The 251,118-nt window shown below is 42.0% G+C and overlaps 3 protein-coding genes, 4 long non-coding RNA genes and 1 pseudogene across 14 annotated transcripts; 3 read left to right on the plus strand and 5 right to left on the minus strand.

Moving 5' to 3' along the window:
• The first annotated feature begins 10,752 nt into the window (after nt 1-10,752).
• LOC105481103 (olfactory receptor 13D1-like) lies at nt 10,753-12,201 on the plus strand (annotated as a pseudogene).
• A 10,663-nt stretch (nt 12,202-22,864) lies between these two features.
• On the minus strand, nt 22,865-34,879 carry LOC112426522 (uncharacterized). The gene is made up of 3 exons (XR_011612758.1): nt 31,976-34,879; nt 31,377-31,462; nt 22,865-23,390 (listed from the first exon to the last, which is right to left on the minus strand). It is a non-coding gene; the product is annotated as an uncharacterized lncRNA (long non-coding RNA).
• Nucleotides 34,880-34,984: 105 nt separating this feature from the next.
• On the plus strand, nt 34,985-47,163 carry LOC105481018 (nipsnap homolog 3A). The gene is made up of 6 exons (XM_011740262.3): nt 34,985-35,217; nt 38,295-38,505; nt 40,227-40,385; nt 41,878-42,027; nt 46,672-46,758; nt 46,847-47,163. Exons 1-6 carry the CDS (start codon nt 35,158-35,160, stop codon nt 46,921-46,923), a joined length of 744 nt encoding a protein of 247 aa, XP_011738564.1. The 5' UTR covers nt 34,985-35,157; the 3' UTR covers nt 46,924-47,163.
• On the minus strand, nt 38,409-41,882 carry LOC139358184 (uncharacterized). Its single transcript, XR_011612759.1, has 2 exons — nt 41,313-41,882; nt 38,409-38,548 (listed from the first exon to the last, which is right to left on the minus strand). It is a non-coding gene; the product is annotated as an uncharacterized lncRNA (long non-coding RNA).
• LOC105481016 (uncharacterized) lies at nt 44,465-56,353 on the minus strand. The gene is made up of 2 exons (XR_986721.2): nt 56,232-56,353; nt 44,465-51,764 (listed from the first exon to the last, which is right to left on the minus strand). It is a non-coding gene; the product is annotated as an uncharacterized lncRNA (long non-coding RNA).
• LOC105481015 (protein NipSnap homolog 3B) lies at nt 56,262-99,933 on the plus strand. Of its 3 annotated transcripts, none has more exons than XR_986720.3 (7): nt 56,262-56,452; nt 60,202-60,412; nt 63,062-63,220; nt 65,032-65,181; nt 67,331-67,417; nt 67,506-67,685; nt 99,613-99,933. XR_986720.3 is itself a non-coding variant. In XM_011740261.3 (6 exons), the coding sequence occupies exons 1-6, from the start codon at nt 56,393-56,395 to the stop codon at nt 67,580-67,582; spliced, it is 744 nt and encodes a 247-aa protein (XP_011738563.1). In that variant the 5' UTR covers nt 56,262-56,392; the 3' UTR covers nt 67,583-68,339. The 3 variants fall into 3 exon arrangements, 1 of the variants encoding a protein (XP_011738563.1); XR_986719.3 differs by lacking the exon at nt 99,613-99,933 and adding an exon at nt 82,563-82,871; XM_011740261.3 differs by lacking the exon at nt 99,613-99,933 and having other exon boundaries at nt 67,506-68,339.
• On the minus strand, nt 59,071-74,308 carry LOC105481014 (uncharacterized). Of its 5 annotated transcripts, none has more exons than XR_986713.3 (7): nt 69,770-74,308; nt 69,586-69,694; nt 64,470-64,564; nt 63,997-64,097; nt 61,214-61,322; nt 60,271-60,455; nt 59,071-59,729 (listed from the first exon to the last, which is right to left on the minus strand). It is a non-coding gene; the product is annotated as an uncharacterized lncRNA (long non-coding RNA). The 5 variants fall into 5 exon arrangements; XR_986714.3 differs by having other exon boundaries at nt 69,796-74,306; XR_003017883.2 differs by lacking the exon at nt 63,997-64,097 and having other exon boundaries at nt 69,796-74,304.
• LOC105481013 (ATP binding cassette subfamily A member 1) lies at nt 77,311-223,224 on the minus strand. 2 transcript variants are annotated; one of them, XM_011740258.3, is made up of 50 exons: nt 222,916-223,224; nt 197,877-198,034; nt 182,898-182,991; nt 178,201-178,342; nt 176,810-176,928; nt 157,080-157,201; nt 153,578-153,754; nt 140,305-140,397; nt 135,153-135,393; nt 132,641-132,780; nt 132,191-132,307; nt 127,763-127,960; nt 126,802-127,007; nt 126,129-126,305; nt 124,108-124,330; nt 122,147-122,368; nt 120,878-121,082; nt 119,663-119,776; nt 117,706-117,877; nt 116,277-116,408; nt 114,841-114,983; nt 114,499-114,636; nt 113,575-113,795; nt 112,134-112,212; nt 111,083-111,285; nt 109,363-109,411; nt 109,054-109,167; nt 107,511-107,659; nt 105,736-105,860; nt 104,382-104,480; nt 101,186-101,375; nt 99,551-99,645; nt 98,192-98,224; nt 96,967-97,072; nt 95,401-95,475; nt 94,710-94,879; nt 93,285-93,462; nt 91,239-91,354; nt 90,984-91,128; nt 89,321-89,444; nt 88,114-88,243; nt 87,729-87,849; nt 86,882-86,944; nt 85,861-85,967; nt 83,351-83,492; nt 82,866-83,000; nt 81,810-81,913; nt 81,030-81,122; nt 80,127-80,370; nt 77,311-79,228 (listed from the first exon to the last, which is right to left on the minus strand). In XM_011740258.3, exons 2-50 carry the CDS (start codon nt 197,940-197,942, stop codon nt 79,088-79,090), a joined length of 6,792 nt encoding a protein of 2,263 aa, XP_011738560.2. In that variant the 5' UTR covers nt 197,943-198,034; nt 222,916-223,224; the 3' UTR covers nt 77,311-79,087. The 2 variants fall into 2 exon arrangements, with proteins under 2 accessions (XP_011738560.2, XP_011738561.2); XM_011740259.3 differs by lacking the exon at nt 112,134-112,212 and adding an exon at nt 112,240-112,312.
• Nucleotides 223,225-251,118: the final 27,894 nt, after the last annotated feature.

Here is a 251,118-nt window from a genome sequence, read left to right on the forward strand (position 1 = left end):
AATAAAGGGTACTCAAATAGGGAGAGAGGAAGTCAAATGGTCTCTGTTTGCAGATGATATGATTTTCTATTTAGAAAACCCCATCGTCTCAGCCCAAAATCTCCTTAAGCTGATAAGCAACTTCAGCAAAGTCTCAGGATACAAAATCAATGTGCAAAAATTGCAAACATTCTTATACACCAATAATAGACAGAAAGCCAAATCATGAGTGAACTTCTGTTAACAATTACTACAAAGAGAATAAAATACCTAGGAATACAACTTACAAGGGATGTGAAGGACCTGTTCAAGGAGAACTACAAACCACTGCTCAAGGAAATAAGAGAGGACACAAACAAATGGAAAAACATTCCATGCTCATAGACAGAAAGAATCAATATTGTGAAAATGGCCATACTGCCCAAAGTAATTTATAGATTCAATGCTATCCCTATCAAGCTACCATTGATTTTTTCTTCACAGAATTAGAAAAAACTACTTTAAATTTCATGTAGAACCAAAAAAGAGCCCATATAGCCAAGAGAATGCTAAGCAAAAAGAATAAAGCTGGAGTCATCACACTACCTGACTTCAAACTATATTACGAGGCTACAGTAACCAAAACAACATGGTACTGGTACCAAAACAGATATATAGACCAATGGAACAGAATGGAGGCCTCAGAAATAACGCTGTTATTATCTACAACCATCTGATCTTTGACAAACATGACAAAAACAAGCAATGAGGAAAGGATTCCCTATTTAATAAATGATGTTGGGAAAAATGGCTAGCCATACGCAGAAAATTGAAACTGGACCCCTTCCTTAAACCTGATACAAAAATTAACTCAAGATGCATTAAAGATTTAAATGTAAGACCTAAAACCATAAAAACCCTAGAAGAAAACCTAGGCAATACCATTCAGGACATAGGCATGGGCAAAGGCTTCATCACTAAAACACCAAAAGTAATGGCAACAAAAGCCAAAATTGACAAATGGGATCTAATTAAAGAACTCCTACACAACAAAAGAAACTATCATCAGAGTGAACAGGCAACCTACAGAATGGGAGAAAATTTTTGCAATCTATCCATCTGACAAAGGGCTAATATCCAGAACCTACAAAGAACTTAAACAAATTTACAAGAAGAAAACAACCCCATCAAAAAGTGGGCAAAGGACATGAAGAGACAATTCTCAAAAGAAGACATTTATGCAGCCAACAAACGTATGAAAAAAAGCTCATCATCACTGGTCATTAGAGAAATTATAGATACACTCAAGCAAAAAGCAATAAATTGACAAAGACTGACCATGAGATAACAGAGATGATACAATGACCACACAAGAATTTTCAGTAGATATTATAGCTATGCTCAAGAATGTTTTAAATGTTCATATGAATAAACAAATATGAAATTTTAAGTAAGAAAAAGCAAACTATAAAAAAGGAACAACTGAAAATTCTAGAACTAAAATGTGCAATATCTACTATTTTAAAAAACACTGGAAAATTTAACAACAGAGTAAAGATGGCATAAGAAAAAAGTCAGTAAAAGTAGATCAACAGTATTTATGCAATTAAAAAACAGAGGAATAAAAAGACTTGCCAGAATTGCCTGTACAACAGTAATCTCCTTTCTGCCTTGAAAAACCTAGATTTTTAAAAAAAACTATCAGGCAGCATCATGTTCAGGAATGGTGGAGCCAGAGAAGCATGACTATTTTGGGCTAATATGTTAACATCATCTCCTTTGTAACTGATGTTTTAGAGGTAGGCTTATGACCTAGTTCTGGAAAATGAGAATGAGAATGAATGAGCTGGGGCTTCTGAGAATGTTTCTCGCTCTGAAAAAGAGCATTAAACAGGTACATGACCTATGTTCCTGCGTCTTGAAGCACAAGGATTTGATTTCTGGAGCTGCAAGCATACCAACAATAGCCAGGAAAAAGGAAAAGAAAAAAAAAAACAAAACAGCAAAAGCCTTGTGTCCTTGATGATTTTTCTGAACCTTGAAACCACCAAACTATGGACTTATTATGTGAGATAACAAATACTTCACCATACAATACACATTAAGGTTGCATTTTCTCTAAATTGTATCCAAGGAATCCTTGCTGACAGCAAAACTTACTCAAGGCCTACTTCTCTAAGAATTCATTGAGTCCCATGATCACATAAGGTGACAACTTCTTCCTCTGAGCCAGGACTTTTTCTTTTGAACACATGTCCTACTTTGTCTTGAATAGTCATGGTTTGTCTTTTTCCAGCGTAATTATTAATTGCATTCCCTTTCACTCTCAAAAAAAAAAAAAAAACTGCATTTGGAGGAAACTTTTAAAATCTCCATATCTATTTTATTTTGACCCTTCTAATAGTTTCATTTTAGATTATCTTCTGCTTATTTATGTACTCCCCACTAAATGACAGGGCACGAACTTGTATTTTTTTGTTGTTGTAGTATATCCCCACAACAACGAGTGAACATATTTGGCATCAAAATTTAGCAAAAGGTCTGTCACATAGTTGAATATTAAAAGAAAAGGTAAATAGAACTGAAACAGAAATGATACATATTCCATATAATTCAACCACAATTGTTACTCTTTTCAAATTATAGGTTCCATCCTCTTATTTCATGATGTATTTACTATAGATGTGCTGACGTTTTCACGAAAGTGAATGTTCTCCTAACTAAGGCCTACACAATTGCAGACGTGCTGGAAAAACATGAGTGGGACGGAATTAAAACACTAAAACCTGGGGTTGGCACAGCAGGGTCAGGGGCCAGAAGAGGACAGAAGATAAGGAGAGTTAGAGGAGCTGGTTGAGAAGCCATGGCAGGAGTGTGTCCATTCCCTTGAGGTTGTGCTTTGGTTATTACACCCTTATGTCTGCTTCATCCCACTAAGAAAAAAATGTACATCACACTCATTTTCCATTCTATAAGAAGGACATTAGGAGAATTTCTGACAATGAGAATTGGCTTTTATTCAGAGAGAATTAGAATAAATGGAATCTCTGATTCCAGTCTTCCAACAGTATCTTACCTTCAAAAAGTCAAAGAAAAGTATAAAAGTTTAAAAGAATTCTCATATTCTAAGAACGCAATAGAAAACGGTTTCACTTCCACTTGTTATATGTTTTTACCCTCTCCATTTTCCTTTTTAAAATATTATAACATTTATTAAAATTGCTTAATAAAATAACATGAGAAAACACATACAACATATTGTTAATGTTAACAGCAGGTTATAAAAAAGAATATGCAGTCTGCTTTTAAGGTTGTTTTGTTTTGTTTTGTTTTGTTTTAGATGGAGTCTCGCTCTGTCACCAGGCTGGAGTGCAGTGGTACAATCTTGGCTCACTGCAACCTCCACCTCCTAGGTTCAAGCGATTCTCCTGCCTCAGCCTCCCAAGTAGCTGGGATTACAGGCACGCAACACCATGCCTGGCTAATTTTTGTATTTTTAGTAGAGACAGTTTCACCATGTTGGCCAGGATGATATCGCTCTCCGGACCTCGTGATCCACCCACCTCGGCCTCCCAAAATGCTGGGATTACAGGCATGAGTCACCACGCCCAGCCTAAGTTATTATTATAGGTAGTATATGCATAAAAATATGTCAAAATATCAACAGTTATATCTGAAATTATGGGTGACTTTCATTTCCTCCTTTGGGCTTTTCTGAATGTCCCAAATTTTCTACAATGAATATGTGTTATTTCTACAATCAGGAAAAAAATGAATTCAAAGTTAAAGAAAAATTGCTGTTTAATAAGTAAGGTACTCTTAGGTCTTTGAGACATTATTCTTAATATATCTAAAAGTTGCCACCTTTATCGTGACTTAGTGATTCAACTTTAACTCACTTGTGGGATTACACAGTGTCTTAGAAGAAAACAAGGGAGGATTTAAATTGGCTACCAGGCTACTGGTGGGTCCTCTGGAAAAACTTAGGACCCAGAGGTTAGAGGGTACTTAGGTCGATGCAGATTGATTTGCTATTGATTCAAACTTATGACGTGAATTTCTAATGGGGATGAAAGCTTTATTTTCAGTCTGCCCCCTCACCGCTACTAACAGACATCTGGAACTGAGGTATACTTGCCTACGGTTTCTACAGCAAGACTGTAGTACAGTGAGAAAGTCGCTATGATTCAAACAAATCTGAACACAAACAGCCACCGTGACTTCTGTAAATAGACAGAAAAAGATAGTGACACACTAGAGAAAAAGAATGCTGAAGAGAAATATCTGTGCTTATGTCTACAATGGCTTTGTTGTTTTGAAGACTGAAGTTGCAATAAGCCATATTATTTATTTATATGGCAAATTTGAGGATTTCTACACTGATGCCTAAATGAGGACAATTAGAGCAGAGTTTATTTTCAGAAAGGAGAGAGAATATGTGAACTAGGAATTAGGAATGCTTATTTTATTTGAAAAATCTGGAACACAACAGTGGAAAAAATCAAGGGAAATAAGGTATTACTGGATGAAGAAAATACTTGGATATTTATGCGGCTCACTTTAAATTAGTAATTTTTCCTCACCATGGAAAATGAAAGAATAGAGGCCTTAGGAGATCAGATTAAACTAACTTTGTGTATGTGCAGTCCCTTTGTGCCAAGATCTTTCAGGTATGTTATGTTAATCCTCACAACAACCCTACAAAGTAGATACCGTTACCTCATTGTACATCATTCTCGCTTCCAACAAGACTGCTCTTTCCATTAAAACAGAGTACTTCTCCATAAAGATGCCTTACTAGCAGGAAGAACAAAGGGGTAAGAGAAATGGATCACACTAGGCTTCCACGGTGCAGCCCTAGAAATGATTAGACATAATATCCTGCATGTGCTAACAAATCCCAGAGGCATCCCCATGACTCAGATAAAGACTCCTACAACATAAGGGCTTAAAGCTTCGGCTGTATTCCTAGCAATGTTAGTGAAAAAACACAGAATAATCTTAAGGCTGTGTAAAGAAAGGAAAAGATAATTTAATTCTAACTCACCCAGTATTGCTTATTATCAGCTTCCTTCAGGGCTCGTAGAGAGTTATTTATTTGGACAAGCATTGGGGATCTCCTTGTTTTTCTCATATTGTGAACAGCAAAGTTGTTTTATAAACAGTAGGAAAAATCTGGATGAAGCAGGATATAGGATGTAATATTTAGTGCTGAAATTCCCTCCTGAAGAAACCTTTCCTGGTGGGTGTAACACACCCTGCTTCAAAAGGTTCCTTGGGTTAAAAATCAGGCAATCTGGGTGAGTGCTCATGTGTTACAACTACTCTCTCCTGCTAGTAAACATGGGAGAAGAAGGGTGAATGCTTCACAATCCACAGTTCTCAAGTGAAGTTTGCGTTCTTCCCATAGGTGATGCCTAATACTGAGAATCGATTTTTGATGGAGACTTTGGGGAGAGATGAATAAAATCCAGAGAATCAAGAAACTGAAATTCTACATTTTTATAACAAAGAAAAAACCAGAGGCAACAGAAGCCCCTGATGTTTCCCTAGCCTCCCTCCCACCCACCAGGCATTACCTCTGTCTTTCTTTTTCTTGTGTGATACTGCCGGATGCTCTACAGTGCTTCCTATCAGCACTGCTAAGTTTGATCACATTCTAAATGGTGGGTTCTAGAATCTTTTTGCAATAACTGAGGCTGTATCAGTATGTCTCCTGCTGATGAATATACGTGATAGATTCATTGGTGGACATAAGAACACTAAATGGCATTGAATTAATCTATGTAATATGATATAACATAAAGCCCCTCTCCAACTTCCTGTTCATTGTCTGTTTTATTTCCTACTTGGTTTTTAGAGAAAACTGTCCATTCTACACATTTTTGCCACTATTACCTTCCAGGAAAAATGTGAAAACACTATTTCTGATATATATAATAATAACATATAGGTTAATTAAAAATTGTTTGGAAAATATGGAGAAGATAAATTATTAGTGCCCTAAGTCTCACATTCCAGAGAAAACCACAGTTAACATTTTGGTGTTGTTTCTTCAGACACATTAGTACAAAATTGCAACCATTTATATTATTAGAAACTTCTTTTTTTTAATATTATACATGTGCATTGCCCCTTGTCCTTACTATACTCCAAGACTACAATCTGCAGTGGTGGTACTATCTGACAGATTAAATAGTCTCACATGTATACCATGCCCATCACATGCCAGAAAGTCAGCATTCTAGAAGAAAAACTTAGAGCAACTGTGAAAGCATGATTGAACTTGAAATATGATAGTACATGCAATGATATTTTTTCTATTGTTGGATCATTCAAGGGAAGATGTTAAATAATAATGCATTTTTGAATGACTTTTAGGAAAATGCCTCTAATGTCTCACCATTTGTAATTATACTGACCAATTGTTAAAGAGAAATAATCTTCATTATCTTAATGAATTATTCTGCTAAGCTTACATTACTGAGACATTTTATTAAGAGTGAATGTTATATTCTATCAAATGCTTTTTGGCATCTAGTTAGATGACAATGTGTTTTACTTTTGTTACCTATTTGCTTCATATATTGATAGATTTCTAATTTGGAATTCCATGTATTAATAAAAACAAATGACATTATTTTAGTATACAGTTTGGATGTACTCTGTATTTCTGTACATGTATTTCATAAATTGGATTGATCATAGTTTTATTGAGAGTTTTCAGTAAAAGGCTATCTTAGGTTGGTAAAATAATTTGCAAAGTATACTATTAACTTTTTTTACATGAGAATAAGTTACATAGCACATAAATTATTTGTTTCTTATAAGTATAAAATAATTATCAAAACCATTCTTTACCCAGTGTCCATTTTGGAAGTGTAGTACTCACAGCGGGACCCCTATTAGGTATCACACAGTATATATGGCATAATATGTGTGCAATAAACGAGTAAGGAAGGTTGCTGTGGGGGCAAAAAGCACATCGTAGGGACACCTACTCAAAGAGGTGAAAAAGTTTTCCTAGAAAATATCTAAATTGAGAGAAGTCCTTCCAGCTTAAGAAAAAGGCATGTACAAATGAATGGAGAAAAAGGCAGTATTTGGGGAGGGAAAAAGAAACTCAGCATGCTCATTGCAGAGCATCGGGGGTGTCAACAAGAACTTTGGAATTTCTACATTAGAGCGACCTAGGGATGACAATGTGGTTGGAGGATGAGCTGGGGGCTTTTCTTGAAGTTGTGTTGCATAGCAGGCGTACTGTTTTTCCTCAGACCATATTTCTCTGCTTACGTGTCTTTTGTGGGGAAGCTGGTGAATATTATTGGGAAGCAAACCTACTCAATAATGCTTTCCTTGACATTATCATGGGAGAAGAAATGGCTGAAGTGGGGAGAAAAAAAGGGAACTGAAGGAGTTTTGTGATAGGTGAATGGTTTTTTTGTGAAGTTATTTTTGTCTTCTCTTCTTCTCCCTTAATTCTGGAAAAATATGCTCCCTTACCTGGGACCTTTTTTGAACAGAGAAAATGACAGTCATTTCTTCTTCACCCATTTCTCCTCAAGCACCTCACTCCAGGATAGAAGTATTAAGGTTAGTACACTTTCTTTAACAGTAAAAATTGGCTCCTTTTCCTTCTCCTCCTTCTTTTCTCCTTCTCTCCCTTCACAACAACTATCTTCCAACAAATTAAAACTGCTGCCTTAACTGATTTCTTTGTGGAAATAAGTCCATGTGACTAGAAACAGGAAAGGACGTGTGGAAGAAGGAAATATTTTCTAATATACTAAGATAGTGGTACCATCGTCTCTCTCTTCAACTTTACTAAAATCACTGTTCAGATGATATTCTCTAAGAGGAAGAGAAATGATACGGAAAAGGAATGAAAAGGAAATAACTTTCCTGTATTGTCCCTTATAGGAAGATAGGAATGCTGCTGTCTATGACTAGACAAGAAATAAGCCCCTCATCCACGTCTTCAAGCTCTTTGGATACAGAAAGGCCAGAGAAAATGTGTGGTTTGGGGCAAGGAGATGATCAGCAAGAAATATTTTCATTTACCACCAAAACCCAGGGAACTCTAGCTATGACAGAGACAGGCTAACAAAGTTACACACATAGTATACAAAGTATCCTTTATATAGTAAGTCCATACTTTTATGGCACTTAACAGAATAAATATGAAACAAATGCAGGATGACTGAGTTTTTTCTGGTTTGTTTTTGTTTTTGTTTTTTTGAGACGGTGTATGGCTTTGTCACCCAGGCTGGAGTGCAGTGGCGCGATCTCGGCTCACTTCAAGCTCTGCCTCCCAGGTTCACGCCACTCTCCTGGATGGCTGAGTTTTTAATGACATGGGGCTAAAGTTATAAGTAGGCAGAACTAGCAAAAGATGAGTCAGGATGGAAAAGGTAGAAAAGGCAGGTATTAGGACAATTAAAGATCCTGAAATGCATACTGATTTGCAGAGTAAAAACAAAGGCTAGAGGATTCCAGGTGTGTGGCTGGTAGAAGCAAATGTGATAGTAAGAATTCTCATGTCATTGTTCTTGATTATGCTAATTCTCATAATTGTGAAACTGCCTCCTACATGTAGACAACCAAGAAGACCACATAACAGCCGGGTGCGATGGCTCATGCCCTTAATCCCTGCACTTTGGGAGGCCGAGGCGGGCGGATCACGAGGTCAGAAGATCGAGACCATCCTAGCTAACACGGTGAAAACCCCGTCTCTACTAAAAAGACAAAAAATTAGCTGGGCGTGGTGGCGGGCGTTGTAATCCCAGCTACTCATGAAGCTGAGGCAGCACAATGGCGTGAACCCAGGAGGCGGAGCTTGCAGTGAGCCGAGATCAGCCGAGATCACTCCAGCCTGGGTGACAGAGCGAGACTCCGTATCAAAAAAAAAAAAAAAAAAAAAAAAAAAAAAGAAAAAAAAAATTCCAAAGGCTACAAGAAATAAAGGGCTGTGATCCAGCTTTCAGAGTTTACTAGCATATCATGTGTAATCAGAAATAAAACAAGCAAGTGATGCTTGTTATGTAAGTTTAACACAGCAAGAAACATTTATGTAACTGTCTCTTGCTTGGAATCAGTGTAGGAATCTGTGAGAAGTAGTATGGTCTAGTGGGTAAAAGGGTTGACTCTGGAGCCAGGCAACTGAATACTGGATTTTGGCTTTGGGATATATTATCTCTGTGACCTTGTAAAAGGTACTTAAACTTTTCTTTGTCTTGTTTCCTCTCCGTAAAATGGGAGTTAAATGTGGTATCTGTGTCAGTGACTTGCACTGAAGATTAAGTGATTAATACATTCAATGTGCTTACAGCAGTGAAATGTGCTTGCTAAAAAGTGCTCAATAAAAATTAGCCAGTGTCAGTTCTGTCACACATGGAAGCTTCCTGGCCAAAATTTAAATTAGTATGGAAGACCTGGGGATGTGTCCAAAGCACTAAATACAAAAATCGAAAGAAAAGTATATATTAATAAGTACTTGTAAATGATAAAAACTTGCCTGCAAAAGCATAAAATATGCATCAAAAGGGTAGAGAAAAAAGAATAGAGAATTTAGGCCAATTGGAAAATTACAAAAGTTAAGAAGAAAGGTAACACTTGGTGACTAACATTAAAGGGTGAATTCTAGGCCCTAAAGAAAGCTGTACATAGTAGCAGTCCAAGATCCTTAGTTCCTGGGAACTAAACACCAATGATTCCCAGACTCTTAACTGGTTAGATGTCCCCTTTGGATCAGAAAATTGTTCATGTTCCATCCATTATGCTCCCAAATTTCAATTCCCTTGCCCCAAAATTAAAAAGAAAAAAAAATTTCCCTCTGACCCAGTCGAGTAGACTTGAAAGATACGATTTATAATATGTATGAACATATATATACTTACTGCTATTTTGATTCAATCATAATCTCTTAATATATAATTTTAGATGACATGCTGGAACCAGCTACTATACCTGCCACCTAATAGATGTTATCTAAGTTAAATCTCACAATAAACTACCAAAGAGTTATAGCTTTCCCCCCATTTTCCTAGCTGAAACTAGTAGCTTAGCTAGCTTAGACTCAAAAATGTTAAGTAACTTGAAGGTCATAGTGAGGATAACTGGCATGGTTCAAAATCTCCATGATACTTTAAATTAGATACATCTTTATAAAAATAAATATTTCAAAATATTCATCAATAGAGATTCTTATGTACCCACCTTTGAAAGTAATTTGTCCCTAAATATTATGTAATTAGAGGACTGGCACTTCCCAGTATAGCCTCTGCTACTGTGTGATACTAAAAAGTATTGGGCCGGGCACAGTGGCTCCCGCCTGTAATCCCAGCACTTTGAGAAGGCAAGATGGGTGGATCACGGGGTCAAGAGACGGAGACCATTCGGGCCAACATGGTGAAACCCCGTCTCTACTAAAAATACAATTAGTTGGTCATGGTGGTGCACGCCTGTAGTCCCAGCTACTCAGGAGGCTGAGGCAGGACAATCACTTGAACCCAGGAGTCAGAGGCTGCAGTGAGGCAAGATTGTGCCACTGCACTCCAGCCTAGGTGACAGAGTGAGACTCCATCTCAAAAAAAAAAAAAAAAAAAAAAAAAAGTACTGATCTCAGTGCCTTTTTTATCATTAGCAAAGTTAATAGCCCTGCTCTTGCTGATGCCAGGGCATGTTCTAAGAATAAAACAAAATGATGAATGTGAAACTTATTTGATAACTCTACATCAAAAATTCAAATTTTCCTGACTCATGTTCTTTTGTAAACTCTGCAGATGACATGAACACATGGAGACAAGAAATTACTCTGCCGTGACTGAATTCTTTCTGGTGGGGCTTTCTCAATATCCAGAGCTCCAGCTTTTTCTGTTCATGCTCTGCCTCATCATGTACGCGATAATCCTCCTGGGAAATAGCATCCTCATTATCATCAGGATCCTGGATTCTCGTCTCCGTACCCCCATGTATTTCTTTCTTGGAAACCTCTCATTCTTGGACATCTGTTACACATCATCATCCATTCCTCCAATGCTTATTATATTTAATAAGCATTATTACCCACCACCAGTCCCTCTCCACACTACTCAGCTGATGCTTTCTGGAAGATGACACCTCCTGGCAGGAGGCCAACCAGCACAAAAATAGAGCATTAAACCACCAAAGCTAAGGACCCTCATGGAGTCCATTGCACCCTCTGCCCCCTCACCGGAACAGGCACTGGTATCCACGGCTGAGAGACCCATAGATTTCTGAGAGAAAATCCATCTCCTTCATTGACTGTGCTCTGCAGATGGTTGTGTCCCTTGGCTTGGGCTCCACTGAGTGTGTCCTCCTGGCTTTAATGGCCTATGACCACTATGTGGCCATCTGCAACCCACTGACGTACTCCATCATCATGAAGAGAGTGCTGTATGTGCAAATAGCTGCATGGTCCTGGATCATAGGCTTTCTGAATTCCTTAGTGCAGACAGTCCTGACAATGGTGTTGCCTTTCTGTGGGAATAACATAATCGATCATCTTACCTGTGAGATCCTGGCTCTTCTTAAAGTCATATGCTCAGATATCTCCATGAATGTGTTTATAATGACAGTTGAAAGTATTGTTTTGGCCGGGCGCGGTGGCTCAAGCCTGTAATCCCAGCACTTTGGGAGGCCGAGACGGGTGGATCACGAGGTCAGGAGATCGAGACCATCCTGGCTAACCCGGTGAAACCCCGTCTCTACTAAAAAATACAAAAAACTAGCCAGGCGAGGTGGCGGGCGCCTGTAGTCCCAGCTACTCGGGAGGCTGAGGCAGGAGAATGGTGTGAACCCGGGAGGCGGAGCTTGCAGTGAGCTGAGATACGGCCACTGCACTCCAGCCTGGGTGACAGAGCAAGACTCCGTCTCAAAAAAAAAAAAAAAGAAAGTATTGTTTTATTGGTGATTCCTCTTCTGTTAATTTTTATCTCCTATTATTCTCTCTTCCATCTTGAGAATTAATTCTGCTGAAGGAAGAAAGAAAGCCTTTTCTACCTGTTCAGTGCACTTGACTGTGGTCATCTTATTCTATGGTTCAGCCCTTTTCATGTACGTGAAGCCCAAATCAAAGTTCAAAAAAGCATCTGATGAAATCATTGGATTGTCTTATGGAGTGATCACCCCAATGTTGAACCCCATCATCTACAGCCTGAGGAATAAGGAGGTTAAAGAAGTTGTGAAGAAAATCCTCGGCACTTGCATCTGTGGAAAATATGAAAGAACTTGAGGCATGTGATGTTCTCGACAAGGGATCAGATCAGGTGTTTTGTATTCACAGATAAAGTCACAGAATCTGATATCAAGAGAGTGTGTATGTTTGTAAAGACAACTTTGGGATTTCCATTCCTTTCATCACAGAATGCCCATATACGCCTTCTGAATTCAGTGTTGTGTGCAGAGTTTCAAGCTGTAGGTGTCTATGCTCATTGATCCCATATAGGAATAAGGTTTTTCATCAAGATAAATCTCACTTTAATCTTTATCTCTTTCTCTTTCTTATTCATTTTTCTCTCCCTCTTCTCTGTCCCCTCCTCTTTCTTGACCTTCCTCCTCTTCCCTTCTTCATCTACTTCCTTTCTCTTTCTTCCTTCTGTCTTCTCGGTCTCCTTTATCTGTCATTTTGAATAGAACATCTATTGCTTTGTTGTACCGCATCCCCTCTTCTGGTAAAATAATATATCTTTTTTTTTTTTTTTTTTTTTTGGATATATCAACAGTCCCTTCCTCTGAGTCTATGTGGTCTGCATGGGACTAACTCAACCTTCTGGATATAGTGGTAGATGCTGAACAAAAGCCTAGCCAATAAAAAAGCAAATCCCTCTCGCTACAGTGACTCATTCAGGGTAGCAAGTGAGCCAAGTCAGGCTAATCAAACTCAACCCAAGAACGCTGTGCCACTAGGGAAAGAAAAGAAAAAAGGCACTCTTTCCACTAGGGTTGCTTAACTGGAGAAATGTGAGCCTGGAGCCAATCTTTGGCTGTATGAGGAGAGAGCCTAACTGAGATGCAAAGGGGAGTTCAGAAGGAGAGAGAGGGTGTCTGATGCTGTTAGCTCCTCGATTCAGCTGTGTCTAAAGCCATTTTCACATTCTTTTTAGTTCATGAGTCAATAAATTATCTTTATATGAAAAGCTAATTTTAACATGAGGGGGATCATGGCAGATGGGAGGCAAGACTAGATTGCAGCTCCGGACACAGCAGCATGCAGAGGCTTACACTGTGAATGTCAGCTCCAGATGGACTGCGTGAACAAACCAGCAATCCCGAGACGACCCACAGACCCTCTGAAGGAAGTGGACTGCTCCTGCAGGACCCAGGAGATGCCCCAATAATGTGGGTGCCCCAACTACAGAAATGGGAAAGGGAGACCCTCCTCTCCCAAACACACATCCCCACTGGAGAAGCTGAAGGTTTGTTTGCAGAAGTTTCTGATTTTACCTGGAGCTGACCTCAGTTAGAGAGCCGAGCGAAATACAGGCGTAGAGGAAGCGCAGAAAGGCCCCAGGAGCTCACTGGGTCCCGCAGCAGCCCATTCCTGCCTGGCACCACAGGGATCCATCAGCAGGGTGGCCAGAGAAGCACAGAGTAAAACACCACAGGGACAAGGAATTCTCTAACTGAACTTTGTAACAATTTGAATGGGATGAGAAGCCTTCTGGCCAGAACTCAGGGGAGAGTAGGAATCAGGTGTGCAGACTTCACAGGCAGGGGAAGATCTAAACCCTTTTCTCTCACAGCTGGGAGGCAGATAGCCTCGGGCAAGTTTTCAAGCCTGTCTCACCCTCTGCCTGGACGCAGACTCAGGGCTGTTGGGGGTGGCGGGGGCAAGGTGGGAGTGAGACCAGCCCTTCAGTTTGCATGGGAACTGGGTGAATGCCAGCCTTACCCACTTTCCTGACAAGCTGCATGACTCAGCAGAGGCAGCCATAATCCTCCTAGGTACACAACTCCAGTGACCTGGAAATCTCACCCCCATCCCCCAGGGCAGCTGCAGCAAGACCCACCCAAGGAAAGTGTGAGCTCAAATGTGCCTTGCCCTGCCCCCACCTGATGGTCCTTCCCTATCGACCCTGGTAGTGGAAGACAAAGGGCATGTAATCTTGAGAGTTCTAGGGCCCCGCCCACCACCGGTCCCTCTCCACACTACTCAGCTGATGCTTTCTGGAAGATGACACCTCCTGGCAGGAGGCCAGCCAACACAAAAATAGAGCATTAAACCACCAAAGCTAAGGACCCTCATGGAGTCCATTCACCCTCTGCCCCCTCTCCAGAACAGGCACTGGTATCCATGGCTGATAGACCCATCGACAGTTCACATCACAGGACTCTGTGAAGACAATCCCCAGTACCAGCCCTGAGCTGCGTAGACTCACTGGGTAGCTAGACCCAGAAGACAGACAATAAGTACTGCAGTTCAGCTCACAGGAAGCCACATCCATAGGAAAAGAGGGGGAGTACTACATCAAGGGAACACTCCGTGGGACAAAAGAATGTGAACAACAGCCTTCAGCCTGAGACCTCTCTGACAGAGCCTACCCAAATGGGAAGGAACCAGAAAACCAGCCCTGGTAATATGACAAAACAAGGCTCTTCAACCCCCCTGCAAAAAAAATCACACTAGTTCACCAGCAATAGATCCAAACCAATAATAAATTCCTGATTTACCTGAAAAATAATTCAGGAGGTTAGTTATTAAGCTACTCAGGAAGGGACCAGAGAAAGGCAAAGCCCAATGGAAGGGGGAAAAAAAAAGATACAAGAAGGGAGAAATATTCGTGGAAATAGATAGCTTTAAAAAATCAAAAATTTAGGAAATTTTGGACACACTTTTAGAAATGCAAAATGCTCTGGAAAGTATCAGAAATATAACTGAACAAGTAGAAGAAAGAAATTCAGAGCTCAAAGACGGGGTCTTTAAATTAACAAAGACAAAAAAGAATAAGAAAATATGAACAAAGCCTCCAAGAAGTCTGGGTTTATGTTAAACCACCAAACCTAAGAATAATCGGTGTACCTGAGGAATAAGAGAATTCTAAAAGCCTTGAAAACATATTTGGGGGAATAATCAAGGACAACTTCCCTAGCCTTCTGAGAGAACCAGACATCCAAATATAAGAAGCACAAAGAACACCTGGGAAATTCATTGCAAAGAGATCTTCACCTAGGCACATTGTCATCAGGTTATCCAAAGTTAAGAAGGAAAGAATCTTCAGAGCTATGAGACAGAAGCAACAGGTAACCTATAAGGGAAAATCTATCAGATTAACAGCAGATTTCTCAGCAGAAACCTTATAAACTATAAGAGATTGGGGACCTATCTTCAGTCTCTTCAAATAAAACAATTATCAGCCAATAATTTTGTATCCACCAAAACTAAGCATCATACATGAGGGAAAGATACAGTCGTTTTCAGATAAACAAATGCTGAGAGAATTCACCATTACCAAACCACCACTACAAGAACTGCTAAAAGGAGCTCTGAAACAAATCCTGGAAACATATCAAAACAGAGCCTCTTTAAAGCATAAATCACACAGGACATATAAAATGAAAATACAAGTTAAAAAGCAAAAACAAAGGCTGGGCGTGGTGGCTCACGCCTGTAATCCCAGCACTTTGGGAGGCCAAGGCAGGCGGATCACGAGGTCAGGAGATCAAGAGGCTAACACAGTGAAACCTCGTCTCTACTAAAAATACAAAAAATTAGCCGGGTGTGGTGGCGGGCACCTGTAGTCCCAGCCACTCAGGAGGCTGAGGCAGGAGAATGGCGTGAACCCAGGAGGCGGAGCTTGCAGTGAGCTGAGATCACGCCACTGCACTCCAGCCTGAGTGACAGAGCAAGACTCTGTCTCAAAAAAAAAAAAAAAAAGGCAAAAACAAAAAACAAAACCAAAGTACACAGGCAACAAACAGCACAATGAAAGCAATGGTACCTCACATTTCAATACTAACAGTGAATGTAAATGGTCTAAATGCTTCACTTAAAAGTTACAGAACCACAGAATGGATAAGAATTCACCAACCGGCCGGGCGCGGTGGCTCAAGCCTGTAATCCCAGCACTTTGGGAGGCCGAGGCGGGTGGATCACGAGGTCAGGAGATCGAGACCATCCTGGCTAACATGGTGAAACCCCGTCTCTACTAAAAATACAAAAAACTAGCCGGGCGTGGTGGCGGGCGCCTGTAGTCCCAGCTACTCGGAGGCTGAGGCAGGAGAATGGCGTGAACCTGGGAGGCGGAGCTTGCAGTGAGCCGAGATCGCGCCACTGCACTCCAGCCTGGGTGACACAGCGCGAGACTCCGTCTCAAAAAAAAAAAAAAAAAAAAAAAAGAATTCACCAACCAACTATCTGCTGCCATCAGGAGACTCACCTAACACATAAGGACTCACGTAAACTTAAAGTAAAGGGGTGGGAAAAGGCATTTCATGCAAATGGACAGCAAAAGCAAGCAGGGGTAGCTATTTCAGACAAAACAAACTTTAAAACAACAGTGGTTAAAAGAGAGAAAGAGGAACAGTACATAATAGTAAAAGGCCTTGTCCAAAAGGAAAATATCACAATCCTAAACATATATGCACCTAACACTGGAGATCCCAAACTTATAAAACAATTACTATTAGACCTAAGAAATGAGATAGACAGCAACACAGTAATAGTGGGGACTTCAATACTCCACTGACAGCAGTAGACAAGTTGTCAGGACAGAAAATCAACAAAGAAACAATGGATTTAAACTATACCTTGGAACAAATGGACTTAACAGATATATACAGAACATTTCATCCAACAAACTCAGAATACACATTCTATTCAACAGCGTATGGAAATTTCTCCAAGATGGACCATACAATAGACCATAAAACGATCCTCAATAAATTTAAGACAGTTGAAATTATATCAAGCACTCTCTTGGACCACAGTGGAATAAAACTGAAAATCAATTCCAAAAGGAACCTTCAAAACCATGTAAATACATGGAAATTAAATAGCCTGCTCCTGAATGAGCACTGGGCCAAAAACAAAATAAAGATGGAAATTTAAACATTCTTCCAACTGATGACAATAATGACACAACCTATAAAATAAAAACCTCTGGAATACAGCAAAAGCGGTGCTAACAGGAAAGTTCATAGCCCTAAACACCTACATCAGAAAGTCTGAAAGAGCACAAACAATCTAAGGTCACACCTCAAGCAACTAGAGAAAGTAGAACAAACCAAACCCAAACCCAGCAGAAGAAAAGAAATAACCAAGATCAGAACAGAACTAAATGAAATTGAAACAAAACAAAACAAAACACAAAAGATACACTAAACAAAAACCTGGTTCTTTGAAAAGATAAATAAAATTGATGAACCATTAGCAAGATTACCCAAGAAAAGAAGAGAGAAAATCCAAATAACCTTACTGAGAGATGAAACAGGAGATATTACAACTGACACCACTGAAATATGAAAGATCATTTAAGGCTATGAACACTTTCATGCATATAAACTAGAAAACCTACAAGAAATGGATAAATTCCTGAAAAAATACAACCTTCCTAGCTTAAATCAGGAAGAATTAGATACCCTGAACAGATCAATAACAAGCATAAAGACTGAAATGGTAATTTAAAAATTACCAACCAAAAAAAGTCCAGGACCAGACAGATTCACAGAATTCTACCAGACATTCAAACAAGAATTAGTACCTATCCTTTTGACACTATTCCACAAGATAGAGAAAGAAGGAGCCCTCCCTAATTCATTATATGAAGCCACTATCACCCTAATACCAAAACCAGGAAAGGACATAACCAAAAAAGAAAACTACAGACCAATAGCCTTGAGGAACATAGATGCTAAAATCCTTAACAAAATATTAGCTAACAAAATCCAACAACATATCAAAAAGATGATCCACCATAATCAAGTGGGTTTCAGACTCGGGATGCAGGGATGGTTTAACATACTCAAGTCAATAAGTGTGATAACATAAACAAAATTACAAACAAAAATCACACGATCACCTCAATAGATGCAGAAAAAGCATTCGACAAAATCCAGTATCCTTTTATGATTAAAACTCTCAGCAAAATCGGCATATAAGGGATATACCTCAATGTAATAAAAGCCATCTATGACAAACCCACAGTCAACATGATACCAAATGGGGAAGAGTTGAAAGCTGTCCCTCTGAGAACTGAACAAGACAAGGATGCCCACTGTCACCACTCCTCTTCAACATAGTACTGGAAGTCCTAACCAGAGCAATCAGACAAGAGAAAGAAATAAAGGCATCCAAATAGGTAAAGAGGAAGTCAGACTGTCACTTGTTTGCTGATGATATGATTGTTTACCTTGAAAGCCCTAAGGACTCCTCTAGAAAGCTCCTAGAACTGATAAAAGGAATTCAGCAAAATTTCTGGATACAAGATTAATGTACACAAATCAGTAGCTCTTCTGTGCACCAACAGCAACCAAGTAGAGAACCAAGAACTCAACCCCTTTTACAATAGCTGCCAAAAAAAATAAAATACTCAGGAACATACCTAACAAAGGAGTCAAAAGATCTCTACAAGGAAAACTACAAAACACTGCTGAAAGAAATCACAGATGACAGAAACAAATGGAAACACATCCTATGTTCATGGATGGATAAAATCAGTATTGTGAAAATGACCATAAGCGTGACAATGCTTAGGCCAAAAGCAATGTACAAATTCAATGCAATCTCCATCAAAATACCACCATCATTCTTCACAGAGTTATAAAAAACAATTCTAAAATTCATATAGAACCGAAAAAGAGCCCACATAGCCAAAGCAAGACTAAACAAAAATAACATTTTATAATGTGACTTTATTAAACGTTTTGTTGTAATGTATTTATTCAATGTGGCATAGTTTTTTAAAAGGAAGAAATGGGGACAAACTCTAACACTGTAGTTTACTAGGATTATAAACTTTAACCTAGCAGAGTCTCCATTTCCCTTGACGTAAAATGTGGCATTTAGTCCCTAGCTTAAGGGGTCTTACGGGAATTGAATAAGGAAAAAAAATGCAAAATGCCTTCTTCAGTGTTTAACTAAATGTCATGCAACAAAAAATATACATTCCCCTTACATTTCTCCATATATATCTATCTTGCCTAACAGACTGAGGGGGTTCCCTGAGGGAAAGATATGAAAGTAGTATGTACTTAAGAGTCCTTGGTACCCAGAACAAAATAAGCATTTATTGTAAATGTGTGTTGAATGAGTGAATGCGTGATTCTCTTTGTTATGCGAAGTTAAACCATTTTATTTGCCATTGCCTGAATAATCCTTACGATTGCTGCATCTGCATTTTTGCTAATACCATTCTCTCCACCTAAAATTGCCATTCCTGTAATAATCTACTATAAAAATTCAAGGTTCTCCTCAAAAAAAGTTTCCTCTGACTTTAAAGCCTTTTTAAATCATCCTAGCAAGACTCTACTTTATCTTCCTCTAAGTTAATTTCTTATACATCTACTTAGGCTTTGGGGTGTTTATTATGTTTTTATTATGATTTTGTGATTTTTATTCCTTCAATTATATATACAATATGTCTGTTATTTTATTCAAAGGTCATCAGACACACAGGCTGTGAGTTATGTGTCCTTATAATACCACAAATGTTAACAGTGGGCTTCAATGAATAGATTCTTTGGATCATTGCATTTTGCTTTGTTGTATAAAGTCTATTTGTTAATTAAGAGAATTTTCTTTTCATAGAATGTGAGCAATGTGACTGTATTGTATGTAATACATATAGCTAGCAATAATCCTGCTTAACATAATATTTCCTTTGTTGTATATATGCTTTTGTTTATTCTGGGCATCAGAGGTTTGACTGTAACAGATCAGCAAAGTCCACCTAACCTAGTTACACATAGATATAATCGGTGAACTACTTTTATTATGCTTACACTTTGACAATGACCAAAATAAAATATTAACTTATAGAACAGTGACTCCTATATATGTATCTCTAGCCCTGAGACACACTCTAGTAGGCATTTGAAATATAACATGTCCAAAATAGAAACCTTGATTTTCCTATCCCCAAATTACTTCTCTTCAAGTGTTCCCCATCTCAGGTAGTGGCATAAACATACACTCACATCCAACCCCCTAGTGAATTCTATCAGCTCTACATTCAAAATGTACTCTAAGTCTGGCCACTTCCACCGCTACCACCCTGGTCCAAGCCATCATCATCTCACGTAGGCTACTGCAATGGCTTCCCAAATCACACCCCTGACTCCCCTTTCGTTCTCCTACAATTCCTTCTCTGCACAGCAGCCAAAGTGTTTTTAGAAGAGTGTAAACTGAAGTAAAAACAAGTTAATGGTGCTTTAAAAATTAGAACAGGGGCTGCCCATGTGGAGGCAGAGTTACAGCAGGTATCAACGGGAATGGGGAATGAGGACACTTTTCTGAGGTCGTGTTAACGTTCTATATCTCAGTAGCAATTTGAGTGACAAAGGGATGTATTTGTCAAAATTTAATAGTTAGGATTTATGAATTTCATGTATATAAATTTTAAATTAAAAAACCACAAACAAATATTAAACTCTAGTTAATGATACACACACTAAAGTATTTAAAAGTGTACAATATCTGCAATGTACTTCAAAAGCATCCAAAATTAACATGAATTTAATGGGAGGATAGAAAGATGAATAGAAACATAGATATGAGGCTGGGTGCGGTGGCTCACGCCTGTAATCCCAGCACTTTAGGAGACTGAGGTGGGCGGATCACCTGAGGTCAGGAGTTGGAGAACAGCCTGGCCAACATGGTGAAACCCCATCTCTACTAAAAACACAAAATTAGCTGGGTATGGTGGTGCACGCCTGTAATCCTAGATATTCAGGAGGCTGAGGCAGGAGAATCGCTTGAACTTAGGAAGTGGAGGTCGCAGCGAGCCGAGGTCGCACCATTGCACTCCAGCCTGGGCAATAGAGCAAAACTCTGGAAAAAAAGAAAGAAAGAAATGATATAAGCAAATCAAGTAAAATGTTAGTGGTAAAATCTAGTTGGTTGGTATATGATGTTCAATGTAAAATTCTTTCAGTTTTGCTTTATGTTTGAAATTTTTCATAATAGAGTGTTGAAAAAACTGTATAAAATCTATCAAGATTTGTCAAAGATCAGATGGCTGTAGATGTGTGGTATTATTTCTGAGGACTCTGTTCTGTTCCATTGGTCTATATCTCTGTTTTGGTACCAGTACCATGCTGTTTTGGTTACTGTAGCCTTGTAGTATAGTTTGAAGTCAGGTAGCATGATGCCTCCAGCTTTGTTCTTTTGACTTAGGATTGTCTTGGCAGTGCGGGCTCTTTTTTGATTCTATATGAACCTTAAAGCAGTTTTTTCCAATTCTGTGAAGAAACTCATTGGTAGCTTGATGGGGATGGCACTGAATCTATAAATTACCTTGGGCAGTATGGTCATTTTCATGATATTGATTCTTCCTATCCATGAGCATGGAATGTTCTTCCATTTGTTTGTGTCCTCTTTTATTTCACTGAGCAGTAGTTTGTAGTTCTCCTTGAAGAGGTCCTTACCATCCCTTGTAAGTTGGATTCCTAGGTATTTTATTCTCTTTGAAGCAATTGTGAATGGAAGTTCATTCATTATTTGGCTTTCTGTTTGTCCGTTACTGGTGTATAAGAATGCTTATGATTTTCACACATTAATTTTGTATCCTGAGACTCTGCTGAAGTTGCTTATCAGCTTAAGGAGATTTTGGGCTGAGATGATTGGGTTTTCTAAATATACAATCATGTCATCTGCAAACAGGGACAATTTGACAAGAAATGGGGAAAGGATTCCCTATTTAATAAATGGTGCTGGAAAAATTGGCTAGCCATAAGTAGAAAGCTGAAACTGGATCCTTTCCTCATTCCTTATACGAAAATTAATTCAAGATGGATTAGAGACTTAAATGTTAGACCTAATACCATAAAAACCCTAGAAGAAAACCTAGGTAATACCATTCAGGACATAGGCATGGGCAAGGACTTCATGTCTAAAACACCAAAAGCAACAGCAACAAAAGCCAAAATTGACAAATGGGATCTAATTAAACTAAAGAGCTTCTGCACAGCAAAAGAAACTACCATCAGAGTGAACAGGCAACCTACAGAATGGGAGAACATTTTTGCAATCTACTCATCTGACAAAGGGCTAATATCCAGAACCTACAAAGAACTCAAACAAATTTACGAGAAAAAAACAACCCCATCAAAAAGTGGGCAAAGGATATGAACAGACATTTCTCAAAAGAAGACATTCATACAGCCAACAGACACATGAAAAAATGCTCGTCATCACTGGCCATCAGAGAAATGCAAATCAAAACCACAATGAGATACCATCTCACACCAGTTAGAATGGCAATCATTAAAAAGTCAGGAAACAACAGGTGCTGGAGAGGATGTAGAGAAATAGGAACACTTTTACACTGTTGGTGGGATTGTAAACTAGTTCAACCACTATGGAAAACAATATGGTGATTCCTCAAGGATATAGAACTAGAAATACCATATGACCCAGCCATCCCATTACTGGGTATATACCCAAAGGATTATAAATCATGCTGCTATAAAGACACACGCACACGTATGTTCATTGTGGCACTATTCACAATAGCAAAGACTTGGAATCAACCCAAATGTCCATCAGTGACAGAATGGACTAAGAAAATGTGGCGCATATATACCATGTAATACTATGCAGCCATAAAAAAGGATGAGTTTGCGTCCTTTTTTTTTTTTTTTTTTTTTTTTTGAGATGGAGTCTTGCTCTGTCCCCCAGGCTGGAGTGCAGTGGCGTGATCTCAGCTCACTGCAAGCTCCGCCTCCTGGGTTTACGCCATTCTCCTGCCTCAGCCTCCCGAGTAGCTGGGACTACAGGCGCCAGCCACCTCGCCCGGCTAGTTTTTTGTGTTTTTAGTAGAGACGGGGTTTCACCGTGTTAGCCAGGATGGTCTCGATCTCCTGACCTTGTGATCCGCCCGCCTCGGCCTCCCAAAGTGCTGGGATTACAGGCTTGAGCCACTGTGCCCAGCCAAGTTTGCGTCCTTTGTAGGGACATGGATGCAGCTGGAAACCATCATTCTCGGCAAACTATCGCAAGAACAGAAAACCAAACACCGCATGTTCTCACTCATAGGTGGGAACTGAACAATGAGATCACTTGGACTCGGGAAGGGGAACATCACACACCTGGGCCTATTATGGGGAGGTGGGAGGGGAGAGGGATGGCATTTAGAGTTATACCTGATGTAAATGACGAGTTGATGGGTGCTGACGAGTTGATGGGTGCAGGACACCAACATGACACAAGTATACATATGTAACAAACCTGCACGTTGTTCACATGTACCCTAGAACTTAAAGTATAATAATAATAAAATAAAAAAATAAAAACCTGTCAAGAATACAGCTCTTGAATGAATGTTGTATGAGTAAGTGAGGCAAGGGTAGAAATTGGATTAAAAATGGTATTATAAATTATCTTAAACATACTTTAGGAAAAAGTTCTAGTTTAAAAGGGTAAAACTTTTTAATAGGTTATTTACAACTCTTACAAGAGAGAAATCAAAAATAAATTTTAATGGTCCCCGTGAAACTTAATTTCCTATACTGAATGCTTTTCTGGGTTTCCATTGCTATTCCTGGGGGATGGGTACAAGGGAGGAGAGGGAAAGGAGAAATGAAATACATCAGAAGACTTACCAGAATCAGGTTGTAATGTAGTAAGAAAAAAGAAAACAGCAATTTTTGGCATAATGTGCTTTTTGTGATATTCCTTCATATATTTTTGGCTATTTCTAAGGGGATTACTGATTCCTCAGGCGTATCAGATAACCTTAGCAAAAAGAAATGTATTTTCTCCTACAACACTTATTCTGCAATTTCACCTTTTCAATACAATGAAAACAATGAATTTTTTGATAATGCCATTTCTATATATCCACATAATTTCTCATAAATCTTTTTTTTTTTTTTTTTTTTTTTCTTGAGATGGAGTCTCGCTCTGTCTCCCAGGCTGGAGTGCAGTGGTGCGATCTCGACTCACTGCAAGCTCCGCCTCCCCGGTTCACGCCATTCTCCCGCCTCAGTCTCCCGAGTAGCTGGGACTACAGACGCTCGCCACCACACTGGGCTAATTTTTTGTACTTTAGTAGAGACGAGGTTTCACCATGTTAGCCAGGATGGTCTCGATCTCCTAACTTCATGATCTGCCTGCCTTGGTCTCCCAGAGTGCTGGGATTACAGGCGTAAGCCACCACACCAGGCCTCTTACAAATCTTGTAACATTGCTACAAGATTGATGTACAATAACAAAGGCTAAATGAGGGGATAGATACCCCATCTTCCATGATACGATTATTACACATTGCATGCCTGTATCAAAACATCTTATGACCCCATTAATATATATACCTACTGTGTACTAACAAAAATTAAAAATTAAAAACGAATTTATACACAATTACACAATCATTCACATTTCCCGGGGCCTTTTCCAATCTGGAACCTTAATAAAAATTAAAAAGCTGAAGTTCAATTCAAGTAATCTCTAAATTGGCTGAGCTGTTTTCTATGCTACTCATATTTTCACACCAGATGTGGGACACAAAATGATTTAAAATGTGAGGCAATATTGGTTAAGGGCAATGTAAGTAAATAGTATTTGTATTATAATAATGATTCAGGTAGTTAAAGAATACAAATATTAATATGCATGTCATAATGTATAAGATTATTTTAAAATCGGAAGTGAGACTTTACTCAATATAGCGAGCACCTCTAGTATTAGTGATGAAAGGACTACTGAGAATAAGTTTTACACTTTTGATCAAAAGCTTTAAATTTCAAAGCATTTTTTTAATAGCAAAAATGCATAATTCAGTCACTGAATAACAAACAAGAGAAATTATTGAAGTAGATCAATCAAGACAATTAAATGGCAAAGACCTTAAATCATATTTATCTTGGTTCAGAAGGAAAATATGTCTTGAGAAAACATGCAGATTTAGATATCTCTGTGTTTAAAGTCTTTAACTTTCTTATAGGTAAATTGAAATTCTGGAAAAGAAGCTAACTTTAAAAAACAGTGGAAATAGAGACAAGTAAAATAATTCTATATAAAAGGCACAAGGCAAACTCTATATTTCTTAGCTTTGGGTTAGGCTGGAAAATTTTACCACATTTTGAAACTAATTGTCTTACCATAACAGTGAAATTATTAAAAGTCCTAAGAATGATTGAGCAGACATATATAGTGTATGCAAAACTGCATTATGTTTCAATATGTGTGTATATTTATGACATTAGTATTTGCTTTAAATCTCTTCTCTAAGATACTGAATTATGAAAGACAGAATTTACTTTATTCTTAATTAATTAATTAATTTATTTATTTAGGAGACAGAGTTTCACTCTTGTTGCCCAGGATGGAGTGCAATGGCGCAATCTCAGCTCACAGCAACCTCAGCCTCCCAGGTTCAAGCGATTCTCCTGCCTCAGCCTCCTGAGTAGCTGGGATTACAGGCACCCAACACAACTCCCGGCTAATTTTGTATTTTTAGTAGGGATGGGGTTTCTCCATTGTTGGCAGGCTGGTCTGGAACTCCCAGCCTCAGGTGATCCACCCACCTTGGCCTCCCAAAGTGCAGGGATTACAGGCATGAACGACCATGCCCAGCCTCCTTTTTATTTTTATAACATAAAAAGAAAAATGATAATCATCAAAATAAACTTCTCTATATAGATACTTCAGAAGACACCTTCCTTTTTGTTCTTTTATGTCTGTCATTCAGTCTAGATTTTGCAGACTTATTTGGTAGGCACACTTAAATTTCAAAATCTAAAACTTACAAAAAGTGGTTTTCAATAAATATTTTTAAATATTTTTAAATGTTTACAATAAAGTATATCACTTTTTAAAATTAATATATAAATATATAAGCATATTTATAAATAAGCAAAATGGTAAAATGAATATCTAAAAGGAAATATGGAAGTTGGTCTAAGAATGTCATAATGTTTCCCACACAGACTATTTATTACAGTTTTTAATAAATGAAGCATAGTCTGCTCTTCATAACGAATAATCCTATTATATTTTAATATCATATAGCATACAGTGTTTATTTTCTAAAATGCTTTTCATAAAGTAAAAATGCCATCAATTAAAACAGAAGGCAAAAATCAATGGAATACTATCTTAGATTGTTTAAGCAAAAGCAATGAAAACTAGAATTCTGTATAAAATTATCTTTCAAGAGAGAAGGCAAAATAAAGACAATTTTGGAAAAAAACGATTTTTTTAACACTCAGAAAACCCTTGAAAGAAAGAAACTGTCCCTTAATAAAATGAATGGAATGGAAATCACTTTTCATAGAAAATAAGGAAATTGATAAATACATGGGTAAATCCAAACTGTCACTGACTTTGTGAAAAAAAGAAAGAGAGCAATTAGGGGACTTAAAAACAAAATAAAAATGAAACCTAAGATACAAATAACATGGAATATGATGAGAGGGGTTAGAAATCAGAGATGAACATTTTGAAATCCTTCTACTATTCAGGAGGATTACAAATATATTAAGTAGAGATCGCATTAAGTTAAACACCCATCTTAAAAATTGCAACAATCTGTGTGTGTGTGTGTAACTCTGCTCAAATAGTAGAAACTGTTTTAAAATCCAATAAAATGTTTATAAAACTAAGGATGCATTGGGAAAGAAAGCAAGTCTCATTGAATACCAAAGAATCAGTATCATTCAAATCACAACCTATGTCCAAAATACAACATATTAGAAATTCATATTAAAAAAAGAAACTTGAAAAATGTCTTTTTTTTTTTTCTTTTTTTTTTTTTTGAGATGAGTCTCACTCTGTCGCCAGGCTGGAGGGCAATGGCGCGATCTTGGCTCACTGCAACCTCCACCTCCTGGGTTCAAGCAATTCTGCTTCAGCCTCCTGAGTAGCTGGGACTACAGGCGTGTACCACCACACCCAACTCATTTTTGTATTTTTAATACAGATGGGTTTTCATCATGTTGGCCAGGATCTCGATCTCCTGACCTTGTGATCCACCCGCGTTGGCCTCCCAAAGTGCTGGGATTACAGGCGTGAGTCACCTCGCCCAGCCCAAAAATGTCTTTTAAATGTGGAAATTAAAGACCTACTTTTAAATAATTCACAAGTAAAAAAGATCATGATAGACATTTCAAAATATGTATAACTTGATAATAATTACCATAAAAATTTGTGATAAAGAAATACTGCAGTCAAATACATACACTAGGAAATACGAGAGATTAAAAATTAATACACTAAGAATCTGACTCAGAAAAAAAGGAAATGGCCTACATTCACCATATCTATTCAACATAGTACTGGAAGTCCTAGTCAGAGCAATCAGACAAGAGAAATCAGAAAGGAATCCAAATCAATAAAGAGGAAGTCAAATCGCTGCTGTTCACTGGTGTGATTGTATACCTAGAAAACCCTACCGACTCATCCAAAAAGTTCACAGATCTGATAAATGAATTCAATAAAGTTTCAGGATACAAAATAAATGTACAAATCAGTAGCATGCTATACACCAACAGCAACCAAGCTGAGAAACAAATCAAGAACTCCATACCTTTTACAACAGTTACAAATAAATAAATAAATAAATAAAATACTTACAAATATACCTAACCAAGGAGGTGAAAGATCTCTACAAGGAAAACTACAAAACACTGCTGAAAGAAATCATCAACAACATGAACAAATTGAAACACATCCCATGCTCGTGGATGGGAAGAATCAATATTGTGAAAATGACCATACCGCCAAAAGCAATCTACAGATTCAATGCAATTCCCATCAGAGTACCATTATCATTCTTCACAGATCTAGAAAAAACCATCTTAAAATTCATATGGAACCAAAAAAGACCCCATGTAGCCAAAGCAAGAGTAAATAGAAAGAACAAATCTGGAGGTATCACACTACCCAATTTCAAACTACACTATTAGACAAGGCTATAGTTACCAAACAGCATGGTACTGGTATAAAAATGGGCATGTAGGCAATCCGATTCACTGCCTGGGAGCATGAATGGCTACTGTGCACCAAAAAGTGTAAAGTTGACTCATTAATTCCACTTACAGGGATGTACCCAACGACATATCTACAAAATTACTCATTGAAGCATTATTTATAAACATGTGGGAATATTTAAGTATCAAAAGAGGAAAGAGGAACAAAGTTTCAATATGCTCAAATATTGGATTGTAAGAGAGCAAATAAAATGAGCCAACCAGCTCTAAACGGCTTATTTTTTTACCTTTGGCAAACCACCTAACTTCTTTTAAGCTTCCTGTTTGCTGTGTGTTTTAGTCTAAAATGTAAATATCAGCTTTACAAAGTGAAATGAAAGAGAGTAAGAAAGGACTTAAGTAAAAGGTATACTACATAAGAGCATGTAAGAAATATCAGATATAATAAAATCTGATCCTTTGTCAGTAAATAGGCATCACTGACATTCTCTGAGAAAAAAAGGGATGAGAACCAAACATATGATTTGAGAATATTAAGTAAATATTTATTAAAACCTTTAAAACCCTTTACACCTTTAAAACCTTGCCTTTCGGGCAGCCAAGTAGGTATGAGAATTAACCAAAGAGGGTTCAGTTCTCAATAAACAGGTAATTATAAAAGAGACTTTAGTAATATGGATTAAGAAATATGCTTCATTCCAAAAACAAAAAAGAAAAAACAAAAAACAACAAAGAGGCAAAGGACCAATTGTTTTTGTTTGTTTTTGAAACTCTCACCCAGACTGGAGTGCAGTGGTGCATACTTGACTCACTGCAACATCCACCTCCTGGGTTCAAGCGATTCTCCTGCCTCAGCCTCCCAAGTAGCTGGGATTACAGGTGCCCGCCACCACACCTGGCTAATTTTTGTATTTTTAGTGGAGACAGAGTTTCACCATGTTGGCCAGGCTGGTCTTGAACTCCTGACCTCAAATGATCTGCCGGTCTCTGCCTCCCAAAGTGCTGGGATTACAGGCGTGAGCCACAGCACCTGGACAGACCAACTGATTTTTAATAAAAATAAACAGGACTTATACTGAGGTACCCTCTAAAATTATGACTTTTATTAACTTTCTTCCCAGTTTTCATTTTGTGCTAAGTGAAAGCTTCAGATGACTCCAAGGGAGTATGAAAATTGGGAAATGTATTTTTTTTTTTTTTTTTTTTTTTGAGGTGGAGTCTCGCTCTGTCGCCCAGGCTGGAGTGCAGTGGTGCGATCTCGGCTCACTGCAAGCTCCACCTCCCGGGTTCACGTCATTCTCCTGCCTCAGCCTCCTGAGTAGCTGGGACTACAGGCGCCCACCACCATGCCCGGCCAATTTTTTGTATTTTTAGTAGAGACAGGGGTTTCACCATGTTAGCCAGGATGGTCTCGATCTCCTGACCTCATGATCTGCCCATCTCGGCCTCCCAAAGTGCTGGGATTACAGGCATGAGCTACTGCGCCTGGCAGGAAATGTATTTTTTTAATACTCAGTCTCTTTATATGAGAAGAAAATAATTTTGGATATGAAGGCGACTTCTAATAGCACTATTAAGTTATCATGAAAAGACAACTTAGAATGTTTTTCAGAGGGAATATTAATCTGAGAAGTTCTAGTTTCCCACAGACTATTTCTGTTAACCTTCAAAAGAGATAGTGAGGCATTTGAACTTAGATCAGAATGTGTGGGAAAATCTTAGGCAGTATTCTGAAACACCTAACAAGGAGCAAAAGAGGCAATAGGCCCCTTTTGGTTGAACACAGCCTACTTGCCCCTTGCATTAAAGTTCTAGCTCTCAATACAACATTGAGAATAAATAAAATACAACCAACTTAAAAATACTATAAAAACAATCAATGAGGGTCAAGTACATCTAACTCAGATTAGAAAGTTAATCAATTACCTAGCTAGCAGGTACCTGGGACAACTTGTGGAGGTAAGGAAAACACTGGAGAACATTGAATAATGAGTGTTCATTTGGAAGAGGAACTTAGTGAAAAAAATATGTACAAATAAAGTGTATAAGTGCTTAAAGCTAGAAGATGTCTCAACTTAAACACCTAGAAAAAAAGCCATATTTAATAAGAAAAATCTGAAACAAATATTAAAAGGTTCAGGAATATTTGTCTAATAAAATTTCTCCCCAACTCCAGTTGTGAGGCACAGGGATTATTCAAAGAAAAGATCTGCAAAGCCTATTTTAGGAAATAATTGTATTCACTGATGTCAGGTTTTAGAATGTCATTGGCACTAAAATTCATTTTCCAATGGAAAACGTAAAAGTCAATTAATTTTTATATATAGAAAGAGGTAATATATATATAAACATGTTTATGTGTTTTAGAAATAAAAATACTTTATAAATAGAAAAAATTTAAATAAATTTCTAGTATATTTAAATATTTAGCTATTCACAAATCTTTACTGCTATTTACTCTAAGAACTCTAGTTGAAAAGAGACTAATACAGAAATATCAAGACATGCTGACCACCTCAGAAAGAAGGAAGCAGTGGTGGTTTTTTCTTTTTTCTTCGTTAAGGCATTTAATTCAATGTTCAACATACAACAGGTGCTTAACAAATATTTGGTGATATTTTAGGTCTCTTTTTAAAGAAAACTGAAAAACATTGATTTGCATTTTTATTACTTTTTATTATTATTAACCCACTTTATTATTAGTAGTAACCTGCCTTTACAGAAGTTTTTCTTCTATACACAATCCAGTATCAGACACAAAAAAACTAAGTTAAGTCCACTCTATAAATACCTATAACTTACCTTACAGGAACTCAAAAGTAACAGAAATAGACATATGCGCACAGTTGACGCCTAATGAAGGAAAAGTGAGTCTATGCCACCATCTAGTGGCTGCAGAATAATAAAGCACCAAAAGAAAGTATACCCAGGGATGTAGTACCAGAATATAAGCATCTAGAGTTTACATGTAGAGCTACTGCCCTACTATTCAGTTGGGCCACCATTGGCACTACCTGGCCTATTCGGTTGGGCCAGAATTGGGTCTACCTGCTTGCTTCTGCATAAGTCTGACCTTTGAAAAAACCAAGCAGGAACACCACCAAGTAGATTGTTTTCTTTGCTCACCTCATACAATTTCCACCATCTTTCAATGGATACCTATTTGTTATGAAAGGTAAAAAAAAAAAAAAAAAAAAAAATGCATCTTCACACTCATCAGACCAGATGGGCAATAATAAAAAATTGGTCAGGAAAACTTCATAGACTGCTATCAAACAGTCTAGCACTATTTAGTGAAGATGAATATGTACCTCACTGATTACCCAGCAATTCCACTCCTGGGTATGTAATCCAGAGTAGTGATTTGTAATCTCCAGTACACAGATCCTGAGTGAATCTATGAATAGAATTCAGAGAGTCTGATAAGTTGGAGGGATAACAGTTCTGTCTTTATTGGCACCAACTTCTAACTAAAATTAACAATTTCCTTTGTTTATGAAGGTAGGCAACAAACTACAATATTAGCAGGACCTGTGACTTTGTAACCAATAAATATCATAGATAACGTCAAATTCCATTTATAGTTGTTGCAAATATACAAAAATTTCTTCCACACTTATCACTACTTCAAAATTACGTCTTTTACCCCCACCATTAGATACTGTTATTTAGTGCCCTAATAAAGAAGCGTGTCTATTTCTTTTTTAAAAGTTTTCTTTTATATTTCATTATTCTAGTTCAATTTTTCATATTTGTTTTTTGTATTTTGATTATTCTAGTTCAAGTTTTTTTCACTGTATTTGTTTTCTTTGCAACCCTATGTATTTGTTACACATTTAAAAACATTTGGGGTCCATAGGCTCACAAGATTTTGAAAGGACTTTAAGACACAAAAAAAGGTTAGTAATACCTGCCCTAGAGAAATTCTTCTGGCAGAACCAGGAGACATCTACAAATAAATTCAAACAGCTTTGTTTATAATAATCAGATGGACAAAACAACAAGGTATTTTCATGTAATAGAATAGCATATAAAAGGGATGTGAATTATTACAACTGCATTAATGTGGGTGATTTGCAAAATCCTAAAGTTACAACTAACAATTATGTAACAAAATAATAAAATTAGTTAATAAACAATCTAAAATAGGCAAACCAAAGCAATATACTCTTTAGAGTTATATACAAATGTAGTTGGATTATTTCAGAAAAAATCAACGTAATAACACAAAATTTGGGATCATGGTTACTTGAGGGAATTGGAGGAGAGGGTGGTAAGAAGAATGTGGCCAGGAATTAACATGTATTGAGCTTCTGAGTTGCTGGCAATATCCTTTTTCTGAAGCCTTGTGGAAAGAGCACAGATATTCACTTTTTTATTTTCCTGTAAAGTGTACAGGTATCTCATGTACACTTTCGTGCCTATGATAAATGTTTGATGTTACCTTCTTAGGTCATCTCTGTCTATCCAATCCAAAATAACTACCCAGTTACTCTATATCATATGAGCCTATTTTAATAATCTAGTATTTTTAGTATGATTTTTCTAGCTTTGAATTATCTATCCTTTGGACTATTTGTCAGAATGTCAAGATATGCAACAATAATTTTCAAAATATTTATCCTATACATTTTCCAGGCAGTTTAGGGCTATGTTTTTTAAAATAGCCACAGAACATTACATTTTATTCTGTCTAAAAGCTATTTTCCACTACAAATCTAAAATTACCTTAGTAATCACATATCTTTTAATAATAAATGGTAAACTGAACTGGTTTTACAATTGGGCTTCAAAGTCTGTGCCACTTTGTAGCAATGAACCTGAGAAAATTCTCTCTTCGGACTTCACCTTTCTCATTTACAAAACAGAGATAAAGCTTAACTCACAGTATTTTGACGATATTTAAAACCCGTGAGAAAGTGAATAGGAGAATATTTTAGCTACTTAGTAGCACTTGACAATGTTTAGCCATCTCTAAATTGTAGCCATGAATTTTGCCCCTATCTGTATTTTCCTCTTGGAAGTTCCCTGTATCTTTCTGCTGAATGGATGAAGTTTATGATGAGACTAGGGAATGGCAAAGCTACAGGGTAGAAGCCTGGCTCCCTAATTTACTGTGTATAGAAGAGCTACCTGCCAACTAGAAAAACCCACTTTGTATTCTTATAAAAAAATAAAATTCTATAGTCTTTGAGTAATAATACACTTTTTTGTGTGTTGATTTGCAAGAGCTATTTAGTCTACCCTAATTAACATATAGTTAAAAGATACTATCAAATGCTGAGTGTTCTGACCTTCTTCCCTCCTCAGCCTCAGGAAACTGGCAGCAAGGCTTTTCCCACACAGATAGGATACTGGAAGTTTCCCGTCCCTAACACCGACTACACAAATAAATAACTTGCAGATAACAGTTTGGGGGAGGGGATACAGCCTTCAGTGAAATACCCAGGTCAGATCACCTCATAGTGAAGCCCACTATTTGAAGAGATTCACCTGTGCTTACAGTGCTTTTAACATTTTTTCTCACCCCAAAACATACTTTTAATGTAAACATCAATAGATGCAGGAAGGAAAGTGTATATTGAGGGAGTGGTATGAAGAAACCTAAATCCTAAATATCCAAGTCAATAGCTAGAATCCTAAGCACTTTTAGAATTCCACTAGCACTTTTATTCTTCGTATCTTACTGTATTTTTCTTTATATTATTTGACAAGCCCTGATATATTTACTCTTCATTTGTTTATCTGTTTCCTCCAACCTGGATGTTCCAAGAGGACGGGACTTTGAATTTTGCTCAATTCTGTACCCATTTCTGGAAAAGTGCCTGGAACATGGAAGGAATTTAGTAAATATCTGTTGAATAAATAAATGGATTGGCAATTACAGGGTTAAAAAAAGGTCTAATAAAATAATTTACTCCTACAGATCTGATAGAAATGATTTCTTTAGTCTTGCACGGTTACAAATGGCTGTCTCTCTTCTAGAAAAACTGAGGCAACCCTTCCGAAATAACTAATTTTAAAAAGCCTCCCTTCCTGTGAACAGACAATTCCAAAGCTCTTCCACAAGGCACAACCAATACAACCACAGGTCATGGGCCTATAATACCTACCTAGTCCTCATGATGTAAGCAATATTACATTAATGTGTACAATAATGTAATTATTAGCAAGAATAATGTAAACATTAATATAGATTACTGTAAATTAATAATGTAATTACTGTAAATTAACGTAAGCACTATTAGATGCAGGATGACAAGTGAATTTGGGGGCAGTGGCATCTATGAGACAGACATAAATCCTCATCTGCCACAGAAGGAAGTCAACACATACTATCCATAACTGAAAATGCAAGAAGCAGCAGAAAATACTTCTTACTTAAAAATACGGAAACAAGCATTAAATGAAACAGCTTAAAATGTTGAAAGGTGGTTACTCTGGGAACTAATACTCCAGGACTGGGAGGACTAGACCAGGGTATGTTTAACTTTGACTTTTCTATATCAGGCTCGGGGCTGCCATTTCTCTGAGTTCGTGGAAAATTTAATCTAAATCTTTATTAGGAGCCTTATAAGATGGAGAACACATTTATTGCAGAGAGGTCAGGCTCAAGTAACACGTCTATCACAACATCTAAAACTTAAGAAAAAACCTCCACGAGTTTAAATACAAAGCACTGCACATGCACGCACTCAACACCTCTCCTTCCTTCTCCACGGACAACACACCCACAAACCCCGCACATTTACCAATCTACACAACTGAGCATTGGAGCGAATGAGGTGAGGGCCCAGAAAGTTGCAGCAGGAACGATCCGAGCCCTTCAGTTAATTCTAACGTCACTTCTAACGTTTGGGGCAAAAACGTTTCAGGAAATCAAGGGGGACCAACGCTCAGCGCAGGAGAGAAAGGCAACAAGCTACTGGACCCGCCGCGCCTCCCGCGCCGGGGTGGAGCTGACCCCGCAGGGCCCCGCCCCAGCCTGCGTCTGCCAATGGTCCAGGAGCCGCTCCTCTCCACTCGGGAAACCTTCAGAGGAGTCTCAGAAAGGACACGGCTAGCTGCTTTTCTCAGCGCCGAAGCCGCGCCATGCTCGTCCTCAGAAGCGCCCTGACTCGGGCGCTGGCCTCACGTACGCTGGCGCCTCAGGTACCGGCCGCGGGGGCGCCCAATCCTTCACCCGAGGGGAGGGCAGGGGTTGTTCCGGGATGGTGCGAGTCATGCGCATGCGCTCTCCGCCACACGCGCCCAAACTTGGGGTCCCGCGCAGTGGCCGAGGCTCTAGCGCGAGCCCGGGAACCCCGAGACAGTGGTCCCCGGGACGCACGTGAGGAGGAGGCCGCTGCTAGGGGAATACCCCCAGCCGGGGTCGTCTCGCGGGCAGTCGCAGTAAGAGAGCTTTTCTAGCCTGGCTGCCACACCCACTGGGACACTCCCATGGCGTCGTTGCTGCGTTTTTGCCGCCCAGCTAGGTCGCGGCTGCGGCCCAGGGAGCGCTCCCACGTTGTCATCTGGCGCTGTCGAGCCGCCGGTGGAGTTGTGGCTTTCCAAGCCTCCGCCCTCTCTAGACATCAGCTTGAAGGAGGAGAGGGAATTGCCAACCAGCCGCTCGCAGCGAAACCGGCCGCCCCCTTTTAAATGAAACACAACTTCCGAGCATTTCTCGGAGACCCTTGAAAAGGAGGCCCAGGGTCCCGGTGGGGCTGGACCCTGCCCGCCACACGCGCTCCGTGTGGCCGCTCCCCCAACCAGGTGGGACCGGAGCTTCCTATCAAATAGGACGATGACAGACTCTTTTAACCTTAGATGAGAAATGGACAAAATGGAGCTTGTGATTCTGCCCTAACTTTCGGGAGTGGCCTATTCTGTGGCTCCAACCTAGAAATTTCTTTTCATGTGTAGGACTTTACTCCTTTATGAAGGGGCAGGATAGGAAGGGGAGTAACCTATCCTAGAGACAGACTGAGGAACACTAAAGAACAGCAGCTAATGTCCATTCACCCCGGATTAACAATGCAGTCTTTACCCTAATGATTCTCCAGTGGCGCAGGGCCAGGAATTACATCCTTATGGCATGATTCTAAACTTTGAGTTTTTAAAAATGTCCATCAGTTGTTCTCTTGTAAGTGAAGTGGAGGTCGTTGCTGGTGGGAATCATCCCTAACTTGGAGATAAGGGAGAATGGACGACTCATGATTTCTGCCCTAGGTTAAAAGTCATCCCTGCAGCAAAATTCTCAACTCCCATCCGGGCCCCCCACCATACCCTGCTCCCCTGCGGTCTTCCTTCTCTGGCACCACCAGTCTACACCTCTCTCTCTCTCACTGTAGGTTCTCTACTATATATTAATACTGTCAAAAATTGTAAAAATGTGTACCTTTGATGAACTATGTTATCCTCCAAATACATATTCCTCGAATCAACCTGAAATCTAGTTGTCACAAATGCCCCATTGGCCTATCTCCTGATATATTTTATTATAATAATTTTGAAATTATGGATACTAGGCACTTGTTTCTCTACCAACATTGTTACTAGAGTTTGGTTTAAAAGCACAAAAAGAGTGTCCATGAAAGTCAGGGGCAGCTCTGGCAGTTGTTTTTGTTGGTAGGCTTAGTCATTTGAGCAATAAGAATATAACTCAGACACGAACAGAATTAACTCTAGATAATTATTATTAAGCCTTTTCATACACAGTTACATAATTTTGTATTTTGTAAACAAATATATCAGAGCAAAAGCCTACTGCTTTCAAACAGACATACTGGCTAGTCAATATAAGCCCTAATTTGTCCATAGCTTTGTAGGTATCAAAACTGTCTTAATAGATTATTCTGGTGTAATCAACTTCAGGAAATGGCACATGCTAATCAAACTTACATAAGATGGATTTTATAAGAATATCACGAGTGCCTGTGTGTATACCATGCATGTATATATATATGTGGGGGTGTGTGTGTATACATATTACACATAGATACCTACATAGAGGATAACCTTTGGTGAGGTATTTCTTACAGAAAGTTCAACCAGAACACAAATTAGAAATTTACAGTGAGTGTATGACTATTACAAAAGGAATTAATGGTTCTTAAGCAATATTTGTATCAATGTGGTATAAGTGGATTCATTAAATGTTGTTCACATTACATCGTAATTAGAAACTAATAATCAGAAAATTTTGACTCTGAATTTTTTTTCTCAGCATTCATGTTCTACCACTATATTACAATACAATTGGATAGGTCAGAGCTTTTTGTTGCATTAGTTACATTCCAGTCCTATTTTTGATCAGTGGTTTACTTCATTGCATTTAGGAAATACTTTGACCTGAATTGTAATTTCCGTTTTTTTCAAGAACCTAAAAGAGTTTTGTGCTAGTAAACATTTTTTTTCATTATGCCTGCAAAAAGTTACTTGCGTAGTTAATAAAGTTCTTTGATGTGCATAACTGTAACACATATGCTTTTGACTAAAGATGCAATATTGGCTAATAGGAAAACTTTTGTAAATTTGTTAGAATCCTAATTGTAGTTCTTGGATAAAGAAGTACCATTAAGATCTCAGCGCCTTCTTATGAGCAATTTCTGAAAAAGTGGCTAAAGTTGACAGTGAACCCCCACTAGGAAACAGTAACATACACTCAGCATATTTAAGAGTAGTTGTCTTTATTGACGCCTCTATGTAAACAAATGTATATGGGAGGCAGGAGAATAGGGCCTCAAGGCAGGGGACCTAAGGACTTCCTAGAACTAAAACACTTCAGCTATGACAAGAAATATCATCTTCATTTACATAGGGTGTACACAGAGTAAATGACTTTGTAACTTTATGTCATCCTCTTCATTTATATATGGCTTACACCAAGTAACCAATGGGACACCTCTAGAGGGTACTGAAATCCCAGAAAATTCTGTAACCAGGCCTCCTGAGCCACTTGCTCAGGCCCACTCCTACCCTGTGGAGTGTGCTTTCATTTTCAGTAAATCTCTGCTTTTGTTACTGAATTCTTTCCTTGCTTTGTTTGTGCGTTTTGTCCAGTTCTTTGTTCAAACACCAAGAACCTGGACACACTCCATCGGTAACATACTGAGTGTTGACAACAGAAGTACAAACATGAGTAATGAGTCTATGAATGTCCCTTATACCAGATTCAGATTTGGTTTTAACACAGTATAATGAATCCTTTCTTCTCAGGGTATTTACATTTGTCTTATCTTCTTCAGGTGTGCTCATCTTTTGCTACAGGACCCAGACAATACGATGGAACATTCTATGAATTTCGTACTTATTACCTTAAACCCTCAAAGATGAATGAGTTCCTGGAAAATTTTAAGAAAAATGCTCATCTTCGGACAGCTCACTCTGAATTGGTTGGATACTGGAGTGTAGAATTTGGAGGCAGAATGAATAAAGTGTTTCATATTTGGAAGTATGGTAAAGAGTCATCCAGTTTTGGCGTTCAGTATAGATTTTCATTCTGTTAAATGTAACATAAAACTTAGTTCTTGGATCTATATTATTATAGATACATACAGGATAACTAAGACTTTTGAAAAGCAATACCAAAAAAGTAAATTCAGTTCTTATTCTTCCCAGTGGCATACCTCTAACCCCTTGCTTAAACATTACATTATATTACATTATAAATTGGAAGACATGGCGTCTCATATATCAAGCCATAAAATTGAGAACTAGACTTTAAACCTCAGAAAAATGTTAAAATGGTTTGCTGTAAAGACAGTTCATCAAAAATTTAGAGCAGCAATTTTTAAAGTCCAAGTGGGTTAAGATCAGAAAAGGAAAGGAGAAGTACCTTTTCTTTTTTTGAAGCTAGGGGACTGTATATCAGTATTTTAGCAGAAATACTTCAACCATTTAAGGGACTTTACGGATATGGAGGTTTATAGGGGATGATGGTTAACTTTCAGTCCTCACTGAACTCTGAGATTTAATAATTCTGTTATGTTTACAGACCACATTTGTCTCATATCTGTACCCCCAGAGTTTTGAAGAATTCACTGTTACACTACTCTAGGGAGGTAAAAGAAAAGGAATGAGGGAGAGTTCTTCCCGTGTTGAAACTAACCTACGCCTGGTTTAGTAGAGGAAGGAGAATAAGTTACAAGAATGCCCAGAATGCTTGTTACTCCAGTGTCTACATCAGGACTTGATGATACCTAAAGAATTTTTAATAATTTCATTTAGTGTTTGGTTTAGGGTTTTTCCCTGTTATAATAGAAAAAGCCCCATTAAAATACAATTTATGCTTTAGATGTGGTACAAGTTGTATCACAGCCCATTTAAAAAAACTAAGTTCTGATATACCTCACTTAAGTTGTAAGATAGGTATTCTTCCTTATCCCAATGTAAACCATATGAAACTCTCTTACCATTAGTATTATGAGGTCCTAACAGTAAATATAGTACTAGGCCCATATGTTGGCAAATGTATATAACTGTTTGGGTAACTTAAATAGAAGAAAAATAAGTGCTGGGGAGAAAGAATGGATGACGATAAGAGAATCAGCATTATTTCTTTGAAATCTATTTGTTCAAAGGAGAAGAGGCTTAAAAAGTACAGTTTAACTTCACTCATGTTAAATTGGATTCAAGGTGTTTTAACTTCACTCGTTAAATTTGATTCAGGGTGTATCTGGACTTGACTACCCACCACCACCAAAGGAAAACAGTCTTTCTCTAAACTAGCACTGTCAGTTAAATGCCTCAATCAAGTAAGAATAGTTCATATATACTGAGTATTAACTAGGTGCCAACCACTATTCTAAACTCTTTTCATGTGTTAATTTAATCCTCATACAACCCTGGAGGTAGATGTCTTATTATCTCAATTTCACAGAAACTGAGGCACAGAAAGATTCAATAACTTAACCTAATTCACAAAACTGCCTACTACGTGGTCGAGCCTATAAAGCTTATTATGTGACATTACAATTAGTTTGCATTTCTGCTGCCCTTTTTGTCCTTGAGCAACTTCAGGGCAGATGGTCACATCTGTTTAGTTGGTGTCGCCAAAGGCCTAACGCAAGGTTCTTATATGGCATCAATGACCATTGCTGATTTGAATGAAATCCAGAAAAGTATAGGTGATTTAAAACTGAATTTTTTAATTTTTCCTTATTCTTTTCTTCCCACAGATAATTTTGCTCATCGAACTGAAGTTCGGAAAGCCTTGGCCAAAGATAAGGAATGGCAAGAACAATTTCTCATTCCAAATTTGGCTCTCATTGATAAACAAGAGAGTGAGATTACTTATCTGGTACCATGGTGCAAAATAGAAAAACCTCCAAAAGAGGGTAAGTCCTTCCTTCTTAGTCAGTGAGTTTTGATGAACAAAATACTAAAGAACTTAAGTGATATAAACTGAAGTTCCTTTGGAAAAAAATAAAATTAATCCTTTGTTTTATATAGGAACATACAGTGATTGTTGAGGTAAAAATAAATGGGTGCTCTTACCCCATCCTTTAAAAAAATGAGCATAAAATAATGAGATATTTTTCAGATTGAGACCTTGCAGATTTGTAAGCTTAACTGTGTTATAGAAAAAGCTGACATGGTCAGTAGAAGTTGAGAATTTGTGCACTGGGAGCAGGGAACGTGTTGATAGGTAAGGGATAGCGTATGAAGTTTTGCCATAATTTTAAAATAATATGATCTTTAAAATGTGAAAGTATTTCCATAAATTATAACTAATCTTAAATCATTAAATACAGCTTTGCTTATAACATTGACTATTTGGGGGAAACAGATTAAGTGAAACTGCCAAGCTATATTACTTTAGTCTAACTTTTTTGTCTTCTTTCTTGTTTCTCAGTTTGAAAGTAATTGCTTAAGATTTGTCTTCTTGCTGATTTCACTTCTTGCTGACTTAAAGAAACTATTACCTCAATCCAGTTTTAAACAAAGGTCAGATTAGAAAAGCATAAACTCAGTTAAATGTTATTTTACTTCCCCCATTATTCCCAACTTTGTAGTGTATTTAGGTTACAAAAAATTTACAAACTCTTCTTTGGATCTTTACCTACTTAGGTGTCCCCTCAGTTCTCAGTACTATCTAAATAAAATAGTTCACTTCTCTGACAGTGTCAAATCTTAGTTCTCCTCCTCTGTGTACATCATTGCTTGGAAATTTCTGCATGTTTTTCCTACTTGTCCCAGAGTTTCTTTCTCTCTACCAGCTCTATACTTCTGTCCAAAGTGTACAATACTTTTCAAGTATTTACCTGGATATTTAGGACAAATAAAACCATCTCTTTAGGTTTGGTTTTTTTTCCTACAAAATTCAGAGACATCACTTCAGGTCCACTCTTTCCTTTGCTGTTCCTGTTAAAAATGGAAACTTATAGGGAGAAATTATATGAAGAAAAACATAGTGGAAATTGAAAGAATGAAAATATAGATTGGAAAATTCTTCTTTTATTCTTTTATTTTCTAAAAGCATAGACTCATGCAGCTCAAATTTCTATTTCATTATACATTCTCAACAGTTTTTTAACAAATTTTATCGATTAAAAATATTTTAGATAATAGTTTATAATAGCTTCCAGTTCTTTTTCTTTGTCATCTGCATGATTAAGCATAACAACTCACTCTTAAACATGGGCAAGGACTTTCTAAGCATAAAAGCAAAGAAAGACAGTGCAAATATAATAAACATGTCTACATAATATATATGCATGTCTCATCCTCCAAATCTGTGTGTGTAGATAGTGAAAGACTTTTCACTGAGAAACGTGATTAGATATTGCTTGAATGTTTTCTGAAAAATTCTTTTTCTCCCTATTCCAGGAGTCTATGAACTGGCCACTTTTCAGATGAAACCTGGTGGGCCAGCTCTGTGGGGTGATGCATTTAAAAGGGCAGTTCATGCTCATGTCAATCTAGGCTACACAAAACTAGTTGGAGTGTTCCACACAGAGTATGGAGCACTTAACAGAGGTACAGTTGTCCATTTCTTCTTATATGAAATTGTAATATATATTGTGACCTAAGTTCCTTGGGTCAGTTTCTCTCTTTCTCATTATAGAGTATATTTTATTATTTATTGCCAAATGTTTAGTTTTTTGTAATTTTTAAAATTGAGAAAATCTGTTTTACATCTTATTTATGTAGAATGTTAACTTATGAAACCTTTTTCAAATGCTGAATAACTATTTTCCCTGATACATCACAATGATTAAAATTTTTAAACTGAAGGAACCTCAGCTGGGCACGGTGGCTCAGGCCTGTAATCCCAGCACTTTGGGAGGCCGAGGGGGGCGGATCACCTGAGGTCAGGAGTTGGAGACCAGCCTGGCAAATATGGTGAAAACCCATCTCTACCAAAAATAGAAAAAATTAGCCAGGCATGGTGGTGGGGGCCTGTAATCCCAGCTACTCTGGAGGCTGAGGCAGGAGAATCACTTGAATCCAGGAAGCGGAGGTTGCAATGAGCCAAAGTCGTGTCATTGCACTCCAGCCTGGGCGACAAGAGCAAAACTCCATCTCAAAAAATAAAAATAAAAATAAATAAATGAAGGAACCTCAAGAAATAATCTGTTACTTTCATCATTTCTTTTTCCTCTGAATGTACTTTTACTGATTTTTTTTTAAATAATATTACTTGGGGTAGGGAGATTATCTCTAAGTAAAAAGGTAATATATGTTTTATATAAAAATTAAAGCCCTTCATAAAAATTTACCCATTTTCCACCACAGCTTTATATATATCTATATAGATATAGTAAATATATATATATATTGAGGTAAATTTATATATGGATATATTTATTTAATAAAACACATATTTGGGGTATTTAACTTGTAATGTTGAAAAACATTTCAATCAGAATTTCAAGATTTGTGGCAAATTCAGAAAAACATTTGTAAAGTTTATCTGAAAGGATAAAAGAACCGAAGAGGCAGCTCACACCTGTAATTCCAGTGCTTTTGGGAGGCTGAGGCTGGAGGATTGCTTAAACCCAGGAGTTTGCAACTAGCCTGGGCAACACAGCTTGTCTCTACAAAAAAAATTAAGAATTAGTTGGGCATGGTGGTAAACACATGTAGTCCTAGCTACTTGGGAGGTGGAGGTGGGAGGATCTCTTGAGCCAGGATTTTAAGGCTGCAGTGAGCTATGATTGCACCACTGTACTCCAGCCTCTGAATGGCATAGTAAGACCCTGTCTCTTAAAAAAAAAAAAAAAAAAAGTAACAAAGAAAGGATAAATGTCTAAGAATAGCTAACAAATATTTGAAAGACTCATCATAGTATCCTGTTGCCTTTCTATTATCTATGTCCAATGGACATCTCAAACCTAATATACCCATCTTTATGCAGAAATTCAACTTTTTGTAATAATCTATCATAAGAAAATAGAATATATAAAAATAGATGTATATTCAGGTTGGAAAATACATGGAGGAGAAACTGTTATGAAAATTATTAGAGGCCGGGCGCGGTGGCTCAAGCCTGTAATCCCAGCACTTTGGGAGGCCGAGGCGGGCGGATCATGAGGTCAGGAGATCGAGACCATCTGGCTAACACGGTGAAACCCCGTCTCTACTAAAAAATACAAAAAACTAGCCGGGCGAGGTGGCGGGCGCCTGTAGTCCCAGCTACTCGGGAGGCTGAGGCAGGAGAATGGCGTAAACCCGGGAGGCGGAGCTTGCAGTGAGCTGAGATCTGGCCACTGCACTCCAGCCTGGGTGACAGAGCGAGACTCCGTCTCAAAAAAAAAAAAAAAAAAAAAAAAAAATTATTAGATGCCTGTCTCAGACCATATGTGAAAATAAGGTCAAGCTGGATTGTGTATTTTAATGAAAAAAATTTAATCCATAAAATTGGTAAAACAAAATGTAGATGAATTTATTTAATAATGTGGATTGGGACTATATTTGTAAGCCAAAAGCAAATGAAGAAACTATGAAGAAAAAAAAAATCAACTTATGATTTTATTATACAAAGGCTCAAACTTTCTGGATGCCTGAAAATCACCATAAATGAAATTCAAAGATAAAAATAAAAATTTATGCAAAAGTAGACATGCACGTGGCTACTAAATATATATTAAAGAAAATGCATATTAAAACAATAATGAGATGCCATTTATTTACCTAATAAAAGGCATACTTACATGGATATAGTATTAGGTCAGGAAAAAATAAGTACTCAAATACTGTGCAGGGTTCATATTAGCTTAATCTTTCCCCAAAATTTGACAATACAAATAAAAGCCTTATTTTTATTGTTTTTGCCAGTATTACTTCTAGAAAATATGCCTGGGTGTGTATGTGTATAGGTGTGCTAAATTATATAGAAAAGAAATTTGAAAGTATATAACATACATAGTAGTCATATTTCAGTGAGATAAATGGTTAAGTCTCTATGTTAATATTCTTTTTTTTTTTTTTTGAGATGGAGCCATGCTCTGTGGAGTGCAGTGATGCGATCTCAGCACCCTGCAACCTCCACCTCCCTGGTTCAGGAGATTCTCCTGCCCCAGCCTCCCAAGTAGCTGGGATTACAGGTGTGTGCCACCACGCCCAGATAATTTTTGTATTTTTAGTAGAGACAGGATTTCACCAGGCTGGTCTCAAACTCCTGACCACAGGTGATCCGCCTGCCTTGGCCTCCCAAAGTGCCGGGATAAGAGGCGTGAGCCACCATGCGCAGCCTCTACCTTAATTTTCTATACTGCACACATATAACTTTTATTTTTAAAAACAACTACTGAAAATGTGTGTTCATACACTTTTTCATCTTAAATTCATTCTCAGTGTTAGGAGAATTGGTAATCAGTACATCATTTCTGGAGGACAGTGTATACTATATACACTGTATGTAAGTATATATATATAAGACATGCTTCTCAGTTCTCTCAACTTAAATTCTACTTTATATTAAGGAAATAATCAGATTCAGACTGCCTGGATTTAAATCCCAGGTATACTACTTACTTTTTGACTTTGGGTAAGTAAACCTCACCATACCTTAGTTTTTTCATCCATAAAATGATAGATTATTATGAGGACCTAGATTATTATGAGAATTAAATGAGTTAATACATTAAAATGCTTAAAACTAGGCCTGACACATAGTTGTCATTCAATAAACATCAGTAGTTGTCATCGAAAGTATAATTATAAACATACAGTTGTGCTCAAATGAAGTTTATGTTAATATTGTTTACATTAAAGAAACATTGGAAATGTAGTATGACCTTTAATACATGTGTAATACAGAAATCCAATATACATGTACATCATATGATATATAAGCATAAGCAAATATGCTTATATATGTTTATTTGTATAAATATACAACTATATATAAAAATTCAGGCTAGGCATGGTGGTTCACGCCTGTAATCCCAACACTTTGGGATGCCGAGGCAATAGGATTGCTTGAGGCCAGGAGTTCGAGACCAGCCTGGGCAACAAAGTGGGAACCTGTCTCCACAAAAATAAAAATAAAATTAAAATTAAAAAATAAAAATACATATATACACAAATAAAGAGATACACCAAAAATAAAATTACAGTTTTTTATCTGCATTTTCCTGTACATCTAACATTTATATATTACAATTATAAAAACTTCATAAGCAATTTTGTACAAGAAGAACATTTATTCCAGTATTTTATAGAATACTGAAATACTGGAAATAGTCTAAATAGTCAACAATAAGGGCTGGCATAATAAGTTGCTGATTCTCTAAGGAGGAATTTATATAACCATTAAAAATTAATATTGCCATAGAAAATACTGTTGATTTTTAAAAACCTGTTACTAAATCTGTTATTATAGTATACATTCAGACCCTGATTTGATTTTACTCATATTTTCCAAAGGAAATACAATAAATTTCCATAGACGTTTTCTCTATACTGTTAACATTATGCCACTTTTAATTTTCTTCTTTGTATATTGTAAATTTTTAATAGTAAACACAATTTCCTCATAATTTTGCTTTTTTAAAAATTAAACTGTAGTAGGAAATCATAAAATTTGGGTCTTGTCTTGATTGTGCCTCTGTTTGACTTTAGTACTTCCCTTTTCCAGCCTTCTATTTCTTCATCTATAAAACCAATTTGATTAATTTATCAATTTCTCTAGCAAGTCTCTGACCCCTCTGAAATCTTATCAGTAACATATTTAGTTTTACCTTTTTGATATCACTATTTTGATTTAAAGAATAGGATGGTTTTGGCCAAGCACGGTGGCTCATGCCTGTAATCCCAGCACTTTGGGATGCTGAGGTGGGTGGATCACCTGAGTTCAGGAGTTCAAGACCAGCCTGCCCAACATGGCAAAACCCCATCTCTACTAAAAATACAAAAAAAAAAAAAAAATAGCTAGACATGGTGGTGGGCACCTGTAATCCCAGCTACTCCGGAGGCTGAGGCAGGAGAATCTCTACAACCCAGGAGGCGGATGTTGCAGTGAGCTGAGATCGCGCCACCGCGCTCCAGCCTGGGTGACAAGAGTGAAACTCTGTCTCAAAAAAAAAAAGAATAGGATGGGTTTGATTCATTTTTCTGTTATTTCTTATTTGTTAAGGCCCTGTTTTTTTAGAAACTACTTGTGGTTTGTTTCTGCAGTTCATGTTCTCTGGTGGAACGAGAGTGCAGATAGTCGTGCAGCTGGGAGACATAAGTCCCATGAGGATCCCAGAGTTGTGGCAGCTGGTAAGCTGTTTGACTAGGCATGAATTATTTTTAGAACAAATGTGATTCAGTCAGTAACTCTATATGCCTTTCTGAAATGTTTTTCCAGTTCGGGAAAGTGTCAACTACCTAGTATCTCAGCAGAATATGCTTCTGATTCCTACATCGTTTTCACCATTGAAATAGTTTTCTACTGAAATACAAAACATTTCATTAACTGCTATAAGATGTGTCTGCTAATGGTGCTTAAATTCTCCCAAGAGGTTCTCACTTTTATTTGAAGGAGGTGGTAAGTTAATTTGCTATGTTTCTTCCATTTTGAAGGCTACATCTGTGCTTTGTAACTACCACTTCAAAAAATAGTTGTGTTTACTTTCTCCACGGTATTTCAGTATCTGTCATACATTAAAAATACTTGTCACTGTTTTAAGATCTTGACTCTTCATTTGTTTCAGAATATCTCTTCTACTTTATTCTGACAACTCTTTGCTTTATAGCATTTTCTTGTACTCAAATGATAATGGTAACATTTCTATGCTTGTGACAGCATTTTTAAATAATATATTTTATTAACCTTTCCATCATGTCTGTTTTCCTGTTTTTTTGTTTTTTGTTTTTTGTCCAGTAACATTTATTTTGTAATACCAAATAGCATTAATGAAAATTAACATATTTCTTTACTGTGGAAAACTACATTGTCATTTGTGACATCTATATTAAATACGGTTTTCACATTAGTTATTTGTCACTTACTTGGAAAATGATGCTGTTAGGTCCTGGTATTAAAAATCTAGAAAAGATTTGTTGGTTTATATGCTGAAATGTCTTTATTTATAATTAATTTTAACTAATATTTACTTCATTTTGGATCCTGTTTAACAAAGATACTTGAGACATCCATTTGTTTTAATGAAATCTTTATGGATATGGAAATGTTTGCCCTAATAAAAGCCTACATATACATTCTGGTTCTTTTTATTAAGAGTTTTATATATTTATCTTCTCTGAAGCTATTGCTGTGTTACTGTAAGGTAATGAGACAGTACCAATTTACCATCTTTACTGTAAATATTGTTACCTCAAGAAAATTGCATACCACTAACCCCAGAATCAGTTTCTTTAGTACTGTCACAGATGTGGTAGGGTTTCCCTATAAACAACTTAAATTTTTGTTTTAATTGAGTGTTTCCTATTAAAGTAGATTTGGTACTTCCAAGACTATGAAATCTATATTTACAGCTATGTTACTTTTACATTTCTATGTTATTTTATATTTCTATTTTACACTGCTGTTATATATAGCAAAGGGAGTAAATTATGAATTAGCTATCTGAGGGAAATTGGAAAAGCAGAAAGTATAATCATCCCTCATTTATCTTGCTCCCTGGGATTCAAAGGACAGATGAGTTTCCTACTAAGGCAAAGAAGACCCAACACTGGAGGTAAAAACCTATCACAGAAGTTAGAGGCATTGGCTCTCAGTTTTGTCTAAGAGTCTTCCATCTCAGTGTTTATTTGGAAAGTTTTCACTCAGGAAATTTAAGCATCTAGAGTTTACGTGTATAGCTGCTGTCCTCCTACCCAGTTGGGCCAGCATTGGATACACCTCTCCTGCTTTTGCATGAGACTGACCTTTAAAAAAAAAAAACAATGCAAGAACACCATCACAATTGTTCCTTTTGCCCACGTCTTATAATTCCCGCCATCCTTCAACTAATACCTGTTTGTTATAAGAGGTGTAAAAATGTGTCTTCACAACTCATCAGATCAGATGGGCAATAATAAGAAATTGGTCAGGAAAACCTCATACACTGCTATTAAGAAAATACATTTATAGAACAGTTTGGCACGATTTAGTAAAGATGAATATGTACTTATGACCTAGCAATTCCATTCCTAGTTATATACTCTAGAGTAGTGGTTTGTACACAAATCCTGAAGGAGTCTATGGCTAAAATTCAGAGTCTGATAACTTGGATGGGTAAAAGTTCCATCTTTATTGGCACCAACTTCTAAGCATTTCCTTTGTTTGAGAAGGTAGGCAACAAACCACAATATTATTAGCAGGACCTGCAACTTTTTAGTCAATAAAAATCATAGATACTGTCAAACTCTATTTGTAGTTGTTGCAAATACAGAAAATTTATTTTACCTTGATCACTACTTCAAAATTATGGTATCTCTTACACCTACCATTAGATATTATTTAATATCTTACAAATAATAGGTCTATTTCTTTATCAAGAATTTGCTTTTAGCAGTCCTAAGCAAAAAGAACAAAGCTAGAGGCATCACATCACCAGACTTCAAAATATATTACAAGCTATAGTAACCAAATAAGCATGGTACTGGAATAGAAACAGAAACAGACCAGTGGAACAGAATATAGAACAGAAATTAATCCATACATCTACAGCCAACTGGTTTTTGAAAAAGTTGCCAAGAACATACATTAGGGAAAAGACAGTCTCTTCAAAAAATAGTGCTAGGAAAACTGGATATCAACATGCAGAAGAGTGAAACCAGACCCCCACCTCTCACTCGATACAAAAATTCAGCTCAATGGGTCAAAGAGCTAAGTGTAAGACCTGAAACTACAAAAGTAGTAGAAGAAAATATAAGGGAAATGCTTCGAGACATTGAACTGGGAAAAGATTTTACGAATAAGATTTCAAAAGCACAGACAACAAAAGCAAAAATAAATGAGATTATGTCCAACTAAAAAGCTTCTGCACAGCAAATGAAACAACAGAGTGAAAAAACAACCTATAGAATGGGGGAAAAAAAAGTATTTGCAAGCTATTCATCTGACAGGGATTCATATCCAGAATATACAAGGAACTCAAATATTTCACCAGCAATAAAAACCAAACAAGCCAATTTAAGAATGGGCAAATGATCTGAACAGATATTTCTCCAAAGGAGACATACAAATAGCTAATAAATATATGAAAAATGTTCAACATCACTCATCATCAGGAAAGTGAGAGTGAGGTATTGTCTCACCCCAGTTAGGCTGGCTATTACAAAAGTCAAAAAACAAAGCTGGTGAGGATGCAGAGAAAGGGAAAATCTTATACACTGTTTGGAATGTAAACTCTTAGAACTACTATGGAGAACACTATGGAGTTTCCTCAAGAAACTACAAATAAGATAACCCATTACTGAGCATTTATCCAAAGGAAAAGAAATCAGTATATTAAAAAGACATCTTCCCTCCCCCATGTTCATTGCAGCACTATTCACAATAGCCAAGATACAGAATTAGCCTAGGTGTCCAGCAAGATTAATGGATAAAGAAAATACTATTCAGTAAAAAGGAATGAAATCCTGTCATTCACAGCAACATGGCTGGAACTGGTGGATATTAAGTGAAATACGCCAACAAGAGAAAGTTGCACACCACATGTTCTCACTAATGTATGAGCTTTAAAAAAAGTTGATTTCAGAAATAAAAAGTAGAACAGAGGATACTAGAGGATAGGAAGGATTAGGAGGAAGAAAAGGATGGGAGACATTTGTTAAAATTATAGCTAGATAGGAGGAATAAGTTCTAGTGCTCTATACCACTTTAGGATAACTATAGTTAATAATATGTAGTTTCAAATTGCTAGGAGGATATTGAATGTTCTCAACACAAAGAAATGATAAATGTTTGAGATGATGGATATTTTAATTACCCTGATCTGATTACTATACATTATATGTATCACATCACCATATAACCCATAAATATGTACAATGATTCTGTCAATTAAATAATCATCCCAGTTCTAAAACAGGCAAACCAAAACAATATACAGTCGGCCCTCCGTTTTGTGGATTCTGCATTCCTGGGTTAAACCAATCGCTAATGGAAGAAATTAAGGGGAAAAAATGGATGGTTGTATGTGTGTGTTGAGATTTTGTAAAAGTGCAATGATGCAAAGCGCAATAAAACAAGATGTGCCTGTATACATTTTTGTACCTATGATAAATGCTTCATGTTACCTGTCTTAGTCTCTCTAATCTAAAATAACTACCCAGTTACTCTATATCATGTTAGCCTATTTTAATAATACAATGTTTTGGTATGATTTATTTAGTTTTGGATTACCTATCCTTTGGAATTCTTGTCAGAAGTTCAGTATATGCAACAATAATTTTCAAAATACTTAATCCTGTATATCTTTGAGACTTTTTAGGGATTTATACCAAAAAAGAAGTCACAGAAAAACATTCTTTTTCAATGCGTTTAAAAGCTCTCTTCCACCACAAATCTAAAACTGCCTTAAATATCATGTATCTTGGCTGGGCGTGGTGCCTCACGCCTGTAATCCCAGCACTTTGGAAGGCTGAGGGAGGCGGATCACAAGGTTAGGAGTTCGAGTCAACCTGGCCAACATGGTGAAACCTCGTCTCCACTAAAAATACAAAAATTAGCCAGGCGTGGTTGCAGGTACCTGTAATCCCAGCTATTCAGGAGGCTGAGGCAGGAGAATCACTTGAAATCGGAAGGCGGAGGTAGCAGTGAGCTGAGATTGCACCACTGCACTCCAGCCTGGGCAACAAGAGCAAAACACTGTCTCAAAAAAAAAAAAAAAAAAAGAAAAAAAAATCACATATCTTTTAAAAATAAATGATTTTACCATCTAGCTTGAAACCCTGACTGTGCCACTTAGCAGACGTGAACATGAGAAAATTGTTTGTTTCTTAGAACTTCAGTTTTCTCTTTTATAAAATGGAGACAAAACTTAATTCAGAGAGCCTTGAGGATAATTAAAACCCATGAGAAAATGAATAGAAGATTGGCTTAAGCACCTAGCAGTACTTAGCAATGTTTTTCCTCTCTAAGTTTTAGCTATGAATTTTATTCCTCACTACTTACAAGCATTTTCCTCTTAGATGTTCCCTTTACCTTTTTGCTGGCTGGACGCAGTTAATGAAGAGGCTCCAGAGATAGCAAAGTCAGGAGGCAGAAAAAGCTTGCATCTTTAATTCACCATATAAAGAGGTGACTGCTGACCAGGAAAACCCACTTTAGATTCCTAAGGAATAAGAAATAAAAACCTATTGTGTTTGAGACAATATATAGTTTCTACAGTCATCCCTTGGTATCCATGGGTGATTGGTTCTAGGACCCTCGCAGATACCAAAATCCACATATGCTCAAGTGCCTTACATAAAATGATGTGGTATTTTCATATAACCTAAGCACATCTTCCCATCAACTAAATTATAATAATAGATCACTTATAATACCTCATACGATGAAAGTGCCATGCAAATAATTGTTATACTGTATTTTTTTATTTGTATTAGTTTTTTTCCAATTATTTTCTATTCCAGTTGGTTTAATCCATGGATACAGAACCCATGGATACAGAGTGTCACCTGTATATGTTACTGCAGTTTAGCCTATCCTAATTAATAGGATACGGAGTGTCAACTGTACTTGTTACAGCAGTTTAGCCTATCCTAATTAATAACAGTCTTGAAAAGTTGAACCACATGCAAGAATACCATATACAGGGGAAAGTATCTACCAAATATCAAATACTGAGCCAGCTTCCTTCCCTCCTCAGTCACAGGAAACTGTAACAAGGTTTATACCGGACACATTGGACACTGGAAGTTTCCACAAAGGGTAACAGACTAGACTAGGAGAAATGACAGATAATAATGGAGTGGGAGGGTCACCTCAAAAACAGATTACTCAGGAAACCCTACAGTGGAGCCCACTAACAGGTGCCACTCATGTGCAAAGAGCTTTCAAATTTTTTTATTGTCTCCAAAAAAAAAGCTGATTCCCAATGATCATGAACACAAAAATATTTTAAGAAAAACTTTAGTACCAAAGGCAGAACATAAGTAGAAAACGTAACACAACTTGAACAAAACAGAAACAAAGCTGGGAGAAGACCTAAAACAGTAACTATTTTAAAAATAAAACACCAGTAATTCACATCCTCAAAGAGACAGAAATACTGAATTCACAAAGCAAAAAGAGGATACTCTTTCTGAAAACAGAGAGGAAAATACATTAACCTTCTGGGAATGGAGTACAAAAGAAGCTCTTGGAAATAAATGCAGTGAAAGTGGAAATTTAAAATTTCAATAGTTATAAGATAAAACTGGTATTTTCCTCCAAAAAACTAGACAGAAAACAGAAAAAAAAGTAGAAAATTAGAGAATCAAGTGGAGGCACATGTTTGAACAACATAAGTTAAGATCAACACAGGAAGAAAAAAATCCAATAAGTACAATATATTTTTCAATACTGAGGAGTGTCCACATGTCTACTGAATGAGGCACAATAGATGAAACACCTTCTCCAAGGCACATCATTGTGAAATTTCAGAATACCAGGGACACAGACAAAAACACAAAAGCTTCCAATGAGAGTAAAAAACAAGTCACATACAAACTATCAGCACTCAGAATGGTATGAATTTTTCACTAGAAACTATAATATAGTGGACCATTGCCTTAAAAAAAATGTGAGAAAAAAATATTTCCAACATAGAATTTTATACCCATCCAAACTGAGAATTAAGAGGGTTAGCAGGATAGAGGCATTAGAGATACAAGCTTCAATACCCTCTGCTAAACTCTGGGAGAAAAAAAAAAAGCTTTAACATCCTGAAACAGGATCCACCAAGAGGTGAATGAGATTCCCCAGCATATCAGTAAAAGGAGAGCCCAGAATTACGGCCATGACATCTTAGAAAACTAGTCCACACTGAAGCAAGAGAATTAGGACTTTGGAAAGATTAGCTCCAAAAGAAGAAACTGAAACTGATTAACAGGTTTAATCACAGAGAAAATTTACACTTCTGGCAAATAATTTGGTAGTTAGTGAATGATAGCTAAAAGAAAAACTATAAACAAGTGAGAGTGAGAGAGAAGAAATAGTCACCCTTGTGTTGACTAAAATTGTAGGTTTAAGCCATATAACAGTGGCTTAAACTAGAAGGCGATTTCACATGTAAAAGAAGTCCAGAGAAGGGCAGCCCAGGGTTCCTAGTATGGTGTTCCATGGTGTCAGAAACCAAGGCTACTTCTCTTTGTTCCACCATCATCAACATAAGCCTTCTACCTCATAGTCCAAGAACTCAAGGTATTACATCCATATTCCAGCAAGCAGAAATTAGAAACAAGGTAACAACCCCTCCAGCACTCCTTTAAGGTCACTTCCAGGTCACTAATATGCCAACATTTTTCCACTGTCCAGGATTTAGTGCGGGGGCCACAACAAACTGCAAAGATTCTATTATTAATTTTTAAAAAGGGCAGGGGTTGGGCTAGGGGAGAGTAGATACTGAGAAACAGCCAGGAGTCTGTGCTACTTCCTTCCACCACTTTCTGTTCTCCATATCTTACTGTACTTTACTTCATACTATTTATTAATCACTGATCTATTTTCTCTTCATTTATTCATCTCCTTCCCCCAACCTGTACATTCCAAGAGGACAGGAACTTTGTCTTGTTCAGTTCTGTACCCCCGTTTCAGGAAAAGAGCATAGAAGGAATTTGGTAAATGCTGTTTAAATGAGTGAATGCATTAATTCCAGGGTTTAAAAAGTCCAAGAAAATAGGTGGGTGCAGTGTGGCTCAGGCCTATAAATCCTAGCACTTTGGGAGGCAGGCAGATCACTTGAGGTCAGGCGTTCACTACCAGCTTAGCCAACATGGTGAAACCCTGTCTCTACTAAAAGTACAAAAAATTAGCCAGGATGATGGCGCGCACTTGTAATCCCAGCTACTTGGGAGGCTGAGGCAAGAGAATTGCTTGAACCTGAGAAGCGGAGGTTGCAGTGAGCCGAGATCATGCCATTGCACTGCAGCCTGAGCGACAGACTGAGACTCCGCCTCAAAGAAAAATAAAAGAAGTCCAAGAAAATAAATCATATAGATCTAGTGCTGACACAAATTATATTTTGTTTAGTCTTACTTGGTTAGAAATGGGTATCCCTCAGCTGCAAAAATTAAGGCATCTCCTCTGGAATTGCTAATTTTAAAGAGCCTCCCTTCAAACTGATGATTCCAAAGCCCTTCCACAAAATTCCCTAGTCCTCGTGATGGGAATGTTACATTAACGTGTGCAATAATGTAATTATTAGAAAGAATAATGCAAACATTAACATAATGGAGATTTCTGTGAAATTAATATAATCAATTACTGTAAATTAACTAATGCAAGCATTATTAGATAAGGATGTATGTCTCATAGAAGCCACTCCCCCAGAAAGTGAATTTGGGGGCAGTGGCTTCTATGAGACGTAAATCCTCACCTGCCACAGAAGGAAGTCAGCACATACTATCCATAACTGAAAATGCAAGAAATAGCAGAAAATGCCTATTATTTAAAAATACGGGCCGGGCCTTGAGGCTCACGCTTGTAATCCCAGCACTTTGGGAGGCCAAGGCGAGCGGATCACCTGAGGTTGGGAGTTCCAGACCAGCCTGGCCAACATGGTGAAACGCCGTCTCTCCTAAAAATAGAAAAATTAGCCGGGCGTGGTGGTATGCGCCTGTAATTCCAGCTACTCTGAAGGCTGAGGCAGGAGAATGGCGTGAACCCGGGAGGCGGAGGTTGCAGTGAGCCGAGATCGCGCCACTGCACTCCAGCCTGGGAGACAGAGCGAGACTCCGTCTCAAAAAAACAAACAAACAAACAAAACACGGAAACAGGTATTAGAAGAAACAGCTTAAAATGTTGAAGGTGGTTAGTCTGGGGACCAGTACTCCGGGACTGGGAGGACTAGATCAGAGGTCGGCTGTTTTGCTGTTAAGGCTTACAGAACAATCTAGTTTCAAACTATGTTTAACTTCGACTTTCTCCTATCATGCTCGGTGCTGCTAGTCCTCTGAGCTCATGGAAAATTAAATCTTTATTAGGAGCCTTCCAAGATCACGCTGGGGTGGCAATGGGGACAGATAACACAATGGAGAAAAGCGAAGGCTCGCTGGTCTACAAATACACATCTATCACAACGTATAAAAGTTAACCCTGTCCCAGCCTGGCCAATATGGTGAAACTCCGTCTCTATTGAAAAATACAAAAATTAGCCGGGCGTGGTGGCGGGCGCCTGTAGTCCCAGCTACTCAGGAGGCTGAGGCAGGAGAATCGCTTGAACCCGGGAGGCGGAGTTTGCAGTGAGCCGAGATCGCGCCACTGCACTCCAGTCTGGGTGACAGAGCGAGACTCCGTCTCAAACAAACAAGTTAACCCTGTCAACATCTCGACTTTAAACGCAGAGCACTGCACATGCACACGCTCAACACCTCCCCTTCCTTCTCCAGGGCAACACACGCACAAACCCCGCACATTTATGAATCTACACAACTGCGCATTGGAGCGAATGAGGTCAGAGCCCAGAAAGGTGGAGCAGGAACGATCCCAGACTTCAGCTAATTCTAATGTCACCTCTAACGTCTGGGGCAAGAACGTTTCAGGAAACCAAGAGGCACCCAGGCTCAGCGCCGAAGACAAAGACGCCAAGCTACTGGACCTGTCGCGCCTCCAGCGCCGGGGTGGAGCTGACCCAGCCAAACCCCGCCCCTGCCTGCGTCCGCCAGTGGTCCAGGAGTCGCTTTTTTCCACTCGGGAAGCCTTCAGAGAAGTCTCACAAAGGATTCGGCTGGCTGCTTTTCTCAGCGCCAAAGCCACGCCATGCTAGTACTCAGAAGCGGCCTGACCAGGGCGCTTGCCTCACGGACGCTGGCGCCTCAGGTACTGGCCGCGGGAGTGCGCCCCAGCCCTTGCCCGAGGGGAGGGGTGGGGCGGGGGGGGTGTTTCAGGAGCGTGCAAGCCACGCGCATGTGCGAGCCACGCGCAGGCGCTCCCAGACCTGGGGCCCCGCGCCGACGCCGAAGTTCTAGCGCAGTCTCCGGAGCCGTGTGGCGCGCAAGGAGGGGGCTGCAGGCAGGGATCGTCCCGCCGGCAGTCGCAGTCAGAGGGCTTTTCTAGCTGGATGCCAGGGTTTTTGTGTGTTTTGTTTTTGTTTTTGAGACGGAGTCTCGCTGTGTTGCCCAGGCTGGAGTGCAGTGGCGCGATCTCGGTTCACTGCAACCTCCGCCTCCCGGGTTCTGGCGATTCTCCTGTCTCAGCCCCCTGAGTAGCAGGAATTACAGGCCTGCGCCAGCACGCCCGGCTAATTTTTTTTGTATATTTAGTAGAGTCGGGGTTTCGCCATGTTGGTCAGGGTGGTCTCGAACTCCTGACCTCGTGATCCGCCCACCTCGACCTCCCAAAGTGCTGGGATTACGGGCATGAGCCACTGCGTCCGGCCTGATGCCAGCTGTTTTCTAGCCTAAATGCCACAACCCCCTGCCACCCCGTGGCGCCGGCTGTTGCGTTTTGGCCGCCCAGCTAAGTCCAGCTAAGCTAAGTGGCTGCGCCCAGCTAAGTGGCTGCGGCCCAGGGAGCGCTCCCATGTTGTCACCTGGCGCTGTCGATCCGCCGGTGGAGTTGTGGCTTTCCAAGCCTCCCCCGTCTCTAAACATCAGGTTGAAGGAGGGAATGGCCAACCAGCCGCTCGCAGTGGAACAGGCCTTCCCCTTTTGAATGAAACAACTTCGAGCATTTCGCGGAGACCCTTGAAGAGGAGACCCAGGGTCCGGGTGGGGCTGGACCCTGCCCGCCACCCGCTCTTCGTGCGGTCGCTCCCCCAGCCAGGCTGGGACGGGAGCCTCCTAGCAAACAGGACGATGACAGACTCTTTTAACCTTAGATGAGAAATGGACAAAATGGAGCTTGTGATTCTGCCCTAACTTTCGAGATTGGCCTATTCTGTGGCCAATAAAGCCAGAAATGTCTTTCCTTTTCACGTTTAGGACTTTACTCCTTTCTGAAGGGGCAGGATAGGAAGGGGGTTAACCTATCCTAGAGACAGACTGAGGAACACGAAAGAACAGCAGCTATTGTCAATTCACCTCGGATTAACAATGCAGTCTTTACCCTAAATATTCTTTCTCTAGTGGCACAGGGCCAAGAATTACTTCCTTATGGCATTATTCTGAACTTGGTTGAGTTTTTAAAAATGTCTGCCAGTTGTTCTTTTTTAAGTGAAGTAGAGGTCATTGTGCTGGGAATGAGCCCTAACTTGGAGGTAAGGGAGCATGGAAGACTTATGATTTCTGCCTCCAGTAGGTAGTTTGCTGTGCAAGAAAAGTCTCACCGCCCCACACATATCCCTCTCTCCCTGCAGTTAGCCTTTCCTGAGCTTCTCTATGATATATTTCTCCCGGGAAAGAGAATAAAAATCTGTCCATTTGACCACCTATTTTCTGTGAAAGTTGCAGATACCCAGATGAAATCACTTTTGTCAGATCCAGACAGAACAGACTGGGAGGGCAGGAAGAGAGGAGGCTCGTGCTTACATATCTGAGATAAGAGCTGTTGCCAAGGACTTTAATTTTAATTTTAATTTTTTGAGACAGAGGCTTTTTCTGTCACCCAGGCGATCTCGGCTCACTGCAACCTCCACTTCCCAGGTTCAAGCGATTCTCCCGCCTCAGCTTTCAGAATCGCTGGGATTACAGGAGCCCGCCACAACACCCGGCTAATTTTTGTGTTTTTAGTAGGGATGGGGTTTCGCCATGTTGGCCATGCTGGTCTCGAACTCCTGACCTCAAGTGATCTGCCCCACCCTCGGCCTCCCAAAGTGCTAGGATTACAGGCGTGAGCCACAGCGCCCAGCCCAAGGACTTCAAAACCCCCACAGGAAATCCTTTCACATCCTACACCCATCTCCTGCTTTGACAAAGTTTATCATTAGGCCTTCTTTAGGACCGCAGTAATTCAGATAAGATGTTCTTGAAAGACCGCTTTCCTGGTAACAGCATCTCTACCACTGAACTGGCAACTCTGGCTTTGAGTCTCTGGAACCAGTCAACTCTGTTTGTAAGCAACCTATGTGAATCTCTCGCTTTTTGCTGATAAAAGCTTCCCTTTACCTTTCCCTGACTGGATGCACTGATGGCTTTCTATCCCATACATTTGCATCTATAATCCTCATTTCTCATTCCCAAGTAAACACGACATGTTTGTAGATAATTTTTTTCTAATATCTTTTTTTAGGATAACATCTCTAGATACAAAACTCTGAAAATTAAAAACAGTTGTTTCAAATACCTCATTGGCCCATTTTCTGAAATGTTTATATTTTATATTATTTTTAAACTGTAGATACTAAACGGTTTTTTATTTTCAGAATTTGATTAAATTGACCCAAAAAGAATGGCCATCGAAAGAAAGGATAGTTGCAATTATTTTTTGGTGTGAAGAAGGGTTTTCCAAGAAAACTAAGACACTTGGACAATAAGGGTATAACTCATACTGGAGATGAATGAACTCAAGATAGACAATTATAATTAAGACGCTATGCACACAAACTACATAGACATTTGTATGTTGTAACCAAAAATATGTCAGTGAAAGATGCCTACTGAAACTGTTGTGATACATTATTCTAGGTAGTGAGCCTCAGGAAGTTGTCACATGCTAACCATATCTAAATGAATGGATTTGTAAACTGGAATGCCACGGGAGTGGTCTGTGTATCCACGTGTGTTTACATAAATATTTGCATGTACATACACACAGACTCTGGATAATTTCTGACAGGGCATTTGCTACTGAACATGAAGTTCGCTCAGGCTCAGAGGGCCAGAATAGGACAGAAAATTTACCTATTTGGTGTATGACTATTATAAAGGGTGGTCTTAAAGGATAGTTCCATAAACTTGGTATAATTGGGTGCACTAAATGTGCATACTTCTTGATATTGCATCTGTAATTAGAAACAATGATGCAGACAATTCTGATTTGTTGAGTTTTTTTTCCTTTTCAGCCTTTATGCTGTACACGCCCATAGTACAATGCAATTGGATAAGTCATAGCTTCCTTTTATATTAGTTACAGTCCAGTCCTGTTTTTGACCAGTAGTCTTCGTCAGTGGATTCAAGAAATACTTTGACCTGAATAGCCTTCCTGTTTTTTTAGGAACCTAAAAAAAAGAGGTTGTTATTAGTAAACGTATTTTTGGGCCTGCCAAAAGGCATGTGTACTTAATAAATTTTTTTCAATGTGTAACTAATACATATGGTATTGAGTAAGATGGAATATTGGCTAAACAGGGGAAAACCCTTTGTAAATTAATGAGACTAAGTCTTAAATGTACTTCTTGGGTAAAGGAGTATCATTATGATCCCACGGCCTTCTTATAAAGCAAATTCTCGTGAAAAAATGGCTAGAGGTAGACCCCTGCTAGGAAACAGTCACTATATATTCATCAGAATTAAGAGTAGTTATCTTTATTGACATCTCTATGTAAACAAATATATATGGAGAATTGACAACAAAAGTAAACAATGGATAATGAGTGTGTGTGTGTTCCTTGTACCAGACTCAGATTTGGTTGTAACCAAATCTGTAATTCTACCTTCCCAGGATATTTACATCTGTCTTATCTCCCTCAGGTGTGCTCATCTTTTGCTACAGGACCCAGACAATACAATGGAACGTTCTATGAATTTCGTACTTATTACCTTAAACCTTCAAAAATGAATGCGTTCATGGAAAATCTTAAGAAAACCATTCATCTTCGGACAGCTCACTCTGAATTGGTTGGATTCTGGAGCGTAGAATTTGGAGGCAGAATGAATAAAGTGTTTCATATTTGGAAGTATGGTAAAGAGTCATCCAGTTTTAGTGTTCAGTATAGATTTTCATTCTGTTAAATGTAACATAACACTTAGTTCTTGGATCTATATTACTATAGATACATACAGGTTAAGTAAGACTTTTTAAAAGCAATACCAAAAAAATAAATTAGCAGATCTTCTTCCCAGTGGTTCACCTCTAACCACCCCTTGCTTGAACTCTTATGTTATCATAAATGAGAAAACATGGAGTCTCATATATCAAACCATAAAATTGTGAACTAGACTTTAATCCCCAGAAAAATGGTAGAATTGTTTGCTATACAGATAGTTCGTGAAAATTTAAAGCAGTAATTGTAAATGTTCAAGTGGGTTGAGATCACAGTTGGGCCTGCCAAAAGGCATGTATATTTAATAAAAATGTTTTAAATGTGTAACTATATATGGTATTGACTACGATGGAATACTGGCTAAATAAGGGAGAATGCTTTGCAAATTTGTGAGACTCCTAATTGCAGTTCTTGGGTAAAGGGGTATCATTAGGATAAGAGAATTTTTTTTCTTATTATTATTACAGCTAGGGCTGGATATCAGCATTTTTGCAGAAATAATTCACCCATTTGGGAGTTTTATAAAAATGGAGGTTTTTAAAGGATGATCATTAACTTTTAAGCCTTACCCAACTCTGAGATTTAATAATTCTGTTATGTTTAGAGACCACTTTTTTTTTTTCATTTATGTACCCCAGAGTTTCAAGGAATTCACTTTCGTACTACCCTAGGGAGGAAAAGGAATGAGAGAGAGTTCTTCCCATATTGAGCTGACCTACCTCTGATTTAGTAGAGGAAGGAGAACAAGTAACAAGAATCCCCAGAATGTCTGTTACTCCCATGTCTGTTCTTAACAGTCCACATCAGGACTTGAGGGTACCTAAAGAACTTTTAATAATTTCATTTACTGTTTAGTGATCAGTGTCCAAAGTTAATAGTCATAAAGTAATTTAATATGAAAAGAGTTCATTCTATACTTGACGTAACTCTTTAGTTTTTCCCTGTTAATAAAACAGACCCTATTAAAACATAACTTATGCTTTAGATAAACCATAAATTGAAACATGTCCCATTGAAAAACCTACTAATAAAGTCTTTATAATTCATTTATATGCTTTAGATAAACCACATATATGATCCACTTATGTGCGTTAGATGAGCCGCAAGTTTAATCATGTCCCATTAAACTGCTCATAAAGTCTTTATAATTGACTTAAGTTGTAAGATAGGTGTTATTCCTTGTCCTCAGCAAAAATTATATAGTTCATTTACTATTAGTCTTAGGAGGCCCTAAAAGTAAATATACTATAGTTTTCCCTCTGTATTTGCAGGAGGTTGGTACCAGGACCCTCTGTAGATACCAAAATCAGCTGAAGTCCCTTATATGAAACAGCATAGTGTTTCCATCAAACCCACACACATCCTTCCATATACTGTAAGTCATCTCTAGATTACTTTTAATCCCTAATACAATATAGATACTATGGGCCGGGCGCGGTGGCTCAAGCCTGTAATCCCAGCACTTTGGGAGGCCGAGACGGGCGGATCACAAGGTCAGGAGATCGAGACCATCCTCGCTAACACGGTGAAACCCCGTCTCTACTAAAAAATGCAAAAAAACTAGCCGGGCGGGTTGGCGGGCGCCTGTAGTCCCAGCTACACGGGAGGCTGAGGTAGGAGAATGGCGTAAACCTGGGAGGCGGAGCTTGCAGTGAGCTGAGATCCGGCCACTGCACCCCAGCCTGGGCGACAGAGCAAGACTCTGTCTCAAAAATAATAATAATAATAATAAAATAAAAAAATAAAAAAAAAATAGATACTATGTAAGTAGTTGTTATACTATATTATTTCACTTGTATTTTTAAGAATATTTTTAATCTGCAGTTGGTTGAATCCATAGATGCAGAACCTGTGGAGAGGGAGGGCTGACTATACAAGGCCCATTATCTTGGTAAATGTATATACCTGTTTGGGTAACTTAGAAAGAAGAGAAATAAGTTGTGGAGAAAAAGAACTACTGACAATAAATAAAAGAATCAGCACTATTTCATTGGGAGCTGCTGTTCAAAAAATAGGCTTAAAAAGTGCATCTTAATTTCATTTATGTTAAATTTGATTCAAAGTGTAGCTTGACCTAATCACCAACCACTAAGGAAAAATTGTCTTTATAAATCAAATGCTTCCATTTATTAATAAGAATCGTTAACATATACTGAGTACTAACTAAGGTGCCAAACACCATTCTAAGCTCTTTTCATGTATTAATTCATTTAATCCTCACAACAACCCTGGAGGTAGGTGTTATACTATTTTCTTCACAGAATAAGAAACTGAGGCACAGAAAGATTGAATAATGAACCTAATTCACACAACTTCCTAAGAAAGTCTTAGAGCCTATAAAGCCCATTCTATGTCAATTAAGTTCATTTTTTACATTTCAACTCCCCTTTTAGACCATGAGTAACTTGAGAGCAGTTGTCACATATATTTATGTTGGCATCTCCAGTGACATAGTAACATGGGGTCCCCATATGGCCTTGCACATTTGCTGAACTGAGTAAAATTTAAGTAAAAATATGGGCGATTTTAAATCAAAAAATTTTTTCTTAATTATTTTCCTCCCATAGATAATTTTGCTCATCGAGCTGAAGTTCGGAAAGCCTTAGCCAACTGTAAGGAATGGCAAGAACAATCCATCATTCCAAATTTGGCTCACATTGATAAACAAGAGACGGAAATTACTTACCTCATACCATGGTCCAAATTAGAAAAGCCTCCAAAAGAAGGTGAGTTCTTCCCTCTTATAGACTATGAGTTTTAATGAGTACAATACTATAAATCTAAAGCTATAAAAAGTAAAGTTCTATAGGAAAAAAATATGTAACTCTTTGTTTTCTATAATAATATATGGTGAGTCTGGAGATAAAAATGAATTAGAGACTGGGCTCACACCTGTAATCTCAGCACTTTGGGAGGCCGAGGTGGGCGAATCACTTGAGGTCAAGAATTCAAGATCCACCTGGTCAATGTAGTGAAGCGCCATCTCTACCAAAAATACAAAAATTAGCTGGGTGTGGTGGTGCATGCCTGTAGTCCCAGCTACTCAGGAGGCTGAGGCAGGAGGATTGCCTGAACTTAGGAGGCAGAGGTTGCAGTGAGCCGAGATCGCATCACTGCACTTCAGCCTGGGCGACGGAGCGAGATTCAATCTTTAAAAAAAAAAAGAGAGAGAGAGAGAGAGAGGGAGAGAGAGAGAGAACTGGAGCTCTAGAGCTCTTTGCTTATCCTTAAAACATTGAGCACAAAAAAGTGAAGTATTTTTCCGAATTGAAATCTAGCAGATGCCTAACAAAAGTTGACATGGTCAGTACAGGTGAAAAAGTGGGGCTTGGGAGCTAGGAAAACAGGTGTAGGTAGATGAGTCGTAGTTTATGAAATTTTGTCACAGTTTTAAAATGTATAAACTTTTAATATAAAAGTATTTTTCCACAAATTCAGCTAATCTTAAATCATTAAGTATATCTTTGTAAACTGACTGTTTTGGGGGAATGAATTAACTTACACTGTTAAGCTACATTATTGTAGTTTAACTTTTGTGTCTTCCTCTTTCTTGTTTCTCAGTTTGAAAAGATTTGTCTTCCTCCTGATTTCACTTCTTGCGCACTAAAGGAAATAATTACTTCAGTCTAATTTTAAACAGAGGTCAGATTCAAAAAGCATAAACTAATTTAAATTTCATTTTATGTCTCCCATAAACTCAACTTTGATTTTATTTTAGATTATACGAGATTTGAAAAGTCTTGTTTGGATTCTAATGTACTTAAAACTCCCCTCAGCTTTCAGCACTAAGTAAAACAGTTGGCTTCGCAGTGTCAGGTCTTACAAATAGTTCCCTTCCTCTATGTTGTTCATAATTCTTTAGTAACTTTGTATTTCTTTCCTTTTTCTTCTCCAATCTACCTTGTCCTCTGGTTTCTTTCTCTCCACCCATCTTATACTTCTGGCCAGAAGGTAGAATGGTTTTTAAGCATTTACCTCGATATTTAAGAAGAATAAAACCATCTCCTTGAGGGTTTTCTTTTTTTCCTTAAAGACTCAGACATGACTTTGGGTCAGCTAGAAATAGAATCCTATAGGGGAAAATAATACAAAGGAAAAAGTTATTTCCTCTTAAAATTGAAAAGGAGAAAGAAATGTAGGATATCAGAAAGTACTTCTCTTACTCATTTCTTTTTTTTAAAGTGTAGACGGGCAGCTTGAAAATTCTGCTCCATTATAAATTCTCAATATCTGTTTTTTTGACAAATTTTATAGATTAAAAATATTGCAGAGTGTAGTTTATATATAGCTTCCAGTCTCTTTTCTTTATTTTCTTTATGATTAATTTTAACAACTGACCCTTCAACATGGACAAAGACTTTCTAAACATAAAAGCAAAGAAAAATAATGCAGAGAATTAATAAATATGAGTGCATATGTATGTATACATGGATTATCCTCTAAATTCATTGGTTAGCCTTCTGATGGAATCAAGAAAACCTGGTTAGAAATTATTTGAATGTCTTCTGTAAAATAATTATTTTTCTCCCTATTCTAGGAGTCTATGAACTAGCTGTTTTTCAGATGAAACCTGGTGGACCAGCTCTGTGGGGTGATGCATTTAAAAGAGCAATTAATGCCCATGTCAATTTAGGCTACACAAAAGTAGTTGGTGTTTTCCACACAGAATATGGAGAACTCAACAGAGGTACAGTTGTCCATTTGTTTTATGAAGTTGCCATGTAGATTAGATCAGTTTGTCTCTCTTTTTCATTATGGTACCTGTTTTAATTTTTATTTCCAAATTTTTAGAGTTTGTTGTTTATAGGACTGAAAAAACCTATAAACATCTTATTTTACATCTTATTTTTTTACAATATTAATACTTTATGGAGCCTTTTTCAAATGCTGAACTGCTGTTTTTTTTTTTTTTTTAAACTTTTATTTTAGGTTCACGGGGTACATGTGAAGGTTTGTTACCTAGGTTAACCCATGTCACGGGGGTTTGTTGTACAGATTATTTCATCACTCAGGTATTAAGCCCAGTACCCAATTGTTATCTTTCTAATCTTCTCTCTCCTCCCATCTTCCATTCTCAAGTAGACCCCAGTGTCTGTTGTTTCCTTCTTTGTGCTCATAAATTCTCATCATTTAGCTTCCACCTGTTAGAACACGTGGTATCTGGTTTTCTTTTCCTCCGTTGGGTTGTTGAGGATAATAGCCTCTAGCTCCATCCGTGTTCCCACAAAAGATATAATCTGGTTCTTTTTTATGGCTGCATGGTATTCCATGGTGTGTATGTACCACATTTTCTTTATCCAATCTGTTATTGATAGGCATATAGGTTTTCATGAAAAGATTCCAAGTCTTTGCTGTTGTGAATAGTGCTGCAGTGAACATTCACATGCACATGTCTTTATGGTAGAATGACTGATATTTCTCTGGGTGTATATCCAGCAATGGGATTGCTAGGTCGAATGGCGGTTCTGCTTTTAGCACTTTGAGGAATCACCATACTGCTTTCCACAGTGGTTGAACTGATTTACACTCCCATCAACAGGGTATAAGTGTTCCCTTTTTTTATAACCTCACCAGCATCTGTTATTTTTTGACTTTTTAGTAACAGCCATTCTGACTGGTGTGAGATGGTATCTAGTTGTGGCTTATATTTGCATTTCTCTAATCAGTGATATTGAGCATTTTTTCATAAGTTTGTTGGCCTCATGTATGTCTTCTTTAGAAAAGTGACTGTTCGGCCGGGCGTGGTGGCTCACGCCTGTAATCCCAGCACTTTGGGAGGCCGAGGTGGGCGGATCACAAGGTCAGGAGATCGAGACCATGGTGAAACCCCGTCTCTACTAAAAATAGAAAAAATTAGCCAGGCGCAGGGGCGGGCACCTGTAGTCCCAGCTACTCGGGAGGCTGAGGCAGGAGAATGGCGTGAACCCGGGAGGCGGAGCTTGCAGTGAGCCGAGATTGCGCCACTGCACTCCAGCCTGGGCGACAGAGCGAGACTCCATCTCAAAAATAAAAATAAAAAAAAAAAGAAAAAAAAGAAAAGTGACTGTTCATGCCCTTTACCCACTTTTTAATGGTGTTCTTTGTTTTTCTCTTATATGTTTGTTTAAGCTCCTTATAGAGGCTAGATATTAGACCTTTGTCAGATGCATAGTTTGCAAAAAATTTTCTCCCAGTCTGTAGGTTGTCTGTTTACTCTGTTGCTAGTTTGTGGGTTTTTTTTTTTTTTTTTTTTTTTTTTTTTTTGCTGTGCAGAAGCTCTTAAGTGTAATTAGATACCATTTGTCAATTTTTGTTTTTGTCATGATTGTTTTTGTTGTCTTTGTCATTCAAAATTAATATCATTGACATAGAAAATTATCACATTGTTGCAACATTTTTAAAAATCTGTTACTAATATACAGTAAGACCCTAATTTGTTTTACTCATTTTTTTTTAAGGAAACACGCCATATGTTGATAAAGGTTTATCTAGGCACTTAAGGTTATACTAATTTTTATTTTTTCTTTGTATCACCTAAATTTTCTACAGTAAACAGTTTTTTTATAATCTGCTTTTTAAGAAAAAAAATAGTAGGAAGTTGGGTCTAGTCTTAATTGTACCTTAAGCTGTGTTTCTTTGCATTCTCTCTTCAGCCTTATGTTTCCAGTTTAACTTACAAATTTATATCCCAAATTTCTGATCCCTCTGAAATCTTATCACTAACATGTTTAGTTTTGCCTTCTTGATATCACTAATTTGATTTAAAGAATAAGACAACATTTCTGATTCATTTTTTCAATATTTCTTATTTGCTATTGCCATATAGTTCAGAAACTACTTGTGGTTTGTTTCTGCAGTTCATGTTCTCTGGTGGAACGAGAGTGCAGATAGTCGTGCAGCTGGGAGACATAAGTCCCATGAGGATCCCAGAGTTGTGGCAGCTGGTAAGCTGTTTGACTAGGCATGAATTATTTTTAGAACAAATGTGATTCAGTCAGTAACTATATGCCTTCTTATGAAATGTTTTTCCAGTTCGGGAAAGCGTCAACTACCTAGTATCTCAGCAGAATATGCTTCTGATTCCTACATCGTTTTCACCATTGAAATAGTTTTCTACTGAAATACAAAACATTTCATTAACTGCTATAAGATGTGTCTGCTAATGGTGCTTAAATTCTCCCAAGTGGTTCTCGCTTTTATTTGAAGGAGATGGTAAGTTAATTAGTTAATTTGCTATGCTTCCTGAATTTTTGAAAGTTACATCTTCTCCACTGCTTTAAGAAATAGTTCAGTTCACTTTCACCTTGGCATTTCAGTATGTTACACATTAGAAGTAGTTGTCACTACTTGGTTTTTTATTTGTTTTAGAATACCTCTTCTGTATTTTGATAACTCATTGCTTTATAGAATTTTCTTTTATTCAAATAAGGATTTTACATTTCCTTGCCCAACAGTATTTTTGAATTATTTATATAAAATATCTGTCTTTTCATCATATCTACTTTTCCTGAGATTTTTTTAAAAAATTGCTTAGTGAAGTTTATTTTGTGATATCAAATGGGATTTATAAAAATATTAGATTAAGTTTATTTCTTTACTGTGGAAAAGTACAATGTCATCTGTATTAATTATTGCTTTTACATTAATTATTAGTCATTCTAACTTGGAAAATAATGCAGTTGGGTCACAGTGTCAAAAATCTAGAAAGTCTTGTTGGTTTATATGCTAAAATTGTTCATTTATAATTAATTTTACTAATTTCTACTTAGTTTGGATCACTAACAGAGATCTTGGGACATTTATTTGTTTTAAAGAAATATTTGTGATTATGGAAATGCTTGCCCTAATAAAAATCCTACATATTCATTGTTGTTTTAAATTCATATTTTATACTTATATGATCTCTAGAGCTCTTACTATGTTGCTATAAGACAGTAATATAGTGATAATTTACCAACTTTGTTGAAAATGTTAAGTTGCATCAATAAAATAGCATGCTGGGAACCTGAGAAGGAAGGTTTCTTTAGTACTGCCACAGATGTCCTGGAGTTTTCCTTGAAACATCTTTCATTTCCATTTTACTTGATATCTCTACCTTATAAAACTAGATTTGGTACTCCTGATAGTGTATATTTACAGCTATATTATTTTTACATTTTTACAGACTGTCTCCTAATAGTCTATATTTACAGCTATATTATTTTATATTTTTAAAATCTTATAGCTATAAAATAGTAAATTGTGAATTAGCTGTCCAAGGGAAATGTGGAAAACAAGATGTACAGTTTCCTCTTATTTATCAGGCTGTAAGCGATCTGCAGTTTATCTGGGCTATTATGCAACGTCAGATATTATTTATGAGAGGCAGGCAGTGGCAGCTTAAACAGACATGCCACCTCAGCATTCTTTTCCATGCAGAGTTCAAAGAGGCCTAAGACATCTCACATTTATGTGAAATAGTTGGGGCATAAGTATGTGGTTAATTACACATAAATTACCAATTAAAATTAAAAGTTAACTAAAATACTACAGAAGACATTTAATATTTTGCTTCAGAATGTTATGGTACCTTAGGGTTATGAATATCAATTATTTTTGATCCATTCCTTATTTAAAAGGAAGGGGAAGCTGACATTTTTATCTTTTTAAATGGATATACTCTAAGTTATCTTAAAGGCTTCCCTGGATTAAGCAAAAATAGAATTACATGGTTTAAATCATATACCATATTCTTCATACTTAGCTCCAAGTGGATTATGACTTTTTCTAAAACTTAACATGACAGAGATTTGCATTCCAGGGGGTCTAATTTGAAGAGGAAAGTAATTTGCATGTACAGATTTATATCATAGCATTATGTTCTTCTCTATTTTATTCATTCTTTCATTCTCTTCAATGACTCCCAGCACCTGCTCTTCCATCTTCATTCTTAGCCAATGACCTTTCCTTTTACTTCACAGAGAAAATAACAATCGGAACAGTCTTCATAAGTTCCCACCCCGACCTCTGCCCGCTTTCTGCAGCCAACCCCGCATGCCCTGCTTCTCTCCTCACACTGTGGATGAATGACCCGTGCGCCAAGCAAACACAAACCCTCCACTTGAACACTCACTTGCTGAAGGATGTGGCTCAGGCAGTTTTCCTCTCTTGTTGCCTGAAGCCACAGTATTCCCCTTCAACTGGATTCTTCTCCTCAGCATACGAATATACTATTATTTTTCCTATATTAAAAAAAAAAGAATAAAATTACCCCATTTTTTTTACTTTACAATATGACTCAAGAAAGTAGTTCATACTTCCTGCCTCCATTTTCTTCCCTCACATTATCTCTTAAACATTCTCTGATCACGCCAGCCAAATTGTGCTTGTCAACTCATTTCCCAGTTCTCATTTTACTTGACTTGTTAGCAGTTGACCTCTCCTTTCTTCTGGAAACAGTTTCTTCGTTTCTCTGCAACACTGACTGCACAGGCCTTCATATCTCCTAGTCTCCACCTTGTCTCCTTGACCTCCAATGTAAGGACTGAGTCCTTGGACCACTTCTCTTTTCTATTTATACTTACTCCCTATGTCATCACCCCCAGTCTTGTGACTTCAAATGCTATCTGTGTGTGGATGGCTCCAGTCCACACCTCTTTTCTTTTTTCAAATTCACACATGTGAATTTGAATTCCAGGCTCATCACATCCAGATGTGTTCCCCACACCTCCACCTGAAGGTCTATTAGAAATCTTACACCCCTCTTGTCCACAACTGAGCTCTTGATCTTTACCCAGAAACTTGATCGCAGCTAATGGCAACTCCAGCTTTCTGTTTTGCTCAGGCCACAGACCGCAGAGTCATTCTCACACTGCCTTTTCTCTCTCACACCATTGTGTACCTGTCAGCAGATCCCAGATAGCTAGAATTTGATTGCTTCACATCCCTATAGCAACTATCCTGGTTCAAGCCAATCGTCATCTGGATTTTTGGGAAGTGCTCTTAACTGGTGTCCTGCCCTTCCCCTCTGCTCTCAACCCTACTTTCAACATAGCAGTCAGAATAATCTAAAATATAAAGCAGATCATATCACTCCTCTGCTCAACAGCCCCTCCCAATACCTTCATCTCTTCCTCAGAATAATTGTCCAAGCCTCTAACTGTGGCCTACAAGTCTTTACATGATCTGTCCTGTTACCTTTTCCATCCTCACTCCAGACCTGGCCTAAGAGGCTTTTCTTTGAACCTGCTAAACATGCTCTTACCTGAGGGTCCATTCCCACTGCTTCTGCCTGGAATGCTCTTCCCTAGACAAGCATCTGCATGGATCATTTCCATGCCCCCTCGGGTCTTTGCCCCCATGAAGCCTTCCCTGACAACCCTATTTAAGATTGTAATTTCCTCCCATGGTGGCCCCTATCTGCTAGAGACCAAATGTTTTTGCCCCCCAAAAATTCACATGTTGAAGCCTTAATCTCAACATAGGAGGTTGGGCCTTTGGGAGTTAGTTTTAGATGAGGTCATGTGGGTAAGAGAATCGATGCATTTGTAAGGGCATAAAGAGTCCTCTCTGTGAGGAAACCAGAATGTAAGCCTTCACCACAACTTAATAATGCTGGCACCCTGGTCTTAGATTTCCCAGCCACTAGATCTGTGAGAAAAAAAATGTTTGTTGTTTAAGCCACCCAATCTATGGTACTGTTGTTACAGCAACCTGAACTAAGACACTATCCCTCTCCCCTGCTTTATTTTTCTGTTATCACCATAATTAATGTTTTACTTATATATGATTTGTTAATGTCTGTCTCTTCCCACTAGAAACCAAATTCTGTGACAGCAAGGGTTTTTGCTTTCATTGTTGTCATATTACCCTTGCCTGGCAGGTGATAAGCCCTAAGTACTTGTTGACTGAATTAACATATGAGATGTGTGAGTTTGAAAAAAGAAGTACATCATTCCTCCACTCTCATTTTGTGCCACCGTTAACAGTAGATTGCATAATTGTTATTGGAGGTGCCTCACTACTACATATGGAAAGTATTCCTGGAAAACACGGCGAATGACTCAGTAGAAGTTTTGGCTATGGGGGGGTGCCATCAATAAAAATAATACCATTGCCTGTTGGTTATAAGTTTCTGTCACAGACTATGAAGGTATTTGAATTGTATTTCCAGGAAGAGAAACAGATATGCAACCAATCTGATTCAGTTCTACCTGCTGCCACAGAACTCCCAAAGGATAAGCAAATGCCACTTGTAGACTCAAACTCTGAACTTCATTCTCAGCACCAGCTTTTAACCTACTGAGTAAATCCTATGAGCCTGAGTAGTGTTGCAACTGAAGTTGTAGTACTTTCTGTCATCAAAGGAGTGTGAACCTGGAGTATGTTGGAAGAAGAGTTAGGTTCATTAGCGAGACCTCTTTCATAACTGCTGTCACCTAGAATGTCTGTTCTCTAAGCATCTTCTTGAAAGAAGCACATTCCCCCAGGAGAAGGAAATGGTTTGTTTTCTTTAGTGACAGATAGTTGGCCCAGGACCCTGAGGTAAAGGAGTATGGGCATTAGACAAAATGAGTTTTATAATAGTTGATTGGAAGAAATGGAAGTTTTTTAATCATAGGCTTCTGCCTTGAAAGGGCAAGTCTGTAGTGGTTGTGAACCAGCCAGATTGTGTACAAGCCTCCTGCCAGAAGAAATGCCTGTAGGATTAAAAGCAAAACAGCAAAATCAAAAAGGAAGGGCAAGATGATGCCCAGGTGCAGCCTATATTATTAACAGACAAGGAAAGGATCCAAATAAAAGTTCTGTAAACCAGCTGTTGTCCTGTTTTCTGCTTCCCTTCAAAGCAAAAATATAGATTTGTGTATATTTGCAGTCTCCCCTTCCTTGCCTCTCATTCTTCCCTGAAAATCTATTCCAGTTAGGTCTGCATCCTTGTCGTGCTGAAATGACTCTTTTGAAGGTCACCAAGGACCACTGTCTTCTCAAATTCAATAGCCATTCCTGCCTTTACTCATTTACATTCCTTACTCATCTTCTCAGCAGTGTTGGATATAATTGATAACTTCTGCCTTCCTGAAACAGTAATTCTCTGCGTTACAACGTATGGCATTATACTCTTCAGATTTTCCTCTTTCTCACTGGCCAGTCCCTCTCAATTTCCCTGGCTGGCTTCTCTTCTAAATGTTAAAGGATCTCAGGCTCAAGAATGTTCCCTCTCTTCATTCTCTCCAGGTAATCTCATTCAGTCCCAAGGCTTAAATATATACATACCGATAACTTGCACATTTTTTTTTTTTTTAGATGGAGTTTCACACTTGTTGCCCAGGCTGGAGTGCAGTGGCGCTATCTCTGCTCACTGCAACCTCCGCCTCCCAGGTACAAGCGATTCTTGTCTCAGCCTCCAGAGTAGCTCAGATTACAGGCATGCGCCACCATGCCCGGCTATTTTTTTGTATTTATTAGAGACGGGGTTTCACCATGTTAGGCTGGTCACAAACTCCTGACCTCAGGTGATCCACCCGCCTCGGCCTCCCAAAGTGCTGGGATTATAGGCATGCGCCACCATGCCCAGCCAACTTGCACACATTTATCTTATTTTCCATCATTGCCCCTGAGCTTCAGACTGAAATACCAACTGCATTTTTAACACAGCCATCTACCTAGTTCAGGTCACAAACTAGAAGTCACCTTGCTAGCTCTCTTTCCCTCGGTCCCTACATGGAGTCTGTCAGCAAGTCCTGCTGGATCTGTCTCCAAAGTGGATACTGAACGTTACCATAGCTCCCTATCTATTGCTACCATCTTAGTCCAATCCACCATTATCTATTAGTCTTCCTACTGTCCTTTCTTCCCATAGTAGCCAGTGTTCTTTCTGAAACAAAGTAGGTCACACCACTACTGTTTAAAACTCTCCAGTGGCTCCTTGTTGCACTAACAATAAAATCCAAATACCTTAAAAAGGCTGGCAAGATCCTGTGAGACGTGGTCCCTGCTATCTCTCCAGTTCCACCCCCTGCCACTCTTCTCCTTGCTAACTCAATACCAGAGACATTAGTACAGATATCTCTTTTACCCCCTCAGCTTGCCAAGCTTTTTACCACTGGGCTTTTGCAACACTTATTCTTTCTTGCGGGCATATTCTTCGCACCCACCTTGAAAGGTTGCTCCTGCTCTTTTTATTCGGTTCTCAGCATGTCACTCCTCAGAAAAGGCCATCTCTGACTTCTCTCCATTGTTATCCGATTACCATGTCTTATATTCTTCTTAGCACCGATTGCTGTCAAAATATATTAGGTGTGTTTGTCCACACATCATCTTTCACCACTGAAATATAAATTCATTAGAGCAGGAATTCTATTTTCTTCTACATTGTACCCCCAGTACCTAGAGAAATATCTGGCATACAATAAAGTTCAGTAACTATTTGTTAATGTATATTGATGCTGATGTGATTTTACAAGGTCGATTTTAACTGATACCTAACTTCAACAAAAAGAACCCCTCTGCCACTTGACTGTCCCGGTGCTTTTGGATGAGTTTCTTATCCACGGAGCTGTAATTTACTCGTATGTAAAATGGTACTTTTTACCTTATAGGGCAGGTATTGAGAATTAAATGAAGTGTATAACAACACAGTAAACACTTGAAAACTGAAGCTAAGGGTTTTTTTCGTACTTAATGTAGACATTACCATTACAAAGCGTCAAGTTTTTTGAATCTGGGAAAGTTCTTTTGGGCTTTTCTACAGATAGAAGAATATTTTGGTCAAGACTCATGGGTAGGGCCAGGCGAGGTGGCTCACACCTGTAATCCCAGCACTTTGGGAGGCCACGGTGGACAGATCACCTGAGGTCAGGAGTTCGAGACCAGCCTGGCCAACATATAGTGAAACCCCATCTCTTCTAAAAGTACAAAAATTAGCTGGCATGGTGGCGCATGCCTATAGCCCCAGCTACTTGGGAAGCTGAGGAGAATTGCTTGAACCCGGGAGGCGGAGGTTGCAGTGAGCCAAGATCATGCCACTGCACTCCAGCCTGGATGACAGAGTGAGAGTCTGTTTCTCAAAAAAACAAAAACAAACAAACAAAAACAAAAACAAAACTCATGGGTAACATTTTCATCTAAATTATCTGCCTTTTTATTTTTCAATAAAGTTTTTTCTTCTCCCTTGTCATTGTTCACGAAGAAACAGTGTTCTATGATTTCATTAGAGTCACTATAACGTAAACTTCAAGATAGGAGGATGAAGTTGTGATGCTGATGCTCACTTCAAGCTCACTTGAAGCCAAGATTTTTCTGCACACAAAGTTCAGATCTGTGCCACAGAAAAAGGAATGCTCACGACACTTTGTCACAGCCGTTCCCAAGGGGTCACAAATAGAGCCAGCCTCTTGTACTGCCTCAAAAGGACTGTTTGACAGGGATTCAAGTAGCAAAATAAGCAGACATCTTTTTCTGAAACTGATTCCTAATGAGCTATGAAAAATACATTTACATTGTCTCAGCACTACTCCTATGTTGTCTGCACAGCACTTATTACAGGAGAAAAGAATCACTGATATTAGTATCATTTCTGTTTCCACATCTACTCCTTCCTGCTCACCCTTGCCACCACCCCCTTGCCAGTATACCTGCTACATCGTGTCCTTATATTTTTGGTTGAATTAAAAAAAGGGCACTGAAGGCTGCCTTTGTAGCTTCCCCTATACCAAGTGAACATTTATTAAATAAGCTCAGCTACAGAGCATTTTCAGAAATCTCAGTGCAGCTTCACAATCATTAAGCAGAGTATTTATCTAAAAACCTCTAACACTTAATACCAGTTACTCAGTATCTTAACCAACATGAAAATACAAAACAACCTTTTATTTACGAGTAGCCCCCTCAGTTCTCTTTTATGATTAAGGGAACATTTGAATCTTTTCTCAAATTTTTCCTTTTGATCCAAATCACTTCCCCTCTACTTTTCTAATGGCTTTATAACCCTTCAACAGTAGGTGGTGCCACAAATGCACAAAAGTAAATTTCTGTAGACCAACAGAACTGTCACAGCTTTATTTTGTGACTCATTATATTACAACATAGAAATATGCACTTTTTAATACTTCATATAAAGTTATTGACATACAAATTTTTTTTCTTTTTTCCTTTTAATGAAAATGATTTAACTTAGAAATCTGTTGTGAAACTTTTGTCTAGTTTTGCAATTCTCAGGTATTCCAGTGCAAAAATAGATCCCATTACAGACAGCGTAAAGTGCTTGGAATGAGGGCCAATGATGAACAAAGAGCACAAAAACAGTTTCATCTTGGGGTATAAGAAGGGATAATAGCATACCTAAATCCTTATCGACATAGAAACATTCTATAAAAGGGGATGCAACAATTTTGAAAAGAATTAGAGTAATATTTCTACAGCATTACATTATTACTAGTAGATAATAACAAGGGTACAAATTAATGTCTCAATATCAAAGTGGTTCAGTATTACATGACACATGGCTCTTTGGAAAACATTTTACCTGATATATACAACCACAAGAAGAAAACACAGACAAATCCCTTTAGTCAATGATTACTATACAGTGAATGAATGATGTGCAACATTTAATAGTCACAAAGCATTTGCTTTCAGTACAGATAATGAAATACAGTAGTGTGAGGTTTGGTTGTTTTTTAACAATGAATTGTGCTGGGCATTTATGTATAGAGGGCTTATTATTTTCTTCTATGTTTACCATATTCACAGTTGTTAATTAGTTTTCTGAGGTGTCCAAAAGATGCACAAGCAGAAATTTTTGGACATGTATTTTGAGAATTTCTGAAACTCACATAGTTATATCCCACAGGGAATACACAGAAATTTTGCTTGATTGAGTATGGAGTTAGTAAAAATTTCTACCACAATTAGGTTTACACAGGAAAATGTAAAAGATTACTATTTTAAAAGGTAACACAGTATTAACGAAGATGTATAACCGTAGATTGTTTCTAGCTTCAGAAGAGATCCTTTCAATCTGTATTAAAATGTTGTGTTTTCTTCAAAATAGTTCACAGTGCCTTTTGATTTTTTAAAATATGGCCTTGAAGTCAGAGAAACTGAAGTAAGGAGTTGCTCATGGATTTACTATAATGAAGAATTAGAATATGATTTTAGTAAAATGAGAAAACCAACAGAAGTTTGATTTTGAAAAATATTAAATGAGGAGAAATTATTCTATAAATTCTATATTTTTGAAGACAGTGTAAAATGCAATGATGCCATATCACTAGTTATTGGAAATATGCCTTCATTACTTATATTTAAAATCAACATTGACTTTAACTTCTAAAACAATCATTTTTTTTCTTTTTCAGCAGTGGGTTATATAATATTCTGTAAATTTAAAAAATATATAGAGATTAATTTGAAATCTGAAGTCTTACGCCTTTAGAGTTAATATTCAAATTTTGGAAAAGGTAGAAGTTAGTAATGATATCGAAAGATCACTTGAACTTGGCCAAACAATAGTTCTCTCCTATGTTTCTTTTCTCTCAAGACAGTTAACAGTAAGCATTAGTGAAACTATTTTAAAAAATGTTTACTGACTAGAAAAATAAGCCCAGGTTAGAAAACTGAAAAATGCTCCATATGGAAGCATTTGTTGTTTTTAGATTTTTGTTGATTAGTGATTGAAGAGATGAAAAATTTGAGATTGTCAGATTTAATGGGGTGTCCAATTATTTGAAGGTACTAAATGCCATAAACAAAAGTTGTGTTTTTCAGCAAGTTCTCAAGCTAGCTGTCTTCCCTGCTGAAAAATTCATTGCTTATACTTGTGACCTTTATACTTTCTTGGCTTTTGCATTGTTGCAATTAAAAAAAAAAAAAAAAAAAAAGGCTGCCCAATATTGTTACAGTGGGCTCCTACAACCACAAGACAACCTATATTTGTAAACCAGTGAGCTGAATAACATGGCACAATCTACTGAGACTTAATTTCTCTCTATCCTTTTTTTTTTTTTTTTTTTGAGACGGAGTCTCGCTCTGCCGCCCAGGCTGGAGTGCAGTGGCCGGATCTCAGCTCACTGCAAGCTCCGCCTCCCGGGTTCACGCCATTCTCCTGCCTCAGCCTCCCGAGTAGCTGGGACTACAGGCGCCGCCACCTCGCCCGCCTAGTTTTTTTGTATTTTTAAAGTAGAGACGGGGTTTCACCGTGTCAGCCAGGATGGTCTCGATCTCCTGACCTCGTGATCCGCCCGTCTCGGCCTCCCAAAGTGCTGGGATTACAGGCTTGAGCCACCGCGCCCGGCCCTCTCTATCCTTATACATACGTACATACTCTTTCAGCTACAGCATACACCCAAAAAATACTTGATTGATGGATTGAGATTAAAAGTATCCTAAATGATCTGAAAGAAAGTCAAATATAATGTCATGAGATCTTGACCATCACGTTGCTTTCTAGGCACTAGTCATGACTGATATGCAAACTTACATAAGAAAATAAAAATAGTGGGGCAGTGGCCCTACTCCTCTATACCACAGGGTTCTACAGAGGGGGCATTTTAGGATTCAGAAGTCACTGATAGCACTTAAAATTCCAAATAACATTAAAAAGTACAAAGATTTTCATCAAAATACAACTCCATCTTTTCATTTTCTAGATTAATTCAAAAAGCCAGAAATAATAATATACTTGTGTCAGATAAGAAACATCTTGAGGTGCAGTGTCCCATGTGAGTCGACAGTCAGGACAAATGGGTACAGGCTTCCTTAGGTTTGAACGCACAATCTCTTTAATCCCATGCCCTGGCTTCAGCAGCTTGCAGCCCCAACAGTTTGGCTGTTGATTCTTTGCCTCTTACCAGGATCTAAGTATATTTAAGAGTCTCATAAGGATGACCCTGTAGACCCATGGCTCGAAGCACAGGACAATGTAACAATGGCACCAAGTTTCCTGTGCCTAGAGACACCCACATTTTTGTTGCATGTTACTGCTACCAGAACAGCTCATCAAAGAGGGAATCAGAGCAGGATGTTAGCCACACATGGCACCATTTTGTCAACTGATATTTAATGATGTTGATAGACTCTGAGCAGAGCAGCTTTCACAAAAGTGAGCATGACACACCATGGTGCTTCAAACTTTCTGAAAAACTTGGCACTGATAATTCTGGCACACTCATTGCCAGCAATGGAAGTGTCACCGGGAAACCCGTCTCCTGGCATGGCATGGCTTAGTGAATGAGGATGTGCATGCCTTTTGATTTTGATCAATAATCACTGGCCATGATTACTGGATGAATAATTGTTGCAACCCCAGTGAGAATACACAGGAACAACAAAAAAAAGTATGAGTTCAAACCCATATGTCCACTGGGTTCCATAATAGAGTTTCACATAGGTATAGGTAAAAAACTAAATTCAAGTCTTTCACTTGAGAGCCATGTAAGACATAGGCTACAAAGGCACTGCCCCTGTAATGGAATTTTGTTTTCCTTGCATTGAATTGCATTGCATTGAATAGTATCAGTACAGTATCCAGTTTATTACTTCCCACATCAACTTCTGGCTCTTTTCTCCAGAACACTTCACATGGTGCAAAGGAAAGTCTAGTTCCTCTTTCAGCCACCCCGTATGAACAGGATTCTTCATACATAGCTTTCTTTCACTTTCTCATCCTGTAGAAAAGATGTGAGAACCGCGACATCCACTACTGTCTGGTTTTTGTGTAATGAGAGGTCCTTTAAGTGGTCATCATCACTTTGGTCCTTGGCAAAGTTCACAAATACCTGTTAAAAGATCAAGATGGACCTTTGTAAATACCACTCAACTTGTTCATTGTTTATTCCAGTTCTATTTTTCCCGGTGTTGAAATTAGGTCAAGTAGGAGCATACAGAATTGCATAGATTAACGAGAAAACTGTGTGTGAAGGAGGCGAGAATACTTGAAAAAAGCAATAACAACTTAAAAATTGACTTTCTCTTTTTTTTCTTTTTCTTTTCTTGAAATGGAGTCTCACTCTGTCCTCCGCCTCCTGGATTCAAGTGATTCTCCTGCCTCAGCCTCCCGAGTAGCTGAGATTACAGGTGCGCACCACCATGCCCAGCTAATTTTTGTATTTTTAGTAGAGACGGGGTTTCACCATGTTGGCCGGAATGATCTCGATCTCCTGACCTCGTGATCTGCCCACCTCGGCCTCCCTGAGTGCTGGGATTACAGGCATAAGCCACCATGCCCAGCCAAAAATTGACTCTATATATCGCCCCCCACATCACCAACTGCTCAGTCATCCATTTACTTTGGCACATACAGTCTTGATTAAAGGGAAGAGGGAAGAAAATACTTACTGAGTACCTATTAAGTGTCAGGACCAATTTGGTACTTTATTATCTAATTTATATAAGATTAGGCACAAAGAAAAATGCCTGGCCCATGGTAGGTACTCACTAAATGGTAGTTATTATGGTTATTACAATAAATTCTCACAATAATCCCATACAGTACATAGGCATCATCTCCCTTTTCAGGTTCAGAGGTTTAGTAAAAAGCATAGCTAGTAGTAATAGTAGATCAGGAATTGAAGCACCGATTCAAGCATACAAACTGCTCTTGGACCTATGGGCAGGAGTGCGTGGGCAGGAATCCACACCCTGAGAAGTAAATCTGTTTTGACACTCAAAGCTTACTTGGTCAAGTGTTGTCTGAGAAACAGAGTAGTCTTCTATGTGGAGTCGCTTTTTGCTCTGGGAGAGGATGCTGAATATCCTGGCCAGAGAAGATAACGAAGATGGAAGCTGGTATTGTAGCATGTTCCGGTGTTTCTCTTTTAGAACACTTCCAGGAAAGGCAAGTCCAAAGAAATCCTGGACAGGCTTCAGGTCCGGGTTGGACCCTGCTATTCGTACTACTATTGTATAACCATCTCCAAACCTGAAAGCAGGAAAAAAAATATCCAAATGGAGGATCTCCAGGAAACTATTTAAAAGAATATTTAAACCTGGGAACCCAACTTGTGCCATGAAAAAGGGCGGCCCCTGGCAGGCCCAGAAATAAGTTTCTGAGAGAAGGAATGAGTTATCATTTACTAAATACTTATTTTATGTGAAGCGCCACGCCATGTGCTGTAAATACATGATCTCCTTTAATCCTCACCTGGACCCATGAAGTCTGACAGATGTTACAAAGAAACTGAGGCCCAGGGAGTTAGTCACTTGCCCATGGCTCAGAGCTCATAATTGGTAGGGCCAGGATGCAAACCCATTTGTGTTGGACTCCAAAGTTTGCGCTCTCACCAGTACTGGCACGCGTAAATTTTTTTCATTTCATCTATAGAACAAAGCCTGGAGGTAGATCTTCCAGGGAGATCGACTCTTAGAGAAGTTAAGTAACTTGCCCAGGAGTCACAGACCAGTAAATGGTAAAGACAGAACTCAAATGCACTTCTGACTTCAAAGCCCTCATTCTTTCCGCTATACCATTTTGCTCAGTTTTATTTTCCTTTATTTTAGAGCCATCGTTTATATACTCACAAAAGAATAAATATCAAGCCTTCTCACTAGGCACTATCCCCAAGAAATTATCTTTGTTACCTATTTTTTAGATGCTGGACACTGCCAAGGCACCTGAACCTTCCATTGACCATAATTGCCATCCTAGTGCAAAGAGCTTCACATTCTTCCATACTGCGGTAAAAAAGAAAGAGGTTTTCATTTTAGAGAGATTCTCTATAACCATCAGAACATCACCATGACTTCCAGCATTCCAGCTTCCTAGGGAATCATATCCTGTTACAAGTACATGTGGATATAGGGATGATGCTGTTCACTGTAGTGCTGTTTATAATTGTGAACAAGTTGGAAATAATCCAAATGGTCTACAAAAAGGGGAATAGTTAAATGAGAGTATAGCCTATAAGAAATGACACCTACATGCACTGACCTGGAATAATGTTTAAAATATGTTAAGTGAAAAAGAGTGATATTTATACTGGGCATGCATTTTTCTAAGAATACATACACACACACACACACACACACACACACCACACACACACACACACACACACACACACACACACACACCACACACACACACACACACACACACACACACACACACACACACACACACACACACACACACACACACACACACACACACACACACACACACACACACTTGCATAGGAAAATTCTGCAAACATAAACAGCCCAGTGAAGACAGTAGTTGTTTCCAAGTTGTATAATTTCAGGTAATAATTGTTTTACTCTTTGCTTTTCTGTATTTTCTAATTTTTACAAAATGATCGCATATTCTACTTGGAAAGTTAAAACAGCCCACAGTGGAGAAGCCAAGACTTTACTACGGACCTATGAGATGTAAGCACTACTGATCTCCCCTCCTTGACAACACTTAGGGCACAATTCCACAAGAACCGCCGGGCTTTGGGATCCATGCCTGTGGTGGGTTCATCCTGTAATTAGAATAAAATAAGTCTTATTTGCTGGGGGGAAAAAAATCAAAGATAAATTTGCTTTTAAATGAAGAAGCATCTTTGAAACAGCTTAAATTTTAACTTACCATTCTGGTTATTCTTGATGGACCAAAGAATTAAAGTTCCAAATTCATTTGTAAACAAGGTCATCATTATAAATGTCTTATTGATGCAGGAAACTCAGATATTCTGAGTACTTTTTTATAGAATTAAACAAATTTCTCCAAATAAATAGGGAAGGAAAAAGCCCATTTAACTGTAATTATCTTTTCATGACTGATAAGTATATACTAAAATAACTTTTTGTCTGAAATCTCTATTGAAGTCAGTATAAGATTGGGGTGAAATTCCTTTTTTTTTTCTTTTTTATTCCAGCTCACTCAGATTACCCTAGTATATTGCAATTGTTAGCCTTACAGAAACAAATTCCAGACCCATGTGGTCTGGAATACATAAAAGCCTCAAAGGCTTCTTCTGGTAATAACATCAATGCTCTGGTCTACAAAAGAAAAAGGGTCAAGGCCCACTGCCCAGTCTGATCTGTTTTTCATCTATCCATGTGTAAGGAACTATGACCTAGTTGCTACCCTGGGGATTTTAAAGCTGTGTCTACACTCTCCATTTTCAGGGAATGAACACAAAGATGATGAGAAAGAATGTTCCAGAGAAAGATCAAATCATATATCCAGCCTCAATCACACTCAGAAACAAAGTGCTTGGAGTGTCTCTATTTGGGAACATCTGCAGGCATGGTACAGTGCTCCCAGTGTATGCCAAGGGAGAAGCTTCCCTCAGCTTCTCCAAGGTGGCTCTGCTGTCCCTGGTGGGAGACAAGCCAATCACACAACAGCCCTGGACGTATAGGACTTTTGAAAAGTCATGTTTTCCACTCAGGCCGGAACAACAGTTTTCAATCCACAGTGACACTCACCAGAAACACCACAGGAGGCCCGCCGATCAAAGCCATGGCTGTAGAGAGCTTGCGCTTGTTGCCTCCACTGTAGTTACCAGCATATTTTTCTCCATACTTCACGAGGCCCAGTTTCCGAATCGCCCACTCACCAACCTACAGTGATGAAAAGCACCTTGACTTTGGTCTGGCTTGGGAATTTTATCATGCTGTCCTACACATATATATATGAAAGTTCTTTCACTGAGTAGGACTAGATTCTATCATCGTAACCCAACAACTGGTGAGGAGCCAAAACAGGGAGGAGCACTCCCTCTCTGCCCACCCAGCCCTGCCCCACCACCATTACAGGTTCCCACCCTGAAAGCAGATACAAAGAACCAGCATTTCGTGCTCCTGCATTCATGAGGAAAAACAGCCTGAAGTTGATGTGTGTGGAAAAGCCATAAGGTACATATTGTCAGGATGCCAAAGGAGACAGGCTGGCTTTCAGGTGCCCACAGTACCTTGCCAACTTCTTTCTCTGGGACTCCTCTCAAAAGGGCAAAGAACTCCACATGTTCTCTCCCAGTCAACAGCTCTGTAATGGCATCAAACTGAGGGCAGTAGCCCATGTTCTGATGTACTTCATGTATGTTTGATAAGATACTGCAAAGGATAAGAAAACTACTTAGATTTTAAGCAGGTAGAGATACTCTGGTCAGACAATCTGGCCTAATGTTCCTAGAAAGTATGCTTCTCCATTACAAAGATACCAGTACATCTGCTGCTACTTGAAAGGACAGCCTCTCTGCCCCCAGGATGCTAGTTCTTCCTGGCAGGCAGGGTTCCTGCCTCTGCCCTGCCCAGTCCTTGCACCTCCCTGGCTCTCTCAACACTTCAGTCTGCAGGTGCAGTCCCATTTCAGAATTTCTGAGGTCATGCCAACCACTGCACACTCTTTACCAACAATCTCAGTCACACTACCCTGGGGCTTTAACGCTAAGGCCCCATCCTAGACTTCGCTCATATGCACCATTCATACGCACCAAGTGAGAAGGCCCAGGAATTTTGGGCGTGAGCAACACAGAACCTAGAGACACAATTTATGTTGGTGGGGTGGCTTTTGGGTTCTATGAATCCAGTCAAGTGAAGAATCAGATGTGAGAGAAGTTCCGTGTCCACATTCCAGACTGATGACTGCACCTCAGCCACAGCGGCATCGCCATGAACCTGGCCTTTCGGCAGCATGCATTCCTCTCTGTGTATCTAATTAGCACTCCCAGGGTCAGCCTTTTTCAGAATTAGGATTGAGGCACACATGGACACCGTGCCAGGCCCTCACAGCTATACCAACCAAATCAGTTCTTACAACCAGTCCCTGTGCCAAACCTTACTATGAGCTGGTTATGACTGCCACTGCTATATGCGTCAGGAGCTTGGTACTAGGGTCGAGCCTAGGAAAGCAGTTGTGCAGCGGTAGGCCTGCTATTCCCAGAATGTCTGTTCTCTTAGGACTCCTTTACATTGCTACTGCAAAAATGTAAGAGACAGGAGAGGAGATCAGGAATACACTAATTTCCTTGCTCTTTTCAATTGGCTATCCCCCATCCAGTGTGTTCAAATTGTGAGTCATTGCTCACTAGTGGGTTGGGAAATAAATTTAGTGGGTCATGACCAGCACTTTTTTAATGACGCAGTATAAAGTAGAATAAGAAACAGCAGAGTGCACTACAATTAGTAACAGTAGGTACTGCTTTATGAAATTCTAGGTTATACACGTGAGTGTCTACATGTCTGTGTGTACTTACGAGGTTGAGATACAAAATGTATTTCCCACAAGGGTCATGGCCAGAAAACTTTGAAAGCCACTGCCTTATACTATCTCGCCACACAGTAAGTCCAGAGAAGCCAGGCACAGTGGCTCACGCCTGTAACCCCAGAACTTTGGGAGGCTGAGGCAGGTGGATCACCTGAGGTCAGGAGCTCGAGACCAGTCTGGCCAACATGGTGAAACCCCATCTCTACTGAAAATACAAAAAAATTAGCTGGGCATTGTGGCAGGCACCTGGAATCTCAGCTACTCGGGAGGCTGAGGCAGAAGAATTGCTTGAACTTGGGAGGTGGAGGTTGCAGTGAGCCGAGGTCGCCCCATTGCACTCCAGCCTGGGCAGTAAGAGCAAAACTCCATCTCACAAAAAAAAAAAAAAAAAAAAAAAAAAAAAAGCCCAGAGATACCCCACGTAAAGTACTTAGAGTAACATTATCTAAGAGGCCTGTAAAATGTAGTTGTATTCCCAAAGATCAGATTGCTTTGTGACCTGGGCAGTCTCAGAAAATGGCCTAATGGTGTCTGTCAATGTGTATGCTCTTCAGAGAGGGCAATTTACTTTGTAGGAATTGTTCCTGAGGAAATAATAAAAGATGTATACAGGGACATGTTTACATAGTGAAAAATGGAAACTAATATGTGTCCAACATTTATAAGGAATTTATTAAATAAATTATAGGTACATGTACATAGGGAAATTTCATGTAGCAATGTAAAATTCTGTATCTTAGGAAATGTAACCCATTGGGAAATATTCATAATACACTCATTAACAATAAAAGCTAATTTTAAACTCTATATACAGTATGATCTCAATTTTGTGGCACATTTATATGTGTATATAAGATAGATTTGGGGTGATGGAAAAGTTCTAAAACTGGATTGTGGTGATGGTTGCGAAACTCTCAATTTACCAAAAATCACTGAGTTGTACTCTTAAAAAAACAAGTAAATTATATGGTATGTAAGTTATACCTGAATAAAACTGTTAAAAGAAGAGAATGAGACTGAAAGGAAAATGTAAATTGTGATTGTCTCTAGATATTGAAATTGTGGATGATTTTATGTGCTTCTTTACCCTTTACTACATTTCAACATTTTTATGAACTCTAAAAGTACCACTGTAATCAAAAATAACAATCTATTTCTTTAAATAAACTAAAAACAAAGTCTTTGCAGCAAAATACAGGCCACTTCTTTTCTCACCTATTTTTGTTAAGGAAAGCATCTCCTCTGGTAACAGTGGTATCTCCTGTTAACATCTTGAAAGTTGATGATTTTCCAGCCCCATTAACTCCCAGGAGCCCAAAGCACTGAAAAAGAAAGATTAAGTTGTATAAGCAAACTCTAAAAACATGAATATAAATGCCCCCTAACAGGTAACCACCTCAAACCTTCATTCTGAAATATCAGCAAATAATCAAATATTTTCTTGGTTTTAAGACATCGTATAGATATTTAAATACGTATTTCATAACGGGACTATTTTAAGTATGGCTGTATTTATAAATATTATTTGAGTTGTCAGGTTGAGGCCAAAGTTAATGTGTGAAAAACGGTAATGAAAGCCAGCTATCCAAATTGCACCACCTACTCTGGCAAAAGGGCATAAAACACAAACAGAAACCAGAAAGGAGAAAATCTATTTTTAAAAATCAATTTGAATGTCATCACCACCTGAAATGTATCACAAAAGCATGTTTTAGATGTGCATGCTTTTTCTGTTTTTGTTGTTGTTGAGACGGAGTCTCACTCTGTTACCAGGCTGGACTGCAGCGGCGCAATCTCGGCTCACTGCAACCTCCCCCTCCCAGGTTCAAGCTATTCTCCTGCCTCTGCCTCCTGAGTAGCTGGCACTACAGGCACACACTACTATGCCTGGCTAATTTTTGTATTTTTAGTGGAGACGGGGTTTCACCATGTTGGCCAGGATGGTCTCAATCTCCTGACCTCGTGATCTCCTCGCCTCGGCCTCCCAAAGTGCTGGGATTACAGGCAGGAATCACGCGCCCAGCCCCATGCTTTTTCTTAAATTGCATTGGATTCTCTAAAATCATTCTCTTGACATACAGGGTCCCTTTCTTCTCGATGACTAATTGCTCCATCCTGGCATAAATAGAGAAGCCTTTAAAATCCGCTTTTACCCCGTCTCAAGCATTGTCGCTTGACTGGGTAGAGACAGTCTGAATTAATAGGGACAAACACAATACAGACAGAGTGTCTTTACCTCACCAGGAGGAATGCCCACACAAATCCTGTCAACAGCAGGCTTCCGCTTCCTTCTATATATCTGCAACAAACAAAATGTAAACATTCGTGAGCCTCAGTGACTCACAGCTCTCCCAAGCAACTGTGGAAAGCAGGAGTATAAACCACATACACCACAACATAAGACTTGTCAATAAGCCTAAGCCATAGGCATATCTGATGTGCTAAGAGCCTAGGTCTGTGTTTGTCGCAACTGGCTTCTGAATGATTCTGAAGCTCAAAATAAAAGTGAACTTAAACTTTTTAACCTGTCTTTTTAGAACCATATTGTTCATTAATATCTACATAATTTTTCATTTATTCAACATATATACGTGTTGCAGGTATTTTAAAAATTAAATTCCACAGAGTAGAAATTTGTAATAAAAATATTGCAAATACTATACAGATTACAAAAAAGTAAAATTTGGAGATGCTGGCATCTGGAGAGCTGATATAGACCCTCTTGGGCACTGGCAATATAGCAGCTTTTTGGACTATGAAACTCAAAATCAACCATTTATTCTCCCTACCTCAGTTTTGACTAGATATACAATACTAGTATGTTTTAACAACTAACACATAAATGTAAGCATATAAAACCAATATATTCAAGAACGGGAATTCATATTACAAAAGTATTCTCAGTAAGAATTCTTTAAGAAGTCTCCATGGTGTTTTTAAAATAAAACCGACAGAACCTTGGTACAGATGTACATTTTGGGAACATATGCCCTTTTATTAAGCAAGTCAGCAAACTGCAGGGTTACAGCACATAAAGCTGAAAAAAAACTGAAGGTGAGCTATTGTAACCTTTACACTCTCACCTTCGTCAACTCCTTGATTTCTAAGATGTCATTCTGGCCTCCACCATCAAGAATTCTCTGTCTTTCCCGCCTCACATCTTCATCTTCATCATTCAGAGGAGGGAGCTTTGCATTTACAGGTCTTAGGGGGGAAAAATAAGACAACTGAACCTTTCAAACTATTTTTCAGGACAAAGATTCAGTCTCTAACGGAGTATCATAAAACCCACTCGCCACAGTTTCCAGGATGGGCAGGGAGGGGCTGTGGGATGCCCGCGCCAGGAAAATCAGTTTTATCACATATTTTGAGTTCGGTTCAATCCAACCCCCATTGGTGAGTGTTTCCCTGTGCGCTTCCCCTGTGACCCTCAGCCACGTGCTCCATGGGTTCTAAGACAAAGCTCACCTGGGCCTGATGAAGAATCTGTACTGGATCAGAACAGTAATGAGGAAGAACACCACCCCTTCCACAGCCATGGCGAAGAGGTTTCGTCCCACCAAGTCCCAAGATAATGGTGACACAAAGCGGTTCTCCCCTAGTAGACATAATGCAGAGATCCAGTCAGAATGGAGGGATCAAAAACCATGGCCCTTCCTCAAATTTGGGTCTATGTTCCTAAAAATTCACCAATCTTCCAATAAACACCAATGGCTATCACCCATGACAAAGAGGAAAAAAAAGTAACAAGCGAATGATCACTTTCCAAGTCTGATATGGGAAAACATTTTATGGCCCAGTAGCAATCAGAATTTCAGAGCTAATGTGTATTAGATTTGTGACTTCACCGAAGATATCTAGTATTTTTTTAATGAAACATGCCAAAAATCCTTTTAAAAAGGCAAACAACCCAAGTAATTTTTACAGTATTTTTAAGAAATTCTAAGTTTTAGTAATAAGAAATATTAGCACTTTAAGCAGATGCTCCTTTCAGGAGCATATATCCTAATGAATCAATTTAATCACTAGATTCCATTAAATCTAGTTCCATGTAAATATTCCTTACATTTCTTATATATCTCCTTTGTACCCCAAGTTGGAAAAAGCCCCTCTTCTATGACCACTAAATAGTATGGCCCATTTGACTATATTAGCTAGTGGATGAATAATAATCATATGGCTACGGGAGAAATATTTTTAACCATTCTAAACGTAGAAAAAGATGTAATACATCATCATTTTATAGACTGTGTAAAAGATAATATATGACCTCATCTGCAGACACATGATTTGCCTAATAGATCCAAAGTTAGCATCTTTCCTTCTGATTCCCTGACCTTCTAATTCTCAAAGCTGTGGTTTGACTTTTCCAGGGCCTCTGACCAACCCAGTCAGTGGCATGAGCCAATGGATCCAAGCAAATGCCACTATTTTCCTTACCTTCAAAACTGCCCTTTCACTTTTCTCAATGCTATTGGAGACACAGACAAATGATTGTGTCACAAAACCCATGCCACAACCAGCTGTGTTGGCATGAGCCCTATCACTGGGCATGGGGGTGGGGGAACATCCTGTGCTTAGTCACCTGCTTCTTTCCAAAACAAAGTCCAGGGTACCAAGGCCTATGCAGAGTGCCATCCCCATTAAAGCATCCTACAACCACTGCTTCACTCACCAAACCTTTCCAGGGCATCAGCCATTGCCTGGTTTTTCACCATGTCAATGAGCCCTCGTCCCAGGCAAAAATGTGGGAAGATCAAGAACACAGACTTCAGGATATCATTGATATTATTCAGCTTCTAAAATAAAAAGAAAAGGGAGGGAAGGGAGGGCGAGGGAGAAGAAATGGAAGTCATTCATGGTTTATCCTAAAAATGTATCAAATTCTGAAATATGGGAGTGAAGAAAAATTTGATTCTCTAGGGACAAACTGGACCTTTTAATTCAGATACCAATGAAATAGCAGCAGGCATAGTGGATGATATGTAGCAATAAAATTCTCTTCTTTAGAAAATCTGGAGAAATGGTCTGAGTGTGGAGAAATCATGAATAAAGCTTAGAAACAGCCTATATTTAATCAGAAGCAAATCCATTAAAAATCCCTTAGCATTTTAAAAGCAAATTGCTCATGTCTGGGTCAATATTTGAGTTTCAGGATTTTGTCAGAATTTTAGAAATTCTTCTCAAATACATCAGAACGTATGACCCCAAAAGACAACAGTGGCCAAATATCTAGCAACTGAGTAAGGGGCTATATGCTGGATGCACTGTGCTAGGGCATGGGAGAGGCAAAAGTTAGTTAAGAAACAGACTCCACTCCGAGTAGGAAAAGTATGTAAACAGGAAATTACCATGTAAGTGGATGTGCACTGTACTGGAGGCATGGACTGAGGCCTCTGAGAGCACAGAGAAAAGAGAGAACACTTCCCAGCAGGTAAGGAAAGCTTCACATTTAAGCTAAATCTTGAAGGGTAAGAGATGTACTACTGGACCCTGTGACAGAAGAAGGGCATTTCAAACCAGGCTTACAGGAGCATGGTGGTTGGGGACAACTCATCTGAAGCTTACAGCTGGGGAAAGGGTGTGGTGGGTACGGACAGGAAGAGTTGTGCATCTGTAAAAGGCCTTGTGTGCTGTGTTTGGACAAAGGCAATGCCAACCGGAATGGAGAGGAAGCCTTATTTTAGAGGTCCATACCTGGAAGAACTGACAACACAACCAGTCGAATGTGGGAAATCTGCAACAGCAAAGCAAGCATCTAGGATAACTCTAAGAGCCAGCTTGGGCAACCGAGTGGATGGTAGTGCCACTGAGTGTGACAGGGATGGTAAGAAAAGCATTATGTTCCAGGGGCGAAGAAAACTAGGACATGTCCAGTTTGGAGTATCTATATACTATCTAAATGGAGCAATCCACTAGGCAAGTGAGAATGTGAGATTAGAGTTCAAGGTTATGAACAAGGCTAAAGGCGTAGATCTTAGAGATAACAATAAAAACACCAAGAGGGGTGATGGTAAAAGTCTTGGGATTGAATGGCGTCGCCCAGATCTCATGTGCAAAGTGGAAGGCAGAGGAGCTACTCTTGGTAAAAGCAACACTGAAAAAAGAAAGAAAAAAAAAACTGTCAAAAGAAACTGAAAGGCTTGACCAGCAAAATGTACGGCACAGCAAGAAAGAAAGGTGCTTTGCCTTCTCAGGGAAGACAGACTCTGAAGAAAGGACAAGGCAGTCAGCAGCGTCAATGCCACTGACAAGTAGAATAAGATCACAATTAAACACTGTCCTCTGGCTCCCAGAGATGCTCATCCCAGCAGGAGTGTTCTCTCTGCATGACTCACATTGTCGGTGAAGAGCTCCAACACAAAGGTGGCCACGCTGCCATTGATGCCGATGAAGAGGTTCACGCTGGTGAGCACCACATAGGCTGTGCTGGGGATCTTGAACACGAAGGACGCTGGGTACATGAGAGGTGTGATTGACCACCTGGTGAGACACAAAAAGGTAAGTGTCTACTGAGTCCCCTGTCCTCCTTCTGACACTGGGCACCAAATGCCTTATCCACTGTGCAGTTCCCTCACTCAGAGGTGACTTACCCATACAGCAAAAGTAGAAGGGCTAGCACGGGCAGGTTGGTGGAGGACACATAGGACTTCTGCTGGAAGCAGATGAAGATGATAATGACCAGTGTGGCAGGGACAACGTAATTGCACTAAAAGTGAAAATAAAGACATACAGTTTACCCCTAAATCAAATACACAATGCATCACACAAGTCTTCACCATCATTAGACAAGAAAGGGCAGATAAACATATTGGAAAGTAACTCTGAATTAATGAAGCCACATAAACTATTAATCAAAATACCGGACAATACACTTTGACAAGCATTTTCCCCTTGGCTGATTTTATAAACTACATGCCCTTTCTGTCTTTCCAACAGCCAAGCCAAGGTGTCACGCTCAGTAAACTGAACGATGGATTCCCAGTCAGAGTAATTTCAATTTCACAGGCAGCAAATAAGCTTCCATTCTTCTTCCCGAAGATGATTGTCTGTTTCATCATTAATGCTATATTACAGTCTGCCCAAGTTCAATCTCACATGTAATCTATTTATGAGGTAACTGCTCGTAACATGAATGTCAGAATTGTTTCATCGCACTGAGAATAATTTTAAAGTCTGTCCTGACAGTGTATCAAGCAGTAAAATGCAGAAATAAAGACTTGACGATAGGACAATTATGAGAATTCATAGCTGGCAGAGCAAAGCACAGGCAGGGAAGCGATAGTGGGCTTGTTAGCTGCTAGAAGAACTGCAGCTTCTGACTACAGGACTCTGCCTCAGTCCTGTGCTACTTGATGTGTTTATCAACAACTTAGATGAAGACATGCTTCTAGCAAATTTCAGGAGCTACAGATAATACCCAGGAAGATAAGAGATGGGTTCAGGGACTTGACCTTTCATCTCTGAATCACCTATGCCTGGCATAAGTCAGACACATAGCATTCAGTCTGTGTTTACTGACTGGAGTAATTACTGAATCAAGCTAAAACAAAAATAAAACACATGTAATTTAATATGGATAAATATAAAGTTTAGGTTAAAAAAAAATGAATTTGTATAGAATGAAGGAGACCCGAATTTCACAATCATTTGTGTGAAATGGAGGTTTCTGGTTTACCACTAAGTTGCCAGTAAGACAGTGCTCCTTCCAAAATGCAAAGTCTTTGTGCTGTAGGAATAGAAGTGTGGGCTAAAGATTAACTCCCTCTAGGCTCATAACCATTCAGACCACAGCCTGAACACGAGGTTAATTCTTGGCTTTGCTTTTGAAACGGGACATTAACAATATAGAGCATGGCCATACAAGGACAATCGGATCAGAAGAGTGACAAAGTCTAAGAGCCTTGGTATGAACAGCAAAGACCTCATCATCATCTCCACCATCACTGCTCACATTTGTACAGTGCTTTGGAGGTTACAAGGTATATTCTCATATATCATCTTATCTGGGGAATACTCAGGTTAAATGAGAGTATGAGAGTTGTTTTTAAATATTCAGGGACTTGTTCAGTGGGAGAAGAATTACATTTGCTCTGTGTAGCTTATAGTTAATGGAAGTTACAGGAAGATATATTTCAACTGTACTTTACAACAATTAGAACTTTAGAATTCCTTCAAGTCCCCCATATTGGTCAACATAGAAGCAATATATTGTAGCTGGCACAAAAACATATTTGCAATGGATGGATAAGCTGCTGATAAAATGTATAGAGTTTTCAAATGACAGATGGCTTTCCTAGTAAGGCAAAGAACATTCTGACTCTGGAGGTTAAAACCCATCAGAAAAATTAGAGGCATTGACTTGGAGTTTTGACTTGCATCTCTCTGATTCTTGCAGCAGTGGTATTAATTTTCATCATTGTGTATAGATTTTTCCCTCTGGTGTGACATGAACTCTGGTACCCAATGCTGTGTTTGGTGTCATGAAAGTGATCACCTGCCTCTGGCTTTTCCTTTTTCATATATCTTTAGAGTAGCTGGAACATTTCCTGATGATAGCCAGGGCTCTTTCCTTCTTATCCCTGTCAATCCATGGCCCTGACAGACATTACAAAGATACAGCAGGCCTGTGTCCTTACCATATCCCAGACAAAATTAGAGAGCCAGTAGATGACAGGCTTCACGCCACTGATGAACTGTAGGTGTTTTGCTTTGCTGACCCGCTCCTGGATCAGGAATACGACAAAGCTGGCTGGGACGAAGGACATCGCAAAGATGACGCAGATGGACACAAGGACATCCACTGATGTGGTCATCCTGGAAAGAAAAAGGGTGTGAAAATCTGAGGGGTCTTTGATGCAATTGGGGCTCAATCAGCGAGGACACGGACACATGGACACACAGACACACACAGATATGTGAGGCACAGCCCAAGGAAAAACATCTGTTCACCAGACACATTTTATTCAGGGTTAAGATGATTATTTTTAAGTCAAAAAATATGACAATGTAAATGCCAAACTGATACTACTGAGGTCAAGTTGTGATACCACTGCCACAATAAAACTATTGAAGGAAGTCAGAGTGGTTAATGGTATTCACTTTGGTCCACTGTTCGTGACCTTGTAAGAGTAGTAAGTTGTAAATTTTCACACACAACTAGTGTGTGAACTAGGACTAGTGGGGCTTGAAAACTAAATGAGAACAGAAATATTACTGTGCAACTACTCAAATAAATTAATTTTTTCTGGCTGTAAATCAACTTGAAAATAACAGTATGTAGCCTATTGATTTAACACATACAAAAATTTTAACAGATTCTTATAAGAAGAATGGTCTTATAAGCCCATTACACGGGGTCTTGGTATAAAGATCCTAGTGTCCTATATTAGTATCCTGTAGGAGTTAAGCAGAAACAGGAACTGCCATGCTCCATGTACAGGAAAGGCATCTAATGTGTGCTAAATATCAACTCTGTGCTGAGTGCTGAGCTTGGCAATTTACATGAATTGCCTCAGTTAATATCATACATCTATAAAGTTTAGAGACCAGATTCAAACCCAGATCTGTATGACTCCAAAGCCTGCATACTTTAAAAACTAGCTCATCCTGGCTTTAAACTTCTCTCTCTCTTTCTCTCTCTCTCTCTCACACACACACACACACACGCACACACACACACAGCTTAACTTAGGAATTAAAGATACAAGCTAATAAAAACATATTCCACCAAGTTTAAAACAGTGGTTTTTAAACAAATCAAACTGATTAAACACTTATAATTAAATTATAATTTACTTAACAATTTCTGAACTCACTTTATATGAATTCACTAAATGTTATGATTTTTACATATCAGTATCATTTTCTCTTCTGCAGTTCAAGAAGCCCAACCAGCCAATTCATAAACTTATCACTTCTGCCCAGAGCCTGGATCAACCCAGATTTATCATAATGTAATGGTCTCTGCAGCTGTTCCCCTACGATGAGCTTCATATTTTTCTGCCCTCCTCCATGACCCTCTCCTTGCCGCACTCCATCCATTCAGACACAGCTACACTTACAGAGCCACCTCTGAGAGCTGCTGTTTGGTGAGATTCAGGGGATGATTGAAAGCAGTAATTCCATAATGGCTAGGGTTCTCTCCCTTTTGCAGGTTGGCCCGGAGAATGGCATTGTTGATCACATTCAGAAAAGAGCTGATTGCATGCCAGCCCTTGTTATTGAACCACACCTGAAAGAAAACATACCAGGTACAAGGTAATGCCCCCAAACCCTCCTCCTGCAGGCAGGTGCACACACACCAACCATGCACATAAACCTCAGAAAGAAATTCTAGTCACGTACCAAAGCAAAACACTATGATCAGAGAACATGGCGAAGAAATTACAGTGTACAGGACACAGTGATCACTGACTATGTGGGTAGGCACTGTGGGGAGGACCTTGTACCTTTAACTCATTGAATTCTCACAACAGTTTAGAGAGAGCCATGATTATTGTCTCCATTTCACAGATGAGGGAACTGAGGCTTAGATAGGTTAAGTGACTTAGTCAAGGTTACCTGGTATGTCTGGTGGCAAAGCAAATTCTCTGAATCACTACACTATACTGTACTGCCTCGCTGGTAAAGCTAACAGTTTGCTCTTTTCTGTTCTGAATGCCCCTGCCAACTTTACCATGAGTTCAAAGTGCTCCGGGAAACATAAGGATTATTGCTCATCAAAAAGCTACTAGAACAAAGACAGTGGTTTACCTTGACATTATTTTTGGTGTCCAGTCCTGTCATAAACCTTCCCAAGCTGTTGAGAAATCGATCTGCAGAACTGTCCTGTAAACAACAGAAACCTGCCTCAGTTGTGACTGTTCACATAGATAAGGGGCAACAGTCAACCTGGAACCTGCGGACAACAGGACGGCCCTGTGAAGCTCAATGCCACTACTACCTTGTTCACTGAAATTAAATGTGAAGCCATTAAATAAACGGCTCCTGAGAACCAAGTGACCAGAAATCTACAACAGTGATGCTGCCATGATGCCACCAGTCTAGAAGGAATCACAGAGAAATCCAGGGATGCAAAGCCCCAAGATTTTAATGTCTGGTTATCACGGTGGGGTGAGGACTCCTCCAAGTGCTCCACCGGCATCATCTGAAGAGCCAGAATCATGCTCCGCCTGCAGATGTGCCAGATACATGGGTCCATCACTCAAAAGCAGAGCTGTGGATTCTAGGACTATCACTGGTGTCCACAATCCTAGGGTGCATTTTATCGGAGCCCCTTAATTCTCACTTAAAAATGGGAAACTTGAGACAGAGAGAAATGAAGTGAGTACTTATCAGGTCCTACAGACCAGCCTGCCAGCTTCAAAAAGAAAATGATTCATTTCCTATTTAGTCAGTGATTGTTTCAGCAAAGTAGGTTGGAAACCCAGTTTATTTACCAACTGGCCAAATTTGTAAAACTGGTTGTTCTGAGACCTTTTTTTGAGACGGAGTCTTGCCCTGTCACCCAGGCTGGAGCACAGTGGCACCATCTTGGCTCACTGCAACCTCCACCTCCCGGGTTCAAGCAATTCTCCCACCTCAGCCTCCCGAGTAGCTGGGATTATAGTCGCACACCACCATGCCCGGCTAATTTTTGTATTTTTTTTAAGTAGAGACAGGGTTTCACCATGTTGGCTAGGCTGGTCTCAAACTCCTGACCTTGTGATCCGCTCACCTCGGCCTCCCAAAGTGCTGGAATTACAGGCATACGCCACCACACCTGGCCGCTGAGAGCTTTTAAATCTCTGAATTTTTAAAAAATATTTTTTGAGATGGAGTTTTGCTCTTGTTGCCCAGGCTGGAGTGCAATGCTGCGATCTCAGCTCACTGCAATCTCTGCCTACAGGGTTCAAGCGATTCTCCTGCCTCAGCCTCCCAAGTAGCTGGGATTACAGGTGTATGCCACCAATAGCCCAGCTTTTTTTTTTTTTTTTTTTTTGTATTTTCAGTAGATACGGGGTTTCACCATGTTGGCCAGGCTGGTCTCGAACTCCTGACCTCAAGTGATACACTCACTTCCGCCTCCCAAAGTGCTAGGATTACAGGCATGAGCCATGGCACCTGGCCTCTGGATTTGTTTTTGACCTACACTTTTAAATGTACAACTAAGTAATTCAGTTTTGTCTGGCTCAAATCACTAAATGCCAAAGATGGCTCTGTATGCCAACATATTCAGAACAATGAGCTGCCAGGTGATCCATTTAACCTGCCAACTACTCCTACATCCCAGCAGCTACACGCCCATTTTTCTGATACGTCTCATGATAGATATTGTACCTTGGCCAGCTTTAGGTGTTTCTTCATTTGTTTGATGGCATCATTAACTTCTTGACTCGGAGGAAGTGCTTGAGTATTACTGACACCCAGGGAAAACCCGCCATACCTAAAAGAACAGCCTGACATTAAAACCCAGACAGTGGGGTGCACATACCACTCAGCAGCAGACTCAGTGCAAGTGTGGACAAGGTTCACTGAGTCAAATTCCTATTCAAAGGAGGGCTAAATTTTGCCTCAGAGAAGTTACACGTCAGCTTCCTCTAATAAATGCTGGCAATCTCTTAACTCCCATGGTTTCTGCCCAGCAGGGAGGACCTGGCCTGATTACACACACAGTTAGACAGCTGAGACATCGAGGAAAGAATGGTGTTTCATCTCACAGATGCTCCTCCGACCCAGTGACTCGGGCGTGAACGTGGGTCTGGAGGCAAGCAGATGGGAAGTTGGGAGAGTGGGAACCCTGCACTGTCCAGAGTAGGCTACACTGGCCTTATACGCAGGTCCCGGCTCCTTTCTAGCCTGAGGGCTATTATAGGGGCCTGCGTCTGCTCTGCCCAGAGATCCAAGGGTCCTGGCCCTTGGGGAAAAGGCAGACAGAAAAGGTGGAAATCAGTAACAAGGAGCCTTCGGGCCCCCTGAGGTAGCCACATCAGCTATCTCATTTTTCATGATGGACAAACTGGCCTCTAGAATTCTTCCGTCCCCAGTCCCACCTGTTCCTTCAAAACCCAGATGGAAAAATGGGTTGAAATACAGTGCAAAGAGATGGTTTTGGTGCTTCTTATTTCCTCTAAGATCTTCTTAGTCCCTTGCTACATGCCTAGAAATTGTCCTTGAGTCCTTAAGAAGCCTTGAGAATCTGGTTTGGGGGGAAAGTACACGTAGGTATTCCCCTCACAACACTACTTACTTGAACTCCCTAGACAGGAGATTTCTGATTCTCCTCAAGGAAATCAGTACATCAGATATTTCAGAGGCCTCTGGAGGGGCCACTAGGCACTGAGCTACGATGCTCTAGGCAGAAGCTCTATAAAGCAGACCTAATCTAAATCTGTCTGTGCCCCTGTGCGCTCCACACGTTCACAGGGCTTCTGTCCTCCTTACGGTGAGGTGGCACCCGTTGAGTGTGTGAGTGACAAACAATCTCCAAAGCTTTCTTCAATCCAAGACACCTACAACACCATCCTCCTCCTGAGCTAAAGGTGCCAGAAAGACAGCAACTTACCTAAACTCATTCACCCAGATCTTGTTCTTTAAGCTGCAAAGACAAAGAAACAAAAAATCAGTGCAAAGAAAGCACTGAGCCTATTCCTGATGATGCAAAAGGAGTAAATACCCACCTGAGGATATAAGGAAGGGACAGAAATAATCCTAGAATCAGGCTGGCCTTGTAGGGTTGTGCCAGAGAAAAGAAGCCTGTGCTCAGGCCTCTTCCAGCCTTCTCTCCATCATAAGTACCCTATTACCTATATGAGAATCAGGCCTTGGGTTAAACCAATTTACAAACCACCTTATACACCAAGATGTAAGTGAACTAGAAGCTTTTTCTTTCCTTTTTTTTTTTTTTTTTTTTTTTTGGAGACGGTTTCGCTCTTGTTGCCCAGGCTGGAGTGCAATGGCGCGACCTCAGCTGACTGCAACCTCCGCCTCCCGGGTTCAAGCAATTCTCCTGCCTCAGCGTCCCAAGTAGCTGGGATTACAGGCACGTGCCACCACGCCCAGCTTATTTTGTATTTTTAGTAGAGACGGAGTTTCCCCATGTTGGCCAGGCTGGTCTTGAACTCCTGACCTCAAGTGATTCACCCGCCTTGGCCTCCCAGAGTGCTAGGATTACAGGCGTGAGCCACTGTGCCCGGCCTAGAAGCTTTTTCAATTAACAATAATATTTCAATTGTGGATGACATACGGAGAAGTTATGCTTCTTTCTTGGAAACTCATGGTCACTATCATTCCAGCATGCCCGTGCCACTTAAAGGCACTGAGAAACTCCTAAGTGAAAGACCCCAACTGACCAAGTTGATGGGAAGGAAACCAGAAACCAGAACAAACATTTGCTCAGCTAAGCATTTAACACTAGGCTGCCATGTCCCGGGAAGCTAGACGGCTCTCCCAAGGCTCCACAGCCAAGGCAGGCTCCTAAACCTTCCCAGGGCTCCCTCCATGAGACCACAAATTATCATGGAGTCCCCTATCAGAGAGTACCCAAGGCACTTTATGTACATCATTTAATTTAGTCCTCATAACAAACTTACAAGAGCAACATTAATATCACAATTTAGATAAACTAAGGCTTTAAAAGGATAACCAGTTACCTGGTCAAGTTGCTACTAAGTGGCAGAATTTGACTTTGAATCCATTTCTATTTTCATTCTAGACCAGGTTGCCTTAGCCTTGAAGCTGACAACTGAATGTTCACAGTCCCTCTCATCATCTTTTCTAGTTTGGGATAATATCCTAAACTTCCGATAGATGGAATCAGGCCATAATCTGGCACTTCCTCCACTGTTCCAGTCTGTTATTTGTAGGTCTTTAATTCCTCTAATTAGTAATAATAAGGCAGGGGACAAGTTTAGTAAAAAGTCACCTTTTGGCTATGATCTGCACATACGTCTTCACCAGATAATCCGAAATGTTTCTTCCCGTCAGGTCCTGAAGGATATCTGCAGTGTTTTGTTTTCTCTGTCATCACATGAAAACCAAGCATACGGGTCTTTATAGACAAGAATTGAAACAGAAAACAAATCAAGGACAACAGTGACCATGTCCACAGTGCGACCGGAAACCTGACTACAGGCCCCAGACACTGCCCTCAGTCAACCAGCACCGAGACTTGGTTCACCCTACTCCTCGGCACTGGTAATTCACTTACACCAAGCCAAGGTCTTTCCCAAGAATTTATTCTGAACATCTAACAATAAACATTGAAATGAAATTCTTTGTAGTCAAGAGATTTTTAGGAAGCATCATCATTCCCTATGCCTAATAAATCTTTTGTTCATCGGAGTTATACCGATGACTAGATTAGCTGTTATTTTATTCATTTTATTTTTTGAGACGGAGTCTCACTGTGTTGCCCAGGCTGGAGTGCAGTGGCATGATTTTGGCTCACTGCAACCTCCACCTCCCAGGTTCAAGCAATTCTCCTGCCTCAGCCTCCCAAGTAACTGGGATTACAGGCACATGCCTCCATGTCTGGCTAATTTCTGTATTTTTAGTAGAGACAGGGTTTCGCCACATTGGCCAAGCTGGTTCGAACTCCTGACCTCAGGTGATTCGTCCGCCTCAGCATCCCAAAATACTGAGATTACAGGTGTGAGCCACCCTGCACCTGGCCTAGCTATTATTTTAAAGAGTGGTAACCAAGACTTATTTTAGTTCTTGTACTCATTTAGAATTGCTTGTCCTCACCCTGCAATTTGGATGCTGATAAAAGCAGCAGAGAGCTATCATAAGCACTCCTCTTCCTGAAATTCTCAAAAAATAAAAAAGTCTCAGGACTCCTTCCCAAACAGAGTCTCCAAGAATGCCAGAGTTGACAAGATCCACAGGAGTTTTCTGATCCAGCCTCCCTAATTCAGAGGTGAAGAAACAGGTCCAGGGAGTTAAAGTGGCCTGTCAAAGGCTACCAACTCATTTGTTGCAGAGCCAAGATTGGAAGCCAGGCCTGTCACAGTCTGTCCTGTGACTTCACTGCTGTGGGAGAGGCATGGGCACAGTGTGGTCCAAACCCTCTCCCCTCAAAACTCACATGCTTTTTCCTATGACAAGAAGCAAGTTAAAGACTGAAACAGGGCTGGGCTCTCACCTGTAATCAGGGGTAAACAGGTGGCTCTCACCCGTAATCCCAGCACTTTGGGAGGCCGAGGCGGGTGGATCACCTGAGGTCAGGAGTTCCAGATCAGCCTAGCCAACGTGGCGAAACCCCATCTCTACTAAAAACACAAAAATCAGCCGGACATGGTGGTGCGTGCCTGTAATCCCAGCTACTTTGGAGGCTGAGGCAGGAGACTCGCTCGAACCTGGGAGGGGGAGGTTGCAGTGAGCCAAGATCATGCCACTGCACTCCAGCCTGGGCAACAGAGCAAGACTCCACCTCAAAGAAAAAGAGAAAAAAGACAGACCCTCCCAACATGGCATCTCACTCATTCCTGCTTCCAAGCAGAAGCTACCAGCCCACCCTCTACCCCTTCTGCCCAGTCACACCCTGAAAGTGACGTACTTGCGGAGGAGGCAGCCCCCCTGCCCCTGGGGGACACACGGGCAGCATCTTCTTGATTTTGTCGCTGCTACACTGGCATGCGGGTGAAGGATTCTGCATCGTCCAGTTCCCATTCTGGAAGAGGCCCTTGATGGTTTGGGGAACTGGGGCAGTGGTCCACTCTTCCTCCCCTGCCTGGCAGGGCATGTCTCTGCAAAGGGAAGACAGCAAGAGGAGGATTACCCGAGAGGGCCTGGCCTTTCTGTTGCCTCAGGAGCACAGGATCATTCCATAATGACCACAAACATGCATCTACTCCCTCACCATTTGGAAAAGACAAGCATGATCTCATTTGATTGCCTGATCCCACAACAGCCTTGTACACTGTGACATCATTTATATCATCATTATGTATCATCATTTTATACATAAGTAAAATAGAATGCAAAGAGGCCCTAAACGTTTACATACTGAACTCTGTTCAGTCCAATCAACCAACCATTTGCTCACACAACAAATATTCGTTGAGCATCTACTATGTGCCAGATGCTGTCCAGTATATTTGAGGGCCTAAGGTGACGATACCTGCCTTCATGGAGGTATATGGCCATGAAGGAGCCGAACAACAAATAAACTAATAAGATAATCTTAGATGGCCCAAAATAAAGCAAAATAAAAAGACAGTGATTGGGGAGAATGGACCTACTGAAGAGAAGACATTTCAGTCAAAACATAAACAATGATGGAGAACAAGCTGGTCAAAGATTTCACGAAAAGAACATAATGAGCAAAAGCGATGGCAAGTGCAGGAACAAAGGCCCTAGGAAGAAATGCGTTTCTATTTTTGAGGGATAACAGGAAGACAGCACGGCTGGAGTAGGATAAGCTACGAAGAAGAGTAATGATAAACGAGGAGGAAAGGAGCCAGATGACAGAGGCCTGGGAAACAGTCTGGATCTTATGCTCGATGTGCTGAAAAATGAGTAGAGAGTGGCAAGATCCAATTTACGTTCTCAAATGAGTGGAGAATTGGGGGATGCCTGGGGTGAGAGTGCTCGGCACATAAAGAGCTAGGCTATCTACAAATTTTCCCTGGAGATAAGACACAAAGCCTTTAACCTTGTCTCCAGCTGTGAATTACTGTGGGACATCAGTAAGTGCCCTGCTCTTTTGGGGGCTTATTTTTTCCACTGGCATAATAAAAGTTTAAAATGACTTGATTCAACAAGTCATTTCCAGTTCCCTTCCAGTTTCGGAATTCCACAATTTAAAGTAAAGCTACAGCGATTATTTCCTTATTATTAACTATTAAATATAATTGCCGGGCACGATGGCTCATGCCTGTAATCCCAGAACTTTGGGAGGCCAAGCCAGGTGGATCATTTTAAGTCAGGAGTTCAAAACCATCCTGTCCAACATGGTAAAACTCCATCTCTACTAAAATTAGAAAAATTAGCCAGTGTGGTGGCACATGCTTGTAATCCCAGCTACTCAGAAGGCTGAGGCAGGAGAATCACTTGAACCTGGGAGGCAGAGGTGGCAGTGAGCCAGGATTGAGCCACTGCACTCCAGTCTGGGCGACAGAGCAAGACTCCATCTCAAAAAAAAATATATATATATATATACACACACACACACACACACACACACACACACATTTTTAAACTATTTCTTATTGTTTTCTTATGTATTAAAAATTCAAATGAACAGTTTTCCAGATTGATCTCTAATTGTCTCCTTAAAGCACCTGAACTGACTGGAAAAGTCACACAAAGACACACTGCCCTCCTGAAGCTCACACTCTGAACATTCAGAAGGGGACTGGCTGGGACAAATTTAATACTGCTGAGACATGCTCCTGTCAAATTTCTTTCATGTCTACCATTTTTTGGCAAAACCTAAAAATCTGAATTTCAGTAAGAGTTGCCAGGATAAAGGCCCTCCCTTCCGACCACCTCTGGCAGACTGTAGGTGGGGCTGTTTGAACCCTCTGATGTCAGGGCTGGGCCTATTTTGTCTCCACGGGCTGGCTCTCAACCCAGTTCTGGCTCCTACAGAGCCTTCCTAAGCTGGCATCAATCCATGAGTTCATATGGTTCAGCTGGCCAGCGACGAATCCAGATAACTATATTATCATCTCATCTCATGCTTCTATCTTTCCTATACAACCTTCGTGTGGAAAATCAAAGGCACCATGAAATCCAGATAGGCCATATCTGTGTCCTTCTCTATCCTGGCCATCTGGTTATTTGGGAACCAATATTGGCTGCTAAGATTTACCACCCATCACGTACTAAGTACTAACAAATATTTAGCAACTATCCAATACTAATTAAGAACAAACAAGCACACAGTAGCTACCCATTTAGAAATCGTCTCTAGAACCTTGTATAAACAGGTTATCATGCTCACTGTTTTATGGTGTGCAGAGTCACCCATCTTCCCATTAAAACTTGAAAGTCAAGTTTACCCCCCTCTCCAACTCTCCAGCACCTTCCCACCTTGCCATAATTTTTCAGAGATCACTGTTGTTTCATGACCTCAGCTGAGATTCTGCCTAAGCCTGGAAACAGTAACCCACCTCTACTAGCCTTGAGCACTGCCTCATAAGATCCTCATCTCTCCACCATCTTTACTCACAGTGATTTAGTGACCTCCCTTCCCCCACACACACTTAAGAGTCATATGGATGCTTCACTGAATTTATTTACCCACTGCCTACTTTTGAAAAGGGGGTTTTGAAGGAAAGTACAATAAAAATATACAATTTGAAAAGAAGAAAGTGTCATTTTTATAAAAATTCATATGTCATCTTTACAGATTATAAAAGCGAAGAAGCTGATAAACAAAACCTGAAAATTATATATAATGAGAGCCTACTGAAGCACTTAAGTACAGGGAATGGGAGAGAAAGAAAGGAAAAGCATTTGATCAGTAAGTCTAAAGTGCTATTTAAATTAAATATTAATGTTCTAAATCAGTAAACAAATGTCTGGAATGATGTGCTTTGCATGGTGTTAGAAGACTCTCCAAACGTTTGCTCCTAGATAATTTAGCTAGGTTACTACACTGGCTTTTTGTAATTAAAACATAATAATAATTCAAAGGGCAAATACTGGTGGTCACAATGTAGCATGCAGTTGATAAATGCAGCATATTAGAAATCAAACCAGGTGACAAGCACAAGAAGCCAGCTGATGGCTAAAGTGACACTCACGGGATGGGGTTTCCTTCCATACAGCGGGTGCCAAAGCCAGGGTCTTTCGTGAGGGCGTTTAAGAGTTCCAGGGTTCCCGTGTCCTCAGGAGCATCATTGCTGTGGGTACATAAGAGGCAACCAGCTTAGGAATTCATTAAAACCAGTCATCAAGAGATACAAATGTTTTATAAATTAAACACTTTAGGAAGCATTTCTCTGTGATAGGTTCTTAAAACAGAAATGAACAAAACACAGAAACCACCCAGAAGGATCTCAGACTCTGGCCCTGTATTCGGCATCAGGGTGACATAGAGCACTCCAAAGTGGAGCTTGTATAAATGGGCTATATGTATAAAGGTGTGTATGTGTACATGCATGTACATACACGTATACATTTATATATTTTTTAAATTTGAAGTAAATCAACTCATTAAATATTTCAAAAGTGCTTTTGTGATTATCCCTTTGGCACAGACAAGCAGGATTTTCCAAGAAAGGGCAAGAAAACTTTGCACTCTGCATGCACAACTAGAAAGCACAAAAATAACAGGCACAAGTCACAAACACATGCTATGTTCCACGACCACGGGCAATACAGGGTCAGCAGCTGGAAAGGAAAAAATAAAGTAAACCTGAACTATGTAAGAAGAAAACGTGGGCTTAGAGAAAAAGAGGCCAATTCACATTTACATAAATATATATATATGTGTGTGTGTATATATATACATATATATATATATATTTTTTTTTTTCCTAATGCTTCCCTTTTGTATCACTGATACAGTTCCCCCATCTACAGGTCTACAAATCCTTCAGGACTGAAGAAAGCTCCTGCTAACAAGACCCAGAAATATCCTTTATCCTTTTCTTTGATGTAATGTATTGTTATGGAGAGGAGGAAATTTTTGTCTAAAGAACAAACACTAGCTAACATCCCAAATATAACAGAATAGATAATAATTATATGAATTATACTTTGCAGAAAACAAGTCTCTGGAGGTTCTACGCTTTGATAGCGTGCCCTGTGAGTCAATTACAGAATTAAAACACAGCTCCACAAATTCAAATATTTTATAACTGAATCGTGGATTTTTGCAAGGGCAGATTATTTTACCTAAAACACATGTGGCTGTTCCTGACAACAGTAGGATAAAGAGGAGAGAGGCTGAAAGGCTCAACAGAAGACTGGCCTATTATTCAGGGTTAGTTCGCTGCTGTTCTATGCATGCAGTATTAGCTTATACAGGGACCTGAGTCACAGAAGTAAAATTTATTCCACTGTGTAATTCTGAAGTCCATTCCCTTGGCCCTCGTAAACATCTTTGGTCTGCTTGAATCTTATCCCCTCCTGGGACATAGAAGACAAACATACCTGACAAATGTGTACTGTTCGTTGTACATCCAGGGCTGAAGTTCCAGGCTGGGGTACTTGCCAAAGGGTGGCACGATCAGGCTGAACACAAGGGCAATGCAGACAAACACAGCTGGCAAGACAATCTTTACCCAGGCAGTGGAGGGGGCAGGGGGACAGCAGGAAAATGGCAAGTGTTAGAAACAAGGCCAAGGGGCAAATCCCTACGAGTCCAGCCAGCCTCCCCGACCAACCAGCAAGGCAATGAGGAGTGCAGAGCCTATGACTGTGCTGAATCAAGGCATTCTTGGCAGCTGGGAAGCAATGGAGCCTGAAAACTAAACCTCTTCTCTGGCAGCACAAGGCCAGAGGCTATGGCCACCTGGCAGAGGCACTAAGCCAAGAAGTTCACAAAGTAAATAGTGCTCACATTCAGGGTGACTCAGAACACTGGGTCCTGCCCTTCTTCCTCCTGAAGACAGAAAGACCACATTGGGCGCCATGAACCCAGGACCAGGAGCCAGAAGTCCTGAATCCTGGTTCTGTCTCTAGTACAGGTGCACCCATGTGAAGTCACTCTCCCCACTGGCCTCAGTTTTCTCACTTTAATCTGAGGTCTGAGAACACACGGCCCATTCAAATCCTACACTATCATAAAACCAACTCTACAGCAATGGCTCCAATCACGGACAACCATAGTCATTGTCTCCCGTGACAGTCTCAGAAAGAATAAATATCCAATTCCTTCTTCAACCTCCTAAGACTTTCTACCATATCTTCTCTGAAAAAAAAAAAAAAAATGACTTGGGCATACTTTCTAAGTAAACCCAAAGCTCCTCCCATTTATTGTTGAGAAATGTATCCCTTATAACCTTAAAGATTCAAACAATGCCCCCAATTCTAATGTTCTGGGATTTCAATGCAGAAAATTGACATTGAGTGAATAAGTCTGTATAGTAAGTACTATAATGAGAATTATCTCTGTTGTCATTATTTATGGTTGTGTTATCAATGATTATCATCAACAAACAAAGGTAACTGAGGATCAGAGAGATTAAGCAACTTGCCCAAAGTCATACGGCCAATAAGTAGCAAAGTCAGGATTCAACTCCAGCTCTGTATGCTCCAAACTCCTGCTCTTAACAGTATCCACATCATCAGTGTGGAAGATTCTCTGCAGACCTTTTCTCTACATTTCTTGATTTTACAGAGTGAAAAAATTTAACCCTTCTAACTAAGCAAGTTAGCATGCAAACACTGACATGCAGACAATAGTGTAAGAAGTCTTCTCTGTTGGCCAGCTATATTCTGACCTACCTTTTCTACCAGTTTGAGTTAAACATCAACTCAGAGAAAAATCAAGTTTCTAATAAGTTCACATGTCAAGTGCATCTGGGTATAAAAACTCTCATGTTACGACAGCTGAATACACCCGATCAGTTTTTCTATACTTTGTCCTTTTTATGTTCTCCTCCAAAATAACATATACACACACAAAAGTAAGCACTTGCTCATGTCAGGCCCCATTCTAAGCACCTATTCGTTTTTATTTTCGTAACAACCCTGTACTGCAGGTAATATTATTATCCCCATTTTACAGATGAGGAGATTGAGGCATAGAGAAGTAATTTGCCAGCAGATACAACACTGGCAAGGAATAGAACTGGGATTGAAATACAGATAAATCTGGCTCCAGCATCCATATCTTGACCAAGATGCTATCCTGCCTTCACTGGTCACAGAGCCTGCAGCCCACCCATGAGGCCAGAGTCTCTAGCCAAAACAGCACATCTCACCTGAGCAAAGAATCCTTTCCGACTCCGTCTGGCAATTAGCAGTCTCTTCCACAAAAGGGCCACAAACTGTTGCTGTGTAAGCTTCCAGCCCTTCACCTGGTAGGAGCCTTTGCCATCCATCCCGCTGAGCAAGTCTGTCTCTCTGGACTCTGCAAGAAGCCAACACTGAAGGTCACCTATTATCTTAGGTGTTTTCGGCATTGCCATGCTCCTTCTTCTGGTGTCTTCAACAACTATCTTGGAGGCGTGTGTCTGAAGCTAAAAGTTTCTCAGAAGTAAACTTTTAGGACAAAGCTATGTCCAAGGAAGAGTTATGACTCAAAATGTCTAACAGGAGCAGTCTCTGCCTTTCAGTCCTTGTCTGACAAGTACAGAAAACAAAGGTGTCTTGAGACAACTGAAAAGATGTGTTCATGCATAACCAGGTATTACAGCCAGCCATTCGGATGAATTGAGTCATCAATTTCTTATAGACTATTCTATGAAACAGGCCATGTACATCGCTTGACATATTTGAGAACACACAATGGCAATTAGCTTCTCAGCTTCTCACCCTATTATATTTTGGTAAAACGTGGACACATTTCAAATGATCTAAGTACTGATACTGTATGAAGTCAGGCAATTATATATAATGTAAGAGCCATACACTCTTGTGAGCAGGGGTGAGAGAACTGGAAAGTTTTCTGTTCCTAAACATTTTCTAGAAATCCTTGTCTTAAATGAATGATACCTAACTGATGTGCTTTTACATCTTAACAATATTTGTTTGATGCCTTATCTCTCCTCTCCATCTCAGTTAAACACACAAAGACACACTCATCTAAAATATCTAAGTCTTTTTTTTTTTTTTTTTTCAGATGGAGTTTTCACTTTTGTTGCCTAGTCTGGAGTGCAATGGCGCAACCTTGACTCACTAAACCTCTGCCTCCCAGGTTCAAGCGATTCTCCTGCCTCAGCCTCCCAAGTAGCTGGGATTACAGGTATGTACCACCATACTCAGCTAATTTTTGGTATTAGTAGAGATGGGGTCTCACCTTGTTGGTCAGGCTGGTCTCAAACTCCTGACCTCAGGTGATCTACCCACCTTGGCCTCTCAAAGAGCTGGGATTACAGGCTTGAGCCACCGTGCCCGGCCTCAAATATATAAGTCTTAGGGTACAATTAACTCTAACAGCAAATTCCCCTTTCTGACTCTTTCAAAATAATTCATCTACTTGAAAGAATATTTGTTCAACAATTAAACACCTAATATATACAAGAAACTAGGACCCTGCAGAAAAGATAATAAATACATGGGTTCAGAGGATTGAGGCACCATCTTTACGTCTTTAAAGGAAGTGATATGGATGGGCTCTTTCAGGTTTGATCACATGCACGACGCTGCAAAGAACAAGGGGCTTTTATCATTTCCTCACATCTCTTTGGTCTCTGTAGGGATCTATCACCTTGGCTAAAGGCCATCCCAAGAAAACAGCTGGGAGCATGAGAGAGAATTTCACATTCAAACAGTGGGACACTGATTGATCTTGCCCTAACATACCTGGGTCTACGTCAGAATCATTTGGATCAACAGCATCATCTTCAGTGAACGGGCGAAGACAGCTCTGCTTGTCCCCGAAGGCCCGCCTGTTTCGTCTTGCTGGCAAGGTACCATCTGAAGACACAAGGAAAGAATCCCATACTTTATTTTATTTACAACAAAACAAACTTTCCCCATCTGCAACAAACCTACACTCTCCAAATGAGAATGCAATAGAACAATTCAAAGGGAAAGGAACAATACTCATGCGCTGAGAAAGCCAGCTGGAGGCACTATCTTAAGTGTGCCATTCCCCCTCAAGGCAGTTACCTGAGGTCTCAGCATCCACCCCACTCTCTTCAGCCACCTTGAGGAATATCTGCAAAATGAGAGCAGGTGAGAACATTATAAGCACCAACATTACGAAAGCAGTCATCACTGCCATGATTATTACATTATTGAGTGGCATGTTAGCCCCTTAAGACAGAGAAAGTAGAAGCCACATTTCTTAATAACACTTTGTCAGAGTCACTTGGGAGAGAAGCCGTTTTTGCCAGAGAACATTTCCTCAGTGGTGAGAGCTATCAATCTAGACAATCATTTTTAAATTAAAGCTATGGCTGGGCGCGGTGGCTCATGCCTATAATCCCAGCACATTGGGAGGCTGAGGCGGGCTGATCACCTGAGGTCGGGAGTTCGAGACCAGCCTGACCAACATGGAGAAAACCCGTCTCTACTAAAAATACAAAATTAGCCAGGCGTGGTAGCACATGCTTGTAATTCCAGCTACTCGGGAGGCTGAGGCAGGAGAATCACTTGAACCCGGGAGGTAGAGGTTGTAGTGAGCCAAGATCGCACCACTGTACTCCAGCCTGGGCGATAAGAGCAAAACTCCGTCTCATCAAAAAAAAAAAAAAAAAAAAAAAAAAGCTATGACAGTAGGACACTGCAGCAGAAGAAATTTGTTCTGAACCTACAGGGAATGAGTCAAGTGGCTTCTTTCAGGACTGTGGCTCTAAATCTTTGAGTAGGCTAGCACTATGACAAGCTATCCAATACAGAATGAGCAGGAGGAAATAGAGCACTAGAAATACGATGGCAGAGATTCAAACATCAGAAGAGAATCTGAATGAGCGCAATAATTCCCAAACTCGAGTCTATAGACCACTGTGTCCGAAGCATGCAACGGAAGTACAGACTTCAAGGCCTTACCTCCAGAAATTCTGATGCACAGGCCCTGAAGCCAAACCTTAGAATGTTTACTTTTAGTAACATCCCCAGGTGATTCTGCTGCACTGTCAAACTTGGAGACCACTGAGCCAGATAGCTTTTATATCCCCTTCAGCCCTCAAGGTCTGTGATGTTGGATCTCTAAGGGGAGGCATTACATGGATAAAGAGAGGATGGGCTTTGAAGCCCCAAATCCCTGATTCTGAATCTCATGTCAACATTCCTGAGTGTTCATTTTTTCATCTTTTTATGAGAATTAAATGAGGTCACAGTGATTTAAAAAAAAAAAAAAAAACAAATCTCAGCACCTCGCATAAGTAGACTATCTATTCATAAATGTTGGTCATTTCCTATGTATGAGAATCCAGTTGATACCTGGCTGTGACACAGTCACACCAGGGAATTGCTCCTGATTCTGATTCAGTAGGTCTGAGCTGGGCCCAAGTTGCTGAATTTCTAACAAGTTCCCAGGTGATCCTGATGCTGCTGGTCCTCACACTGTACTTGAGTAAAGAGGCTCATTAAAACGTAAATAAGTGGATAGGAGTTTAAGGTTGGGATGTAAATCTGTTAGGTACCACTGTTTTCAACATACAAATAAATCTCAGGCATGTACTGTGGTACAGAGGAAAATACTTCTTTCCTGCTGTCTCCCACCACCATCTTAAATGGCTAACTGGAGTCAACATTACTCAGATGTCAATGACCTAAAAACCCAATGACTAACTCCATGATAATCCTGCTCCCAGTGCAGGCTACTGGCCTGGCCTTAGGACATTTGGCCTTGCTATATATTCTGACAGTCAGCCACTTAACTTACTTCTTCCAGGGTCGTCTCTGAGATGCCATAACTAGAAATGCCCAGGTCTGAGAGCCGGTCATCAATCTCATGAAAGAGTTCCACAAAGGCCCCCTCCTTAGCAGCTTCATATGGCAGCACGTAGGTCAGCTCATGCCCTATGTCTTCCACCAGCCGGGCTTCAGACACATGCTTCCTGATGAGGTTGGAGATAGCAGAGACATCTGCAGGGACCAGAATGCAAAGATGGCTCAATCAACGCAGAGGGGCTCCAGAGTGAGGGCTGGCCATCCCCCACCCTCTCCTCAGAAGCCTGCTGCTCATACACCACACCTGTTCCAGGTATTTTAATCATTCCACATGTTCATCTCTGGTCTGAGGGTTGGGGGCAAAGGAAAGGACTATGTCTTATTCACCTTTGTATCACCAAAGCCAGGCACATTGTAGGTACTCAGTGTAGGATGGGTGGATGGGTGGATGCGAGGATGGGTGGGTAGGTGGATGGATGGGTAGATGGATAACTGAGGCTCAAAGTCTGGTGTCTATTGCCTAAGCTCTGGGATTCTTCAACAGAAAACTTGAGTAAAGGAATCTTAGAAGATTCTTCACCCTTTCCTATACTTGAAAAGTAGGCTCCCTCATTTACCTAAATAGAGGGTTAATCTAACAGTTCATGGAAGCAGAAGGCTTCCTGGGAAAAGCCAGCCATTAGGACTCAGCAGAGATGGCAAGGGTCAAGACTTCTGTTCCACATATGCTACTGGTGACACTGGCCTCCTACACACGCTACCCAAGAAAAATCTGGAAGGCTGTGCCTGATCTCCTGGGCTCTCACTCTTCTTATATACTAGGCTCAAATCCCAGCCCACTGGCTTGGCCCTCAGCTCCTCATCCCCGGTATTCAGTGTCCACTCCCCTAAGGGATTCCCCAAATCCCAGTCATCTCAGCTCTCTGGGACACTGCCCTGCTAGCTCCCAGACCGAGCCCCAGGCACCCCAGCAAGCATTAGGCCAACCCACCACCAAGCTGCACCCGCCCCCACAGCCACCCAGCCCCAGCCCAGCAGCAAACCTTGAGTCAGCGCCACCAGCCTCTGCACCTCTCCTCCTCTGCCTCCACTCTGCCCAGCTGGGGGAAGCTCAGGCACCACCTGAATAAGAAACCCCAGAGTCCTTACCGATGGTCAGCGTGTCACTCTCATGGTCGCTGCCCAGGCCAGCATCAGAACTGCTCTGAGAAACACTGTCCTCCTGATGGCAAAGAAGGAGGTGAGAACGGATCAGGGACTGAGCAAGGCAGAGCCACCAGCACCTTCGCCAGGGAGGGCTTCCAAGCAGCTCTGTTGTGTGAGAACTAAAGGAAAAAGCTTTCCCTGGGACACATGCACTGGCAGCCGTGGCTTCAGAGGACCCCGTCTGGCATGTGTGTGCTGTGTGAACAGCCTTGCTTCCTGAGGGTGAAAGGTCAGGAAGCAGAGTTGCCAGAAGAACTGTGGCCTCCCAATGAATGCTGCAACAAGGCCTTTGCCAACCATCTCAGGCAAGGCCTTTACCTGGCTACATGTCTACTTCAATGCTTCTCAAGCTTCAATGTGTGTTCAACCACTTGAGGACCTTGTTAAAATGCACAGATTCTGATTCGGTAGGTCTGAGCTGGGCCCAAGTTGCTGAATTTCTAACAAGTTCCCAAGTGATCCTGATGCTGCTGGTCCTCAGACTGCACTTGAGTCAAGAGGCTCATTAAAAGGTAAATAAATGGATAGGAGTTTAAGGTTGGGATGTAAATATGTTAGGTACCACTGGCTTCAACACACAAAGAAACCTCAGGCATGTACTGCGGTACAGGGGAAAACATACCTGGTAATTGAGTCTGGTCCTACCACTGTTATTTACCTGCTGGGTGACCTTGAATAAGCTACCAAATTCCTATAAGCCTCACTTCCCTCATCTGGGATAATAAATATAGTTACCTTCTTCCCAGGGTTTCTCTGTACGTTAATTGAGATGATAGAGGTTAAAAAAAAAAAAAAAAAAAAAGGTTGTAAATGGTAACAATGCTATATAAAATTAATGATTATCATTATTTTCTTTTATGCCCAGAGTCTCTCTGGCATGAAATCAGTGCCTAATAAATATTGGCTGTTTTATAGTTTAAAAGTTAAGGTCAATGAGATTGAAAAGTAATGAACAGGAACACCAGGTCATTTGTAGCCAAGGCTCTTACCTCTTGACAAGTCTCTTTTCTTTGACATAATAATGTCCTATAAGGACCTTCTCCATCACTCTCTGCGCCTCATAGGAAAAGGAAAACGGGATTCAACAGAACTAGCACAATAGGAACAGAGGGCTCCTTAGCTTTCCATGCCTGAGGTATGATATGATTTCCAAGGGGCAGAGCAGGAAGATGGTGGCTTCAACATGGCAAAAGGGGTGGAGGTGGGGAAACCATTCACAGCCAGCAAGTCCTGACTGCCCAGACCCAACACCAGCCCAGCACCAAGACCGCAGCTCACCTTTTTCAGGTATGACACAGTGCTACTACTGTTTCTGCAGGAACTGAGGGAGGATTCCACATCTTTCTTGACCAGGGTCAGGTAGTAGCCTGTTCCCAGCTGGTTCTTCAGAAACAGGGAGGAGCCCACACAGCACAGCTTCCCATGGGAGATGATGGCAATTCTGTCCCCCAGGATGTCCGCTTCATCCATGTGGTGTGTGGAGAGAATAATGGTGCGGCCTGCCAGGCACAAACACAAGGATGTGGGATAGGTGAGGCCTCTCAGTTCTCATTTATCACAGTGGCAGGGACTAGAGAGAGATTAGCAGGGGTAAGCAGGGCAAAGAGACCTGGAAGCCACCTTTAACCCTGTATGGCTGTGACCCCTAGAATGGCAAAGCTTTGGATATGTATATAGGTACCGCATCGTGACACAGGTAAGAACAGTAGCATTTATTTGGGAACTTGTTATATGCCAGGCATTGTGCTAGGTGGTTTGTGTGCATTCTTATTTAATTTAATCTATGACGTAAGCACCACTATTATTATCGGCAAAGAAAGTGAGGCAAGTTGTGACTTTCCCAATGTCTCAGGACCAGCCAGGGTTGGCTCAAAGCCTGCCTGTGCTCCTCATACTGTACCACATCAGATCTCTAACCAGAGAGCCCAATCGTCTCCCTGTCCCTCTCCCATTCCATTCATTTATGCATCCACCCTTTCGACTAACCATAAATTTAGTACACCATGTTGGGGACAAAAAGATGGATAAAGACACAGCATCTCCTCTCAGGAATCTCAGTCTCAATGCCCTTTATCTCTTCTGTGATAACAGAAGAGAATCCCATGGCTTCACAGAAGAGTAGCCAAGCGATACAACCATACTTCTTAAAAACCCCCCGCTCTCTCTCAGTCCATTTACTCAGAATAAATATACATCAGGCACCTTGTCGGTATTTCAGCAGCAGCTCCCATATTCCCCTGCGGGAGTAAGGGTCCACACCAGCTGTGGGTTCATCCAGAATGACGACCTTGGATCCCCCGACAAAGGCCAATGCCACAGATAGCTTTCTCTGCATTCCACCTACAAAAAAAAAACAGTGAGACAAACTCCAGGACCAGCCCCAGTCAGTGAGTGAAGGCAGAGGACCTGGGGACACAGCCAGGGACAAGTTTCTATTACCCACCTCACCCAGCCTGGGACCCTGGGGCAGTGCTGATTTTCCTCTGCGCGTGTGTAGCTGGAGGAGGAGGGGAGAGGAATAGGGAAGGTAGCTCTGGGCCGCACCTGACAGCTGGCTTGTTTTGCTTTTCAACTTGCTTGATGGCAAACCAACATCCAGGGCCATCTGCTCCATCTCCGCCTTCACGTGCTTCTTGGAGAGCCCTTTCAGGCGGGCATAGAACCAGATGTGTTCTTCGACAGTCAGCCTGGGGACAGGGAGGCAGGTCAGCTCTGGGCTCTACTGGATACCCCAGAATACAGTGTCCCCTAGCTCAGAACAGATGAGAATAGGCATATTTTCCTCTCCCCTCACTTTTTTTTTTTTATCAATTTCTGAAAAACAATCTTCAAGATTCAAAGTAGAACAACAGTGAGCAAGCACATGAGCTGCTCAGGAAATCAAAGTGAAAGGTGACAGATCGCTTCCAACCTGTTTCCAGCAGGCCTGGGCACCATGCACCAGGCAGTTCCAACTTTCAATTTCAGTGCCCCAAGATGTTGTCCTTAACGGGCTGTCCCCACAGCACGTCCACCAAGAAGTCAGCTCAGCACTCACCTGGAGCAGCCCTCCTGAACCTCAGGGGACCCCAGGCTCTGAAAGCAGGGAGGACCCTGCACGTGAGCCCCATGTGTTCACTTTAGATGAGGAGGGAGCATATGAGCCCCAGCTGTTCACTTTAGATAAGAAGAAACATAAGGGAAAAGCCTTGCCCAAGATTGCAGAGCTCAGGTCTCTCTCTGGCTCCATCACACGGGCTCCCTGGGGGCCTTATTGCTGATGGGACAACCTGAGTGGGAGCAAATGTCTTGAGCAGCAAATACAGGTCCATTATACCAGGGCCCTGAATCACTACCAGGTCTGGGAAGTCTGCTCCAGGCCTCAATAAGGAGTGTGGCGGGGGAGAGCATGGGCTAAAGGGCCCTCCAGCATGACAATAATGGAAAGCAATGTTTCCCAAGCCCCCATCCACTGGCTGTGCTGAAGTCACCTCTCAGCTCAACCATTCACCTCCCACTTCTTCTAAAATCAAAGAACAACTAGGTCTCGAGGTGTTCAGGGAGGTGAGCCTTGCCACATTCAAAGAAAGTAAAATGCGGCCAGACGCAGTGGTTCATGCCTGTGTTCCCAGCACTTTGGGAGGCCGTGGTGGGCGGATCACAAGGTCAAGACATTGAGCCCATCCTGGCCAACATGGTGAAACCCTGTCTCTACTAAAAATACAAAAATTAGCTGGGCATGGTGGTGTGTGCCCAGAGTCCCAGCTACTCGGGAGGCTGAGGCAGGAGAATTGCTTGAACCTGGAGGCCAAGGTTGCAGTGAGCACCACTCTGCACTCCAGCCTGGCTACAGAGCAAGACTCCGTCTCAAAAAAAAAACAACAACAAAAAAGAAAAAACAAAAACATAACAAAGTAAAATGCCTAAGTCCCACTCCTCCCACGATGGCATGACAGACACATCCAGAAAGGGCCTATTCTTAACGGGCTGCTGGTACTCACATGTCAAACAGCACATTATGCTGGGGACAGACCCCCAGGTTCTGCCGGATAGTGCTCATCTCAGAGCGAATGTCTTTTCCCAGGATGTAGGCTGTGCCCGAGGTCGGGGGGAACAACCCAGTCAGGATTGACCTGAGGACAAAAATTTAGAAGTACAGGAGTCAGGGTTGACCTACCCTTAATGCTCCATTCAGGCTGCAGAGAGAACAGAAAACCAACCCTCCCACCAGCCCCATTCCTTTCTAATGAACCCTACCAGACCCAAACAAAGCAAAGCAGTCCTTTTACTTCAGTAAATAACTACAAGTGGGCCTATGTGTTAGAAATGCCAATTTTAGTGTGAGCATTTTTTAAATGAAGTTTCCAATTTGCAATGAAAGTATACTTTAAAAAATATATTTTGTATGCCTAACATCGCACACACGGAAAATGGACAAAGAAGAACATATTATTCAAAGATAATTTTTTTTTTTTTTTTTTGAGACGGAGTCTCGCGCTGTGTCACCCAGGCTGGAGTGCAGTGGCGCGATCTCGGCTCACTGCACGCTCCGCCTCCCAGGTTCACGCCATTCTCCTGCCTCAGCCTCCGAGTAGCTGGGACTACAGGCGCCCGCCACCACGCCCGGCTAGTTTTTTGTATTTTTAGTAGAGACGGGGTTTCACCATGTTAGCCAGGATGGTGTTGATCTCCTGACCTCGTGATCCACCCGCCTCGGCCTCCCAAAGTGCTGGGATTACAGGCTTGAGCCACCGCGCCAGGCCAAAGATAATAATTTTTATGTTAGGTAGTAAGATTTCTGACTACCTTTTAAAAATCTTCTGAAAAGCTCATAATATATTAATTTTATGTTTTAACAAAAGATTAAAAGGAAACAGGAAGGAATGTCACCCCCCAAAGGTACACCCTTTGGAACGGCTGAGGAATCATGCTGGAAGCCACTGAGGCTAACGCTGGTGCTTTACAGTCCCTGATCCCTCCTGACACTACCTGCTGTAAGGTCCTTGAGGTCCCAGGGAAGGCAGTCAAGCCAGTTGCCCAGCTGCTTCTCACAACTGCTTAGAGACAGAGTTCCTGGGAATTGCCAACTCCCTCCAACATATGTAATCTATCTTTTCGTGACTGCAGGTTCCAAGACCACTGCAGAATTCTGTGAACTACATGGGAAGGGTCATCTGAGGCCCCAGCCTGTTTTAGGCTGAAGAAATAACATCTAGAGGCCCCAGACTGTTTTAGGCTGAAGAAATAACATCTAGAAAACTAGCACGTGGAAAGACACTCGTGATTACATAATATTTTCACACTCGGCAACTCCTCACGTGCTCCTCCCCTTGTCCCAGGGACCAGCATGGTTTCCTAAGGTATAAATTTCTAACTCTACTGCAGAACCCTCCTGTGGCTGATTCTGTGGGAACCACACCCTCTTCTTACATGGTGGTCGTCTTCCCCGCTCCATTGTGGCCCAGGAAGGAGGTGATCTGGCCCTCATAAAAATTCAGTGCCAGGCCATCGACAGCCACCTTCATCCCATCTCGGTAGACTTTTACCAGGTTCTGAATGGACACGCCCAGCTTCAGATGGGTGGGCTCCTCCTCCATGCAGACTGTGACAGGAGAGAGGACAGAAATGAACCCACAGAAAGCAATGAGGAGTGGAGGGTAAGGACGCATGGCGCTGTGCTCGTACTCTCAGCAATGCCTTCTCTCCATGTCCACCCTGGTTTCACAGGCAGGCAGGAGGCTACAAATGTTTATGTAAGGCCTATTTGGATACTGATGTTGGTGATGGGAATACAATGATAAAGGAGCATTCAGAGTCTGTTGGGAAAAGGACTTGATGAACAATTAAAATACAGGATGCTGAAAGTTGTTTCAAAAATACATCTAAAAACGCCATGGAACTGTGATATCTCCCTCCCAGGGAACACTACTTAGCAGTGAAGAGGAATGAACTGTTGACACATACAACTTGGAAAGATCACAAGGGAATTCTGCTGAGTGAAAAAAAAAAAAAAAAAAAAAAGCCAGTATCAAAAGGATACCTACTGTGTGGTTCCATTTACGTAACATTCTGGAAATAATAAAACTGTAAAAATGAGGAATGCATCAGTGGTTGAGAGGTGTCAGGAACTGAGGAAGAAGGGAGGTGGCTGTGGCCATTAAGGGGTAGCATGAAGGAGCTTTGTGACAATGAGACATTTCTGCAGCTTGATTGAGCTAGTAATTACATGAATTCACACATGATAAAACTGCATAGAACTAAATACACACACACACACAAATGAGTGCACATAAAGCTAGTGAAATCTGAAGGTTTGTGAATTGCACCAATGTCAATTTCATGGTTTTGATATTATTCTATAGTTACGCATGGTGCTACCATTGGGGGAACCCCCTCATGTAGCTTTTATTACTTCTTGTGAGTCTATAATTGTTTTTAAAAAATAAGATTTTCTTTCACATGCCATGGAAGTTCAGGGTAGAGAGTGACTGACTACCTGAGAACCAAGGAGGGATGCTCAGGGGTGGGGATCCTGAACTAGATCTTGGAGAGAAAGGAGGAATTGAGAAGATAGGCAAGTTAGAGAGAAGGTTCTCCTGTGAGAGCAAACAGTACATACAAAGGCATGGGGGTGTGGAAGAACATGACATATTCCAGCAACTGTGAGCATTTCTAGGTGACTGAAATAGGAGCTAGGTGTAGAGAGGAGGTAGGAGAAGATGATTAGGAACAGCAGGCAAGCGTGCTACATTCAGGAGCATCATACTTTTACCAAGGGCAATCAGGGGATGGGCACAGAAGAGACTGGCAGAAAAGGGACCTATTAAACACTTAGGAAGCCACTCTAAGCACAAAGAACCCAGAAGGCAGAGCCTTTGATGAGCTGTGGACTTCTCTGCCTGCAGTCAGGAGCCAAGAGAGGATTAGGGATCTACGTAATGAAGGATGATTACGTTACGAAGCATAGGCTGAGCTCTGTGGTAGCCACTTGGTCTCAGCCCACACAGGCTCACACACAGGTCACCATGACAAGGTAGGCAGCGAGGTTACGGTTCCACAATCATGCTTGTCTTTACCTCTTTCTTCTAGTTTGTTAGGAGAGCACGAAATGTGCGTTTGGGAGGGGGCAAGTAAAAGATACTTTTCTAGAAGCCAAGACAACAAAGAAAATGTCCCTCAGGGATCCAGACCGTGAACTCCCAACAGGTCAACAGCATTGGACATAAATGGCATGGGAGGATTTGGAAAGGGACACTGCATGTGATTTCTCTGCCCCTAGAGTGATTTCAGAGTCTTTTAGAAAGGCAGGAGACGTCGCTTGCCCCCAACAGTTAGCAGAGGCAGCAGCACTAGGTTAAAGAAAGAGCAGGAAGTCAACAGCACTTACTTTCTGACATTCTCTTCTGGTTGGAACCAGGGTGGCTCTTCTCATCACTTTCCTCACCAAACCAGTAGGACTTGGTGCAAGGAAAATACCAGGGCCTGGGAATTCCGTACTGGCCTGAAAGCAAAGCACAGGTATGAGCCAAGCTCAGCGCCATCCTAGTATTCTGAGGGTTTCCCAGCCAGGTCCATTTCCTCCTTGACACATCTTTTGGGGAAGGAACAGATTGGAATGGATGTAGGGAAAGGGGGAGCAAACATTTGTTGAAACCTGCTATGTACAACATACATTCTGCACCTCTGTAAGTCCTTCCAAAAACCCATGGGGCAGGTGCCATCCCCATTTTAGAGATGAGGAAAGTGAGGGATAAGGAGCCTATCCAAGGTCCCTCAGCCAGTAAGTTCAGGACTCAGAATTTAAATCCAGAATCTGCATGCTGCAAAATTGCATATTCAATGAATGAAGTTCAGGCGGGAGTAATAAATATTTCATGTATACCTCCTTAGGGGAGGATCAGAAGGTGAACCAAAAAGAGTTAAATCTTGCTGTCTCAGAATTTGATCTCATATGAAAGTTTGTCCCAAGGCAGGTTCCTCTTGGACTTGGTCGAGTAGATGTATTAAGAAAGAAGTACTAAAGAAAAATTCAACATGAATTTTTACTGAATGCTAATTAAATCACAGGCAGGCCTTAGAGCTAGTATATTTAATTATTAACAACCTGTACTCAGGAAACAGAACATCTCCTAGTTGTACCCCCTCTGGGGACACAGAAATACAGAATTGGGTGAGCATTGAGAGGATTCGCATGGGCTTACGACCCAGTGTAACCAAAGTGGATTCTCCTCCATGTACCAACACTTAACAGTTGTGTGACCACAGCTGGTTACTTAACATCTTTGAGTCACAGTTCTCTTATTTGAAAATTGCTGGTTATTATAGTAACTACTTCAGAGTAGCCTTGTGAGAATTAAATGAAGCAATGTGTATAAAACATTTTGCATGCTGCCTTGCACACAGTTTTCAAGAAACAAGTGCTATACAAGTAGTGACAATTGTACTTTCAGCATCAGCTGCCTGTCCTTAGACTATCTGTTTACTATAGATCTTTAGCCCAAACCACTTCCCAGGGAGGCCCATGCACTGCAGAGATTCTAGCACAATGAAAGGAAAAAGGCTAGAAGTCATATTTTCCTAATAGATGCCCAAAGCAGTGTACCTGGAAAGACAGCCTCGATGTACCAAGTCATCACCCCATAGAGGAAGGTGTCAAACAGCATCATGGAAACTGAAGTGGTGAGATTGAAGCCATCTTCCTCCATAGGACTTTCAAACAGGTTGTCCCATTGCACTCCAATGCCCTGCTCCTCAAAAAGGGCAAAGTACTCACAGCCAAACCCGAAAGCCACAGGAGACAGCAGGCTCTGTGAGAAACAGACAAAGTCACCTATCCATTTTCTGGTCTCTCTCATTTTTCTATCTCTTCTAGTGTAAATTACACCTGGAGAAATTTGAATTTGCAAAATGGATCAGTCATAAGGTACAGAAGTAGTATTTACCTATGGAGTCCCTTTAGGGGAGTGGTGGGCTACCAAGTAACATATAAAATGATTCAACTTGTAACCACTCATTATACACAAACATTTCAGAAATGCATATACAATGAAGTATAAAACTTTTAAAACTTTATGTTTCCAAAGATACCCCAAGGCTCAGCAATCCTGTTCCCCCGCACATGTGTGCATACCCACAGTCCTCTGAGGCTCCCTGCTCAGCCAAGGATGGCTCAGGATCAGAGGTGCCTGGCTGGGGCTGCTGATGCCCACGGAGCCCAGACTGAGGCATCAGGAGCATCCTATGAGTGATTCATAGCTTTCCTTATAAGTGACCTGGGGACATCTGACAGCTTGCACTTGTAGGGGCTCACACACTATCCAAGATTTCCCCCTGCTCTGTACAAGGGAAGGAAGGGTCCAAGTCAGGAATTTGTGGGAAGATGAGGCACTCGCTCCTCAGTTGTGTTTAGTTCATAAAATATTACTCAAGCAAACACCATACTGGACACAAGGAAGACAAGAGAGGCCATCTCTGACCTCAAGACTTTTCAGTTCTATCTGTGGCCTTGACTTTGTCATGAGCTGAACATGGCCAACAGAGCTGGGAGATAAAGGGGCAGAGACGGTATCTGTTGCCTGAAGCCATTCCTCAAGGCCATTTATCCCCAGCCCAGTTCAAGATGAAGTCTGGCTCTCGGAAAAATTCCATTCAATTCAATTCAACCAGGATTCACTGAGAAGACTAAAGGTAAACAATTTAATAAAACACAATCCTTGCCCTTAACCCTTAAAGAGCTTAGAATCTAGAGCAAACGTTCACATCCCATTGGAAAGAGACTATCAATTCTGTTCTCAACTTGCTGCTTTTATTCAGGGACCCCAAAGGAAGGTCAAATGCCTACAGCCACTGAAGAAAGACCAGAGGTACTTACAGCGAAGATCTTGAGTGTGAAGCCCACATAGTCCTGCCACGCCACACACAGAACGTAGGGCAGGTACAGCGTGAAGTAGATGATGCCCCCACAGGCTGCCGCCAGGTTGGCTCTGGAGAAGAGTGTGCTAATCAGAAAGCACTGCAGGATGGTCACCACAGCAAACACGGACAGGAAGACAAACACCACGCTGGGGTCACTGTAGGGCAGCAGGTTTCCTAACTGGGAAGGAAGAGACACATCAAATGCGCTGCCTCAACAATCCCAAGCACTCACTTGTATGATCTACAGAAAAAAGACAGGGTTTATTCCTAGTCATGTTAGAGACAATGCAGAGGTGTAATGCTGTTCATCTTTCTGATGAGGAAACTGATCATAACCATCATAAAGAAGATAAGTGATTTACCCAAGACTACACAGAAAAATAATGGCAGAGTTATGAAGACAACAGACTCTAGGGCTTTCTACGCATCTCAGTGGGCGAGTTTGCTCTTTGTTTCTTCAATAGGTAATTTTAACTGGTTTCTCCTCATATAAGGACTAAGACTGGTGGCACCACAGAAGAGCTGTGGGAGATAATGTCCCACGTAACTTTTCTCCCTAAAAGTCAAGGGAAATGGCCCGGCAACTTGACTTTCCCCCTTGATCACTGTGGATTCTGCATTCCCACAATCATCCAAACTCTTGTGGATATTTTGAGCTTACCTCTGGCTGATGGGTACACAACTGCAGGACCCACCATCATGCAGTTGTCTCAGAGCAGCTCTTATGCACCAATCAGGGGACCACCACCCCTGCCACTGACCTCGCCCTTGCAGTTAGATATCAGAGCAGGAGGGAGGGGTTGCTTTCAGCAAGAACTGTATCCTGCTGTGGAACCTCAGTAAAGTCCTTGACCTTCCTGAGCCTCATTTCCTTATCTGTTAAAAGGGTTAGTGAGGATAGAATAAGACAGCTCATGTGATGTGTTTAAACAGTCCTTGGCAATCAGTAGGAACTACTTGCAACAGATGGTATCTAGTATTAAATTAGTTAGTTCTTATCTCTTTGTACTCCCTTTGCTTTAAAAACATTTATTTTTACCTGATGCATCTTTATATGAAATGCTTGCAGACAGAGAAAATTTGGATATAAATATATTAATGTATGGTGCAGACACAAAACTGCACTGCCCAGAGTCCCCATTCAGGGAAGGCTTGCCCAGCTGAGACAGCCTCAGGCATCAGCAACTCTGGGTTTGTCACAGCAGCAGAGAGCCATGTAGGCCCTGGGGCATGACCTTCCCAGGGCAGCCCACATCCAACAATTGATTGAGAGGGCTGGGGTAGGTGGTGTCAGGAGGGAGGCCTTGGGGGAGCACAAAGGGCTGGATGTTTCAGCTCGATGAAGAACAACTCCAACAAGCTGCATATTCTCTAGAGTGCCCCACGGGGTTAGCCCTGTATCACAGTTCAACTCCTCCCTCTGGCCAATCCTGCATCTTCCATATCCCTTCCACAGGTATTGAGCCCTCGTAAATACCCATACATCAAACTCTATTTCAGCCTCTGCTTCCAGACAGTCTAACCTGCAACAATATATATCCTTCTGATTACTGTTCTTAGAAACTTGGGAAGAATCGCCACCCAATATATCTAAGAAAATAAATAGCTCTCAGATGCTGCCATGAACCACTACCAAGTAGACAGCATGGCACAATTGAGCGTGTGGTTATCTGGAAAGCATGAACCCTGCACTCTCGTCCTGCTTAGCTGCTACCCAGCTGGGTTGACCCTGGGCAAGTCACTGCCCCTCTCTGGGCTTCACTTTCCCCAACTATAAATTGACGAAATTGCAGAAAATGATAGGTATGACGCTTTCTCTACACGAGGCTTCGATTTTTTTTCTTCTTCTCCTCCCTTACCCTGTGTTGAGCTATTTTGGAGTTCCCTGGCAGGGAACAGGGGGTGAGGCTGCCTTACCTTCAGGATGACCACCAGCAAGCCAGCGCTCACAAGAAGAGGAATGAGGCTACTAATGAACCAGCTAAACCAGAGGATGCTGTTGTCCAGGCCCATGATCCGCATGGTCTCTTTCAGCCGCGCCTCCTTCTCATACACAATGCCCTTGATGATCACAGCCACTGAGTAAATCCAGGCCAGTGTCATGAAGAGGGGCATTGACCGGCTCATCACCCGCAGAAAGCTGGAGGCCCCAAGGAAGGACAAGGGGAGAAAGACACACGTGAGCCAGGGTGATGGGCCAAGGCCTCTGAGCCTGCATGCTAGAGGGAGCACCACATCTGGGCCACAGAAGGAAAGGTGCTCTGGACTCCGAAATGTACATATGACCCAATGCTTCATAAGCAATGCAATGTAGAGAGAAAAACGAAGCTAACAAAATGTTGCCAAACCAAATCTCTTTGGGGGCTTGCTTCAGTAACTAGGTAACTGTGAGCCATACTTAAACTAAAGGTAGATTATTTTAAAGTACTAAAAACCAAACCAAAATACCAACTCATTCTCTCACAAAAGTTCAACATCTCCAAAGTCATCTCACTATTGACTTGCTTATCGTAACTCTACTCACAGCACAGACATACACTTCAGGCAGCTCTTGTCAGTAATGTTGCAGATTCCAAGCTAGAGTAGAAAATGCAGATGTGCAAAGTAAAAGGGACACAGATTCTGGACCCTGAACTTGAGGCTCAGGTTAAAGCTTTATCATGCAGGCACAAACTCACTACATGACAACAGCCACCAGCTCTTAATGCATGTAAACTCCTGTGCCCTGTCTTAAGACATCCTTTCTAGAGTAAACCTTGGCTTAGGGGTCTTTGTAAAAATCTTCCTTTGAAAAATTCCAGCTAATTGTTTAGAAGGTAAAAAACAGGATAATTTCTGGTGACCTGGAAAAGCTACAGATAGCCATACAAGGAAACAGACTGTTCAATGCAAAACAGACAGCCAATATAAGGAGAACCCTGCTCCTCCTGCATCCTGATCCTCACACACACACACACACACACACAGGCACACACATACACACATCCCATCACCACCACCATCGCCAACAATAACAGGGAATAAGAGAATTTCCAGAATCTGGAAGAGACATTACATATTTCAGATGTTTGCAATAACTACACCTCTGCCCATTCTCTTAGAAGAAATCATTACATCCAAAGGCATAGTTCCCACAATGAGAACTTGGCAGCTTAGTGACTCAGCACTAAAAGATTTTCTAAAAAATCTAAGAGGAAGAAGCTTTGTTCAGTTTTATTTGGGTTGTTTTGAAATGTGGTTTACCACCTAGGGAGAAGTGCACACATTTACATAAAGTGTGCTTTTTTAAGTTTAGATGCTGTTTCTGCATCTGGAGGTATGTGTGAGTATGTGCTTGCATGTGTTTGTCACGACACATTTTAAGCTTGCAGATTGAGCAAATTTTGACCAAAAGGGTAGAGTGTAAAAAATTGAAGTGGTGGGCTCGGTGTGGTGGCTCATGCCTGTAATCCCAGCACTCTGGGAGGCTAAGGAGGGTGGATTGCCTGAGCTCCGGAGTTTGACACCAGCCTGGGCAACAGAGTGAAACTTCATCTCTATTAAAATACAAAAAATTAGCCAGACGTGGCAGCATGCACCTGTAGTCCCAGCTATTGTGGAGGCTGAGGCAGGAGAATAGCTTGAACCTGGGAGGCGGAGGTTACAGTGAGCCAAGATCAAGCCACTGCACTCCAGCCTGGGCGACAGAGCGAGACTCCATCTCAAAAAAAATAAAAAATAAAAAAATAAAAGTGGCAACTATGGATGAGAAGCAAAGAGGTTTACTAGTGTGTGCACATATATGTATGTCTGTCATATGGCTGCAACTGTTGACAACTTACATCAGGCATCTTATTTCCAGATCATTCACACGTGCATGCACACGCTCACACACATACACACACCCCCATCTGGCCCAGTATAAACTGGTTAAATACAGTGGCTTGCAGGTAACTTACATGTCATCAACATAACAGGGATAGGGCATCTGTTGCATATAGACACCAGTTTTCTTCTCGGTGCCTGTCAGCACCCTGATGATTGCCTGTTCCACCACATCCTGCAAGTAGGCGAAGCCGCCCCAGACGTACCGCATGTCCTCAAAGGGGTCAGCTCGAGGACCAGGGTCCCAGTACCTAAAACCAAACCACAGGTAATCAACCATTCCTTTGGAACCATACAATAAAAAAACCAATCACCCAAAGCCCCGCTAGCCTTACTAAGCCCCTGTTTCTATTTTTGTATCTTTTTTTTTTTTTGAGATGGAGTTTCACTCTTATTGCCCAGGCTGGAGTGCAATGATACGATCTCAGCTCACTGGAACCTCCACCTCCTGGGTTCAAGCGATTCTCCTGCCTCAGCCTCCTGAGTAGCTGGGATTACAGGCGCCCACCACCAAAATTCCTGGAAATAATTCCCTTGAGTAGAAATGCTAAATCAAAAGGTACTGACATTTTATGAGCTTTGAAAAACCTTCCAGCAAGGCATGTACCAATTTCACCAAAATCATGACACCAAGTTGAGTTTTTTTGTTGTTGTTGAAATTTCTACCAAATTCTTAAAGTACCTTTTTTCCTAGTAGGTGCTCTGGACCTCCCTAAGACCAGGCTGGTGTGATGGGATTCCACTTACCCATCCTTGATTTTATTTGTCCTCTCCACGTTGTCAATGTCCATTCGGATCTTGTACTTGACATGGTGGGGCAGCTCAATGCTGCCTGGAGTAATTCCAGTGAACACAATACCAGCCCAGAACTTCCTCTCATCCAGCAGCTCCATGGACTTGTTAATGAGCCGGACTTCTGTTGCTATGGGTTCCAGCTTATTCAGGTTGACACACTGGTAGAAGAACAGCCTTCGTGAGAACGCTGGCAGCCAGGACAGCAAGCAGTGGCTGAGACAAATCCTACCCTAGGAGGCAAGGGCTGACTACATGACTGCTTATCCTCTCTCTCTAATCCTCTCTAACGTAGTTTTCCAATCGTCAACCAAGGATGGAGGATTTTGGTTTTTCACTGTAATTTAAGAGAAATTCTGAGAATAATTTAGAGATATGTTATTTATTGACTTTATGGAGGAAAAGAGGTCAAAACAATGATCTTATCTTACTTTTCTGTTTTCTTAGCAATTCTGAGTCACAGCAACTAACCAGCCAACCAAACAGACCAAAACGCCTCTTACCCATCCCTACTGATATAATTTTTAATATAAAATTTAAAAATTTTAATTGGACCTGAATTAGATTTTAGGTAAGTTTCACAAATAATGCCTTTTATTAAGGGAATGCTTTGCTGCCATTAGTCACTGAGATAGGAAAACCTAGAAGAAAATGGGTAGAAACATTCTCTTGAGCCTATATAGAATAAAGCTAGAGTTCATTTACTAAAGCTAGAGTTTATTTACTCATTCAACCACTCAACTAACATTTATTGAGTGCCTTTTGTTACCAAATCCTGCGTTAGGCTTGAGGGATACTTTTGTAAATGAGACTATACATTATTTCTAAAATTGCCTCCTGCCTGAACCTTATTGTAACATCTCAGAGAAAGCAGCCATTAAGTCTTTTCTAAATGATCCAAGCAACAGATTCTCACCTCCATGAAGCGAGATATGGTCCGGATTGCCTGGTTAGTCTCGTTGAGAGCTTCTCTCCAGGTGTACACAGAACCATTACTGGACTGGACATCCTCTGGGTGCTTGGCCAAAAATGCCACAATGTCTTGGGCTGTCCAATCTAAGCCATCCAACTGCTGTTCCCAAAAGTGGTCATTGCCCCTGCTGTCCAACAGCGTCTGCCATTCCAGTGAGAAAGCACAAGAAGTAAACACCAACTAAATGTTGATGAGCACTATGTAGCTTACAAAATACTTGCATATACACTGTCATTGTTTTATCCTCATAGAAAACTGTGAGGTAGATGACAGTGTCCCTATTTTATATGTGAGAAGACTGGGGTTGAAGAAAAAGAGTATGATTTTAACGAGGACTTGGTCATAGTATTACTAGATATGGAGCTGGGACTCAAAGTCAAACCAGTCTGAATTCACAGTCCACGTGCTTTCCACTATACCAAACAGCTCACTTAACAGTATTAACTACAGTAACAACAACACTTCCCTTATATAGTTACTATGTTGAATAGTTTATATGCTTCACCTCACACAAGTCCATGAAGAGGGCACTTTTATTTTCTTGCCTTTTGTTGTTGTTGTCGTCATTTTGAGACAGTGTCTCGCTCTGTTGCCCAGGCTGGAGTGCAGTGATGGAATCACAGTTCACCGCAGCCTTGACCTCTCAAGCCCAAGGGATCCTTCCATCTCAGCCTACCAAGTAGCTAAGACTACAGGTGCACACCACCATACCTGGCTAATTTTTAAATATTTCATAGAGACAGAGTCTTGCCATGTTGCCTGGGCTGGTCTTGAACACCTGGGCTCAAGTGATTCTCCCACCTCAGCCTCCCAAAGTGCTGGGATTACAGGCACAAGCCACCAGCACAGTGAGTATCCTTTTAATATTTCCCATTTTATAGATGAGAAAACTGAAGTTCAGAGAGGTTAAGTCTCTAAGATTAGGTTACACAGCTATTAAGCAGCAAAGCCAGAATGAAAGCATAAGCCCTCTGTTTCTAGTGCACCTCCCCTCCGCACTGTGTTCTATCACCTTCCTCTTTTGAGACCCAGTCTGTTGATCCTACATAAAAACCCTAACCCTAGACTCAATTCCTTCTTACTGCTTAGTTTAGAAAAATAATGCTGTTGGTTAAACCAACTAAAGTACAATCTTTTCCTACTGCAGGACGTACAGGTCATGATGCAAACGAGGCCTATTTCCATTTCTTGTTCCCTTGCTGGTTGGTTCCTCACATAGGTCAACGCGAAAGAGAAGGACAGATCAATCCGCTGCTCAATCAGCAGATCCAGAGGGGCCGAGGCAGAGGCCTGCACAGATGTGCTGCCAGAAAAATAGCAGCTGCAAACTCAGCAAAAAGCAGACGCAACTCCTGTCACAGCGTTGAGAGAGAAGATGAAGCCCTGGTTCTACTGAACTGGAGTCTCCAAGGGTCTGAAAACTGCTGCTTTATAAAAAAATCGGTCTCATTTTCACTAACATTATAAGCTTTTCCCCATTTGCAGCTTTGTATTTATTATTTTAATGAGAACATAATGACTTTATAGAGTATATATAATTTCATTAATTATTCCTATAGTGCTGAACATTTAGTCTATTTCCAATTTCTCACAATAACAATATAGCAATAACATTTTCTCTCATACAGTGACTTCTTTAAAATTATTTCAGTAGGCTACATCCCTGGGGTGGGTGGAATGGAGGTATGCAGGATAGCACGTTTTCAAATGGTTCTTGAAATTTTCATTCCAAATTGCTTTCCAGTAGAGAACAGCAATTTATACCATCACCAGAAAGATATGCATGTATTTTTGTTAACATAACAGACACAAAATTGTACCTCACAAGTTCACAGAGGCCAGGGTTAGCAATTTTGAAGCCACTTTATTGGGAACAAACAAAAGCAGAGTGAAGAGACGCAGCCTTTAGGGTGAAGTCGGCCCTGCCCAGTAAGGCTTCTAAAAAGAACAGCAAGACTAGAAAGATGTGCCCATTGAGCTCACTGAGCACGTGGCCCCTCTAGGGTGCTTGCGAAGGGCAGGAGACCTAAGACTGCCCGCGGGACTGGAGGCAGCAAGAAATCAAGGTCCAAGGATGAGGGGCTAAAAGCAGCTCAGAAAAGAGAGCAAATCAGTGTCAGAGGGTTCCATGACTCGCCCGAGAGAGGTGCCCTGGGACCGATGGGGTGAGGCAACAGGGGTAGACAGTGCCAGAGACAGCAGAGAGATCAGAGCTACCCCCGAGCAGAAGCAGAAGCCTCAGCCATCACCTCGTGTAGGAGATGCCAGGCTGCAGGGGGTGACAAGCTCATGTTTGTGGAATTAAATAAACACTCTTTAAGAGAGGGAAGAAAGGCCAGGCATGGTGCCTCATGCCTGTAATCCCAGCACTTTGGGAGGTCAAGGCAGGTGGATCACCTGAGGTCAGGAGTTCAAGACCAGCCTGACCAACATGGTGAAACCCCATCTCCACTAAAAATAAAAAAATTAGCCAGGCAGAGTGGCATGCACCTGTAATCCCAGCTACTCTGGAGGCTGAGACAGGAGAACTGCTTGAACCCGGGAGGCGGAGGCTATGGTGAGCCAAGATCATGCCACTGTATTTCAGCCTGGGTGACAGAGCAAGACTCTGTCTTAAAAAAAAAAAAAAGAGAGAGAGAGAGAGAAAGAGGGAAGAAAACAGTTGGAAAAAGTTCCCTTTTCTTCCACCCACCGGCTGACAACTCCCTCATCACCTATCTCCAGCCCAACCACCCTCCTCCACTGCAGACCCCAGTAGCCACTGGCCTACTGGACATCCCTACCATCCATCCATCCAGAAATCAAGACTTATTTTGATGCCTCCCTCTCTTTCACTGTTTCACAGCTAAGCAATCACCAGGCCTCACTTCTTGCTTTATGCCTTGGTCACTTGGAGAGCCTCCTCCCTGGTCTCTGCCTTCATTCTTCCCTCATCCTTCGATTCATCCACCCTATCAGAGAAATGTATCTACATCTCCCCTGCCTGGTCCCCTAGAGCTTAAAGTAAAGGTCCTCAGCTTGACACACAAGTCCCTCCAAGGCATAGCCCATGCCTTTCTCTCCAGCCCCAGCTCCCTCATTTCCAAGCGCACACACTGGATTTTCCCAGCTAGACTCCTAATAATGCCACTGCCATGTTTACAAGGGTCTTGTCCTCTAAGAACAGGGAACTTGTGAAGAGTTGGTGCATCTAAGGCAAGCTCTCAATTTCAGACTAGGGAAGCATCTATTTGCCCACAAATCAAAACTCACTGAGTCACTTCACGGACCTCCTATCATCCTCTGAGAGCCAGACAAAGAGAAAAAGTCCAACTAGTAGAAATGTGGACTCGAAGAAGAAGACCAGGAAGAAAAGGCCTGAAATCACACTTAGGTCTACATGGCTAGATCATATAACCCTCCTTTAGAGGAGAGACCCACACTTGAATGGCATGAGCTATTATTATTAGTCAGTGTGAATCCATACAAATCACTGTTTATGCTTTTCTCAGTATAAAGTCCTTTGTTTTTAAAGGGACTTCCTCAGTAACCTGCCTCCCAGCGGATCAGGGACTAGTACTAAACTTCGGAAGTGTTCCCTCCAGGAAGGTACAGCCTTTAAAACCCAGCTACCCTTAAAGTCAATAAGGTTCAAAACAAGAAACCTGGCAAAATCCTCACCTGCTTTTTAAAGGGAGCAGAGACAAAAGGAAGAGGCCTCCCTCACCATGGAAATAGGAAATAGTCTAACGATTATGATTCTCTGACTCAGCCCAAGGCAGGAAGATGAGATTAAACAGCACTCAGGCTCAGGCAAGGGAGACATTCTGTTCTTGCTCAGCCTGCTCCACATTTCAATCCAATTGTCTCTAGAGCACTTACCCCTTTCAAGTGGCTCTGAAGCATTAAGTGCATTTCCCCTCCACACAGTAACAGCAGCTCATCATTCACACAGTGCCCTGAGAATGAGTCTCTCAGGCCAGTCTACATGTAACATGATGCTTTTGCTCCCACACCTCTTTCCAAAACCTACCAAGGCACAGGGAGGTAAAGAAGATGCTGTGGCTGGCTGAGAGGCCGCAGCCAAACATGAAAATAGTCAGGGTCCTGCAATTACCCAACTCTACTTCCAAACACCAGCCCTCACTAAGTTTTGCAGAAAACTGCTATTTGACCATGAGTGGCATGGATGCTGATATGCACAATATTTTCTCTGCACCATGGCCTGTACTTCTGGAGAGGTGGTGCCCTGTGACTCTACCTATGCTCACTACATTCCCCCAGCTAGATAAACTGAAAGAATTCTCACCTCAGTCACACCTGGGAAAGTGACCAGAAACTCACCTCTCCAGTATCAAGCAGGCACATGCTAATAATAGGAGGGACACTCACCCGGACAAGGTCCATTTCTTGGCTGTTCTCCATGAAGGTCCAGATCTTGGGGCTGAGTTCCTCCCACATGCCTTCCAGATCATGGAACACAGCCAATTCCTGGAAGGTCTTGTTCACCTGGAGTCAGGTGGGGAGCCAGGGACCGCAGAAAAAGGAGGAGAAGCAGAGACGATGAGCGCTTTGGCTCCTCCCTGAAAAGATACCCCATCACAGCAGCCCTGTGCCAGTCCTCCCCCATCGCCAATAAATGCCTGCTTATAACTATGATTCTATAGCCAGGGCTGGGGAGCTGGCCCAGCTCTGGTCGGCATCAGACTTGAGGTTTTCACTCTGGGAATCCCAGAAGAGCCATAAAAATACTTAGTGCACACCTCTGAAGCTACCTTGAGTTTTTTGCCCCCAGTTCTGGGAAGATTCTGGGGAGGGAGTCTTGGGCTGGGAGTAGCTTACCTCAGCCATAACCTGCCTTGTGGCTGGAGTGTCAGGTGTATACAGGATCTTCCCAACAAGCAGAGGCTTCAGAGCTTTCCAAATAATGCGGGAAAGAGGACTAGACTCCAAATTCTTCATCAAATCATTGCAGTAAGGAGCTACAAATAATAGGAGAGACAAATGCTCATATGTATGGTCAGATACTGATAGAAACTTACAAGGGCTTTGGAGCCAGACAGTTCTGAGTTCAAATTCCAGCTCTACCACTAATATAATAAGTAACTTATCTGACCCTCAGTTGGCTCCTCTGTAAAAGTAAAATTCATAACATCTATTTTGAGAGATGTGGAGAAGATTACCTCAGATTAAACTGAGATATTATCTGTAAAGAATGCAGCTTGATAAATAATCAGAGCTCATTATAAAATCAATGATGGATAACTCACAACTGAGCTCATCTGGAAAAATGTTTTCACAAAGCACAAGCCTTCACAACTCCAGATTCACATTCTCATGACAGCCTTGCCACTGTTTTCACTGACAACATGACCAACATTTAAACCAGCTCTTGAGGGGCAACCACAAGGCTGACTTCAGCCCTCAGTCTTAAAGCAAAAACCAAAATTTGGGGCAGGGCGCCGTGGCTCACACCTGTAATCCCAGCACTTTGGAAGGCCAAAGCGGGCAGATCACCTGAGGTTGGGAGTTCAGGACCAGCCTGACCAACATGGAGAAACCCTATCTCTACTAAAAATACAAAATTAGCCGGGCATGGTGGCACATGAGGCTGAGGCAGGAGAATCGCTTGAACCCGGGAGGCAGAGCTTGCGGTGAGCCAAGATCGTGCCACTGCACTCTAGCCTGAGCAACAAGAGCGAAACTCCGTCTCCAAAAAAAAAAAAAAAAATTCTCTTTGATTAACATAAGCAGTATATGTACACTTAACAAAAACCCAAATACAAAAGTCATAACAGGCAAATGGGTTTGATTATCTAGCAGGATCCCTGATTTTTAAAAATTCATTCAAAGTTTTTCAGGGTTTTTTAGATACTAAGTGTCCTCTATATGCTGGAAAGATAATCGAATTTTTTTCTTTTTAATGAGGCTGTCCTCACAATTATGTCTGTCACGGAAATGAAGGCTTCCTTGGGTCAACTTGCAAGCTGGGGGACCGGAGAAGATGGGATTTCATTAAAGCTGCCTACAATCCCATCCTCTTCGGGCTTGTAAAGCAACTTGCGAATGTCTGGAGTGCTTTACTCCAGAGAAGAAAAGGTTCTTGTGTTACAAAACCTGCCTCACTCAGTGTCTGAAAGACACACCTGTGGTTGGAAATGGAGAAAGGTTCACCTGCATCAAGTTTTCAAGGAAAAGGATGCCATTGCCTAAACCTGTAACACTGGATCCCTGCTGCCACCAGGCATATGGCACACGTGCCCACAAAAGTGCTTAAGTGTGGGGAGTGGATATGGAGATACAAGGTTCTTTAACACTGCCTTGCAGCTAAGAATGGGAAACAAAGAGCAGATCAAATATCTGACTGTGAGAACACACACACCACCACTAACAGTTATTTTAGAGAGCACAGATCCAGGCAGATTTGGGCTTGAATCCTGGCTCTTGTGGATTAACTCTGATGTGGCTCTGACCAAGGCACTTAACCTCTCCAAGCCTACGAAATGTGGGGTTAAAGAATCTTCCCTACAGGGTTATCATGACGGTAAAATGAGATAAACAGAATGCAGAGTGCATAAGAAATTCTACTTAAATGTTAGTTTTTTGTTGTTGTTGTTGCTGCTATTATTACTGTGGTTTTTTTATGTTATTATAAAGCTTATCTCGATGGTAATATTAAAACCAGTATATCATCCTTTTTAAAAATGTTTTTCCATCTTTTTTGAGTGATAAGTGACAAATAAAAATTGTATATTTAAGGTATACAATGTGATGTTTTAATATATGTATACACTGTGAAAGCATCACCACAATCAAGCTGTTAATAAATCTATCACCTCATAGTTACCTTTTTTGTGTAGTCTGAACACTTCAGATCTCCTCTCTTAGCAAATTTCAAGTATACCATACAGTGTTACTAACTATAGTCATCTCAATGTACATCAGATCTCAGGAACTTATTCATCATGGGAAACTGACACTTTGCACACCTTATATATATTCCATACATAAGTGAGATCTTGCAGGATTTCTCCCTCTGCCATTATCTCATTCTTGACTGCTCCGGAAGCCACCTTTCTACATCCCCCAGAAAACCAGGAGGCTGGCTGTCAATCATTCATTCCATTGATAAACACTACTGTGCACCTGAGAAGTGCCAGGCTGCGTTCAGAGCACTGGGGATAGGTAGCTCATCAAGAGAAGCCTCTCTCCTCCAGGAGGAGCTCAGTCTGGTGGGTAAATGGGCATGCAGACATCTAACGCTGCTACAGAGGGAGGAGACGACACAGGCCAAGGCCAGAACTAAGGTAGGGATGGGGTTGGGGACAGGTCTGGGGTCTGCACAGACACTCACTTGTAGAGTTGTCGTAGAAGGTTTCAGCATCTTCCTCAGTGCCATTGCCTCCGAAGAGGGCTTTGTAGTTATTGTCCTCATACCAGTTGAGAGACTTGATCTTCAGCCCCCCTCCCTCGGGATGCCCGCAGACAATACGAGACACAGCCTGGTAGATCTGGGTGGAAGAGCTGGAGCTGTTCACATTGGTCAGAAACATCACCTCCTGTCGCATGTCACTCCAGCTTCTCATGCTGAACAGCTGGCGTCAGGGATAGGGAGAAAAAGGCGGGTAGGAGAAGGGAGAAAAGGGCAGTGCAAGGGTTTGGGATGAGAAGAGAAAGAAACATCTTATTTTCTTGACCTCTCAAAAGCCATGTCCCAGAACATATTTTGTCAGATGTCATCTCAAAGCCTTGGCATGAGCTTGCCAGAACCTGGCTACCCAATCTGTGGTCCAGGGACGAGCAGCATCAGCATTACTGGAGACACTGTTGGAAATGCAGATTCTACGACCCCTCCGCCGACCTGCAGAATTCAAATCTACAGCCCCACAAGATGCCCAGGTGATTCCTATGCTCACTAAAGTTTGAGAAGCACAGCCTGGAGTTAGTGAAGGCCCCTGGAGCTGGGCTTTGTTTCACTGGGATTATCTTCCAGTTTATAGATGAGAATGCTTTCTCTGAACAGCTACATCTGAGGGTTGTTGAGCCTATCAGGATCTGCTCTCACCCTCGATAATTGACTCACTTCTAAAACTCCTCGAACTCCAGTGTGGAAATTGAGTAGCCCTGTCCCCCTTGGGAGAAAAGGTACTGTATGTGAAGTTCCCTATCTCGGTCTCAGTAAAGTGTCAGGCAATGAAAAAGCATAAGATGAAAAACTCGAGTCTAGGCCAGGCGTGGTGGCTCACACCTGTAATCCCAGCACTTTGGGAGGCTGAAGAGGGTGGATCACCTGAGGTCAGGAATTCAAGACCAGCCCGGCCAACATGGCAAAACCCCCTCTCTACTAAAAATACAAAAATTAGCTGGGTGTGGTGGCATGTGCTTGTAATCCCAGCTACTAGGGAGGCTGAGGCAGGAGAATCACTTGAATCCAGGAGGCAGACGATGCAGTGAGCAGAGCGCCACTACACTCCAGCCTGGGTGGCAACAGCAAGACTCCATCTCAAAAACAAGAAAGAAAGAAAAAAAAAAAAAAAAAAAAGAAAAACTCGAGTATGAACCCTAGCTACATCCCTCGTCAGCTTACAGTCTTTGAAAGGTCACACCGTGTCTCTGAGTGCTCAACTTCTCCATCTTTCACAGAGCTCGCTGAGACACAACTTGGCTTGGTTTTGGCAGACTTGGGGAGCAGTAGATGCTTATACCATGGTCTGGACACTGCCCTCTATTCATCATCAAGACAAGAAAGCTAAAACAGTGTGTGATGAGGCATAAATCCTATGCCACACATGAGGGTGCCCTGCAGAGAACAGCTCCAACAGGGTGAGTCAGAAACCGCAGGCAGCCAGGGGTGCGTCTGTGACTGCCACTCAACAAACATCAATGAGCCGGGCGGCGGTGCTCTGTCTTACATACAAATGTATTCCGGCACTTTGTGGAGTTCTCGGCCCCAATGCTATTATGAAATATTTATAGAGCACTTTGTATTTCCAAACATTTCACAATAAATCATTAATAAATCCCTGCATTCCTTGAAATGTCACTGCATGTTCACACCGCCTGGGAAGACTGAGCTATAGAGCACAGAGGGGAGGGGCCACGAGGCCCTGCACCCAGCCTGGAAAGCTCTATGTGCCTAGCTTTCGACCTCACAGCCTGCTGGTTCCTGTAAGTGGTGTGGTCCAGCACTCTCTAGGTCCTAAGCTTTGCCCCTTCTGCCTCCCGATGGGAACTAGGCTCTCCAGAGGCGAGTCAGAGGTGGAGAAAAAGGATTTTTTTTTCTCCAGAGAGGGGGCATCTAGCACACTCCACAAGAACCCAGTTAGGTGACGTGGAGAGCTTTTCCCAACTTTATCTTTTCATAACCTGTAACAGCCATAGAGATTTTTAAACAATAGTGAGTCAAAGCACTCACTTCTCTTTCCAAAGGCAGCCTCACCACCATCCCACCACTCCCCAATCAAATAAACAAATTTCTTCCCACATAAAGCCAGCAAATCTTTCTAAAGAAGCACCATAAATTACTGAGTTATTCCAAACCATTGGCTCTTCCCAGCACCTGTTTTAGGGGCAAACTCTTGCTCTTTCTCCTACATCTCAGCTCACACTCCAGACTTTATCTGGGAAGGGCTCCCTGACTCTCAGGGAGGGATGGCTCTTCATCCTTTAGCCCACAGATAATGGTGGTGTTTGAACATCATCAGTTGAGTGAATGAATGAAACTGACTTACTGCTTTCTCAATCCAGCACAGTGTCCTTTGTCCTCCCGTTCCCCCATCCCAGTCTCTTCTCAATCCAACAACCAGAGTGTAAACAGTCTAAACTCTAGATCACATCATGTCCCCCTCCCTCAAACCCTCCACTGGATTCCCATCTCACCCAGCAGGAATCCAAAGTCTTGCCAGGACTGTATGGAACTCACCTCCTCCTGCTCTGAGCTCCTCTCCTCCCCGCACCACTTGCTCACTTTCCCTTGTCCTTAAACACATTCCTTAGGCACGCTCTAGCATCAATGTCTTTGTATCTGCCATTCTTCCTGCTTGGAGTTTCCCTCCCTCTCCACAGACATGCTGTCATCTCCTTCAGGTTCAACTGTCACAAGAGGGCTTCCCTAATCACCCCCTTTAAAATAGCACCTTCTCATGCTCTATACCCCTTACCCTGCTTTTTCTTCACTGCATATATCCCTCCTGTGGCATTGTACACTGACCTGTTTGTTTCTGTCTCTCACTCCATATGTGCCCCAAGAGAGCAGAGAAGTTAGTGTGTTCACTGCTAAGTCCCCAACACCTAGCAATGCCAGGCAGCTGGTCGGTGCTGGGTGGACATCTGAGATGCTGCCTCCCTGTCCTCCCGTCCCATCACCCAGATGTGAAACTCATGTCAGCTTTCATTCATCTTATTCCTCAAGTCCTCATTTCCTCCCAATTTCCAGGTTCTGCTAGTGCATATTTTCTTTCTTGGAAGGGTCTCCTTTCTATTCCAGTTCCTACTGGAGTTTTTCACGAGGCAGGCAACAACACAGGCTTTGGAATCCAACAATTCTGGGTTCAAATCCCAGTTCTGTCAATTAACTCACTGGGTGACTGGAAAAGTTGCCTAACTTTTCTGAGCCTTGGTGCCATCTGCAAAATGGACACAATGAGACCTACTCAGGTTTGTCATGTGGAGTATACAGGGAAATGGGCGACACTGCCTAAACCAAGGCAGCTCCTCAGAAGACATTCACTCCCTTTTTCTTTTCCTTTCAAGGGTTGTGCTTTGGTCAAAATTATCAACTTTCCACACACTGACCGGACAAACAAGGGCATTTACTGATCTTCTCCCATTTGTCTCACAGAAATAGCAAGTTAGACAACGAGTAACTTGTGATCAAAGGGACTTGGAGGTGTTCTATTGAAAGAAGCAGATGGTCCTTGCTTGTCCTGGACCAGGAGCAAGCAGGGCACAAGAAGCAGCTGCCAAGAAAAATGTATATTGTTCACTTGGAGAGTCTCCAGCACATCAGCAATGGGGACATCACCTGCTTCCAAGTTTTTTTTTTAATGCCAGAAAAAAAAAAAAAAAAACAGGGCCAGTGATATAAGTAAAAACAGCTGTAACCAAACCCTGAGTTTAGAGGCATCCTCCTGTGTTACAGCCTCTGCTTTGCTTTCTCTAAGGCCAGAAATGAACAAGGGACAGAGGGCTGGGAGGGGATCTGCAGAGCAAGGCAAGGCATGTCAATGTCAGCTAACAGGGCCCTAGAGAAATAGCTACGGACTTGCAAAACAGTTTATCCTTCTCATACTCCCCCTGGAAAAACCCTAGTTGGTCCAGCTTCTCTACCTAGTAAAAAAGGTCACAAGCCTTCATAACCAGGGTAACAAATGGCAAGCTGAAAGAAGGCTTCTCCTCTGGAAAGGGAACCCAAAAGTCAAACCTCGTCAGTCAGAAACACGTGAGCAGAAATCAAAGAAAGAAAATAGAAAAGGATAGGAAGAAATACACTAAGGGGTCAATAGTGTTTAATCTCAGCATTTTTGGTATTTTCCAAGTGTTCTGCATTTTCCACAATGAACAGGCAATACTTTCACTGTTAGAAAACAGAAAGTTCATTTTGATATTTGAAAAAATGATGCAAGCACCAAAAAATGGGTAGGTTAGATACAAGCACCAAGAAAGGAAAAATGAATTAGAGAAGCAGCTAAAAATAAGGGTGGACCAAGTCTGAGACATTTTCCCCACAAATTATTATTTTCCAATATCCTATAAGTTTAAGTCTGTATTGTTTGTGACCACTGCCCCCTGGCTCAGCTTCTTATGCAGGGGGACACCAGACAGTTCCTCGCTTCCAAGTCTAATTTGAAACAAGGCTGGGAGTCAGAAAAGTGGAGTGTGCACTGACTGTGAGTCAGAGCTAACTGCTTTTACAAGTGCCTACAGGCCCTCTGATCCTAGAACAGAGATTACAGATTACTCTGATATATTTGTCAACATGTGGACCTAAAAGGCAAACTCAACTTAACGTTCATTAAGAGATCATATTCCCACAGTTGAACCTCAGAAGCCAGATGCCTACAAGGGAAAGGGCTGAAATAGGGGCACCATGTTATTCCTGTTAGTTAGCAAGCATGTGTGTTGGTAAAATGATTGGCCTTGCTACTGAAGAAGCAATATGAAGAAGTTGCTGGTCAGACAAAAGCAGTGCATGGGCGGTGACAGAGATAATTCTCCTCTTTACAAATGTATGATTACCTAGGGGCAAAGAGAAAAAAGGGAGAAGGTTCTAACCTAGATATCCAGCTGTTAGCCACTAACTAGCTCTGAGACATCTATGCGTTTTGGTTGCTTCATTTCTAAAATAAGGAAATCAAAACATTATTTTCTACATCACTTATACTTTGAAAATTGATATTACATCCCATGTGATATTCAAATCCAAAGGACCTCTTGCCAAACTCAGGAAATGAAAAAAATGATACAGCGAACGGTCTGCTTTCTGGTACTGGAAAGATGCAACTTACCTCCTGGGCCAGAGTCCCAAGACTATGCAGCAATGTTTTTGTGGCTTCAGCCAGCTCCTTGCTCGGGAGGGGAGATGAAGAGTTTAGTCCTCTCTGTAATGAGAAAGAAAACTGTTTTTGAGTTCAAATGTAAACCTGAAATCTCTATTGGAAATAAACAAGTGAATTAAAACTGTTCACAATCTTGAGTTTAACAAACAAGTAACCAACTCCTAACCAAAACTAAAGACACTACAGTTATTTCTAACTGTAAGTTTGCATTGTGTTTATTTTCAAACTCATTGTTTGATTAATGGTTTTAAACGAAGCAGGAATATTGTACTTAAAATTAGTTAATATGTAATAGATAAAAAGGATCTCATGTGGGCTGGGGGGATGTGTCCAATACAACTCTGACCGCAAATTCCCAAATCTGTCTGAGTCCACAAGATGAGTAATACGGGAATGGCTTTGAGAAACAAGTTAATGATGGCTCACAAGAAAGGAAGGAACTATAAAGTTTAAAGCTGTCAAAAATAGGGAAAGATGGAATTCTGTCACTCTGTTCAAGTCAGCACTGTTTCTAACACTGGAAATTTAACGTAAAACACTTAGTTTTACACCGAGTTTTAGTCAAATCTTTGTATGTACCAATTCATCTATTTAATTGCTGTTATATGTCACCTAACTGCATAGCAGATACAGGACAATAATTCATTAGAACACGGAAAAGATAAATTAGGGCAGAAAGCATAAGCTAAAGAAAAAAAAGAACAATAATTTACAGACTATGAAGTCAGAATTGCTATAGCTGAGGAGCCTCAAGTTGGGTTGTGAGCGTTCAGGCTTCCAAAGAGAAAAAGATGAGTCAGTTTCATCATTCTTATTTGTCAAGTAGGAAAAAAGTATCCAGGGAAAATCCACCTTTCTTGATGTTTCTATGAGCATTGTTTTATTCAATATCATATCAGACATCTCTGAAGTTTAGAGAAGGTTGGGCTATCTTGACATTTGTAGTATCAGAGACTGCTGTGAAATTATAATGTAGACTACACAAGAAAATGTCTAGAAGTGGTTGGGACTCACTATCTCTTGAGAAATAGCAGCCTGGGATGTTTTCTTTTAAAGAGAACTCCAAATGCAGAAGGGATTGAGTATCATTCTGATCAAGCATAATCCTGAATGTGCATTTCTGAGAAAACCTGCCTAAAGGTTCTATGAAAGAACTTGTCCAGCTGATTCATCTCTTCTGGAACGGGTTCTTCACCAGAGTCCCAGTATTCCCACATTCACAGTCCTCAAAGGGACCCACGTGGTCTCCCTTAAATGCCAGACTCATGTAGACCTCTGTGATACACAGAGGTGTTCATGATTGTTCCTTCCATAGAAAGTAATTCATGAGCAAAAAACAGGTGAGGTGTTTTGTTTCTACTTTCTCTCTCTGGGTTCACTTTATAACTAAAGGTTAACACACTAGAAGCCGAACCTACGGAGAACTTGCCTGAAAAACTATTACAAACACAAACTGAGAGATCTTAATTGAAAGCTATAGGAGGTAAAGTGTTTTTGTGTTTAACATTAGGCCTACAAGATGACAGATGTTCAAGATTGTGTAGCAAAAACAAAACAAACCCAGGACAAAACAAGAAATGCCCGACTGACGTAATGTAAATTTAAGTAAAAACAAAATGTGGTAGTTAATCCACTTCTTTTATAAAGACTGAATGGAGATAAGATTCTTAGGATTCTTGTCACTCACTCTCCCCTGCCACCCTGTGCCCCAATTCTCCAGTCATGGGAACCTGGGGTAGCTATAGAACCCTGGGCAAATGACTCAAATTCCCCATCCTTCCATTTTCTCAACTATACAGCAAAGTTTAAAATGCTGTGCACATATCACAGAGTTTTTATGAGCACTAAAACTAGAGGATATGTACAAAGCCCCTCGCACAGTGCCTGGCGCATGGTAAGTGCTCACAATTGTCAACAATGTCATCCCCTGACTTTTTCTTCCCTTGCATGAAAGTTTACTGCCAAAACTGGAGGGCTTTTGTCTGCAAACAGGGTTTTCAAGTTCTTAAAAAGACAAAAATCCTTTCTCTGTTTCTCGGCAAGGTCTTGAACTTTTTCTTCTATTGAAATGTCCTTCCTCTGCTAGGCAGAGACTACAACTACCATCACACAGCACATCAGCCACACTCCAATGTGCTGTCTCTAATAGTATAATTACTCCTTACCGCAAGGTGAAGACATCCTCATCCTAATTCCTGAAGGCTTGGGATAAAATGTCTTTCTCCCCTTCTAACCCTTTTCTTTTACTGAGCATTTGCCAAACTGCAAAATAAAAGATAATACTAAGTGGATGAAATATACATGATATGCATAATAGGTTGTGTATAGATATACTATATGTATTCATGTATGTATTTATGTATAGGCTTATATGTATAGACATATATACACACATATATCTTACACATATTAACTGACCTCAAAGTTGACATTTAAGTTGAAAAACCTGAAGGAAAACTCATTCCCTATGGTAGATATGTGTATGCTTGTATGTGCACACACACAGACGTACACATTTTTATCTTAATGTATATTCATTATGCACCTTCTCTTTAAAGCAGGTGATGTTTTTACAGCAGTGGTATAGCTTCCCTTGTAATTAAATTTAATTATCCAAAAGAAGTGACTTTATTTTAAAAATATATTAACTAAAAATGGTACCAGCTGCACTTGACTATGACCAAAATCATGGCAGAGTTGTGAATGACTGGGATTCACTAACACCATGAGGTTTGGGGAGCGACTGTATCAGAATCACCTGTGGTGCTTGTTAAATATGCAGATTCAGGCTGGGTATGGTGGCTCACGCCTTTAATCCCAGCACTTTGGGAAGCCAAAGTGGGTGGATCACCTGAGGTCAGGAGTTCAAGACCAGCCTGGCCAACATGGCAAAACCCCCTCTCTACTAGAAGTATAAAAATTAGCTGGGCGTGGTGGCATGCGCTTGTAATCCCAGCTACTAGGCAGGCTGAGGCAGGAAAACTGCTTGAACCTGGGAGGTGGAGGTTGCAGTGAGCCAAGATGGCGCCAATACACTCCAGCCTGGGCATCAGAGTGAGACTCGGTCTCAGGAAAAAAAAAAAAAAATGCAGATTCTCAGCCACCTGAGACCTACTGGATGAGAAGTTTAAGAGTGTGATCCAGGAATCCTCAGGAGATCCTTTTGAGCGCTGAGGTTTGAGAACCAGCACCACGTTCACAAAGTCTCCCTTCCCAGTACACTTTGCGCCAATGTGCTTGGTGGTACATTCTGTGTCTGGTCCACATACTATAATCTGCTTCAGACTCTGAAGTAGTGAAGAGGCCACTCAGTTCACCTGGCCCTGAGTAGGATCCAAGATGGTGCCAAACACATGGGGTGCCAGGTTTATCACACCAATTAGATACAGTAGTCACCAAGTGCAGATGTTTCTAAAAACCCCAAACCCAACATTCACCCATTGCCACCATTACCAGTCATCTGTCTCCTGAAGGGTACAAATCAGTGAATGGGTCTGTTGTTTTTACAACATGTCTTCTCCATCTGAATAAATTTAAATCTTCAAGGGCAACAGTTTTTCCAACATCTTTAGGATTTTTAGTTTACATTTCTTAACTCTGGAGCAAACTCTGGAGCAAGTTTATTCTTCTTGTCTTAAAAGCCCCACACTTCAGCAAAACTCCAGGCACACAGCAGGGCCTACAGCCTGACTATTTAACCCAGGAATGTAGTTGACCATGGATGTAAACATAGGTCCCTGTTAAATTTGCTGTGGGCATCAGACCTTTACATTAGCAGACACCAATTCAATGCCATATCTTATGATATGACCTCCTTATCAGTAGTCTGTATGTTGGGTTTGATTGCTTGTTTGACTTGACTGTTTTTGGTTTTGGTCTCTAACAGAAACGTTGGCTCAACCCACCCATAAGTAATAAGGTGGAACAGTCAATGCCATTGTTAGAATCCTTTTTAAATTAGTTCTTTATTTGAGATTAAGTGCTCAGTATTCACTAATAATATTGGCAATCTGTAGTCAATACAAATTTCCATTTTCAAAAGAATATTGGTTAGAGTTACACAATCAGGCATAGATTGACATCACAGGGTTCACAAAATACACACAATTCAAATTTAGCATCAAGTTGAAAGCTTGGATTACCCAGATATTTTGCTCATGACTTAATTTTACTTTTCTGTGCAACAAAACATACCATAACCTGAAAAAATAAGCCAAAGACTAGAAGCATGAATTTTTAAAAGTTTAGTATAAAAATAGAATATTACGGCAAAAATTAACCAGATTCCACATGTATCAACACTGATAAATCTCAAGAACATAATTCCGAATGAAGTGGCAGGCCACTATGCACACTTACACAATGTGAACACATTTAGGCCAGTACCAAATAGTGTTATTCATCGAATGTAAGTATACATGATATAGAGGATTAAAACATCCAACTGCAAGACAGGAGTTATCTTTGAAGAAAGAGCTAGGGAAACAGAGGTGGCATCAGCTGTACCTGTAATGTTTTATTTCTTAAATAGAACCTGGAGTCAGCATGGCAAAATGATGGATGATGGTACAGGAGTGTTTTTGTTTGTTTGTTTTGAGATGGAGTCTCACTCTGTCACCCAGGCTAGAGTGCAGTGGTGTGATCTCAGTTCACTGCAACCTCCCCCTCCCAGATTCAAGCAATTCTCCTGCCTCAGTCTCTCAAGTAGCTGGGATTACAGGTGCATGCACCATGCCTGGCTAATTTTTGTATTTTTGGTAGAGGCAGTGTTTCACCATGTTGGCCAGGCTGGTCTCCAACTCCTGACCTCAAGTGATCTGCCTGCCTCGGCCTCCCAAAGTGCTGGGACTGCAAGCATGAGCCACCACGCCTGGCCAGAAGTGTTCTTTATGTTATTCTCTGTACCTTTTTTCATGTTGAAACTATTTCATAATTTTCTTTTTAATTCAATGAAAAGATAAAAGAGGAAGGATAGTTCAGCAGGAAGAAAGGAAGGGTAAAGAATCTATGTTGGCCTGAGCACATATCAGATCTAACAGACAGATAACTTCCTTGAATAAAATTAACCCCAGCAAAGAATTCATGCCTTGAAACTAGACCACAAAATACAGCCTGAGAATCATGTGTCTGCACCTACTATTAACTGTGGTCTCCTGCTCATGCTTACTTGCCAAATCCTATTTCCAAAGAGCTTCAGTAAGCAATTCACAGCTTGGAATTCCTACTATTATTTTTCTAACCAAAAACATTCTCTTGGCTATGGACTCGTACAGGTCTCCACTGCACCCAGGAGGCAAATGACTTTCTTATACGAAGTAAAGGAAATGGGAAAATGAAGGAAAATAAAACCTTTAGTGAGGGACTATATTTTCTGAGTTAAGCTAACAGGAGTTCATGTATGACTCAATATTTTCAGATCATAACTCATTACAGTTAGATCCTAACTGTAATGTCATTACAGGAAGAATGCACAAATGCTTATTGTTATTATTTGAAAGCTCCCACCCACTTCCGCAAAATGTGTTAGTCACAACATACAACGTTTCCTAAAAGCATGACGTTCGGCGACTCTGGCCCCAGAAAGACAAAGGCTGTTGTGCCCCATTCTTTCTAGGTCTAAGAGATGGCTTCATTATATTCTTTCCATCCTCATTAGCTTATGAGTTAAGTCGAGAAGGACTGAAAAATTGTTTAAAAGCTATAAGCTGGCAAAGTCAATTTGGCTTTAATCTTTGAGATGGTGTCTTATTTCAACTCAGTATGTAGCACAGTTCTGGGCACTTAACAATTAGATACCCAGTAAGTGTTTCTAGAAGAAAAATGAAAAAGAAGGGAGAAGTGCATGAGTCATGGAGTAATGTGAGTTACTCCAAAAGATGGAGTAATGTGAGTTCTGCTCCAAAGGCCATTAACATTCACAGAAATGCTCTGTTTCGTATTCACCTCATCAAGTCACTCAGCCTGTGGAGCCTTTAATGGCTCCCCTTGCTCTAAGAATGAGGCCTATATCCTCACATGGCTTGTGAAGAAAGACCTGCCTCAGCCGATCTTTGCCCACCTCCGCAGCATCATATTTCATCATTCCTTCTCTCATCAAACTCCCCACAGCTATATCTGCTCCATGCTGAACTATCTCGATTAGGTACAGTTCCCCTAAATGCCACCATCTCTTCCCTCTCCTCTATGGACCAATGCATATACTATGTCCTCTACCAGGAACATTCTACTCCCTGTTCTTTACTTGGCTGACATCCATTCTTTAGGTCCCCATTTAGAGGATGCTTCTTTTCTGACTGGAAAGACCGCAGCAGGAGGCCCCATCAAGGCCTATATCGCACCCAGCCGAGGGTCTCCTGCTCCATACAGCAGCTGCTCCTTTCCTGGTCTGTCCCACCCATTCCCCAACCAGGACAGAAAAAGAGAGGACTGGACCTTGCACATGACTGCCTCCCTGGCCTGGAGCATGGCACTGATTAGGGCTCAATAAACGTTTGCTAAGTGAATGAATGTGTTTGTTAATCCATTATCACTGCACAAAATGAACACTGGAAGATAATATTACTAATGCATTAGGAGGCACAGCCAAATAGAAGTAGAAAACACATCTGTGCAATTAAAATGCAACTGAAAATATTTTCAATTTATAAAAATCTCATGTACATTCCAATTTTTCAGGAATTCTCTGACAAAATGAGAAGTGGGTATACATACATTGGAATAATATTTTCAACACAATACACAATTTTGTTTTCCTCCTGGGAACGCATGTTACAATGTGTTCACTGAAACATTTCAAATGTCCTTTAAATGTCTTCATAAAGTAGACACAAATCTCTACTTCACTTTGCCCACATGCAAAATCCAACTCAGGCTGGGATTAGTATGTTTAAGTTCAAACTGAAAACAAGTAAACCACAAATCAAAGACTGTCACCACCCAGAAGTCATCGCTATCTCCTTCTGGTGATTTCTATGACAGTAAAGATTTCCTCTGGGAAACATTTTAATATTTTTTATTGAAATAGGAAATCATAAAACTACTTTTCTAAGGAACATTCTAATCTTTTAATAAATAATTCAACAAGCTAAATATTAACTTTTAAATTAGATGTGTTTAAGGCATCCAAACACTTCATTTTTTGCTGTTTCTAAACATAAATACATCTACTACCACATAATTCAGAGGAAAAAATTAAACCTGTATCTTAGATATGGCAACAATTTTCAATGAAGAAATAGTATAACTGCGGTGAAAATGTCTGTATAAATGGAGTTGAGCAGTCATATTAACACATTGCTATATCTACCAGCTAGCGCTCTTCTTTTCCCATAAGAATTAGGTGAACACAGAGTCTGAAGAGTAAATCTACACAGTGTGTCATTCCACCAATGACCAACCGATGAGGATTGCGGCTGCTTGCTGGGAGAAAGTAAGTAAACAGGTGGGCAGTAAAATCACACAAAGCCAAACAAAATCTGATACTTTCCGACAATGTCTGGGTTCCAGACAGGAGAACACGAAGAGCAGGTGTTCTCTCCTGCAAAAACCCACAGAGACGCTTTAAGGACTGCATGTAACAAGTTGAAGTATCTAGCCCTAAAACGCCATGAGGCTGAAGGTAGCAACGAGCCCCATCTGTATTCTGGGTCCTTGTCTAACAGTCAAGAGGAAGCTAAATAAAGACCCCTCAAGACAAGGATGACTTTGTTCACTCCTTATCCATCTGCTTCTTCGATCTATACACAGCCCAGCTGTGACATTACTTGTCTTCTGGGAGCCTCAGGGCACCCTCACTTTACCACCTTCTCTCATGAAACAAGATCCACCTTGGTGGGAATGTGCTGGGCACACTGGAAAACACGTGGACAGTTTCTGTGGAACCACTGGTTCCATGAAAACAATTTCCTTTTTTCCCCCACGTTACTGAGATGGAGATAAATCTGCATGCCCGGACTTCCAACCTTAAGGAGCACACACCATTTTCACATCACTGAGGCAATGGTGAGTCAAGGATAGAGCCCAAATCTAGCTCATTCAACCCAACATTCCTCCCACTACAGCCCACAGTGTCCACGTTGGCAAAGACTGCCTTGAGGGAGCTGGTCGAGAGGTCATCAGTGAAACTGGAACGAGAGGACAGTTCTCACTCTGCAGACCCAGGACCTACGAAGAATTCCTCGAATTCCCAGACTCAGCCTTCAGCCTGGTTCTCAGTGTCCACTAGAATGAAAGCTCCAAGTGCATCACATCTGCCTTGTTCGTGGTTGAACTTCAGTGCCTAGAACACGGCTGGTATAAAGCCGACATACAATAAACATTTGATGGATTTTTTCGATGAATGTCTCATACCTTGTTCAGAGATGTTCTGCTCCCAAAGTCACCTCTGTGTGGTTTGTACATTAAAAACTCTAATAGGTAACGCTTATTATGCTTTACAGTCACTTTCTGAATATGGGCAAGAGAAAGTGGACAGCTGCAGAGGGGTCAATAAAAGCCAAAGGCACTGAGGGAACACTTCAAATACATGCTAAACTATTCCTTCCAGGCAAGAAAGCTGTAGCAGGCTGAATATCCCCCGCAAAGATGTCCACACCCGAATTCTGGAGTCTGTGAATATGCACATTTCATGGCAAATGTACTGTGTAGATGTAATTAAAGTTATGAACCTCAAAATAAGGAGATTATTCCGGATTATGTGAATGGGGCCAAACTGAACACCTGAGCCCTTAAAAGTAAAGAACTTTCTATGACTGGAGACAGTTCAGATGAGACAGGAGGCGTCAGAGATTTAAAGTGTGAGAGACATTCAACCCACTTGTGGGAGAGGGGTCACACGAAAAGCGTAAGAAGGAATGACGGCAACCTTTAGGAGCAAAAACCAGTCCCTGCTGACAGCCAGCAAAGAAATGGACTTCAGTCCTACAACTGCAGGGGACTGAATTCAGCTGATATCCTGGATAAGCTCCAAAGCAGATTCATCTTCAGAGCCCCCCTAAAAAACACAGCCCCACAAACACCTTGATATCAGCCCTGTGAGACTCTAAGAAGTAGACCTAGGTACGCTCTGCTGTACCCAGACTTCTGGCCTTGTGAAATAATAAATTTATGTGGTTATAAAATGCTAAGTATTTGGTGACTTGTTACAGTAAAAATAAAAAAAAAAATTAAAAATACAATCAGTGAGGACCCTGACAACAGAAGTAAATCAACCTCTCTGGCCAAAATTGCTAGTCCACTACTATGGCTCCTTCCTGCAGTCCAAAACAGATTGGAGGTTTCTGTGGGACAGAAGAGTGGCCCTGTCCTCACTCTGGGAAAGGTACATGCTGCTTTAGGAAGGACCCAAGGGAAAGTTAGGAAAAGTTCACCTGCCCAGCACACCCTATAGCCAAATACACCTTGTTGAGCAGCAAGACAATAGAAGCTCCTGCCAGGTGGCCCTGAGCTCCTCCTAGAAGTTGTTAACTCAACAGTACAAATGCAATGAGCACTCCGTAACAAGTCTCCCGCATGACTAAGCGCATTTATCCCACAGATAATATTTCATACATCCACCTACCTTTGTTCTCATCAAAAGGGTATCTTCTGAGTTGAGTCCAGCTCCCAGAAAATACCTGACACATAATAAGAACTCAACAAATATTGCTCAATGCATGAGTAAGATTTTTAAGTAAAAAGCAGAGAACACCTAATGGAAACTGCTCTTAACCCCAGGGAACTTTAAAAACACAACAGCATTCTGAGATCCAGTATTAATCTTCACACAAGGTACAGACTAGGGCATAAATAAGAATCTTTGGGTGAAAGGCCTTGATGATATCTGAGCCAGAATGCAGTTTTTCATGGAAATATTCGCCAGGACCACTTTGCTTGGTATGATCTAACACTAATCTACAGAAGAAAACTTCCATCTCTTTTGAGACAGTCTCACTCTGTCACCCAGGCTGGAATGCAGTGGAGTGATCTCAGCTCACTGCAATCTCCACCTCCTGGGTTCAAGTGATTTTTGCATCTCAGCCTCTGGAGTAGCTGGGATTACAGGTGTGTGCCACCATGCCTGCCCGACAAATTTTTGTATTTTTAGTAGAGAGGGGGTTTCACCATGTTGACCAGGCTGGTCTTGAACTCCTGGCCTCAAGTGATCCACCCATCTCAGCCCCTGCAACGTGCTGGGATTACAACAGACGTGAGCCACTGTGCCTGGCTGAAAACTTCTATCTTGAAGCAACTGTTTTCAAGGACATAATTTCTATTACTCACGTCAATTAAATTATCAACTTCTATTTATTGAGCACCTATTGTGTGCCAGGCCCCATGCCAGGCTCTTCATATGTATAACCAATAATCACAACAAAGCGTCAAATATATTAAGTGAATGTAGAAGAAGAGATAACTGAGGCTTACGGGGACTAAATAACTGATCCGACGTCAACGCTAGTAAAATATTCAAATGCGATACTCAAACCCAGATCCAGCAGACCCTCCCACACTGCCACACTTTCCCCATGTTGCCAAAACACTGCTTTCCAGAGCACCCAGATTCTGAAAGAGGCCCAGGAGAAAGTCACAATACCCTTGGCTGGAAACAGGGAAACACACACAGACACACACAAAAGAAGTAGATATGTTTCAAAATATGTCTCTTATGAAATTCCACTTTTGGTTCAGAAGCACATATTGAAGGAAGAGTTTCTCTCCCTGTCATGTTGGGCCTTGCATCTGCTTGCTGCTACTGCTGCTGTTCTTGGCGCAGTTAACTGCCCATGTGCAAGTTACCACATGTCACATCCATCTACCGTCACACATGTTGAAATTACAACCAAACAGCAATAGAAAAAGGCTGCTTAATATAAATCAAGTATCAGTCCCTGCATTCCAATTAAGGCCATGCTTAATTCAGTAAGTAAGAGTCACATTTCAAAATGTTTGGAAGTCATTTCATCCCAAAGGCTTCCTCAAAAATCATCTCTACACAAAACAATCCTGATAACTCATTCTATTCTAACTCAAGAGCCCCATTTTGAAGAGAGGTCTCTTGGTAACAGCAGAGGGGTAGAAGCAGAACCTGAGATGCTCCACAAACCCAAGCGATGTGCAGAAATCACCTGGTAGCAGCCACCTTAATCAACACTTGATCATAAACCAATGGATCCACAAGGCACAACCACAACACAGCAGGATGGGACGCAGTGTGGCTGATGGTTCTGAAGGTGCATTACCCTGCACTCTGTCATGCTGCTAATCCTCCCAGAGAGCTACTGTCAGGTTGAAACGTGAGCTGTTAACTGTCAGATGATGAGGGCTAAACAGTCATTCTACTATGAGTGTAATTCAGGCATTACGGGAGTGGAGGGATTTTACTGGGTTGTGTACACAATAGGTGTTTAAAGAGTAAACACAAATGGAATGAATGGGCACAGCACCAGAACAAATTATGACGTCTTCTAACAACACCCATCTTTTCCAAAATTTCCATCATTCCAACTGAAAGGGTGAGCATTCCGGTCGCGTAGTGAAGCAGCCCAAAACAGTCCAAGAAAATGGTTTCGTAATGAATTTTTTTACCATTCATAATAACCTTTGACCCTCTATGACTCGCAGCACAAAAAAGACCCACAGGCTGCAAACGTCTGCACAAGTCAGCTTCCCTAACTTTTTAGGCCAGTTCCTTAGGATTGCAAAGATCCTTATAGAGAAATATACCTTAATTTAAATTATAACATGGGACCGGGCACAGTGACTCATGCCTTTAATCCCAACACTTTGGGAGGCCGAGGTGGGCAAATCACTTGAGCTCAGGAGTTCGAGACCAGCTGGGCAACGTAGTGAAACCCTATCTCTACTAAAAATGCAAAAAATAGCTGGCGTGGTGGCAGGCGCCTGTAGTCCCAGCTACTCAAAGGCTGAGGCATGAGAATCGCTTGAGCCTGAGGCAGAGGTTGCAATGAGTCGAGATGGCACCACTGCACTCCAGCCTGGGCAACAGAGTGAGATGGATCTTAGCTCACTGCAACCTCCACCTCCCAGGCTCAAGCAATTCTCCTGCCTCAGCCTCCCGAGTAGCTGGAATTACAGGTACCCGCCATCATGCCGGGCTATTTTTTGTATTTTTGTAGAGACAGGGTTTCACCATGTTGGCCAGGCTGGTCTCGAACTCCTGACCTCACGTGATCTGCCCGCCTTGGACTCTGAAAGTACTGGGATTACAGGCATGAGCCACCACGCCTGGCCAATACAAAAACTTTTTGATTGTCAATCAAGGGTATGAATCCCGAGGTATGTTTCCAAGGTCACATTCTAGGGTATGATCTGGCAACAGGGTCCAGAAACCGAATATTCTTAATTCCCTGGGAAGACCAACTCTCTATAAAGAATTCGTGCTATACACAATCCAAGAGTATTACAATTTCATTTTATTATAATAAGGAACATCTCTTTCCAGAGACATTCTTCCTCCAGGAATCTTCCTCTGGTTTTCAGAGAATCTAGCTGGTGAGTGGAAAATCAGAATCTCGGATATTAAATTATGATGTTTGGGGTAAGGAGAGGAATTTCACCAGAGTTCTCAGAACACCTAGAGACATATTTGTTCTGGAACTATACAAAACACTCTGAACGCCAAACTGCTCAGGCTCACCTGCATTTTTTGGTTAAGAATGAATGGGTATTCTCACAGAGTGCTTCTCTGAACTATTGCTTCCTAGGCTGAAAAAACTTTGTTGGATTTTTTCCTTGCAATTTTATTACTAATTAAGCTAATTAGTGTGGTCTCATCTAATTCCAGGGCCTTCCAACTGTTGACAGCCCCACCATGTCATCTTTATGATGGGTTTTTAAACATAAATAGATATCCATCTTCCCATCAATGGTTTCAAGACTTTATTTTTTTAAATATGAAGAACCTGTTTTCAAAAGAACTCTTCCTTAGTATTATAATAGTAAAAACATGAAAATGCAGGTCTTCTCTGATGGAAATAAGCACAAAAAACTTTTGGCTTAAATTCAGCCACACCCAGCTTATTCCTCCCATTCACCCTTTGGGAGATGGCCCAAAAGTCTGAAAGAACACTAAGAACACTTGGAATACCACTGAACTAAATTATATCACAGACTCCCAGCCAGCCATACTTTTCTACAAAACAAAGTCATGTTGTCCAAGGAAAAACCTCACATTCCAAAAGTATTAGTGTTTGAAGTTTCTCCACTGAGCAAGTCTACTCACCAGGATTGGCTTCAGGATGTCCACGTTGGAATGAAGTACTTGCCCTGCTGCAGCCAGTTTCTCCCTTGGTAGGCCACAAAGCTCGGTAACTTCTTGGTCACCAAGTTGAATCACCTCTTCTGATTTTGATCCGTTGCACAGACTGGTCAAATGTAACTGATAGCCTTGCAAAAATACCTGGAGGCATTTCATGCAAAGAGAGACAAGCACAACAGGATTATGAAGATCGGAAGCTGGGTCCTTGAAGTCTTTGGGAGAACTTCTTATCGATACAGCTTTGAAGATCTTAAAACAGGTACCATTGCAACAATCCAATGCATCAGGTCTCTTTACTGAACCTCAGAATGTGTCAAAGCACAAGGCACAATGACAGGACACTTAAAACCTGCAGGTTGCATTAACTCAATACCTCCCATACTCTTGTCCCTCTTGCAAAGAAAAATCCAGAGTCCAACTCATTTTCTTAAGAGTGGGACACATGATTTGGCAAATAGGAATCCAGAGTCTGAATTCCTGGAACCACTTTTATTAGAGGAACAACATCCTCACTATTTTGCAATTTATGTTGTCTTTAAGTAGTATTGGGCTGAAATATGGGGAGAAAGCATTTATGCTGTTTATCTGTAAGTATAGATACTTAACTAAGACACAGAACTATGTTCTAACAATTTCAGAATTTGGAATTCTCCATTTTACTTGCCCTAGAGCAGAGTGCCAGAAAGCCAGGCCTCGTATCATCTCATTGAGAGGCCAATTCTAAGTCATTCTTATATTTTCTTTATACCAAACCCACTAGAGAGCCTCTTCTTGGTCATATTTTACTTAACTGCCTTTCTGGGCCTCAACAATTCTTCTTCATACATGGTCTAATGGACCACAAGCTTTGAAAGAAGAAGAGCCTATTTATCGTGCTCACTTTGCATCTACAGTGCTGAAACATTATAGCCAGTATTTGTTGAATGAATGAACAATGCAGACTCTTTATTATACCATTACTAACTGCCCTGTTAGTTTAAATTGGTGCAGGCTGCTGTACTTATAAAACCACCTAAGGTAAGCGATGGACCAAAAGCCTCTCAAAACCCATGTAGCTTCTGAAATACAGCACAGCATTTGGCCTACCATGATTCCCATTAAGTTTTTGCTGACTGCCAGAGTCAGCACAAGACTCAAGCACACTTCAGTTCTACTTGTTTCTTTAACTGGTCCTTGCCGCTAGGCTGTCAGCCTACAGTTAGCGTCTGTGTTTAAGAATACTGACAACAGGCCAGGTGCAGGGGCTTACGCCTGTAATCCCAGCACTTTGGGAGGCCGAGGCGGACCATCACCTGAGGTCAGGAGTTCAAGACCAGCCTGGCCAACCAACATGGAGAAACCCCGTCTCTACTAAAAATACAAAAATTAGCCAGGTGTGGTGGCACATGCCTGTAATCCCAGCTACTCAGGAGGCTGAGGCAGGAGAATCACTTGAACCCGGGAGGTGGAGGTTGCAGTGAGCTGAGATCATGCCACGGCACTCCAGCCTGGGCAACAGAGCAAGACTCCAATTCAAAAAAAAAAAAAAAAAAAAGAATACTAACAACAGAGGGCCTTTGTTGATGTTATCTTCTGCCTCTGCCCAATCATGCTTTGTTCCCTTTCCTTTCCTTACACAAGTACTGATCCCAAGAATTTTTCAATAAATGTCTTGTGTGCTCAAAAAAAAGAATACTGACAACACAGAAACTCCAAGGACCATTCAAGGACCATCTCCATGCTTAGGATGCCCCTTATTTTAAACTAATTAGATGTGACAGATATGAAATTGGAAGAGGGCAATGGAAATTATGCTAAATGCAACTACTTTCAAAAGCCTGATGCCTTTGGCCCCTCTCCTGACCACACAATTGGTAAACATAAGGCATATTTTCCTAGTTTCAGAAGGGCAAGCAGTAAGCACATTTTTCTAATTTTAAAAATTCTAGAGCATGTGAAGCAAAAAGGTTATTTGCAAGAATAAACATTTCCACTACTTCTGCTTCTTGTAAAGACAAGCTAGTATGCAGACATGAGACAGGGGAGGAAGCAGTTCCCCTTTCTGCCAGAGAACATGCTCGAAAAGTATCTCTGAAAAATCAATAACCATGCAAGCTGGGTCTGGTGCTACCCATTGCACAAGAGCTGCCTAATAATGATGCCAGAGGAAGTTTTCTATGATTCTAAAGTTAAAATTCAACAAAAACACTAATATTATTTCCTGATTTTATAAAAATTCCTTTTTTTTTTTTTTTTTTTTGAGATGGAGTCTCGCTCTGTCACCCAGGCTGGAGTGCCGCAACAAGATCTTGGCTCACTGCAACCTCTGCCTCCCAGGTTCAAATGACTCTCCTGTACTTCAGCCTCACAAGTAGCTGGGACTATAGGCGCATGCCACCATGCTTAGCTAATTTTTGTATTTTAAGTAGAGACGGGTTTTCCCATGTTGGCCACGGTGGTCTCGAACTCCTGACCTCTAGTGATCTGCCTCCCTTGGCTTCCCAAAGTGCTGGGATTATAGACGTGGGATTATAGACCTTTGAAGTGATCTCGCCCATCCCACCTGAGCTTTGTGACACTAGTCCATTCATTTCTGTCTCCCCAGTGCCGTCTCACAGAGCTAAAATTGGAGAGATTTAAAGCCTTATTCCCACAAGCTGCAGGGACTGATCTCCTATTTAATGCAAAGCAAGCAACGGTTCTCAACTCAGTGCCACTGCATCTGGCCCTGATTTTATAAAATTCTTAAAAGTCGGCCGGGCACGGTGGCTCATGCCTGTAATCCCAGCACTTTGGGAGGCCAAGGCGGGCAGATCACAAGGTCAGGAGATCGAGACCATCCTGGCTAACATAATGAAACCCCGTCTCTACAAAAAAATAGAAAAAATTAGCTGGGCTTGGTGGCGGGCGCCTGTAGTCCCAACTACTCAGGAGGCTGAGGCAGGAGAACGGCATGAACCCGGGAGGCGGAGCTTGCAATAAGCCAAGATCATGCCACTGCATTCCAGCCTGGGTGACAGAGCGAGACTCCATCTCAAAAAAAAAAAAAAAAAAAAAAAAAAAACATTCTTAAAGTCTCCAAATATACCCTTATCTAAAGTCTCCTGTCTTCAATTTTTTAGACAGAGTTCCTCCAGATCAATAATCCTTAACCATGGTTATTGTCTCAGAACTGTGACTATTTTAAGTTTAACTCAACTTAAAATATATCCCTTGTAGGAGGAAGTCATCACAAATGCCAAGTGACAAGCCAGAAATCAATTTTATTTCAACCAGCTGGCCCATGACACCAGGTTGCATATTCCACTCCTGGATGGTCTGCCAATTCCTGCCTGAATAGGGAAGTAAAATTAAGTGAAGTTGAATTCGAACCACCTCCCTCCCCTTCACCACCATTATGAGGACAGGGGCTTATTCATTTCTTTCCAATAGCTGCACAACGTAATTGCCATCAGCCCCACTGAGGAAGCTGGAGGCGTCAGCTTACCTTGTGGAAAATGACATCAGCCCTCAGCATCTTGTCCACAGTAGACTTTGGGAGAGACAGGTTATGATACAGGAACCCAGAGAAGGTTTCATTGTCCACCAGGAAATCCTGAAGCTTCAAGTCTATTGAGAAATAGTGTTTCGTTTTTATTTAGTAAGTAACTCCAAAAAAAAAAAGAAAAGAAAAAAGTGGGCACAACGGGACAGTGGAGAAACATATCATAATATTGACGATCAACAGTCGCCTGGCTAAGCGCACACAGGAATGAGACAGGGGAGCATTGCCGTATCAAGAGAGGCATGAAAATATTGCTTTCTGGTAACATGTTGAGCCTCACCCAGCATGTGCTCCTCAACTCAAACAGTGCGATGGTGCCATTACACACACACACACACACACACACACACACAGCCTTTCCTTTTCTTTTTTTTAATTTTGAGATGGAGTCTCGCCCTGTCACCCAGGTTGGAGTGCAATGGTGCGATCTCGGCTCACTGCAACCCCCACCTCCCGGGTTCAAGAGATTCTCCTGCCTCAGCCTCCCAAGTAGCTGGGATTACAGGTGTGCACCACCATGCCTGGCTAATTTTTTTTTGTTTTAATCTTTAGTACAGACGGGGTTTCACCATGTAGGCAGGCTGGTCTTGAACTCGTGACCTTGTGATCCACCTGCCTAGGCCTCCCAAAGTGCTGGGATTACAGGCGTGACCCACCGCACCCAGCCTTCCTCGCTTTTCAAGCAAGAAGTCAAAACTTTGAAATGATCTTGCCCATCCCACCTGAGCTTTGTCACACTAGTCCATTCATTCCCGTCTCCCCAGCGCCATCTCACAGAGTTAAAATTGGAGAGATTTAAAGCCTTATTCCCACAAGCTGCAGAGACTGATCTCCTACTTAATGCAAAGCAAGCAACGGTTCTCAAACTTAAGTATGCATCAGAATCACCTGGAGGGCTTGTTAAAATGCAAACTGCTGGGCCCCACCCCCAGAGTTTCCAATACAGCAGGCCTGGGATGTGACAGGAGAATCACTTGCAGGTGATGCTGATGCTGCTGACCTGGAGACCATGTTTTGGTAAACACTGGCAGAGTGCATTATGCATATCAAAATGCCTTCACAGACATGGTCTCATTTTAATTCCAAACATAAAACATGTGATACAAAGCTCTAAAACCCAGGTCTGCCGGGCTTTAGGAAAACACATAAACATATATTTAAACCATCAGCCCTATTGAATGATTTGATTGCTAAAGGATTTCATACAGAATCTCTCTAAATAATAGGACCTCTTGGTACATTTAGAAAAGGCTTCAATCCAGTGCAGCAAAACAGAAAAAGCACCACTAAGAATCCAGAATTGTAGTCCCTAGAGTTGGAGGCTGTGTCTGGTGGCGTCACTGTGTACTTCATGTCATCTTTTTGAACCTCAGTTTCTTGATCTCCAAAATGAGAGGTTTCTGACCAGATGCTTGGTAGGAGCCCTATGACTCTGAAACAGTATAGTTTTCCCTGACTCATTTGACTGTCTACCTCTCCTCCTTCCAACCCACTCTCCTAACAGCCTAACTTCTTTGTAATAACGATGAAACCAGCTCATCAGGACCACACGAACTGAGTCCACAGGCCCAGGCACTAAGCAACCTCTAGAGGGCAAACTTTGCAAACTGAAATCATTTACTGGAAGAGAAACAGGTTTCATCTGAAAATGGGGCTACAGTGTGAGGCTTAATGAGGACAGGAGTTAATCCTCGGAGCTAAGAGGGTCACACGCAGAGATAAAGTAGCAGGAGGGCCTGACAGCCCAGCCAGTCTCTCATCAATGCTGCATGACCCAGGTGTATTCTGCTATAGGCAAACTTCAGTAATATTGAGTTATATAGACAGGACACATTGAGCAAGATTCACATCGCTAGAGAAATGATTCACTGCTACCCCTCTATGGCTAGCTCCTAGTCATCCCTCATGACAGCCAGTAGCTGTTCCTAGACCCAGTTAGTGTCCCTCAGAATCAGTGCTCCTGCAAACTGCTACGTACCTGATGCTTCCCATCACATATGACTGTACACTGTTACCATTGGGTTCTCTACTACAGCTGTCAAACCTCAGAGCACCTGAGCTTCATTTAGGGAGCATGCTAAAATGCAGTTTCTTGGGCCCAATCCCCAGAAATTCTGAAATAGTGGGTCTAGAATGCAGAGACCACGAATCTACATTTTGAATAAGTATCCCTTGCACTTTTAATGTTCAGGGAGGGAGGTGTGGAACCACAGTTTAAGGAACATTGTTTTACTTGCATGCTGCCTCCACCAGACTGTGCCTACAGGATAGGGAATAAGTGTTCTCAGTACCACCAATGCCCAGATCAGACCTGGCACAGAATTACTGCCCAGTGAAGGGTAGCTGAATACTAAATACTAGGAGATGGGATTAGGGCTGACAAGGTTCCAAAAGTATCTGAGCACCATCACAGGAGATTTCCTTTTAGCTGATCAGGTCCAGGAAGAGCCCAGGGATGTCAGGACCATCCCCAGGCCACACCCCAGGAGTGAACAGGATGGCTAACCACTAGAACTGCCTTCCCAGGAACAGCAAGCGACATCCGGGGTCACTTTCTGTTCTTGGGAGAACTAGGAAGGAAGGTGTAAGCTGGTGGCTTCAGCTGAGGACTGGTGTGAAAAGGTAGACACTGATCACTGTACAACCGTGGACAAAGCACCACCCTGGGAATCAGAAACCTGGGTTCTATATCCATTTATTTGTCGGGTCATTTCATGTAGTTGTGCCTCCACTGCCTTACCTATAAAATGAAGGGTCAAAAAAGGCCTCTGTGAAACCTCAACAGAAACAGAATACAGGTATTAGCTAACGCTCACTGACTAGGTGGGCCATAGAGTCCTCCTGAGCAGAGCCAGAGCAATACATCATATTACACCAGGGAACTTCGAAACAGCTCCCTCCTTCCTAAGCAGGGTGGCAGAAGTGTGGGAGGGTGACCCAGGCCACCCTTGCAATGGGCCTAGGTCATCCTGCAACACTCTCCAGACCAGTGAGTGTGCTCAGCATGTTTATAAGACTATTCTGTTCCAAAGATGAGAACATCTGGATGTGATCAAGCTCCAACCTCCTATCAGTGAATCCCCCGATAAGACATAAGAACCCAGAGGCTGATTAAACAGTCAACAACCCTTGGCTGTGCACGTGCATGGTATGGTAGGTTCGCTGGGTGGGGAAGCAGCAGGGAGGGCCAAAGATCCTCAGCTACAAAGAACTTGCAGCCTGATCACGTGGAAATCCACCCGTGTAGGCTTCGAGTCACGCACTAGCACCAACCTGTGTGAAAACAGGAAGGCAACATGGTGTAGTATACTGGTTCTCAAACATGACTGCCTGTTAGACTCAGCTGGGGGCTTCACAAAAATCCCAAAGCCCAGGCCACACCATGGAGCAACTAATGAGAACTGCTAGGGTAAGACCCAGGCATCAGAATTTAATAAAACTTGACTGGGCACGGTGGCTCACACCTGTAATCCCAGCACTTGGGGAGGCCCGAGGTGGGCGGATCACTTGAGGTCAGGAGTTCGAGATCAGCCTGGTGAAACCCCGTCTCTATTAAACATATCAAAATTAGCTGAGTGTGGTGGTGGGTACCTGTAATCCCAGCTACTTGGGAGGCTGAGGCAGGAGAATCACTTGAACCTGGGAGGCGGAGGTTGCACTGAGCAGAGATTGCACCATTGCACTCCAGCCTGGGTGACAGAGCGAGACTCTGTCTCCAAAAAAGAATTTAATAAAACTTATCAGGTGATTCCAATCAAGTCTGAGAAGCAATGATGTGGAGGAAACATCAGGGTTTGGGACCAGAAAAACCTCAATTTGATGCCGTACTCCACTGTGAAATAGCTGTGTGATTGTGAGGAAGTGACTTTACCTCCCTGAGCACAAATTCTCTTACCAATTAAGTGAAGGTAATAGTATCCACATTTCAAAGATATGAAGACCAGAGATATTCATCATGGTAGGTGCTCAATATATGGTAATAATTTGTGATTACCAAAAAGATTCTTTCATTCAACTCTACCACTGTACGACACTGCCATTTATAGAAAAGATGGAACACAGTCCCTGCCTTTGAGGAACTTTCAAGGCTGAAAGGGGAGATAAAGAGGCAAATCAATTCAAGAAGGCAGAAGGAAGGATAAGAAAGCCAAAAGGAGACAGTAAATGGAAGCGCTGGCCCAAGATGAGGTTTATCTGTAAGTGCTTTATGGGGAGCAACCAGACTGGAGCCAAGTTCTGGAAAAGGACAGAGTCAAAAATCACTGGGACCTGTGGCTGGACAGGAAGGGGCAAGACCTCTCATGATGACAATGACCAGGGCATTTTGTGGTCATAATGCTATGCACATAGTAGATTCTCAACAAATGAATAAACAAGCAGATAATCAGAGGGGAGATTTCTCAAAACCTCAGATTTGGGTGGTAAGAAGGGGAGAAAAAAGGAGGGGGTGAGAACAGAGTACAGTGGCTTTGTACCTGCTGGTCTCAGTCTTCTCCACTATGTTGCTGGCAGAAAAATGGGTGAAAAGCCAAGAATATCTAGAAAGTCAGATGTCTGAAACGTACCTTCTCCTCTGACCTCATCCTCATGACATGGTCCATGAGTCACCTCCTCCAGGAAGCCTGCCCGGGCCTTCCCACCCTCAAGCTGGGTTAAGAGCTGGCTCTTTTTTGTGACTTTCTTTTTTTTATTTTGAGACAGAGTTTTGCTCTTTCACCTCGTGTGAAGTGGCCTGCTCTTGGCTCACTGCAACCTCCACCACCTAGGTTCAAGCAATTCTCCTGCCTTGGCCTCCCAAGTAGTTGGAATTACAGGTGCCCACCATCACACCCAACTAAATTTTTTTTGTTTTTTTTTTTGTATTTTTAGTAGAGACAGGGTTTCGCCATGTTGGCCAGGCTGGTCTTGAACTCCTGACCTCAGGTGATCCACCCACCTTGGCCTCCCAAAGTGCTAGGATTACAGGTGTGAGCCACCGCGCCCAGCGTTTTGTGACTCTTTTGTGCCCAATATCCTATGTTTCCCACTAGTACCACACAGATCAAGCTGCAGTCACCGTGATATATCCTGCTCCCAGAAGAACAGAAACTCCTTGAGGGCCAGAATTTGTATTTCCAAAGCCAGCAGTGCCTGGCACAGAGGAGGCACTCAGTGAATTGGATGAATGAATGGATGAATGGATGAACTAATAAATGAATGAATACAAATGAGTGAATAAATTAATGACTTGATGTGATTTGGGGAATTGCCAATTGCAGAGAAGTAAATTCACCTTGCAGTGAGTTAGGGAAAAGATGAAGCAGGACATGAACTTGAAACAAACCAGGTGAAGAGGACGCAAGAGTTCCGCTAAGCCCACTCAGCTGCGTCAGCCCAGGTCAACAGGACAGAGGAAGGCTGAGTTAATTAAATGATAAAATGGAGATGACAATGGCATCCGCCTCATTGGGCTGAGCTAGGTGTTAAATGAGAAAATGTACCTGCAGACCTAGTATAATCCAGGCAATGAGTAAGGTACCAGGTAAAGGATGGCTAATATCTTCATTTTCAGGAATGACTGATCTGAACAGATTTGTGGCTAATTTAACCGTAAAGCATATTCAGAATAGACAAGACACAGAAGTGGCTTTGGCAGCTAAGCTGAGATGTTGAATTTGTGATCTAACGTATGCACATGTGTGTATGTGTGTGCATATGTATGTGTGTATTACAATACATATTAGCCTGGCTGAGTTCCTAAGACAGAGTTATTGAGTTCTTTCTGCTGATACTATCTATAAGGTAAAGGAAAGGTTGAAGCTGACTGACTTGTCTATTCATAACTTTATAAAAGAATAAATAAATCTAATATTTTACAGGGAATCACCAGGAATGATCATATCTGCCAGTCACTGGAAGGACAGATATAGGTGGAAGGTGACCTGGACAAAAGACCAATCATTCCACACAAGACAGGGAATACTTCCTGAACAGGATAGTCATTTAGCCATTTAACTTTGGCCAACGAGTTAATGCAGACCCGGATTTTATAATCAGTAAAATGTGTGGGTTGGAGAAGATGATCTCTGAGATCTTCTCAACCTGACATTGAAAGGAACACAGGGCAAAACAAAATCAGCACTGGATGCAGCATCGGAGGGTCTGAATTCAAGAGTCAGCTCTGCCATTTCCTAACTGTGTAATCATGAAGCTTACTTTCCCCCTTATTTAAATCTCCTTAAGCCTCAGTTTCCTTGGATATAAAATGAGGCTAATACAGCACTTTGGGAAGCCGAGATGGGCGGATCAACTGAGGTTGGGAGTTCGAGACCAGCCTGACCAACATGAAGAAACCCCATCTCTACTAAAAATACAAAATTAGCCGGGTGTGGTGGTGCATGCCTGTAATCCCAGCTACTCGGGAGGCTGAGGCAAGAGAATTGCTTGAACCTGGGAGGCAGAGGTTGCAGTGAGCTGAGATTGCGCCATTGCAAGCCTGCCTGGGCAACAAGAGTGACACTCTGTCTCAAAAAAAAAAAAAGAAAAAGGGGGCTGATAACATTCACAGGTTGTTGCGCAAACCAAAGATCAAGAACGTGAACATGCTCTTTCAGGGGAAAAAGCTGACTTGCTCCAAGTGTTTGCTCGGGTAACTGGAAGGTATGACCTCTGTCACAGGATGCGGAGCTGGGCTACTGCTGCCAGCAGAAAAGAAAGTCACTATCCAGCAGAAGGTCAGGAGAGCTCTCCCACCACAGTCTCTTCAATACAGAGCAAAATACTCGATCTGCTGAGCTCAGCCTCCTTGGTTTTGCCTGGAGGAGCAGTGGCCTACCAACTAGCCAAGAGCTTCGCTGTGTGCACCATAAAGTGGGGCAAAGGAAAGGAAAAAGCACAAAGCACAGGTGAAATGTGTGTTTGTGGGCTGGGGAAGAAACGAGGCAGAACCCTCAGTTTCTTGCCACACATCTAAGCCTCTGGGACCAAGCTGAGGAACGCACTTGCACGTGCAGGCGGAGGGGTGTGATGTGGGGTGGGGGCGAGGTCCTGCTTTCCCAGCCATTCAGTGTTCCTTCAGTTCTTTGAGCATAGAGGACCAGGAAGGTGGGAGGAGGGAAGAGAGGGAGGAAAGGGGTTAGGCTGTCTGCGGGGAGGCAAGAGAAGAAGGAGGAGAGGAGAGGAGGGAGGGCAGCTCAGGAAGGCGGAGGAGGGAAGCCCTTTGCTGAGCTGAGCTGAGCCGAGCCAGACGGGGTTACTCTCGGTCAGTGCCCTCCAGTCCCCAGCTCGGGTTTCAAGATCTCTGTCTTCTCTTTTGCTCAACATGAAAAGGAACCAAAGCAATCAGCTGCTTTAGAAGTGGGTGGAGGAGGCAAATGAAAAAACAGAAGTAGAGAAAATCGCATCAGTATCCCAGGTCCAGATGTCTTCTTCAATGGACCCCCTGGGGTGGGGGTGGGGGTGGGGTGGGGGTCTCCCAGCCTGCTAGGAGCTGTCAACTGGGCAGGGCCTGGGAGGGGGAGGCAAATTCTAACTCGTGGTTTTAATCACACTGAGTTTGTCCAGCCTTATAAATAAGACCTTGAAACTTCTCTGCTACACAAGGGCTAGTAACAAATACGGTCCAGTGGCTTTATGGTATTTTTTAGTGTTTTGTTTTCCTGATGCTCTGCTGTCTTCTTGAAGAACAGGTGCTGCCTGCTTCACCAATAGCTGAGCACTCTCTGGGAAGACCAGGTTGGTGGGTGCTCAGGAGAAGGGGTGAGGCAGGGTGATGCAGCTGCTCCTTCAGGTGACTCCTTAGGGCAGGGGAGAGTAGGCCAGGGGTGTGTGGTGCACGCAGCCTAAGGACACCCATGCTGTTCATCCCAGCCTGGGCTTTCCAACCCAGGAGATGCTTCCTTCTCTACAGAGAAGGCTTGCCAAGGGATACCAAGACAGACCTGAAAAAACTCAGTTCCAGAAATTTCCAGTTATATGACCTTGGGAAAGTCAGTTAGGCTCTCTGAGGGCCCCTATAAAACGGCTTGAGGGAGTGGCTCCAGTTCCTTCTGCCAGTTGAGGAAATGCTGTTTGTCCCCTCCTAAGAATGCAGCAACAAGGCACCATCCTGGAAGCAGAGAGCAGCCCTCACCAGACACCAAACCTGCCCACACCTTGATTTTGGATTTCCCAGCCTCCAGAACTGTGAGAAGTAAATTTCTACTGTGTATAAATTGCCCACTCTCAAGAATTTTCTTCTAGCAGCACAAACAGAATAAGACAATACCCACGTCTTACTGAGAAGAGGGAAGGTGGGAGAGGTTACTGGAAGCCCCTAGAATGAGGGTTGAAGACCCTGAATGTAACAAGTCCCCCAAAGAGCCAGTGCAGCCCCAGAGGGAAAGGATGTCCTGGTCATACTGGCCAGGCTGGCTTGGAAGCTCAGAAGGAAGTGGAAGATAACACTAAGACATAACATTGACCCAAATGAATTTTGGATCTGAACAGAAAGAGAAGAAGAAACAAAGAACCAACATCAGAAAAAGAAAGAAGATAGCTGAGAAGAAAACTCTGCCTGAAGACCAGAGAGGCAGAAAGACGAGAGGACACGTGGAAGACAAAAGGAGTGAAGAGAAGGTAAGAGATAGAAAGTATGAAGAAACAGAGTCCAGAATCAGGAAAGACTACATCAAACAGAAGAGGCAGAGAGAAAAAGAAAAGAGAGTTTGAGGCATTGAGTTCTCAAGGATGAGCTGGTCTCTGACTGAAAAAAGGGGCCAGACACTTCAAACACCACACAACACGGGACTAGAATCAGCCTGCATGGCCCTGAGAAATCCAGGCACAAAGAAAATGGAAAAAAGATGAGTTTACAAGTTAGGGATGAGATCCTTCCTAAGGCTGGTCTAAGGAAGAATTAACATGCACAATGTATAAATAGTTTAATTTTTTTCTAACTTTTAAAATTAACGGGCTGGACGCAGTGACTCAAGCCTGTAATCCCAGCACTTTGGGAGGCCCAGACAGGCGGATCACGAGGTCAGGAGATCGAGACCATCCTGGCTAACCCGGTGAAACCCCATCTCTACTAAAAAATACAAAAAACTAGCCGGGCGAGGTGGCAGGCACCTGTAGTCCCAGCTACTCGGGAGGCTGAGGCAGGAGAATGGCATAAACCCGGGAGGTGGAGCTTGCAGTGAGCTGAGATCCGGCCACTGCACTCCAGCCCTAGCGACAGAGCGAGACTCTATCTCAAAAATAAATAAATAAATAAACAAATAAATAAATAAATAAATAAATAATAATTAACAAAATGTATTAAGGGACATAGTAGTGCTTTGTGGGCATAGAAAAGTGACTCATATTTACTAAGCATTAGGCACACTATTAGCATTATTTTCCAGAATCTTTAAGAACAGCTTGTAAACAAAGGTATTATTATTATTCCCATTTTTCAAATGAGGAAACAGATCTGGAGAATATCTTGCTCAGAGTCATAGAACAAACAAGTGGTAAATTTGAACCCAGACAGCTTTGGCTGCAAAACTTTGGTTCTTTCCACTATATCAGCAATGTAATGATATGTTTTAAAAATGCTTCATCATGATTTTGGCCTCAAAAGCTGGGGATGGCACCTGTGCTTCCTAATGTTGGAATAAGCAACATGGCAGCATAGTGTGGGGAGAAAATGCTGAGCCTGGGAGTCAGACAGACCCCGATTCAATGTACAGCTTTACTCTGTAATCTTGGACAACAGATATTACCCTTTTGAGCCTCAGTTTCCTCACCAATGAAATGGAGATAATAATACCAATTTGCCCCTGCTAGTGCTGTTTGAAGCCTTCAATGTAATAATATATGAAAAGTGCAAAATGGCATCATTATCCAGTGCAACTCAGTCTGTTGAACAGTGTCACTGAGATTGCCTTTTGGTGCCTCAACGCAAGAGTGACTAGAGGACCAGAAATGGGAAAGCTTTCAGTGAGAAACAAACTGGACTCCCAAATTGCTCTTTGCCACCCACAGAATAAATAAACCTTATGTTGGAAAAGCAGGAGACATGCAACACTGTTCTTGATGTTAAGAATTCAAAACCTTTTAAAGGCAGTCTGATATTTGTGGGGGTTCATGCTGTTCTGTAATCGAATGCAATTGTGTTTTCTATTCGTGTCTGAGTAAAGCTGACCTTTGATTTGATTTAGTTCAAGCAATATTTCAACATTGCAGTGGAGCATTGCACCCCACCCCCACCTGCTTACAGCCCAGCTGAGGCCAGGCCCTTGCCCTGGATGGAAATCAAGGACCTGGTTTCTGAGATGCAGCCTGGCTTTGACAGGTCTGGGAAAACTCATGGTACGTGGAAAGGTTTCAAAACATATAATTCTAAGGCCTCAAATCAAAACTTTTGACAAGTGCATACATATAGAATGTGAATTGCAATCACCTAAAGATTTCAAAGAATTTCCATTTTGATGACATTATGTTGACACGTGTGTCACCAGATCTCCCAACAAGATGACACACTGGGGGTCCACAAGGACAGAAAATATAGTCTGAGGCTGCAACCTCAACTTTAGCGGCTGCCTGAATGGGTGAGGGGGTTCAGGCGGAAAATGAGAAGTGACTGTGAGTCACAGGTTGTTCTTTCTAGATGGGCCTTGGGAAACATTCCAACAGTGCCTGAAGACAGGAAGGGGAGTGAATCCGGCATTTCTTTCCAAAGCCCTCTTGTCTCCTTTCTCATCCCAGCGAGTCCATACCCCATGTCCTGTGACTTTAGGGAAGCTTCTGGCTACCCAGAGCTGCTCTCTTTAGGATATAACAACAGAGCATGAGAAACTGGAATTCTGGTCTTACTACTGCTGCTTGCCAGCTGTGCTTTCTTCGGCAAGTTACTTGGCCTCTCTGAACTTCAGCTCCTTCATGTGAGTATCCCCTACATTTTACGATGATTGTGAAAAAGCAGTGAGCTAAAGAACAAGCCTGGTACCTATGCTGGGCCAGGCACTGTACTAAGTGCTTCCCCTTATTAGTCCATTAATTTGCCACGACAGTCCTGAGGGAGGTACTACTGTTATCCCATTTTGAGGAAACTGAGGCACAGAGATGTATGGAATTATCCATGGTTACACAGCTGATAAGCATCAAGCCAAGATTTGAACCTAGAGCAATCTGGCTGCCAAGTCTGTTCTCTTAACACCAAATTGTATTTCCCAGGGAATATTTACAAGACGTTAATTTTCTACCCACTTCCTTCAACTCCCTGCCACAGCCAACTATCTTGCCATGTCACCAAAGCCACCCTGCTCCCTGGAGCTCGTATCTTTTTGATTTTCAAAAATCAAACCAGAATCAAAGGTCCAGAATCAAACCCCACTGAGTCCTTAGTACTATCAGTAAATCCGACAGCCAGAGAGGCATGACCTTTTTCCCTAAGTAAAATCCAGTATAACCCCGGGGACTAACTTCCAAAAAGTATTAGTCACAGCCATATCACAAAGGTCAAACAGGCCGGGCATGGTGGCTCACACCTGTAATCCCAGCACTTTGGGAGGCTGACGCACCTGACATCAGGAGTTTAACATGACAAACATGGTCAGGAGTTCAATTGGTCAACACGGCATAAACCCCGTCTCTACTAAAAAATATAAAAATTAGGCAGGCATGGTGGCTAGTGCCTGTAATCCTAGCTATTCAGGAGGCTGAGGCAGGAAGAATTGATTAAACCCAGGAGGCAGAGGTTGCAGTGAGCCAAGATCGTGCCACTGCACTCACGCCAGCCTGGGTGACAGAGTGGGACTCCGTCTCAAAAAAAAAAAAAGGCCAGGTGCAGTGGTTCATGCCTGTAATCTCAGTACTTTGGGAGGCTGAGGTAGGTGGATCACGATGTCAGGAGTTCGAGACCGGCCTGACCAACATGGTGAAACCCCGTCTCTACTAAAAATACAAAAATCAGCAGGGTGTGGTGGCACACGCCTGTTATCCCAGCTACTCAGGAGGCTGAGGCAGGAGAATCACTTGAATCCAGGAGGCAGAGGTTGCAGTGAGCTGAGATCGCACCACTGCACTCCAGCCTGTGCGACCGAGCAAGACTCCATCTCAAAAAAAAAAAAGAAACAAAAAAGAAAAAGAAAGGCCAAACAAGCCAGATTCATGCCATGAACATAAGGGAAGTGGCAGCTGAGCCACTGACTCCACACAAAAGTCTGGCTGAAGGGAGAGAGAAACTCCAGACCCAAGTCAGGATGGCAGGCTGCTGCCCCGGATCTCTCTGCCAGTCCTGTCCCTTGCCGCCCCTTGACCTCAACAAGTGATATGTCCTCCAAAGGGGTCATCTCCAGCCCAGTGACAAAACGTCCAAAGATATTTTTTATCTTTTCCTGGCAAAATCCTTATAAGCTCCAGAGAGCTTCATATCCTTAAAAACAAATATTTCAGAAGCCCCCAAATCAGGAGCCATACCAGGCCAGTTGCAGCCCTAGTCCTCACTGGAGAAGGCAAGATAAGGAACTCCAGGCCATGGAAGAGAACCATGTATGTTGTACGCTATCCAACTCAAATCATCACAGTTCTCACGCAGAGTGCCATTCACACGGACTGCAGTATGTATGTACCCCCAGAAACGGCTTGTCAGCCCTAGGAACAGCTTGAAAGCCACCCCTACCTGTTCTAGCCAAATTCAGCAGGTCTAGAAAATGACCTTTGCGGTCCCACACAGCACTCACTGGGCTTCTGGAGTTAAAAGGTACTGGTGTGGCCGTAACTTCGGACAGGGCAAGACACCTGCAGAGCTAAGATCTTGACTCAGAAGTTGCTGAGTTCCATGTACAGTAGAGAGAGAGGCTACCTGGCTTCCAGCCACACCACAGAATCCACAGCCCTGCCCACACCACTTGGGTCATGCCAGCTATAAAAAGATGGAGAACTTCCCCAGGTGCCCCACAAGTCTAGGTTCTGTTTCCAGACCAGCACAAGCAATGGCAAGGCTAAGGGATTGGCTATGGGGGATGTAGCAGTGGACAAGGGCCTCGCTAAATGTGGAAACGGGAAACAGAGGGGAGCTGGGGAACTTCTCAGAGGGGATGTAAGGATGGCCTACCACAGGAAGGCAAGAAGCTTCAGCTCCAGCATACGCACTTCCCAACTATGAGCCAAGGAGGACGTCCCAACCACTGTAAGGAGGTACCTGCTCAAGAGCGGACTGTGTGCACAGTGCAACTTGGAGTTGAAGGAGAGTCTGTAGTCAAGATTTCAGGATGTGGGAGAGGAGCAGGCCTTGGGACCAAGTGGATGTCTGAGCAGAAATGTTCAGTAGGAAGCAGGCTAATGGACCCATTAGGTATCACTAAGCAATACATTTTAAGTAGCTGAAAAGGAAATATACAGTAAAAATAAGACAGCAAAGGGTCCTCTCCTTCTCCAGCCCAGCCATGATTCTCAGCAGCAACAACCCCATCAGAAAGGCCTTAGCTTGGGTCAGTCTGCTTCTCACCCCACCTGAGAATGCCAGATTCACCAGAGAGGCGGCACAGCGATGGCAGGTGGCTTGGAGTGGGGAGTGAGGATGACTCCAGGGCAAGGGAAGAAGCTTTGGAAGGGGAGCAGTGCTTCTTGCCCCACCATGCCCTGGCAGGAGCAGATGCAGATGGGGGCCTGAGGCTGACACAAGTTGGTAGGGGGCTGTCTTTTAAAATATATATACATATATATATACACATATATATATATATTTTTTTAAATCCTACTTTTGCAAACTTTATAAAAACATACCGCTGTGTAAACATATTGCTAAGACCCCCAGAGAGGACCTTGAAAATGAAAGGGGCTATGAAAAATAAAATATTTTTAGCTTCCCAGTAAATCTACTTTAGGCCTCTGGGTTCATGGCTGCCCTTCTAGTAAAGTTCTGGGAGGCAATTTTGTGAAAGAAAGAAGACCAAGACTTTCTGAAGAACTTCTGTCATCATTATTATTCGTAGGCTCTGTTGACCTGGGTTCACACAAGGGAATAAACTTTATAATACAATTTTTTAAAGCACTTTTACTTGACCCTCACAATACCCTGCCGTGTGAAGGGCAGGTATTTTATTTTCTCCCACCTTCATTCCACAACGATTCACTAACGGCTCACCATGCACCCACTACTGTGCTGAGGCTTGGGATGGAACCAGGAACAAGGAGCCCACCTTGCCCTCAAGGGGCTATAGTGTAGCAGACAAGCCCACATCCTGGGGTAGTCCCAGGTGATCCCCCATGCAAGTACTGACCAAGTTTCTGGGCTGAAGCATTTTCTGGTTGTTTCACCAAAGTTCCAATTTCAAGGCAAAGAAACTTAAGGCCCAGAGAGGCCGAACAAATGGCAAAGGCCAAACAGTCAGCCAGGAACAGAAGGGGAAGCAAAGCAACTCAAATTTATTATGTGTCAACTGTGGGCTATGAGCTTCACTATCAGTCATTCACAGATATCATCTAATTTAATGCTCAGTGACCCTCAGGGCAGCTAATCTTCAGGTAAACTCTAGGTCAGAAAGCATCAACACACGCCCAAAGTTCACTCTTAATGAGGGACGGAGCATGGATTTCTTCCCAAAATGAATCTTAATACAAAGCCCCACACTTACTTTTATTACAATGTTTTCCAATCTTCAATCATTTACAAACTACTCTCACAAGTTTTACCATATTCACATAAAATGTTTCTTTTGAATTAACTTTAATTATATTTTTCCTGCTGAACATCCTCCTAAGCAATAATTTCCATGAAACTGCAATTTGATGTGGGTTAAAATTAAAAGTTCTCATCCACGTACTGCCTAAAATCATCCCAGATACCACACAAAACTCACCCAGAGAAACACTTATCTGTTGTCAGTCTGCATCTCACAGAGACAAAATACAGGCATGTCACTTTCCCTAGGGTTTCTGAGGATTTATCCAATTTTTACATCTGAGTTGCAGTCATCATAGGGATTTAAGATGAATGAATGCTTTTCACACTGCCTTGCAAACATTAATTAATTTAGCCACCACTCAACTTGTGTGCCTGTACTCTGGTTTGGAAAGAAAATAATAAAATGTCTAAAAGGTTCCAGTGATGAGAAAAGTGGGTGAGGCACCCTGTAAGACTTCCTCCTTGGATTTCTTATTAGGATGATTTCAAGGATAATTCAAAGATTTGTCCACGGCTTAATTCCTGAAACAGGAGTTCTTCCCAGTTGAAAGATTATTAAAACAGCACAATAGAGCACTGTAGAAGGAGAACTGCCTGGAGCAGCAGGGGAGTTTAGCCATGATTTATTCCCAAAATATCCCTTCTGTGGGTTGTGTAGACTTGGGACAGTCACTTCCCCCTTCTGGGTCAGATTCTTCTCTAGAATAGAAATTCCATACGGAGAGGAGCCATATTTGTTTTGGACACCTCTGTGTCTCGGCACTTAGAACAGTGATTGGCATATAGGAGATGCTCAATAAATAAAGGTTGAATGATTGAATCAACTCATTTATCTATAAATGAAATCACCGGTCTCTAACGTCTCTTCCAATAAGTGGAAATAAAACAATGTTGTAGCCAAGGAAATCATGAGAGTATCTGTGTAGAGACCCCCATATCTACAGATCATCTGGGGATAGTCCAGTGAATTTAGCAGATGCAACTGAAGGAAAGAACAGGATAAACTTTCCAGCTGGAGCACAGAAGCAGGAGCTCAGTGGCCCGGCACTGATTACAGCATAGGCCTGAGCGGTAGAGTCTGCAGGAGAGGTTGGTCTCCACTGGACTGATCCAAGCTTCAAGTCTTTGTCCCCCAGTTACCAATGACTTGAATGAGGCCAAAGAGAGTTGTTTATCACATCTCTAGATGACAAGAGAGGAGTAGCAGATAAAACACATGGCAAAATCAGAATCTAAAATGGTTTTGGGAGGATGGCATAGGGAATCCAAACATGTAAAACAGAAAAAAAGACATTTTTCCCTTTAGTCCAAAAAGCCAACAATACAACAAAGAAATGGAGACCAAGTAACTTGCAATTCTGCATATTTAAAATAATCACAATTTTGTTTGAGTACACACGGAATATGAGTCAACAAGGTGACGTGAATGCCAGAATGCCTAATGCAATCTCAGACTGCATTAACGGAAATGCAGCACTCAGAACAAAGGAGGCAAAAATCCCTTTCTCCTCTGTGCCAGACTACTTTTGTAATTTCCAGTAAACTTCAAGAAGCACACAGACACACTGAAACACAACCAGACAGGCAGAAATGGGGAGGAAAAACATTCCGGAAGAGGAAGGGAGGCCATTTCACCTAAAAAATCATGGACTTTGGGAAAACAGTGAAAGAAAAACATGAGAGCTGTCTTCAAATATTTCAAGGAAAATAAAATTAGACTTGTTCTCTAGAAAGCATAACAGGGTGGTGAATAGTTTCTAACAATTAGAGATGTCAACACTCAGGATGAGCTACTTAGTGAGCGGTAGGTCCCCGCCCTGGGAAGGTGGGTGTGTGGTAAACAAGGTGAATGAGGACAAAGCTCCAAACCAGATCAGTTTCAAGGACCCTCCCAGCCCTGAGAGAGACAGCACAGGAGGGCCAAGTTCATCATGCTGTGATGGGGGGTCAGTGCAGAGAAACACAGGTCTCTAAGTGGGGATCCAAACTGACATACGCCAGTCTCGGCTTCTCTCTGCAATCAGCAGAGTGCTATTCACAATCAGCAAAAAGTTGGCCAGGTGCAGTGGCTCATGCCTGTAATCTCAGCCCTTTGGGAGGCCAAGGCAGGAGGATCACTTGATTGAGTCCAGGAAGTCGAGGTTGCAGTGAGCTGTAAGTGCACCACTGCACTCTAGCCTAAAAACAGAAAGAGACCCTTCTCTAAAAAAAATAAAAATTAAAAATAAAAATAAATTTAAACAAATAAATAAGTAAATAAAAACAAAATCAGCAAAAAGTTACTGATTTCCTGTAGGAAAAGGCAGTGTTTCTGTGTATTTCCCCCTATACTGAGGCCTGCTTTGTGCTACAAGACAAGCAAAGAAAGAAGGAATTTAAGAAACAGCTAGGCTGGGCCTGGTGGCTCACGCCTATAATCCCAGCACTTTGGGAGGCTGAGGCAGGTGGATCATGAGGTCAGAAGTTCGAGACCAGCCTGGCCAACATAGTTGAAACCCCGTCTCTACTAAAAATACAAAAAATAACGGGCGCAGTGGCAGGCGCCTGTAATCCCAGCTACTCAGGAGGCTGAGGTAAGAGAATTGCTTGAATTCGAGGGGCGGAGGTTGCAGTGAGCCGAGATCACGCCACTGCACTCCAGCCTGGGTGACAGGTGAGACTCCGTCTCAAAAAAAAAAAGTTAAAAAAGAAAGAAACAGCTGCAGGGCAGAAAAGGGGACATACTTAGTGAACAGAGAGATATGAAACAAGCACCAACATAATAATACACTCAAAATCCAAGGGACCTGCTCTCCTCAGAGCTGTGCACACAACTGTAGAGTTTTTAGACACAGATTTGGCTTCTCTTCTCCACCTAACTCATGTCTCCAGTTTCTCAAAGAAAGCCAGGTGCAGTGGCTCACGCCCATAATTCCAGCACTTTGGGAGGCCAAGGTGGGCGGATCATGAAGTCAGGAGATTGAGACCACCCTGGCCAACATGGTGAAATTCCGTCTCTACTAAAAATACAAAATGTAGCTGGGCATGGTGGCACACGCCTGTAGTCCTAGCTACTCAGAAGGCTGAGGCAGGAGAATCGCTTGAACCCAGGAGGCGGGGGCTGCAGTGAGGCGAGATCGCGCCACTGCACTCCAGCCTGGCGACAGAGCGAGACTCTGTCTCAAAAAATAAAAGAAAGAAAAAAAAAAGAAGAAGAAAAGAAAACTAGTGGTGTTTTAAGGCAGTCTCCTCCCCTAAGATCAGAAAGTCTGCTTGACTACTTAACCCATCAGCCAGTCTATTTCAACTGCCACACAAACTGCAAGGCAGAAGAACAAGGCCAGATGCTTAGAAATGCATCGCTGTCTTATAAGAATACTGGCTCGCATTTATTGGGAATCTACTATGTGCCAGATACTGCATTAGGTTTTATAGTTTACACCTCAAGTTAGCTGCTATTTTATAGTTGAGGAAATTAAGGCTGAGGGGTTAAATGGCTTGGCTGAGATGTCACCACTCCAAAAAAATCATAATTCATATTCACTAAGTGCTTCCTATGTGCCAAATATTGTTTTTAAGCAATTACATGTGTTATCTCATTAACAGTTAAGAAGAGGTGTCTGAAAGGGTGCTAACTAACTTATTCACAAAGTCATGCACCCACAAGGTAATTGTGCTAGCACTCTTTCCTCTGCACCATGCTGTCTCTTGCTACAGAAGTAAAGGAAATATCCCCAGTTCTGCGTCTGGTCAACCAGCAGGGGCTCTCCAGTAAATAAGGAAGGACTGAGGCTTTGATCAGGGGTTGCTACCTCTCTGTCTCCTGCACCAGAAGAAACGCCCATGTGCAAGACCAGGACCTGCAGGTCCAGGAAACAGCATCTCGATGGCCTGGCTGTGCAGCCACGAGTGGTGTCAGTGGAAGCTCCAAGCATAGCCATACCTCTCTCTGCTGTGAAGCAGCACCTCCTCCATGCCACCCCTAAGACAGCTTTGCTTCCCTTTGTCATCAGGTCCCACATTGCCCATTGCCTCTTTTCCTGCCCGAGGAAAGCACAGTTCTGTATGCCTTTAAAAAAATCTCTCAAATCGGAGTCTGGTTTAAACTCTAGCTTTACCATTTCTTCTTTTGCCAAATGGAAAACAAACTGGTAGGCCTTTCAGCAAAGGCCAGCCAATTCCATCCCTCCCTAAGAACCAAACAGAATAAAAAGCACTTCCCTGGAGCAGTGGTAGTCATTGGTCCATGATGGGGAGGAGTAATTTATCACTGACATTGTTTAGAACCACCGGCGCATGATAATAATAAAATGCAAACCAACTTTTATCGGCTTCGTTATTGCTTCTATATTCTCTACAGACCATGCACGTGCCATTACTGACTGCACTCAGCCAGCTGCTCCCACCAGCCTCTGTCCCCTTGCCAGGCCACTGCCTGGGAGGCTGCTCTGATGCTATGGCAGCCAATGCCTCAGTCAGCAAATGCCCACTCCTCAGATACTTCCTGGATGGCACGCAATAAATTGCCTGGATACTTACCAGATCAGAGGTACAGATTTCACTTTTTAAAGATAACAAGTTCAAATGCGCATCAGACTAATTTAAATGACTAGGGGAAAATGAATTGCATGTTCTTTTTAGACATAAGTGCTTAACTTTCACTTATCCATATCAAGTTGCAACTTTAATTGCTCTTATATGCACAGAAACACCCTGTCTATAAATCTATCCATTCATTGCAACCATATGGCCAACTCCAAAAAAATGCAGCAGGCAGCAATCTGTACCCCTAGCTGTCCCTAAGGCCAAGACTGTAATATTCTTCTCTGGGGACTTTTCTTCCGTCTTCCCAGAGGAGATTAGTACATCACTGTCTGTGGCAACCAGCTCCCCTAGTTTCTTCACCAATGCCTCCTGCAGAGGGGCCCTACAGGCCAGCCACCAAGGAGAAAAACCCCTTGGGGAAGATCTAATGGGAACAAGCCCCAGACACCTGGGCTACTCTCTTTCCCCGGTGCAGGTCAATTTCCAATTATAAACTGATGCAGAGAAGGTTTTCGCTTACTTGAGCTGGATTTCTTGATCTGCTGTAATGTTCTCAGAACTTTGCGCATGTCCTTCATGCTGGTGTCTTTCCGGCTGTATAAAAGAAGCTTGCGAGCATCTGAGAACAGGCGAGACACACTGTAAAGGGTGCAAGAAAAGGAGAAAGGCTCTTGTTAGGCCAACTGCCTCTGCTGCTTTACAAAAGTGACTGCCAAGTGCACACGACTCAGCCTGGCTCCCAGGTCCTCCACAGTCTGGCCGTGGCCCACTCCCATGGCTCCCCACACCCAGCTCCATTCATCACCATGTTCCCTCCCTCACCCATCATCAGGGCCCCAAATGCCCTTCTCCATTGGTCAACACACCCAAATCTTACCACCCTTCAAGGCCTGGCTCACCATGTGTGTGCACACACATGCATGTACACACATGCCCCCAGGGCTGACTTATCCATGAGGCACAGTAGGCTCAGTGGCCTGGGCCTGGGATACTCTTAAGGGCATATTAAAATGTTTTAATTTATTTTAAAAGCAGAATTAAAAGTTAATACACTAAAAATGTATAAATAATCATGAATCTGGTCTGGATTGTATTCATCTTTATACCAATGCAGTCATGAAATATAATTTTTAATACTGTTGTATGGAAGGGGCCCGTGGAGGCTACAAAGCCAGTCTAGGGTCCATGAACATGACAGTGTGGCCCTGCGTGCCACAGCTGCAGCTTTCTCAGGATTGTCCTGAGCCACATCCCATAGTCCTTAGTCCATCCTAAGTCACATCACGGTCCTGTGCATTTGAAGAAACCTCAATGGGAGACATTTGGGAGACATTTATTATGCCCATACTTATGTCCAGGCACTGAAGCCAGGAGCCAGGAATACAAAGGGAAGGGGCAGCATCCTGCTTTGCTCAGGGAGCTCACACTCAGGGGAGAAAGACCTGCAGACATTGTAGTCTGATGGGGCAGTGACAGAGGTGAGAGAGGTGATCTGATGCAGAGAAGACAGAACTCCCCTAGCCTTGGCTGTCAGCTCCTCATGGGCAAGGACCCTTCCAGCGTGCGTCTCTGTGCCAGCCCCTACCCCCTAGCTCCTAGAGCCAGCCCATTCAGATGCATGTCTGCTGAATGATATCATTAACAACATATAGTATATTCCAAAATAGCTAGCAGACAGGACTTGAAATGTTCACAACATACAGAAATGATAAATACTCGAGGTGATGGATACCCCAAATACCCCAAATTCTCCCCAAATTCTCCCTTCCCTCATTCTGCAGACTCTATCACACAAGCATTTACAAAAGCAACTTCACTTAAATCCAGCCATTCAAAATTCTCCAGAGGACAAGAAGGGAAGGAAAAGGATTAACCGACAAGTTTGGAAAGAAAACCTGATCTGATACTTACATGGATTTGTTAAAGTTTCCAACAACTCCGGGAGCCTCCCCAGGAGTCGGGTAACGGAAACAGGGGTTGTTGGCATTACAGATAATCCCCTGAACCCAAGGAAGTGTTCCTGCAGAGGGCATGGCTTTATTTGGAAAATGGCCTGTTGAAATCGAGGAGTAGAAAAACACAGGGAGAAACATTAATTCTCTGAAGCGATTCTGAGGCTCCATTTATACAATGCTTCATGCCAAGTCTGTCCGTCCCATTCCCCACATCCCAGAGACCTGTCTCTTCTGAATAAATCTGACTCTCAGGTGGAAACTTGGCCTTAGATGTCATTCTTAATCTAGCGGACATCATCTGTAGAACGGAGTTCATGACACCAGCGTTGGAGAAGTGATGACAGAGGTCCTAAGCAGAAAGTCCCTGGCAGCCTTAGTTCCTCTTGATGGCCAGCCTCAGCGTTCAGACATGGAGGGGACTTGGGGATGCCCTAAGCCTATTTTCTCATACTCTAAGGAGGTAACTATGGTAAGATAAAGTGGGCCGGGCACAGTGGCTCACGCCTGTAATCCCAGCACTTTGGGAGGCCAACATGGGCAGATCACCTGAGGTCAGGAGTTCAAGACCACCCTGGCCAACATGGTGAAACCCTATCTCTACTAAGCATACAAAAATTAGATAGGCTTGGTACAAACATTAGATGGGCTTGGTGGCAGGCACCTGTAATCCCAGCTACTTGGGAGGCTGAGGTAGGAGGATCACTAGAACTCAGGAGGCGGAGGTTGCAGTGAGCCAAGATAGCGCCACTTCACTCCGGCCTGGGCGACAAGAACAAAACTCCATCTCAAAACATAAATAAATAAATAAGATAAAGTGACTGACAAAGAACACTCGCGGAGTCAGCTGGCACAACTGGGAGTAGAACCCCCATCTCCATGGTCCCAATCCAAACCTCTTCCTCACACCTGCAGTTAGACTGGAATTTAGCTCCTATCACACCCCTCTGGTACTCTCCTCAGTTCGCCAAAGATTTGTCAGTTTCACCTCCTCTGCCAGCTCTAAAGCTCCTCAAGGGCACCAGAAAAACACACGGGCTTGGGGTCTGACGTCATCTGTGAAGCTTCGGTGTTTCATTGTTACTATTGTTGTTTTGTCCCTATATTAAAACAACGAGGCCCCATGCACTAGGCCATCCTCTTGCTCTTTCTGTCTTTCTTACAATGAGCTTCTTACCAAAAGGATGACGGGACATATTTGGGCTCAGTCCTAGGATTCAATTTGGCACAGTTGGGTTTGTGGCCGTAATACATGGATGCTGCTTATAAGGATCAAGATTAATAGGCCCTGGACCAGGGGTTCTTAACCCAAGGACCTGTTCAGGTGTGGACAGAAAGGCCAGAGCTCCAGCTTCTATCACATTCTCAGGGTTATCTGCGACCCCAAAAGAGTTCACAGTTATCAAGAACCACAGCTCTAGGTGGTGAAGAACTTCACAAACCAATTGGAATTCACATCCAGTCCCTGCAGCTTGCTAAGCAGCGACTTTGGCCAAGTCACTGGCCCCATACCCTCAGTTTTCTCATCTGTAAAGTGGTGATAAAAGTACAATTAACTTCACAGAGCTGTGGTGAGCATCACATGAGATTTTGCAGGTAAAGCATTTTTGCAGAGTGCCTGGTGCAGGACAAAGGCTCAACAAATGGGCCTATGAGGATTTTTCAGGCACTGTGGGAGTGAATCTACCACAGCACTTACTCTGCTATTGCCCAACAGAACAATCCTTCCATCTCACAGCTACCACCTCCCTCCAAAGTGGGAACCTTGTTTTATTCATCTTTTTATTTTCATACAAATGCACCGAGTCTCCCCAGAAGTTAACCCAAAGTCAGCACTTGCCGCACTTTGCATTTCAGTATAGGGTCTTTCTCTTCTATCCATACTCCAACCAGAGAAGCAACATCCAAAGCAAGGATGTGACAAGATCTGATCACTGTGGCCACCCTCTGCAGGGACTCTGGCCTATGGAACATTTACACAGTTAATCTCCCTATCTTCCTGTTAATAGTTCAAGGAAAACCAAACAAGGCCCCTTTGCCTAAGTCAGCTGCTCTTCATTCATGGAGATTTATGTAACCCAACCAAATACTCAAAGGACCAAAAGATTCTCCCCTTTCAACGCCAGGAGATACTGGCACTGTACACAGACTGGCATAGGTGAAAAGCAGCACAGGGCAGTGATGGTGAAGGTATTTCAGGTTATCCCTTAGCAGGGGCGGCAAAGGCCCTTCCTCGTACGTTGTACCCCATCCTATTTGCAAACAAAAGTAGGATCAGGACTAAGCAGTGAGTACACAGGAAGACAAATAATATAATGGACTCTCAGGACCCAGGGAAGGTTTTAAGACCTTGATAACTCTGGTTTGAACTGGGGAAGATTTACAGAGAAGAACTTCACACCAGTCCTTTGTTCCTAGGGACAAGACACCTCTTCAAGTTTCGCCTTAACTTTTAACACTGCTCTTCCAACTAGGTCCCTGGAGGGTGATGAGAACAGAAGGTAAGGTTGCAAGAAGTACATGGATGTGGCTGGGCATGGTGGCTCATGCCTGTAATCCCAGCACTTTGGGAGGCCAAAGCGGGCAAATCACCTGAGGCCAGGAGTTCAAGACCAGCGTGGTCAATGTGGTGAAACCCTGTCTCTAGTAAAAATACAAAAATTAGCCGGACGTGGTGGCCCATGTCTGTAGTCTCAGCTATTTGGGAGGCTGAGGCAGGAGGCTCGCTTGAACCTGTGAGGCAGAGGTTGTAGTGAGCGGAGATCATACCACTGCACTCCAGTCTAAGCGACAGAGCGAGACTCCGTCTCAAAACAAACAAACGAAGTGCATAGATGTAAGGAAAAGTCTCATTTACCATCTATATATACAAGAATTTCAGAACTTTTCTGACAATTTATGATCTGGAGTCAGAGGAATCTAGGTTAAAACTCAACAACTTGCCCAAGATCACAACCTCGGTGAATGGCAGAGGCAGGACACAAACAAACTCCAACTTGTCTGATGCCAAAGACATTTGCTATTTCCACTACACCATCCTGTCTGCTTGTAATCATTCCAGAAAGAATAGTCCAGTAGATGAAAAAACTGAGTTTGCCCTTGAAACTTATACTTCAGTGGCGCTTGGCATAATGCTTAAATAAAATCTAATATGTATTTGCTCATCAATCAAAAAAATCTCTTTGGGGTTCCAAAAGAGAAAACAATTATCTCACAGGCATATAAATTGTGTATAAATTTCAGTTTCTGCTTTTTTTTTTTTTTTTTTTTTTTTTGCGACACAGTCGCGCTCTGTTGCCCAGGCTGGAGTACAATGGCATGATCTCAGCTTACTGCAACCTCAGCCTCGCGGGTTCAAACAATTCTCCTGCCTCAGCCCCCTCCCCGAGTAGCTGGCATTACAGGTGTGCGCCACCACGCCTGGCTAATTTTTGTATTTTTAGTAGAGATGAGGTTTCACCATGTTGGCCAGGCTGGTTTCAAACTCCTGACCTCAAGTGATCCACCCACCTTGACCTCCCAAAGTGCTGGGATTACAGGCCTGAACCACTGTGCCTGGCCCACTCTTTTCTTTTTTGGTGAAATCAGGAAATCATGTCTGAGAAAATGTGTGTGTATGTGTGTGTGTGTGTGTGTGTGTGTGTGTATTTCATATGACTATGTGTGATGTGCACTAGATAATTAGCAAGTAAATACTGTTGCTGTGTATTGTGAGAAAGATGGGACCAGGCCAAGAAACACAATTAAAAGGTGGCCCTGGCCCCATTGCTTTCCTGGAAGAAGAGTATCTCGTAAGCTTGTGGGTCTCGTAGGGGTATGGACTGAGCTGCTTAGCAGTAGGAAAAATCACTGGGGCAGTGAAACTGAAGTCCCAGCTACATTTCTCACATAAATATTGATCCTTTAGATTTAGCCATTTCTGCAGTGTCAATCCACCCACTGAGCCCAGACCTAAGAGAAAGACTGTGATTGTAAGATGATACACTGACAATAACAATATGAGGTAGGTATTACTATTCCCTTTTTAAAAGAAGCTGAAATCACTTGTCCAAGGTCATATGCTTAGTGAATGCTGACACCAGAATTCATACCCAGGTAAGCTGACATCTGGAGCTTGCGTTCTTAGCCACTACTGTATTTTCTATGCTCACTGTAAAGGCTGTTATCAAAATACATGATCGACGGTCAGATGATCTCAGTTCTATTCAAGGTTGTTATGCGAATAAAATAATATTAGTAAAACTGAGAAGTTCTACACAAATGTTGCTTAAAATGATGTGTTCCATGATTTGCAACGTGTGATTAAGACATCATGCATATGGAAAAGACTAGGTGTTAAGGCATTATCTTAAATGTGCTTTTGAATCACCACTTTCTAAAATTATCAGTAAGGTTATTTTATTTTCATGATTTAAAAATGTGTAAAAGAGATGTTGGCTATTGTTATAATTACAATTATCACCATTCACTAGGACTGAAAATAGTCTCCTGAGTTCATGCCTTATCAAAAAATGAGAAGCCTAGGTTTTTCTGATTCAAACCATGCGTGATGTTTCTCAAAGACGGCATCTTTGGAAAAGTCCAATTTAGCCCACGTTCATTGCCTGGATTTTCCCTGCCATTGGTGAGTCTCAGGTAACATCCACAGTTACTTACATTCATGTTGTTCATAGGGTGGGTAGCTCAGCCGAACAGAGATCAGGATCAGGAAGATAAATAGAGGCCAGGCCACTTCCAGCAGCAGCTGACACTGAATGGAAAATAAGACAGAACACTGTAAATTTCAAAATAACATGGATGTCCAATGCTACTGGGATTTAGGAAATCCACAGAAAACTTCATCTACTAATTAATCAATTTCTCCAGTCTCTCCCACCACTCTCTAAACTTTAACAGAACTGTTTGGAGTTCCGACCTTTTAATACACCATTCCATATACCTCTGTGTCTTCCCTTAGGTAAGGGAAGATGCTTCCTATCCTGCTTTATCTGGTTCACTTCTACTCATTCTTCAGGATGCATCCTGGCATAATTTCCTTTACTAAAATCTCAGCCTGAGCTAGAAGCCCTTCTCCCGTGCTACTCCAGTAACCCAGGCACACTCCTCCTGTAGCATTTTCCTGGAGCTCTTGAAATCATCTGTTTCTATTGCTGACTTCCTCAGCACACTGAGCACTCTGAAAGCAGGCACCCATCCGAGTCTCTCTGCATCCCCAGCCTTAGCACAGTGTTAGGTACGTGGTGACTATGTTGAAAGGACAGGACCAGGGCAACCTGCTGTGCTAAATACACACAACCCTTGCTCCTCTAATTGCACAGAAAGCTGCTCCCTATGGGGCAGAGAAGAGGGCTCTCAACGACAATGAAAATTCACACATAGTTCCATATTGACCTGTGTGCACGCAGGACTGTAAAGAGAGAGGGCGAAGTCCTTCCCCATCTGTCCAGGTCTGGTCACCATCTTCTCCAATGAGTTAAAAGATCATTGAACTTATAAGCAAGCATGATACACTGGTTAAAGCAATGAGGTTTCTCCAAAGGAAAACCCTGCCTCAGTGAGTTACTAGGGGATAAATCAGCAGAAAGACAAGATGGAAATCACTAGACGTAATGTAACTGAGCCAGTGGTGTTCAGACAACTAGTTACATTGCCTGAAGTCATCACCTCTCCCATTCCTTTCATTTCCGTATTTCAACATTGTAATCAACATAAATACCAAAGAGCCCAAAAGAGTCACGGGGTCTTGTGTTTAAGAGTAATTATACCTTATAACTGTGGCTTCAGAGTCACAGAGCCAAAAGAACACTGGTATGAAATCCCTTTTTGTCTTATTTTTTTAAAAAAAAGCAAAAGATTGGGCCGGGTGCACTGGTTCATGCCTGTAATTCCAGCACTTTGGGAGGCTGAGGTGGATGGATCACCTAAGGTCAGTAATTCGAGACCAGACTGGTGAACATGGTGAAACCCTGTCTCTACTAAAAATACAAAAAAAGTAGCTGGGCATAGTGTTGGGTGCATGTAATCCCAGCTACTTGGGAGGTTGAGGCAGAAGTGCTTGAACCCAGGAGGCGGAGGTTGCAGTGAGCTGAGATTGTGCCACTGCACTCCAGCCGGGGCGACAGAGCAAAACTGCGTCTCAAAAAAAAAAAGCAAAGATTTTTTTTTTGAGACAGGGTCTTGCTCCACCGTCCAGGCTAGGCTACGATCTAGAGATCACAGCTCACTGTAACGTCAAACTCTTGGGCTCAAGTGATCCTCTCCCCCAGGGCTCCCAAACTGCTGGGATTACAGGCATAAGCCACTGCACTCAGCCGATGCAGAAATTTTTCTTGATCTTCGAGTCCTTATATTTTTACGGAAAATTTGAAAATAAAAAATACAGAAAAGTTTAAAAAGGTAAATATAAATCACCTTAATCCTACCTCTAAGAGATAATCCCTAGTAAACTGAACTAAAAATGGTTCTCTGTTAATATCTTTTGTCTTTTTTCACGCTTACATAAATAATATTTTTTCTCTACAATATTGAGACTATGCAGCACATATAACTTTTGTATTCTGCTTTTTCATTTAACATCATACTGGGAGAGCATTTCCCATGACATAAAATATGCTCTTAAAACATGTCTTGTAATGTCTACTTGATATTCCACTCTGTGAATAGATCATAATTTAACTTTTCTGCTCAATTGCTGGTGCTTGAGATTGTTTTGGGTGTTTTTTTTTTATTATTTATTTATTTGTTGTTTTATTTCTGATTAAAAAAAAAAAAAACAGTTTTTTATTTCCAAAGACCTCTGATATGGTTCTACATTAAACTCTTTTAAAAAATCTTTTCGGGGATGGACGCAGTGGCTCATGCCGGTAATCACTTTGTGAGGCCAAAGCAGGTGGATCACCTGAGGTCAGGAGTTGGAGACCAGCCTGGCCATCATGGTGAAACCCTGTGTCTACTAAAAATACAAAACTTAGATGGGCATGGGGGTATACGCCTGTAATCCCAGCTACTTGGGAGGCCAAGGCAGGAGAATCTCTTGAACCCAGGAGGCCAAGGCAGAAGAATCGCTCAAACCCAGGAGGCCAAGGTAGGAGAATCACTCGAACCAGAAGGCCTAGGTTGCAGTGAGCCGAGATCACGCCACTGAGTGATCAGAGTGAGACTGGGCAGAAGGAAATATAGCAAGATAAACAGTGGATGTACTAGGATGATAAGAATATGGGTGTGGCTGGCACAGTGGCTCGTGCCTATAATCCCAGAACTTTGGGAGGCCAAGGCAGGCGGATCACCTGAGGTCAGGAGTTTGAGACCAACCTGGCCAACATGATGAAACCCCATCTCTACTAAAAATACAAAATTAGCTGGGCATGGTGGTGCATGTTTGTACTTCCAGCTACTTGGGAGGCCGAGGTAGGAAAATTGCTTAAACCTGGGAAGCGGAGGTTGCTGTGAGCCAAGATCGTGCCACCACACTCCAGCCTGGGCGACACAGCAAGACTCTGTCTCTAAATTTAAAAAAAAAAAAAATGGGTAATGTTTTTAATACTTTCCTGTCTTTTCTAAATTTTCCACAATGAGCATGTATAAATTATCTCGTGGTACAAAAAAACACTGTTACCATAAAACTATCAAGAATAGTTGGCACAGACAGCACAACAGAACGAAAAATAAAGGCAAATGGATCCCTGTCTGGAAGAAAGCATGCTGACAGTGGAGTACTCAAGACCAAAGATGGGGCTGGTCTTGCTAAGATTTCTGTAAATAATCCCAAAGAGACAACGTACTCCAAAGCTTGGGAATGACATTCAACCTTTTCTTTCTTTTCTTTTTTAATAGCAAACACCTTTTTATTCTATAGCTTATTCTTTAAGTTCAGATACACATCACATTCCATATCTTAAAGATATACAATTTTTATTTGTCAATTATACCTCAATAAAGCTGGGGGTGGGGGTGGGGGTGGGGAAGAAAGCAATTTTCTTTCTGCCAAAGAACAAAACCACGACTCTATGAAAATAAACTTTTCTCAGGCCGGGCGCGGTGGCTCACGCCTGTAATCCCAGCACTTTGGGAGGCAGAGGCGGGTGGATCACGAGGTCAGGAGTTCGAGACCAGACTGGCCAACATCGTGAAACCCCGGCTCTATTAAAAATATAAAAATTAGCTGGGCATGGTGGCGTGTGCCTGTAATCCCAGCTACTCAGGAGGCTGAGGCAGGAGAACTGCTTGAACCAGGACCCAGGAGGCAAAGGTTGCGGTGAGCCGAGATCACACCATTGCACTCCAGCCTGGGCAACAAGAGTGAAACTCTGTTTCAAAAAATAAAAATAAAAAAAGGAAAGAAACTTTTCTCCCAGCTGAGACAGGACTCCCTCATCTCAATTTCCCCAGGTACTTTGTGTCTGTATCAGCTCTTGGTACACCAGAGACCCTATTTATATATGAGCTTCTCCCTTAGGGTCACTTTCTTCTTACTAAGCCTACCACATGATAATGGCTTTGAAAATGTTTGGTGAGTAAGTAAATGAGCTGAAGTTTAGAAAATAATGAACATGGAAATATAAATCAGTTGAACCCTTTGGGAAAGCAATGTAACAACATGGATTCAAGAGCCATGTTTATCCCATTTGCCCAATTACTATTCCTGGAAATTTATCCTAGGAAACTGAACTTAAGATACCAAAAAACTATATGCATAAAGTTATTCACTCATTGAAACATTGTAATTGCAAAATATTGGAAACAATTGCACAGCAATGGGGAAATGTTTAAAGTATGGTACATCTACTCAACAATATATCATGCCATCATCACAACAATGTTTATGAAACACAGAAATCATTAGCCATATAATATTAAGTGAAAAAAGCAGAACATAAAATTATATGCCGTTCCAAGCTTGTAGCTAAATAAAATCACTTACAAATATTAACAAAGACAGGAATACAACTATTTTTTTAAATGGTATGACTGTAAACAAATTTAGAAAATACTAATGAGGCCGGGTGTGGTGGCTCACACCTGTAATCCCAGCACTTTGGGAGGCCGAGGCGGGTTGATTATGAGGTCAGGAGTTCAAGACCAGCCTGGCCAACAGGGTGAAACCCCATCTCTACTAAAAATACAAAAAACAGCTGAGCTTCATGGCGGGAGCCTGTAATCCCAGCCACTCAGGAGGCTGAGGCAGCAGAATTGTTTGAATCCAGGAGGCAGAAGTTGGAGTGAGCCCAGATCGCTCCATTGCACTCCAACCTGGGAGACAATGCAAGACTTTGTCTCAAAAAAAAAAGGAAGGAGGGAGGGAGGGAGGGAGGGAGGGAGGGAGGGAGGGAGGGAGGGAGGGAGGGAAGGAAGGAAGGAAGGAAGGAAGGAAGGAAGGAAGGAAGGAAGGAAGAAAGATAGGAAGAAAGGAAGGAAGGAACTAATGAAATTAGGGGAAAAAAACGAAACTAAACAAAGAGTATGAGTAAAATAAATAGTCATCAACCTTGAAGCTCTGAAACTACGATTTGTACTTTTAGGATAAATAGTAGCTACCGTTTATTTAGGACCCAATATGTACAAGGCACATTTTATATTAATTACTTAATTTAATCCCCAGGACAACCGTGTGAGATAGGAGACATTATTGTCTTCATTTTATATGTAGCAAGGCTAAAGCTGGAGGAAGGGTAAATCACAGAGATAGTCAGTAGCGGGGTTGAGATAAGCGGCCAATTCTACCCAAGTCAGGAGGCCACATGACATTCTATTTGACACCATGGGAGACTCAGGTAGGAAATGGCCCCAGTAGGTGGCATGGTCTAGAAATATCAACAGGATCCACAGAGGTAAGATGAATTCACAGCTTGTAGATTTATAATACTTACAGCCAATACTGGGCACCTACTGTGTACTCAGGACGTTTTGTGTATCTCATCTCCAGTATTTAATTCATAATAACTCTGTGGGGTAGGTTGTATCATTACCATTTTAGAAGTGAAGAAACTGAGGTTTGAACAAGATATGAGCCATAAGAAACTGCACCAAAGTTTGAACCCAGATCTACTGACCCTTTAGTGTGTGCTTTTGTACCCACCATGCTGCCATCACAAAGCTACGTTTGGGACATATACCTATGCCACTTAAAAGAAACCTAGCATTTGCCAGTCCTGCTGAGCAGTGATCTGACCCAATGAATCAAGGCTTATGTTCCTGGACATCTCTACAGCCCCCATATCTAGGATCCTGTAGGGCAGCAGATGCTCAAAATATGTTGGTTGACTGAAAAAAATGAATGGATCTTCCCCATGGCAACTGACAGCAAAAGGCAAACAAAGAATCTTACAAGCCATTTGTAGCAGCCGAATGGCGAGTGTAAGCAGATCAGGAAAAGGGGTTAAAAAAAATTGATGATGATAATAATAATGGCTAACACTTAAAAAGGTCTTACTATGCACCAGGGTTGTGAGTGCTTTATATACATTAACTCATTTAATCATCAAACAATCCAATTAGTACTCTTGTACACATTTTACAGAAGAGGAAGCTGAGATTTAAAGAGTACTGCCCGATGGTCCAAGATTGGCAAATGGCAGAACCAAGATTCAAAGCCACTCTGACTGAAGGGCTCCTTTCTCTTCGCCATTATGGACCCCAACCTCCTTATGCACTTTGCCTTCACTTACCAGGGCATACAGACGCCTGCTCTCTCAAAACCCTTGCTGAGCTGAGACACTAGCATGTATGACTGAATTAAAGAGACTGTCTCCAAAGTTCACGCCACCTCAGCCAAAGAACTCACGAGAGACAAAATTCAATCTTTGCCCTTTTACCTTGGACCTCTAAAATTCTTCCCATCATTGAACCTAGAACTCACCTTCCAAACTCAGGGGAATGTTCCATGTATTTCTTTTCATAATAGCCTCCCTCTAGAAACCAAACTTGACTTCTGCCAGGATATGCCATTGTGGCTACACTCATTAATAAAATCAGATTTCTCCTCCATCTCTAAGCTTAGCACTTTTCCTAAACATAAACCCTCATAAATAGCTTGGAAATGAAGTTGATCCTTTACCATTATAAATTCCTATAGAAAACTCTTCTAAACCTTGCTTTGGTACCTACCCACCCAACCCCACACCTCCCCATGGGGTGGGAAGATGGGGAAAAACATTGTTTTCAAAAGGCGTTTCTCACCAAAATCAAAGCTGCTCTAAGAGTACTAAAGCACCACTTTGCACTTCCCATCTTGTTATTTCAACATGGGGATAATATGAGTAGGCACCGCTGGAGCAGATTTTCTTGACAGCGACCCTATTGACATTTGGGGCCAGATAGTTGTTGTGAGAGACTCTCCTATGAATCCTAGGAAGCTTGTCAGCATCCCTGACCTCAACCTCTAAATATCAGCACACACATTCCCAGGATTGTGACAACCAAAAATATCTCCAGATGTTACATCCCTGGTTGGAAGGGTGAGGGTGGGGTGGGGTAGGGGGATAACTGCCCCCACTTGAGAACCACTGCTTTAGAGTTATTATCAGAATTAAATGTATTTCACATAGAAGGCTTACCACAGAGTCTAGTACTTATCATCATGTTATTCAATATGCATCAAATCACTCTTGAATCATCATTCATAGTTATGCCAACATCTCACACACTACAGATGTTCACTGTCCACTTGATTATTCATGCCTGACTTTTGCTGCTGGCTGCAGAAGTTCACAGACCACAATCCAGTCACTCTGAACCCATTTCACTACCTAGCCTGCGGACACAGTCACGGTGCTCTTAAATTCTTGAGATTTATCCACGTTAATTCAAGGTTAGGGCAGCGCAAGGACCATGGACAAAGAACAGAGAAAACTAGCAGAATAAAATTGGGCCTTGGGCAAGCGGCTTCTGAATCATGGTAGCCAAAATAATGCACTCCATGCTGAAAAATGAAGTCGCCATTTCTTAGTATTGAGAGATTCTTGACAATACAATGGGGCATGAAAAAGGAAACAAGAAGAATAAACATCAGAAAGGAAGAGATGAAAATATCCTTTCTGTTTATAGCATGGTCATAAATCTAAGAGAACTCACAAAGTTAACTAAAAAGCTGCAAATGATTTGCAAGTATGTGCAAATTAATCAGAACCAAGGTAAATTCTCCTAAATAATAGCATTGCTATAAGCCTGTGAAAACAAGTTAAATTAATATAACGTGGGGAAAAGAGAATACTATTCACAGTGACAACAGAAACATAAACAAAAAAACCTAGGTATTAACTTAGGCAAACATGTGCTTCTTATATAAAAGAAAACCACAGAACTTTAGTAGGATAAATAAAGGAAGACGAGAATTAAGGAGAGCTAAGCTCTGCTTCTTGATGAGATCATTTAATATCCAAATTTCCCAAGCTAATTTATAGATTTAGCACAATTGCACTTAAAATAGCGATAGGGTACTTTTTTGAGCTTGATAAGGTAATAACACTCAATGGGGAAAAAATAGATGAAAATACCAAAAGATATTCTGAAAGGCAAAAAGGTAAGTGGGGGACAATGAGCTCCTCCATATATCAGAATGTTCATCAAATTGAGGGCACATTCTGGGCTCTATCAGCACCAAAACTAAAACTACATATCAAATGACCAAATGAGTAACTCCCAAAATTGCTCCCTACATTTTTTTTTTTTTTTTTTTTGAGACAAGCTTTCACTCTGTTGCCCAGGCTGGAGTACAGTGGTATGATCATAGCTCACTGCAGCCTTGACCACCCAGACTCAAGCAATTCTCCCACCTCAGCCTTCCAAGTAGCTGGGACTCCAGACAAGTACGGCCATGCCTGACTGATTTCCTTATTTTTATACAGATGGAGTCTTGCTATGCTGCCCAGGCTGGTCTTGAACTCCTAGTCTCAAGCAATCCCCCCACCTCAGCCTCTCAAAGTGCTGGGAATACAGGCATGAGCCACCATATCCAGGTTTTAATAAATGTCCCAAAAATAACTAGAAAAGGAATCACTATTTAATCAATAGTGATTATTTATTAAATAATCACTGGGATGACATGATATGAATATGAAGACAAATTAATTTTAGACCCATCCCTAATAGCATACATGCCAATGAGACCTGGGAAAACTAAAGTGAAATCTGAAGGATCACATCAGAAAAATGCTAGAGAGGGGAAACGATTTTTAAAACCAGGCCTGCCTTCCCTGAACCACAAAGTCTCACACATTGACGGTGGCTACTTAAATTGGCTGGATTCTCTGGAATGACATCTGATCACATACTTCACGGGCCATTTCCCTTCAACCTAGTAATCCTGTTCCTCAGATTTTGGCCTACACCAATGATACAAAAATAATAAAAGATTAAATGTATAGAATCTTTACAGTAATTTATTTGTAGCAGCACACATAGAACAATCTAAATGTTGGCAACAGGGTTTGAACTTCTAAAAACTGTGTTGATGGATTACTGCAAAGCTATCAGGAATGTCAAAGGCATCATCCTACAGCAGATTTGGAGCCAAAAGATCCCAGCCCTCCTCTTAGCAACCTTTTTTTTTTTTTTTTTTTTTTTTTTTTTTTGAGACAGAGTCTCACTCTGTCACCCAAGCTGGAGTGCAGTGGCGCAATCTTGGCTCACTGCAACTTCCACCTCCTGGGTTCAAGCGAATTCTCCTGCCTCATCCTCCAGAATAGCTGGGATTACAGGCAAGTGCTACCACGCCTGGCTAATTTTTGTATTTTTAGTAGAGATGGGGTTTCACCACGTTGACCAGGCTGGTCTCAAATTCCTGGCCTCAAGTGATCCGCCCACCTCGGTCTCCCAAAGTGCTGGGATTATACGTGTGAGCCACCGTGCCCGGCCATTAACTTATTAACAATACTCTTTTTATCTGTGAAACAGAAATTGCAATGCACACACCTCAGAACTGTTGTGAGAATCAAGAAAATAATGGATATCAAAGTATTACTTTCAAAACTATAAAACACAGCCTACACATCAGAAATCATTATTCTAAATAAGAAGATGATTTAGAAATATGTGAACATGCACACTAAATAATGTTAAATGAAAGAAGAAAACAGAGCATAAAATGGTCCATGTATATGTAATGATTACAATTGCTTTCTTGGGCCATTGTCATTCAAGTTCCCTCTATCCCAAGAGTCACAAGACAATGTGGCCTATCTCGGGGGATCCTCTTGCATATAAAATAAAAGTAAATTCTCCCGGGGCACAGTGGCTCACGCCTGTAATCCTAGCACTTTGGGAGGCCGAGGCGGGCGGATCACGAGGTCAGGAGTTTCAGACTAGCCTGGCCAATGTGGTGAAACCCCATCTCTACTAAAAATACAAAAATTATCTGGGCATGGTGGTGGGCATCTGTAATCACAGCTACTAGGAGGCTGAGGCAGGAGGATCGCTTGAACCCGGAAGGCAAAGGTTGCAGTGAGCCGAGATTGCTCCACTGCACTCCAGCCTGGGTGACAGAGCTAGAGTCCGTCTCGAAAATAAATAAATACATACATAAATACATAAATAAATAAATACTAAATTAAATTCTCCTTCCCCAGTTTCAAGGCCCTGAATGATCTGGTCATGGCTATTACCAACTCATCCCCAGTCAGTCTTATTCACTCCACCAGTGCCACTGGCTTTCTTCTGTTCCCTGACCTAAGGGACAGGCATCCCCAGTCTCTCTGCCTGGAATGGATTTCCCTATCTCTAGGCCTCCGATCTTTGCCTGGCTCACCATTGCTCGAACTTCAGAGCTCTCAGCTTTAATGTCACGATCTGTCATTCTAAATGAAATCCATAACCACATCTGCTAGTATCTAACACCAGTACCACAGTTTGTCGGTTTTTTTCCTTCATAATCCTCATCACAGTTTACAGTTATATCTTTACTTGCATGATGATACGTTTCACATCTGCTGGCCTCACTGAACTGTAAGCTCTATGAAAACAGTACTCATGCCTGACTGCTTCACCACTAGATATCCAGCTAACCATCCCACAAGTAATACGTGCTTAATAGATATTTATCCAAATGAAACAATAAATTTCTATTTGTTTTAACTTTCTTCATTCCGTAGAAAACTAAAGCTCTGGAGAAAGGAGTTTTCCTAGGCCATTGAGACAGATGGTGGCCAAGCTGGGATTGGAATCATGACCACTGCTGCCGGTCCAGGAGTAAGGACAGGGAAGAAATGTGTCAGGTGAAACCAGAAGTGGGGAAAGGATGCAGAGCGTTTCCATCTACTCTGCAAAATTCTCTAAAAGCTCATAAGTGAGGAGTTTTAATTTTTGGATAGTTCATTCTTTTTCATTAAAGAATGCCCAAATAGTGGTACTCTGGCTGGGGGTAGTGCCTCATGCCTGTAATCCCAGCACATTGGGAGGCCGAGGTGGGTGGATCACTCAAGGTCAGGAGTTCGAGACCAATCTGGCCAACATGCTAAAATCCCGTCTCTACTAAAAACACAAAAATTAGCCAGGTGTGGTGCTGTGCGTCTGTAATCCCGGCAGGCTGAAGCATGAGAATTGCTTGAACCCGGGAGGCTGAAGCATGAGAATTGCGTGAACCCGGGAGGCAGAGGATGCAGCAAGCTGAGATCGTGCCACTGCACTCCAGCCTAGGTGATAGGGTGAGACTCAGTTTAAATAAAAAAAAAAAAAAAAAAAAATCACAATTAACTACTTTCCCAGCCACATGACTAGTCAGATCTATTTAAGAAAATTAATAATAAAGGCAAAAGAAAAGAGGCGATATGGCCACTCTCACTTTGTCCAGTTTGTTCCATGGGGACCTTGGCCTCTGGATCAGCCTAAAACCAGATGAGGATCCCGAAATCTCTGAAGTTTTCTTCCCCTTCCTGTCCCCAGCCCTGTTTGTACTGAATACCTACCACCCACACAAGTTAACTGTTACTTTGGAACCAAACTGAGCTTTGCACCCAACTTTCACAACTCAATTCAATTTATTCTTTGCCTAACAGAAACAGCGGAAAACTAACCCTGGCTGATGGTCCCCCGTGAGTCTGCATAATGGGGGCACAGGAGAGGGGGGTACCCAGGAGTTACCAGCAAACCAGGACACAGAATAAAAAGGCAAGCACTGCCTTTCAATAGGGTTGCTCTGGGGTATACTGTTCGGCTCCAGGCCAAACATAGTGTTTCTATGTTCCTGGCAGCAGCAGACAGGCTTTACGTATTCTTACTATTCTTCCTAGTGCAAGGGAGCCTCCTCAAGGCCTACAAACTAATGGGCCTTAAGACATTTCCCACTCATTCAGTAAATACTTACTAAGCATGTCCCAAGGCCCAGGCTCTGTGCTGGGCTCTGAGGCCAAGCGTATACACTCCAGGATCTCAGGAGACAGGAACTGTGCAATGAACTTCCATACACTGCAGGCAACAGCTATCATGGACTGCTAACTTCTTCCCCTACCTAATGGGCAGGGCTGGTTCTCACTATGTGAGCTAACAAGGTGGCCCCACAACCCTTAAGAGGTTCTGATGTCTAAACAATATGATCTAGAAATCTAAACCAGGTGGATTGGGAAGCAGCCATCAGTCAAAACTTGAGATTCCGAGACACAGGAGCTTTAGCATACAGAGAGAGCAAAGCAAAAAAGGATCTGCAACTGGAGGGCCACGAGGAGACTGGTTCTGGTGCTACTTTCTTGACTGACCAACGCTGGACACCTGTGCCCCCCTGAACCCCAGTTCTGTCAATTGTACAAGGTGCAAGCCAGATCTTTCCAACTGTAACAATCTAAGCATCAGCAACCTGAAATAAATCACTTTTCTTTCTGATTCAGCAAAATACACTTCCTTTAGAAATCAGGAAGGGAGGTAAGGAAAACAGGCTAGCAGGCAGTGGTGTAACAACTTAAGCCCCTTTGTGTCAGGGTGTTGCATCCCACTTCCTTCTTTAACAACAACTCTGCCATAAGGCTACAAACTGCCTTTGGCTAAACCTGCCTATCTCTCTAATCCTAACACTTCTAAACCCATCTGCAATACCCAGCAAGAAGCAACAAGACCAGTGGAGTCTGGCCCAATTTGAATGACCCAACCCCACATCCTGTTGCAGGATTCCTTCCCTGGCTAAGCACGGAAAACCTCTTCTCTGCCCTTTCTGCTACCTTCAAGTTGCTATGCAGTTGCAAAAAGATAAAAAATAAAAATAGTTTGGAGGAGGGAAGAAAAGTCACTGTGATGGGACAGACTGAGGCTTGGCCCTAGTCCTAGGGATCTCAGCTTCTGGTTGCAGCTCAGTGGCTGGCTGGGTGACCTTGGCGAAATCCCTTTCCTGCTTTGTACCTTAGCTTTCTCATCTGTAAAATAAGAGGTTCAGACTAGACTACCCCAGAGCCATAGCCCTCCTTTCATTGCCAAGATGATATGATTCTTCCCACTACTCATTAACAGACACATAACGTGGATAAACCATGGCAGAGACAATTTCCCAGCAAATGGGCCCCTTCCACCAGGATAAGAAGGGGCAGGAGCCCTGGACCACACCATAGTGAAAGAATAAGAGTAATGACGGACATAGAGGACTAGAACACCAAGACTTGGGAATAACCATGGAAGGCAGGGAGAAAGGCAAGGAAGGAATCAGAAACTTCAATATTCTCAGATGGGGGATAGGCAAAATAATGATACCACTGCAAAGCAATCTGGCACAGTGAGTTAGAGTGCTTGCTCCAGAGTCAGATGATCTGGATTTGAACCCTAGCTGTGCTCCTTGTTAGTAGTGTGGACCTCAGACAAGTTACTTAACCTCTCTGAGTAGCACGTTTCCCAGCTACAACATGTGGAAATAACAGTACATCACAGGGCCTTAAAAGGAATAAATCTAGTTAATAATGCCTAATCAGGTAGTGCCTCGCACATGGAAGCTCATTCTAAGTGTTTGCTTTTATTATGTTAATATAATATTATCTTATTATACTTTACAATTACAGAAAACAGATAGGATCCATAGATTCTAGTCCGTGTTCTCTCACTAGAGACCTGCGAATTCAGGTTCCCCATTTGTAACAGGAGAGGCGGAACACAATCAGTTTTTCTCAAATGAAGACCTGTACACACATTGCTGAGGGATTATATTTAAGTTCTCTAGGAGGATTTTAAACACTTTATTTTCATTTCAATCGTCACCTAAACCAAGTCTAATAAACACATATGGATTTTTTAAATGCTTACTTTAAAGCCAAGTTTTGGCACAAGATTTCAAAGCCCAAGTCTACATTTGTGTTTATGATTGTGTTGGCACCAGTATAATTGTAGCAAACTCATGAGAATGGAACACGTGCGGACTCAACTTATAAAAGATGAGACTGGACCCAATGAAAGCCAAATACCATCAAATTAAGGTTGTACAAGTAGAAACATGGGTGGAGAATTCAATCATTAGTACATGATAATATAGACTAGCCAAACTCCAAACGTTCAGCACGACAGCATTTACTGCCATGCAACTTATAATTTGGTTTCGGCTGAACACCACCTGCCTCACCATATTTAAGGTATTAATTTGAATGGTATTGATTGGATAATTCTGTTTGCACTTAATTTGTAAATATGTGTGGGTCATGTAGTTGTATAATAATAGCCTATAAGTTTATATCTACTTTTACATATGTACATATTTAAGTAACACTATAATAAAAAAGAAATTCAGTGAACAAAAGGGTGCTTTGACACTTTTGTTCTTTTACAGACAGTGCAAGCATTATTCTAGTTTGAGGAAAACTGAATGAAATTCTCTCCAAAGTCCCGTGTAGCCCTTTGAATCTCAGAAAGATGATCATTTTTGTTACAGACATGTGAAGCTGCATTAAGATAGCCAAGTGGGGATACGGGCTTAGAATCCAATAAAAATAAATAAATAAAGGCAGAACAGGAACAAGAGACGTAGAAACTAACTACAGAGAAATGCATCCTAGAGATGGGATCTCTAAGGAAGGGTGTTCAGAGATAGAGAGACAAAGAGCTGACGTCTGAGCTTCAGGGAGTTCACTCTGCCCTACAGCCCTCACATCCGTCTGTGGAACAGTTCCATTCACCTGCGCATTAAACATGATCTCCAGATTACTCAAAGCATTATTGGCTCATCTGGGAAGTGAATGGCTTAGAACCCTCCGCAGAAATAAAACAAGTCTCAGTTATTATATTCCTCCAGGCCTGACACAAATCTGTAAGGAAAGAATCCAGATTGACACCAAGATACCCAGTATTGATCTCTAAGAGTGGGGCCATTAACTCGCTTTACTCACAGCTTTCAGAAATACAGGGGCACATTAGGGGCTTTTGGAGAGCCAGGTGGCTCCCAGGGCTGCGGCAAAAGGAAAAAGTGGGGTGGTCAGGCAATTTGGTGCCAGGTCTTAGGGATCAGAACTCATGCCTGGGCACCAGCACAAACCAAAGCTACTATATCTACCTGGCTGTAAATCTGCCCTCTATGATAAGCCACACGCCATATCCGGACCACACAGTCCTCTGTCCATAAGAGCCAGATTCCATCAATCCCTGTGTGAAAACCAAACAGGTTCCTTCCCTCCCTCCCTCCTCCAATTCGCAACTCAAAACCACAAAGAAGAATGACAGAACCCCCCCCGAAAAACCCAAGCTTACTGTTTGTCTTCTTCTGAAAGTGAGGTTCTTCCACAGCAGCAACCTCAGCTGAGGCCAACAAGCCATGTTCCCTCAGCCAGCACCCACAGCGTGTGGCTCAGGAGCCCTGGAAGGCAGCGGCCAGAGCTCACAGCAGGGATGCCGTGGCTGGTCATTAACTGAAAGATAAAGCAGGAGGGGAAACAGCCGTCAGTTATTGCTGCAAAGCCATACACCAGTGAGGACTGCTAATCCAGCCCTCTCAGCTGAGACCTCCAACACACAGCTCTGCGTCATGACTGCTTCTCAATGGGTCATGAGTCCCCAGCTCCCAGCCTCTGGGTTCACCCACAAAGAGGGATTCGGGAGGTGTTCCGACAGCAGGCTAGGAGCTAGTTGTTAGGGTCCTAATCATTTTAGTTCCATGGATGTTATCATTTGGGAATGAAGAATGCATTTCTGAAAATAGACCTCTCTCAGGTGGCCAGAACACTGAGGATGGAAATGGCATAGTGGAATCCCAGAGATCTAACTCTTCTCTAAGAAAATGCCTCCCCTTACTTAGAAAGTCAGCAGCATTTGTAAATTTTGCCTCAAGCCTGGAGTGACTTACACTATTCCCTGAACTTCCTTACAGACTAAAGTTTCAGTGGGTTACACAAGTGAGTCCTTCAAATGATAAAAAGCACCATTGACCAGGCGTGGTGGCTCAAGACTGTAATCCCAGCACTTTGGGAGGCCGAGGCAGGAGGATCATGAAGTCAAGAGATCAAGACCATCCTAGCCAACACAATGAAATCCCATCTCTACTAAAAACACAAAAGTTAGCTGGGTGTGGTGGCAGGCGCCTGTAGTCCTAGCTACTCGGGAGGCTGAGGCAGGAGAATCGCTTGAACCCCGTAGGTGGAGGTGCAGTAAGCCAAGATAGTACCACTGCACTCCAGTCTGGCGACACAGCAAGACTCCATCTCCAAAAAATAAATAAATAAATAAATAAATAAATAAAGCACAGTTTTGTCATCTGGAAAGCCACAACATGCCTTAGATGAGTGTGAGTAAACACCAAGAAAATGCCACCAATACCTGGCTCTCAGGTAATAAGGACAACCCTAGAGCTGTGTCTCTGGAAAGAAAACAGTATCCCATGGAGAAACAAGTCTGCTACGGCGGGCTCAGGGCATCAACTGTGAAACCAACAAACAAGCTCCCACAGTCAGCACATATGCACACTTCTGGCCTCGTTCCACCTGCACCTGAACACACCGCCCCCTACTCCGTTGGGTGTCACAGGTGACTCCTTGGAAGACTGTTTGCCATGCTAGGGCAAGAAGGTCTTCTCATGAACAAGGGATACTACTTTCTGTGTGTCCCAGCCACCCATGCAGCAGTTGCCCTTATTTAATGCTGGAATAGTCCCAAGTAGTTATACTAAAGTTAAAGCTGGGGAGGGGGCAAACGATGAAAAATGGAAGGGAGGACACACAGGTGAAAATTTGGCCCCGCTGGCACTTGGTAGCCATGAACTCTCCTAGCTCTGCTTATAAAATGGCTCAGTGAATCACTGTGGCCTCTAGAGGAGTCGGGGCAAGGGTAGGGTGGGACACTGGGCATGAGGAACAAAGAGCAGAAGGAACTAAGAATGCAGTAATGAGGTATGGATATAAAATCAAGCACTAGACTAGAAATCTGTGAGTCCAAATGAGATCCCCATGCCAAGGTCAGTCTCTAGTAGAACAATACCCTTTTATCTCCCACCCAACAAGGACTTGAATTAAAACTTCCAGAAAAGTCAAGAGATTGGAGGAAATTGCAGTGTCTCAGAAGAAAAGACAGCCTACCACTATGTATTCTAATTCATTCACTGACAGTCCAATAAATCAAGAAATTCTCTGAAATAGTCAAGCCTTAGGACCTATTTCTTTTCTTTACCATTTGCTCAGCAAAATTCTAGAAGGACACACACCTCCAAAGTTTCTTACTCCAAAAAGAGGACGAATTAAAGCAGCACTGCATCAGTTTGTTCAAAGATGACAACTGGCAGCACAGCACTGGCAGCCAGAACAGCATTGTGAGACACATGCTTGTCATCCCAAATTGTTTTCTAAATGGCTCAGGACGGAGCTTGCATTCCAGAAACACTCAAATAATTAGCTAGATTTTTCTCATACGGAAGCTGCTCTCCAGGAATCACTTCGTTGACTTAGAAGCTACATGAACCTTTTCAGATCCCCAAGGTAACATTGAGGAGGGTACAATTAAAAAAGGAAAACTACCAGAAAGAGGCCAGGCATGAATTAGCCCCGGCTTCCCAACTATGTGCCCCTGGCCAAGGCTTTATGCTCTCTAAGCATCAGTTTCCTCATTGTAAAATGATAACAATACTTACCTTGTATGGTGTTCTGTGGATTCAACGTGATAATATAAATAAGTTCCCAACACAGTACATGGCTTAATGTAAGTGCCAAAGCAATGTGAGTTCCCTTCTCCCCATTTATCTTTCTTCATTCCAACAATATCCTCTAGCTGAGAAATGGTTATATCCTGTCTAAACAGGACTTTCCATTATTTCTAGCAAATCCATTGTGGGTTTCTGGAAAGGTAGGAGGGGCAGGAAGGATGAAATCTAAATAGCTTAATGTTGCAGTACCCAGAGCCAAACCCAAATACAGAATATCACCTCCCCTAAACCCTGAGTGGAGAAGCTCAAAGAAAGAGAAGACACACCTCTACACAATGTTCATGAGAAGGAGGGAAGGATGAGTTTTCTTGGATGGCATTTTCTTGGAAGTAAAGTGTCTGGGTTTCCAAAAAAAAAAAAAACAGGTTCTGACTCCAAGGACTCTCCAGGAAGCACACGGAGAAGGTTGGTAAGAAGTAGCATAGAGCCACAGTATAAAGTTCTACTGTGGCTTTGCTGGGCACAAATAGGCACGCTTCCTGCTCCAATTCCTCCTGCCCACCTTGGCACTGACCTGGCCTCCTGCACAATTTGCTCCCTCATCTCAGAACACAATGATCAATAGTGGGAGCAATTCTGTCCTAAGAGGAGGGATTGGCAAGGCCCGGCCCCTTCTGCTCAGGTAACTGAAGCCAAAGGGACATTTCCACATCAGTTTTCCAAGTTAGTGAACAAACAAACCAAAACCAAAAAAAAAAAAAAAACAAAGCTATAAAAGAAACAGTACTATGTACTAGATTTCTCAATGTTTCAAATGCAGCACACTCACTTCTGCCTTTATACACATTTCCAGTTACTGGCTGGAAAGGATCCCACTTCACAGACATCCCAGTCAATAGGCCACTCTGATCCTGCTCCTAGATGACCACAACCGCCACCTCACTGGTCTCCCATCCATTTGCCACAGAGCACCCAAAGTTACTCAGCTAGACCAAATATCTGAATATGCCACTCCCCCACTTAAAACCTTTTGCCAGCTCCTCAGCACCTGAACATAGAGTCCAGTGCTCACCAAGGTCTACCTGGCCTCCCTTCTGGGACTCCAGCCTACTCTCTCACCACTCCCCACCTGCTAAGCAATGCCCTGGGTGTGTGTACAGGCTCAGAATATGCTGCAAGCTTTCCTACCACCGGGACTTCACTGGTGGCTTCTCTTGTCTTAAGACACCTTTTCAAGCACTACCGGCCTGGCTAACTCCTAGGTCTTAAACTTAGGTCTCCACTTCTTCAACATCCTTTCCTGATCTCCTCCCCCGCAACTGACATGTGGGTTCAGAGCCCTTCCTACGTGCTCCCTAGGAAGGCTTGGCTGTGAAAGAGGATTTCTACCTTTTGAGTCAGAGCAGGGACCATTCCTGTTTCCTTCATCCCTGTTTTCCTTAGTATGCAAAAGGGTCCTGGTTTGTCGTAAACGCTCGGGGATGTCTGCTTAATTAATTAAGAGATGGACAGGAGAAATAGGGTACCAGAATTCAAGGGTGGTGGCACTCCTGGGCCTGTGGTAACTCATTTCTCAAGCTTGATTAAATGATTTGGGCAAATTATCCCCAGAGAGGGAGCTCTGTGTTCAGCAGCTTCTACCATATGCTTGAAAGTCACAAAGGACTGCTGAGCTTCCCAGGTGACTCCTGGGGCATCCGGAAAAATGTAATAGAATCTACGTCTGCTTCCCATAACCGCCAGGTTTAGCTAAGGACTGGGCAGCCCCCAAGGCCAGCAGGGCTATGCAGTCGACTTTCCGCCCGTCCTCACCCTCAAGCCCAAGGCACACTCTCTCTAGGTCTCATCAGTCACCCAAGTGATCACCCCTTGCCAAAATGTGACCATCTCCACACCTCAGCCTTGTTTCATACAGTTTGGGCATGGCAGAAGTGACTGCTGGAAACCTTTGGCCAATTTTTTAAAGAAATTTTAACTGCAAATGCCACTGATATTTTGAAGTTCTTAATATCTACAGAATACAACAGACTGCTAAATTAAAACCTTCCCAAATAAGCAAAAACACTCATCATTAGTTGCAGAGAAATGCAAATTAAAACCACAATAAGGTATCATTGCATGCCCACTAAATTAAAAATTAAAAGTGCTAGCGTGTGTATGGAGACACTGGGACTCAAGACACTGTGGAATTGTAAAATGGAAGAGCCACTTTGGAAAATAGTTTGACAGTTTCTGCTAAAGTTATGTATAGTATTATGATATGACCCTGTCATCCCATCCTAGGTATTTGTTAATATTTATAGAAGCCTTATACAGAATAGCCAAAAACTGGAAACAATTAGTTGTCTAAAAGACCATCAACTGGTGAATAAATAAAACTGGGGCCAGGCGCGGTGGCTCAAGCCTATAAACCTAGCACTTTGGGAGCTGGAAGCGGGCGGATCACCTAAGGTCAAGAGTTTGAGACCAGCCTGGCCAACATGGTGAAACCCTGTCTCTACTAAAAATATAAAAATTAGCTGGGCATGGTGGTGGGCACCTGTAATCCCAGCTATGGGGAAGCAGAAGAATTGCTTGAACCTGGGAGGCGGAGGTTGCAGTGAGCCAAGATCGCACCACTGCACTCCAGCCTGGGTGACAGAGTGAGACTCCTTCTCATAAATAAATGAATAAAACTGGGACACTTACTCAGCAAGAAAAAGGAACAAACTACTGATACATGTGACAACCTGGATGAATCCCAGAAGCCTAATGCTAAGAAAAATAAGCCAGACACAAAAAACTACACACTGCATGATTCCATTTATATGACATTCTGCAAAAGGTGAAAAGAAGGGGACAGAAATCACTGCAGTGGTGACCAGTGGTCATGGGTGGAGGGGACAACAGACTGAAAAGGAGCATGGCAGTGACAGATACACATGTGTATCCATATTTCAAAACTCATCATGCTTTTGTAAAGGGGAAGTCTTACTTTGTGTAAATTACATGTCAATAAATCTGAACTAAATAAACTGCCTTCCATTATCATAATTAACATACCTCACAAGTCATAACTTGTAAGACCTAAGAACTGGATAGTATAAAGCCTGATTATTGTGTGATCTCCTTGGAAGAGGAATAGTAGATAAATATTCATTACCACTTATGAATTCCACAAACAACTGCAGCCTTAACTCTGCAGGGCTCCCATGAGCCACAACAAATATTTATCGAGTGCCTATCACATGCCAGGTGTGTTCCAGACCTCAGAGATTCAGTGGTGAACAACAGCAGCAAAGTTCCTTCATTCATGGGGCTCCTATTCTACCAGGGATGGGGAAACAGACAAATAATAGTGGGTTGTTCAAGCAGTGGGTGGTGGTGGTAGGATTGATGAAGAAAAATAAAGCAGAGTAAGGGGACAGAGAGTAATGGGGCGGAAGTCATTCCTTTCTGATGAAGCATCTTTAGGACAATGAACTGAGACAGTGGACCATATGCTACCCACAAAGGGGTGGTTTAAATGACAGCTGGGATTATAAATGATTTTTACTTTTCCCTAAACCAAAACCTGGAATACCAGACAGCAGACAGATTCAGTGATGCTGGCAAAAGAAACACACACACACACACACACGTTCACAGGAAGCTGGCTGGGAAGGGAAAATGATGACCCTGGTTACCATCCGTCACCTGTTCTCCCACTTCTTCCTCACCAAAACATTGTGCCCTTTTGAACTTGACATGAACGTTTCCAGGAGAGATGAGAGATGAGAATTATAAAGAAGAAGAAAGGGGCCAGGCGCAGTGGCTCACACCTGTAATCCCAGCACTTTGGGAGGCCGAGGCAGGCAGATCACGAGGTCAGGAGATCAAGACTATCCTGGCTAACACGGTGAAACCACATCTCTACTAAAAATACAAAAAAAAAAAAAAAAAAGTAGCGGGGCGTGGTGGCGGGCGCCTGTAGTCCCAGCTACTCGGGACGGTGAGGCAGGAGAATGGCGTGAACCCGGGACGTGGAGCTTGCAGTGAGTCGAGATCCCGCCACTGCACTACAGCCTGGGCGATAGAGCGAGACTCCGTCTCAAAAAAAAAAAAAAAAAAAAAAAGCAGCAGCAGCAGCAAGGGGGAGAGAGGATGACACCAAAAAGACAAGCTAGGAGGAATTTTCCCCATCTGGCATAGCCAAAAGAAAAACAGGAACTCCTTCCCGTGACCGCCCTCTACCCTTCTGCAGCACTAAATCTGTCTAGGGAAATACAGTGAGGAAAGAAAGCGCATGTGTCCGTACAGCTACCAGAAGCTGTTTGCTTGTGCAGTAACAAAAGGGCTGGCCGGTCTTCTTCCTTCCTGCAAGAACACTGCCAACACGTGAGCTTTAGTGCTGGGTTCCCATCTAAGGGTGACAGTCAGCCCTCATGCCTGAGCCAGGGCAGGTTCCAGAAGAGGGAAGTCTCCAAGCAGGGACCATACAAGTGTCACATCTCACTGGGACAGAGAAATGGGCCCCTCCGGGTGGAAGAGGAGAGGCTTCCACAAAGTCATGCTCCATTTGACTGTCGTATTAGTGGATAAAATCTCTGAAGACTCACTCCCACTACACCCCTGCTGCAATCTTATAGAGAGAGCAGCTGAGGCCTCCCCCAAAGCAAGTGACTTGCCTAGCATTAGAGCTGGTTTCTCAAGAAGTAACTTTTTCAACAACTCTTATATGCCCCTTCCCACTAAGCTATGATTAGCTTATTTATTTTTGAGACAGGGTCTTGCACTGTCTCCTATGATTTTGTTTGTTGTTCTGAATGCATTTCTCAGAGTTCTATCCAAATAGTTCACATACCCAAAATGTACAGTTGGCAACTAATTTTCATCTTTCAAAAACAATGATTATATGATGGCTATTTCATTAAACCTTAAACAAATAAAAGAGTGTGTGTCTGTGTGTGTGTATTCCACTTTGTTCAAACTTCCAAAAAGTTACCAGAAGTGAGATGGAAGTTGAAATTTCCAACAACAGCTATCAATATATCTCTTTTTTATTATTTTATTTTATTTTATTTTTGAGATGGACTCTCACTCTGTTGCCCAGGCTGGAGTGCAGTGGTGTGATCTCTGCTCACTGCGACCTCTGCCTCCCGGGTTCAAGTGATTCCTCCTGCCTCAGCCTCCAGAATAGCTGGGATTACAGGTGACCGCCACCATGCCCGGCTAACTTTTTTGTACTTTTAATAGAGACAGGGTTTCAACATGTTGGCCAGGCTGGTTTCGAACTCCTGACCTCAAGTGATCTACCCACCTCAGCCTCCCAAATTGCTGGGATTGCAAGTGTGAGCCACCACGCCCGGCCTCAGTATCTCTCTTGATGAGATTGCTTCTAGATGTCTTTTTCGTAATTGAGGTATAATAGAGAAATAAAAATGCTATATATTTACAGTGTTCTAGATGCCTTATATCAAAAACAGCTTGCCAGTAAACTACAAAGCAGAAGGTGGATTTCAGTATACCAGATATGAACTGAAAATACATTGGTGCCAAAGCTCTGATTACCTATTCATGAGATGTTGATGCAAAAGCAAGAATCACAGATGTGACTCATGTGCCTCATCTCCAGAGAGATGCACAGGGTCCTACAATATTAGGACATGAAACTTCTAAGCCCAACAGAACATGCTTGCTTTGGAAAAGGTCGGTTTTCTAATTTCCTCTCTGATCATGTGTCTTTGGATCGGTAGCCACGTTCAGGGACAAGCCTAACAAGGTTACAGAAGGCCAGGAAACCTGGAAAGAACCCATGATTGAAGACAGAACGTGGCTGCTGCAGGGGCGGGAGGGGATTTTGAGTCATCCTGCAATTTCTCCCAGTGTGACCCGTCAGCTTAATTGAACGTGAAGCTAATCTGACTGCCTCAGTTTAACTTCTGGTCTCCAGATGCTACTGGGCCCTCTATCCCTAAGCGTATCCTTGCTGGGATAGCCTTAAATTACACCTCCTCACACTCCCGAAACATTGCGTAGATCACAATTCCAGGGAAACTGCCTTGAGTTAGGAGGCCTTGCAGAAGGGTCATGGGCTGGTACTCTCCCCTGAAACTATGTTCCTACTTTTAATGGCAGCATTTTAATAGTCAAATTTGAGAAGCCAAGAGGGGTAAGAAATCCTCCAAGGTAAAAGTCAAGGATGAAGTGAAGTTATCCAATCATTCCAGAGGAATTCTATCATTCTAAAAGAGGTTCTGCTATCACACTGCCCATTTAAAAATATATAGATCCAATGAATTGTATTAATTCCAATAATCTGTAACTTGGGTGCAGTTTTTAAAGTACCAAATGCATCATACTTACTTGTTAGTTACAACAAGATAATAGGTAACTGTACCTCCTTCTTTCACTTGAATATATATCCAATTTCCTAAACAAAATTGTTGCTAATAGCTAATTTTCAAAATAAAGGCTATGAATTTGTAAAAACTGAAACAAGAAATCCATGAATATTGTACAAATCTATAACTAACTTGTGAGAAGCATAATTCTTCATGTTGTCTGTCAACAATATAATTTTACAGGAGATCCTGACCGGGTGTGGTGGCTCATGCCTGTAATCCTAGCACCTTGGGAGGCTGAGGCAGGAGGATCACTTACGCCCAGGAGTTTGAGGCTGCAGTGAGTTATGATCACGCCACCATACTGCAACCTGGGTGACAGTGCAAGACCCTGTCTCAAAAATAAACAAACCAATAAATAAGGAGATCCTAAAGGTTTAACTCCATCTATATCATGTCACTGATACTTGGACAACTAAAGATCCTATTTATCACCCTCAACATTCCCATTGCCACCAGCTAAATGGTCCCAGGGCTTCTAAACCTCACAAGAGCCAGGATTTCTGAAAGCAGATCTGTCCTGTACCCAAGTCCTTGTTTCATCACTGTAGAACTACGAAGAAACTCTAACAAAATGTTAGAGACAGGCTCTCTTCCCCTGCTGATTTCCACTAAGCAAACACGGAGCAACCTTCAAAGGAAGACTTCAGCAAACAATACCACTATTTGCCTTTTCCCTGGTCGGGGGTATGTAGCACATAGAAAAAAAGAACCTTTCCTCCAGAAAAGAAATCAACCTTTCAACATTCTATGTCATAGAAAAAAATCAATTTTTTTCAGCCACAATCATAACACCAGAATAAAAGAGATCTGAAGGGAAGGGATTAGTGAATTCATAAACACCCTGAGCTACAGAAACACAAGCAGGCAAGCCTCTATCAGCAATCCTTTATTTGCAGAAAAACTTGGTTGGATAATGTTCCCTGCTGTTATAGGACGGTTTTCCAAGAGAATTTTGGGAGGAATGGTTTAGTGACTGTATCACCAAAGATCATTTTGTTTGGATTACATCTCTGAAGAATCAACGTCTTCAGATGTTCAACCTTCTCTCAGCCTGAAGGATTTATATTCATGAAAGTGCGCATTTGGGTGGGACAGGCAAACCCAAATCTTAGTCACTGTCTTTATTTCTTTTCCTTTGGGTCTATTCTACTACGCAGAAAACTCCCCAAATCCTTACTCCTTTGTTGTCTTGAGTTAATTGTTTCAGCAGGAAGAAAGGAGGTTTTAGAGTCAGAGAAAGCTGGGTTTGAATCCTGACTCTGCTACTTACCAGCTCTGGCACCCTAGGGACTCTGAGCCCCTGTATCTTCTCCAAAAAATAGAGCTGATAATGTATGTAAAACATTTATCCAGTTCCTGGAACAAAGTAAGTGTACAGTAGCTATTATCATCATTAATGCTGCAGTATTCATCAAAGGTGGGGCAGAGAGTGGATGGTTTATTAAAGGAATCTCTTTTCTGTCGTCTTTGTCCACAGAAAGACACTATGTCTCTTAAGGGCCTTTCCAGAGCAAACTGGAGCACTCTCTAGTACCCAGTGCATTGGTAGAGGTGAAAGCATTACAGGGTATCCTGTTGCCACTTCTGACCATTGTTTTACTATAAAACCCCCTCTTGGGGGTCCTCGCCACTCACTTATCCTATTTTCTCTACATTCTCACGGAGGTTGCTCTTACTTTTCATAGCACACTGCCACCTTCCCACACATTTTTAGCACCTGACTCAGTTTTCCTGTCCATCCCATTTCTTCCAACCTCTATGTCCATTAGAAATCTCTATTAGAAATCTGAGCCTTGGCCAGGTGCAGTAGCTCATGCCTGTAATCCCTGCACTTTGGGAGGCTTAGGCAGGTGATCGCCTGAGGTCAGGAGTTCGAGACCAGCCTGGCCAACATGATAAAACTCCGTCTCTACTAAAAATACAAAAAAGTAGCTGGGCATGGTAGTGGGTGCCTGTAATCTCAGCTACTCAGGAGGCTGAGGCAGGAGAATCACTTGAACCCGGGAGGCAGAGGTTGCAGTGAGCTGAGATCATGCCATTGCACTCCAGCCTGGGCATCAAGAGTGAAACTCCATCTCTGAAAAAAAAAAAAAAAAAAAGAAATCTGAGCCTTATAATTTCTCCATCTTTTCAGCTCTGCCTACAGTATTCTCTAGTGTACTAACTTATCAGTGATCCCTGATAAATTAAGCCATGTGCAACAAGCTACTGTGTCTCACCATCTTCCTACTCTCCACTACACTGAGCCCACGATGACCCAGTGCTCCACAAACATGTGTAGAATGGAAGTAAAACTTCAGGGATAAGAAAAGATAGTTAAAGCAGATTCACTACAGTAACAAACCAATCAAGAAATTGCAATGAAAGTAAAGGTTTGGGTGATAAAATTTCCAGCTGTGTTCTAAGAAACATAACTTCAAGCAGGAGTGCATTTAATCTGATTTTCCTCAAAGCCTCTCTAATTTGTAGGGAAAGGCATTCATTTTCATTAACTTCATGTGAGCTACAGAGAATCTGTGATTGAGGCTCTAGAACCCCTGGTAAACATGCCAGCAAGCAAGGGCACCTTCCCTGGAGGTTCAATCTAGAATGTAAGACTGTCAGCATTGGTAAGGAGTCTTGAACTCTAAACCCACAGGCTCAAGTCAGGAACGCAGGAAGCCTATCAACACCTGGATACAATTTTGCCACCTTAACACTTTATTCCCTTTACTGGTACCAAACTGAGTCATCCAATCTCCAGGCTCTTGTCCAGTTCTAGTTCATACAGTATCAGCAGCCTTCTCCAGAATGTCCTTTCACCAGCCAGCTCTTGAAACAGTCATATGTCATATGTGCAAGACACTTCTATTTCTGCAGCCCGGCGACGGCCAGCTAACTCGGTTAGTGAGAATTTAATCAAAGTTCCAGGGCAAGCACAGAGACACAGAGTCTAAGTCTTGCCCTCCAAAACCTGCAACCAAACTCCTTCTTTAGAAAAACCAAAACAAACCTTCTCGCTGGCTGCCTCACTAAATTAAGAGAAGAAAGGGGAATAAGATCACAGGTTTAAATCCGCCTACTTGTGATTCTGAAAAACAAAAACTTAAGGGTGTTTTTCTTTAAACACTGACAACATGAACTCTATGAGGTCTGAGAGGATCCTACAAAAGGATCTGTATTATTTCAATATTATCAAGATTCCGAGTGTTCCTTATAGAAAGAACTACTGTTATTAAGATTTTCACAAATCAAACATTCTGTGTGCCAAAGAACAAAGTGGGAAAAATGAAACTGAATTATTGGGTTGCATTTTTGCTAGCCTCCTTTTTTCAACCGTAGTTCTGAAAAATTCACACAATCCAATCCCCCAAGCAACAACATGCTCTCATCAGGTGAGAGCTGGTGTTGGTCACACACTCTATGAACTAGAATTGGACAATGTCCCAAAATGGAGTGCCATCTGGGGTCAGAGTGCCATGCTCTTCTCTGCAGACTCCAGGGACATGTCCACTCTGCTTAATGGAAGCCACTGGAACCAAGTGTCAGACAGCCCTCTATTTGCTCCACAGAGGAGAAAGCCACGCTCTGATCATGTGAAATGTGACTGGAATTGTAAACTGAAAAATGGCACTAATTTCACTAAATTTGCAAATCCTGCAACAAGACCAACAACTGAATAAACAATACTTGACCAAAGGCTTTCTTTATCGTGAACTTAAGGTTTTTACTATAATTAACACAGTCACTAAAGTAAAAAGTAAATAAATAAAAACGCTGCCTTGATTCACAGTTAATTTTAAGCAGCCAACATCAACATCAGGTTCCATGCTTTTGCATAAAGAAACAGCCTTTAGGAAACCCTCAACATTCAGGATTTTGTTCTGATTCAAACTTACAAAGAACAATTTGAATTTGAGAGAAACAAAAAATTCCAATTGAAAAAATGCCTTAAGATTCAAATTGGACCAACAGACAGGAGAAATAAATGAGGCCAGTCCATTTAACATTTGAGTGTCCATTTTAAGCTGAAAGGAACAGACGTCTAGAGACACAATTTCTTTTTTTCTCTCCTATAAAGGGCGCTGTAATAGTTATCCTAAATTCTGATATAGTATGAAGAAGCCTGGATTAAAGAGGCAAGAGACTAAGATTTTAATTTCCAGTTAATGGCATCCGGAGAATAAATTTAACAAGCCATTCTACCACTGTGGGTAATGGAACACAAAACAAGTCTTTTTTTTTTCTTTTCTTTTTCTTCTTGACATAGAGTTTTGCTCTGTCGCCCAGTCTGGAGGGCAGTGGTGCAATCTCGGCTCACTGCAACTTCAGCCTCCTGGATTCAAGCAGTTCTTCTGCCTCCACCTCCCAAAGTGCTGTGATTACAGGTGTGAGCCACCATGCTCAGCCAGAAAACAAGTCTTTTTGATGAAGAAGCTGAAGTGGATGATCTTCTGAGTCTAAGAAAACTGCTTGGGACTTGGGTATCCAGTAGCCACGGAATATACATCCCAAAGAGCATAAGAAACTGTAACACTAGACTCCAACATCAAAAATATGTTGCTATTTCCTCCCACATTGTTGGTAGGGGTGCAAACTGGGACACTTTGGCAACTTACATTAAAATGCTATGAGAGAACAGGGGAAGCATTCCTTAAAAGTTCTAGGAAAGGTGTTATGGAGGAGGTAGCATGAGAAATTCAGCCAAGTGGGAAAAGCACAAACTTGGGAGTCAGACAGACAAGAGTTTGAATCTCTGGCTCTGCCATTAGCCAAATATGGAACCATGAGCAAGTTATTTAACTTCTCTTTGTGTCAGGTACATCACCTGAAATATGGGGCTAATATAATAATAGGCAAGCTCAGTATTTCCTCAAATGTGAGAGAGTTACACAGGATGAATTTAAGTGATATTCAGAGGATTTTAGGAGATGAACAAGCACAATATTAAACATTGAACCACATCATGAGAAAATATGGTTCTTTTCAGCACTTCCTCAGCCTATATAACATTCTTATTACATTAAGGAGTAAACGGCCAGATGCGGTGGCTCCCGCCTGTGATTCTAACACTTTGGGAGGCCGAGGTGGGTGGATCTCCTGAGGTCATGAGTTCGAGATCAGCCTGGCCAATATGGCGAAACCCTATCTCTACAAAAAATACAAAAATTAGCTGGGCATGGTGGCATGCACCTGAAATCCCAGCTACTAGGGAGGCTGAGGCAAGAGAATCGCTTGAATCCAGGAGGAAGAGGTTACAGTGAGCCAAGGTGGTGCCACTGCACTCCAGCCTGGGCAACAGAGCAAGACTCGTTTCAGAAAAAAAAAAAAGGAGTAAGCTTTTGTTTAGTCTTCCTTTTGACACCTCTTTAATGCTTACTAATTCCCTTTTCAACAAAGTAAGATAAGTCTCATGGTCAGCTGGGGCCTTTGGGAACCAATAGTTTATCTTATACATACACTGTAAGAAAAATAATTTGTCTTCAACCTAATTATGTTTAAAATTACCTTTCGTTTGTAACTGATACTGGTTTTCCAATTACAGGTCAAATATAAAGTTATTTTTAAATATATTGATGATTACAAAAATGTGAGTCAATTTCTATAACTTGAGTGGGCCGAAATGTTACCTATCTCAGAGTTCCACTGAAAATTAAATGAGATCATATATAAGAAGAACCAGCCCATGCTGTGTTCCATCACCCACGGTCTGGTTGATGGGTAAAATTTCAGTAGGTGAGGAATATGAGTAGAGGATCGAGTGTGAACCAAGGCAAATACAAGAGATGGACATGAGATTCCAGAACAATGAGGAGCCAAACAATACCAGGAAGGGGTTCCTAAAGTAGAAGATGAAAACCTGTAGAGAGAGACTCCTTTAACAGGTACCAAACCATACTTATGTTAATCAGTCTGGTGAGAAAACCAGCTATAGTTCCTTCAAGCATGTGTCTTACAATCCAGGACATAACTGCCAAAATGGGTCACAGCCTTATTTCAAAGAGCCTTGAATGCCAAGCAAAAAGAGATAATCAATGGTGGCAAATTCTTAAAAGTCTTCCGACCTCTGTCCAGCACCTAGTACTTTCCACAGTACATGGTGTTGAGAGGTGACAATGTGCTAGCAGCCCTCACTCTCAGCGGCTCCTCGGCCTCCGGCCTCGGCGTCCACTCCGGCGGCGCTTGAGGAGCCCTTCAGCCCGCCAGGGCACCATGGGAGCCCCTCTCTGGGATGGCTGAGACCAGAGCCGCCGACCTCTGCTTGCAGGAAGGTGTGGAGGGAGAGGCGCGGGCAGGAACCCGCGTTGCGCTCGGGCCAGTGTGAGTTCCGGGCGGCGCGGGCGCGGGCGCGGGCGCGGGCTCGGCGGCCCCGCACACGGAGCAGCCGGCCTGCACCATGGCCCAGGGAGTAAGGGGCTTAGCACCTGGGCCAGCAGTTGCAGAGGTTGCGCCGGGTCCCCCAACAGTGCCTACCGGCTGGCGCGCCACACTCAAGTTCTCGCTGGGCCTTAGCTGCCTCCCCGCAGGATAGGGCTCGGGACCTGCAGTCTGCCATGTCTGAGCTTCTCTCCCTGCAATGGGCTCCCGCCCGGCCTGAGCCTCCTGCTCCGTGGCTCCGCCCCCTCCTCCGTGGCGCCTGGTCCTGCCGACAGCCCAAGGGCTGAGGAGTGCAGAGTTGGCTCCACCTGCAGCCCCCGTGCAGGATCCACGGTGAAGCCAGCTGGGCTCCTGAACTGCAGGGGTACTTGGAGAACTTTTATATCTAGCCAGAGGATCCTATGTGCACCAATCAACACTCTGTGTCTAGCTGAGGGGTTTGTAAATACACCAATCAGCACTCTGTGTCTAGCTCAGGGTTTGTGAATACACCAATTGGTACTCTGTATGTAGCTAATCCAGTGGAGACTTGGAGGACCAGCACCCTGTGACTCCATGTCTAGCTCAAGGATTGTAAACGCACCAATCAGCACTCTGTCAAAACAGACCAATCAGCTCTCTGTAAAACTGACCAATCAGCAGGATGTGGGTGGGGCCAGATAAGGGAATAAAAGCAGGCTGCCCTAGCCAGCCAGCACTAACCGTCTTGGGTTCTTTTCTGCGCAGTGGAAGCTCTGTTCTTTACCTGTTTCTAATAAATCTTATTGCTCCTCACTCTTTGGGTTCATGCTGCCATTATGAGCTATAACACTCAGGGTGAAGGTCTGCATCTTCAATCCTGATAGCAAGACTACGAACCCACCAGAAAAAAGAAGTTCCAGACACATCTGAATGTCTGAAGGAATAAATTCTGGACACATCATCTTTAAGAACTGTAACACTTACTGCGAGGGTCCGCGGCTTCATTCAAGTCAGTGAGACCAAGAACACACCAATTCCGGACACAGTGTTTAACAAACATTTGCTGAACAAATAAATTTCTGTTTAATAGCACTGTGTATTAGTGCATTTAATTTTAATATATATATATGTATTGTTGTTGTTAATATCATATCTTCCTCTTCCTTCTCTCTCCCAGTACTAGAGAATAGCCTAACCCCAACTAAGGTAAACTCTGCCACCAAACATGCCTGGGAGTGGAGAAGGGTCTGCAGGTCAGTGTAAGCTCATCGGTCTGGGCCTTCACGTTCTCCCTGCCTTTCCAAGGAAAGCTGCTGCTTGCTTCAGTGTTGCCTTTATGTCAAAGTGGATCACCTAAATACCAGATCCAACAGATTTCAAGCCACCACCCTCCAAAGACTTGCTTCTTCCAGAAAACAAGCTTGGTTTGACTCTTGTCAAAAAGAATTATTCCCAACCTGGCATCCTATAAGAAGTTTGCAAAGCAAGGGTGAACAGGGATACCACATCCAAACATCATCTTAGCGGCTCCTTCCCCCTCCCTGCCCCTGGCCAGAAACCTCTTCCTCCTTTTACTCCTCCTCCTTATGATCTCTCAAACAACAAATTCAAGACAATGCTTTAGAAAGCTTTGTGTCTTACCCACCTACCCCCAGTGAGGGTCTTCTGAGATACTTAAAACTATCCTCATGAGGTATAGTCCAATTCTCCTCCTAGGATGGGTACTAGCATTCTATTATTGAAGGATGAATGAGCCTGAAGAGTTGCTTATGTTTTCCTTTGATCACCTATTGGCTCAACAGGACTCCACTATAAGAAGCAAAACTTAGGCTGGGCGCTGTGGCTCACGCATGTAATCTCAACGCTCTGGGAGGCCGAGGCGGGCGGATCACAAGTTCAGGAGTTCAAGACCAGTCTAGCCAACATAGTGAAACTCTGTCTCTACTAAAAAATACAAAAATTAGCCAAGCATGGTGGCACATGCCTGAAGTCCCAGCTACTCAGGAGGCTGAGGAAGGAGAATTGCTTGAACCTAAGAGGCGGAGGTTGCAGTGAGCTGAGATTGCGCCACTGCACTCCAGCCTGGGCAACAGAGCGAGACTCCGTCTCAAAAAAAAAAAAAAAGCAAAACCTATACCCAAAATGATGTCTGAGATGGAGAGTCCAATTTTATTTTAGAGAGATTTTCCAAATGGTGAGTCAGAAGCAAGAACAGTATCTCACTAAATCATGTTTACTCAGCTGAAACTTATTGAATTAAACCAACTCCTCCTTCCTTTGCATTTCAGATGAGAACCCCTTCTGGTTCTATGATTCAAATCTTCAGTCAAAGCAGGTAAATAGGAAATTTCAACAGTTTTCTCTCCTCCCTCTCATTCCTTTCTTCTGTCATCAATCTAATCAGGAATGCTCTGAGGCATTCCCTGGATATTTTTTCTTTACCTCTCAAAATCCACATGGCATGTTACACTAATGCTCAGCATGTTCCTCAGATCTCTAGATGGCTCTAATTAAAGGATCACGTCTTCTTCTAAATACAGACCTGGGGTTAGAGGACATAAGAGCTTGAAGGACTCTTTAAAAGTCAAGTAGTAACATTTTATAGACCAATAACCTGAAAAACAGAAAAGTAAAATGACTTGTCCAAGGTCACACAGCTTCTTAATGAGTTTGTGGGCATTCACGAACACCCTGTAATTACACATAAAATTTGGATTATATGAGCTCATGTGTATTTTTTCTTTAGAGAAAATCCAAATCTTTTTTCAAAGAAGTCAACAATCTCTTCCCCAAAATATAGTAACCACTGACAATTATATGCATATTTGGAAAAAAGTTTAACTAAAATCTAATTGTTCCAAGTCTGAATAGTAATATGAATTGGTGATCTAGAATAAGAGTGGAACCTAATTTAATAACTGTTATTGTTATCATTTTTTTTTCATGTCTGGGACATCAATGCAAGTAACATGGGATAAAGACAATTTGATGTGGAAGTAAACTATAAAGCAAGCTTTTTTTTTTTGAGATGGAGTCTCGCTCTGTGCAGTGGCACGATTTTGGCTCACTGCAATCTCTGCCTCCCGAGTTCAACCGATTCTTCTGCCTAAGCCTCCTGAGTAGCTGGGATTACAGGGTTGTGCCACCACGCCCACCTAATTTTTGTATTTTTAGTAGAGACAGGGTTTCACCATGTTGGTCAGGCTGGTCTCGAACTCCCGACCTCATGATCCACGCGTCCTGGCCTCCCAAAGTGCTGGAATTATAGGTATCAGTCATTGCGCCCAGCCTAAAGCAAGCTTTTAAAATCACTGAAAACACTAGTATGAATAAATATCACTATAGGCCAAGCATTATATTATATGGTTCACATTATACACACACGCAAATGCCTATTTTACAGATGATGAAACTGAGGCAAAGAGTGATCAGCAACTTGCCTAATGTCAGATATCCATCAGTAATAACCAGAATTCCAATCTATATTAATTTGATTCTGAAATCCATGTTCTTTTCCACCAATATTTGCATCTAAACTTCAAGATGTCCTAATACTAATAATATATTCTATTTACTTATTTAGGAAGAACTAAATCAACTCTCTAAGGTAGCTTCAAGGAAGTCTTTCATAAACGGTTCAACTACTAAAAAGTTCTTCCTGGGAAATGTCATAAACTAAATACCAGCTATCACAAAATATCTGGACTTTAAGACTAGCCAGATAAAATGCTTTGACTTCCAAATGCTTCTTGGAAGTTGGATTTGGCATAGAAAACACTGGAGAATTTTGTAAACACCCCCCAAGAAAAGACTTCAGAGAAGAATAGATCCAATGCATATGAAGTTACTCTGTTTTTTTAAAAAGTGTTTAAATATCTAAATTACTTAGTGAGTCATCTCACTCTTATTAACAAAAATAAACTAATATACAACTCAAAGTACTTGAATATGGAATGCCACAGACTAGAGCATTTTCTTAAATCACAGCTGCCTCAGAAACGGAAATGAAACTGAGCGAAACAGAAATGTTTGTTCTACAAAAAGTAACCTGGCCTAAATAACTTAAGTATGCACTAAAATTTCTCAATCTAACATAAACCTAGCCTTAACTACAGTTCTTTCTCACATAATTCTATTTCTAATGCTTTTCTGTGATTATCCTGTTATCTCAAGTAGTCTTTTAGAAGACAGGAAGCAAACATGAGTTTCCCACTCTCCTTGTTGGACTTACTCAAGTCAGCATTTATTAAACTTTTTCCATATTAGGTGGGATGAATTAAGGCCAGGGGAGAATGAATCAAAGACCTCCCTCTAGAGAAGCATACACTCATGAGGAAGACAAATAAACGTTAACTATAATAAAAAACAGTATTAAATACACGACACAAAGAGTGCTGTAATCCAAGTCTAACGGAAGTAAAAAGAAGGGGATGTTACTTTCAACTCAGTGATGGGAAGGAGTGGATCCAGAAGAGCTTCATGAGGAGGGGAGCATTTAAATTGGGTCTTAAAGGAGGTTTGCAGAAGCTAAAGGGTTTTGTACCAACTTTGTTTTCAACATGGGAAAGACAGGATTTCAAACTTTGTTTTGTTTTGGGAACCAAATCCGATGCTCCTCCGCTGCTGGAATAAATGCTCTTTGCCTGAATGCTATTTGTGGTCTTCGTAGAATGGAGAGTAACAGAAGGCCCTACTGGAAATCAATTTTATGTAAGCTTTTCATTCTCTGGCTTCAAGTATTTCTAAAATGTACCTTTCTTTTTTTTTTTTTTTTTTTTTTGAGACGGAGTCTCGCTCTGTCACCCAGGCTGGAGTGCTGTGGCCGGATCTCAGCTCACTGCAAGCTCCGCCTCCCGGGTTCCCGCCATTCTCCTGCCTCAGCCTCCCGAGTAGCCGGGACTACAGGCGCCCGCTACCTCGCCCGGCTAGTTTTTTTTTGTATTTTTTAGTAGAGACGGGGTTTCACCGTGTTAGCCAGGATGGTCTCGATCTCCTGACCTCGTGATCCGCCCGTCTCAGTCTCCCAAAGTGCTGGGATTACAGGCTTCAGCCACCGCGCCCGGCTAAAATGTACCTTTCTATGCAGGCTACTTATTCAGGCAACTATTTTCAGGTGAAGATACTCAAATGAAAATAGAGAATCACTTTTGGCCTTTTGCTAATATTTCATGCATCAAAATTTTGATAGTCTGACAAAGTGTTTACCATGAGATTGGTAAACTCACGGAAGCCAAACTGTCTGGGATGCAACTTCAGCTCCACTACTTACAAATTCCATAATCATCTACCTAGCCTGCCTATACCTCAGTTTCCCCATCTATAAAGACAATAATAGCACCTATCTCACATGGTTCTCTTGAGAATGAACTGAGTTATTACATGAAAAACTTAAAAGCATATCCAACATACCATAAATCAACAGTAAATGAAACTATTTTTACCAAGAGGTGTTTTCAAAGAGTTTATTTCTAATTTGCTTTACCAATTAATAAGAAAGGCACTTTCTCATCCTATTTCACTTTTACAAGGCAGACATTTTTTTTTCAAGACAGAGTCTCACTCTGACGCCCAGGCTGGAGTGAAGTGGCACGATCTCGACTCAGTGCAACCTCTGCCTCCCAGGTTCATGCAATTGTTCTACCTCAGCCTCCCAATTCCAGTAGCTGGGATTACAAGCACCCACCACCACGCCCAGCTAATTTTTGTATTGTTAGTAGAGACAGGATTTCACCGTGTTGGCCAGGCTGGTCTTGAATTCCTGACCTCAAGTGATCCTCCTGCCTTGGCCTCCCAAAGTGCTGGGAATACAGGAGTGAGCCACTGTACCCAGCCAACAAGGCAGACTTTGAAACTGTGTATATTTTCCAAAAATATATATATCTTAAGAAAAAACTAAATTTGATTTCTAAACAATAACAGCAGTAACAGAGAAATAGCTTATTTCAAAAAGTCCACAACATCATCAAGGATAGGACAAGCAAGAATCATATTGTATTATAACAAATTTTGACAATCACCAAAGTTAGGATTTACAACTAAACTAACAGTTCACTTCTCTTTTTCCTGTGTTTCTTATGCCCTTACAGCCTAATACTCTTATCATTCCATTTTCTATAGATCACACGGGAAAATGTTTTGAGATCACACAGCTATTCACAAACATCTGACTGAAGCAATAGTATAGTTTTCATTATGAACCAAGTAAAAAATTAGAGTTGAGTAAATTTTATGCTATTATTTCCAGGATGTTGCAATCCCTACGCAACCAGGGTTTCAAGTTAAAGAGAATTTGGCTGATCCACTCACAGCAACAAGGAAAATATGATGCAGGCTGTAGATTCTGATAAGGATTATAGCAGATGAATGTAGAGAATGTGGTGAGCATCCTTGAAAAGCTCCCTGGTTGCAGCAGCTGAAATGTTAACACGGGAGTTAAGAACTCTGGAGTTTACTGGCTGCGTTCAAGTCTTAGCTCTACCTCTTGCAAGGTATATGGCCAGAGACAAATTAGCCTCATCATTTACTTAATCTTTTAAACTAGGGACAATAAATGGTTTTGTTGTGAAAATTCAATTAGCATTTGATGACCTGCACAGTGTCTTATGCCTGTAATCCCAGCACTTTGGGAGGCTGATGTGGGAGGATCCCTTGACCCCAGGAGTTCAAGACCAGTCTGGGCAACATAGTGAGACCTTGTCTTTACAAAAAAATTTAAAAATTTAGCCAGGAGCAGTCGTGCATGCCTGTGGCCCCAGCTCCTTAGGAGGCTGATGTAAGAGGATCACTTGAGCCCAAGAGGCTGAGGTTGCAGTGAGCCTTGTCTGTACAACTGCACTCCACCCTGTGCAACAGAGCAAGACCTTATCTCAAAATAAATACAATAAATGAATAAACTTGTGAAAAACATTTCAAATAGTACTTGCCACACAGTGCTATATATGTATGTATTAAACATTGCAATAACTTTGGCCATTCATGGTGATACCCACATGTAGATATGAACATGGTTGCATTTTTTAGAGTAGGCCTTCTCTCAGCATAGTTAAACAAAACAAGTGTTCAGAATGATCTTTTAAATTTTGATGCTAAATGACCATAACAACTATTATAATCATATTATTTATTTAATATCTGGATAGTTAAAAAAAAATGTATTTGAGGCCAGGTGTGGTGGCTCATGCCTGCAATCCCAGCACTTTGGGAGGCCGAGGCTGTCGGATCACTTGAGATCAGGAGTTTGAGACCAGCCTAGCCAACATGGTGAAACCCTGTCTCTACTAAAAACACAAAAATTAGCCAGGCGTGGTGGCGTGCACATGTATTCCCAGCTACTCAATCGCTTGAACCCAGGAGGTGGAGGTTGCAGTGAGCCGATATCACGCCACTGCACTCCTGTCTGGGCAACAGAGCTAAACTGCGTCTCAAAAGAAAAAAAAAAAAAAAAAAAAAAAACGTGTACAGGGTACATTATAGGACTGCACTCATAGAAATATGAGGGTGGAGATTTCAAATGCTCATCTGCAGAAGAGACAACATATCACAGGTGTCCAGGTTACAGTCAGCTATGTCATTCTGGAACACTGTGCAGGTGCTCAAATACAGACTCCTAAACTGCTCTGACAACAGTAGCAATTCTAGTCCCTTAAATGGCTTGTAGTCATCATGAAGGCTGAAGACCCTCTTCCCCGGTGGGTCTGATCATACTGTTGGTTCTCAAGCAGATGCTGTGTATCCAATGTTTTCCTAAAATTCCCTAGCATTAATTATTTTAATGGTTTGTGGAATGATTTAATGGTTTGTGGAAGCACTGGGGAAACAGGCTGACAATGGAAACTTTGTATTTGAAAAATATTGTAATATCTGTAGAGGTTCTACTCAGGAATACTTTCCATGCTTCCATACTTTCTCTGATTTAGGAGAAAGTTTCTCAAGAGAATGATATTCTCAACAGAAATGGAAAGTTTCTCAACAGAAGGCCTCCATCATTTTTGTGGTAGGTATGAGAAGAATAGGCTGAAATAAAAGGGGAGATGAAAACTTAAGGACTTTAAGTTTTGTTTGAAAAGAAGATCATAATTTAAGTCTGGGTTCTAAACTATGACCGTTAAAAAAATGAAAAAAAAAAAAAAATCAAGAAAATTCCACTCTTTAACTTGGGGGAAATTTTTGTGAGGTTCTCTTCGTGGGAAGCAGGGATTCAGCCATGGAGGACAAGTGACTTGCTGATTTCAGTACCCAGAAAGTTTTTTTAAATATGAACTTTGTCCACTGTGAGATGAATGTGTATATACTACCCATTCTCTTCTTGGGATGTCATTGAAAAGTCGGATTTTAAAAGCTAATGGTATCAGTGCTGCAAAGGCAGGCCAATTACAGACAGTGGCATACAATTTTTTCTTTATTTTCTTATTTTTAATCTTATTTCTTTCCTTCTTTTTGATAAAAGATATACCTAAAGAGGCACCTACACACAACCCTGGCACCGTCCGCCGCCCCAAGAACCTTCCTTATTTACCAACGGCCTGGGAGTTGGCAAACACGCTAACAACAACAACAAAAAAACCAAACGGGCTTTCGCCTCAACCTCATAGTTCCTCCCCATCTGCACTCACCGGTCTTCACCGGATTCACAGCGAGCAGACACCTAGTACAGCCGGCCGATTCCTAGGTCCTCCAGCCAGGAGGCGCTGCGGGCTAGTCTCCGGGGTCACCGCAGCCCGCGCGCCCAGCACCCCCACCCTCAAGGCAGAGCCCAGCCCAGCCCCGCGGCGGAGCTCCGAGTTCTGCGCCGCCCGCCGGGGTTATTCCCGGTCATCCCACAGCACCACCTCGCCCCAGCTTCCCCATCTGCGCCCAGGCAGAAGCTGCCCCAAGAGACCAACGACAAGGGTCTGGAAGATGGGGCGGCAGGGAACGTGGGGGAGGGAGGATTGGGCACCCCACCTCCGGGTTTCCGCAGGCTCTCCTAAGTCTTGTATTTAGAAGAAACAAAACTCTGCCGGGCGCGGTGGCTCACGCCCGTAATCCCAGCACTTTGGGAGGCCGAGACCGGTGGATCACCTGAGGTCCGGGGTTCGAGACCAGCCTGGCCATCAAGTTGAAACCTCGTCTCTACTAAAAATACAAAAATTAGCTGGGTGTGGTGACGCGCCTGTAATCCCAGCTACTCAGGAGCCTGAGGCAGGAGAACCGCTTGAACCCGGGAGGCAGAGGTTGCAGTGAGCGGAGATCGCTCCATTGCACTCCAGCCTGGGCGACAGAGCAAGACTCAAAGAAAAAAAGAAAAGAAAGAAACTCGTTCCGCGCTCTGCGCCAGGGACACCAGCTCGGCTGAGCGCACCGAGACTGTAGGCAGGACCTCCCTACCCCTCAGGTCAAACAAAGCCCCAAGGCCTCTAGTGAGTAATAGCACGACGGACCCCGTTTGGGACACCTCCAACTCGAGTTCTCGGGAAAAAGGACGCGCTGCTCCAGTCCCGGGGTGCATACAGCAGATTCCCAGGTCAGAACAGACCAGCTTCTTAAGAACCGAGTGAGAACTCAGTGCTGGCATTTGTCTCCGTAGGTACTGGCCGACCCGCAACCAGAGGGGTTTCTAGCCAACTCAGGCCCCTCCGAACAAAGAAGCGCTCCGTGCCGGACCTGCAACTCTCCCCACCCGGCAGCAGCGACCTCAGCACGCCCGGGCACCCCTGACCCCTCTGAGCCCGGGGTACTGCGCCCGGGTCTCCACGCCCAGAGATGCTCCCCAGTCTCCACCGCCGGGCGAGTCCCGAGCGCAGCAGCGCAGTCCTGGGGTCGCCAGAGCTCGTCCTAGGACATCCTCTTCCCATTTACGCCGCCCCGGGTCCCATTTGGGTTGCAAGTGGTGGGCATGCGGGGCTCCGGATCAAAGTCCCCAAAACCGAGAGCTTCCCGAAGCTTCCTTGGCCTCGCAACAAAATAATAACGCCCAATAAGTCACTGGAGAGCCTCTTACCTGTTTTCCACTTTTGTGTTTGCGTCTCTTTCTCCTACCCCTTGACAAGCCTTCCGGAGAAGGGGAGAAAACAGAACGAGGGGAAAAAACAAGGAGCAAAGCGCCCTGAGAACTAGTCCTGTTGGTGCGCAGAGCCCCCCGCCCTGCTCTGCCCTGCCGCAACCCGGGAGAGAAGGGTCGGCTCGGCTCTGCGGGTCCCGGCCCCACTCACTCTCGCTCGCAATTACGGGGTTTTTGCCGAGACTAGTTCCTTTTATAGATTCGGCTGCCCGGAGCGCAGAGGTTACTATCGGTCAAAGCCTGTTCTCGCCTTCCTCCCCGCCCCCTTCCCGGCCTCTGTTTATGTAGTTCAGTCACTCAGCAGAAAGCACGTGGAGCCGCGGCCCGCCTCTTAAACGGGCGACGTTCAGCCGCCCGCGAAGCTGCTAGGGAGTTGGGAGGAGGTGGGTGGGGTGGGGGTGGAGGGTGCATCAGGTGTCTCAGGGTCCGCGGTCTGCGCCCCCGCTCCCCGCCGGGGCCCGCCGGCCTAAGACCCGCGGGAAGCGCTGGGCTCGGGGCTGCGCCGCAGACTCTCTAGTCCATGTTCCCGGCAGCCAAGGGCACCAGTGGAAATTGCTTCCTCTAAATCGTGCTTTCCGCAATCTTTTTTTCCTTTGTTAGTTTCCTCAGCCGGAGGGAGGGATTGGGGGAGAGCGAGCTCCATACTGAATCCCCCTCAGGACGCCAATCATTTTGTCTTTTGGTACCTTTCAAAGACCTAGGCTGGTCTTCTGGGTAACCGGCTGCTTTTGTTTCCCCCCCCAACAAACCTTGACTTTAGTTTTTGATAGCGACCTACTGCCTTCGAGATTCCCAGCCTGAGCTCCCCAGGTCCCTCAGAGGACCTGAGAGGAACATCTTACTGCTTCTCTTCATAAATTGAGAGGAAGGAGGCCACAAAAACAAAAAAAGAAACAGACAAAAACACAGAACAATATGGACCAGCCCCCTTTTAATTTTCATTATATTGATCAGCCTCCCTGTGATAAAAACACAGGACTTGTATTTAGCTTGTATACATTTGTAAAGTGCAGCCAGAGAATTGCAGTCGTGTAAAATTATGTAGCCACTCCAGACCTCCAACTTCTGTTTGCCTTTGCCTGTAGGGAGCAAAACCACCCAAAACATTGGAGGGGCCAAAAAAAAAAAAAAAAAAAGGCAAGAGTAAGAATGCAGGCCTACACACCATATGTCTAAATATTTAAGTCATCCATCAAGCCAACAAACTAAATGTCTCCTGCCTTGACAAAGATACCTTTGTAACCACCTTGAAGGGCAGATTCACGTTTAGACTCTTCACAGTTTGGCCTGAGTTTTGGTCAGAATGAGGTGGCATGAGAGAGCGCCCCAAGCCTACTTCTCTTCCCACCTCCAGCTCCATTATATTCCAGAACTCCCACCACCTGCATGCAGACACTCAGCTGCACAAGCCCCCTCCAGGCTACAGTCAACAGGATCTCCAGGCTACAGCTCAAGCCCAGGTACCCACATCAGTGGTTCTATCAACACTCAGGACAGACCCATAGAAGAGGCCCAAGCAGGCCCTGGAAGTGCACGTGGAGGCCACAAGGCAAGGAATTCTGGAGTCCCAGGTACTCATAACTCTGGGTGGCATGGCCCCTTTGCACCATGGACTGTTTGCCCTTAGAAAGGGATGGATCTAAGCCGGGCGCAGTGGCTCATGCCTGTAATCCCAGCATTTTGGGAGGCCAAGGTGGGCAAATCATCTGAGGTCAGGAGTTCGAAACCAACCTGGCCAACATGATGAAACCCAGTTTCTACTAAAAATACAAAAATTAGTCAGACATGGTGGCGGGTGCCTGTTATCCCAGCTACTCAGGGGGCTGAGGCAGGAGAATCGCTTGAACCTGGGAGGCAGAGGTTACAGTGAGCTGAGATCACACCACTGCACTCCAGCCTGAGTGACAGAGCAAGACTCCGTGTCAAGAAAAAAAAAAAAAAACAGAAAGGAAGAGAGAGGTGGATCTCAGAAAGGCCAGAGATGAGCTTTCTAAAGTCCAAGGCCCAAGAGAGGGGACCCCCTTGCCTCAGTCAAAGAATAACCTTGGTCAATAAATTGAGTTTTGGGGTCAATCTTGACAACCACATGATGAGCAATTTATGTAAAGTCTTTCTGCCTCTGTTTCATCTTTTTTTTTTTCTTTTTTCATCTTTTTTCTTTCCTTCCTTCCTTCCTTCTTTCCTCCCTCCCTCCCTCTCCCCTCCCCTCCCCTCCTCTTTCTCTTTCTTTCTTTCTTTTCTCTCTTTTCTTTCTTTTGACACAGGGTCTTGCTGTCTACCCAGGCTGGAGTGCAGTGGTCCAATCATGGCTCACTGTAGCCTTGACTTCCTGGGCTCAAGCGATCCTCCCACCTTAGCTTCCCAAGTAGCTAGGACCACAGGTGCATGCCACCTCACCCATCTAATTTTTGTATTTTTTTTGTAGAGACAGGGTTTTGCCGTGTTACCCAGGCTGGTCTCAAACTCTGGAGCTCAAGGGATCCTCCGGCCTCAGCCTCCCAAAGTGCTGGGATTATGGGCATTAGCCATTGTGCCCGGCCTGTTTCTTCATCTTTAAAATGGAGAGAAGATGTATGTTCTGTCTTCCTCACAGGGGTTTTCTGAAAATAAACTTTGTTGAAACCGTTGAGCTCCTTGGCAGAATGGTGTTATAAAAGCAGAGAGCGTTATTAAAAGGTGGTATCTTTCCTAGCATGATTTTAGAGAGTAATTAGGTCTCCCTGACACTCCATCTCCTCTCTCCTTCTTCTCCTACCTCTCTGAAGTCGACCACCAAAATCATTCATTTTTGTTTTCTTTTTTTATTGAGTTGGAGTTTCACTCTTGTTGCCCAGGCCAGAGTGTAACGGCGTGATCTCGGCTCACTGCAACCTCTGCCTCCTGAGTAGCTCAGATTACAGGCACCCGCCACAATGCCCGGCTAATTTTTGGTATTTTTTAGTAAAGACAGGGTTTCACTATGTTGGCCAGGCCGGTCTCAAACTCCTGACCTCCGGTGATCCACTCACCTCAGCCTCCCAAAGTGCTGGGATTATATGCATGAGACACTGTGCCCAGCCCAAAATCATTCTTTTTGGAATTTTGAAGCATATAGTTCCAAAAGGTATGAAAGTAATCGCTTAGATTGCTCCAATAAGGGAATGGGCAACAGTTAAGTCCTATACAAATAAAACAAAGATAAGATACTACAGAAAGGGGATGAGCCCAAGAAAAAAAATCAAAGTCCCAGAGAAAGAACAGCCATTGATTCTAAATACATAAGTCTATGGCCCCAAGCCAAACTTGTGTCACTAAGAGCAACCTGTGGTTTCAAGAATCTGGTCATCCCCCACAGTGAATACATGAACACATTGTAATGTTTGAAATGTTTATTTTTCTTGTTGATCTCTACTGTTAGAAGAGCCCAAACCTCCAAAGTGACTAAGTGATTCGGCCAGTTTGTACACAGGGATGTAAGTTTGCTGACACCAAGCTCATACTTTACAAATGTAATATCTTTATAAGACAAAAATACTGGCCTAGGCACGGTGGCTTACGACTGTAATCCCAGCACTTTGGGAGGCCGAGGCGGGCGGATCACGAGGTCAGCAGATCGAGACCATCCTGGCTAACAGGGTGAAACCCCATCTCTACTAAAAATACAAAAAGTTAGCAGTGTGTGGTGGTGGGCGACTGTAGTCCCAGCTACTGGGGAGGCTGAGGCAGGAGAATGGTGTGAAGCGGACGGCGGAGCTTGCAGTGAGCTGAGATCACCCCGCTGCACTCCAGCAGAGCGAGACTCAAAAAAAAAAAAAAAACAAAAACAAAACCATATACTCAATATCAAAAGCTAGAGCCTAAGAGATGCCCCTTGAAAAAGAAGCTTACAAGTGTGAATTATCTTCCCTCCAGCCCTTAGATTGGTTTGTCTTTTAGTATATTTCAATGAGCTTCCGCCTCCGTATCCCATCCCTGCCCCCGGCTCCAACACCAAAACCCCAAGCCCCTCCTCTAGGTGATTCCTTCCAAATACACAGGAAGACCCTGCTTTGTTGCTGTTTTTCTGGAGAGGCTGATTCTGTAAATGTAGCCTGGGTGGCTTGAGGTTCTATTCTGAGATGACCGTGGCATCTTCTAATTACAGAATCAACCTTCAGGCAGCTGTGGCCTTGCAGACTCTGCTGGAGGTCATGGAACTACAGAAAAGCTCAATCTTATCATTCTATTGAGGCTTTTAAATTGGAGATTACCTAAATGGCATTGCTTGGGGGTTGCTTTGCTATATCTCTTAACTCATCTGCGTAAATGTACATGTACACATTGTATAAAATACAAATGATTTTCAATGTCCTGAGTTTTTTTGGTTGATACTCATACTGGTTGCCAGAAACTCTGAAAAAAATAGAGTAATGCAGGAAGTCAATGAAGAATAAAAAATAATGTATTCTAAAATGATGTTTTAAGATGAATTTATTATGATTAAGAAGACCCGGTGGGGCACGGTGGCTCACGCCTGTAATCCCAGCACATTGTGGAGCCAAGGCGGGCAGATCTCTTGAGGTTAGGAGTTCGAGACCAGCCTGGCCAACATAGTGAAACCCCGTCTCTACTAAAATTACAAAAATTAGTCGGGCGTGGTGGTTTGCACCTATAGTCACTCAGGAGTCTGAGGAAGGAGAATCACTTGAATCAGGGAGGTGGAGGTTGCGGTGAGCTGAGATTATACCACTGCATTCCAGCCTGGGTGACCCAGCGAGACAGTCTCAAAAAAAAAAAAAAAGAAAAGAAAAAAGACGAATACCTAATAGCTGAAGTCTTGGAGAATTTCTGGAGAGTGAGAAATGCCTCAAAATAAAATAAATAAATAAATAACAAATAAGAGGGATAAAAGGACCTACAGTTCAAATTGAGTCAGCTTAATTCCAATACACAGTTAGACATAGAAACAAATCGAGCAATCAATGGTCAAATAAAAATGTACCAGGAATCATCATTATTTGTGCAGTAGACCATGTATTGCAGAGGCTCTCAATCAATTCAATTTAATTGGACCAATGTGATCCTATTCTGTATTAATGTGGCTCCTGTTGACACATAAGCAAGATTCAAAATTATTATTGCTTCTGGACTTGAGTAAGATGTTTGTTCCGTTTGTCATTGGGATCAAGAGGTTAGCCTTGGCTGGGCACCAGTGGCTCCGGCACCAGTGGCTCCGGCCTGTAATCCCAGCACTTTGGGAGGTCAAGGCGGGTGATCACTTGAGGTCAGGAATTCGAGACCAGCCTGGCCAACATGGTGAAACCCATCTCTACTAAAAATTAAAAAAAAATTTAGCCATGCATGGCAGTACATGCCTGTAGTCCCAGCTACTTGGGAGGCTGAGGCAAGAGAATCGCTTGAACTGGGAGGCAGAGGTTGCGGTAAGCCAAGATCATGCTGCTACACTCCAGCCTGGGTGACAGAGCAAGACTCCGTCTAAAAAAAAAAAAAAAAAAGCCTGCTGGATTACAGATAAATGCTGTATAGTCCACCGGATTTCTAGTTGATTAGTGAGTGATAATTCTTTTTAAAAGTCACCCTTCCAACCCTCTTTCTTTCAGGTTAACCCCTTAAGAGCCAAACTGCTAGAAAGATTTCATCTCTACCCCCTCCCTTTTATTAACACCTCAGCCACTGCAGTCAGATTTTCACTCTCACAGCTCTGGATCTATTCTGTTTGAATTCATTAATGACCTCCTTAGAGACAGAGAGGCCAGGGACGGGTTGGGGGGCAAATGAGATCTCTTTTTTTCTTTTTCTTTATAAAATATTTTTAACATAAAAAAATACAGAAAAAATATCTTAAGCTCAGAAAAACCACTTAATTGGTAGTGCTGTTGACCTCTTTTAAATCCTTAGGCTATTCAGTCTCTGGTATTTGACACTACTGACCACACTTTCCTTCCTGAAACTGATTCCTCTCTTTTATTTCATGAATATGGTTCTCTTCTGATTCTTCTGCCTCTTTAACCACTCTTTTTCTGACTCTTCTTTCTTTCTAGATCTCCTAATACTGGTTTTCTCTTTTCATTTCTACTTGCTCTCCTAATCAATATTATTCACTACCTTGGCCTCATTTAAGCCCCGTACTGCCAGCTCTTACCTCCTTGCCAGGCTCACCCACCGTGTGCTCTGTGCTGCCTGGTACAATATCCAGCAGCCTGGTGTGTTGGAGTCAGCACAGAAGTTCACAAGAGTTGTTCTTGCATATCTATTTTTTTTTTTGGCATATCTCTACCAGCTAGCTTGAAATCTGCCAATGGCATGAATATTACACTATTAGAAATCCAATACAAATCAGTGTCGATGAAAAGAGTAAAACTCTGTAAAATATTTAAAGAGATTTATTGTGAGCCAAATATGAGTGATCTTGGCCCATGACACAGCCCTCAGGAGATTCTAAGAACATGCACACAAGGTGGTCGGGGTGCAGCTTGGTTTTATACATTTTGGGGAGACATGAGACTTCAATCAAATAAGTTTAAGAAATACATTGGTTCAGTTCAAAAGGCAGGGCAACTTGAACTGGGGGCTTCCAGGTTATAGACAGATTTAAAATTTTTCTGGTTGACAATTGGTTGAGTTTATCTAAAGACCTGGGATCAATAGAAAGGAAATGTCTGGCTTAAGATAAAGGATTGTGGAGACCAAAGTTCTTAGTGTGCAGAGGAAGCCTTCAGGTAGCAGGCTTCAGAGAGAATAGATTGTAAATTCTTATCAGACTTAAGGTCTGTGTTGATGTTAATACCAGAGAGGCATAATGAGGCCTGTCCGACCCCTACTTCCCGGCATGACCTGAACCAGTCTTTCATGTTAAATTTTAAGAGTGCCCTTGCAGAGGAGGAAGTTCATTCAGATGGTTGGGGGCCTTAGAATTTTATTTTTGGTTTACATCAGGGTTTTGTTTGGTTTGGTTTTTGTATGGAAAGCCACTTGTTAACATTTATTAGGACAAAATTTTGCAGGTCATTCTACAAGTAAATCCAAAACAAACAAATTTCTCATCTTTCCTTCAAATCTCCTTCCACCATCTGCCTTTTTAAAAATTTTCATTTGATGACATCATCATCCAAACATTCACTATGGGAAATCATAGTCATCCTTGCTTGACTTTTTCACCTGACTCTATCTTTCTCTTCTCATTTGAAAAAGCACCAAAGTCAGGTCAAGTATACATCCCAAATATTTTTTTAATTCATCATTTATTTTTCATCTGCAGTGTCTAAGTCCAAGCCAAACATCTGGACTTCTGTATTGCAGAACCTCCAAACTGCTGTTTCTGTCTCTGGTTTCTTCCCCTTCCTATTTGTCTTCCCTACTGCGATAAAGTGATTTTTTGTTTGGGCCGGGGGGAACAAGCAAACCAACACAAAAACAATCTAATCATATCTTTTTTCCCTCCAAAAAAATTTTTCTTTTTTTTGAGATGGAGTCTCACTCTGTCTCCCACACTGGAGTGCAGTGGCACAATCTCGACTCATTGCAACCTCTGCCCCCCAGGTTCCAGCGATTCTCTTGCCTCAGCCACCCGAGTAGCTGGGGTTACAGGCACACACGACCACGTCTGGCTAACTTTTTGTTTTTTTAGTAGAGACGGGGTTTCACCATGTTGGCCAGGCTGGTCTGAACTCCTGACCTCAAATGATCCACCCGCCTCTACCTGCCAAAGTGCTGGGATTACAGGCATGAGCCACTGTACCCAGCCCATCCCTCAAAATTTACTATGATTCTCCTTTGCTCACAAAGGAAAAACACCCTCAAAGTTCTGTAAGAAGACCTACAAAGGCGCTGAAAACACGAAATTGGAAGGCCTTTGAAGCCTGATCATATAACCTACTTCCTCCTCCATCCTCTTCCATCCACACCCCACCCCTTAGTCACCCCCGTTCTACCAACTTATGACTCTCCTCCTCATACGTTCCCATCGCTTGGAAACCCTTCCTCTCATCTCCACTCCTGTCGTCCTGTTACACTTTTATTCTAGGAAAGAGGGGCAGAAAAAAATAAGAAATTCACTTCCTTCATTAAATGGAAAGTTGTGAGATAGAGGGTAGATAAAGAAAGAGAGATTTTTAAGTATCCAAATTAATAGGCAAATATTATCCCCAACTCAGATCCAATATCAAGTGTAACAATAGATTCACAGAAGGCAGTAACCTTAAATTTGCCAAGAAAATAATTGGACTCATGGGATTAAAAGAAATCAAGCGCTTATAATACAAGTGGTGCATCCGCATTTCTTTCCTTATTCAGAGTACTTTTTTGACACTTAAGAATCCATATTCCTGGTTGTGATTTCTGGGATGAGGGACTGTTTTATTTCTTAGCCAGGAGATTTTCTTCTCCCTGACATATTAACAAGAGAGTAAGTCATTAAAAAAAAAAAAAAAAAAAAAATCCTAGGAAATGTTCCAGATACCCTTTTCTATTAGACTTCTAGAGAGACAATCCTCTTTCTCTTTCAGCGTTTTGGGAACGATTTCTTCAGGAGTGCATGGTTTTTCCTTTGTTGTCCTCAATAGTCTGTGTTGTTTTGACCCATCCTTGCCGAGTATTCTTTATGACTTCTGAAACTGTCTGGACAAAAGAAATACTTTTGCCTTATCAAAGGTTAAATGTGGAGATGTGCCATGACCCCACTGTGGGAGCAGGACTTTTCTTTCCCTTCTGTATTTCCATTTTTCTGGTGACTGATGTCCATTGAAATCTGAGCAATTTCTTAGCTGGCTACTTGTCCTGATATGTAAATTAGTGGGGAATGAGCTCCATTCATAGAGGCCTGGGCTTGCCATAGAGCTGACCCCAAAGATGGTTTCCTCTTGAGTGGCTCAATCACCTAGCAGAGGTCCAACAGGAAGCCCCCACATCTGCCTACTCACCACTGGGATTGGAAGCCCCGGACACACTGCCTGAATGAGAAAAGAAAGCTAAATTGGGGGTGCAGTCTTAAGGTAACTAAGGAAAATAGAATAGGAGGTTGGGGGAAAGAGGGAAAATAATGTAACCATACTCATAAAAACTGAGGGTGTGAGTAGGGTGCAAAGTGGCCCAACATTCTGATAGTCAGTTTAGCAAGACATATCAAGAGGCTTTGGTCTGGGACCAGTGGCTCACACCTGCAATCCCAGCACTTTGGGAGGCCGAAGTGGGAGGATCACCTGAGGTCAGGAGTTCAAGACCAGCCTGACCAACATGGAGAAACCCCGTCTGTACTAAAAATACAAAATTAGCCAGGCATGGTGGTGCATGCCTGTAACTCAGCTACTTGGGAGGCTGAGGCAGGAGAATTGCTTGAACACGGGAGGAGGAGGTTGTAGTGAACTGAGATCACACCATTGCACTGCAGCCTGGGCAACAAGAGCGAAACTCCGTCTCAAAAAAAAAAAAAAAAAAAAAAAAAAAAGTCTTTGGCCCGCTAATTTTACTTGGAGGAATTTATACTAAGGAAATATCCAATAGTATGGTAAAAAACTTATCTTCAAGAATATCATCACTGTTGAACATTTAAAAAATACTTAATCGGCCGGGCGCGGTGGCTCAAGCCTGTAATCCCAGCACTTTGGGAGGCCGAGACGGGCGGATCACGAGGTCAGGAGATCGAGACCATCCTGGCTAACACGGTGAAACCCCGTCTCTACTAAAAAATACAAAAAAACTAGCCGGGCGAAGTGGCGGGCGCCTGTGGTCCCAGCTACTCGGGAGGCTGAGGCAGGAGAATGGCGTAAACCCGGGAGGCGGAGCTTGCAGTGAGCTGAGATCCGGCCACTGCACTCCAGCCTGGGCGACAGAGCCAGACTCAGTCTCAAAAAAAAAAAAAAAAAAAAAAAAAATACTTAATCATGTGATAGCAATTCTAAAATACACATTGATAAATTCACATATAGAATGCTACATAGCCATGAAAGGTGAAAATAATGTTTTCAAAGAGTTGTGATGTAGGAAACTGCTCATGGTAAATGTTAATTGAAAATAAAAACAAAGCTATATTTATGTGTATGATTCACATTCAGTTAAAAAAAACTGTTACTATATCGAAAACCTTTTTCATTGAATATATGTGCCTAGAAAAGACTAAAAAAAATAAAAAACAAACCCAGATAGGTGCTAACAGCAATTACCTGTGGATGGTAGGATTAGAGGTAATTTTTTTCATATATGTCTGTATTTTACAAAATTTATAAGAAAAACACAAACTCTCTCTCTCTATGTATATATATACACACACACACACGTATACATACTATATATATATATATACACTTTTTTTTTTGAAACAGGGTCTCACTCTGTTGCCCAGGCTGGAGTGCAGTGGCCCCATCTCGGCTCACTGCACCTTCCACCTCCTGGGTTCAAGCGATTCTCCTGCCTCAATCTCCCGAGTAGCTGGGACAACAGGCACCCACCACCATGCCCAGCTAACTTTTTTTTTGTAATTTTAGTCGAGACAGGGTTTCACCATGTTGGCCAGACTGGTCTCGAACTCCTAACCTCAGGTGATCTGCCCACCTCGGCCTCCCAAAGTGCTGAGATTACAGGTGTGAGCCATCACACCCAGCCTCATATGCTATTTTTTAATTTAGAAAAATGATATGAAAAATAGAGTTTGTCAAAAAAAAATAGTTTGTCAATAATTACTAGGAGGAAATAGTTTATAAATGCAGAAAGGCAAACAAGAAATCACCACATGGAAACAGCAAATCCTAACATATTTTAAAGCATGTGTACATAGTAACAAGAGAAGAGAATTTGGAGAGACAAAAATAGTTAAGACAGATTTGATGAGTAGGTAAACTGTGAAAGAATATAGAATTTTAGACCAATCATAAGAGTTTACTACTAAATGAAAGTCCTGTGTGTTTAAACCTTTCTGCTTATCTGATCTTCTGATTTATCCTTCTTATCTGCAGAACATATCTGGGTGTCCATCAGCATGTTACTTCACATCTCTGTGCTTCAGTTTATTCATCTTTCAAATGGAAACAATATATAGAAGCTGCCTTATAGGGTTGCTCTGGGTATTAGACGTATAATACTTGTGGCCGGGCGCGGTGGCTCAAGCCTGTAATCCCAGCACTTTGGGAGGCCGAGGCGGGCGGATCACAAGGTCAGGAGATCGAGACCACAGTGAAACCCCGTCTCTACTAAAAATACAAAAAATTAGCCGGGCGCGGTGGCGGGCGCCTGTAGTCCCAGCTACTCAGGAGGCTGAGGCAGGAGAATGGCGGGAACCCGGGAGGCGGAGCTTGCAGTGAGCCGAGATCGCGCCACTGCACTCCAGCCTGGGCAACAGCGTGAGACTCCGTCTCAAAAAAAAAAAAAAAAAAGACGTATAATACTTGTGAACTGCTTGGTACTCTGCCTGGTATATAGTATGCGCTCAATCAATGATAGTTGTTTTATTATTGTCATTTATTTTCATCATCATCATAATTAAATATTATCCTAAGCAACAATATGTTTTCCTCATAGTCCAACAATAATAATTGTGACTCCTTTCCAAAACTCCAGTCTGCAAATTTTAAACTAATATTTTCAATTAAATTAATCAGTATGAATTATTCACCAGCCTGGAGTTCAAATATGGTCTCCCTCTCTCCTCTCTCTCTCAGACGTGGGAGTCTTGATTTCTCACCCAGGCTAGTGTAAAACAGCACGATCATAGCCCACTGCAGCCTCTAACTCCTGGGCTCAGGGGATCCTCCTGCCTCAGGCTGCCGAGTAGCTGGGATTACAGGCGCCCACCACCGTGCCCAGCTAATTTTCATATTTTTAATAGAAACAGGTTTCACCATGTTGGTCAGGCTGGTCTCAAACTCCTGACCTCGTGATCCACCCGCCTCAGCCTCCCAAAGTGCTGGGATTACAGGGGTAAGCCACCACACCTGGCCTAATCCCTGTTTTCCTCCAACAGTCTGCCGTACTCCTTTATACTATATCCCTCCTACGTAGCTGGGATGACAGGCATGCATCACCATGCTTAGCTGATTTTTTAAAATTTTATGTTTAGAGATGGGGTCTCACTATGCTGCCCAGACTGATCTCAAACTCCTGTTCTCAAACAATACCCCTACCTCAGCCTCCCAAATCACTGGGATTACAGGCACAAGCCACCATGCCCATCTCTCATATTTCTTTTTAATTTCCTATCTACTCACCCAAATACTCACACATTTATTAGCAGAAAGTCCAGTATCTCTTTGATATGATACCGCTCCCTCCTCTTTCTCTCTCTCGCTCCCCCTCTATCTATCGGAATTGCCTCAAAGCCCTGGGGTTCTAGAGATATGGGAAATCCAACCTGTTCACTATTGTGCTCCATATTTTTAGGGGTCAGTTTGTGCTGTCACTAGCACACAGTAGCATCACTGAAGACTGGTTGCACACCAGGGGCCCACTGGCCACACCCAGCTCTCTGACACATGGTTTGGGCTGAAGAGTGTTAGTATGTTGTTTGAAAGGACCGGGCGCGGTGGCTCACGCCTGTAATCCCTGCACTTTGAGAGGCCTAGGCGGATGGATCACCTGAGTTTGGGAGTTCCAGACCAGCCTGACCAACACGGAGAAACCCCGTCTCAACTAAAAATACAAAATGAGCCAGGTGTGGTGGTACATGCCTCAGCTACTCAGGAGGCTGGGGCAGGATAATCGCTTGAACCCAGGAGGCGGAAGTTGCAGTGAGCCAAGATCACGCCGTTGCATTCCAGCCTGGGCAACAAGAGTGAAACTCGGCCTCAAAAAAAAAAAGAAAAAAAAAAATGAAATAGCCAACAAGTTTGGAAGTGTCACACGGAAATGTTTGTGTTTCTCATTTCTTTTGAAAAGGTAGAAGATCTGACCATACAAGACGTATTTCCACATAGCAACAATCAGCTGGTACTGAAAAGCTCTCTTTAGATGGAGTATGCTGTTTGCACTTTGCAAAGTCCTCACTAATCCCTGTTTTTTGTTTCGTTTTGTTTTTGTTTTTGACACAGAGTCTCACTCCGTCACCCAGGCTGGAGTGCAGTGGCATGATCTTGGCTCACTGCAACCTCCGCCTCCTGGGTTCAAGCAATTCTCCTGCCTCAGCCTCCCGAGTCGCTGGGATTACAGGCACCCGCCACCATGCCCAGCTAATTTTTGTATTTTTAGTAGAGACAGGTTCCACCATGTTGGTCAGGCTAGTCTCAAATTCCTGACCTCATGATCCACCCGCCTCAGCCTCCCAAAGTGCCGGGATTACAGGTGTGAACCACTACACCTGGCCTAATCCCTGTTTTTCTCCAACAGTCTGCCTTACTCTTTTATACTATATGCCTGACCCCTTGTGGTCCCTTGGCCTAGAAGTTCATGGGGAGTAGAGGGAATTACACGAGTTGATGCTAGTGTATACTGCACCCTGAAAATGTGATGAGGGAAGTGGCTGATAATATAAGTGCGGTAAGGACTGAATTACCTAAATCTTGGTAAGGTTAAACCTAGCTGATTGTCCTTTTACAATACTATATAACTAAATTTTCGTTTCTGTGACAGTAATAAGAATTGCATCTTGTTTTTGAGACAGACTTTCACTCTTGTCGTCCAGGCTGCAGTACAATGGCGCAATCTAGGCTCACTGCAACCTCCACCTCCCAGGGTCCAGCAATTCTCCTGCCTCAGCCTCCTGACTAGCTGGGATTACAGGCACCCACTACCACACCTGGCTACTTTTTGTATTTTTAGTAGAGACTGGGTTTCACCACGTTGGCCAGGCTGGTCTCGAACTCCTGACCTCAGGTGATCTGCCTGCCTCGGCCTCCCAACGTGCTAGGATTTCAGGTGTGAGCCACCACACCCAGCCCCAAGAATTGCATTTTTTCTTAAAGAATGTCACCCTGAGTTTCTACTTTTGCTAGTTTGTATCTGATTTTTTTAGGCACATGCTTATGATTGTAACTGAACACAACTTGAATCACAAAGCAAAGAAAGACATTACAACCCCTAACAAAAACAACAGTACTCCTCAAAAATTCACCCTTCACCAATATCAAAGGCATAGTAAATTCAGCAGGGAAGAGTCAAAGAGATCAGAAGCAACACTCTGTTGGTAACTGAAAGTGAGACCAAAGATTACATCCAAACCCACAAGAGCCTGAAGTTTGACCCAAGTGCCTTTGTTTATTGAATGGAACCCTGTAGATAAACAAAAGAAGCAAAATGAGAAACACTACCCCTTCACTGGGGGTGCACAATAAGACAAAAGCATTCCCAAATGAATCTTCAGTGTGTGGGAGAGAAAGAATTTTGAGTGACCTGAGATTCAATGAGATAATAGCACCTTATATTTCTGTGAAGTATTTGTCACCTTATATTTCTAGGAAATGACCGGTGTGTCATTACAAAATGTAATACAATGAAAACGAAGTCTGAAGTTTCACACTCCTCATTTTCTTAAAACCATGCAAAGGCAAACAGAAATGTGATACTATGAGATTTCAAGGAAACTGCAGAGTCACAGTAATTTGATTCTAAAAACAGATGCTTGACAAGAAGTTATATTTAAATCAACCATCAATCTATCAAGACATAATTTCTAAAGTTAGTAATAAATAACCTTTCCATTACATCCTCCCAATCACCATATACATATAATTATGCTTTATGCTAAATAAGGTACATTATTTGAGGTTTTTTTTTTTTTTTTTTTTTTTTTTAGACAGAGCCTTGCTCTGTTGCCCAGGCTAGAGTGCAGTGGCGTGATCTTGGCTCACTGCAACCTCTGCCTCCCGGATTCAAGCAATTCTCCTGCCTCAGACTCCTGAGTAGCTGGGATTACAGGTGCCTGCCACCACACCCGGCTAATTTTTGTAGTTTTAATAGAGACAGGGTTTCACCATGTTGGCCAGGCTGGTCTCAAACTCCTGACCTCAAGTGATCCGCTCTCCTCAGCGCCCCAAAATGCTGGGATTACAGGCGTTAGCCACCGTGTCTGGCTGAATTTACATTTTAAATATCAAAAGCAATGCCTCAAAAATGTGGAAGAGTGTAACCCACACATACTGGAGGGTAAAAATTTAAGCCATGCAAATAATATTTTTGATCTTAGCAGTTCAAAAAATATGCAGCTAAATGCTCTCTTTTGTAGTGTATTTTGGCAGGAAACTTTGGAGGATGGGGTACAAAATATTTGAATAAATCTGTTTTGATCCAGGAAAATTTTAACATGGTCTGAAATACGAACCCTCAAGCTTTACATGAGTGTTTGTAAAAATTAAAATAAATTTTTAAAATATATCCGTAATACATGCTCATAATCAAATGTCCAGACATAACAAAAGTAGAAAGACTATAAAAAAGATACCAGGAAGAAAATGAGAATCATTATAAACCCACTTCCCAGAGATAATTCTGTCCATTGTACCTTCTTCTAGAAATTGTTTCTAAACAAGTTTATTCCATATATATTATTTGTAATCTATTATTTTGACTCCATTATAGTGGACAATTTTTCATGTAAACAAATACAGATTTTATCATCATTTTAAATGAATGTATAATATTTCACTGTACCTGTGTATCACGACTTGAAAACAAATTCCTACAGGTAGACGTTCTGGTGTTTTGTTTTGTTTTGTTTTGTTTTGGGGACAGGGGTCTCACTATGTTGCCCAGGCTGGCCTGAAACTCATGGACTCAAGTGTTCCTCTCACCTCAGCCTCCCAAGTATCTGGGAGTACAGGTGCACACCACTTCACCTGGCTGGTTGTACCTCTTTTTTATAGTCATTTAAAAAATGCAGCCATGATCATCTTTGTATTCTTTTTGCACACATACACAAAGATTTTTTTTTTTTTTTGAGACGGAGTCTCACTCTGTTGCCCGGGCTGGAGTGCGGTGGCACGATCTCAGCTCACTACAACCTCTGCCTCCTGGGTTCAGGTGGTTTACCTGCCTCAGCCTCCTGAGCAGCTAGGACTACAGGCGTGTGCCACCATGCCCAGCTAATTTTTGTATTTTCAGTAGAGACGGGGTTGCCCAATGTTGGCCAGGCTGGTCTCAAACTCCTGATCTCAGGTGATCCACCCACCTCGGCCTCCCAAAGTGCTGAGATAACAGGTGTGAACCACCACACCTGGCCCCCAAAGATTCTTTAGCATTGTTTTGCAAAACTGGGATTGCTGAATAATAGAACAGACAAACTTTACATATTGATACACATAGCAAAATTGCCCACCATAAAAGTTGGCATCAATGTGTATTCTCATGAACAAGGTGTTAGAATGCCCAGGCTTTTTTTTTCATTTTCAGAGAGTAAAAATGACTTTTTTTCTTTTGGTATACAGTATACCACATGTATAGATTTGTGTTACCATGACCATAATCAGGATACAGATCCATTTCATCTGCCAAAAAAACTCCCTTCCATGCTTTTTATAGCCACACCCTCTCCACACACCTAAATCCCTGGCAACCACTGATCTATTCTCTGTCCCCATAATTTTGTCGTTTCAATAATGTTATATAAATGGAATCCTAGAGTATGAAATCCTTCAGACTAACTTCTTTTACTCAGTATAATGCTTTTGAGATTTATCCATATTTGTTGCAGGCATCAATAGTTCTGGGGTTTCTATTATTATTATTGTTATTGCTAAGTAGTATTTCATTACATGGATGTTGCACTGTTGGTTTATCCATTCACACATTAAAGGACATTTTCTCTCAGTTTTTGGCAGTTATGAATAGAGCTGCTATAAAGATTCACTTACAAGTTTTTTGTGTGCAAGTATAAATTTTCCTTTTCCTAGCATAATACCCAGGAGTGAGATTGCTGAGTCATATGGTAAGCGCATGTTTAACTTTACAAGAAACCGCTAAACTGTTCCCCAGGGTGGCTGTACCATTTTGTATTCTCATTAGCAATGTCTGAGGGTTCCAATTGCTCCATATCCTTTCCAGCACTTGATATTTTCAGTATTTTTTACTGTAGGCATCCTAATAGATATATATAGGTATGAGCAAGCCTACTTTTTCATCCCCTTGTCAATAGTCTTATCAGTCTTTAACTTATGCCCACTCTAATGTATTATTGTTTTGATTTATATTTTCTTTGATTATACTGAAAAATAATCAATATGGATTAAATAAAGATTTGAACATATTTTCATGTTTATCGGTGTTTAAAATCCAATGTTTATTCTTTTCTTATTTATTTGTTAAAAGCTCTTGCTAAACCAAGTGTTTCAACTTTCTCACTGTTACATATGTTGCAAATATTTTTACGAGATTGCAATCTTATTTTAATCTGTAAATCTTTTCCTTTAGGGCTTCTGGTTTTGCTGTTTACAGATTCCTTCTCCATTTCGAGATGATAGAAATACTCAACCTCAAATTTCTTCACTTTCATAAATTATGAAGCATTTGACTTTATTAGTACCAATCCCCTCCGCCCAAGTCCAATGAGGAGAGACTCAGAAACGGGTTAAAGGTCACCGGAGTCAGCTGTACTTACTGTTTGATGATGAAAACTTTTTTCAAAAAGTGTTTCCTTGTCAGCAGCGATGATTGTATACAACCACATCAAAACATTAAGTAAAATATTCTGCTGAGATTTAAAGTAAAAAGTCAGAGATACAGCAGGGGTAGGAGGGACACTGTCCTGATTCTTTGTGGGAAGGATGGGGTGGGGGTGAGGAGAGACTCCCTGGTGAAACTTTGCTAAGAATTAGATCGCTTTAGGCCAGGTGCAGTGGTTCCCGCCTATAATCCCAGTGCTTTGGGAGGCCCAGGCGGGCGGATCACTTGAGGTCAGGAGCTTGAGACCAGCTTGGTCAACATGGCAAAACTTGGTCTGTAATAAAAACACAAAAATTAGCTGGGTATGGTGGTGCACGCCTATAGTCCCAGTTACTTGGGAGGCTGAGGCAGGAGAATCACTTGAACCCAGGAGGCAGAGCTTGCAGTGAGCCGAGATCAGCCATGGCACTCCAGCCTGGGGGACAGAGGGAGACACCATCTCAAAAAAAAAAAAAAAAAAAAAAAAAGAATTACAACTAATTACAGATTTTGCCTTTGCTACAAATATAGCTCAAATCTCCCCCTAAACAGTTGCTGGCGTAGTCAAGGATACCTGGGTCAGTGCCTCAGAGCCCTCAACTTCTTTGATCTTTTCTCCTTTTTTGTTATGGGGCTTACCATCTCCTGCTGCAATGAATTAATATCCAAGCATTTGCTTTGAAGAACATCCTTACAGATGCCTTTCTCACAGGTAGTGTTGTTTCCTGACTGGGTTCTTTTCCTTTGTGCTGTTTACTCTCTTGCATATTAATCTTTTCTCTTTTCTGTAGCTTGCTTCTCTGGCTCTCCTCAACACCAGTCCCAGTCATGGAGCCTCTTCCTCTGCCTTTATCCTGAAGATCACTTTTAGGGAAGCCTCTGCTTAGTTCACGCCATTCTCCTGCCTCAACCTCCGTAGCAGCTGGGACTACAGGGGCCCGCCACAACACTCGGCTAATTTTTTGTATTTTTTTTTTTTTTTTTTTAGTAGAGACAGAGTTTCACCGTGTTAGCCAGAATGGTCTCAATCTCCTGACCTCGTGATCCACCCGCCTCCGCCTCCCAAAGTGCTGGGATTACAGGCGTGAGACACTGTGCCCGGCCAATTAGTTATAACTCTTTAGTAAAATCAACCAATGGTTTGTCTGTATGTTATAAATAAATTATAAATAAATAATTCCCAAAGGCATTCTTTTTTTTTTTTTTTTTTTTTTGGAAATGGAGTTTCACTCCTGTTGCCTAGGCTGGAGTTCAATGGCACAGTCTCAGCTCACTGCAATCTCCAAGGCCTCCCGGGTTCAAGAAATTCTCCTGCCTCAGCCTCCCAAGTAGCTGGGATTACAGGCGCCTGCCACCACGCCTGGCTAATTTTTGTATTTGTAGTAGAGATGGGGTTTCACCATGTTGGTCAGGCTGGTCTCGAACTCCTGACCTCAAGTGATCCACTTGCCTCAGCCTCCCAAAGTGCTGGGATTATAAGTGTGAGCCACCGTGCCCAGCTTTTAAGGCATTCCATTTTTAAAGATTGTTTAAGAATCCCGGATGTTCGTCATTTATGTCAAAAATTCCAAGTGCCTGTCATATCCAAGATGGAAACAAAAACCATATCCTCTCACAAGTTCTACCTGCATACTTGCCTACCTAGTAGAATGGAAAGAGAGGATTCCATGATTGGGCCTGAAAATAAAGATGTTACCAGCGTATATGTTATCATCATCATCTTTAGAATGGTTGCTTAATTCATATTTTAGTATCATCATTGTCAAATAGTGAAATGTTTATAAAATGTCAACAATTTATCCACAAGCTACAATAAGTGAAAGCAATGAGAAAATTATTAGGATAATTAGAGCTAAAAATAAAGTACTTTATATAAGCTTGAAGACAGAATCTCTGAATGCCCATAATTATCTATCTGGTGATGTTAACAATTGCTTTAGGCATTTTTTTCAGTAAACACTTATGGGGTACTACCCATGTCCCATACACTGTGCTAGGTCCTACCCATGCTTTGAAGTAGCTCACAGCTTAGAAAAGGGAGAAAGAAAGGAAGAATTAATATTACGTGAAACAAGCTATGATGAAGGTAGAAGCCAGGAACTGAGGAAGCAAAAATGAGCGACGATTCAGCCTGAAAAGTCTGAGTAAGTTTCACAGAGGAGTTCACAAATGAGCTGAGGATTTCTTTTTTTTCCTTTTTTTTTTTTTTTTTTGAGACAGAGTCTCGCTCTGTCGCCCAGGCTGGAGTGCAGTGGTGCAATCTTGGCTCACTGCAACCACCGCCTCCCACGTTCAAGCAATTCTCCTGCCTCAGCCTCCCGAGTAGCTGTGGGATTACAGGCATGCACCATCACACCCAGCTAATTTTGTATTTTTAATAGAGACAGGGATCTCTCCATGTTGGTCAGGCTGGTCTCCAACTCCTGACCTCAGGTGATCTACCCACCTCAGCCTCCCAAAATGCTGGGATTACAGGTGTGAGCCACCGCGCCCGGCCCTGAGCTGAGGATTTCTCCAGTGTGCCTTTATGCCTTTACCCATTCAAAGGTTAGAAGAGCTTTCCAGGGTGGATGGGTAAAGGCATAAAAGCACAGGGAGCAGAGCAAAATAAGGTGGGTGCAGGCAAAGTCACTTACTGGGGCTGGAGTCCAGGAAAGTCGCTCAGTAGGAAATGGCATCAGTGAGGTAGGAAGGCTGTCCCAGGCCAGCTCAGAAAGGGCTGAGGAGCCATGCCAGAAGGCCTGGATTCACTGTGTCCGCTTCCCTTCTATTTTAGCCCGAAATAGGCTTATAATGAAAAAGGTCCCTATCTTCATTTGTCAAATGAGCCAAAACGTCCTCGCTCTTGAGACACTATAGTAGGTAAGTGTGAACACTCTGAAACCAAGTGATCTGGTTTTAAATCCCAGCCTTGACCCTTGAGTAGCTGAATGACCCTGGTCAAGTTATTTACTGTCTCTGTGCCTCAGTTTTATCATTTATAAAATGAGGGTAACAATAGTACTGCCATATAGGTTTGTGGTAAGGATTCATGAGTCAATAGAGTCACGCATTGCTTAACTACAAATATATTCTATGAGTCTTTAGGTGACTGTCATCATGCAAACATCATAAAATACACTTACACAAACCTAGATGGTATAGTATACCATATCCCTAGACTGTACAATATAGCCTATTGTTCCTAGGCTACATAACCGTATTGCATGTTACTGTACTGAATAAAGTAGGCAATTGTAATACAGTGGTATTTGTGTATCTAAACATAGAAAATGTACAATAAGAATACAGTATAAAAGATTTTTTTTTTTTTGAGATGGAGTCTTGCTCTGTTGCCCAGGCTGGAGTGCAGTGGTGTGATCTTGGCTCACTGCAAGCTCTGCCTCCTGGGTTCATGCCATTCTCCTACCTCAGCCTCCCGAGTAGTTGGGACTACAGGTGCCCACCAACCACGTCTGGCTAATTTTTTGTATTTTTAGTGGAGATGGGGTTTCACTGTGTTAGCCAGGATGGTCTTGATCTCCTGAGCTCATGATCCACCTGCCTCAGCCTCCCAAAGTGCTGGGATTACAGGTGTGAGCCACCGCGCCCGGCCTAAAAGATTTTTTAAATGGCACATCTGTATAGGACACTGACCATGAATGGAGCTTGCAGAACTGGAAGTTGCTCTGGGTGAGTCAGTGAGTGAGTAGTGAGTGAATGTGAGGGCCTAGGATGTCACTGTACACTACTGCAGACTTTATTCACACTGTACAGTTACACTATACTACATTTACAAAAAAATTCTTTAATACTGAATCTTAGCTCACTGTAACTTTTTAACTTTATAAACATTTTAAATTTTCATACGTATTTATTTATTTATTTATTATTTTTTGCCCAGGCTGGAGTGCAGTGGCACTATCTTGGCTCACTGCAACCTCCGCCTCCCGGGTTCAAGCAATCCTCCCATCTGAGCTTCCTGAGTAGCTGGGACTACAGGCGCACACCGCCATGACCAGCTAATTTTTTGTATTTTTAGTAGCGATGGGGTCTCACCATGTTGGCCAGACTGGTCTCAAACTCCTGACTTCAAGTGATCTGCCCACCTTGGCCTCCCAAAGTGCTGGGATTATAGGCGTGAGCCACTGCACCCAGCCTTTATTATTATTTTTTGAGGCAGAGTCACCTAGGCCGAAATGCAGTGATACAATTATAGCTCATTGCAGCTTCAACCTCTTGAGTTCAAGCAATCCTCTCACCTCAGTCTCCTGAGTTGCTAGCATTACAGGCATGTACCACCACGCATGGATAATTTTGTTTATTTTTTGTAGAGACAAGGTCTCACCATGTTGTTCAGGCTGGTCTTGAACTTTGGACTCAAGCTATCCTCCGTCCTCGGCCTCCCAAAGTGCTGGGATTACAGGCATGAGCCACTACACCCCACCTGATTCATTCATAATAACACTTAGCTTAAAACAAATACATCATACAACTGTACAAACATTTTCTTTCTGGCCAGACATGATGGCTCACGCCCGTAATCCCAGCACTTTGGGAGGTCGAGGAGGGTGGATCACCTGAGGTCAGAAGTTCAAGACCAGCCTGGCCAACATGGCAAAATCCCATCTCTAGTAATAATACAAAAAACATTATCTGGGCATGGTTGCTCACGCCTGTAATCCTAGCTACTCGAGGGACTGAGGTAGGAGAATCACTTGAACCCAGAAGGCAGAGGTTGCAGTGAGCCAAGATTGTGCCATGGCACTCCAGCCTGGGTGAAGAGTGAAACTCCATTTCAAAAAAAAGACAAAGAAAAAGAAAAAGGTGATCCCAGACCCACAGGTCACTTCTGAACTCTAAGGGCAGGAACCAAATAATGGGACATTCTCTAAACCTCAGTGCATCCAGCAGCACTTTTTTGGTGAAAGAATTCTGGTTACCTTAATATTAAAAAGAACCTTAGGGCTGGGCACCGTGGCTCATGCCTATAATCCGAGCACTTTGGGAGGCCACAGCGGCCGGATCACTTGAGGCCAGGAGTTCGAGACCAGCCTGGCCAACATGGTGAGATGCCGTCTCTGCTAAAAATACAAAAATTAGCTGGAGATAGTTCCAGCTACTCAGGAAGCTGAGGCATGAGAATCGCTTGAACCTGGGAAGTAGAGGTTGCAGTGAGCCGAGATGATGCCACTGCACTCTAGCCTGGGTGATAGAGTGAGACTCTGTCTTTAAAAAAAAAGAAAAAGAAAAAAAGAAAAACCTTAGCTTCACTTACCCAGTGAGGATGTGTTAGTCCATTTTCACACTGCTGATAAAGATACACCCATGACTGGGTGATTTATACAGAAAAAGAGATTTAATGGACTCACAGTTCCATGTGGCTGGGGAGGCCTCACAATCGTGGCAGAAGGCCAAAGGCATCCATTTATTTTATTTTGTTTTATTTATTTTATTTTATTTTATTTTATTTTATTTTATTTTTGAGACGGAGTCTGGCTCTGTCACCCAGGCTGGAGTGCAGTGGTGCGATCTCGGCTCACTGCAAGCTCTGCCTCCCAGGTTCAAGCAGTTTTCCTGCCTCAGGCTCCTGAGTAGCTGGGACTACAGGCACCCACCACCACACCCTGCTAATTTTTGTATTTTTAGTAGAGACAGGGTTTCACCATGTTGGCCAGGATGGTCTCCATTTCCTGACCTCGTGATCCACCTGCCTCGGCCACCCAAAGTGCTGGGATTACAGGCATGAGCCACTGCAACCCAGCCTCAAAGGTACGTCTTACACGGTGTTGGCAAGAGAGAATGAGAACCAAGTGAAAGGGGTTTCCCCTTGTAAAACCAACAGATCTTGTGAGACTTATTCACTACCACGAGAACAGTCTGGGGGAAACCACCTCCATGATTCAATTATCACCCACTGAGTCCCTCCAACAACATGTGGGAATTATGGGAGCTACTATTCAAGATGAGATTTGGGTGGGGACACAGCCAGATTATATCAGAGGACATATAAAAAGTGAGGGAAACTGAGGCACAGAGCAGTCTAGTGATTTGCCCAAGGTCATTGTCAGTGACAGAGGTAGAGTCTAGGATATTTGACTGCCAGGCAGTCTGCAGACAGGATGATTAAGTCATAAAGATGCCAGCATATTTATAGCAAACATTGCATAGTTGAATAGCTCAGGTTTCACCTGCCTGTGACTAAAAATTAGGTCGCATTATGAAAATCTCCTAATCTTCATCAGCTATGTAGCTTTACCTGCTTATTCAAGAATTTACCCCCCTCCCAAAGGCTCCCCTACCCACAGTCTTCTGCTTTGTCCTACCCAGGCACTATCTGCAGCCCCACAGCCCCTTATGGAAGGTGCAGACTCTCTTAGACCCGCTGTGCCCTGCAGGTAGTGCAGCTCCACTGAGTCTTCCCTGATTTGCCATCGAGTTCTGCTGACATTTCTGCTGCCCAGTCTCTGAGCCAGAATGAGCACTATGGCCTGGGGACTGGGGCTGGGGCCAGAGTGGAAAGGAGGGCACAGGGCTTGCATCAGCCACATGCCTTTGACCACGTTGGTCCTGAAGCAGGACTGTGTGTATCGCAAGCCTCCCCAATTTTTCATGAATTCAGCTTCTCAGTTACTCACCCTGGTGCCATTCCCACAGGGACTCACAACCAGACCCTCAGTCGTGAGACCTTGCCTTCCTGTCCTTCCATACTCTTTATCTCCCCCATACTTCCCCAAATGCCTCTGTATACACACACACACACACACACACATATGCACACACACACACAAACATACACACCAGCAAAAACAACGCCTTCTTCCCCAGTCACCAGAACAGAAAAAGTGCACACGAATGTGTTTGAACTTGTACAAAGAGGCCTTTGGAAGAATGTAGTTGCCTAACTTGAGCACCAGAAGTATCTGAGTCCTAGCTCTGTCTTCAAGAAGATGAGTCCCTATAGCTGTTGAAATCATATCATAAATGGATAAGAAGCTTAAATAAATCATTTGTGTGTGTGTTGGGGGTGGGTGGGGGGTAGGCATCATTTCTAAGCAATGCCTGCCTTAGCTTGAGTCTCCCCAGAAGCAGGAGCTGAGAAGGAATTGGGTATGGGTGTTGTCTTTGAAGGACGCACCAGCGAGGAAGCAGAGAGTGAGATAAGAAGAAACATCAGAAAAGGATATTGCTGTGGTCTGAATGTGTTCCCCAAGATTAATGTGTTGGAAGCTTAATCCCCCATGCAACAGTGTTGGGAGGTGAGCCTTTTGGGAAGTGTTTAGGTCATGAAGGCTCTGCCCTCATGAATTGATTAATGCTGTTATGAAAGGGCTTGACAGAGGGAGTTTGATCCTTTGTATCCTGTCTTCTACCACGTGAGAACACAGTGTTCCTTCCTCCCACAACTGCAGCATTCAAGGCACCATCTTGGGGACAGAGGGCAGCCCCCACCAGAAAACTAAACCTGTCAGCACCTTGATCTTGAACTTCCCAGCCTCCGGAACTGTAAGAAATTTATTTTTTCAATACATAGTTTATAAATTACCCAGTCTCTGGTATTTTATTTTAGCAGCCTGAATGGACTCTGACAGGCATGTTAATAAGTAGAGTATTGAACTGTGGGCTCCTGGGGCTCCACTCGGGACCCTCCTCCCAGAAACTATGAGGAAATTGCCTCAAAATCAGAGCCAGGACTAGGGTAGAGTGAGTGAGGTGCCTAGGGAGAAAAACTTAAGGGGACACTCACTCTCAGGGTAGGCCAAGTTCAAGTCATGCAAAAACAAGGTTAGCCCTGCTCAGAATCATCCATGAAAGAAGAGGAAGACTGAGGATGTATCCACTGATTTCCATCTCCCATTGGTTGCGAATTTCCCCCCAGGTACCAATCCCCCTGCACTCCTGGACTGATCCTGTTTGAGGCCTTGTCAGCTCCTCATGGTGCCAAGAAAGCCCCTAGGCAGAGAAAAACAGAGTTGCAGGTGTGCAAGGTGGGAAGCTGCCCATGTTCTCGAAACTGCCTGCAACTGCTGCCAGTGAGCATGGGTGGCAGAGGTGAGAGAAGCAGAGCTTCATCTGCATCTGCTGTTACCCTGCAAGTGCCAACAGTATTTTGAATACACATCAAAATTATGAAACCCATGTGTAGACTCCAGTATTGCTAAGTAATTGGGCCTCCTATAACTCAGCGTCTCAAAACTCAAAGCAGGTTGAAGGTAAAGACATGTTGCACTTAAAAGTACAAAATATAAATGATAATGCTAAGATTTCAGAAATATAAACCTTAAGAAATTAAAAGTATTGGCTTCCTAGTCATTTCCTTGGAAGAAAGAAGCCATATTTTATTGTTTTCTATTTTTTAGGGCTTTGGAACATTCAGCGGGTCTCACAATGCACATACTTTATGCAAAATTCAAAGAGGGAGAAATCCCTTTACCTACCTACACTCTCTCTGTTCCTCTTTCAAATTAGACCTTGGCCTCCACTACTTCACGGAAAAAGGAGGCTTAACAAAAATGCAAAGAGAAACACAAGATAAGTTTTTCCTTTGAGCTTACAAGAGCTTGGTTTTAAAGGTGATTTAAATGGTTTACATCAGTAATTTGATTATACCTATTTTCCCCAGAGTTTCTGTGAAAATTCAACTGTAGTATACTCTCAGTGAATGAGTGAATGAAAAAATTAATGAAAGAAATAATTGCAGGTTATTATAATAGTGAATTAGTGGTAGAAGGAAATTTAGACAATAAGAGTTACATAATATTAGGGTCTGTAATTTGCAGTGCTGGAACCGGACAAGAGGTAGGGTTGGAAAAGAGTCAGTGGTAGCAGATGGGGGACTCTGATGTATCTTGTGGTAAGTTGATTATTGGAGGCCTCTAATTACAGAGACTCAAGTCTCTCCTGTTGTGGGTCACTCTGTATCTCCCTGAAAACAAACTTAGTCTTTCTTGGTTTACTCTCTTTTCCGTGGAGCACACCCTCCAGTAGCTTCTTGAGAAAGGTACCATTGGAAATAAATTTTTCAAGACCTTATATATCTTTATTCCAATCTCTTATGTTATTGGAAGTTTGAGTAGAGGATTTAAGGTTGGAAAGCAGTTTCCCTAAGAATTTCAAAGATACTGCTTCATGGTCTTCTAATGTCTAGGGTTGTTATTGAGATGTTAAATGGCATTCCAGTTCTAAGTGCTTTGCACATGATTGGTTTCTTGTTACTTCTCCTTTCACTGGAAGATTTTAAAATCTCTTTAATTCAGTGTTTTGAAATTTCACAGTAGTTTGCCTGGGTGTAGGTCATTCTTCATTCACTGTGTTGGACACTCAGTGAGACCTTTTATTTTGGAAACATGGACTTCAATTCTGGAGCATTTTCTTCTACTTGATAATACCCCCTTTTCTTCTCCTTCATCTCCTTGTCCTTCTTCCTCTTATTTCCCACCCCCCCCCCACCCCACTTTTTGTTTTTTGGCTCTTATTCTGGATATTGCTTTTAATCACATTTGGATTGCTGATCTTCCCATTTTCTTGCTTATTCTCTTTTCTCTTGAGTTGCTTTTATGTTTTGTTTGTCTATTTGTTTCTTTCAGAGGGTCAGTGTATGAACTGGTGGATTTTACTATATGATTGGACCTAGCTCTAGGATTGCATTTGGGGGATTCCATATAATGTTATCTCTAGTTATTTTATTTGGGATAGACCAGTTTCTCTGAAAAACAATCCTTTAATCTCCTATCTGGGGAGATATAAGCTTGGCTATTGACATTCTGAGAACCTCTCATAAGGAGAGAGCTGCTAGTTACTAGGAATTGGGGAAGTCATTCTTACCAGTTTATGTACTTGCTGTTAATCCCCCTCTCCCTGGGTCTGGTATTCCCAAGATGGGCATCTCTGGCCTTTTTACAGGGTAGGGGGAGAGGTAATTCATTTGGATTTTTGTAGTGAAGGGAGAAACTGGGTGATTTATTGCTCTTCACGCAGACTTTTTGACCGATCTTCTTCCTATGTTCAGCTGCTCACCAGGGCTTCCTGTCTCTAATTCTTGAGTCTTTTGGAGATTCTGCCACACAAATCAGCTTCCTTCTTGTTGACTAGCCCCTCTGCCAGCTCCTAGTCTCCACCTTTCTTTTGTCTAAGTCTGTTACCTTTATCCACCAACTTTTCATCTTCCAGAATTTTGTTGACATGTCTCTCTTGAGGTCATCTTATCTCTTTTTCCTTATGAATTTTTGCCTTTTTAATTGTACTGCTGTGTTAGTTTGAATCTTTTGAAAAGCAGATGCCATGTTTGGATTAGATATATAAGAAATGTATTCGGGGGAAGGGAAAGCAGGACAGCCTCTGACTGCAATGCAGGTCGGATGCCTGCAGAAGGGAGAAAGGAAGAAATCAGGATTGGGTAGGAAGAGTCCAGGACTATCTTACAGTTCTAAGGAAAAGTTGACAGGCAAATGGGAAGGCTTCAGGCCAACATCACTCACTGGAGGAATCTTGTGTCTCACAGTAATGGGCTTGCATTAGTAGTCCCACCATGCACCGTCAGAAACCGCTCACAGAAAGTGTCCCTTCACGTAAGTGCAGTGAATCTAAAGAGGCAGCACCTAAAGCCACTGGTGACTTACACCCTTTAGAGCA

This window comes from Macaca nemestrina, chromosome 14 (assembly GCF_043159975.1).
Source record: "Macaca nemestrina isolate mMacNem1 chromosome 14, mMacNem.hap1, whole genome shotgun sequence".
In the NCBI taxonomy this organism is placed as follows: Eukaryota; Metazoa; Chordata; class Mammalia; order Primates; family Cercopithecidae; genus Macaca; species Macaca nemestrina.

Bases quoted from the DNA above. Each gene is read 5' to 3' on its own strand.
- LOC105481018 (XM_011740262.3), top strand. From the start codon at position 35,158: ATGCTCGTCCTCAGAAGCGCCCTGACTCGGGCGCTGGCCTCACGTACG. The intron at 40,386-41,877 runs GTAAGTCCTTCC...TCCCTATTCCAG, and splicing joins AGAAAAACCTCCAAAAGAGG to GAGTCTATGAACTGGCCACT. The intron at 42,028-46,671 runs GTACAGTTGTCC...TTGTTTCTGCAG, and splicing joins GTATGGAGCACTTAACAGAG to TTCATGTTCTCTGGTGGAAC.
- LOC105481015 (XM_011740261.3), top strand. From the start codon at position 56,393: ATGCTAGTACTCAGAAGCGGCCTGACCAGGGCGCTTGCCTCACGGACG. The intron at 56,453-60,201 runs GTACTGGCCGCG...TATCTCCCTCAG, and splicing joins CACGGACGCTGGCGCCTCAG to GTGTGCTCATCTTTTGCTAC. The intron at 60,413-63,061 runs GTAAAGAGTCAT...TTCCTCCCATAG, and splicing joins GTTTCATATTTGGAAGTATG to ATAATTTTGCTCATCGAGCT.
- LOC105481013 (XM_011740258.3), bottom strand. From the start codon at position 197,942: ATGGCTTGTTGGCCTCAGCTGAGGTTGCTGCTGTGGAAGAACCTCACT. The intron at 126,306-126,801 runs GTAAGTGGAATC...GTTTGGTTTTAG, and splicing joins ACAAATAAAATCAAGGATGG to GTACTGGGACCCTGGTCCTC. The intron at 94,880-95,400 runs GTAAACCACTGT...GTTTTCTTTCAG, and splicing joins ACACCAAAAATAATGTCAAG to GTGTGGTTCAATAACAAGGG.